Source organism: Colius striatus, chromosome 3 (genome assembly GCF_028858725.1).
Source record: "Colius striatus isolate bColStr4 chromosome 3, bColStr4.1.hap1, whole genome shotgun sequence".
NCBI classification, from domain to species: Eukaryota; Metazoa; Chordata; class Aves; order Coliiformes; family Coliidae; genus Colius; species Colius striatus.
In genome coordinates this window covers 17,079,790-17,307,732 of record NC_084761.1, presented here as the reverse complement: position 1 = coordinate 17,307,732, position 227,943 = coordinate 17,079,790, and the positions used below count along the sequence as shown (strand labels likewise).

At 50.4% G+C, this 227,943-nt stretch overlaps 6 protein-coding genes across 12 annotated transcripts; 3 read left to right on the top strand and 3 right to left on the bottom strand.

Moving 5' to 3' along the window:
* The first annotated feature begins 2,487 nt into the window (after positions 1-2,487).
* On the top strand, positions 2,488-99,481 carry PKD1 (polycystin 1, transient receptor potential channel interacting). 2 transcript variants are annotated; one of them, XM_061994319.1, is made up of 46 exons: positions 2,488-2,805; positions 42,459-42,530; positions 43,896-43,967; positions 45,333-45,502; positions 47,537-48,202; positions 48,513-48,696; positions 52,401-52,615; positions 53,689-53,804; positions 53,886-54,012; positions 54,926-55,203; positions 55,685-56,434; positions 57,514-57,645; positions 59,247-59,422; positions 59,866-59,999; positions 60,529-64,151; positions 64,923-65,069; positions 67,334-67,477; positions 68,697-68,976; positions 70,438-70,654; positions 71,737-71,887; positions 72,863-73,015; positions 75,226-75,370; positions 76,190-76,792; positions 77,287-77,443; positions 78,913-79,165; positions 79,813-80,008; positions 81,063-81,233; positions 82,306-82,449; positions 82,872-83,082; positions 83,445-83,571; positions 84,435-84,551; positions 84,921-84,970; positions 85,094-85,296; positions 85,828-85,933; positions 86,584-86,702; positions 87,383-87,585; positions 88,263-88,457; positions 89,249-89,388; positions 90,850-90,977; positions 91,301-91,469; positions 92,004-92,129; positions 92,296-92,470; positions 92,998-93,285; positions 93,725-93,859; positions 94,186-94,500; positions 95,039-99,481. In XM_061994319.1, exons 1-46 carry the CDS (start codon positions 2,552-2,554, stop codon positions 95,660-95,662), a joined length of 13,161 nt encoding a protein of 4,386 aa, XP_061850303.1. In that variant the 5' UTR covers positions 2,488-2,551; the 3' UTR covers positions 95,663-99,481. The 2 variants fall into 2 exon arrangements, with proteins under 2 accessions (XP_061850303.1, XP_061850302.1); XM_061994318.1 differs by having other exon boundaries at positions 64,920-65,069.
* Positions 99,482-99,978: 497 nt separating this feature from the next.
* On the bottom strand, positions 99,979-135,615 carry TSC2 (TSC complex subunit 2). 4 transcript variants are annotated; one of them, XM_061994106.1, is made up of 42 exons: positions 135,322-135,338; positions 134,854-134,880; positions 134,230-134,394; positions 133,267-133,353; positions 132,537-132,647; positions 131,553-131,697; positions 131,301-131,418; positions 130,769-130,817; positions 130,231-130,356; positions 129,815-129,888; positions 129,360-129,486; positions 128,568-128,711; positions 128,189-128,326; positions 127,876-127,979; positions 126,806-126,887; positions 125,767-125,922; positions 125,318-125,434; positions 124,779-124,901; positions 124,382-124,488; positions 123,639-123,792; positions 122,479-122,601; positions 122,061-122,195; positions 120,665-120,854; positions 120,158-120,251; positions 119,730-119,832; positions 119,433-119,527; positions 116,109-116,240; positions 114,201-114,365; positions 113,424-113,576; positions 113,147-113,259; positions 112,526-112,747; positions 111,291-111,506; positions 107,256-107,416; positions 106,395-106,894; positions 105,505-105,580; positions 104,679-104,765; positions 104,254-104,440; positions 102,951-103,090; positions 102,687-102,765; positions 101,930-102,021; positions 101,629-101,727; positions 99,979-101,263 (listed from the first exon to the last, which is right to left on the bottom strand). In XM_061994106.1, the coding sequence occupies exons 3-42, from the start codon at positions 134,365-134,367 to the stop codon at positions 101,096-101,098; spliced, it is 5,430 nt and encodes a 1,809-aa protein (XP_061850090.1). In that variant the 5' UTR covers positions 134,368-134,394; positions 134,854-134,880; positions 135,322-135,338; the 3' UTR covers positions 99,979-101,095. The 4 variants fall into 4 exon arrangements, with proteins under 4 accessions (XP_061850090.1, XP_061850089.1, XP_061850093.1 ...); XM_061994105.1 differs by lacking the exons at positions 134,854-134,880; positions 135,322-135,338 and adding an exon at positions 135,581-135,615; XM_061994109.1 differs by lacking the exons at positions 116,109-116,240; positions 135,322-135,338 and having other exon boundaries at positions 134,854-135,027.
* Positions 135,616-135,801: 186 nt separating this feature from the next.
* Positions 135,802-142,672, top strand: NTHL1 (nth like DNA glycosylase 1). The gene is made up of 6 exons (XM_061992124.1): positions 135,802-135,895; positions 136,380-136,627; positions 138,631-138,801; positions 139,681-139,840; positions 141,392-141,497; positions 142,183-142,672. The coding sequence occupies exons 1-6, from the start codon at positions 135,829-135,831 to the stop codon at positions 142,304-142,306; spliced, it is 876 nt and encodes a 291-aa protein (XP_061848108.1). The 5' UTR covers positions 135,802-135,828; the 3' UTR covers positions 142,307-142,672.
* Positions 142,673-143,196: 524 nt separating this feature from the next.
* NHERF2 (NHERF family PDZ scaffold protein 2) lies at positions 143,197-182,962 on the bottom strand. Its single transcript, XM_010209140.2, has 7 exons — positions 182,541-182,962; positions 177,957-178,214; positions 155,495-155,671; positions 152,130-152,283; positions 149,888-149,931; positions 149,332-149,394; positions 143,197-145,979 (listed from the first exon to the last, which is right to left on the bottom strand). The coding sequence occupies exons 1-7, from the start codon at positions 182,748-182,750 to the stop codon at positions 145,821-145,823; spliced, it is 1,065 nt and encodes a 354-aa protein (XP_010207442.2). The 5' UTR covers positions 182,751-182,962; the 3' UTR covers positions 143,197-145,820.
* Positions 182,963-191,713: 8,751 nt separating this feature from the next.
* On the bottom strand, positions 191,714-194,131 carry NPW (neuropeptide W). Its single transcript, XM_061993941.1, has 2 exons — positions 193,699-194,131; positions 191,714-192,121 (listed from the first exon to the last, which is right to left on the bottom strand). The coding sequence occupies exons 1-2, from the start codon at positions 194,068-194,070 to the stop codon at positions 192,086-192,088; spliced, it is 408 nt and encodes a 135-aa protein (XP_061849925.1). The 5' UTR covers positions 194,071-194,131; the 3' UTR covers positions 191,714-192,085.
* Positions 194,132-210,588: 16,457 nt separating this feature from the next.
* On the top strand, positions 210,589-226,836 carry ZNF598 (zinc finger protein 598, E3 ubiquitin ligase). Of its 3 annotated transcripts, none has more exons than XM_061992120.1 (12): positions 210,589-210,861; positions 213,673-213,785; positions 215,693-215,822; positions 217,991-218,202; positions 219,636-219,853; positions 220,523-220,640; positions 221,678-221,859; positions 223,098-223,167; positions 223,785-224,548; positions 225,327-225,462; positions 226,174-226,318; positions 226,449-226,836. In XM_061992120.1, exons 1-12 carry the CDS (start codon positions 210,676-210,678, stop codon positions 226,794-226,796), a joined length of 2,622 nt encoding a protein of 873 aa, XP_061848104.1. In that variant the 5' UTR covers positions 210,589-210,675; the 3' UTR covers positions 226,797-226,836. The 3 variants fall into 3 exon arrangements, with proteins under 3 accessions (XP_061848104.1, XP_061848103.1, XP_061848105.1); XM_061992119.1 differs by having other exon boundaries at positions 223,095-223,167; XM_061992121.1 differs by lacking the exon at positions 210,589-210,861 and adding an exon at positions 211,751-212,373 and having other exon boundaries at positions 223,095-223,167.
* The last annotated feature ends 1,107 nt before the right edge of the window (positions 226,837-227,943 follow it).

The following is a 227,943-nucleotide window of genomic DNA, read 5'->3' as shown; positions in this document are numbered from 1 at the left end:
GCAAGCTGCAGAGTGATGGGGAACGAATGGTGCACTGGAAACAGCTGGTGGAGAGAAGGGGTCCAGCCCTAAGGGGCAGCAGGAGCTCTGGGAGGAAGGCAGCCCTGCTTGGCTGCACAAGCTGCTTCAGACAAGTACAAAACAATCCTCACCCTGGCATGGAGGCAGCTGTCTGTTTGAGGGATGCAACCTCTCTGCGGGTAGGTGACCTCTGCATGGCAGGGGGACAGCTCTTCTCACAAACACGCTTGCTAGACACATTTCCAGAGGTTTTCATAAAGACAGTAATTGCTGCAACAGCCTTGCTCGAAAAGACCGTGGCTTCGGTTTAGCACGTGGGCAGTCCCAGGAACTCCTGGGGACACTTGCCTGCTTGATGCCAAGGCTGAGCTCCAGCAGTGTGCTGCGTGGAACTTAAATGTTGCACATGAATACTTTGAAGGATGAGCTGCAACAATTAATGGAGTCACGTAAGCAAAGAGCAAGATGCTTTTGTTCTTGTTTAGCAAAAAAAACCCAAAAACACCCTCCTGAAAGTTTCATCTGGATCAGGAAATCTCAGCTGGAAAAGTGCTTCAGTTGATACTTCAGATACCATCCCACACAAAGCAAAAGAGCCCTTGTCTCTGTGGGATGGGCAGGATTCATTGCTCCGTCCTCAGATCTCAAATGTCCCTCCCTGGGCCACTTGCTGCAGGAAAGCATTGGGCAGGGTGCACAGTCAAGTGCTCTCCCCAAATCTCCTGTCAGGTCAGCCTCCAGCAGCTTGCTGCCTGGTGCTAGGCTTTCACTTCTCGTATGGACTACCACAAACACACGTTTGCTGGGCTCACGGTGGGAACTGCTGCTTTGACTGGACAAGAACCACCAGCTCTGCTTTGCAAGAGGGAGTGGTCCAGCACGGAACAAGTTCATAAACGACTTCTTCTATGTTTTACTTGAGCTTCCTTGTATCCTTCACTCGGCTGATGGCTAGAGCTGTGTCCTGTACATAGCATGGCATGGTAATGTGGCACATATTAAAATTAGGATCCCTGTAAAATTATCAGCTCTCACATCTTCTTCACCACTTTCAAGTGTGACTGGGTTTAGTTTTGGAGATGTGCCTTCCGTAAGTACAGAATGATGCCTCCTTTGGGTGTATAGATACCTTATATTAGTTATATTTTTCAGGCTTCTTAAACTAGAAGCACTTCAAATCACCGAGGAGCCATCATATAATGCCAGCGTTGATCTCACCAGGTCTGGCCTGGCCTGAGCCATTGCACGTGCCTTAGGTCCACACAGGGTGTGAGTGGCATTGAAAATGTGGTGACTTTGCTGTGGTTAGTGTTAAAAAACCACACTGAAAACTATCTGCCTTGTTCTTCATCTCTCCAAGATACCTGAATGAGCTGCCGTGCTGCAGTCATGTAATACATACCATATCCTGCAATGCTTGCTGGATTCCACAGGCTTGCAGCAGGCCTGGGAACACACACCAGCTGTGAGAATCAAGTGCCAAAAGCCTCCAGGGAGGGTGCAAATGGGTGTTTCTTTTCCCCACAGCCCAACATCATGTATACAGAGGAAAGAAAGCTCCATGCCGTCATTTTGAGACAATCAAGGTGTTTATTCAGCAGTTCCATGCTCCTTTGCCCACTTTGCCTGTTTTCTGAGATGCTGCCACCAGGAATGCCTGTGTACCCCAGGATACTCCTGATCCCCAGGATCGCCCTGCCCCTGGGCCCCCTTGGTCCTTGGCATGGCTCCTGCCCCTCAAGGACTGCCTTGCCCCAGGGAACTCCCTGCTCCCCAAAATGCCCGTGTCTTCTGTGATAGTCCCTGTCCTCAGGCTCCTTCCCCCTACCTCTAAGAACCCCCTGCCCCTTGGGTTGCCTGCTCCCTGAGATACCCATGTCCCCTGTGATGCTCCTGCACTCCAAGACCACTCCAGCTCCTCGGGATTCTCTTGTTCCAAGGATCCCCTGCCCTCTGGGATGCATCTTTCTCCCCAAGGACCTCCGGGATCCCCCTGCTCTCCGAGATGCCCATGTCTCCTGGGATGGCCCCTGTCCCTTGGGATGCCCTGCTTCCCGGGATGCCGGTGTTCCTCGGGATCCCCTTGGAGTCAGGCGAGCCCGGGAGCGGAGCGCGCTACCCTCGCCCCGGCCCTCAGCGCCGTCCTGGGGGCGGCCGCGCAGCGGGGGCGGCCCGGGCGGGCGGCGGGGCTGGAGCGGCGCCGGGTTTCCGCCGGGCGGGAGGCGGAGCGGGAGGCGGCGGCGGCGGCCGCGGGCCGGGCGGAGCGGAGCGCAGAGCCGAGAGGCGCCGGGCCGGGGCTGTCAGCGCGGCGAGCGGGAGCCCAGCGGGCCGGGCCGGGCGGCGCCGGGCGCCGAGCAGCGCGCACCGCCAGCCCTGCGGGGGAGGCCGCCATGCCGGGCGGGCGCTGAGGCGGGCGGGCGCGGAGCGGGGGGCGCGGAGCGGCGCGGCGGAGCGGGGCGGGGCGCGGCCGGGCCCGGCCGGCCGGCCGGGAGAGCGGCGGGCCGGGGCCATGCCATGCCCGTAGGGAGAGATGCCTTTTGGAAATGGAGACACTGGATCACAGCGCAAACATGGCGTCCCCGCGGCGCGGCTGCCCCTCTCGGGCTGGTGCCTGCTCTGCTCCCTGCTGTGCGGGGGGCTGGCGGCGGCCCGAGCGCCCCCGGCCCCCGACTGCCAGCCCTGCGCCGCTGACTGTACCTGCACCGGCCCCGCCTGCCTCGTCAACTGCTCTGCCCGCGGGACGGAGCGCCCGGGGGCCGGCATCCCCCCCGCCGCCACGGCGCTGTGAGTACCGCGGGGCGCGGCGGGCCCGGGCGGGCGGCTCGGGGCTGGGTGGGACGGCACCTTCGCTTGCCCTCGAGTCTGGTTTTGCGTTGGGCCGTGAGGGAGATGGGACGCGTGACAGCAGCAGCGAGCATGAAGGCACGGCAGAAAGTTTGCCATGCCGGGGTCGGACGTGGGCAGAAACGGCCCAAGAAAAGAACAAGGGAAAAGGGCTTTGGTACGTGAAGTATGTGGGCCCAGCCTGGCAGTGCTGCTCGGGCCCGGCAGCCTCATCCCGGGTAGGGCTGACGGTCCCCAAAAGTCAGGGCTGCGGGGATGCGCCGGGCTCCGCAGCTGGAGAAGCGTTTCCAGGACTCAGTCGAAAGCGGGGCGTCTCGGAACGCTGCTCGCGTCCTGACAAGGGCTGGCTACGCCTGGGGCACGTGGATAACACCGGTGCGAGAGATTTCAGACAGCCGGGTACCTCCGGCAAACCGTGGGACGGCCTTCCCCGTGGGCACGTCCAAGAGATCTCGGGAGCTACTGGGACAGGAGAATTTGTACCGGGAGTTTAATTTCTGAGGTTCTGGGGGAAATTGCAGGAGAACAGTGTCAGGAAAGGAGCAGCTGGATGTGGTTTGAACACTGTTCTGTTAACAGCAAATGCAAAACACTTTAGCAAAGTTCCACTGAAAAAATTTCCCTATGGAAGTGCTAAAATGGGATGACGGTTGTGTCTGATTCTGTTGTTTAGGGAAAATCAATCAGGAAGGTATGCTTCTTGGAGGATTGATACGGTGGTCCATGGCTCAGTCGCTTAAATAAATTACTGTGTGATGCAAAAAACAGATTTAGGAGAAAAGCATTTTTAAAAGTTATTTTTGTGCCTAAATTCGTTTTCCTTATGGGGCACCTTTTCTGTCCTTGGGGAGGCAAAAGCATCGAGCAGTTCATGTACGCGAGATGATGTGGGGCCAAGCACAGTACAAAAATCTCACATGAATTAATTTCTGCTGCTAATAACTGAAAAATCTGCTTTTCTATGTGGATATTCATAACTAAGTTGCCACTTTTTAGTGTCAGTAAAGATCAGGAGATATTGCAGAAGTTGTAAAGTACCACAGTAAACATTAGCTTGTAGGTCAGCAAGATTTGTCTAGACTGACTTCAGGAAAATGTGTGTCTCTAAATCCAGCAGACAAGGTGTTTTCCAACTGTATTCTTGCAAGATACTTTTAGACTTCTCCAAACAAACTAGCTATTGTTTGTTGCAGAAAGTCCCAAACTGGGAAAGGCTGATTTTCATTAAGGAGTTTCTGATGTTGTGTTATCTGTTGTCAGACAAGGGAATCTACAGCTCTGGTGACTGAACATGCCATACCAGCATGTTGCTGGTCACTTGTCGAGCAGCTTTCTGGGGGCTGCGATAAGTCCTTCATTTGGCTTTTTAAGGATTTGGGGTTATTACAGTGTGTTTCTAGGATTATTAATTTTGGTAGTTAAGTGTTTGAGACTGTTTATATTATTGTTGTTCCGAGGCGTTGAGTTGTAAAAGCTAAGCTCCCAGTACGTTTTGGATTAGGTCCTATTATGCAATGACAAATTGAAGTTGGACATAAAGCTCTTGCAGGTCAACAAAACAAAGTGTCCGGAATATGGGAAAGGGAAATCTGCTCAAGCAAATGGACTGAAAGGGCAGGATAGTGTTACTGACATCTTCCTCTGGTTTCTATGGGGAAATGTTTGTTTACAGCATTGTCGAGAACAGGGCAGTAAGGGGAAGAGCTTTGCCCCGCAGAGATCAGATTGTAGAGTCAGCCAGCAGATCATCTCCTGTGTAACACTCACGACTCGGCTGAAAAAGCGTGCACTGGTAATATTCCGATGACTGGTGTAAGATGTGCTGAAGCAGTCTGCTGGGGCACGTGGATTTCCTTTGGGGAGAAGTTTACTGCCCTGTGTGACCTCCTGACGATGGGAAAGAAGACATCTGTACTTACGCCGTCATTAAACCCATGAAAGAATTATGGATTCATTTCTGTCCGGATGAGAGCGAGTGGCTCATGGCACAGTGCAGTTATGCAAGCGGTTTTGTCTATTCATGCTCCCTTTATTCAATGCTGACAGATAAAGTAACTAATGCTTTAGTGATTGCTGTCTGTCCTCTCCTTAGAGGAAAGATTCTTTTTGTTTCAGTATCTCAACAAAACTTTTTTTTATGGTTAATTAATCTAAATGAAAACAGCCTTCAAGAAGGCTGAGTTCAGAAAATCAGCAAGGCCGAAGCTCCCTGGTTCTGCAGCTGGTGTGTGTGCTTGCAGTTGCACTCAGCAAATGGGATGCTGTACCTCTAGCTGTAGGAGTGAGGCCTAGGAAGTGAATTCCTCTCCTATCCGACATTATAGACATAGCAACTTTGAAGAAATAGATGCCAACTTTGGCAATGTTGTTACTAGGAGTACAGAAGACATGCCCCATCCAAAGAATCACTAAGGAAATAAGCTCTGCTGCTTGTAGACGCTACATACCTCGCTGGCAGCAGTCTCCAGGCAGACTGAATGGGAATATTGGCCCCCTCCCATCACTGGAGTCAGGTTCTTGAAGTGTAACGCAAAGTCTGGCTGGAATGGAGAGCAAAGTCTGTTTTTCCAAATAATCTGCCCTGCTCAACATTAAAAAAACTATACTTCAAGAGCAACACACTTCAAGTGGCAGCGTTTGCACTTCTGAGTTTCTCTGTGGCTGAGGAATCCTCTGATCTGATCTCTTTTCAAGTGCTCGGATTTTGTTTGCATTTACTTTGAGGCTTATCTGTTTCATGAGCTGGTATTGCTTCTTTCATTCCTCAACTGGGTAAATAAGCCTCATAAATTTTTTCCGACTTTCCCTTGCAAATATTGACTATTTCTGACACATTTTTAGTGTTGTGGTAGTTTTCAAGTGGAGATTAGAGTCTGATTTATGAGACTCGAGTTGAAACTTCCTTATTTTTCCTTGGTTAATGGGGAGTGTTGTTTGTGGATAGGTAAGAAGGAGAAGGTGAAAATATCAGGAGCTGTGGTATCGCCAGACTCCCGCAGAAGCAGAAGCTTTGCAGCTTTGAGGGTCATAATTTTCATCTAAAAGCCAGTGAGGCTTTGTTTTCCATGCATTTGGCAGTGAGCCCTGGGGATACATTGCCTAGCCAGTGACTTCACCTAACTCCTTAAAATAAACAGATTTTATTGTTCAGGAGCCTACAGTCTGTGATATTTTAAATTTCAAGAGATGGCAACAATTGGTAGGTTTTGGTATTGTTGTGTGGTGCGGGAAAAGCTTTTCCAAGGTTTGAGGTGTCTTCAAAATCTATCGAGGGGAAAAGAAATACAATTAAAACTCAAATCCAATTCAGGTAAAAGCACAAGCAGCGATGTGTCTGTACAGTAGCGTCCAGTCCACAAAGGCAAAATAGCTTTACTGCCTTTCCTAGAAAAAAACTTAAACGGGCTGGAATGTCGTTCTTATAAGAAGCCGTATCCCCAGCAAAAACAAGACTGTGTTTCTCTTTTGTAAGAAATTCTGGAGGGGGAAAAAGGCCCAAATGAGGTGCTAGAGAAATATTTTGCAAACAAGATTCATTCAGCCTGTGGAAGGGACCAGTCACAGAAGCAAATTCTAGCTGTAGTTTAAGCACCAAACTGAGAGGCAATTCTGTTTTACTCTATCAGAGCACAATGCTCTGTGGTGTTAGTGAGTGTCACCATAGTGCCAGTAAAGCAGAGAAACATGAGCAGAAGGTTGGTGTTGTTTATTGTGCTCCTTCCTAAATCTTATGAGAAATTTGAGTGCTGTTCTGATGAGTGAAAAAACCCTTTTGAAAATATTGACCTTTTTTTGGTGGTGTTTAAAAATCTACACGCAAGATTGTCTTTCTGGGTAAGAAAGGACATCCCCCAAAGAGGTAGCTTTTGACGGTGTTCCTGCTCCATGACAGATGTCCTGAGCAGCATCAGGGTGCCTCACCTGCTCAATGTTAGCCCAGCATTTAAAGATTTGCAATTCGGTGCAGCCAAACCTGTGAACCCTGGTAGTGACAGAAAACCACACATTAAAAAGCTAAACATCTCGCAGCTCTGCTCAGCCAAAGGAAGAACTGCTGTCTGAATGCCCGATCCTGGCCTGTGGCAAACATTAGTAGAAGGGAACAGTGTGTTTCTGCTCATTATATCTTTTGGGGTTTACCGTGACATCTGCTGTGTTTTTTACCAAGTACTGTTTACATTGATTTTTCCCTCTAATTTGAAATTTTTAAGTTTATTGGTGGTGTCTTTCTGCGTATGGCCTTTTCCCTGTTGGAGTGAAGAGTTTCTCCTCCTTGCAAGCTTCCACTGTCTCTCACATTTCACCCAGCTGCTCTCTTTCTGCTGTAACAAAGAGGTTTTTTTAAAAAAGGAAAATCACTTATTTGAGAAGGTGTGGTGAAATGGACTCATATGGCTTGTTAATATTTCTCTCCCTATTTGCTGCTTAATGGGATTCCTTGTTTTATCTCTTTTCTTGCCGCATTGTCCACAGTGTGGTTTCCACAATGCATTTCTGTGTCATCCTTTCTCCATTCTTTCAAGCTTTATTGTCCTTTGATCATTGCAGTTCAGCTTGATTTTATATCTTCTTATATATATATACACATATATATATCTTCTTATATCTTTACCCCATATGTTCCCAAACGTTTCTCTGAGTGGTTATAAGTGAGTAAGAAGGTAAGCAGGAGTGAAGGACAACTCAGGAGTAAAGACGTGCTTTTCAGTGCCACAGTGGAGTGGGCTGGGAGCTGCACAGAGGTTCTTGCTCTTACTATGAGGAGAGTGCATGAGAGAGTGTGGGGGGACACAGCACTTGTGAATTAGTCCATCCATAGCCAAAAGCACAATTTAGGCAGTCACAGTCACTGTCAGAGAAAATATATGTCTCTTCCACAGTGGAAAGTTGGCAACTCCGCTCTTGGGCTGCACTCATGGTGTTATTGCTATTCAGAAGAACCCCTGCATCAGCCTACTCTTCTCTCCCCACACATCAGCCCACCCTTCTCTCCAGACCTTGCTGAGATTGGGTTTAAAGACTGCAAAGCTGCAGGGACTGTACCAGGATGTAGAGCTGCTGACCATGCTCCCCTTGTAGCTACTGTTACTTCCACAAACACGCTGTGCCAAAGTCGCTGCCTGTCTCAACAGGAGAATGAAACTATCAAGTGAGACCTCCCTGGCCCTTATTTCTTTTCTTTTGCAGTAAAGAACTAACTTGTTTTTTTGTATTGAAGGACTGTGGTTTACTCAGACACTGAAGTTAACTTGGCGTCTCTGTTTGCCAAAACTAAAAATGTCAAAGTATAACGTAGTTTTTGCTTTGCATGGGGCACAAAAAGCAAAAAACCTTGTGATTACAGCTGTTTTTTTTTTTTTTTTAAAGGATAGCTATCATCAGGAAGAGCATCAACATGCAAGCTGGCCATAGTAGCATTTGTGGTACTTTATAGGAACTGTGACCAGCAAACATTCTGTCCTCACTTACCAGCTCTTCCCATTCTGGTGATATGCTGCTGCTGGATTTGAACTGAGATAATCACAAGAAAGTGTAATATTTATCAGTCATCTGTTTCTGCCAGTCTGATAGTAAAAATAGTTCCCCTCAGGTTAGGAAGGAGTACATCTCTGGCTTGCCAACATCAGGCCTAGTGAAATCTTTAATAAGCTGAAATTGGAGATACAGTTTCACTTGTGGCATACGGTTTTGTGTTACTCTGTTTGATCCAGTGTCTATCTTAATTAGCAACCTGTGTTAAGATAGTGTGATACACTGGTTTGCTATCAGTACTTGACGGAAGGAAATGATGATGCTCACTTTGTGGTAATGAATCTCCCATTTTCAGTCCTGGTGCATGTGTGTTGTTCCCTCCAGTCTGTATGGGCTGGCCTCGGGCAGTGTGGCATGGGGGAGGCGATGGGACTCTTCCCGCTGCTGTCAGGCTGGCATATGCTCTTGAGCATCGTCAGGAGAAGGCTGTACTCACCCTGACAGCAGACACAGTCTGCAGCAGCTCTTGCTTGTGACAAGCCTGTGGGACAAGCTGTAGTGACAGGAGTTCTGGATCCAAGCCAGGACTTAATCAGCCTGTTCTTATTCACTTGAACTTCTACATGGACCCCATACTATGCCCTTTGTTTCTTTTGGTAACTGCTGGGCAAATTATATTCTGCTCTGTGCAATACTCTCCTGTACGTCTGTGATGAAGCCATGAGGTTTAATCACTGATTTGAACCTGAGGTTTCCAGGGTTGAGTTTGTGCCCACCTCCTTGGACAGACATTGCTCATAATACTTGCAGATCCCCAGCAATGGCCTCTCCGCAACTCCATTGCAACATCCCCTGGCAGGACCTCAGCCCTGGCTCCCGCAGGATCTGTGCTGTGCTGGGCTTCTCTGGCAAGGAGGGGGACTTACGCAGATACAGAAGAAAAAGAACAGTTTTTCCTGCAGCTTTGGTTGAGACAGGCAGTGAAGCCTCTCCTTCCTCTCCCTGGTGTGGGGGCTTGTATGGGATTCTGTAAACACCCTTCCCAGCTTGGTCAGCGGGCACAAGTCCTGCAGTGGGTTAAATTGGTTCTGCTACAGCAAATGCTTCATGGTCAGGGAGAGGTGGGAGTGGCTCTCTAAAAAGAGGATCTAGGGTGTGGGTTGAGTCCTCCTGAGGGAGGAACCCGAGGAACAGCTAAGCCTGGGAAAGCCAGAGCCCAGACAAATTGTGTTGGCTAAAGTTGTTAGTTTCTCTCTCAAAGCCACGCCTCGGGAAGAGGGTGGAGTGAGTCCTGTCTGAAGCATGCAGCTTTTGGTTTAGGTCAGGTTGGTGAAAGCATCTGTATATAGTTCCATCAGAACCCTGTGGTTCTTGCTGCCCTGAAAACACACCCAAGGTGGTTAGCTGGAAGGTGGTGCGAATCACTGTGAATACAGAGCTGTGAGTCAAGGGGTAGCATCTCGCATGAGCACATGGGTCCCTGTAACAGCTGAACACTCCCCCCACCCCCCCACCGTTCCTTTTTGTGCTTTTTCTGTATTTGTTTTTGTAGGGCAACCTTGGGTTGTTTGAAGGAGCACTACAGAAGTGGCTATTTTTGTTCATCTGCTTGCCTCACAGCTGGGCTGATTGTGTTTTAGGAGTGGGATACAGCTTCGCCTTTCCAAGTGTGGCTTGGAAAAAACAGATGTTTCAGTTCCTGTCTCCACTGCTGATGCTCCCACATGCCATATTTCCAACAGCAGGACATCAGTGCTGGCATGGAAGCCCTGGGCTGTGCCCAGGGGAGGCCTTGCGGGGCTCTTGGGCTTGCCAGTGTCTGCCTGCTCTTTATGGCACCGTCAGGAGAGCTGCCCACACAAGTGTTAGCTTTGAGGGGACACACATCGCTTCTCACACCTGTGTTTGCAGGCACCCTGGCGTCTTGCTGGCGGTGGGACCAGCACGCTGTCAGTATGGGAGTGTTCACGGGTTTTGCCTCATGGGTTGCTTCTGTGCTGGTGCTTAATGGCTTTCACATGCACAGGCTGCACAGTTGTTTGTGAGTGGAGACAACCTTCTGTGACGCAGTCTTCGGGCAGTCCATGGGGTGATAAGAAAAATAATCATGGGCCCTATCCCGCCATGTGCACTCTCAGCACAGGGTGTGTGTGCTGCATTTCCTCTTCTGGGGCCTAGAGAGCTGAGGGAACGCTCTGAAACCACAATGAGATGCAGAGTAGAGAGTCTCTGAGAAAAGTGTTGCAGCCACATTCCCTCCACTTAGCCATGTTGTTTTTACTGACTCAGACACCTCTGTTAAAGCTACATTTCTTCCTCAGAAAGAGGGGTGGGAAGGGGATTTTGGGATAATGTCTTGCCTTGTCAACCACAGATGCCCGCCCAGGAGGGTGTGAAGACCTTGTGCAAGGGTCTGTGCTCTGTCTAGGTTGGTGCAGACAGCATTGTATGCTGCTGGAGCATGGAGCTGGCCCTCGGCAGAGAGTTGTGTTTCACCCCTCCCCAGATGAAAAGGATTGGAAAGCCTTCTGGAAAGAGTGAGTTTTCAAAAGGAGGAGTTTGGATATGGAAAGAGCAGTCAACTAGCACCTTTAATATTTTGTTTTGTTGTACCACTTGTGGGATGTCATAGCTTAGGCACAGTGCAGACACAGCAAAGAAACAGCTCTTTCCCAAGACCTGCAGGTGGGCCCAACAATCCTGGAAAAGGATATGCTTAGAATATGGGCACTTGTTTGTGAGGTGTCAGCCGAGCTGCTGCCATTCCAGTCTCATAAATAATTCCAGCAGGCCATGTAGCGGCTCCTTTGTGAGATGTCTCACAAAACTGTCCTTTCACCTAAGCATAGTGCAATTAAAAAGAAATCTTCCATTTCCTGAAAGAAAACAAAGAATTCATCTGAAATACGATGCAAGGTGATTCTCTGGGAGAAGAGTTTGCATTGGAAAATATCTTGGCCCATGACCAACCCTCCATGAGGCATCTGTGGAGGGCAGGTCGTTATTGCAACCTGTGTGATTTTCTAGAAGAGGACTGTTATGGAAGGAACAAGTTGGTGAGGGCATTCACCAGGATTCCTTCTCAGCTACTCCACTACAGGGTAAAAAAAAGTTTCCCTGTCCTTCCCAACTCTGGAGGTGATTGCAAATAGAGAGCCACTGAAATGAACAAAGTGACGTTGGCCAAAGATTCATAAGTAATGAATTAAATCTCTGCAGACCAAAGGTTTCTATCAGAGTGTGAGAAGATTATTTTACTCCTACAGAGTGAAAATATGAAGTCACTGGCATTACAGGCTGGACTCTGCCTAGATTGGTGATCTCTGATTGCATGGATAAGTGCAAAATTTGTATCAGAAATCTTAAAGTGAGTGTAGACAAAACTGAAGAGGTAAGACAAAAGCTAAAAGAGGCCAAGGGTTAGACCATGTTGGTCTTTCAGTTGTATTAAGAAGATTCACTGTAGCTAATATATATGGTGGATCATTCATACTAGCAGTAAGTAATGGCTTTACTTAAGAAAAGAACCCAAACTGCTGCCCCTTTGTGCATTAAAGCTGTTGTAGGGTATAGCATGAATTAGGACAGCACCATGGAAACAAAGCTTAAGCTGTCTGGGTGGTACTCGATGCTCTGCTAGACTGACACAACACAATTCCCAAGTTTTAATTTAGAGAGAAGGCACACCCCATTTTTTGCAGGGAGTGCCAGGAGCATCACTGGTTCTTGAATCTGTGTTTTGTACAACACAAAATAGCTTCAGTAGCCGAACAGACAGACTCTGAATGCCGAAACCCTTAGCCCTCTCTGCTTTCCCTCTTCTCACTCTTTGTATCCAGCAACCAGCTGTTTCTTGAAAATCCTTCTGCTTTTCTCCTGCCTGCAGGAGAGTAAACTGTCAAGGTAGCAATGTCACTGTGCTTGGATAATTTAGTTTCCAATTACATGCACAGATTGCATCTAATAGAGCCACCAATTTAAGTTTCATTACCCTGGATTTGCTTCATGCAGAGTTTAGTCACCCATTGTTACGCAGACATGCTGAAGTGTTACCCTCTGGCATAATTTAGAATTTACAGCATTTAAAGAGTTAATTACAGCTAGCAGTCAGATCTCTTAAAAGGAGCCAGCAAAGCCTACTGCTGCATTCTGTCTTCCTGTGGATTAGCTGTGACACATCCAAGTCTGTAGATTGATCCATAGCTTCAGAGAGAACTGGGAGAGGAGTCTATGTTTGGAAATAAACTTCCAACACCCCCGCTCCCACAGGACACAAAGCTTCCCTGGAGTAGATGCACTCTCTAGCTGCTTGGGAAAGACACTTCTTAAGTCATCGCAGAGTCCTGGATCCTTTGAGGGCATGCAGCCCTATTCCAGATGCTCTGCTCTTGCAGTTTGCTGGTCTGATCAGCAACATGGAGTATCTTTTTTGCCCTGTGCGGACTGAGCACAACTCCTGTTCATTCCTGTAGAGAGGGGAAGCAGCAGTGGAGCCAGGGTTGTGATTATTGGCTTTCCTTGCAGTTCCTGGAAGTTGCTAAACTCTGCAGCAGCCACGGAGGCTGTGTACAGAGTGCTTAAGGCCAGGATTTGCTTCGCCCTCTGTCCTCCCATCCACAATCAGGGAATTGAAGTGCATACCTTTGTTTGGGAAGAAAGCCCAGCTACTGAGGGCAGTGTTGTCTAACAGCTGGAACACAGAGGGGGAAGCAGGACTTCGTGGTTTTATTTTCAGTTCTGATCCTGGTTGTGTGGGCTGGGCTGTCATTGATTCATCTGCACTCAGTCTCCCCTGTCTGAGCAATGGGGCAGGTGCTTCCTTGCCTTGTGGGAGTATTGTAGTGGTTATTTATGGGAATAAAATGCTTGTGGAGGGTTTAAATGCTTGGCTGCTGGATAAATGCTCTGAATTTCCAATTCTTGATTGCTTGGTGCTGTGCCATCCTCGGGAGAGGGCAACAAAACATTATGCTATACCAACTCTTGGGAAACTGCTTCTCCACTCTGTGCAAGATAAATATCAGGACAGTAGAACACACATGCATTCTCATTTTGACAGACTTACTGGTAACCTTGGCCCTGCCTTCTCACCTGCTTATGCTTCAACCCCTTCCTGCCATCATCTTCTCAATCAAGCACTCAATCTAGTGCTTCACTGGTATGTGCTATATGGCAGGTACCAGAGCCAGCAGGATCTCACTGTGCTATCATAGCTGAAGAACTATTTGTTTTTCTTTTAAAGCATCTGAGAAAATATTATTTTTTTTGTTTTCTACCTATCTTTATTTTTTGTTTCAAGGCAATGGCATCCACTTCCCAAGTGGAGACATCCCAGCCCCAAACAGGAAGTCAATGTTGACTCCAGCCCAGGGTGCCAGCTCCTGAGAGAAATGTGGCTGCTCTCTGTGGGCTGCTCAGGGCAGGACTTGGGACAGGGTGCATTTTCCTCACCAGAGTAGCCTGGGGAAAGGCACTGCTCTGTAGCCCTAGAGTGCAGGTACAGAAATGGATGTGCAAGGCCAGAGCCAAGCTGCTGGGACAAGAAGCACCCCTACAGCAGGCCGGCAGCCATGCTCGTGAGCCTCACTCCCTTCAGCAGAGAGTGAGGACTGGGATGGCTCTGCAGGGTTGCTGGCACCTCCACTCTTTCTCCCTCAGCTGGGAACCATTTTAGTTCAACCATGCAGCTCTTTACCTCAGCCAGATGCGTTTTTAATCTCACCACCTGCCTGTGAAGCAGCTACTCCTCTCTCGTGCCATTTGCCTCCCCAGGTAAACCAGCCCACAGGCTCAGGGGATCTGGCAGCCAGTTTTCAGTGGTGTTAACAATCTGACCCTGTTTCTTGGCCCTGGGCAGCCTAGCAGGCCTGTAGCAGGAGCTTGTTATGGTTACCGTAGCACCACAGGGCTCATCATGGTCTCACAAATGGGCCCTCTGGAAACACAGGGTTTTGTCTGGGCTTGGCCAAACCCCAGCGCATCCATCTCCTTTCCTACCTTGTACCTCTGCTGTGTCTGTGGCCTCTGCATGGCCATAGACATGGGCATACAGGGCATACATGGGCATACAGGGCTGTGGCTCTGCATGTGCCTTTCAGTGAGGCAGGCTCAGCCTCAGGAAGGGTTGCCATGATGGCTCAAGACAGCTGCCCCGTGGGGCTGAGCCACTGCCTTGCCTTGGGTTCAGGCAGTCGGTTCAGGATCAGGTAGTTGGCAGCTCTTGGCTGTGGCATGGACTACAAGATCTCTGCTGTTTGTTGCTTATTTAATGATGGCTGATTGGAGGGAGAGGAGACTGGCCCTTTCCTCCTCCTCAGGGATGCATTTTGGTATTCTGACTGGTAGTTTGAGGATAGCTTGATCCTCTGCCTGAGTGCAGGACACGAAGAACAGTGTCTCTGCTGTGCTGCTGCCGCTGCAGCCTGGCTCATAGCCTTCCAGAGGGAGGGGTTCTGTCTTTTTCAATACGAAACACATTTCAGCAGAAGCATTGGTTTTTTTTCTTTTTTTCTGTATTGAATATAGAGCAAAAAAGCCCTCAGCAGGAGCTTGAACTTACTGTTGGGATGAGACAGGCCTGTTGCAGGGATGAGTCCCAATTCTTCTGCCTGCAACTCAATTTTTACATTTGCTTTTTATAACTTCTTGGGGTCTTACTTCTTGCAGGCTTACAGGCTGTCTGGCAGTGGCAAAGCCATTGTTGGCCATTTATGGGGAAGATAAGAATTTACAATTAGAGGCTGTGTGGGTGGCAGAGGGCAGCACAGGGGCAAGTGTGTGTGTCTGGTGTGACTGTGAGAACGGACTTGTCAGATTTAAATTACTGAATTAATGCTACAAAATTAAAGAGCATGGGAGACTTTTGTTGTTTTCTTCTGTTTCTGCACAGGCCACAGGCAGATAGGAGCCTTGGTGTTGTAGCATCGGGTCCTGGCTTATGGAGAGAATTGTTTTAATCCTTCCCACCTATGCTTTCAGGTGCACTACGTTGTGCTGAGCAAAGGCTGGTCTTAAACACAACCTGACCATCAGCATGTGCAGGATGTGGAATACCATGGCTCTCATATTGAAGGACAGGTTTCTGAGTCTTGGGATAGTGGGAATCCACTTATTTCAGGTGTCCATATACAGTTTCAGCTGGTGTTTTCAGCTAGTCATTAGGTAATAAGTTGGGGAGTAAATTCCTGACATATCAGCAGTGCTGTTGTGTTTTTGTATGTAAAGTTACCATAAGGCCCCATTTAAAATGCAGATTCAGTTGCATCTCTGTTCCATGGTACCACAGTGTGTGTGGGTTTTCAGAAAAGACCCAAAGCTCTGGGAAGTGGTTTGTGTATGTGTTGGGCCCTGGACAGGATTAGGACCTTGTAGTGCTGGGTACTGTATGCAAGCCTTCTGCATAACAGACCTCTTCCTTATAATAAAAATAGACAAGGCAAAAGAAGAAGGAAGTCTTCCTGGTTGTTGGCTAGGTAAGGGTGTAAAGGCTTTATGCTCGGAGAGTGTGAGGGAGTTACCTGAGGTCATATAGGGAGTTTGTGTCCGAGCCTGGCACTGAGCCCTGCCAGTCTTCTGAGGTACAACTGAGTGTAGTATATGTGTGGACTTGCACGTGCACATGAGGTCAATCAGACATGAGGACCTTGCAGTGTGAGGTGACTTCTTGGGGATGCACATACATCTTGCTGTCCCAGGTCTGAAGCATCTTCAGGCTGGCAGAGCTGCATTTGCTGTCTTGTCCTAGTCCCCAAGGCAGCACAGCATGGCTTAGAGGAGGTTCATTTTGGTGTGGGGAGAGCAGTATCTAGTCATCCTATCCTTGTATTGCCTTGTGAGGAGCTGTCCCTGCACTAGCTCCCACTCCTGGTGTGCATGAATATCTTGTAGCTCTGCAGGCTTGTGTGGGGACCATTCCTCCCTGGTGACCTCCATGAAGCAGGACTCATTTAGGTAAATTTGGTGTGACAAGAGGAGCAACATTTCATCATGAATTTATGCCGGGGTTCTGGATTAATCATTACTGCATTTAATGTGTTTTAACTCAAAGCCAGAACCATCCATGTCACCTGACCACTCTGCAAGCGAAACCAACAGGGTATCAGATTTTGGCAGGGCTTTGTTACCCGGAACTAGAGTTTCTGCAAGGCATGAGGGAATGGAGAGCAATGGTTAATAGGTAGGATGGAGTTAATAATTCACCGAATTCCTTAGCTACAAACTCTCTCCTCAATGTATTTTTTTGGTGTGTTGCTGGAAAGGAAATTGGGGTATGTGAAGCAAAACCATACTTAACAAGTCACAGTAGCCCTGGTTTGTGTAGAATTTCTTGCTTTTTGCTGAGGGTGGAGCTCCCCTGTGGCAGGAGATGCTTGAATAACTTGATAGAGCTGAGCAGTGCTGGGAAATTTGATATATCTGTACCTTTCACTTTGAATGCTTGAGCAAGAGATTGAAGAAGGAAGTGTCTGGCCTTTCACCTACCTGAGACCCAAAGCCAAGATCTGTATTTTTCTCACAGCAGTCAGTGGCATCACCAACACCTCAAAGAGAAGTGTGAGAACTTACCTTAATTAATAAAGTATCAAGGATGCAAATACTTAGAAGAGTCTTGCCCTGCCAGCCAAAACATGAGTCAGCTACCTCTCATAAATCTTGAGATTAAAAGTAAACCAAAATAAACCAAATGTTGTTGCCCTCTGGATTTTGATCCTGAAGTCCCACGTAGGTGACATTTGGAAGCATCTGTGTTTCTCAATAAGGAGATGTAGAGGGAAAAAAAAAGCACAGTTAAAAGGGAAGGAAAAATGTAGCTAGTATAATTTAATGTCATGATTCCATGATATAGCTTTAGGCAACTCATCACTTCTTTTATGGCAAGGTTAAATATATCCCCTAATTCCCTTTTTGGGGAATAAAGTGGGTCATCTAGAGCTTTGTACTATTAGACTAGATACAGGAGTTAGGATACAGACGAAGTTTTGAGGTTGCTAAAGGGGCAGCTGAAATATTGAGGGTCATTTTTAGAGGGTTCCTCATGGAATCAGATGGATTGTATGACATTTCTACTGTGTGGAGGTAAATATTTAATCTGTAGGTAACCCAAGGCTGAACTAGATACTGTATCAGATGGACCTAGCCTTTGATCCAGGAATCTGAGTCTGCCTTCCTCTCCGTCCCAGCCCTGATTCAGCTCCCAGACACCATTCAGACCTTGAGAAATTCTGTCCCTGAGTTCTGGCTTTTGCCTCTTTCTGGGGCAGTGAGTTGTAGAGTTGGCATGAGGGTTATGGGGTGGTGGCACAGTTGGAGAGGTTCTTCCAGCTCTTTCTTTGATTTCAGAGTTCTCTTCCATTGTTCTAGCCTCACCTTCTCTGCATGTTCAACAGGACTGTCTTACCAATATTTTCCTCATGCTTTCTGAGGACTCTGGTAAAAAATAAAAGTGTCTTGAAGCCTGATTCTGATCTGTCTTATAGCAAAGATCACAGTATTGTTCAGCTAAATACTGTAAACCCATGCCAGGAGTATAGAGGTGGGAGAACAGATTCATATTTTTCTGTGCTTGTCAGGCTTGTGAGCCTTTGAATGCCAAGGCTGACAGCTGGTGCCAGCCTCTGGAGTGTCTGCACCTTAATAGACATGGATAGACTGCTGGTGCAGCTGATTGCTTCCAATTTGAAACTGCACCCCTGATCGCTCAGTATGAGTTACCAGGACTTCCCGAGTGGAATCTCATGAGACAGCATCGTTAATGGGCGAGCAGAGGGAGCATTTTAAAGTGTGTTTGGTGATACGTTGACTGAAGGAAGATTTGTCTAAGAATACAAATGCCATTAGGTGGGAAAACCTTGCTGTGGATCTGTTCCCCATTTCTGAGCCAGCATTTGGCTGTCATGTCAAGAAAGATAGGTTATTTCAAGAAAAGTATGGCTTTTATTTGCTCACAGTTTCTTACATGGCTTTTTTTTTTGAGACTTTTAAGATCCCAGGTAGGATGAGCATGGTGGCTGTTTCCTCTGGGAGTGACTCTTGTGCAGGGAGGAGCCCCTGGAATGGGCTCTGTGGTTGCATTTCTTGTGAAGTCTTTCCCATTTCTTTCCACGCCATTAGTGATGCTCCCAGCCCTGTTTGCCTTCTCCATTAAGACGAAGCCACAGTCTGAGAAGGAGGGGGAGAGATCATGGAGGGAGAATTCTGAAATCACCCAAATCCACTGTTCAGAAACATCCAGTTGCGAAAGACTTTTCCTGGTAGGGGAAAGTGTTGGTTCCACAGGGTGTTTTAAAAGCCACTGCCTGAGCCTGTCTCTGTGCTGCCAGGCTCTGGACAGTTAACTGTGTGCAGTCGACCAGGGTCTGCTGGTCACTTTTCAGAAAACAAAACAAACCAAACAAGAAATAAAACCCCCAGCCTCTTGGAAGCAGAAGGCCAAGTATCACTTCAGGACCATTGCTGCAAGTGCAGAAGAGCCTTTCTAAGTCGGGAAAGGTCCTGCAACTCTTCGCTGAGGGATGAAACCAACTTCCTTTAATTTCTCTGGCAGCAACCTGTAGCTCTTCATCTTTTTTCCTTCTGCAATTCTGTCTTACCCTCATGAATCACTTGTAGTTGCCCTTTATCTGAAAGAAAGCCATATTTACACATCTCTCTTGTTCACCAAGTCAAGGAATGTAGCAGCTTTTCCCTACACCTCTTCAATCACAGATTTGCTGGTGAACTCTTATTCTTGCTCTGTGCACATCCAGCACACTGTTTATCCCTCAGCTGTTGCTCTGCTGCTCTGTTTAGCTCTCCTGTCTGCTATGATAGGCAGATGAAGCAAAAAAAAAAGTCAAATGAGAATGAAAAATAACCCAGTTGGTGTTAGTCATGCTGCAGAATGCGTTAGCAGTTCAACAACGGCCTTAAACACCTAGTGGGATCCAATTTAAACCCATAAAAATGAGGAAATCCGGACTTGGAGCGTGTTCTTCTACCTGTGTAAGCAGCCCTGCCGGTAGGAACTGTGGAACAAGCAGCCTAGGAAGGCTTTGGGATGTTTTCTTACTCCATTAAACAATTGTCTGTCCAAGGATTTATTTTTACTGCTCCTCCTGTTTCACACAGCAGGAAATTTAAAAAAACCAACCCAAATACACAAGACATAGATGCAAATTTTTATATGCTCAAATTTTGCTGAATGCAGGAGCTGGGACTCCAGGTAGCTTCACAAAAAATGTCATAATATTTGATGGTTCTGATAGTAATGAAATGATGTGCAATCCACACTCAAGGTCTCTGAGACCAGGAGATCTGCCTTCCTGTGATACGTGAGAATGCTCTTCACAACCAGAAACTGCTTTTTGCATTTATAACCCAGGCCCAAGCGTGGGCAAGTAATGGTTATCTCACTTTGAGTGCGTTGCCTTCCCTCTTCATCTGCTTGGCACGATCCTTCTCTTAGTTTGTTTCCAAACCCTGTAGGAACTGCCTATGAGGGACCCAAAATTCCTAATAAACTTCAGAGTCACCCCTCGCTCTCCTCTAGTCTCTCCTCTTGAGGGTGTCAGAAATCTTAGCCCCTTGGTGATGAGTGAAGACAGAGCTTTGCGAGCAGCAGCCAGTCCTGGTGCGGGTCTCTGTGTGTGCACGCGTGTGCTAACTGGGAGGACTCGGCAGTAGGAAGCATTTGCCAGACATGGCAGGCAGCTTTTGGAGTTTTCTTGGCAGGAGGGTGTGGAAAATGTTGGAAAGGAAAAATGGAGCAAAGGCAGTCTGTAGCTCTGTTTGCCTTGAGATCAGATGTGTGTGCACGGCTGGGGAGCTCTGCACCACATGCTCCCTGGTCCCTCTGCCTATATGAAATCCCTCTTCATTCAGTGCTATGCTTATAATCCCTACATGGCCATAATTTTATTTTGAGAGAAACAGTAGCTCTTTGACAGCACTCCAAGGGATAAGATGGACAGGCAGACTACTTGTTGGGAAAAGCCTCTGGGTCTTTGTCTTCCTGAACCCACTGACTACCACAAAGCACAGCTTCCAGCAAGTCTGAGCCACTATTTGTATGGTGAGGCAAGAGTGAGGGGTGCAAGCAGCGTGGGTTGATGCTGTTTGAATAGGCATGACTGGGCAGCAATCCCAGCATGACTTAGCTGAATAAGGGACTGATTTTGTCTTGTAGTGCATGTCCCAGGACCTTTTCTGACCACAGGTACCCAAGTCATGGTTTCCCTGTCTGCTGGAAAGCAGTGTTCCCACAGCATTTTGGCCTTCCTAGGCATGCACAAGGTGCCCAGCAGTCTGTCAGGGCAAGACATGCTGCCCTGTTGGCTGCTGTCAAATAGAGGGAGCCTCAGTATTTGTATTTGTTCCAGAGAGATCTGGACTTAGTCTTGTCAGCAGAAAGCAGCACCTCACCTCTGGCAGATCTGCAGGGCAGACCATGGATTAGAGTCTACCTCTCCTCACAGCAACACGATGAAGGAATCAGTTCCTGCTCCATGGCATCCCTTTCCTAGTGCACTGGCGATTCTTTTTGCTGTCTTGAACTCTGCTTTAAGGCAGGATCCCACCATTTAAGAGCAGTGGCTGTGTTTCAGCCTTGGATTGCATAATCACTGTGCTCAGAGTGTGCTTCAGCAGGCTAAGCTGGTAATGTCCTTTTGGATCTGAGAGGAAGAGGGGTGCTATGGAAACATAACTTGTTATTATTATACGGGAATGAAATTTGTTATTTCACTCTTCTGCCTCAGTTTGTGATTACACCATGGAGCAATTTTTAGCCTTGGCAAGAAGATGATTTAACATAAGACCAAAGATGCAGCTTAACTCGGTGTCTACCATAAATCCTGGGAAATGATGATGCCGTCTAAAGCTCAGTGTGCTTCCAGAACTGGGCAAATGTTCTTCCTGCCAGCACAGCTGATGTAAAGTCTGATTTATGAATGTGCTACTTCTTGACATTGCCATGGTGTCCAAAGATTACCAGGGATGTTTACTGAAACCCTCCAGAGTCTCTGTATGGAGCCTAAGAAGGGATCAGACTGAATTTACATGTCCTGCTGTGCCAAGCCTGCTCTTGGTAGCCTTCCAGTCTCCGATACTCGGAGCAGTGGCAATGGATGGTGCTAGCAGGACGCAGAGCACACTGGTGCCCTCTTCCCCTGCCACATGACACAGGAGAGCGGGCCGCCTTCCTTCGCTTGCTGGGGACACCTTGTCCGTAGTATTTTATTGGGCTTGGCATTGTGTGGGTTCATGGCCTTCTTACTATTTTAAAGAAAGCAAATTTACTTGTGGTTTGTATTTACAGCTAACACCCTCTTACACAACCACCCTCATGGTTTTTTATCTTCAGCTTATGAAGAATAGAATCAATTTGTATGTAATTGTTAAATCGAGTCGTAGTCCAAGACAGTTGCCTGAACCTGAAGCAAAGCATCAGCCTCTCCAAAGAGTCCTCAGTGAGCACTCCGTGTTTCATTTTGAGCAGCACTGCGCCATAGAGGGGCCTCCACTGTGGGTTTCTGTTTTACTCAACAGAAAGTGAAACAATAACAACAAAATCAGCCTGTTCATAGTAGAAAAAAAAATAAAGTAGAAGGGCTGTGACTTTTTTTGTTTTTTAAGCTGTGTATCTGCTCCAGTGACATCTGTCCTGTTGGGTCATCTGCCCTGATGGTTTGTTTCTTCGTTCTTGGTGTGTACTTTGACAACTATGAGATATGCTGTCACTGTGGGTGTTAAGAGAGCAGTAAATGCTTGTCCTTAAGGTGAATAGTCAGGAGATCTGTGCCTAGGAGCTTTGGAGAAAAACTGAATTGAGGAAGATTTAAGCTGACTAATCAATAAAAGATTTCTGAGAGGAGGAGTCAGCTTCTGGGGGAAAGCCTCTTTGCTGCAGCCATTTGAAACTGGAGTGAAGGAGAGGCCGGGCAGGCTGTTGTGGGGCAGACCTTCATCCATTCCCTGTGAGCCTTCAGCATCTCAGCTCCATGCTGGGTTGCTTCTGTGAGGGGGTCACTACTTCTGTGGGGACACTACAGGGTGTTGAGTCTGTGAACCACTGTGACAGTCCCATCACATGCTTGCCTGGGGAGGAGACAGTAATTTAACAGTTTGATTTGCCTGTACATACTGACCTGGGAAAGAAAAGTCTCTTGGCTTTTGCATATGAGAAGAAAGAAAAGTACGTAGAATGGACTGCTGCTGGTGAGGTTCACCCCTGGGCACAGGACCAACACAAACACTGCCCATGAAACCACTTCAGCCTTATTCTGAGGTCTTGAGGGGCAGAGGAGGGTTTCACAGGCCTTGTTTTGGTTTTATACGTGGGGAAATGCTTAACCCTGGCTAGCTGAACCACAGCAGTCTTCGCTTGGGACTTCTCACCAGGGCTGCAGCATACAGCATCTTGAGCAGATGCAGAAATCAGACTGTGGGCTCTGGGATGTGCCCTGGCAGTTCTTGCTAATGTCATTAAGAGATCAGGGGGGAAAAGCATTGTGAAAACTTCAGGGAAGAGGTACTTGCTGGAAAGAGAGAATAATTAAATAAAAAAGGTGGCTGTAGGAGAAGAAAATAAAAATGCTGATTGTGAATCACCAGCTGTCCGTGACTTTCCCGCTGTAAAAGGTTGAATGGTCTGGTCAGTGTATTTGTGCTGGCAGTGAGTGATCTCTGCAATAACAGCCGTACTCTGTTTAGCTTTGCTACTATTTGGAGGATCTGTGCCAGGACTTATTGAAATGCCCCCCCCGCAAGCATTTAGAAGAGCTTTTAAGTCTGGGGGGTCTGTGGCAGCAAAAGCCCCTACTCATTCAGTCTCTAGAGAAACTGGCTCTGCTTAAAACCAGTAATAATCCCCAGTAGGATGTTTAAGTGTGGTGAGACATTTAAAACGACAGCTTTTAATGGGATCAGGAAAGGAATACCTCCCAGTAGTATTTGCAGGTATTAAACCATTAGGAAAATTAGTAGAGTTGCAAGGTCCTTTTTTTTTGTTGGTTTTTTTTTTAGACAGTTTATTCTATGTAATGATGTTTAAAAAAAAAAAAGGGCTATAGGTGTTGGTCCCATGGGAGAAAGGAACAGATACCATAGCGAGCCTTCCTTTAACAGGTCACTGACATGACCTGTGGTGTGACATGAATTAAATTATCCTATCTGTGATTCCCTCACAGATCAACTATGTCTCTGTTACATGTTTGATTTGAGGGACTGACATCCTTTTTCCAAAGCTGATCAGAGAAGGGAGTCTGCAGAAACAGGCACCTCCTTGTCAGGAGAAGGATGTGGGTGCAGCCAGCCTGTCACACCAGCCAGGGTGGTTCCACCAAGAAGCAGACTGAGACCTCTGAGCCTCTTTCCTGTAGGTTATGGAATGGCTGCTGTGATTTCCTCCTATTTCCTCGTAGTTGAAGCAGATGCTCTACAGATAATGCGTTATTGACCTGAGAGCATGTGTTGGTTAGTTGCTGACTGCGGTTAAACTACAACTCTTCTATACATGTATATGGATAATCTTATGTGCCAGGACAGGGGATGACGCCTGGCAACAAGCTGTGGACATTTTGAAGGATCAGGGCCTTCTGTGTCTTTCCGTAAGGAAACACAGAAGTTCTCCCTAGGAAGCATGCACCTTTGGCTTTCTCAGCTGGTAGTGGCTTTTGAATGTAGCCTCAACTTGTCAACACAGATTGCCTCATGAGTCCCTCTAGGCTGCAGGTAGTAGGAGTCTGCAGTTACTGGAAGTCTTGTGGGCTGCAATAAAGCAGCACAGAAGCTGTGTTACAGCCCACAGAGGCAAGCCCAGGGGAGCTTTTGGCAGAGACAGAGGTGAGAGGTAAGTTGTTTTAATTGCTCTGGACAGGTTGAGACCAGTCCATGTCAAGGGGCAGAGTTGAGCTGAGGGGAGCAGTGTAAAAGCAGGTTATCTCAAGGTCAGCTACATCTTTCCAGAATAAGCTGATGACTTGACTGAAGCATTCTTCCAGAGCTCTTTCTAGGGATCTGTCCTTTGCTCTCCACCCTGTACCTCCAGATACGTTGCATAGTGGATTTATCAACCATTAGTATTTGGCAGAAATGTGGACAGTTATTTGTCCCAGGCAGATAACATTAAAGTTTTGTCTCTCTCTTATCTGGAGTTTAAATTTTGCAAGCAATGGGTAGAGTTAGATGTGCAAGTCCTGTTTAACTTGTGAGGTCCAAATCGTTCCTTTCTGCGGCATCAGGCTTGTATTGTTCCATCTGTATCGTGTCAGTTGTGCTGTCTGTACCCTTTGCATGTCGAGGAGCCACTGGCATCTGTTAATGTACAACGTGTGGGAACAAGTGGATATTTGGGGTACATCTATTGGCTTCAGGGCTGAAATTCTTTAGAATTCTACTAGAAATTCTTCTAGTTTTGTACTTTGCCCTTCTCAACATGAACATTTGTTGGCTATTTTGGTGGGTTGAGCAGGGAAAGGCACATGTCTTCTGATGAAGGATACGGGACTAAACCCCAGAGTTTAGCTGATAGAAATGGAAGGAGTGCTAAACCTGGGATGGTTTCAGAGGACACTGAGTAGATTCCTGCACACAGTGGTTCAGAAAAGAGCCAGAAATGTACATCACCTGTACCTGGGCCTAGCACATGGTCTGACTTGATGAGGACTTCCACCATGAAGATAGTGAGCCCAACAGTCCACTGAAGAAATGCAAAGCATGACCAGTGACCAGAGCAAATCTCTGATGGCTTTTGGGTGGTGAGTCTGACCTGGCTGCTGGACAAGCCTCAAGAAAAAGGAGATTTCCATCTTCATGCTTTTCCTTCAAGCTCCCAAATGGGAAGAGTGGTCAGTTCCTTTGGTGTCATCAGATATCTGTGTTTGTGCCTAAACCATGCTCAGTTGGGTGCTGGAGGGTGAGGAGAAAGGCAAAGGCTCCTCCGTCCGTATGTGTCTGGATCCTGGCAATGGGGGCAGTGCTGGGGAGAAGAGCTGCATTGTGTGGTTTCCATCCTATGTGTGCAGCTTGCAGTGCCCACGTCCTCTCTTGCTCGAGCAGCACAAGGAACTGTCAGTTCTTTCACTGCAACTGCAGAAACCTTCTACTGGAGATCTGGTGCAGGGGACAAATGGGTTACTGTTTCCCATGCCGGTTCACAAAGTCTTCTAAGAGAGGGCAGCTCCACTGCAGAGCTCGAGGCCCTGCTGAGGCTCGAGCAAGCTGTTCATTTCCCTTTGTACCTACTTTTGGGCCTCTGAACACCAGCATTTTTTTGAGCAGAGGTATTTTGACTGCATCACAGAAGCCTTTCTAATGCTGAAAGGAAGCAACGCAACCACACACATTATTAATGCCAGAAACACGCAAATGCATTTTGTACTGGAACCAGCAGGTCTCTATTGGCTTCTAATTGTTTTTGTTTTCAGAAGGAAGATGTTTAAGGATCTGTAGTGAAGGTATTCCAAAAACATTCAGAACAGAGCCCTCCAACCCAAACAACCACATCTGAAAAAAGTACGGGGGAGCTTGTCTCAGTATCAGCACCAGAACACAGGGATTAAAGAAAGGCCCGTCCTTCGGCGTCATGTAAACCAGTTCCCTTTCTCCGTCTGTCTGTCTGTCCAGATGCAGAGCAGACTGGCTCTGGGTCTTTACCATGCCCTGTGATTTATGGCACGTAACGTCAACCAAAGCTGCTGTTTAATGAATTCCTTGAGCATTTCTGTTCCAATTGTGATTGATGAGCCTGACTTTGAATTATGGTGCCCTTGTGCTAGAGAAATGTTTACAACAAAACAGTAGGTTGGAAGCAGTTTCTCCCTGGGAATCGTAGAACTGCTGTTATCTCAAGCTTCAGAAGGAGCTGTGATGCACAAAGAGCACCCAAGATGCAGGTCCTCCTGACACAAACACCTCTGCTTCTGGTCAGACTGCATTTGATTCAGGCCACTTAATCAGGTTTGCTTTTTTCCCCAGCTTGAACAGAGGAAACTTCTAGGGTTGATTCTAATTGCCTGTTATTGCCCAGCAGACCAGAATGTGAACTACACATTTAGGCCATCTCTCCAAAAGTGTTATATTTAGCTGATAGACACAACAGCTTCTGCAGAACTGTGGTCTGGGTCCTTTAGTGAAGGAACATTTAATGTTTCTAGGCATTTAAAACAATAGTCTCAGATTATTTCTGTACTTGATAAAATGTATTTGAAGAAGAAAGTCCATTTAGGGGCAAAGTATTTTTTTGTCTGAATGTGTGTCTGTGCATATGCATATATCTGTTTGTCCGTATGTCTAATTCAAACCCAGAATATTGTAACACCCATCAATTCGGGTAACACTGGAGTGAGCGAGGAGAGGAAAGGAAATATGCTTTAAGAACTAGCATGGATGATGTTTGTTGGTGGATACTGCAGTGACAGCCAGAAGTTGAAGAGATGCTGCAAACCTAAAACCTTGGCCAACATTTCAGAAGTCATGCCTCGTGTTGCATGTGTAGCCTGAAACAGAGAGAGACCAGGGTTTCAGAACCTGTCATCTGCAGTCCCACAACCCTCCTGCTGGGCTCAGCATCTGATGGGACCCTCGCCAGCACACAAGTCACAGCAGCCTGGAATCATCCCAGTGCTGGCTTCATGGCTCTCTCTGCTCTGATGTCCCAACAGCAGCTCTGCTCATACATGGCCTTTCCTCGCCTCCTATTTTTCCATCAACATTCTCTGGAACGATTCACCCATTGCCATGAATCTATTGTCTCCTCTGCCTTCACAGCTCCCAACAAACACCACTCCAGTCATGCCATCCCCGTGTTCATGCTGTGTAGCTGTGGGGGAGGCAGTGAAATTTGGCACAGGCTGTGCTGAGCCCTTGTCACCTGAAAAGGCTGGATTCCCCGACACAGCCACGGACTAGGAGAGACAGACAAGTTAGTGAAGTTAGCAAACATCAGTGAAGTTTCTGACTAATTTGTAGTATCTTCAGCCTGATGAGTAACAGCTTAGCCCTTGTTACTGCCGAGAGAATATCCTTCCCGAGGGCCTGCAGACTTTTCTCTGGTTGCTGTAGCACAGGACTTGTTTCCCTTACGTACTCATTTCACTTTGTCTCTTCCTGCTGCTGGTACAGGCTGCCAAATGTTTTGTTTCTTCCTCCCCCATAGATGTGTCTGCATCCACGCCTGTTTGCGTTCCTGCTTTCCTTTAGAAGCTTTTTTCCCCCCGCTTTTTGAACAGCAGTTGCATTTTTATCATATTTGGATCCTGTGAGTTAGAGATCACTGCACAGTGTGGGACGAGGGGGAGGACACTGCTCAGATAACGTCCCTGGTCCATCACCTGCCCCATGGCCATCCAGAACAGACCAGGGCAGCTGAAGATGAGTGCCCAAAGGCCCAAAGCAGATCTATAGCTTCCCCTTCTCCACATGCAATAGTGGGATGCAGCCAAGCCTCCGTCCAGTTTCTGTGGTGCTCATTTTGCTGGAGAGAGCTGTGACAAATGCTGCTTTTCCTAGATGAGGAACACTCCTTGTCCTTGTCTTTTCTGGGGCTTTCTCCAATACAAAAAGGAATTGGGCACCTGGAAGAAATGTGGACCCCAGGCGTAGCTGAAGTCTCTTGAAAGAGACCAGGTAGGAGGGGACACTTGTCCCTATGTCCAGTGGCAGTGTGGCAGGTGTTGGGTGGCTCTCAGGGAGGGAAGGGGCCGGGGCAACGGGATGAGGCCAGAGAGGAGCTGGGGCTGGACAAGCGTTACATAACGCACCGCTTCGCTCCAGAGACACGTTCAAATGATTAATTTGAGGCTCTGGCAGCCGCTTCCCTGTAATAATATTTTAAACATTACTTTTCCACTGGTCCTTGCCAGCAATCGTTATTTTGCGCTGTGGAGGCTGTAAAATTTCACTTCAAGGATGGGTTTCACTCCCGTTACAAAATGTGTCTGGAATGTGCAGATGTTTCCTTCGGGGAATAATGAGCCAATCCGCTCTAACACATCATCCTCACGGGGAGGACTCAACGTGCTAAGCAGCCCTATTCACAAAATCACAAACAAACAGGGGCACACAGAGCCTTGTGAAGCTGTACCCGGGCCGGGCACGTAGCTCAAGGCCCGGTTGATGTAGAAAGCCCACCATCACTGCTGGGGCAGTGGAAGGCTTTAGGCCAGGCCGCTGCTGGGCCACAGGAACCCGTTTGCTGATCACCCGTTTGGTCCTACTCTGCAGCCCGTCGAGCTGTGCATGGTGTTACTGCACTCAGCTTCTTTGCACAGTGCCACACATGACTGTTTTCTGGAGAGGGACTGGAAGAACTGTGAAAACTTTGGCTTACTGGATGCAGATTAACATCCTGCAGGTATCCAATGGGTGTGCATGCCAAGGACAAAGATGAGTTGCCATGGATGCGCCAGAGTTAGAGAAAATGGAAAGATGGGATTTAGTTGGACAAACAAAAAGATAAAGTTTGCATGGAGGGTGGAAAACACTGAAAGTTGCTTTTTATGCAACAGCCACTGTCAGACAGGAACCCCAGCAACTGGGACTTCAAATTAAAGCTATAACCATCCCTGAGGAATATCTTACACAGCTGGTCCTGCTTTTATAGGAGAATCCAGGAGATCACTCATTTCTTGTGTAATTTTCTCTTTCAGTGTTATTTTTCCTGTGCTGAATGAGAATGAAGCTGTTCGGGGCATCAGGTCCTTAAAAGGATTGACTGTCATGCACGCAGACATAAGTGCCCACTGTATCTTACAGATCTGCTCCTGAAGTCTCCCCGCTCTGCCCCACATTGGCTGCTTCCCTTGACTCTGAGCCTCCTGCATGGCTGTTCTCACATCTGCAGATGAGAATACAGTCTTTTTGGGATGGATACTGTCTTACTCTGCGTTGAACTGTGTTGCTGTGTCTAGAGTTATGAGGGTATTTTGGGCCCATACTCTCTCTAGGGAGAGTTTCAGTTAGGGTGTGAGATAGATTTTGGTGATGAGGTCTGCCTTGATCCCAATGTGCATCTCCATCAGTATACAGGATGACTTTATACCCTACATAAAACCCAAGAGGAGAAATGAAGGCAGTTATGGAAAGCAGATATACAAGAAATGATGGGAAAGAGAAATGATGATAGTGATGAGTATGGACTGAGAGCTCAAGTCCGTCAAACACTGATAAGCAGAAGAATGCAAGGATGAGTCTGTGGCCAGTACAGCTGAGAAGAGTACAGAGGTTTTAGAGTGTATTGGGAATTAAAGGAATTGAATGATACTGGTCCATGAATAGATGGACATGGTCAAACTATCAATGAAAATACAGAAAAGGCAGGACTGTTCAGTAAATATTTCTATTTTCTATTTTGAAAAAAGCCAGATGATGTATCATATGAGGATGATGAAACACTTTCCACTCCAACAGTAACTGAAGAGGATGTTAAACAGCTGCTATTAATGTTAGACCTTCTTAAACTAGCAAGTTTAGATATTTTGCATCCAAGAATTTTAAAAGATCTGGCTGAAGAGCCCTCTGGACTATTAATGTTCACTTTTAGTGGGTTTTGGGACTTTAGGGAAATTCCCAAGGACTGGACCAAAATGAACATAGTGTCAGTGTTAACAGAAGATAAATGGGATGGTGTAAGTGCTTATTAGCCCTGTGTCCTGATTTTCTAGCTCAAGGAGAAACAATACAGTGCATAGCATGGGCATTAGCTAGAAGTTAAAGGGAATAGTGTTATTTGTGGCAATCAACATGGGAAATTCGCTTATGGAAAAGAGATCTCATGAACCTCTGCCTTTTAAGTAAGTTTACAGATGGAGTAGATGGAGATGATGTTGATGTAATACACATATGACTTCTGTAAGGTATTTGACTCAATGTCACATATATTAGAAATTGGAATGAAAAAAATCAGCACTGCACATATTAAAGGGATTAAATACTGGGTTCAAAATATAAGAATAAACTGAAGCACTCCTGAAGAGCTGTGTTGCAGTGAAGTCTCAAAGACTGATTGCTGACTGCTTCCATAGTATATTTGTCAGCAGACTGGAGCAAAACAAAACTCGTTAGTGGTACTGTACTGGACACCCAAGCACAGAGAAAGGAACAGAACTCCAATTTGCTTGGAGAGGGGTCACAGAAAGCAGCAACAATGCAGCTGTGTGTAAGGCCATACATCTGGGACCAAGAAGGCATTCCTGCTGCATAGGATAGGTGTCTTCTGTGGGAAGGCATGGACTCAGCCAGGGGAGGTATGGTAGTACAGTGTGTGGTAGAGGATATAGCTACCAAAATTATTAGTGTGACCCAGGGAGGGTGTAAGCAGAGATGTGTTTCCTGGTGTCCTCACATCATGGAGGTAGTGAAGCCCTAAAGAACTCAACCAAAAGCCCATTGAAAGGACTGTCTCCGGCAGGGCAGCTGGTGCTTGCTGCTCCAGCAGGAAGGTGGGAGGTGACTGCAACCTGGGGAGTATTTGTGGTTAAAACCAGAAAACTTAATAAAAGGACCTTCGTTTTAGTGGACAAGTAGAGTTAATCCTACACCTGGGAACACAAGCTAGGCAAATTCAGAGCAGAAATAAGCCTAACAGACTAACCCCACAGTAGCTTACTGAAGTTGGTGTTGGCTGTCCTGTCCCTGGGAGTCTATGTGAAGATGGGAATGTTCTCTAGAAGGATAGGGAGCTGCTTGCTTAGCCTTGATGCAGGAATTGATTGTGAGGAGTCTGATGGCTTGCAGTATGCAATTCCTTGGGATAAATGATCGCGTTAGCAGTCTGTGAGCCGTTCTCCTTGCTCTTTGTTATTTCAAGAGTCAGTCTGCCAAAAGGGTAGGGTTGGTAGCTTCGTGTCCTGTTTCCCCCTTCATCAAAACTGACTCATGTGTTGGGTAGGTCTCAGGCCTTCACCTGGAGAGCCTGTCCCTCACTGAGGAGACCACAGAAAGCCAACATAACATCAGAACTGCAAGAATACAAACTGGATTGTGGTGCAGCCGTGATTTGGCCAGATCTTGGAGTTCTGAACATGCTGCACTTTTCTTTTTGCTCCAGGCTCCCCTGGTTTGTGGATTTTCTGTTGCAGTGGGCTGTGAACTCTGTGGTTGTGCTCAGCATCATTGTTTTCACAGAGCAGCACCATTTACTTTGTGCTATTTTTAAACGTATCAAGTGCGAATGTAACTGCCCTGAATTGCAGAGCTTTCTCTCAGGAGAAGTGAAGGGCTCAGCATCTCTCCAGCACTGGCTGTTCTGCAAAATGTTGCTGAAAGTTCTTCTCCATTACTAACAATGTACTGCCAGGTCTGGATCTGGTTGAATCTTCCTGATCTTTACTTGACCTATTCTCCATCTCAACTATATTTAGTTAGAATCCCATGCTTTGAGCTGAGGAGTGATCATGAGAGCCTAGATCAAGGAATCTCTTAAATGCAAAGAAATGTTGTTGGTAAAACACATCAGAGATGAAAATCAATTGACAGACAGGATCAAAATACACACAAAAAATATTTTTCTTAAGCAGCCACCCAGGAATGTGGAAAATTTGCTTGTCTGTTAGAAATTGTTTTTAGTTAAAGGTCAAACAAATTCGTACTGTCAGCTGCAAAAGGGAACGTGTTTGAGGGAGCGTTGTCACTCATGGGAAGTGACTGCTGAGATGTGGCTATAGGGCCAGCGTTGACAGGGATGAGTGGGCAGTCAGGTCTCTTTCAGCACCAAGGTGGGTGCCAACAGATCTGTGCTGGAGCTGATGGGTCTGTGCTGGAGCCTGTGGAGCCAGACTGGCGGCATCCCCATTCATCTCTTCTCCCCATGTCCTGTGGAAGGTACAGACTGGGGATTTTGAAGCAGGACCTACGGGGCTGGAGCTCAAACTTTGCAAATGACTGAGGAGGAACTAGCCTCAAAGTCTTTCTGTGAGGTCCGTACACTCTTGTGCTGCTCTGATATTGGAGGGTCCAAAGCAGGGAGGGCACCAGGCTCACTCCAGGCTGCTTCTGTACCTGGAGTGACAGAGTGACACAGTGATGCTGTCTCTCAGACGACTTTCCCCATCTGTTCTCTCACACTGATTTGGATCTGAGGTGCCCTCTTCGCTTTACCTGCTGTGAGTGGGTGGCTTTGGCTGGTAGGTGATGTTACTCCTAGCTTCTCAGTCCTTTGTGAACTGTAAAGGCTGTTTTGCTGCCTTTGCTTTCCTCTTGTTTGTGTGCTGCTCGTGCTGTGTGGCACTTGACAATGTACTGACTGTTCTCCCAGTGCAAGAAGTGAGAGAAGTTATTTCGCGACTGTTTGAACAGATTATTTTTGATCTGATACTGCCTTCCAGTCTCACTCTCTCAGCTGACTTGCACTCTGAATTCATCTAGGAAGTGGTACTATGTTTTTTACAGATCTCCTCAGGGCATTTCAGGTGATCAGGTGGTCCCTGGTTCATGGCTCTTGTTCTGTATTGACACCCAAGTTATTTCATTGTTCTTTTTGGGATATAAAACACAAATAGATGCCTTAGAATATTTCCAAGGATCAGTCTATGCAAATATTTTTTCCATACTAGGTCAATGTTTGCAAACTGGACGTGTGCTTTGGAGAAGACTTTCCTGGAGTTCTGTGTATCTCTTGGCTCCATCCCCTGTGTCAGCTCAGCAACGTATCACTGCTAGTTGGTCCTCAGCATCCAGAGCCTCCTGCATCCTGTTAACCTTACCTGTGGCTCTTGTTTGTTGTATATTGCAGAATTTATGGTGCTGGGGAAAAACAGCATTGTGTTTTTACCATTTCTCACAGAGAAATAATATCCCTAGAGGATAGCTGTCTAAGCAAAGACCTCACGTTAAAATAAATAGAATAATAAAAACCCAGGACCTGAGTTTTATCTACTCCATCCCCTGTCCCAGTGGTGAATTAATATCAACAATACTTAAACATTTATTGAAAACTCTTCACTTTCTGTGAGGAAGATTAAGTACTTGGTAGCTCAGCTGTGTAATTCCTAAATTACAGCTTAGAGAGGACTCACTTTTCATGGTAAAATAAAATATCACTGGGCTCCAAACACGCTGACTTGGAAACGCTGGTTTTCAAGAGACCAGAGCTGGGGATTGAAAGAGCTCTGTGTTGGCACGTAATTCCTCAGGGAGTGGGGGCTCCCTGGAGAGATGCTTTTTTGGGGGGAAAAAGTGCGTATGTGCATGGAACATGGTTGGATTTGGGCTGCAGGCATCTAATATGGTCTGCTTGAGCTCTGCTATGTGTACTGGGGAGATAATTGGGTTTATCACATCTTTGGTTTCTTTGCAAACTTTCCATGAAACAAATGTGTATTTGCAGGGCTGTGACATTTAGCTGGATGAAACTGCAGACAGCCTGTTTACGTGCAGAACTAATTATGGACATTAACTTTATTTAAATATTTGGGTTGCTGCTTTCCCAAGCTGAAGGTCTTCCCTGCTCTCATCTTTTAGTGTGATGTTGCAGAGGCAGAGCAGAGCTGGGTGATGCCTGATGTTTCAAGCCTTTTTATATGCCACATTAAGTCACCTCTTGGCAATGGTGGGCAGGACCACATCCAGCACCAGTTCCAGTCAGTGCCAGCTCCTGGTCGCTTGGGTGGCTCTGAAAGTGGGACCTGACCTGAAAAGCCTCTTTCCTAATGGTGGCCATCCCAGTAGCCATCTCCTCGTCCCACCAAAGCACCCTGCAAAAGCTCTTGCTGACCTCCACAAGCACAGGAGGCCCCTGGTGACTCCCCAGTGCCCTCCTCTCCTTTGGCTTCATTGTTTCAGGGTTGGGAATGAGGGGATGAAGTCAGTGGCGGGCTAAGAATAACTAGTAAAATGAGCCGTGCTGTGAGTCCCTGCACAGACAGCAGCACTCTGGTTCCTGGGAGCCTCTTGTGTGCAAAAGCCCCCACCCAGCCCTCCTGGCCGCAGAGGAGAGGGATGGAGCACATGATGCCATTGCCTACGAGCCAACCCTGCCAGAACATGACGTCGCTCCATGAGGTAACACGTCCCCTTTGTTCGAGTGGCTTCATCCCTGGTTCGACTTTATAACCATATTTGGGAAAGTCTGTGGAAAGCTGCTGGCTGTGGGGATCTGAGGAGCCGTTCTGTGAGGCTCAGCTGCATTGCAGACAGCTCCCACCTGGAGGGTTGGGACACCCTGGCTAGTATACATAACCTGGCCATGGTGGCCATGCTCTGGCTGCAGTGCGGATGCTCTGGCCATGATGGGGATTGCCTGGTTGTGATGGTGATGCCCTTGTCATGGTAGCAATGCTCTGGCTGCAGTGAGGTGCCTTGGTTATGCATCCCATAGGCACAAGCAGCCTCACTTTCTCTGCTCCAGGGATGGGTCATAGGCACAGGAGCAGCGGAGCAGAGGCAGCAGTGGCTGGTTAGGGACTACTGTGCCACCTGGAGTGTCCCAGGCTCTCAGCTCAGTCTCCTGCAGGGCTCAAGGATTAGTCATTCCCACATTGCTTGAAGTCTCTTCTCCTCATCAGTCGGGACACAGACACCCACTGCCTGGCGTTATCCCCGAGCTCACCTGCTCTGCTGAGAGCGAAGGGAGGGTTCCACACTGCTCTGTGTGCAACCATCTGCCTCTCAGAGGGATCATAAAGAACCTGTTGCCTCAACTCTACAAGACAAGTAGAATTTACTCCTACAAATCTGAGGGTCACGTTGTGCTGGTGCTTTGGGAGAGGCTTGCAGCAGGATGAGGTGAGGCAGCGAGATGGGGAAAGAGCATTGCTTCGTGCTCAGAGGGGAGCCTGCAGTGATGGAGCAACCTGCTCGTGGTCCTGCAGCAAGTCTGCAGCAGAGCTGGGAGTTACATCTGGGTCTGCTTTGCGTCAACCCCAACTGTCTCCTGGCACAACTGTCTTCCAAGGGTATATGTGAGAGTGCTTTGCAGTTGTCCCAGGAGAGCACAAAGTGTACAGAACATTGCAAAAAAATGCTTGTGTCCTTGCCTTACAGTTTCATATCAACAATTACAATTTTGCTGTGGGAAAAAATATTAGTTTTTTAGATGAATATTTGTGAAAAAGTCTTTTAGGGCAAATTCCTTAGAGAGAGCTGAGACTTGGGCCAGCATTTGAAACTCATAAATTCAAAATGAACAAATAAATTGTCATCATGCTGTGACAGCCTCAGGGAGACGAGGGTGCTTGCTGCTGTCTGCCAGTCGCAGCATGCAGCTCTCTGCTTGAGACTCACTCTCAGCAACGGCCTGTTCTCCTGTGATGCCTTTCCTTGGACAGCCTTCCATCTTGTGCATTTGCTCCCTAACAGCCTTGCTGTTCTTTGGAAGCTGATCTCTGCAGTGGAATCTCTGGGCACGTGGATGAAATGCAGCCTCTTCTGAGGTGGGATGCATCAGTTCACAGTGACCCACTGCTAAATAGCTTTGGGAAAGGAAGAGGTGAAGCCCACCAGAGAAAGATTCCTAACGTTCTGCTGCAGCTCTCAAGGGTGAAATGTGGTAGAACTGCAATCTCTTTGCCTTGAAAATCTCTGCTTCAATGCAGTTGAAACTAGTGGCTGGTGATGAAGATATCCATAAGCTGTTGCCCTCCTGTCTATGCTGAAAGGCTGGTGGCTCATCGTGCCAGGGAGCTGTTGGGATTGTCCCTTGCAGCCTGTCAGCTGGGGTGACCCATACCTAATGCAGGAGCACAGCATTGCTCCCTGCATCCAGCATGCTGAAACCTTGGGGTTTTGTTTGATTCCCATCACCACCATGTCAAGAATCTCTACTTACCCCTCTGCACACATGCGCCTTTACTTCTGCTCTGCTTCCTAGGTGAGGTGCTAGCCAAAAGACAAGGAAAAAAGGAATCAGATCAGCAAAAGCCTGTATTTTTTCCTGGCTCAAGCATGCAAAAACACATAAGGTTTTTCCAAAAGTCTCTTTTCTGGAAAGTCTGTTATGTACATCAGGCAATGTCAGCACAGCAGTACTGCATGGGGCACTGTGCTGCCTTTTATTCCTGGAGGCTGGAAAAGTGTTTGGCATGGTAACAGGTTAGACAGCGTTTTGGCTGGGTGGGCAACCTCTGGGGCAGTTTGCTGCTCTGTCAGCTGAACGGGGAGGGGGGCTTGGAAGCAATTGTGTCTCACGATTGTCCGTCCCTCTGTCACTTGTCCTCTGTGGGTGCAAGGTGTGGAATGGTGCAGCCGGGCTTTTGGTGGGGATGAGAAGTGGGAGCATTGCTGGACAGCTGCTGTTGCTGGTGGTGTTTTCTGTGCCTTGATGTTTTCTGTGCCACTTCAGTTGTGGCCTCTCCCTGGTTACCACAAAGCCTTAGCCACGAGAACTGCCAAGGCCTGAGCACCTTCATATCCTAAAGGCAAAATTTGGTGCATGTTTTCATAAAGTATGTGGAGTTGAGATCAGAAAGGGGGAACTGTTTCTGCTGGAAGATGTGCTTTGGAAAGAGGACTGAGTCAACATGGGAAAGGCTCTGGAATGAGAAATGGGGCAGGGAAGAGAAATAAGAACAATTATTCAGTGTTCACAGTGCATAAAATTAGGCAGTATCCAATGAAGTGATGCCTCTAGAAAGTTTCAACAAAACAAAGTACTTTTTTAAAGCATGTGAGTTATGGAGCTTCTTACTGTAGGCTCTGGTGAAGCCCAGGCTGGCCCAGTAAGGGGAAGATGGCATCAGAGAAGATTGTTCTGTTGCTGGCTGTAAGTACAAGTTAAGTCTCTGGCTCAGAAGGTCCTCTTCTGTTGCTGACTAGCAAGTGCAGGGAGGTGTTGGGAAAGAATTGCTCATACATCTCCCTGAACACCTGGTACTGGGCACTGCTGGGAATGGGGTCTGGGGCAAGATGCACTCTTAATCCCAGAGGCAGAGATAGTCTGACATCCTTGCAACCACTGCAGCTGTTAAAACACAGTGTCTAGGCCAAAATGAGGGCCTAGACCTGTCCCCTGGACTCTCACTTTAGTCACGTAAACATGAGGCAAACCTCATTTTTGACCAGAGAAGCCTGACTGATTTGGGAAGGCTAGCCTGTCACATCCACAGGGAAGAAGTACTTTTTCTTGCAGGACAGGGTCTCTCTGTTGCATGTACTCACCCTGTGTGTTCTGTCAGGCCAGCCTGGCTCAGGAAGATGGGCTGGGAGACAGAAAAGCTTTTCCTTTGCCTGCAAGCTGCTTTACTGCTCCTGCACTGTTGCAGGCCCTTAATGGCCACTGTTGAGGCTCCTGTGCAGACTCTGGATGCAAATACGGCTGTACTCAAGATGTTGTCTTTCCCTAGCACCTCTGAAGCTTCACTGATGCACAGGAATCTTAGCTTTTATTGTGGCTTGCAGACCTAGACCTTCTACCGAACCACTGCAGCTCTCCCCCAGCTGCACACAGGCTCCTCTCCGCATAGACACTTCCCTGCGTCTGTGGATGCTTTTCCCATTACTGTTCTGGCTGGGCTCCATGCACCAAAGTGCTGGGGAAGGCACAAGCCAGAACTGCCCCCCCCTTCCTTTCCCTCCCTTTTTTTTGTGAAATGAAGGCAGAGCAGGCCCACAAATGACATAATGAGAGCATGACATCAGGCTTGGCAGGCAGAGGCATGCTATACTCTGCTCAACATTATATGTTCTGTGGAATTAAGGAAAAAAACAGCAGTGCACCAAAAAAAGCCTGTCCACCACAGCACTGCAGAAATAACCCCCTGCCTGCCCCAGCTGCAGGACTGTGGAGCCTGTCTGAGCATCACAAAGGGATGAATCGGTAGCACAAAGTCCACCTGCTCACTGCCATCAGCAGCCGCTGGAGAGCAGTAGCCAGGCAAGTAGCTAGTGCTCGATGCTTTGTACCCTCAGAAGTTACCCGACCCCATGTGCAGGAGACCTCACTGGTGGTCTTTGTGACTGATCCATCCTCACACTGCAGTGATATGGGCTGCTGTTAGCCCTGTGGCACGTGCAGCTCTGGAGGAGTCCAATGGCACACCCAGTATCACCCAAGGAGTTGGTGGCAGAGCTGGGATGGAGTTGAAGGCTCCCAAGGCTCAGGCTGACACCCTCCTTACCAAATGTTCCCTTATTCAAAGCTTCACCTTCTCCACAAAACCAATGCTACTTCCAGAAGTTGATTTTTAAAATCTTTCTTTGCTAGGCATGTAAGCTGAATGGGTCTGTGTTTGCTGGGGCATTTGGGGAGCTGCAAGGGGAGCTCTCTGAAAGGTATCTTTTGCACAGTTCTCATTCTGTACCATAGCTGTTGATGGGTTTTGGTGCCCCTCATCCCATAGAGCGCAGAGAAATGGATCAGCCCTCCCAGCCACCTTTGGCATTATACAGCTCCATTTTACAGGTGTGAAAACTGAGGCAGGATTGAGAAGTTGTGGCTTGCCCCATAGCTGCTCTCTTCCAGGGCAGCACAGTATGTTCTCTAGATCCTCTGTGGCACAAATAAACTAAATTTTTCTTTATTTTTGTGGAGAGATCTGTGTGTGTGGTGCATTTCAATGGAGAGCCTTGTTTTCTGCTGGCTTCAGCTCTGCTTCGAACCTGCTCCGAATTTCCTCCAGCCTGGCAGTGAGCTGGGTAAACACAGTCCTGGCAGCTTGTGGCAATGGGAGGCTGAGCCCTGTCCCACAGCCTTTGCTTTGGGTTTTATTTCTTAGTATTCCCTGATTATTTAACTTTTTCTTTAAGCAAGCATGGTTCACAGCCATCTTTCTCATGCCAGGAAGGCATAATAGGATTTTCCATACAAGTTGAAGAGGGACCACTGGGAGAAGGCAAGCAGGCGGCTGGGAGCCCAGCTCACTGACTCGGAGCTGGAGGTGGCAGGCACTGGCATCTGCCACTGTTCCTCACTTCTCCAAGCTGTCCTGTTAACAGGAGCTCTGCTTCCCTTGCAGGCTCTTCACCAGGGAGGTCTGGGAAGGTTGAAAACTGGGAGGTTTTATGCCGGTTCCTCATCAGATTATGAAGGCAAAGGCAGAAAATAGCAACGAAATTGGGCTCTGGTTTGTAGGTACCAGTGGGTTGCTGTCTGATGCCTGGTCTGAATGGAGTTCAGCAGCATCTGTGGATGCTGGATAGGAGCTCAGACTGTGGAAGACAGAGTGTGGAAGCCAAAGTCTTGAGATCCCTCGCAAAGCATGTGAGTTGTAGTTAAGTGGCAAAGCATCAGGGTATAGACAGAGCTTGGGTTAATTACGGTCTCAAATAATTCAGAGCATCTCGCAGCTCCTGAAGCAGCCCTACCTGAGAACTGAGCATCAGCTTTCCCCTTTTAAGCCTGCTGGTGGAGCTTCTCTGTGTGCTGGGCTGTGGGTCACTGTTGGCTTTGGATGACAGTAGTGGGTGCTGGATAGATAGGTGAGCTCAGATGGTAGTGTCTTGTCAGCATCAGCTTGGTGTTGGTGGTGCAGAATGACAGCCAAGTTGTACTACCAGGAGAAGAGGTAAGAGACACTGGAGCACTCTCTGGCCCTTCCACCATGATGCTGTGGGGGCTCACTGGGGCCCAGCACTGCTGGTACCCCAAAGGCACACCTCTGTGTGGCTTGATGCCCTCACAAGCTGTCCTGGCCATACAAAGTACTACAGTCACAGTCCCTTGAGTGAATCTGAGAGTTGAGCATTGTCACTTGGTAGTTTGTGGGGGCCAGCTTGTCCTGGCCCTTACTGAACCAAACCCTCTGGCCACAGCCGTGGCACCAGACACCCTGCAGCCCCAAGTCCCTGCTGGGTCACTCCTGTTCCCCAGGAGCTCCTTCTGTGTGTGCTGCTCAGCAGGCAGTGACATCTAGTGTCAGTCCAATGAGCTGTGTAGAAGCAGCACTGAGTGGGGAGTTACTGCCTGGGTTTGTGTTTTGCCTGGTTTTGCAGGCTGGTGGGAACAGCTCCACCACCGAGCATCTTCCTAGAGCAGATACCAGGTCACAGTCATCCCTGGTCCTGCTCTTGGGTAGAAGTGGAGCTAACTCACCCCAGGAGTTGAGGATCTGGGGTCTTAGCCTTCATTTATTGGAAGTTTAAAAGCTTTCTCTGAGATGAAATGGCTATAAGGGACGTTTGTAAGGGGCTGGAGAAGGCTCAGGACCAAGCCCTCCATGCCTGGTACTGTGGCAGAGGGATGGAGGAGAGCAGTCCTGTCCTGCCAGAGTTCTTTGCTTCCTACGTGGAAAGTAGCAAGATGAGAGACATGGAGAGAAAGCTGCAGAGAGCTGCAGAGAAGGTGGCTGGGCGTGGGTCTGGGTGTCCTGATACCCTTCATGGCTCAGAGGCCCATTTGCTTGGTGGTGCCATCTGTAATGCTGTGAGCTTCACCCTGCCCTGTGCGCTCCCATCTCCGTGCAGCCAGGCAGTGCTGCTCAGGAGGCTTTTTGAAATGGCAAAGACTTGAATTTGTAGCAGCCGAATGGTTTGTTTTGGAGGTCTCTCTTGTCTGGGCAAGGAGCAAGAACGCATCAGAGCCGAAACACCGTTTCTTCCTGTCTTGGGCTTGAAGTACTGCCTAAAAACTAAATGGGTTTATTCCAGGTATTTCAAAGGAGAAGAGAAATAGTTGTGCTGGTCTCCCTGTAAGGGAAATGTTTGGTGGTCTACACCTTTCCAAAACTGGTGAAGTAATCCAAGAAAGTGCGGAGGCGGAGGAGTACAATTTACAGAAAATGTACTCAAGTGGAGCAGGAGGCTCCTGAGGAAGGATCTGGCCTGTCTGGCAGCAGTTGGGATTCCAGTCTAAACTGTCTTTGTGTTGATCTTGCAAATGGGAGCTGAGAACAGGTTTGGAGGTGACTTTGATGTCCCCTGTGCAGGAGGTAACTCCCGTGTGGTGTGTGTCACTTCAGCAAAGGATGCTCTGTATTCTTTAGCTATTGTCTCAGCTACGCCGACACAAAACAGCACTGGCTTGATGGGATGTTTTTTGCTAACACTATTAAAGAAGTCCAAGAAATATGCAAAATAAAAGCTCAACAGCAAAGAACTCCCAGACAGCAGAATCAGGGAAAATAAACCTTTTAAGGAGACATCCATCCCTGTTATTTATCTCCAGAATTTCCTGGAATCATAGATAGCTTTCCTGCCAGTTTGGCAGAATTCTCTTAATTCTAATAAGTTAAATTTAAATGTAAGATCAAACCAAGAATTAATTGACGAGAGGATAAAAATAATAGGTGAGACATCAAGGAGGAGTGACTGGAGATGCTTGGAGGGAAAAGGTGAGAGACGGGGTAGGCAGGAGAATGTCTCTGTTGACACAACGTGGCTGTGGCTGCAGGAAGTCAGCCCTGTCTGCCTCCCTGGGGCTCTGACAGAAATCCTTCAAGTATAGTAATCATTGCATGTGCTCAGAATAAGTGTTTTGATGCTGCTAAAAGAAAGTTTTGGCCAGAGGAGATTCACCTGAGAGGAAAGAGTGAAGTTTATTGGGAGACTGATGAGCAAAACTTTTGCTTCTTAGCTGAGTGACACTTTAAAATTGAAAAATAGGACATGGGGTGAGAAGAGAGAGCTGGGCTGGAAGACAGAAACAATTTTGCTTTGGACAAGGTGAAGGTTATTGATGTTACAGGGAGTGATTAGAGGTTTTTTAAAACAGTGTTCCTTTTCTATCATGATTTTAAATGGAAAATATTCTCTGTTGCCTCTTCCTTCCTTTTAAGCTTTTCCAGAGAGAGACAAGAAGATCTTTGCAATGTAGAAGTTACACGCATCAGTTGTGTAACTAATGATCAGTTCTTTGGCACCAGAAATGGACTTGGAAGCTCCTGATAATTTTTTCTCTTAATTACTACTTTAGTCTAAATGATTTCTTAATTACTTTGAACATATATTAGACTTGAAGATGTTTTTAAAAGGATACATTCAATTTAGTAATACGTTTGTCGTGCCTGTAATTACTCTAGATATGCTGCAGAATGGCATGCTTATAATGATAGTTTTAATCTGTATCTACACATCATGCAAAGCTTTGAGCAGCAAATGCTTTATTGATGGGAAAGGTGATTTCCTTGGCTGGGAGAAGTGCTCTGCTTTAACACACCAAAACATTCTGCTCTAGAGTCTGAGTGAAGTTTAGAGAGAGGTTCTTTCTAAGGTCTAGTAATGGAGGAATGGCAAAATGAAGTCGAACAAAAGCTGAAAATTGTGTTTTCTTTCTGTAGGGATCTTTCCAAGAACAAGATCAGTGGTTTAGACGTTCAGATGTTCGAAAGCCTGACTTCTCTGGCAAAACTGTAAGTACACGCTGTGCCCTCGAGTCCTCCAGCTCACCATGAGTGTTTGAGCTGTTACCTAGAACTAGCTTCTCTTTCACAAGTTCACCTTGCTCTTGCTTGACCTCATCTGTCAAGCCATAGATAGATGTGGCCATAGACTCCTTCCTCAAGGTGTACAGACTGGTGATTGGCTTATTGGCATTCAGAGAGTCAGGTAGTATTTGACCTTCTATATTGTTAGATGCAAAGGAGGTCAAGACAAGAGAATGAGATTTACCAAAAGATGAAAGCCAGAGTGGGACTTTTTCAAAGGGCCTGTAGTGATAGGGCAAGGGGTAATGGCTCCAAACCTAAAGAGGGGAGATTTAGATGAGGTATCATGAAGAAGTTCTTCTCTGTGAGGGTGATGAATGGCACACTGGCACAGGTTGCCCAGAAAGGTTGTGGCTGCCTCATCCCTGCAAGTGTTCAAGGGCAGGTTGAATGGGGCTTGGAGCAACCTGGAAGGTGTCCCTGCCCATGGCAAGGGATTTGGAATGAGAAGAGCTTTAAGGCCCCTTCCAAGCCCAAACCATTCTGTGATTCTATGGTTCTATATGTGTTAGTACACATAAAATGATGTTAAAAATGTCAAATTTCCACTTATCTTTAGAGAGAACTGGATACTGTGTGTGAGGTTTCTTTGAGGAGCCCAGCATGTGTGGGAAGAAGGCCCCTTGTCGCACCACTCCCCACAGCTTGAGCTGCCCCATTTCCCTGCAACTGCCCAGAGTCTGTGTGGGTCAGGAGAAGAGCTTTGATCTTTAGCAAACACACTGGTCCAGATGCTGATCAGACATGTTTGCACTGTTACTTGCTGATAGTTCTTCTAGAAGATTAACTATTTTTTAGTGAAAAATCAGACTGTTAGATCAAAAAGAGCACCAATACAGGCAGCACCAAAACCTGCTGTGGTGGTTCCACCTGAGTAGGTGGCAGCCTGAACAGCCTGTTGTCTTTACACTTCAACAATATCCTGAAAGGAGGACTTATGGTTTGTGATTCTGTGGCTTGGAGCACTGAAAGGAGTCGAGCACAGAACAGGGTACTGAGAGAGCTTGTGGAGTCTCCATCCTTGTAGATACACGAGAGCAGTCTGGACATGGTCCTGGGCAGCCCATTGTAGGTGACCCTACTTGAGCAAGGGGGTTGGACCAGGTCTCTTCCAACCTCAGCTGTGCTGACATTCCCTGCATGTGGCATATAATAGTAAGTTGAGACTCAAGGGGGTCAGATGGTGACTAATACCCAGGCAGAGCTTGGGACAGAGGTTAGTCCTGTATGTTGGCCTGGAAGTTGTTACCAGCTGGTTGATCTTTCCTTTTTGTTTTCCCTCTTTTACAGAGATATAAGCCACAACAAGATTTCTACATTAGAAGATGGAATATTTGATAATTTATTTAATTTAACTGAAATGTAAGTTGATCCTTTTTGTTTCCCAGTTCTTTATTTAGACTATCCCTTCCTGATAGGGTGGGATGCAGTGCTGTCTTGGGGGGATCTGGGGCATGTACACAACCAAGCAGCTGCCTTTTGGACTCTCTCCAGTTTCTTTTTCAAGCTGTGTCTTGCTTCTGGGTCCTCTTGGTGCCCTTCAAGCCTAACCTCTTCCTAGACTTTGCTTCTGTCTCCTGGATACCTCCAGCCCCTGCCACTGCCTTCTTGGGTTCCCTGCTTCTCTCCCACACCAGCTTGTCTGAGATTCTTGTCTCTGGTCATGTTCTGGGTCACACTTACTGTTCCTGTTTGTATGGTCACACCTTGGGACTGGGGAATCTAACAAAAAGGGCACTGACCTGAAACACAGGAGACGCTGACTGAGGTGTCTAAGTCCCTTGAAGGTATTCTCCCTGAGTGATTCGGGTTCTTAGGCTTATAGAGGTTTTAAAGTGATTAAAATCTGTGAAAGGAGGTGAGAGAATACCACACATTTCCAGGAGAGATACATGAAATCACAGCACAGAATGTCTGATCTGTATCTGAATGAGCCAAAGGGTTAACCTGTGCAGTTGCTTTTGGCGAGCAAGAAGAGAGCTCAGCCATGTATTATCCCTGAAGACAGGACACAAAGGGCATTTTCAGCTCAGCATTTTTGCTTACAAGTGGCACTGAGAAGAAACAAAGGATCTAGGCTAGGTCCAAGTGAGCCTGTCCCTGCTAAGGCTGGTGGGCAGAGTGGTGCTTTCAGTACAGGAATCCTGGGTTCAGCCCCTGCGGCAGCTCAGCTCAGCTCAGCCCAGCTGGCATCAACTGAGCAAACAGCTTTCCATCTCTGTCCCCTTTGCAGCTGAATGCCAAGGGCTGTAATTTGGATCAAGCTTAGCTGCAATTAAAGTTTCCATCTTTTCATTAAACTGCCACATGGAAAGATTATCATTGACTTTGCATTTCTTTTTTGACAGATCAATTTTATTCTCTTAGCTATTTTTTAATGGAGCTGTAAATAGTCCCCCTTAGCTGGAGAGGCTGCCGTTACCTCCAGTGGCTGTTAGATGGCAGACTATTTTAAATATAAGATTGTGTCTGTAATTTGCTTCTAATTGCAACAATTATTTGTAGAGTTAAAAAAGTACTTTGAGTACTTGCCTAATTCTAGCCTCTAGAAAAATCATGGTAATTATTGCTTGATTCCCTATTCATTAACTCCCCTCCTTAGTTCCTTTTGAAGCGTTTCAGTGGAGTGGCACAGATGGGAACAGGGAGGGATCTGCACGCTGCTGTAATTAACACTTAGCATATGTCAAGTTAAAGCCTAACTTTCGTCTGATCTCTCTGTGACAGAAACTTAAGTTGGAATCCATTTGTTTGTGACTGCAAACTTTCCTGGTTGCCCCGTTGGGTGGAAGACAGAAAAGTGAGAGTTATTCAGGCATCAGACACGAGATGTGCTCACCCTCCTGAGGTGGCAAACCTTTCCCTCTTTGATGTCTCCTTTGTCAATACTACTTGTGGTAAGGAAATGCTTTGGCTGTGGTGGGGAAGATGACTAAACCGATGGACGCAGCCCAATAGCAGCTAGAGGTCCCATCTAGACCTCTTTAGACTTCAAGTCACTAGTTCAAATCTAATTAAGCAAATGATGGTAACATATGACTATACCCTGATGACTTAAAGCTGGAGTCAGTCACACCAGGGCTAAGATCAGCAAACTCATTACAGTCTCAGCTTCAAGCAACCATCAAGTGGCACTGGCTCCATCACCTCCAGCCTTAGGCTTTCATTCCCTCAAACTTTTAACGATCTGACTTCAAGCATTGAAGTCTCATGGGAGCTGATGGGACCTGAGGACATGCTAAATTGAATCTTTGCAGGTGACAGGGCTCCATGTCAGGCCTATTGAATAAACACTGCCCCAATCTACAGCCCTTTGCCTGCTCTGGGTGTATTCTTCCGACTGCCTTGGCTGGCAGAAACATTGGGAGGGTTTAACTGAGGGTGGGAAAAGGGAGCCCTAAGAACACCACTTTGGCCTGAATGCTGAGCTATGTCTGAGTAAGAGAGAGGGAGGGAGGCAGAGCGAGTACTCCCCCTGACAGGCCTCAGGTGTCTCTTAATGCATGACAGGAGGATGGAACCAGAGCTGATGGGAGCCATCTGAGCCTCCCTGTGAAGTTCAGCACTCCCGAGGGCCAAAACCCAGGTGGTGGATGCTCCTCTTTCCCCAGCAGAGTTACCCCAGCATTGCAGCACCTTGCAGGAGTTATCAAGGGCAACTGTTACTTCCCTTGAGTATTAGTCATTCCCCTGTTGTAAGTTAGTGTGGCAACAGTAAAGTGAGGCTGTGTCCTGGGTAATTCCTTGTGATGGGAGCAAGCTGCGGACAGCCTGCCAGCCAACTGACAGTTGTTACTGACTGGCAGGGAATGAAGAAGTACAACCAGGCTCGTGTTAAAAAGCAAAGCAGCTCCCATGCTGTGATCCTCCTCGCGGGCATTTTAAAAGAAAAGTGGCTCAGGAAGGCCATGGAGAAAGCTGGACAGTTGGATGGATTCGATATGGGAAGATCACGCAAGGCTGGAGCTGTTGAGATGTTTGGGGGGAGATGTTGTAGCAACCAGCAGAAACAGAGGAGCAAACATGGCTCGGTTGCGTGGGCAGAGCTGAAGAGGAGGTCAGGCAGTCCCAGCTGGGCTGCGGCTGTACACGTGGCAGAGGCCCTGCCTGTGGGTTTGTGGCAGAGAAACGTCTCACCCTTGCAAGCCAGTGAGGGGGGATTAAACTCAAGGGAATGAGCTGTTGCTCTGAGAATGGGACTGTTGTGGCTGCCATCATTGTACATGTGTGTCTGTGCTCCCTGTGCTCCCTACATATGTGTGTGTTGTTTCTGTGCATCCTTCCCATGAATGCATACGTATGTATCCCTCCATGCCCCATGGGTGCAAGCTGTGTGTGGCACTGCTGTCTTTACTAGCACCAGATCTTGCCTGTAAGTAGGTGGAAAGCTCTTGGCTGAGGAGGAGGGTGGCTGCAGTGGCTGCCCAGCTCCACTGTGGGCCTGGTGGAGAGTCTGGTGGCATTTCCCCCATGTCCCTGATGTGGTGCCCAAGTATGTTTGGTTATAGACTTGTTGCTGGAATCCCCAGCCAGCATGCAGTGAAATGTGCTGTACTAGATCAAGCCAAGGGACAGCTTTTTTTCCTGGTTTCACATGGTGACTAGTACTTTGGGCTCCTTTGAGGGTCAGACTCAGCAGCTTTGTGTCCCATGAGACTGTCAGGCTCTCCTAAGGCCCATTTTATGTGCTGAGTGTTGCTGCTCCATAAATCTGGGTGACTGGCTTGTTATTTCTGTCATCATTAATTAGCATAAAGACTTTGGAAATCATTGCTGAGGGATTAAAAACTTCCCAGGCAAGTCTTAAAAGGAAATGGTTGAAGTGGGAGAAGTCCATTCCCAGGGGTTTGGGGTGGTGTCTCCTGAAGGGTTTCACCAAGCCATGGCTTCACAGTGTCAGTTTAGAAGAGGATCTTCTGTTCTTTCCCCAGGAGCTCAATACATATCGTGTCTGACAAACAATGACACAGAGGAGACTGAGCTTGTCATCCTTTTCACATCTGTTCACCCTGGGAACCTCACTGAGGAGACTTGCAGTGCGCTCTGTTATGCCAAAGACCAGGAATATGGAGGTTTCAGCACCCAGGGGCAGTGTTTGTGTGGTACTGCCCACAAAACAAACTCTTCCATCGGTTGTTTGCCATTTTGCACTGAGCATTTGTCCGGGCAGGCCTGTGATGGCCCATCACTCATCCCCTCTCCCTTCCAGGCACAGCTGTCTGTGTCTTTTATCGGACTCCAGCCCCGGTACAGCCTACACCAGGCCGTGCTCTTCAATGTCAGTATTCCCATTGCTGTCAGCACTTTACTGTGGGAATTTGGGGACCAGACAGTTCTCAACACCACTGGAAATACAGCTATCCACATGTATGCCTTACCTGGGCAGTACAATGTCACTGTCTCCATCTTTGTGGGCACCAAGGTCTCAGATGTGCAGGCAGAAATTGAGGTGGTGGCTTCACCCCAACAGTTAGAACTACAGTGTCCTTCCTTGGTCAAGACAAATGAGAGTCTGGACATACGGATCCGCAACAGAGGTGGCACTGGCCTGTCAGTGCTGTACAGTATCACTGCAGAGGCCGGAGAGCTGGGCAGAGGTAAGCAGGTTGGCTGGGTGGGTGCTTGGCAAGGGAGGAGTTGCACTGGGTTCTGGGACTTCCTTTTCCCTTCCTTTCTAACAGGGAGTAAGGGATGACTCCTTTGGGCACTCCTTGCTCCCTTGGCTGACCAGGCAGTGTTTTTTACTGTCCTGGCCCAAAAGGATGACTGCACAGTGTTCACTTCAACAGCAAAGGGCATTTATGGGCTTCAAGAAGGACGGGACATTCCTGGAACCTCACTTCCCAGATTGGATTGGGGTGTGTGGGCCTAAAGGTTGTCCTGCTTGTGTTCCTCTCCCTCATGCAGCAGTTCACCCCATGTGCCCCACGGATGGCTTGGTTTTCCTGGGCAATAACCACTGCTATCGGCTGGTGGTGGAGAAGGCAGAATGGTGGGAAGCCCAGCAGCACTGCCAGGAGCACGGCAATGGAGAGCTGGCTTTTGTGAGCAGCCCAGAGATCCAGAGCTTCTTGGTCACTCATGTCATCAGGTAAGTGAGAAGGGAAAGGGTTAAGATTTCCTAGGGACAGGTCTTCTGTTCCTGGGGTCACATCTGCAGAAGGGTCCATGCAGAGGGTCCTGACAAGGACAGCAGGCAGCCCTGTGCAGCTGGTCAGGCTGGAGAGACACACAGCTCCAGGCTGAGTATGGGAAGATCGTAGGGGTGAGGCTGCTGAACAAAAAGGAGGAATAAGCAGAACTCAAGGCTTTGCTGAAAGTGTTGTCTTTGCTTAACAGTTGTAGAGGGAAGAACAGGAATGGGGCAGAAAGGCCAGAAGTAAGAGCTGGGAATCGTGGGATTGCTGCAGGTGGGCATCTTGCACCTTATGTTTGTTCCTGTGGGCGCACCTAAGAGAGTGCCGAGGGGTGCAGGGTCAGGAGCAGCCAGGGCTGGGCTGAGCAGACCTTCTGCCTGGGAGTTCAGTAAAATCTGCAGACTGGGGTTGGGCAGTGGAGAGGGTCAGCTGCTCCTCTCCAGAGGGTGTTTCGCTACGAGGCAGGGTCGGAGGGTAACCTTGCAACCAGCTCTCTCCCCTAGCAGAACTAATACTGGGTTGTCTCATGGTGACACTGTGGCATTGAGCAGCTGCTCCAGCAGAGCCCAAGCCAGTGCTGCAATCCTGCCTCCCACCTGCGATCCCACATGACCCAGACATTGCTACAGCCTGAAGCCCAAAACCCTTCCCCTCTATTTTCACCTCCTGAGAAGAAGTAGTGCTCCTCTCCGAGTATCAGGCTCCAGCAGCATCTGTTCCACCTCAGGACTTGGGCTTTATAAACAGAGTCCACTGAACGTGTCAGCCTTTGATTAAATCCGCCCTTCCAAGTGCCCTTTCTGCAACCCGCCGTCTTGCGGGGGAGGAGGACAACCAGGAGAGCTTTCAGGGGCCTGACAGCTCTTGTCAGTGCTCCCAGATGCAGATGTTGGAGATGGCCTCTTAGCACGGCCCAGAAAGCACATGCGAAGGGAGCAGCTGCTGGTGACGTAGGCTTTGAACGGTCCTGCTGAAGATCTGACAGCCCTTTTCCCCCAAACTTGTATCCTTGCCCTGTTCCCTTCACACTGGGATTTATCCTGAGATTGCAAACATGTGGTCTCTGCTCTGGGGAAGAGGAATCTGTCCCTTCCCGTGGGTTAGGGCCTGGTCACTTGGTGCTGAGTTATCAGGCATTGCGTGCAGGGCTTTTGATGGACTGCACTGCAAGGAAATCATGAGACCTCCGACGGGAACGAGCCGCCCAAGCTGTTCCCCAGCTGCTGCCCCACGTTGCTCTTGTCCCCAGCCCCCTTTATTTCATGTATTTATTTTAATCCATTCAGATAAACACGAATGAGGCAGTTCCAGGATGCGATTTCCCTGGCGATAAAAGACAAATCAGCGGAGCCGCAGGTTTTTGGAACACGCAGCCTCCATAGTTTCTTGTGGGAAAATGACAGCAGCAGAAATCTGTTTCCCATTAGAGTGTGCAGCAGCGAGGACCACTCTCTTCTCCTTTGCTCCTGTTTGATGGCCTCTCCAGGAGCAGCAGGCACTGAGCTGGGCCCCTCCATGCCTCCCGAAGCAGAGTGCTGCCACCCCCCTTCCAGGGGACCCTGTTTTCCCTTCTGAGGCAGCACAGGGAGCCTCTCTCCCCTCCCACACCTCCTCAGGCGTCATTCTGCTCCTGCTGCCCTGGGCCAGGTGGCTTGGTTCTTCCTCAGAGGCAGAGGGATGCTCACATCTTGCTTCAAAAAAGGATGTCTAGAGCCCTCTTAATCCTCTCTGCAAAGTAACAGGCCAGGCAGTGGGGCAGGGGTGGGAAGCCAGCCAGCCTTTTTCTTTTTTCTTTTTGATGACTTGCAGTTAGATCATAGCTGGAATTAGAAAAGGAAAATCTCTATTGAGTTTTACTGATGGCAGCAAACAGGCAGTTTCCAGCCCGTTCCCCCTAATCCCCTGCCAGTGGTTCGGGAGCAGAGCACAGCAGTTATTTGTTTTTTAATCTTATTTGCAATGAAAACTCCTGATTCACGGAACAGTTATTTTTGTCGTCGTTTTTCAACATGACCTCATGAATCATTTCATCTGGCGGGAGCCTGGTGGCAGAGAGACACCAGTCATCTCCCTGCTCTGCTTTTTGCACAGCAGTTGCACCACCCCGGGAGCACACGGGCACAGAGGGGCAAGGCCAAAGCAGAGCTGAGTGCAACCTGCAGGAGGGTGCGTGGAGAAGGAACTGGGGGCTTTGATGAGGCTGTTCCCCCTCACCCTGAAGTTAATGTGGAACAAATGCCTCACTTTCTGCTGGGTGCGATTAGAAACAGTTGTCCAGGCGGTTTGTGGCTATGAAAAACCGCTCAGCACTTTCCACCAGATTCTCTGCTGGGATTCAGCCAGTTTCCAAGTATGGAAGGGACATTTCATCTTCCTAAAATGATCCTGGCAGTTCCTTGTGTATGTGGGGTTCATCTGCCTGCAGTGCTTTGGCCTCTCTGGCCGGTGGCTTTGGACCTCGTGGCTGCAGCCTTTCAGCAGTGGCTGAGGAGTTGATGATCAGGGGCTCCTGTACCTGGCTCTGTATGAGGTTTGATCCTACACTGGTGCCACTTCCATTGGCAGTGGAAAATTGTCTAGTGGTCAATTCCACAGGTCTGCAGAAATAAAGTAAAAGCTTTCTAAAAGATGGAGCTTTTTTAGACATTTCTGTATGACTGCACCATTCCTCTTCAGTCATGACTCAACATGGGCTTAAAAGTGCCTATGAGAGTCTCTGAGGCTGCAGCACGAGCAGGCCATTGGAACAGACTAGGAGGGGTCTGAGGTTCACCTCAACCTGCTGGTACCCCACTGTTCGCAGATAATCCCAGTTCCCTGTGTTGTGTGAGGTCTGCTCCACTGTGGGAGAGCTGGTCTCGGCCCTTCCAGCTCTCTGTGCTGCTGGGAGGGAAGGACAGACATCATGGTGATACCAGTGAGCATAGCAATGTGCAGGAAGCAACTCAGACCTGGAGAATCAGAAGATGTGCAGTTGGAAGGAGTGCTGGGAACTCCTGAAAGTAATAAAACCTCTTGGTTCCCCTCTCTAGCCAGTGTCATCTCCTGTCTGTGTTTTGTTAAACTCTCTGATATCTTTGTGCTGTACCAGTTGCACTTGGTATGAATCAGTGATTAAAGGGATGCCATGAGCTGCACGTGCTGACAGAGCCTTGAACTGCATCCTCCTGTAACCTGAGTGAGAGTACTGCGTTTTGGGGCTGGTTGACATAAGTTGTTTGGCAGTGACCATCAAGGGTCTGACTTGGTGGGACACAGTGGTCCCCTGAGCAGCTTCTCACTCCCTGCTCCACCACACTATGTATTGCCCTGGTGTTGATTCTCTCTTGTGTCCTTTTGGCTCAGGTGTCCCCTCAGTTTGTCAAAGGTCAGGTGGCTTTCTGTAGCCCTTAGAGATTTGAAGGGCTGGTAGATAGCAGAATTGATGTGTCATGAAGGAGCTGTTTTTGAAGAGCCAGATTCTGATGGTAGAATGGATACTGAAATCCTTTAGTAAGTAAAAGGCTTAGTTTAATGCAGCCTATGACACCTGGGTGAAGCTGTTGTTAAGATTATTATTGTCAGGGAACCACAGGTAGCATCTCTTTCTAATACTCATGATTTTCTGAAATCCCTGCCCCCTCCTTTTTGTTGTGTTTTGTTTTGTTTTTTTTTTAAGGAGCCTTGATGTCTGGATTGGATTCAATGATTTTGCAAGCACTGGAGCACAGCAAAGAGGTGAAGGATTTAATCTGGAGAGCTGTCAGAACTGGCTGCCAGGAGAACCCCATCCGTCAAATGCTGACCACTGTGTCCGGATGGGCCCAACGGGCCAGTGTAACACAGACCTGTGCATGGCCAAGCACAGCTACGTCTGCGAGTACAAGCCCAAAGGTGGGCCCTGCTGCTCTCCCCTGCCTGCTGGCATCATAGGCAGGCAGGTGTCCTGCTCACCAGCACGTGCCAAGGAGAAACAGGGCTGTATGGAGAGGGGCATCCAGAACATCACCCCAGATTGAGTGGGACTAGCAGTAACCACAATAGTCCTGAATGATAAACTTTCAGACATCTGGCCTCAGTGCAGAGGAGAGAATTTGCCCCACTTCAATCTTCGCCATCAATAGCAGTAGAGAGTGCAGTGAAGCTTTGAGGCAGAGCTTTGGAAATAGCTTTTCTTTCTGAGTGGTCTGTGCTGCTGCCGGGGCCGGGGTCTGAGGTCATGGTGCTGCTTTGGTGGCTCTTGCTGTCCCTCTGTGGTATCTTGTAGTTTCTGAGATGTTGGGAGTCTTGAGACTTAAAAGATTGTATACAAGATCTTGGAGATCATTAGGTGAGCTTTTATGTGGCATGTGCTGTGCAGGTTTGTGTGTATGCAGCTTCTTAAATACCCCAAAGCGGTGTAGGGAATAAGAAGGAGAAGCAGAAAGGACATGAAATATGTGAGATTTTGTTACCTAAATCTTACGAAGGAAGAGCCACGGCTAGGACAAGAACCCTGTGGCCCTGACTGCATCAACTGGTTGGCCTCAGTCCTCAGAGCCAGAGCTGTTTGTGAAACAACAGAGGTGTTTGCCACTGGTGGAAACCAGCTAGTCCTGGCCACATTTCCAGGGGGATGGGGGGGGATGGGGAGTGTACCTCAGGCTCAAAAATTCAGAGCAAATCATGAGGTGTTGGAAAGGAGGAGTGTTTGCAGAGTTCCAAGAATTCAAAATTACTGAGAGTTGCAAATGCAAACATTACTTGTGCAGGGTGAGAAGGAAATCAGATCACCTGTAAAAAAGGGGAAAGTACAGAATTGCAGCAGTAAAGATTGCAGTAAAGCTGGAGTTGCAGACTCCTGAGTGGTCCAAGCCCTGCTACAGCTTTGCTGTGTGGTGTGAGCAAGCGTGAGCAGGGTGAGAGGAATGGCTTCAGGCCTTGCTGAGTCTCATGGGCGTTGTTTCAAATATTTCCTTTGTAAACAGGAGTTCTCTTAAATGCTGAAAACTTCTTTGTGGGAGACCCTGCATTTGACACACATGAGGCTGTGAAGAATGTGACAGAGGATAATGGGCTGTCAGCTCCATGGCGAGCTGTGGAGGTAAGGAGGGTTTGCTCACCCTGCTGCTGCGGAGGGAGCCCAGGGAGAGGCAGACAGGTGAGACCTGTGTTTGTTTTGCAGGTGATGGTGTTCCCTGAGCTGGCCTTCAGGCATGAGGGGTATTTGAGTGCCCTGGAGTTTGTGACACAGGAACTGCATCAACCTGTCCAAGTGAGGTTCCAGGTGCATAGACGGATAGATGAAGAAGGTGAGGCATCTCCTCCTGACACTTGTGGAATTGTTGGAGCTGACGCCCTCAGGGCCCTTTCAAACTGAGTGTGTGTGGCCTTTTTGTGGCACTTGTCTTCAAAGCAGAAGCTTTGAAGCCTTAAAGTCTCGGAGACTTGGGTCTATTTTTTGAGGAGACTAAGACACGAAATCAGCAGGTATGGTTGGATAGCCTGTGGTTGTCTTGGAGAAGTGGTTGTCCTGGAGAAATTAATAGAGGGAGAAACCTACCTCAATGCATGAAGAAAATGTGCATGTAATGAACATATTTAGAAGTGAACTTTGGGAAGATATGACATGTGAAATGGGAATGTGTTCTGGTCCATCTGGCCCCACAGGTTAACAAGGAAGAACATTTTCCTGGGCTTATTTCTTCCTGATGGTTGAAATATTCAGCCTTTTATTTCTTGTACAACAGCTCAATAGTCACAGTTCTGGCAACAATTAATTTTTCAACAGAGTGTTTGCTGTAGCCATAGAGTTGTCTGGTTACAAAAGGATATTTTAGCACTGAAAAGCTGATACTTAGACATGGAAACATTAACTGAAGAAAAGTTGCTTAATGTGTTTTCAGTATCAAAGCCAGCTCTGATTTTGCTTGGACTTGTTTTCTCTCTTGAACGCAGATCTCCTTTAGGTTGCAAATTGGTACATTTTCACTGGAAGAGTGACTAACTTTGTTTTTTATGATCTTTGTGCCTTTGTGAAAATTTCTGATCAAACAGGCACTTGCCTTATGTCACACCAGGATGTGTTGCAGTTGCACCTTTTACTAAGAGTCGAGCTATCATCAGTCCAAGTGGAAAAATGGTGAATTTAGAGCAAAGGAGAAGCGTACTAGGAATGTTACTTGTCAGAATGGTCATTGTTACATTCTCTTTCTCTTCTTCTAGACTACCAGGAGGGAAGAAATGCTACAGAACTATTCTTCGCTGCTCAGGATGATGGGAACTGGACATTAGTTGAATGTCCTCCTGGTTTCCAGTGGTGTCATTTGACTAATCTGTGCTCGCCACTAAACAACTGCTGCAATGCGACCGAGTGTGCCAACAGTTCTCTTGCCAGCAGCCGTACCCCCATTTCCCTTCAGCACAATGAAAGCCATCTCAGCTATGAACTCATCAAGGAATTTCACTTTACAGTACCAGCTGGTCCTTCTTCCCACTATCTGGTCAGTGTTTATTAGCTGCTGTGAGTAAGTGGGGCTGGTTTCTCTTGAGTGCTTTGGGGAAATAAGGAACCTTCCCCATTGGCAGATGGGAGATACTGAAGTCCCTTCAAATGGAATGACTTGTCCACTGTCACACATACCACTGCTCTCTGTGTTCCCTGCTCTAAGCCATGGACTCCCTGCAGTAACCTGGTGCAGTAGCACAGTTGGTCAAAAGGCTGTGCAGATTTCCCGGGCTATTCCCATTGCACTTCTGCATCGGAGATGGAGAGTAAAGCTGACCTCTGTGTCATCACGTTTGATTCGGAATGGCCAAGGACAGTGGAGTGGTGAAATGTCTCCCCAAGTTGTGTTTGGACCTTCAGCTTTTCAGTTGGTTTTCAATTTAGCAGTAAATCCAGCTGTCTTGCCCAGGCAAGGGTTGGGTGCATAGTGCTCTTAACTTGAGGCATTAATCCAAAAATGTCACCTCTCTTTGCAGGTCACATTTAGAAAAGAAAATATTTTTGTCAGGGCTGAGGATGTCTTCAGTATCCAGCACAACGCAGCCTTGGGGCTGCTCCTGCAGTGCCGGCCGAGTACCACATCCCCTTACAGAACCAGCGTCTTAAGCACAGACTCTTCAGAGTTGGCACTTGGCCTGTTGGATGGCTCCGTTGGTGTCACCTGGAGAAACAGCACTGTGTGTCACCTCCGAGTTCGCTATGCAGAGGAGCAGCTGGTCCCGCTGATCAGCCCCCACAACGCGGGGCTGGAGCATCCCGGTCGCTACACGGTCAGAGCCAGCGTGGACAGCGGAGTCTTCAGCGCCAACCTGTCCTGCAGCTTCCAGGTGGCTTCCCGGGTGTCAGGCCTGCGTGTCATCCACCCCCCTCCTCAGGGCAGCAGGGTCTACCTGCCCTCCAACCACACCACCCTGCTCGTCAAACTCTCGTCGGGGGTGAACGCGACAGCCAGCTGGCTGGGGGACAACCGCACCTTCCCCTTCGAGGGCTCCTGCCCAGCCGCTTTTGCACCGCTGACAGCTCACTGTGCCCGGGAGACCAACGACACCTGGTTCGCTGTGGTCAGCCTGAGCGGCCTCAGGGAGGGAGTAAGCACCCACGTGCTTGTTGCAGAGAACTCCGTGAGCTCCCAGAACATCACCATCACAGTGAAAGTGGAGGAGCCCATCCGCGGGCTGCGGGCCACCCCTGACCCTGAGAGCAGAGTCCTGCTAAATACACGAGTGGTGAGTGATTGCTGCTGATCCTGATTGGTCAGCAGCGTTTTTAGCCTTTCCTGCTGGTGGTGTGGGTTTGGCTCCTGAGGAGGGCTGGGGCTGAGCTCCACAGGGGTCAGGTCAGGTGTAGCACTGCTTGCTGCTAAGCGCCAGCTCCAGGCCATGCAGACAGCGCGGCTGCAGACACAAGCATGTGGCAGAAAGCACTGGTGCTCTCCAGCAGGAAGGCAGCTCAGCTGTACAGTCAGTTTGATTCCCTCAGAAATAAGGCAGCACCTCCTGAAAGCGGGATACTGGCTTTCCAGTTCTACAGAAAACCAAAGGCATTATGAAAGGCCAGTATTTACCTTCTTATAACTTGTCAAGGTGTTTAGATCGGCTCTGCTAAATCCTGACATCAGCTGACCGAAGCTATAAAAATGGTTCATCCGTTTGTCAAAGTCTTGGAGTTATTGTGGTGTTTGCAGTCATTTTTTTTTTCAAATGCCCTGTCCCAAAAGCTACAGCCCAGCCTTAGGAACCTGTTCAGTAACTGCCCATTGGGATCTATGAAGCGCTCTGTTCAACTGCTGGCTGCTTATGGCAGAACCCTGCACCTGCAATGCCTGTTGGTCTCACCCTTCTTGGATACCATGGTCTGCTCAGGAGGCACAGTAGGAGTGAGAAGGGAACCTACCCTGTCCAGAGCATGTCAACCCTTTTAACTTTTGGGTCAGGCACCATCAAGGGATGAAGGTCAGAGGCTCAGCTTACAGTTGTAGCTAAAGCTGAGTTGTTTCTGCAAAGATATTGGTAAGTTTTTTAGCCATAAAGAAAGAGACCTGATCCCGAGAGCAGAATACTTGGGTGTGGAAACAGGCAGGATGGGTTCTGCTCCCCATTCTGCTTGTGATTTGTGGAGTTGGGATCTGCATTTCTCGACTGGCCACAAAGCCACCATCACCTCTGTGTCATGCTCTCAGGATGCTGTCGTACAGGTGTGTGATGCCTCTCAGTCTGGCGCTACTCCAGTTCAACTGGAGATCTCCTGGGAAGTGCTGTGCATGCTTTTCCCTTACACTAGTATGAAATGTCCTCATACCTTTCAGAGCTACGTGCCTGTGATGGAAGCTGGGTCAGATGTGACTTTCCGATGGACAGTAGATGATAAGCCATCTTTCACTTTTTACAATGTTGTCTTCAACGTTATCTACCAAAGCCCAGCTGTGTACAAGCTTTCGGTAAGCCAAGGCCTTTCCCATGATACCATTTCAGTCCTGGGTTTCCATCTCATCCCACAAACTAAGCAGGGAAAGCAACAGGGAGAGGAGAAGCAGAGTTGAGTAGGGGAGGTTTTCACTGTGCTCCAGATGAGCTTATCTGCTATTTCTCATTGAGATGCTCTTGCAAATGCAAATAGTAAGTTTCTTCCTGTTCTTCCATTACATCTGACTTTGCTGTCTTCCTCGTCTTTGCTTTCTCCTCTTTTCTCCATGTTTTATGTTCATGGAGTGTCTGTTCTTCTGCCCCACAGGAATGAGGCAGGGAGCCCCATTGCAGGGTACCAGATGCTGCTTTGGCAGGCAGGAGATGTGGATTTAGAACCAGGCAGAGGCAGAGTGCAAATGTTAAGACTTCCACAGGCAGGACAGAGCTTCTGCCACAAGCTCTTCTGGTCTCTGTCCTCTTCTCTTTCTACTGGTGCAGACTGGAGCACTGAGTTTAGTCATGACCCCAGAAGAAGGATAGGGCGGAGAGTCTGAGCAGAGGGAGATGTCTGTTGTGAAACAGGAGTTTATCTCTGGCCAGAATGTTTTTCTATTTCATGCACCGTAGTGCTGTGCAGAGTCCTGCTCTGTCTCCGAGCTGCCTGATCCATTTGCAGGGTAACTGCTTGCTTCCTGAAGAGCCACCAGCCCTAACTCTGAGGGCATGCTTGTGCTAATTTGCTTGGTGCAGCACTGTGCTGAATAGCACTAATTTGCTGGGTTGCTTTTACTTGCAGAGTTGACAGGGTGGCATTAGGCTGAGGCCCACTGGGTTCAGTGTAATAGAGCTACGGAAGCCTAGACACAAACTTATTTTATCTGTTGTGATGAGAGGTCTATTCAATTGGGTTTACAGGATCTCTTCTGTCAGCAGCTCAGCTCTCCTGCAGGTGAGGAGATGGCAAGATGCGTTGTCATTAGCTGCTATGGCAGCGTTACATGCCTAGATAATCTTGAGGGTCCATCTCTACTTCTGTCTCTTCAGTCTCTTGCCTCCCTTTTCCTCCTCTGTCCAGCTTTGCTTTCCCTCTCTGTACCCACTAAACCCAGAGTGCTGAAGCTACACTTGACCTTCTTGATTTGATGAGTCTCTCCCACCCCCACTCTCTGTGCTTGGAGTCACTCATCTGCCACTGTCTTCAGGAAACTGGGTGACTGTTGTCCCCTTGGTATCAGCAAGTGGCTGGGCTCAGCAGTTGGAGACTGCGTGGAGCACACTGAAGCAGGCAAAAGGGTAACTGGCAAGCTCTGAGCCAGAGGAGTCTCAGGATGACAAGCTCTTCTCCTTGCCCTCTTGCTGTAGAACCAGTCTTTCCTTGGACTGATTTTAGTGGGGGAGATGTGGTAGTTCCAGCAAGAGGTGCCTTCACCAGGTAGGTGACCTTCCAATCTTTGCTGCTTTCCAATGCCATTCAGGCTATTGCCTCTGCCTCAGTGTCCCACAGGCTTCTCTGCTCTGACCTAACCTCCTTGCCTGCCTGGGACCTTTTCAGCACAGTGAAGCCCTGTTCTGAGGAGAGGGCAGCATGGCAAGGTGATCCCAAATGCATTCTTTGTCCCACTGTCCTTCCCAGCTCACCGCCTCCAACCACGTCAGTAACTTTACGGTCAATTACAATGTCACAGTGGAGATGAGGAATAAGATGAAGAACCTGACTGTGTTGGGTGTCCTGCCAGTCCTCCCTCAGAACAAGACCGTGGAGCTTACAGCAAGAGTTCAGGTTGATTCAGCTGTGGATGCTAAGTTCCTGTGAGTCCTTTGCAAGTTGCCCAAACTTAGGATCTTGCTCTGCATAGCTTACCAGTCTTGCCCGCACTGTTTCTCTTCCCAGGGCCAGCTGATGGCCCAAATGGCCCATTTCTCAGCTGCTGTCTAGTTAATTTGGAATCCCTGCAAAGTGTGTTTCAGTCACACTGGCTGGGACCTATAGTTCAGGCTGAAATACTTTTCTTTTAAAGGATTGCAATGTTGCTTTGATTATTGGGCTCTTCCTCTTCTGTACCCCTCTCACAATGACAGTTCTGCATCATTGGGCACAGCTACAGCTTTGATGCTTGGCATTATGCTTCCTGTGTTTCTTCTGGAAACCCCAACCCTGAACCTGAAGGTGGCCCTGCACCATGCCAGGGTTCCTCTGGGATTTCCATGAGTCTCCTTTTGTGCAGTGTAACGTGGTTTGCATGTTTCTGCAGGTGGGATTTTGGAGATGGCATCCAGGAGACATACCTGTTCAAGCCTCCCTACAACAAGTCTTTCCTTGTTCCTGATCCCAGTGTCCATGAGGTTGTAATTGAGCACAATGTTTCACACGTCTATCAAGACCCAGGTATGCTCCAGATGTATTTTTTGAGGAAGAAGGGGCTCAGGCATTTCTGCTTTGTGGTGGCTATGAGGCACCTTCCTGTAAAACAATGGCTTGAATGCCATTGCCTCCTTCCTGTGCAAACAGACAGAATGACTGGAAGTCTCCAACCATTGCCGTCCTCTGTAAGTTTGTTCCTAGGTGGAGTTTGTCCACGCTGTAAGAAGCAGGCCCACCACACACAGCTTTGGGCGGTCTCAGCATATAGATGAGTGGAGGATGGGGGGTAAGGTACGCTGCTACAGGCAGAAGGACAGGGGGTCTGACTGATGAGTGAACAGAAAAGTGTATTTTCTCTGTCTCTGTTGGAGTGGCATCTTGGTGTCTGGTCCTCACACTCCTGCTTGTTGTGGACCAGGGGAGGGAAGCCCAGCAGTGCCTGAGCTGTATCTCCCTGCAGCCCCATCACACAGCCCTGCTGCAGCACTGAGGAAGCTGTTGCACGTGCATATCCTTACCACTGGTCTCTTTTTTGTGCTCTCTTCCAATGCAGGTGAATATGCCTTGGTGGTTCTTGTCTCAAACCAGTTTGAGAACCTCACCCACTTCACCCCAGTTCACGTCCACAGCTCTCTGATTGATGTGAAGGTGGAAGCAGAGGAGAATGTTTTAGTTGTGAGCCGTCCGGTCACCTTCAGAGCCAGCCCATTGCCGTCTCCTTACGGCGTCGTGTACACTTGGGACTTTGGGGATGGGTCCTCACTGTTCACAGAGACCCAGCCCACAGTGACGTACAGCTACCCCAGGAGAGGGGTATACAACATCACCCTCACAGCAAACAATACTATAAGCAGTGTGAGGACAGTGGAGTGCTACCAAGTGTTTGAAGAGATAACTGGGCTCCGTGTTTCTGCAGATGAGGCAACAGAGCTGGGAGCATCTGTGACCCTCAATGCTTCAGTGCAGACTGGGGACAGCATCACCTGGATATTTGACATGGGGGACGGGACGGTGCTGAGGAGTCAGGTGCCAGTGGTAGAACATGTGTACGTAAAGGACATCAACTGCACCGTGAACGTGACAGCTGTCAATCCTGTGAACTCTGTCTCCCAAACCGTGCCTGTTCGTGTCTTTGTCCTGGAAGTACTCAAAATAGAGCCTGCTTCCTGCATCCCTGAGCACCCAGATGTGCAGCTCACTGCGTATGTGACGGGGAATCCTGAGGAGTACATCTTTGACTGGACTTTTGGAGATGGCTCATCCAACATCACAATCATTGGGGACCCTGTGGTGATGCACAACTTCACCCGAAGTGGGACATTCCCCCTCTCCCTGACTCTCTCAAGCAGGTTTAACAAGGCTCACTATTTCACCACTGTCTGTGTGGAGCCGGAGATAGTCAATGTCACCCTTCTCCCTCCCAAGCAGTTTGTGAGGCTGGGTGAGGAGAGCAGCTTCCAGGTCAGCGCTGTGCCCCTCTACCAATACCGCTACCGCTGGGATTTCGGGAACAACGAGTCAACTAGGTCAAGTGGGACTGAAGTGACCTACACCTACAAGAACACAGGGGTCTTCCTGGTCACCGTGACTGTCTCCAACAATGTCTCGTTCAACAATGACACGGCGTTTGTGGAAGTCCAGGAGCCAGTTGGGGTGGCAAAGATTGAGTATAATGGGACAGACGTTTTGGAGCTGAACCAGATCTACCTGTTCTCTGCCAGCATGAACGGAACCAAAGTGAGTTATTGTTGGGACTTTGGGGATGGCACTACCCAGCCTGGGCAGATTGCTACCCACTCCTACAACAACACGGGCCATTACACTATTAGTGTGGTGGGCCGGAATGATGTCAGCTTTAATGAGACCATCATCGATGTCACCGTGAAGCGTCGGCTCCAAGGGCTGACCATCAATGCCAGCAGGACGGTGGTGCCATTAAACGGTTCGGTGAGCTTCGTAGCCACACTTGTATCTGGCAGTGCCATCCGCTACTCGTGGATCCTCTGTGATCGGTGCACTCCCATCCAAGGCTCCTCCACAATTTCCTACACTTTCCGGTCTGTGGGCACGTTCAATGTCATTGTGACAGCAGAGAACAAGATCAGCTCCTTACAGGACAGCATCTATGTCTACGTGCTGGAGCAGATCGAAGGCCTGCAGGTGGCCAGCAGTGACCTGGTGGAGGACGTGTATTTCCCAACCAACAAAACACTCCACTTGCAGGCAGTGGTGAGGGAGGGAACAAACATCTCTTACAGCTGGGTAGCCCAGAGGGATGGCAATGCTGTGCAGACCTCCACTGGGAAAACCTTCTCCTTGAGCATCCCAGAGGCTGGAAACTACACTATCTATCTGAAAGCCACTAATATGCTGGGATGTGCAACTGCTAACAAGACACTGGAGTTTATTGAAAGTATTGGTATTTTAAAGCCTTATGCATTCCCTAACCCAATTGCTGTTAATGCCTCTGTTAACATAAGTACCACCATAACTAGTGGCAGTGGCATCACGTATGTGTGGTACCTAGAGGATGGTTTCTCTCATGTTACCTCTGATCCCTTTATTATATACTCCTTCCAAAGCCCTGGAGTGACGGAGGTCATCATTCAAGCAGAAAACAAGCTGGATTCAACCAATGCAACAGTCTCTGTCTATGTAGAGGAGGTCATAGAGGGGCTGAGTATAGGAACTGCAGAACTGGACTGCAGATATGTCTCATCAGGCTCCACAGTGGTCTTTGAGGGGGAGCTGCAGAAAGGGACCGAAGTGACATGGCTTTGGGAGGTGCCAAATGGCACATTGACCGGCCAGTCCGTGGCAGTCACGTTCCCCACAGCAGGGTTTTATACAGTCTATCTGAATGCATCGAACGACATCAGCTGGGCTCTGGCCAGCAGGAATATCTCAGTGCTGGACAGGATTCAAGGACTGGAGGTTCTTGCCAGCAAGAAGGTGGTGGAGCCGGGGGAACAGGTCACTTTTGTGATCAGGATGTTGTCAGGTACCTCTGTAAGTTACTTGGTGAGCATCAGTGGCGACTACTCTGTGGTGCTCAACGGGTCCAAGTACACACATGAGTTCACTGAGAGCGGTGATTATTTGGTGACCGTGACAGTGCAGAACCAAATCAGCATTGCACACGCTGAGGTGCTCATCTCTGTCCTGGAGGCCATCCATGGTGTCAGGCTCCTGAACTGCTGTGAGGAGGGCATAGCCACGGGCACGGAGAAGAGCTTCAGCGCCCAGGTGGGGAGCGGCTCCCGTGTGTCATTCTCCTGGCAGTTCTCCCTGTGGAAAGAACGAGGTCGATCTGTGGTCACTGCGGCGGGAGAGAGTGTTTCCTACACTCCAGAAGCTGCAGGGTTGCTTGAGATTCACCTCAATGCCTTCAATGACTTGGGAGGTGTCAATATCACCAGAACCATCCAGGTCCAAGACCCGATAATCCAAGTGTCCCTCACTGCCTCCAATGCCTTTGTCAACAGGACAGCACTGTTTGAAGCAGCGGTGATGCCCAGCAGCAGGACCGTTGAGTTCTTGTGGACTTTCGGGGATGGCTCTGCTACTCAAACAACCAGGGTTGCAGTGGCCAACTATTCTTACCTGAGCCCTGGGGATTACTTGGTGGAGGTGAATGCCACCAATCTCATCAGCTTCTTCATAGCCCACCTCACTGTAACTGTCAAAGTCTTGGAGTGTGAGGAGCCAGAGGTGGAGTTAGCCTTGCCCCCTCAAGTAGTCATGAAGCGGTCTCAGAGGAACTACCTGGAGGCACAGATTGACCTCCGAGGATGCATCAAGTACCAGACTGAGCACCTGTGGGAGATCTACCAAGCGTCCAGCTGCATCAACTTGGATGACTCCAGCAGGATCCGTCTGCCAAACGTTGATGTGAACAGGCCCCAGCTAGTTATACCGAAGCTTGCCCTGGAAGTTGGGAACTATTGCTTTGTCTTTATTGTCTCCTTTGGAGATACCCCACTGTCCAAAAGCATCTTTGCCAATGTAACTGTAATACCGAGTAAGCTAGTGCCAATCATTGATGGGGGATCATATCGTGTATGGTCCAACACTCAGGACTTGGTCTTGGATGGGGAGAAGTCCTATGACCCGAACTTGGATGATGGTGAACAGACTCCGTTGTTATATGACTGGTCTTGTACATCCTCCTCCAAGGTAAGAGCAGTTTTGCATAGCCAGAAAAAAAGTGATCATTTCGGCTCTGCAACTGCATGTCAGTGTCTGGGTTGAAGTGTTGTTGGGGGAAGCTTTTGTGAGCATCTTTAACAAAGCTGCTCTGGAAGGAGGGCTGCAAAGGTTTCCCAGTTCCCAGCTCAGGATGTAAGTACAAAAATTGCTGTGACGAGCTGTGCACACTGCAGAAGTGTTGGCACTGCAAGCCGAGGTGTTCACATTGCTGCTTCCCTTCTACTTGGTCTCTGTTCACTGTTCCAGGACCTGAAGGTGTTCCAGAGCTGCCAATTGCAGCCCGCAGGGCTGAGGGCTCTGATCCCTCTCCCTGTAGCAGTTAAATGTCTCTCATTTCAACAGGGCCAAAGTTAGACTTTGGAGTCACTGATTCCTGTCTTTACCTCCATGTAGAAAGATTCAGAGTGTGTGTGGATTAGACTTTCCATTTCAGTGTGAGCTTTTGTGTTGTTTGACAATATTTATAAGCTATTTTATATTCAATTAATTGCTATAAAATAAGAATTTGAAGCTCAGATGAAATACAGGAGTATTCCAAGTACTGCTTACTAACCTGAAGGATGGGATAAGGTGCTTTATTGTCCACACACCTCCCTGTTTGTCCCACCTGAGTGGTGGCATTGCTCAGTAAGATCTGTAACAGTGGCTTTGTGTGGACCTGAATGTTTTGGCTGTGGACTAACCTGACGGGCATCCATACCAAGGAGGGTTTGAAAGTTCTTTTCTCCTTGTAAGCAGAGCTCGGCTGCAGGGTGCTCTCTGAATTTCAGTGCCAAGGAAGGAATTGTCACAATTTCCAAAGCTGTATTAGAAGCAGATGTGGAGTATACTTTCGACCTCACCGTCAGGAAGGAGGGTATGAGTCCCGAGGCAACAAATCAAACCGTATGTACCACAAACAACTGTCACTTTCTGTCCTTGTGTCTGTTGCTGGATACAGCCAAGCTGCAAGTCCAAGGTCCTTTTTCTAGGGATGTTTCTAGACGAGAGTACTGCTGGCCCAGGACTCTGCTCAGTTCTGGGTGGCTCCCCAGTGAATCCTGGTGCCAGTTCAGTTGGGTGTGTAGATTCTACCATGACCTACCTGCACCAGCCAGCACAGGAAGGCAGGGGATGCAGATTTTAGGGCGTCACTGTGGCTCCATAATCGATCTCACCCAGGTCATTGGCAGGAACAAACATCAGTATTTCTGTATCACATTCCTCTTATGCTGCCTTAGGCAACACTTTCTTCATTTGCTTAGTTTCTTCTTTCCTGTAGACCTCGTGTTAGTCTGTGCACAGGCTGCATTAGTGACCCTGCCCAGGGCAGTGCTGGCCACCATTCCTGGGACTGCGAGTCTGTGACCGCAGATCTGCCTCAGGAGGACAGCAGAGGAGCCCATGGTCAGTAACTCTTCCAGCACTGTGTGCAGTCCCAGGCTCTTCCCATGTCACAGCACCAGGCTCTTCCCTGATTTTTGCTGAGAGAGAGCTTCCTAAGACCCGGGACTTAATTTTACTGTCAGCGGTTCCTCTCTTCTCTCCTTCAGAAATTTTTAAGGGAGGATTTTTTTGAGTGCATGTTGTTTATGTCACATTAAGCCTAATGCTGAATGCATCTGCAGCCTGACAGCAAGTTATGGTTTATGTCAGAAACGTTCATCGTGGTGCGTTTGGCAATTAGAGATATAGTTAGTCTGAAAGTGGAAACTCTTACTGCCTGGATCTTAAACCAAAGCTAGAGGATAGAAAGAAAAAAAACCACATGAAATTGATAGTCTTTCAAGGACATTCCGTACTATCTGGTTTCCATGCATGAGTGCAAAACAATGATTCCAGTGTCACAGGAAATTCGCAAACGGTGTAGGAATGGATGAAGCTTCAGCGCGTATTTGTCCTCTTTTAAAAGTCTGCCATATTAAACAGCGTCGGCGTTACTGTCTTTCTTTGAGCTCAGAATATTCCTTGTGCCAGGAATATTCCTTATGACAGGCTCTGTCAATGCTGGACAGCCCGTTTCCTAGGGGATTAAAGCAATTTGAACAAAGTACAGAGGTCAGAGCTCACTAGCCGTTGTATCTGAGCCAGCAGTGCTTCTCAAGCTCTCTCCTCTCAGAGGTGTGATAGGTGTCTTGATGTGCAGCTTAGATCCAAGCTAAAAGCCTGTGATGGCATGCTGCGCTCTGGAAAAGGTGATTCTTCCAGACTGCAGAGCAAAATGCCTCTGATGTATACTCTGACTATTTTTATCATCGTTCCCGTCTCTCAGGGACGTGGGTAGTGTCAGAAATGATGATGATTTTACACAAGCAATGAACTTGAGAGCCCAAGAATCAGACCCTAAAATGTGACAGGTGGTTCTCACCCAAGCTCTGTAGGTCAGAGCAGGGATAGGAGAGACAGCAGGACCATGCTGGCTTTGCACGGGGCAGCACATCCTCATGAAACTCAGGTTCCTTGTCTCACTCTGGGCCCTCTGTGCCTCTGGGCTGTAAATGCTTCCTATTTAGCAGCCTTCCAAGTTGAGGATAGGGACCCACAGCCCAACAGTCCTGTGCCTGTGGCAGTTCTGCTGTGACCCCACCAGGTCAGGTGCTCCGCAGCTGCAGAGGCAGGACCAAGAGTTTGGCCCACATTAAAGAAACGAGAGCTTCAATTGCTTCCCTGGGGCAGATGCTCACCACATGTTTGGTCTGGACTGTAGTGGAGGCTTTCCCTCTCCCACTTGGACTGCTCTTCTTTTCCAAACTGTAGCACGGATCCTGTTTTTGTACAGCAGAGTGCTTCGGTTTGCTTCATCCCTACCTGACAGCACAAGCAGGACTTGCTGGGAATTCAGCACTGGGTACCAGAGGGACATTTCAAAAGGCATTTGTGTTATTTGAAAGTGTAAACCAAGTAAATCCAGAATTATCTGGGTTGGCCCATTTTGGCATTGGATGGCTCTTGAAAATCAATGGCGGAAGAACCGGCCAGTCTAAGAAAAGTTATATAACTGAAGTATGACCTGAAATCCTTTGGAAATCCCTTTCTGCTCTTTCTTTAGCACAGACTGGGCTGGTGCAGAGCAATTCCTCCTTTCAGAATCAGGTGCTAGGATGTCTGCTTCCCTGTTGATGTCTTTGTTTTTGTCTGAGATGTTCTGATGGAGCCTCTTTCTTCCCCAGGTATTTATCAAGAGGGGAGGAGTCCCTATTGTGTCCCTGGAGTGTGTTTCCTGCAAGGCTCAATCTGTCTATGAAGTTAGCAAGAGCTCCTATGTCTACCTGGAGGGGACTTGCCAGAACTGTCACAATGACTCCAAACTTGGGGTAAAGTCATTAGCAATGCTGATCTTTGCTTCACCTTTGTTGGACTTCATAGGGAAGGGGAGAGTCAGAGAGGACAGGCTGGAAAGAACTGTGTGGGAAACAAAGTCTTGGACCTAAACTACTGTAGAGACAAGGAGAGGGAACAGTCTGACCGTAAATATAGTGTCACTCTGGGTCTGGCTGAGGGGGTGAAGAAGGCTGGCCCATACAGGTCTCCTCATCAGAGTCCCGGGAGCTGGCCAGAGGAGTAGCTTGCTGAGTCAGAAGTTTCAAACAGGCCTTGCATGGAGCTTGCCTGGTGTGACATGGGATTCCCATGTGCCATGTGCGTATGGAAGAGGCTGGGAGAGCCTGTGGAGTGGATTCTCATAATCACTGGAAGCCCTGTGAGATGCCCAGAGCTTTCTCATGCTCTGGGTTGTGCCTGCAGGCTGCAGGACATGTGGCCTATCAGTCCTCCTTCAGTGTCTCAGCCTACCCAGGGGCAAGTCCTTGCTGGGTCATTTTCAAGCGAAGCCCATGAGTTACCAGTTTGTTTCAGACAAAAGCCACTTTTTTTCCTAGAAGAGATCTGTAGAGTATTTTCTTCCCCCTGCTGATATTTTGCCCATTATTCTGCTGGCTTAAGCAGAGGTGGTTCGGTCTCTCTGATCCCCTAAATCCCTCGTGCCCTCCTTTAATGACAGATTCCATTACACAGCATGTCTGCAACCTGTTGAGTGGATCGGGTCTCAGAAGTGGAAGTCCCGTTGTGAGAGCTAGTCTGTATTGCTCCCAGCAAGCCCAGCCTGTACCTGCATGACATTTTCTGGCTGTCTGTCTCTCTTGTACATTTGTGCTATTAGCAGTACCCATTCCAGGACACATTCATCTTGAAGCATATAAAACACGGTATCCCATGGAGACCCCACCAGTACTTCATTTATTTCCTGTGTTTTGTATTCTGCATTATGAAATATTCTGTCAGAGGGTGATGTAATCCCAGAGACTAAAGCAGATCTCACAGTGGAAATATTCCCACCAGACATTTTGGAAAGGTTCCAGTTCTTGTTGCTGTAGCACACAAGACTAAAGCTGAATTATCAACTGCAAATTTGGCAGACGCTCCCGCTAGGAATCTGTTACTTTTTATGAGAGACTCAATCTGAAAACATTTTAAGGATATAGCTTCAGATTTAAAACAAAACCTCTCCTGTCTGTCCTCTCTTCATCTCTACAGAGATGGGCAGCACACAGCTTTAAGAACAAATCTCTCATCCTGGACAAAAGAACTACCTCCACTGGCGACACGGGAATGAACCTGGTCCTCAGGCAAGGGGCGCTGAAGGATGGGGAGGGGTATACTTTTACCCTTCACATCACAGACCTGACAACAGGGGAGGAAGGATTCGCCTCCATCGATCTGCTCCCCAACCAGCCACCCGTGGGAGGATCCTGCCGGCTGTTTCCCAAGGGCCCCCTCCGGGCCCTGATGGCAAAGGTGCACTTTGAGTGTGCAGGTGAGAGCGTACGGACCGTGGTGCTGGGCACCTGCCAGCCCTCTGCTCCTTGGGGCCAAAGGCTCCTCCTCACCACTGCTACCACCTGCCCTTCTTCCCTTAGATGTTTCCTTTACCCTGAGCTCCTACTGCAGGATACTGCTGGCCTGAGATCATAGTTGAATCCTTTTGCTTTGGACCACGAGCAGCTTTGTGTGCCTAAATGATGGAGCTCTGAAACATGGTAGCAGACAGGCACTTTTAAAAATCCCAAGTCCTGTAATTGAATGATGATATCCAGACCAGGACAGTACTTGTGGCAGAAGCTGGTATTTCAGTGCAGGAGAGACAAAATAGGTGCTCAAAACTGAGTCGCACAAATGCAAGAAGAGTCAAAAGACAAAGCAGTGGGGCCCTCTCTGCCACGTGGACTGGATGTTCCCATTGGCAGTTACCTTCTCAACCAGCTGCAGAGGCAGCAGCTCTGAGTCTAGCTTTGGAAAAGCGGCCTGGCTGATGTCCTGTAGCTTTGGGCCAAGGAGTAAGTGCCTCTGCAAAGTATATTTCCCCAAATGGTTAGCACTAGAGATGAATGCTCTCTGTGCACAAATGGCTGGGAAGCCACACTGCAGAGATGATGAATTCTAGTGTCTCAGGGCTGGGGGGTATGTGGTCACCTAAGCCCAGCTTAAACTGGGGAGAAGCAGAAGGGTATTCAGCATTATATGGTTGTAACTGTGGTATGTGTTGAACTACCTAGAATAATTATGAAATCAATACCTCTTTGGAGTGGTGGGAGTTTAGCTCTTAGTGGTTGTTTTTAAGCAGAAGTGGAATGTGGAATCATAGGATGGTAGGGTTGGAAGGGACCTTTAGAGATCATCTAGTCCAACTCCCCTGCAGAAGCTGGATACAGACCCACTGGTTCATGCTGAGTGTAGTGAGCCCTGGCAGAGTCAGCACCTTCACCGGTGTTCACTGGCAAGTGTGCACTGCATGTCCCAGCTGCTCACCTCCCACGAGACTGCCCCTAGTTCCTGAGAGCTCCAAGGAAAGCTTTGTGCAGGTTTTATCCTGGACTCACTCGTTCCTGAAATATTGTGCTGCCCAAGGGCTGCACTCAGCCTTTCTAACGTCAAGCTCTGCAGGGCTTGTACTGAAGCTTGTAGCCTTGGGTCAGTGCTGTGCCCAGCCCCAGCAGTTACTCCCCTTTTTATTTTTCTCAGGAACCCTTACAGGCCCCAAGCACCAGGGATAAACCCCTAAAGCTGAGAAAAATCCAAAGAGGGTCAGAACTTTACATTGCAGGCCCTGAAGACGTGGTGGAGTCCTCGAGCTGTCCGTGCTGTGAGGCCAGCCTGTCGCAGCGGGGTGGGACACAACGGGGTGGGAAGGGCCCTGCCAGCAGTGGCAGCTCTGACAGCCAGGCTGGGCTGTGGGTGCCCTGGCCCCGTCAGCTCCCCGTCGGGGTTTGTTTTGCAGGCTGGCGAGACACAGAGGACGCGGAGGGGCCGCTGGTGTACATCCTTCTGGTGTCCCGCCGCAGGGACGGCCACTACCACGAGTTCTGCGTGTACAAGGGGAGCCGTGCCGAGCACAGCGCCTTCCTGCCCCCGGGCTTTCACGAGAGCGGCTTCGTGGTGTCCGTGTCGGTCCTTGTTCAGGACCAGCTGGGAGCGACCGTGGTGGCCGTTAACCGGTGAGACCCGCTGCTCGCAGGCTGGGCTTACACGGCAGTGCCTGTGGCCAGCCTGGGCTCCCGAGGCACCGATTCCCTGTCCCAGAGGGCTCAGCAGAGCCAAAACGTTGGCCTCGTGGCAGAGGCTGTTGGCGGGAAGGCGAGGGGAGGCTCAGCAGAAGTGCAATACAGAGAAGTCCAGTCTCTGTGGATCATTGCACAGGAGAAAGTCTTCCCCATGTATTACTGTTTTCCTGGCCACCTCTTTAATTTCCTGGTGACACTTTGCTTTGAAGGCACAATGTCACTTTCTCCTAGTTCTGTGCTCTGTGCTCCACTACCTTCTCTGTATCAGAAGCCCTCAAAGGAGAGTTGGCAGCACCCAGCTCTGGTGCTGTGGGTGACCTGGTGTCCCCACTGCTGAGAGCCAGGGAGGCCTCATGTACCAAGGGTGGAGAGCACATGCACTTGACCCAGCTCTGGTCTCAGCAAGGCCAGTACTGTGAAAGCCCAATTACCCCTTCTGCAAAACACTCTTGGCTTCCATTGTGCTCTGTGCAGGTGACAGAGACCCCCAGGTCTTTGGGCAGCATCCAGAGCTGGTCTCTGCTGCCTGACTGAGCTGTAGAACTGCTCCTTCTTGAGGCTATTTGCAGCTCCCTGCTCTGTACACATGGTCTCGGGCTGGAGCACAGGGTCCTGTGGTGCCTGTGGAGGAGGATCTGTGTCCCAGCTGTTCCTCAAACCCCAGGGAACAATGCCAAAAGCAGTGTAGCCTCTTCCAGGACACTGAGCCTGTTTTAAGTGCTCTTTCTACTCCATCCCCCTAAGCCTAGGTTTTTCTTCTCTGGACTCAATGCACACGTGTGTGTCCACCTGCAGTTTCACAGGCCTGGACCAGTGAGGAACCAGGCTTCAGGTCCACAATGTTCCTACAAACAGCTGGTGCAAACTGAGCACCAGGGCAGGTGTCAGCAATGCTGTCGTTGTTTAACCACCTACTTACTCTCATCTTCCCTCCCAGCTAAAGGACAGATCCTGCCCCCTTCCCCTAGCCCCATTTATAGTCTCTACTTAAGCCAAATGCCTCTTTCCCTTGGCAGCTCCATGGAAATTGGCTTACCCGAGGGCTTCCCCAGCCTCTCCCACTGGCTCTACAATCAAACTGACACCGTGCTCCAGGGCTTAGTGAAACAAGGAGACCCTCAACAGGTCATTGAGTACTCTCTGGCCCTCATCACCATCTTAAATGAGGTAAGGCAGCACTCTCTGCCCAAGAGGGGCCTGCAGAAGGCCTTACAGTCACTGGTAATGTTCTTTGGCCAGGTTTTGTTCAGCGATGTAGGGAAATGACTAATGTTGCAGCATTTCATGTAAATCAGTGTGCGTGCATGGAGCTGGGCTGGAGCTATTTATGTGCATCAAAAAGAGTAACAAGCTTCAGACATGATGACCAGGGAAAGCAGAGGGACTACAAAATAAAACAGAGGTCCCAGAGAAGGCAGCAGCCTGAGTGTCTTCCATGCAGCCTTCTTTTTTTGCCTCCATATTTAGGTAGCTTTTTTGCCTTTACTGCCAACCTCAAGTCTAAATATTGAATTTAGAAATAGGAATCTTAGCCCAAATTCCCCCACCTGCTTCACACATCCCCTGAGCCAGCCACCCCACTCCAACTCAACAGGGCTGGAAACTCCCTAGAGCTGCTCAGGTGACGCTCTGGGTGTTTAGGAGACCTCGTTCTGACTGCTGAGCTAGTGCAGCTAGACAGACCTTCTGCCTGCATACAATGCTGTTAATACACAGTGTAGGAGTATCATCCTTCTGGCAGCATTCAATTTTACTCCCACCTAAAGTGGAGCCCAGTCCCTCCAGGTGCATCTCTGTAGGCAAGGCAGGAATTTTGTTCTGTGCTCATGCGTTCCTGCCTGACAAGAGCCTGCTGCATGTCTGGAAGCCAGGCAGGGGCCTCCCCCCCGAGCACAGGCACTGCTTAGCTGCATAAGGGCTGCACACTGGCATAGCATGTACCACTTAGCTGTCAAGTGCAAGGCTGTTAAGATGATTGCTTGGAGTGGACCAGTGAAACCGAGGAAGTTCTGCTGAAAATGCAGCTCATTAAGTGACTTCTTGGGGAGGAGCAGAGGTAGGGAGGTGCAGAGTGCAGGGCACAGTTCATCATCCTCTGAGAGCTGATACATTCCTCATTGTACCTGCTTTTCTCCCCTCTAGTACGAGCGCTCTGTGCTTCTGGAACCTGAGACTGCAAATGAATTTGAACTCCGGACCTGGACCCGCAACAACATCACAGAGACCCTGAACTCGCTGAACGTGAACACGGTTGATGATATCCAGCAGATCTCGGCTGCCTTGGCGCAGTGCACGGTACGCTCCCCATCACCACTTCCAGCCTCCTGCTCTTCCAGGTGCAGCTTGGATGTTCTTCAGTTTGTGTTCTGCTTCGCTGCCTCTGTCTCCCACGCACCACACAGAGGACAGGTATCACTTGTTGACATCATTAGGGTTTCTGTGGTGATGTCCTAAGTGGTGTCAGCTCGCTGTGCCACCGAGCTGACAGGCACTGGTAAGATGGCGTATTCATGTGCTGAAAGATAGCACCTAAGAACTCTGCTTCTTCTGTGGTACCGGTCCTGGTGAGACAGCTTCCTAGCAAGTAGGTTCCTTAACTTGCAGATGGAAACTGTAGGAGAGGCAGACTGGAGAAGCACTGTGTTAAATAGCCGCAAGAGTCGCAGGACCTCTGAGGACAGGTTGAACTCCTTCAGGAGTAACAGGACCTGGACCTGCCTTGAGCCAGGGGACAGTGCCAAGGACTGACTTTCCTTCCAGCCCCGTTTCTGCTGTGCAGAATGAGGAACGCTGCTCTGCTCCAGAGCTGACTGGAAGCACTGTTACCCCGCCAGCTCCTGGTCCCCGGTACTCGGGCTGCTGCCCAGTGAATTTAGGAGTGGCTTTATGTGTTTTGTCAGATGGGCAAAGGGAAGAGAGCCCAGTTATATAACGTGTTTGGGGTTTGGTGGTCAGCCAGTCGGCTCTGGCGTGCTCTTCCTTCCCACCCTCCCAAAGCTTGCTTTTGGGCCTGGAGTCAGGTACCGTGGTCATGGCTGCGCACTGGCTCCCCAGCCAGTTCAGCGGCGCACCTCAGTGAGGGACAGACCGCCACATCCCACCCACACAGTCTCCATGCTGCTGCTCCTTTCTCTGCTTCACAGCCTGTAAACCTCAAAATTCACTTCTTTCTGTTCATCTTTGTTTGGAGGTTTGGGGTTCAACACTCGCATTACCATGCTGGGTTGGTTTGTTTCTCTCTCTCTCTCTCTCCCATGTGCTTTTGCCTTGCAGCTTGATCTCACTGTGGAAGCTTAGATCTAGAAATGGAATTTTTGTTCCATGGGAAAAGCTGACGTTCCAGGATTAGTTTGTGCTCTGGATTGGCAAGAAAAGCTTAGAAAAACAGCAATCTAGAATTTCCCAAGTGTCTCAGACTAGCTTGGAGTTCACACGTTTTTCTGTGTGTCAGTCAGTGCTGATACTTTTTTTGGTTTTACCTACAGGAGAGAGGAAAAGTCAGAATGAATTTCACCTGGAGGGGAAAAGAATCTCAGTCTTCATTGTCGATTCTTCTTCCTAAGTAGTAGCTCCCTTTAGGTGGTTCTGGCTCATAACCCTTTTTCCTCCCCACCTCCTGAGTGTGCCCTGTGGGCTCCTGTTCACACAGTATGTCCTCTCTTCTCATCGCTTACAAATAAATGCAGAAAAAAGGGAATTCTAGACCTGCAGATGCTGTTTTGATTCTTCACCAAAACATACAGTGAATCACATCTAAATCCTATGATTAAAAGAAAAAAAGAGATGAATAAGAGCTAGGACCGGAGTTATGGTAACAGCTTCCATGTGTTGCCTCAGTCTCTCCCATCCAGCCCTCAAGAGTGTGGGGAGCTCCAGGCCGTGGCTAGAACATACTGTTTCTTGGACACATCTGCGAGCAGAGGGAGGGACATCCATCATGTCTGAGCGACAGGATCCCTCCCACAGCTTTCAGGAGCGTTTGGACACCAAAATGAATTCAGTTAGGGATAAGTCTTGCTTCCACTGAAGGTAGTGGAGTGGATGCAGGGATCTTACCCAGCTCCTTCTGGTGGATTCCTATGCATCCCCAAAGAGATGCTCATGAGATGTGACAGCAAGAGACATGCTTGGTCCTTAGAAGTGAACTCCAGGGAACTGGAATATGCTGCCCTTTATTACTCATTCCAACCCTAATGCATCCTCCATCAGACTCCTGGCATGCCTGTCAGTACACTGGCAGATTGGAACGTGAGAGTAGGTAGACAGAAGAGCCTTGGAGACACCAACAACTTCTTGGCATCTCTGAGAGTGAGCAGAGCAGCCATGGTCTCTGCAGCCACCTCCTTGGGGCTGGAAAGAGCAGGGGTGACTTCCATAGTGCAAATGATGTTTGCACAAACATGCTTAGGTCTTTGCTAGACTGAGGCAGCTGAATTGCCCACAGCTGCCTTTGTGTTTTCCCGGGGGCATGTTCCCACTGAGTCAAACTGTGTTTCCCTTTGCAGGTGGTGAGCAAGGAGCTGGTTTGCAAGTCCTGCCTGACAAGGACCTTGAACAAGCTGGAGACCATGATGACTATTCTGCAAGGGGAAACGACTCAGGGCACTGTCACGCCGACTCGCATTGCTGACAACATCCTCAACATCACAGGTCGGCTCTGTTCTTGCAGGAAGGGGTGACAATGGGCCAGGGCCGCTGCGGGCACGGGTTTCCCTGTGTAAGGGGCTGAGCAGAGGCAGGCAGAGGAAAGTTTTGCAGGCTTTCTCCCGTACTATTAAGGGTTTGGCCTTTTCAAGCTGTTAGGAAAGTTGCATCTAACATTTGGAGTGTGACTCTTCAGTACTTTCTTCTCGTTGCATTGTTCCCAGGGTTGTTGTGGCTTTGGTAGTGGTCTCTGCAGACATTGGGATATGACAGTTGTTAACAAACTCGGTAATACTCACAGGGATTCTCTTTTTAGTAAACAATGAGTAACAGCTATGGCTTCCAGATGCTTGCCTTCCTGGTTGCAGTCTGAAGAGGGTGACAAACTTCACCCAAGAACACTGTAGAAGTTCCCACCTGGTTATCCTGTGAAGAAGCAGTGACACCTTCTTTACTCTCCTCCTTACACCTTTCTGAGCATTCTTTTCTTTATGGTGCAAAACCAGTAACAGATATTTACCAATCTGCCATTCTAGTGGCAATACAGGAGGAAAGTAAAGCCTGTTGTGATTATGTATTCACCACCAAGCTTTGTAGATGAACTGAGAGACTGCAGGAATTGCCTACAGCTCAATTTTCAACTGTGGCCTACCGAACACTTCCAGTGTGGAAGGTCATGTGCATAGTGTAGAGTTACAGTGAGAAGACAGTGAGAAGAGACTGGTCTGATTGTTGTGGGAAAGTGTCATATGTTATCTAGACTGTAGGAGTTATCTGGGCTATTTACCACTTTCTCTGTTTGCACTTTTCTTTCTCCCCTGGCAGGTGACCTAATTCACCTTGTGAATACGGTTTCACAAGAAGCCAAGCCCCAGGAGCTGCTTGCTGACTCCCACAATTTGCTGCTGGCTCCCAAAGCCTACAACCTGTCTTCCAGCCTGATGCGGATCCTCATGAAGTCTCGAGTGCTGAACGAAGAGCCCCTTGAGCTGGTGGGAGGAGAAATTAAGGCCACAGGCAAACGATCTGATCCCTTTAACTTGCTTTGCTACGAAAACACACCAAACTGCCAGTTCTCCATCCCCCAGGCATTCAACACCACCCTTTCCAACCTGACAGATGTCATTCAAGTCATGTTCCAGGTGGACTCCAATCCTTTCCCTTTTGGTTACATCAGTAACTACACCGTGTCCACAAAGGTCGCCTCCATGGAGTTTCAGACACACAACGGGGTGCAGATCCCCATTGGGAGCCTGGACTCTGAGAAAGCCATCACTGTAATGGTGTCAAACAACACAGATTCTGACAATCTCTCTGCTGGCACGGAAGTCATCGAGGCAAGAACATCCGTGAACCTCATTGTGACTATGGAGAGCAACAACAGAGAAGCAGGACTGCACTTCCAGCTCACTTACAGAGTCCTGAACGGTAGTGCAAATGGATCCAGCTCTTTATGTTCTTTGCTGCTGTTTCTTCCCTTGGGAGAAGAGGGCTGGGTGTTGCAGGATAGGAGAGCTGTGTCAAGAGATAACTGATGTGGGAGGGGATATCAGGTGTAGCCAATGAGTTCACACTGCATGGCTGAGGTACAGGGTGTCACAGGCATTGTCCAGTCCCCAGTATAATCCTTACTTGTGGATTCTGGCACTGAAAAGCCTTTTGCTTTTCCCAGCATTTCTGTTGAGCCACATTAACACTGGAGAGAATTCGTCCAGTCCCTCTCTTGGTCAGGTACAGTGGTATTCAGAGTCTTTTGCTCAGCGATCCTCTGAACTGCACACTGAAAGACTGAAATCTTAAAAGCATCTCTCCCGAGTTTCTGCATTCCTGACACTCGTCCCAGAGCATCCACTGTTCTCCCCTCAAGCTCTCCATAGTGTTTTTTGAAGTACTTTCTGTTTTTTCTTGCTGTCCCCACACAGATCACTACCTTGCAAGTGAGCCTGAGCCGTTCATCATGGCTTATCTCCATCATGAGCCAGAGCCCAATGAGCACAACTGCAGTGCCTCTAAGAAAATCGGCCTGGATGCCCTGGCTGGAAGTGACCACAAGCTCTACACCTTCTTCACCTCACCCAGGTAAGAGGAGCATCCTTTGTAATCCTTGTCACCCCCAGGCTGTCCTGTAGTGTAAATGAGGGACTCTCAGGGCCTTGTCATGGTTTATACCAGGCTGCTTTGCTGGGCTGGTGCTGTTGTAGCTCTCCACAGTGCTCCTCTGTCCTCGGAGCAGACAGCTCTCCTGGGCAGGGAGCTGTGAGCTGCCATTGCTACACCCCAGCACTGGCACCTCTTCTACCCTGGCACTCCTTCCTGCCCAGATATCTTCTGCCACTGGTGCAAAAGCACTTCAGTGCTCTGTGATTTGCTTTTCTCGTCCAGGTGAGGAAGAGTTCCTCTTCTTAGACCTGTAAATCCCATTCCCTGTGAATATCATGACCCTCATCCAGGCCCTGTTCCGGTGATGAATCTCACCCCACTGCCCTTTTCTCTGCTTACTTGCCTGGTACCTGCTGTAGCCTGTTGACTGATGCTTTTCCAAGCTTTCATCCTCTGCCCTACTAGGACTCTTTTCTCAGGGAACTCACATTGGCTATTGGAGATTCAGGGCTTGCTCCATGCAGAAACCATTTCCCAGAGCAAAGCACCACACAGAATCATTTAGATTGCAAAAGACCTTTAAGATTGTTCAGTTCAACCATTCCTCCAGCACTGCCACCACTAACCACATCCCTCAGCCCCACAGCTCCATGGCTTTGGAATCTCTCCAGAGATGGGGACTCAGACCACTTGAGTTAGCCTAGTTCCTGGTCTGCAGTGCAACCTTCACAAAAGCACCTCTTGTCCTCAGAGCTCATCTTCCCCGATGTGTGACAGGAGAGGACAGGTTCCCTCACGGGCTCCCGTCCACCTGGGTGCCTGCTGCTTGGAGGTCACCAAGTGCTGCTGTTGGTTTTTGCAGCAAAACTCCCTTCTTTTATCAGAGGAGTCATACTTGTAGTTTCCCTTGCTGCCTCGCTGCCTTGCCCAGGAGTGTGTGTGTTTATGTCTGCTGTTACTTAGCGCCGTTCCTAGGCATTATCTGAGAAGAGCAGATAGGCAGCTTGGGAATAGTGGGGCAAGAGCAGAGCCACTGTTGCCTAAGTTGAACACAGCTTCCATGGCTTTTGATAACAGGATGCTCAGTGAGGGATTAATCATCCTAATAAGCAATTCTTCTCCTAGCCAAGAGTCATAGAGATGCTGTGGAAGTGTCGTGTGGGTCGGTGGGACACGGGGGAGGGTGGGTGGGAGAACTGTGGGGGCTGCCAGCACAGAGGAGAGAATGTGCAATGTGATGCTTCAGGTACTGAAATAATAGAAAAATAAAGAATTTGAGTGTCCTGTGGAAACACCAGGTTCACTGGGCTTCTCCTCCTCACTTGTGTGTGTGCTCCCCTGTCCCTGCAGCAGGATGCTTCCCATGGGCTCACATCCATCACAGTGGGGTTTGTGTCCCTCCAGCAAGTGGGTCAATAATCTTTCCTTCCTGTCTTTCCCTTCTTCAGAACTGATGACACCATCCAGAAATACTACTTCAACATCACAAACCATTTCAGCTGGTCCCCTGTGGAGGTGACCCTGGGGCTGTACACCTCCCTCTGCCAGTACTTCAGCGAGCAGGAGAAACGCTGGAAGACAGAAGGCATCATCCCACTGGAGGAGACCACGCCAGACCAGGCTGTGTGCTTAACCCAGCACCTCACGGCCTTCGGGGCCAGTCTGTTTGTCCCCCCAAACTCTGTCCAGTTCATCTTTCCTGTGAGTAAACAGAAGCAGAGGCTGTGCAGGGTTGGCACATACTGAACAGATTATTCTCACCTAGAGGAGACCCTCGGGGCTCCTGTCAGCTTCACATTCAGGCTGGGTCATGGCTTACCTGTGCCCAGCTGGCAGACTGGCACAATTACCTGAGAGCCTTTGGAAGCTGCAGATGGGCACAGCTCAGGGGGGCTGTGTCCTCTGGTCGTGAAACCTGGCTGCTGCTGCTCAAAACAGACCTTTGCAGATGGCTTCATTCTCTGTTCTGGACATCTCACAGTGTGTTCACCTCTTAGTGAGATGCCAAATGCTCCTCCCAGGTGTCCCTCAGCACTGTTTCATAGCAGCAAGCTCACATCAGCCAGCTGCTCGCTGCCTCCCCAGGGCATCCAGACTCCTTCTTGCCCTGTCAGAGTGGTGTAACTGTGAGCAGAGAGTTCTCTGCAGCTGCTGCAGCAGCTTCAGCAGGAGCTGCAGTCACTCTGCAGGGCTGTGGTTGCACAGTCTGAGCAGGGACAGGCTCTGTTGCGTGTGGTATTGTGTGTGTGCGTGATGATTGTAGCCAGAAGGAAGGCAGCCTGACTCCTGGGCAACTGAGGGGGGATCCTCGTGGGAGAGTGCCTTTCAACATACTTCTTTTGTTTTAGGTTCCAGGTCCAGGTCTCAACTACATCGTTCTGCTGACATGTGCCGTGTGCTTTGTGACCTACTCGGTGGCAGCGCTGATTGTGCACAAGCTGGACATGATTGACATTAACCGAGTCGGGGTGATTCCCTTCTGTGGCAAGAATGGGATGTACAAATATGAGATCCTGGTGAAAACTGGCTGGGGCAGAGGATCAGGTTAGCCCATAGTCTGCTCCTGTGCTTGATCCCTCAGGGCACATCTGTGTAGTTCCCCTGAGATCTCACCTCAGAACATCATGCAGCAAACATTTCCCAGCAGGGTCCAGAGCTGAGCTGGCATTTGGACAGGGAGTTCAAGGCTTCCTACAGTGTTCACAGTTTCTATTGTGTGACAATGGGGCAGGTCAAGAGCTGTAGGGAAGAACATGCTGCCTCACCACTTGCTGGTGGGTGGGACAAGCCACTGCTGCTGTAGGGAACCACTGGGCATAGAAATCCTGCCCACGCTTTCCCTGAATAGGCTGTGGTTGCTCGAACAGACAAGAGGCAGCGATTGTTCCTCACTCCTGGCCCTCTCCTGCAGAAGCATACAGGCCTTGTGGGCCCTTTAGGTGGACCATTTTGCTGTCCTCCAGCATCTGTCACGTTGTTCTGCCATCTAAATCTTTCCCAGCAGCATGAAGGCAGGAAGCCTGGCTTTCTGATCCGGGGCTGGGTTTGTAGCTAGATCTGTCAGAAGTCAGGGCAGTTGGGATGTAGAAGCTCTAAGCAAGGACAGAGGTGGAGTGCCACCAAGTCACTGCCAGGAACACGCTCCTGCTGATCTTAGTGTAACCACCAGTTTCACTGGCAGCGCTTTCTCCTGAAGCTACCCCAAGGACCATCTGGGTTGAGCAGGTGGACCAAGGAGCATCTGGCAACTGACAGTGAAGTCAAAGAAAACAAGTCTTTCAGCTACTTAGTGGCAAAAACATCCAGTATAAACATCTCCTCCCATTAGGGTGTTAGCAAGGCAAGGAATGTCAGAGGAAAACCATGAGTATGCCAAGGTCCTTGCACCAGGCCGATCTGAGCGGCTGCCCTCCAGGCTGTGTCTAGCACCATCCCTGGGTGTGGGGTGGCTGTTGAGTACATTCTTTCCTCCCGAGTCTCTGGGTGGCCCCTCTGAAGGGCCGTCGCATCTGGAACAAGGTCACTCTCAGGAAGGCAGGGCTGGGGAGCAGCTCCACCTTGGGTGGACTTCCCTAAGCGAGCCCCTTACCTCTGCCAGGTACCACGGCCCACGTGGGGATCGCCCTCTATGGCGTGGACAACAAAAGTGGTCACAGGCACCTGGATGGAGAAAACGCCTTCCACCGCAACAGCCTCGACGTGTTCCAGGTCGCGACGGAGCGGAGCCTGGGCAGCATCTGGCGCATCCGCATCTGGCACGACAACAAAGGTGAGGTGTGAGCCGTGCGTGGGGCTCGGGCAGCCGTCACACATGGAGCCATAGAACCATAGAATCGATTTGGTTGGAAAAGACCTTCAAGCTCATCGAGTCCAACCTCATCCTGCCAAGCCCAGCACTAACCCACGTCCCTCAGCACCTCAGCTTAATTTTTTTTGTCTCCAGGGATGGGGACTCAACCATGTCCCTGGGCAGCCTGTGCCAGCATCTAGAAACCCTCTGAATGAAAAAGTTCTTCCTCATGTCCAGCCTAAACCTTCACTCACACAACCTGAGGTGTTTCGTCCTGTACTGTCACTTGTTACTTGGGGGCAGAGACCGACTCTCACCTTGCTACAACTTCCTGTCAGGTAGTTGTAGAGAGTGATCATGTCTGCTCCCAGACTCCTCCAGGCTGAATGCTCCCAGCTCCATCAGCCACTCCTCATCAGACTTGTTCTCCAGACCCTTCCCCAGGTCTGGTGCTCATCTCTGGACACGGTCTAACACCTAAATGTCTGTCTTGGAGTGAAGGGCCCAGCACTGAACACAATATTCAAGGTGCAGTCTCACTAGTGCCAAGTACAGGGGGACAATCACTGCCCTGGTTCTGCTGGTCACGCTTTCTGATACAAGCCAGGATGCCATTGGCCTTCTTGGCCAATATCCCAGGTCAGAACCAGGCTCTGCTCTGCCTGGCATCTGGGCTAGGAGAGAGGTACCTGAACTTAGAGTCTGGACTAACCCTGGAGGGAGACCTTGGTGGCCCACTGGAAAGGATTGCCAGGGGAAGGAATGTAGACTCTCCATCACAGGAATATCTGTGGACTGGTCAACTGTAATCCCTTGCACATGTGGTGCCATGTGCTGTAACAGATCTGTAAGTGTCTGTACAGCCTGGGAAGGGACCTGGCTGTGCCAGGATTTTCTCTTGAGGACCTTGCAATTCCTTCTGGTGAAGATGGTGTCACAGGGTAGCTCCTGCTGTTCTACTGAGGGGCTCTTTTGTTTCCCCCTCAGCTTTGCAGCTCCACACAGGGAATGTCTGCCATGAAGCACCATTTCTCCATCTCTTAACTTGCAGGACTCAGCCCCTCTTGGTACCTGCAGCATGTCATAGTCCGGGATCTGCAGAGCAGCAAGAGCTACTTCTTCCTGGTGAACGACTGGCTGTCGGTGGAGAGTGAGGAGAATGATGGCATGGTGGAGAAGGAAGTTTATGCTGCCAGTGAGTGCTCAGCCCCTGGGGCATGGGTCTGGGATGTCCGAGCAGTGTGGCAGCCCTCACTGAGGAAGAGCCCACAGCAGGAGACTGCAAGGAGACTGCAGAGCCTGCATGCTGGCTCTCCCCTCACTGCATTAGAGTCACAGAATCCTTTCTGTTGGAAAAGGCCTTTAAGCTCATGGAGTGCAATCCCTCCCCTCACATTGCCAAGCCCATCACGAACCCATGTCTTTAACACCTCACCTTCGTGCAAGAGGCCAGCTGGGTCCTTTGTGCAAGAGGCCAAGGCATGGCAAGGACTGAGCTGTGCAGGAGGGAGCCGATGGATGTGCCGGGGGCGCTTCCTGGAGGAGGGACTGTGGCAGCCCCAGCGGGTCCCACTGCAGTGCCCCCAGCCCTGAGAACCTGTCTGTTTCTGTGCTCAGGTGAGACGGAGCTGAGGAGCTTCTCGCGGATCTTCCTGGCAGAGCTGCAGCGAGGTTTCTTTGAGAAGCACGTGTGGCTGTCCATGTGGGACCGCCCGCCTCGCAGCCGCTTCACCCGTGTCCAGAGAGCCACCTGCTGCTCCCTCCTCATCTTCCTCTTCCTCTGCGCCAACGCCGTGTGGTACGGCGTGGTGGGGAACGTCCACCTCAGGTGCGCAGTGTCCCTCGCGGCTCTGGCCAGTCCCTCACCTCCTCAGAGCCCCTCCTGTGCTTCCATAACATGGGGCAGGACAGACCTTATGTCTGCTGGGAAAAGGTGCCTTGCTTGTGGCCTTGAATCTGCACTTCTTGCTCCACAAAATATGGGATGAGGACGTGGGTGACCACGAACAACCTCATCAGCTTTTCCCCTTGCCTGGTTTTGCTGTGCCATCTGTTAGCACAGCCCATGCTTACGTCTTTCTCTGCACATCTGCAATGCCATGTTGTACAGTCTTTCTTGCTCCTTGTTCAGCTGGCAGCCCTGTGTGCTCCTGCTAACGCTGGTCTCTGGTCTCTCTTGATTCTCTGCAGCAATGGGGCCGTTTCCAACCTGATCCCTGTCAATGTGGACACGGTAGCTGTTGGTCTGGTGTCCAGCGTGGTGGTTTACCCTCTCTACCTGGTCATTTTGTTTCTCTTCAGGATGGCTCGTAGCAAGGTAATGAGGAGAAGTAGTTGCAGGCTGCCCAGATGGGTCTGATGCCAGCACCTTTGCTCATCTGAGGCTAGGTTCTGCCCTCTGTGCTACAGCACTTCCTAAGCCCATCTCCGTGCTTTCCCAGTTGTGTCTCTGTGCTGCCTTGCACCGTGGCCAGACCCTTGCCCTTAGCAACTCTCTGCCTCCCTCTTGAGCTAGGAGCAGCCCCTAACCTCAGAGGTACAGATTACTGCCTGGATTCTGACAGTGCCCAGACAGAGACCAAAAGGACAGATTTTAAGAGCTGTTTAGGCCCTTACTCCCTCATGGTTTTGGTGTGTGATAGGTACCCAAAGGCCATTTAAAGGTATGACCCTTTGCTGCATTTGCAGGAGCTTGAGAGATGCTCAGTCGAGCATTGCTAATGAAATGCCTGCCCTGGGTACAAATGCAGCTGTGCCTGAGCATGGCTGTGGGTAGGCAGCTGTGAAAGGATTAGCTGGGGATTTAATGACTAGTTAGACAGACACAATTAGCAGCCCCATTAAGTACTAAAGCCAGCTGCTCAGTGCCTGATGAGCAGCAAACGTGTCTGATGCTTCTTGATTCTGTAAGCACTCCCTGCTTTACAGAAGAATGAAAACTCAGCTTAGCTTCCTGGGAACTTGTACCTGGGACAGCTGAGATGGCTCTGGGCTGTGGTACATAAGTATACAAGAGCCCAATATGCCTGGGAGGCAGTGGAGGATGTGCCTGTCCCCAGCCCTGATGGGTTCCCCCCTGGGATCTCCCAGCTCTGCCTGTGCAAGTGTGGAGCTCCGTGGCAGAGCAGGGAGCTGAGCCACCCTTACATTGTTGCCTTCATCCCTTGCTGTCTCCTGCAGGTCTCAATCAGCCACACCGTGACTCACTCAGACCAGCAGTCCTTGGAGATTGACAACTACCTGGACTCTTCAATCCTTGATAGCTCCTTCCCCACCTTCCCTGGGCTTCGGGCAGAGGTAACCTGCTTCCCACCCAAAAGCTGAGCAGGCTGCATGGGTCTGTGTGCTCCCCTGTCCATCCACAGCTGTCAGTGCAAGAACTGATGTACTCAAGTGCAAATACCAGTGATGGGGGAGAGCCACAGCTCTTTAACCCTCACCTGCATCTCTGCCAGTCACAGGTGCTGAGCACAAGCTGCTAAGCACGGATCTTCCAGAGTGCCTGAGTGTTGCCTCTAGAGGAGACCAGGCTCCTGGAGGTGTGGACCCAGGGCTAGTAGCAGCTTGGGCTCCACCTCTCCAGTGACCCTTGATGTTAACAACCCACTCTTTCAACCAGGCACAAAGCAGTATCATGTGCCTGAAATGCCTCTGCTTCTTCAACAGGCCTTCTCAGAGCAAACTAAACCAGGTCTGTTTTTGGAGGACTCCAAAAGGTAAGTAGATTTCTGGGGATGCAGGAGTTAAGTGTAGTTTTCTGCTTTGGTAGACAAGGGTTGTGCTTCCACAGCTGTTCCCCACTCATACCTGATGACACCCATTCCTCTGTTTTCCCACAGCCTCATGCAGTGGCCATCCAGTGAGGCCCTGCTCAGCTGGCCAGACCTCCTCAGTGATCCCTCCATCATGGGCAATACCATCCAGAAGCTGAAGAGAGGCCGGGCCAGCCGCCACCTTGGACTTGAGGCTCCATTGTCAACTGAGGAGGACAGCTTGTCACTTGGCCTTCACCAGGGACAGCCCCGGTATTTCTCTGCCTCAGGTGGGTGTGTCAGTAGCTTTGCTCTGTGTCAGGGTTTGAATGCCCCAGGGAAATGCAGAAGGAGCAGTCTGGGCCCTAAAAGCTTGGCTCAGCTCTGGGTAAGGCAGAATAGCAGAGCCTGCCACCATCACCACTGGCTTCAGTTTGAAGGACAGAGAAGGATCTTACTTTCTTAGTGGGGATTTCAGTCTGGGAAAGCAGAAATCCTGGCGTGGATCAGCCTGAAGTGAGTAGTCACCAGACTTCCAGCAGACTGGGAGCAAGGAGAGATGTGTTCCAAGGGAATCTGAATGGTGCAGGCAGCCAGTGCTTCTTCAGTGGTGGCAAGGCCACAGTGTGTCTCTGAACCTCTGTAAATGGCTGGAGAAGGAGGGGAACAGTTTCATGCCATGGTCTGCAGCCAGGCTGGGGACAGGCAGGAGGTAGAAGGCAGGGAGGAGGGGAGGGCTGTCCCCTGGAGCTCCTCCCTGTGCCCCCATCCCGCTGTGGTGCCATGCTCCTGCCAATGCCCTTTGCCCTCCCTTTCCCCAGATGAGGATCTGATCCGGCAGATCCTGGCAGATGGAGCGAGCGGCATCTCCCACTCCCAGGACCTTGGGCCATACATGAGGGCTGAAACAGATCTGATCTCAGGCCTGTAAGTACTGGGGGAGCAGAGTCTCCTTCCCGAGCTGCCTCTTGCCTCCCACTCAGTGCCACAGTGCCCAGCATTGTGCCAGCCAGCTCTGCTGCACCCAGCCTGCCGAGCTGGTTTGAGGCATTACGCACGTCTGGGACAGCCTTGTCAGGAGTCACTGTGCTCCTGCTGGCCATGATTGCTGCAGCCCCCACAACCAGAGCTCCAGGAGGGCACTGCCACCTTTGCAGGAGCCACCTGGAACATCCCCTTAAAGCCCCAGCCACAGTTGTGTCTCCAGAGCTTTGTGGGCTGCTGATAAAGTGTGGGACCTGGGTTGGCTTCGTGAACTGACAGGAGGGAGGAAGGGGCCTGGATCTCTGTTGAGCTCAGAATAGCCTACCTGGGGGCCCTGACCTCCCCCCAGCTGAGTGGCCAATGCAAAGTGGCAGGGCAAGGGAGGGATAAGGCTTCCAGCCCTCTGTGAAACACAGAGCAGGGCATCTGTGTGCTTCAGGGGCCTGGGCTTCTCCTTCTAGATGGAAGTGCTTCATACTGGTCCGGGGCTGCTGCACTGGCAGCACTGGAGCTTTGCCCAGCTTGTTGCCAGCATGCATCCCACAGGACCAGCAGTGGCATGGCTCACCAGTACCACCCCTTTGCCGTGGCAGGTCCAGTGTGTTCGGGGAGAAGGTGGAGACTGTCATGATGCAGAAGCTGAATGACAAAGGCCAGAGCATGGCAGCTCCTCCCAGGGAAGTGAGCAGATCGGCCAAGTCAACCTGGACAGGTACCAGGGCTGCAGGGCCAGGAGGGTGGGGGCCTTGCACATAGCAGCACTTCAGAGCCACAGGCAGCTAAGTGGAAGTGGAGCTTTAGGAAAGGCTGGTCCCCTGCTTCAGCTTGTTTCGCATGGGCTCTCGGCTTCTTGAGGCTCAGCCTCCCTGGGTTGGGCTGCAGGGGGGAAAACTGGTCCCTTAAAACCTTCAGTCTGGGTTGATTGATGGTTGTAGTGTCTTACTGTCTTTATGGAGGCATTGATTTGCACAGGGGGTGAGAGGAGCTGTGCTGAGTGAGCAGGGTTGCTTGGCAGCCTGAAGGCAGCAAGAGCAACAAATCTGTGTGGCTTTTCATGGGTTTGACAGCAGCACCTCCAGCCAAGCTGGGCAAGTCCAATGTCCTGGGGCTCTGAGAGAAAGCAGGGAACCCATCCCACTACCCAAATCAGGATTCCATCTCCTTCTCCTGCCCACCCTCTTCTCTGCAGATAGGAGGCTGCTCTTCTGAAGCTGGCTGTGTTTCACTGGGCTGTGTTGCTGCTTAGTGGGAGATGTTTGGGATAATCCCTCCAAACTCACCCTGGGCTGGTGGCAAGCTCTCTGCTGGGATGAGTGCTGTGCTCAGCCCTTGCTGTGCCCGTTGGGACCCTTCTGCAGTAACGTTTACATCTGCTTTCCCTCCTCCTTCCAGTTGCAGACCAAACATTCAGGAAGCGCTTACTCCCATCCTGGTGCTCTTACCTGGCTCATGGGATCAGTCTCCTCCTCTTTGCCACCTCCACAGGGGTCTCTGTGTGGATCGGGGTGGGCTTTTCTTCCAGTGTTGCCCTTATGTGGCTCATCTCAGGGATATTCAGCTTTCTGGCATCCTTCTTGGTCTGGGAGCCCCTGAAGGTGAGTACACAAGGACATACCTGTACATGTGTATATGCTGGCTGTAATGAATGTCTGGTCCAGATACTAATCAAGTAATTCTGGAGACTATGGATTGAAGACCCTCTCCCATCTTGATGGGAGATGATGAGGGGACTGGAGCATCTCTCTTACAAGGAAAGGCTCTGAGACCTGGGGCTGTTTAGCCTGCAGGAGAGAACACTGAGAGGGGACCTTATCAATGCTGATAAATACCTAAAGGGCAGGTGTCAAGAGGATGAGGCCAGTCACAGAACAAGGGGTAACAGGCACAAGCTGGAACACAGAAAGTTCCACTTGAACCCCAGAAAAGACTTTGGTGTGAGGGTGAGGGAGCCCTGGCACAGGCTGCCCAGGGAGGGTGTGGAGTCTCCTTCTCTGGAGGTTTCCAAACCTTATGGACACGTTCCTGTGCCTTCTGATGGAGGGGAACCTGCTTTAACAGGGGGTTGGACTGCATGACCTCTAGAGGTCCCTTTCAAGTCTCATCATTCTGGGATTTTGTGGTCTTTATGTCTCTGCAGGACAGGAAAGATGTGCATGCTGGCAGCCAGAGAAGAGGCAGGGCTAGTGGTGGTTTGTTTTAGAGGTTGTTTGGCTGCTGCAAGAGAGTGCTGTGCCCTGTTCACTGTGCTGAAGGACACTGCTTGTCCCCCCAGGTCCTGCTGGAAGCGCTCTATTTCTCACTGGTTGCCAAGCGCTTGCACCCAGAGGAGGACGATACCTTGGTGGAGCATCCGTTTGTGGAGCATGTTTCTGAGAAGATCAGCAAAGTTCGACCCCCACAGGGGTTTGCCCTTTTCCAGGCCAAGGAGGAGGCCAGGAAAGTCAAACTGCTACATAGGATGCTGAAGGTAAGACATCTCCTGATGCCTGTGGTGCCTAGGGCAGGGTGCTGGCTCTGGGATCTGACACATCCCTGTGTGGCTGCTCCCAATCCAGCTGGGACCTCCTCAGCTGGTAAGTGCTCCAGTCCGTGCCTCAGTTTCCCCATCTGTAAAAGACAGGCAGTGACATTCATCTATGTCAAGCTTAAAGATCTGAGGTGTCTGGAAAGCAGAACCAGGGGGTTGATGTGGAACAGCTGGTGTGTTTGGCTCTAGCTCAGGTGTCTGTTCAGGCTGGGTTCGCAGCGTGGAGCTGACACCAACTTGCACAAAAGAACTCATTAGTTGAGTCTTGTGAAACACATAACTCCCAGTCTAAGAGCAGAAGTCTCCATCTCTTTGTAGCTCATTCAGCACTGATCCTCCCTGCTTGTGCTGGGAAAGCCCAGCTGCTTTAGCCCAGTCAGGTTACTTTTAACTGAGTGATTCCCTTTAAGGGATGGAAACCCCCATAAGTGTCGTGGAAGCCCTGCAAGGAGGTTGTGCAACGCATATCGACTGAAACCTGCGGTGCTGGGCTGGCTGCTTTGAACAGAGAGTGTTGTTAGGAGCCTGTGGTCTGGGTTTCATTTTAAGCTGCTTCCCATATGGAAAACAGAAGTGTGTGCTCTGGGTGTCTCTGGGATCAGACTGTGCTCTGATCCTGCTGCACAGTGGAGACAGGCAGTGTAGAGCACTGATTTGCTGCAGCTTTGGGAGCTGACCCTCCTCCCTGCCCCGTGCTTGAGTGCAATCCCTTTCTACTCTTTGCTTGGCAGAATTTCCTCATCTACATGATGTTCTTGCTGGTGATCCTGCTCACCAACTACGGAGACGCCTCCCGCAACAGCAGGGCCTTCCTTCTGCAGAGCTCCATCAAGCAGCAGCTGGGCAGCAACGAGTTCCTCCGCATCAAGAGGTAACTGCAAAGGGCCTGGGGATGGGCAGGAGCATATTGCCTCGTATCAGAAGCTGTGAAGGGCTGCAGTGAGGATTTGGGAGCGGGCTGGAACTGGCTGTTGGGCTGGTGCTCTGCAGTCACTCCCATAAGAGGCGCTCAGCTCTGGGGAGCACTGGGGCCTCTGTGGAGCCAGCTACTTGCACAATATGGCAGTAAGCAGGTTCTGCTTCTCTCCTGAAGAATGTTGAGACCTTTGGGGTTGAGAGCTTTAGTTTATTTGGATTTAAATATTTTCCTGAGGGAAGGGACTGTGTGAATGACAGATGGTTATCTTTCTGTATCTGACCTAAAGGACGCAAGTTTGCCGTGTCTCCAGAATTTAGAGCTGTAAGGTTCAACCATAGACAGTGTCAAAAGAACCAAAATAGCATCTCCTATAAATAGAGTCCTTCCCATCCTTGCTCTATACATGTGGTTTGACTAGATTAGATTTTTCCAGTAGTCCAGGCTGACACTGGAAATGCTACTGGGGATTAATGGTGTCTTTGTGCTGGTTTCACTACAGAGAATCACAGAGTCGTTGAGACTGTAAAAGACCTTTAAGCTCATTGAGTCCAACCACTCCCCTCACACTACCAAGCCCAGCACTAACCCATGTCTCAGCACCTCAGCTACATGACTTTGCAATATCTCCACAGGTGGGGACTCCACCGCCTCCCAGGTCAGCCTGTGCTAATGTCTAACAACCCTCTCAGTGAAAAAGCTTTTCCTAGTCTCCAACCTAAACTTCCCCTGGTGCAACTTGAGGCTGTTTCCTCTTGTCCTGTCACTCATTGCTTGGGAGCAGAGACCAACCCCCACCTCACTGCAGCCTCCTGTCGGGTAGTTGTAGAGAGTGATAGTGTCTTCTCTCAGCCTCCTCTTCCCCAGATTAAACGCCCCCAGTTCTCTCAGCTGCTCCTCATCACACTTGTGCTCTAGACCCTTCCCCACCTCCATTGCTCATCTCTGGACATGGTCCAGAGCCTCAGCGTCTTTCTTGTAGTGAGGAGCCCAAAGTAGACCCCTCAGTTCTATGCAGAGACATGGCTTGTCCATGCCACACAAGGTCACCAAGGTATGAACTGGTGAAGTCAGTGGAGTTTCTGGGGTCAAGGTGGTGTAAAGGGGGAGAGCAGAGCAGTATGTGGTCCTATAATACCATCCCTTTCCTACCATGCTGCCACAGACACACTAGTCTGGTCCTTGTCCAGATGCCAAGTGGATTCGGTCTTCTTTAGGTCTTGCATATCAATACTTTCCTCTTGGAATGACTGGAGATGCTGCCTGTGGCTGCTGCCTGGGCAGCCAGGAGGAGAGCGGCCCAGTCAGCTCTCCAAAGCTCAGTGCCCCTCTCCAGGGTGGTCCCAGGAGAGATGCAGGGGCTGCCGCAGCCCTGCTGCCCCCAGCACTGCCTCTCACACCTTTTCCCCGTTGCAGGTCAGATCAGTTCTGGGTCTGGATGTCGCAGGTTTTCCTCCCTTACCTCTACAACAACGGCTCGGGGCAGGAGAGCCACAGCACCACGCTGGGGACGGCCCGGCTGCGGCAGCTCAGGCTGCAGGAGGGTAGGTGGCTCAGGGCGTGGTGACGTGCCCGGTGGGATGAAGGGGCCGGGGCTGGATGCAGCTGGGGCTGAATGAAGCGAAGCAGAGGTTACAGAGGCAGATTTTTCTAGGCAGCATGTGTATTAGCATGCCTCTGGTTCTGCTCCTGCAGAGATGGCCCAGGACAACCCTTTGTGGGGATTTATATGAGAGAGTGTTTGGCTTGACTTCTGGAGCTGTGGCTGAGGCTGTGGAGGGCGCTTGGGAAGAGGGTGTGTAAGGTGTGTAAGCTCAGCTGTGTGCGCTGGGCTGCCCGCGGGCTGACAGTGTTGGTGTCCTTGCAGTCGAGTGCCCGCGCAGCGCCCAGGACGTGCTGCAGGCCGTGGGCACGGCTGCTGGGAGGAGCTGCAGCGCCGCACGCGGCTTTGCCACCGCTGACTACGCGGCCGGCTGGGAGAGGCCGGCCAGGAACGCCACGGCTGCCTGGGCCCACTCGCCACCCGACCTGACTGGGTAAGGAGCTGCCCTGCCTGCGCCCCCACCGCTCCAGGCCAGAGCCCTTGTGCCTGGCAAGGGGCAAATCAACACAGGAATGCCAAAGGCCTTCCCAGAACCCATCCAGGCTGGCTGTATGAGTGGCCGTTCTCGGGCCCAGGGCCTGAGAGTTTCACTCTCCAGCTCCAAGGGCAGAGACAAGGTAACCCATCTGCCCGAGACCCCAGAGGCCACTGGCATTCTGCTGAAGTGGGTTGTGGGGATTTGCCTTCGCTACCACACTGGGCATGAGACCACTGCTGGTTTCTGCTCTGGTTTGTTTGTGGATGCATCCTCATTGACATGTGGGGCACAACAGGGGTTGGGAACACCGAGATGGACTCGTGTAATTTGTCCTGTGAAATAAGTGATGAGGGAGCTGTTGCCCCTGGATGTGCAGCATAGAGGCCAGATGTAGATCTGCTCCCATGCCCCTGGATTGCCGTGTACAGGAGCAGACCAGTGGCTGCTTTGTCCTTCAGCTCTCACCCAACGGCTCCTCTTCCTCTACAGGGTCTGGTACTGGGGTTACATCTCTTTCTATGATAGCAGCGGTTATGTCCAGGAGCTGGGGACTTCGCTGGAGGAAAGCAGGGCTCAGCTCAACTTCCTTCAGCAGCACTCCTGGATTGACAACATGTAAGTGTGGCAAAGGCGAGGGAAATGTTCTGCGGTCACCTGGGATTTTAAGGGGTGCTGCTGGAGTGTCATGGGGCAGAGGCTCTCTGACCCTACAGAACAGTGGCACTGAAGCCCGGAGCTGGTGTCCTCCCGGTGCCCTGAACTGCTCTTCTCCCCTCCCCAGGAGCCAGGCAGTCTTTGTGGAGCTGCTGCAGTACAACCCCAGCGTGGACCTGCACGCTGCCGTCACCCTGCGGCTGGAGTTCCTGGGGGCCGGACAGGCCACAGCCGCCGTCGCCGTCAGCCCCTTCCCGCTGCTGCGCCTCAGCGGGGGGGTCACGCTGCAGCTCCTCATGATGGTCAGTGTGCTGCTCATCCCTCTGCCTGGGCTCCCCAGCGTTGGTCACTGTCCCTGCCCAAGGCTACTTGTCCCCAGGCTGGTCACCACTCTGCTTCCAGGCAGACAGAAACATCCCTGGCGCCACAGAGAGGAAAGAGATTCCTCCTTTCAGGCAGCATTTGTTGGTCTTATCTCAGCCTTTTTGCTTCCTTGAACTCATGCCTGTCACTGCAGAAATTTGGAGCTTTTCTTCTCCTGTCCTCAGTGGGTATATCAGGCAGCTGAGCCATGTTCCTGCAGACCCTGCTAGGGCTGGGACTGAGTGGAAGTGGAGCCCTCTTGTCCTGGGAACTGCCACAAGTGGACTGGACATGCTTTGAGGTTTTACTGCTCGGGCAGGAGGGAGCCAGGAAGGCATGACAGGACTCAGGGCTGGCAGAACTCGGCCCAGTACTTGGGGCTTCTGCTGCCCTGGGGTGCTGCCAGTCCCCCAATGCAGCAGCTCTGCCCTGAGTTGCCCTGGTAACCTCTCCATTCCTCCCCTAGGTCTTCCTCATGATGTTTGTGGTCTACTTTGTGGTGTCTGAGTCACTGGCCATCAAGAAGGAAGGCAGAGCCTACTTCACCTTCTGGAGCAACTATGGCCAGTGGGTTTTCATCCTCCTCACCACTTGCACCGTGGTGGTGCACCTCAGCCAGGCCACCCTTGCCGACCAGCAGTGGCTCAAGTACCTCAACAACCGCAAAGGTTTCACCAACTTCTACCAGGTGGCCTTTCTCAACACTGTCTTCGGCACCTTGGCTGCCTCCCTCCTCTTCCTCCTGACTGTGCAGGTATGGATTGGGTGGGAGCAGCACATGGACAGGGATGGGTGCTTTGGTCCTCCTGTGCCAGCTTGTCATCATGCGTGACTGCATGGCAGGGATGGCAAAGGACACTGACGTAAGACTGAACACAAGACTGTGTCCCTGCTGTGCAGTGAGGCTGCTGCCACCTCCAGACTTTCCTGCAAGACAGAGGTGGGGGGCAGCCATGCCGCCTCCATATCTGTTGTAGCACTTGGAGTCTCTAAAGTCTCTGGGCCCTCAGTTCCCTTGGGGATCTCGGCCTTGGTGTGGCTGATGGGGTGATCCTGTCTGCAAGGAGCCCCTTGACAAGAGTGTGCATTTCTCAGGCTTGTAAAGATGTTGGGAAGACCCTTTGCTGGGAGGATCTCGGAGCAGCCTCTGTGGTGGGCCCATGTTGTAACAGCTGCCTCTCTCTCGGTCACAGGCTGCCCAGCAGCTGCGTTTCATCAGGCAGTGGTCTGTGTTTGGGAAGACCTTGCAGAAGTCTGCGAAGGAGCTGACGGCTGCAGCGCTGGCGTTCGCCGTCCTCATCCTGGCCTACGCTCAGCTCGGCTTCCTGGTAACTACCCAGGGTCCCCACCTTGCCATGCAGGGGGGCTGGCTGTCAGCAGGGGCTGTCCAGGGTTGCCCCAGCCCTCACCACACTCCAGCTGTGAGCAGAGCCCGTGGGCCCTCTGGTTGCTCTGTGCCCAACCCTCCAACATTCAGGGCCCTTGGCCGCCACAGGCCAAGTGGCTGGGGCCAGGGGCCTGTCTCTGTCACAGACCATTTGTGGGCCACTCCTCGGGGCTCATGCTTTGTAAGACGGGGTAGTGAGCATCGGGGGTCAGGAGAACATTTAGCCACTGATCCCTTCTCACTGTGTCTCCAATGTCGCCTTTGCAGCTCTTCTCCTCTTCCTCGGAGTCCTTCCGCAGCGTCGGCAGCAGCCTCCTGCTGCTGTTTGCCATGCTGCGGGGCAGCGTCACCCTCCGCCCCTGCCTGCCCGAGGCCTCGGGCCTCTACTACCTGTTCTGCACCAGCTACATTGTCCTGGAGGTGTGGATCGTGCTGAGGCTGTTCACTGTGGTGCTTATCTACAGCTACCGGGAGATGCACTTTGAGCTGTACCGCCCGGCCTTCGAGCCCCAGGACTACGAGATGGTGGAGCTCTTCATGCGCAGGCTGAAAATGTGGATGGGCTTCAGCAAAGCCAAGGAGGTGAGTGTAGGCTGGGGCTCCAGGAGAAGGGGCCTGGCTGCAGGTGTTTGCAGAGGATCAAGGTCCACCCTCCGTAGCCTTCCCTGGCCTCTGGCTGCTGCCCACTGAGGTTCCTCTGGCAGGTGAGGGCTGGAGGAGGGGCCAGTCCTGGAGGCCCAAGAGATAGGTCCGTGCTGGGGCATTGCCCGGGCATCTGCTGCCATTGCTCAGTCCCACAGTTCCACCTGGTTCTGTCTGGGGTCTGTCCACAGGTCTGTGCTGGGGCTTGGCCCATCAGCAATCACAGAGTCACTGAGGTTGCAAAATGATCATGGAGCGCAGCTGTTACCCCAGCACTGCCACAGCCACCACTAAACTACATCACACAGTCCTACAGCCACACGGCTTTGGAATCCCTCCGTGGATGGAGACTCTCCCACCGCCTTGGGCAGCCCGTGCCAACCAGGAATGGCTGCGGGCACGCTGGGGCTGCTGGACCATGTGCCACAGCACAGCATTTCCGCTCCCCAAAATAACTGTCCCCGCTGCTCTCTTCCAGTTCCGGCACAAGGTGAGGTTCGAAGGGATGGAGCCGCTGCCGTCCCGAGACTCCAGTGACTCCAAGTCCTTCCGGGGCCCCACTCCCAGCGCGGCCTCTGACAGCTCCAGGGCCTCCACCTCCTCCAGCCAGCTGGACGGGCTGAGCCTCGTGCTGAGCACCCGGGACAGCCTGGAAGTGGACGCTGACATCCAGCGCCTCCTTTCCCTCTTTGAGATGCTGCTCGCCCAGTTCGACCGGGTCAACCAGGTGACGGAGGACGTGTACCGCATCGAGCACCAGCTGGAGGGCTCTCGCAGCCGCCGCTCGGGGAGGAGGGACGCACAGGGGGCCGAGGCTGTGCCAGGCCACTGCTGCACCGGCGGCACAGAGCAGGGGCCATCCCCCGAAATCAGCCCCAGCATGGACCCGCAGCTCCTGCGGGACGCCCCGCCGTGCCCCCACGCTCCGGCTGCCTCCCTGAGCAGGGGCTCTGTGCCCACCCGGCTCCTTCGAGCCAGCAGAGGTGTCAGCGTGGCGGCTTCTGCGCCGCCCTCACACAAACCCTACACTGCTGGAGCTCCGGCGGTGAAGAAGAAACGGCCCCTCCGGGCCAAGAACAGGGTGCACCCCACTGTCAAGTAGCAGCGGCATGCTGGGCATTACGGGGAGCAATGCCCGGGAAGGGCCGTGCAGAGGGTGGGCTGTGCCCACCCTGCAGACCTGGAGCCTCAGGAGCTGCCGCTTCTGAACGCTCCCACCGCGGTGGCTGTGCTGCCGGGGCGTGCGGGGCTGCTGCCCGCAGCGGGGCCTGCGTGGCCACCGTCCTCCATGGGCCTGGCCCACTGCAGCAGCCACGCTGATTCCCTTCGGGGGCTCCCAGCGCTGGGGCTGGGTGGAGAAGGCCGAACCCGGCCCTGGGGGCCAGCGGGGGAAGGCTGCGGGGTGCAGGCAGCACACAGAAAGCCCCCGTTCGGGGGGTGTGAAGAAGTTGTCTCTCGGGTTAAACGGCCCCATCTGATGGTACAAAGCTCCCTCCCCTCCCCGCTGGCTGTGCCGGATGGAAGGGGGAGGAGAGCCCAAGGCCTTGGGGATTTGAACCGAGTCTTGGATTTTTTTCGACCAGACACACTGTGGAGGAAAGCTACAGGTTTGGAGAAGATATTTAACCTTTTTGAAGCATAAGATATATATATAGATATAGATAAATGCTATCTACACCCAGAGCAGTTAATTATTTCCAGTATTGGCTACTTTTTATCCTCCAGAAATTGGTACTATTCTTTTGTATTTAAAGAAACCCAATATTTAAAAGCAGCGCCGTGGCAAAGCAGCAGGAGCTGCCGGCCCTGCTGCCGGCCAGGCTGCGTGGGGGTCCCGGCTCGGCCCGGCCCGCGGGGCTGCTGGTGGCCCCGGCTGCGTGGGGGGTTGCCGACGTGCTGGCTTCGCTGCAGGCCCCCAGCGCTCGCCCCCCGCGGGGGGGGCTGCTGGCTGCTTGGCTTCTCTAACCCCAGGAATGTATTGACGTAAGTATATGTATTTTTTCTCTTGGTTTACTTGTTGGTATGTACCGCCCAGCACTTTAAACAATGCTTTCCTCGGCTAACGATGACACACGCGGCCTAACAAGAACGGGATAATATATCACAGAAGCAGTATTTTTGTTGTTGAAATCCTAAAGTGAAACGAGACGTGCTGAGGAAGCGAAGGCAGCTCCTGCCCCGGCCTCTGCCCCGTGACAGGCACAGGGGAAGCCTCAACGGAGCTTTGACAGGGTCCTCCCTGTGCCGCGGGCACCCCTGCGCGCCGTGCCGGGGCTGGAGCCTCCCCGGGGCTCTGCCTTCGCCTCCTCAGCGCCGTTTCACCTTATGTATAGTGTAAATAATTTATACAGTCTGGTGGGTTTTTTAAATGTATATATTTTTGTATGTTTGCTATATTTTCATAGCATCGGTAACGTGTTTGAAACGTGTAGATAGCAGACAGAGCACTATTGTCAGAGTTATTTAAAGGATGTATTAAGTGCTTCTTCCTGGGAATGTCCCGTGTATATAAGGTATCGGGTGTCTGTGTGCATGCGGTGCGTGTGCTCTCCTCCCAGGAGCTTTGGCCGGGCTGGCTCTGGTTAGTTGGGGGGTTCCCAGAACCTGCCCCATACTCTGGACACGGGAGAGAGGGAAGGGAAGCCTCAGGCGGGGCTGCAGGGGAAGGCAACTGGCCTTAGGCCGCATCTTGCCTCTGGTGCTGGTGGTCCTGGAGTGTCCTGTCCTCCCCATGCCCTTAGCAAGACAGGCCAACACCTCCACTAACACCACTTCTTGGCGGTGTTAGACACTTGTGAAGATTTCATTCCGTGTCCCTTGCATGGAGGAGGACACAGGGGTGCTCTTTGTGATGGTGAGAGGTACCTTTGAAAAGCTCAGTCGATGAGAAGGATGGGTGCTGTGGGAAGGTTGCAGGAGGATGCAGGCAGGAGAAAACAAGCGTGTCTGGAATTCTGTGCTGTAGCTTGAAGGATGACTTGGAGTGCAATGGTGGTTGGTCACCATAGATGATGTTAAAGGAGCAGATGGCACAGAGGGAAGTGCAGTGCAGAGGGGAGAAAAAGAATACTAGTAACTGAGAATCATTTGGAACAGGCAGGAAAGGCAGTTGGAAGAGGAGATGACAGAAGTGGCTGGAGTTTAGGTGAGGTAGCAAGCGATGGAGGGCTCTGACATGGCAGCAGCAGCAGGGGCCTGGGGCAGGTGCGACCAGCACTGAGACCACAGAGCCCAGGAGCGCCAGGGCTGGGCCAGGGACTGAGCTTGGGCAGCTTTGTGCAGAGTGAGTTGTTTCACAAACAGCCCCATCTGCTGCAGAACTCGTCTGGTTTTTCAAGCCAGATACTTAAAACCATTGGCCTTGGGGTTTTTTTCTTTCCTTACGGAAGCAGCACAGGTATCAGGCTCAGCTCAGGTACGTGTCCATGACTCTTTGTTTTGGTGCTGGTGCCTGAAAGCCTGGCCCAGAGCCCCTGAGGCAGTAAAAGCAGCAGCTGTGGCTGCACCAGGGCCACGGTTGGCATGGCCCTGGGCACGCAGCTGCACTCACATCCCTCTGCCCGCTGCCCCTCTGGTGTCTCCTCCCTGGGGCGAGGAAGGACGGAGTCATAAAGCAAAGTCCTGGCCAGTGGGCCCAGCACAGGCCCTGGGTGAATGGTGGGAGCTCAGTTCTATACCTGTGCTTGGAGCTGAAGTGAAGGGACGGCACCAGAGAAATGTTCATTTGCATAAACAGCAACTACCCACAAAGACAAAGGCCGCTACTGCTGCTGCCTAAGCACGCAGGAATCTTTATGGCCAGCACAGAGATGGAAAAAGGAGAGGAACCACAGGAAAGTTCTGCCTGGCGTGTGCTGCTGGGTGGGCCGCTCACTCTGCCTCCCCTTTGGGTTCTGGCATGGGAGATCCAAACACAACCGCCCCTTACCTCCTGCTCTGCACCCTTGCATCCCGTCTTGCTGCAGTGGGGTGTCCAGCGTAGGTGCAGCCACCCCTGAGGGCCTCACAGGAGCTGCCCACGAGTGAAACGAACCAAGCAGGTCTTGGAAATCTCTGGCACATTCAAGAGAGAAAGTTCAGTTCCCAATCCCCAGTTGAGTTCTCAGCCCCTCCCCACCTTGCATGTGCTCCGGAGAGAGTGTGAACAGGAGCTGAGTGCAGGAAGGAGGGACAGAGGTGAGAGTGAGTGGGCAGCAGCTGTGGAGGAGCACAGGAGAAGCGAGGGGGCTGGAGGAGCAGGGATTCTACCCCCATCCTTGGGGAAGGGGCAGGACTCTTGTTCCCAAGTGCCCATTTCTTCTCAGTTGTGCTCTGCGGGTGTGTGAGTGGGACTTGATGCGTGTGACCGACTTACCAAGTGCTTCTTCTAATGAAAGAGGAGCAGAACAGGGATAAGACAACTGCCCTACTTCTTCCCTTCACTTGAAGTATGGAGAGCAGCCCTGGAACCCACAGTTGAGTCTGGAAAAGCCTCAAAGCTCGCCTCAGCGAGGGCGCTTGCAGGGGCCTGGCCCCGGGGCAGCAGCAGGGCCTGGGCCTGCAGCAGGGCCTGGGCCTGCAGTTCCAGCCGCGCCAGCGAGACACTTCCCTCGCAGCCCCAGCCCCTCACTGTTCCTGAATGTATATTTCTGTGTTTGTAGTCACCGAGAGATGGTTTCTTATTTATTGTCTTAAGTCTCACAAACAGTACCAAGCTGCTTAAATAAAACCCCTTATCCATTAGTTTCAAAGGGAGAGGGAGGGACTATCTAAGTGCTTTTTTCTTGAAAAAAACCAACCAACCCCAACCCCAGGTGATTGTGACCAATCTGCCAACTGTTACTGTCAGATCAGCACTTCACTGCAAACAAAAAATACCATGTTTTGTAACTGTGGGGATGTTTCTTAAAAAATGACAAGGTCAAATAAAAGCTGACTGCTACGAGGGGCTCTGCTGCGTTTGTTCCACTCACCCAGGGCAGGGCTGCGTGCACCCCACTCAGGCCCGAGCCCTTCTTCCCTCCCGTTGTCACTCACTTGGTCTGGGACCAGAATATTAAGGTCTCCTGTGTAATACAAGACACTTTCTTAAATCAGCTTCTCAGGGCTGTAATTAGGCAGAGCAGCTCGTCAGGGACAGGTCTGCAGCCCCAGTAGAGGATGGCACAGGGGCTGGCTCAGCCCTGGCCACCATTGCCCACCCTCCATGAGGGCGAGGAGCGGCCCTGGCCCACCCATGGTGGGAGATGCTGCCAAAAAAGCAGATCTGGAGGTGAACCATGGGGAATGGTCCTAGGAGAGGGAGGGGAGTGCAAGGGGGCAGCAGCCTGCAGGGAGGGGGTGGGTCAAATGGTCCAAAAACTGAGCAGGGAGAGGAGGAAGGAGTTGACATTCTTATGAAACACCATTTGAATCTCCCCCAGGCCAGCAAAACCCCCCTGACCATACAAATACTTTATTTCTGTTACAACTTATAAACACTCAAAACACAACATACACTTAGAGTTCCCAAGGGCCCTGGAGCATGGCTGTCGTGCCCTCGCCTGGCACAGATGGCACCTGCCTTGGTTGCCAGGGCCCTGCTGCAAAGCCGTATGCCCCAGAGCGAGCAAGGCAGGAGGTAAAGTACTCACAGTACAGTCCAGCTTCCATGGTTTCTCCCAGTTGGGTAGTGTAGTGTCTGATGACCAAGAAGGGCTACATTGTCCCAGTCCCCAGCTCAGGACCCGCCTGGGACCTGCTTCAAGGGCCCAGGAGAGTGACTGGCACCAGGCCTGAGCGCAACAGGCAAAACTCATCTGGAGACCATGGCCCAGGACACATCTGCAGTCCTTCACAAAGGGGTGTGCTGGGTGCACAGAGAAGGACAAGTTCCCCCCAGCATCACTGCAGCCAAGAGGCCAGGTGGTCTGGCCTGAGGCTCGTCCCTGCTGCTCAGCTCAGACAAGTAGCATTTGCCTCCCTGCTCTGCTCCTTGTGGCAGCAAAATCCTTTGTACTGAACGAGGGAGGATGGGCTGGGAATCTCTCAAAATGGAGACACATCCTTGTGAATTTGAGCAGCACGTCTGGCAGGTCACTTGAGAAACCAAATTAACTCTTACCAGAGCTGGCAGCAGAACAAGTCCAAGAGTTCAAGTGCTGGAGGCACTGTGGCCTGGAGAGGAGCTGGGATTGCAGGGCGCTTTGGAAACAGTGACGAGATTTTCAGCAGTTCATATTTCATTCCCAATTCAAGTTGACGAAATCCCAACATTTCCTGTACGTTCCAACTCTGTGCTCAGGTGCAGAACATCTCACTTTGCCCCCTTCTACCAGGCACTGCTGTGGAAGCAAGTCCAGAGGAAGATTCTGCAAGAAAGTCCCCATCTGAGATGGAAACCTTGAAGTAGCTCAAACCGAACGAAACCAAAACACGCAGAGCAGGTCCTCTCCTGGAGCCCCTGCGGGGACACGGTGTCCTCAGCAAACGCACGTGGCCACGCTGCAGCCCCTGACCCTCAGCGGTGGCCGCGGGAACTGGCTCATGGGGGAAGCGGGGCCCGACACGCCGCCATCTACACGAACTCGGTGAAGTCGTCCACCGAGGAGATGAGCCGCTTCCGCTGGCCCGTCTCGTAGGTGGGTGGGGGGTCCTGAGGGATCTGGGGAGGGGGCTTTGTGGGAGCCGACGGATGCATCTGCAGGGGAAGGCCAGGAGTCTGGTACTGCGTTTCTTCCCGTAGCTGAAAGGCAGACGAGAACAGGTGAGCTCCCTCCTCCCAACCTCTTTTCCCTCTCCCATGGGGCAGGGGCAGGGCAGGGCAGGTCTCTTGGGACAGCTCGTCCTACTGTCCCTGGCACAGTGCTGGGTAGGTGCAGCTCTGTGCCCAGGCATTAGGGTTCCCAAACCCCTTGCTACCTTGGAAGCTCACCAGCCCAGATATAAATCACTATACTTGTTCCTAACAAGAGCTGGATTCTAACCTACATACCCATACTCATCCTCCTACCCAGTAAGCTCTGACAGTTGATTTTATGAGCCCTATTTGTACCAAGACTCTGGGGTAGAGCCCAGTTCTGAAGAACCAGCAGAGACAGCTTTACTCACCCGGTGCCTCAGCCTCTTGATATGACGTAGCCTTGCAATCCATTTGGATGGGTAGGTGTCAGTAGGGTTTGATCGACTATGGTGAACCTGGGAAGCCATCTAATTTGGGAAAGGTGGGGAGAAGCAGGGAAAGAGGGGAGGCACATTAACATAACCACAGCAACAAAACGCTTCAGTTGCAGTTGGCAACTGACATCCAGCTCCGAGTTACAGCTGCTCACGTGCTAACACTGACTTCAAGGTGGACAGTAGCAATCGAGGCAGAGAACTCCCTGCTTTGCTTTCACAAGCAGGTACTCACGTTGGCATGCAGAGCCATCTGACGGGCCACGAACGGCAGGTTCTTATCGGAGATGATCTTAGCGACGCTCGTGTCTACCAGACCTTCCATGTCTTCGTTTTAAGGGAAGAAGAAATTAATTGTAAGACAAGAACGAAACAGTTTGCCAGTGACTAACTAGGTAAGTGATACAAACCTGAAGAACTGCATCACAGCAGCTCGGAAGTTCCCACTAAGCTCTAGAGCTCCAACTGCAGCAGTGCTCGCACTGCAGTGTAAACCAACTGCCTCAAATTCTCTGTGAAGGTCCAAGGAGGGCCTGCTGGAGCTATCACACAAGCACTGTGTGAGCAGAACACCCCAGCAGTGTCCCCTGGGCAAGGGGAGAGCAAAGGCCCATGCAGCTCACTGCACCTGCATTGCCCAGCACACTTTGAGTCACCACGTATCGGGTCCCACAGTGCTGGGAAGGACAGCAGAGGCTGAAACCAAACCTTCCCCTGCCTGTCTCCTGCAGTACTCCCAAGCAATTGGTGGAGGGACTCATCCCTACTCTGCTGGCACTTTGTCTTAAGCTTCAAGATAGCCTGAGTAGTCTCTCTTATCTTAGGGAGGAAATAGGAGCAGGACACAGCCAGACATAACTGGGCAGCAAAGTGGTTTCAGAGTTTCAAAAGTAAAACCTTTCAGGAGAAACAGAGAAACAGTGCAAAGTGAAGGCAGTTACTGCTCCACCAGTGCAGGAAATGCTGAGAACAAAGGCTGGAGGGATTCCTACCTTTCCGACACTGCAGCGTCACCAGGTTACAGTCATAGTCAAGTGGTGTGATGATAACGTGCACAAAGTTGAACTGACCCTAAGGAGAAGGCAAAGTCAGATACATTTCACTGGCTGCCATTGTGATTCTTTTGAGTGTCAAGAGCTGACACGTGTGAACCCACCAAGGCAGGCACTTTTTGCTATGGCAGCACATGCCAGGCTGAGGTTTTACAAAGAGCCACATGTCTCTTTTGTCACACACCCACCAGTGAAATGCTGTACCTTGATCGTTCCCAGTTTAAAGTCTTCTCCTGAATCATTGTAAATGATAGAAACAAAATCATTCCCGAGGTGCCTCTTCTTGTCACAGCGGTATTTATCCAAATCCTTTGTGGGCATCAGAGTAGCGATGTGGAAGATGGCTGGAGAGGAAACAAAAATCCAGAGACTGGCTGGGAAAGCAGAGCTTCAGGCAGCAGTGCTCTGCACATGGCCCTTCTCTGGAAGGCAAAGCAGCACCAGCACAAGAAGAAAAGCTGGAAGTTGTGCTCCCTCAACAGGCACATCCCCACCTGCCACAACCCAGTCCACAGGCACAGGGCCCAGTGCAAGGGCAGCCTCTGAAAGCTCTGCTCTGCCTGGGTTTCAGGTGCTACCCTGCAGAGTCTCCTCTAACACCAGGCTCAGCAGAGTGAATTGAGGGCCTGACATACTGGAAGAAAGGCTCTCATTGAGCTGGGGTAGGTACCTATCCATTCACAGAAAATTAACAGGGGACTGCAGAAGTGCTCCTGGGCATTTCTTCCAGGAGCACAGGAGCATAGTGAGTAGAATCTGGTTTGAGGAAGAAGAATTATTCAAATAGGTGAAACCAGTACTTCCCCTATTTGAGCAGAGCACCAGGGTCACAGCCAAGTAATCTGCAGCTGCTCCACTGAACCACACTACATATGGTGACTGGGATGTGCAGAGCTGTACCAAAAAAATGGGCAGTTTATTATAGCCTAGAATCACAGAAACACTGAGGTTGGAAAAGACCTTTAAAGTGACCCAGTCCAACCGTTACCTCAGCACTGCCAAGCCCACCACTAACCATGTCCCTCAGCACCATGTCTACACGTCATGTTGGATCCTGGATGATGTCTGCACTGCTCAGTGCTGCAGGAGATGGGCAATGCTGCAATTCAATTAGCGACAAGCACACTAATGCCAGTCCTCCCAGTTGTCAATACTGTTCTTCAGAGGCAGGACTGGCAGAGTTTTGCCACTACCCTCAATTAACAGCCTTCATAGCACCTCAAGAGCAAGCAGCTCATTCTGCAAGGTTCCACACCAAACCATATCAACCTTTAGCAGAGCAGACTATTTTAAAACTAAGCAGTGTGATTTTTTTCCTTAAGCAAGGCAGGTATGCACCTCTCCCAGACTTTAACACATGGCTTGCAGAGATACCAGAGAGTGGGAGGACAACAGAGCCCCAGGTCATCTCCACTACATCCCTGGAAAGACAACTGTTTGTAGAAGGCAAGCCAGTAAGATGAGAAGAGACCATCTTTCCACTTCCCTCTCTCTGGAGCCAGCTTACCTTGCATAATGTCATCATGCCAACAGTAGGTAAACTGTCCATCCTCCCCACAGACGTCCAGGCCACCAAGGTAAATTTTGTCAGGCTGACAGTCTTTGAGCTCAATGAGCTTCCCCAGCCCAGTCAGGAACTCTGTGTAGCGATAGGATCCGTGCTCGTTGGACAGAATTGCAATTTCATTGTTGCTCTAGGAAATAAGAAGATGGGAGTCCAACCCTGGCTGCTAAGAGCACTCCATCAGCACAAGTGATTAGGTTATTACCCTCCTGAAAGGGCTTCACGCAGGCACCGATCTTTAGTGCAAGAAACTAAGGAAAAGCAAGGTTACTGCAGGAGCAGGGCAAAACTCCCAGCTGGAGTAGTGGTGCCTGGCCTTCTGTGGAGAGGTAACCATCAAAGGATTAACACATCCCCACCCAACTCACCTGGCCCTCTCCAACATAGAGCACTGCAATCTTGTGCGTGTCGTAAGAAGGTATTTGATCCAGGAGCTGCACCGATCTTTCAAATGTCTACAAGCAAAACACAGGTCACATCTTTGAAAGCTCATCTCTACTCCTTCACTGCCCTCCCTAAAACGCCTTCTGGACTGTGACAGCATGAGGCAGGCAGAGATTGCTGACCCTCACTAGTGTCTGCCTGGGTGAACACTGCCCTGCGCCACTCTGCCCCATCAGCCCAAGCGCGGTGCAAGGCCACGCGGCATCGGCCCCCACACTTCATGGGTTTACACTTCAGAGGACATTCGTCTGGCAAACTGCATGGCTCAGATGCACTTGCCACGACCAACTGCATTGCAGCTTCATTTCAGCTCCAGTCATGAAAAACTATCACATCTCTTGCTCTGAAGAACACTTTGAGCACAAAGCGGCCCTTCATCCGAGCCAGGCTCCCCAGTGCCTGGCCACCCGAGCCCGGAGCGAGGGGATGTGGTCAGCATGAGGGCTGTGGTGCTCAGCTCACAGGAACCCCATCCCAGCACTGCTTCTTGAACCCATCCTGCCTTCTGGCTGAGATTCTGAATAAGGCCAGCAAAATCTCCCAGTATCTCCAATTCAACCCAGAGCCATGAAGTGGGAGCTACCAGGACTGGGGCACAGGAAATGTCCCATCCATAGCACTCTTGGTAGGAAACACCTTCACGTTGCTCCATCTGAGCTGGACACTCATTACTGTCATTTATGTTCCAAAAAAACCTGAGATGGTTAGAAAAACAACTACAAAAATTAATGAAGAAATACGCTTGCCTACCTCATTTGGCAACAAAAGGGGCTTGTTGTTTTCATCACCAAAGAATGGGGAGTGGTACAACTGTAAAAACACAAAGCTGAGGGAGAGAGGAGGGAAAAGAAGTCTTGTTACCATCAGCATTAAGTCAATTTTGATCTGATGTACAGAAGAACGTTATGTAGAGAAGAAAAAGAGGAGCAATTAAAATGCTAACGGAGTATTACTCATCTTCTGGAGACACTTCAGGTGCCTGGGCTACCTGCAGTGTGTAATAGAGCCCCATCATAAAAAACAGTGGTGATCTCAAGCAGCAGCAGCTGCAGCAATTCCCTGCTCCAAAGGCAACCTCTGCACAGAGGGAGGAGCAGGAATGCATTCCTGCATCACAGCCATGGGGGTATTTCTAGGTTAGCAAAGAAATTCTTTTGCAGACATTTGCATTTTCCTTGCCCTCAATAAGATGAAGACTGTCTCAACATGCAATTTTGGGCAACTATCAATATCTAAAGTTCAAAAAGCAACTAATAATCCCTTCTTAGCCTTCTGCACATGGTATGTCTTGAACTGCCAGGCTAGTAATTCATCTGTTCACAGCAAAATTAACTTTAGGTGACCTGCACTCGAGCCACACAAGCATTTGACAGCAGTGGGATAGATAAGAACGGGAGAAATCTATTTAACCATTCCTTTCACCATTAAAGAGACCTGTTTCCTAAATCCCATGGATAATTTAGTGGTACTGGGTTCAACATGTCTGCATTAGCTCCTGAAAAAATAGGTAACTACTGTTCCTTTTCTAACCAGGTACCATTCCACAGATCCCACAAAGCCAGCAGCCCCCTTTGAACAAATCCAGCCATGGCTGCAGCCACGCTGACCATTTCCAGCTGCAGATAAGCCCTTCCACCCACCTTGGGTTTATTCCAGGTACTTTCTCAGCATTGGAGGCTGCTGTTCTGCCCTTGAAGGCATCTCTCTCGATCCTTTTGCCCCTCCTCGATGGGGCTGAGTCAGAGATGGTGTATCCCCGGGGCCGGTGCCCGGAGGGGGAGCGAGGGGAGGTGACAGGGCCGGTGCCATCCAAACTGCCCGCCCCGGTCGCTCTGGCATCCTCCCCCTTGCCCAGCCAACTGCCCAGCCCTTCCCCTTCCAGGTTCCCAGACTGGGATTTTGATTTCACTTCTGTGCTCAGCCTCCTTGTTACTTCTCTGCCATTTGCATCTTTGAGGACCTCCTGCAGGGTCTGCAGCTCGGGGGAAGAACTGGACTTGCTGAGGGGCTGGGAGGGCTGGAAGGAAAGTTCCTCCAGTGTTCGGCCATCCTCTGGCAGGACCCTCCCGATGGGAATTCCACCCTCCACCAGGTCTTCTGACTTCAGAGACTTTTCTTCTTGGCTGGAGGTTGAGGAGGACTTAAAGAGGGAGAAACAAAGGTGAACAGTTTTCCTTATATACAAAAGAAAAGCTGACAGCAGTAACACCTGAAGCATCCCTGACACTGCTTCCAGTGAAAGGGAAGCAGAAAGGTGCCAAGTACGAAGCGGTGCAAGATCAAGGACCTCACAGAAAACAGGTACTTAGGGCTGCTGCTCTGCACACAGTCCCTCACAGGCCACCCAAACTCTCCAGCACGACTGCATATGTGTGTTTTGGTGTCACTGCTGAGTTCTTTCAGAGCGCCAAGAGGGACTCACCTGAGCCAGACAAGTGTCTGGTCTGTCTGCACACAGGCCTGACATACAGGACAGAAGTGGTTAATCTTTTTCTTCTTACCCTGCTATAAGACCCCTGGGGTTTCCCAAATGTTTCCTCGCTCAGGACTTGCTCAGAACATGAAGTGTCAATGTCCTCACTCTCCGGAGACTCGGCTGGGGACTCTGTTTCCTTGAGCTCCATTTCTGAAGGGCTCCCTTCCTCCAGCACCACCGCTGACTCTATCAAGAGACAAGGCAGGAGAACTGAAGTCTGCAGAGAGGCAGGGCTGAGCAGGCCCCCATCCTCTCCTCTGAAGTACCAGCCTTTTCCCTATGGGAGCTCAATGGAAGGCCACATTGAATGAGTGCCCTAGATCTTTGATTTCTTGTCATGTCAGACTTGCTCCCGGTCCCTGTTTTGTATAGAGTAACTGATCACCTCACCCTCACAGCAAAGGGCTGCGTCTGCTTTGGTCAAAGTAAGTGCAGCTGTTTCCAATTGTTATTGATGAACAAGCAGGGGACAGAAGGAGGAAATGGGACCTTGTACATCAATGCTTGGTTATCAGGACAGACAGGAAGTACAGAGATGTGAGTACAAGACTGGCATTTAAAGTCCATCACTATCCAGGCAATGAAGACATTGGCTCTAACCAAGTGTGCAAAAAGTTTATCTTGTATTGAAATTCTCCTATGCCTTGTAGTGGCCTAAGGAGACAAGGTATTTTAATAGGAGCCATTTACTTGCAGTTTGGCAGTTTTCCTACCGTGCCTCAGCAGAAGCAAAAACAACTCAGCCCTAGACATATGGAAGGACAGGAGAGCGAGAGTGACACGTGTCCTGCAGCAATGCTGGGAAACCTGCACGTGGCATCTGAGCAGGCAACTGGTTAATGGAACCACTCTGACACAAAGCTCCTTGGAAGCCCTGCCTATGGCAGAGGAGGTTGTCACAGCACTGAACCTTGTCTGACCAAAGGGATGAATCTGACCAAAGGCTCCTCTTGGCCTTGCTTTTTTTGTGTCCTGAGGAAAAGGCTGGAGAACAGGAGGCTTCCCAATACGCACACAAGGAACTGGAAGACCAATCTGAAAGGCTGAGATTTGTTTTCCAAAGTAAAATGTAAAATAATAATGATAAAAAATTAGCACACACAAAAAATAAAGAAAATCAGCAAAATTAAAGAAAAAAACCCCCCACTAAAGCAGCTTTTCCTGGATTGATTTCAGCTCGCAGGACCAAAGTTATTCCAAAGAAGCAATTAAGAGTTAGCATTGCACACACATACCTTCTAAAAAAAACCCAAACAACAACGAAATTAAACAAAAACAACCCAAACCAACGTGCTGATCTGGTTAGCTGTCCAAGCCAGAACACACCTGCACATACCCAGTGCTTCCAGGCTTCCCTGCCTCTTGCACTGCTGCTGAGGCTCCTGGTGTTTCTCAATAAAGTGAGCACTTGCTAATTATTCTTTAGGTGGGAAGAGAGCAACATGAGCAGAGAGGAGAAGTACAGAAAGATATTTTACTGCAGCATCTTTGTGTTGCTTTAAAAGGCTTCTGTCAACAACCAGCAATTAAGATCCTGCTGCTCTACAGCAATTTTTCCAGTGAAGGAAAGAAGGCAGAAAGACCTTTCAACCCTCTAATTAGAATCCCAGAGCACTGTGGATTATCAAAGCAATGCAGGTGGTGTGCTCATAAGGTATGCAATTTAACCTCCACTTCATTTAATTGCAAAGTCAATTTTACTGGAGAAAGATTTGACACTGGTAGAGAGCCTCCAAAAAGCTTGAATTTAGCAAGTTTTCCCTGGAAATATAGTCTTTCTTTTTAATTTAAAAAGCTTTTAACCAGCATCTGTTGTAACATCAAACTTTTATACATATACACACAAGATATACGTATCATCTACTTTGATCTGTTTTGTGCCCACCTCTGGCAGATTCCTGTGGGCTGAGTAGTGTGAGAATACGTTTCAGTGTAGCTTGTCCTGAGTATAACTGTGCTCTTCTCAGGAGAGCATCACACACTCAGCAGAACACAAAGCCAATTGTAAAATGAAGATGAATATAAACAATTCAATCAATCGAGGCACTCAGAGGTTTTGACAGGTCATTTAACACTCTGCCCCATGACTCACAATCCACCTCAGCTAAACCAAAAGAGTCACTTTAAGAAATTATCTGCACTTGCAAATGTTGGATCTGGCTTGGACTTCTTCATGCTAGTCAAGATCCCATTTGTTGAGAGCAATGAGGCTGGGTACAGACAGGAGACATGGAAGGGGAGGATGAAGTATGAGGGACACATTTTCTATGAATCAGAGGTGTTCTTCTATGGCAATACTTTTTGTTTGTTTGTTTGTTTTCCTTAAAGATATATAAATATACCTGCCCAGGATATGCTCCTGTGCAACTTCCCTTGACAACTGGACTGGTACATGGAAGAGAAAGAGGCCACTGCAAAGGGAAATCAAGTGAGCAGCTACATCAAAAGGAAGGAGAGACTATATGAAAAAAAAATAAAAATAAAAAGCACAGAGTTTAAAATGTAACCAAGAGCCTATTTAAAAATGAATAAATAAATAAATAAAACCAAAGGAAAGGACAAGCTGGGATAAGCTCACCAGGTGCCAAAAGGGTACTTTAAGTGTATAAGGTCTCAACATGAATAAGGAGGCATAAACACATTCAAACCGTGCAGACTCAAACTGCTCTCTCTGGAGAACACATCTGTGAGTTTCAGAATCCCAAAATTCCACAGTGACATCCTAGCACAGGCTGGAAACCAGTCTGGGCTTTTTCTGAGCTACACACTTCTGGCAAAAGATCTTTTTTAAACCCCCAGAAGCCTCTGAAGAGCAGAAATAGGGATAAAGCTTCATGTAGTTTTCACCTCTAAAGATGAAGAACAACGTGATAAAGAGAAATCTGACAGCAAAACTTCCTCAAAAACACTCATTCTCACACCAGCTCTGGCAAGCCCACAGCAGAAGCTGTGTTAACAAGATGTGGCTAAAATTATCTTCTCAGATTGCCACGGGAGTGGCATTCAGGTGGGTGCTTCGTTCAGCTGATCAGCTGGCACCTACACACCACAAATTCACAGGAGTCAGTAAAAGTGTTCACAGGTAAGAACTTATTTTTTTTTAAAGGTGATCATCTGATTTGACTCTAACTTTGTGTTTACACGTTCTGAAATCCTAAAATCATACCCTGTCCTGTTTAAAACAAGCCTGAAAACTTGTACCTCCACCAGCTTTACAAACAATCCATACTATCGATGCTGGCTCTCCAGAGGAGCCTTGTCTGCTGTTAGGGCTGCTCAGCTTTGACAGTGCTTGCAGTGCTGAGAGCCTCGGTCTCAGGTGTGGTTGATAGTAGCTCTGAGCAAGGAGTCACACAAAGCTTTAAAAACTTCAGCTGTTGGTCAGCACTAACCTCCTGACATTAACAGCTATTTTGGAAGTAAACTAGCAGCAAAGTAAATATAGTGAAAAGCTCTGGCCATGATGTTAAAGCCATCAAAAAACCCTCAAGTGATTCAGCTGTGATTTCAGTCTGAAAGCTAAACAGTCCCTTTAACCTGCAGCCAACAGGACTTGCATTCTGCTATTTCATGCTGCAAAAGACGGTAGCCACGACCTGAGCCCGGCTGGCAAGGTTTCCAGGAGGCCACTTGCTCAGGAACCTACTGCTCTTAGTGCTCAACACAAACTCCCATTCTGAAGACAAATGGAAATGGAAACACTGCATGGGAGGATCCATCCATGTGGGATGCCCAGATCAGCCCCAAACGAGTGGAAGAGGAAAAAGATCCATGCCTTTGTTCATTTTCATTTGGGAAACAGTTAGCATGAAACACAGTACTCTCCCCTTTCTTCTCTTTCAGAAAGGGAGGTGCTTTTCCAGCAGAACATCAGAAGCAAAGAGGAAGGGAATTTTTCACTGGAAACTTCTAGGGACAAGAACCAATTCCCCTCCTCATTGCTACGTTATTCCTCATGCTACTAACTTCACTGCCCCAGGAGACCTGCAGTAACTTCAACAGACTTTCAACAGGCTCGTGACAGCTGTGCTGGACACGCTGCTGGCCTGACATCTCTCACCTGTGTTGGAGCGCTGGAGGAGCGATGGTTTGGCTGTCCCTGTGGCCAGGCTGGAGGAGGGGACAGACAGGGATTTATAGAGAGCTGTCTCCCGGTGCTCCTTAAAGCGCTCGGCAGCCATCAGCGCGTTAGAGAGCTCCTGCAGGGGCATGTTGTTAATATCTGAAGAAAACGGGCTGAGAGGGTTCTCCAGGCTCATTAGCCAGCTTGTGTTACCTGGTCAGAAGAAAATTAGGAAAGAGTATTAAGTATTACATTAATTATAATCATTACAATAAGTATTAAGTATTACAACCCCAATGCCCAGAGGGGTTGTGGAGGCTCCTTCCTTGGAGGTCTTCAAGACCCGCCTGGACATGTTCCTATGCGACCTGATCTAGGTGACCCTGCTTCTGCAGGGGAGGTTGGACTAGATGATCTCTAAAGGTCGCTTCCAACCCCTACCATTCTATGATTCTACTCCCAACTCCACAACAGTTCACAATTTGATGAAAGAAAGCACACAATGCTTTTGGATTTGCAAGTAAAAAAAAAAAAGGACCAAACTGGACCGAGATCATAGTTCTGATATCTGGCAGAATCACTTGATTCATTTCCCATTTGCAGTAAGTAGTTCCCAGTGCTCTCTGTTTAACACCTCAAGCTCTTCAAAAAACATCCTGGTAACTCATTGCTAGAGCAGATGCTCTAAAGGCACCCAAAACACTCGGACATTTTGATCACTGATACCAGGTCAGCTGTTTTCTCATGACACAACTTCGATCTGAAAACAGACAATTCCCTGTTACTGTTGTGTTAATGTACCAGCATTCAAGAATTTTGACCTTGAGCATGTCATTACACCTTCCCCAACGGCAGACACAATCATGCAGCTGTTCTAGCCATAATCCTCTTTCATCAAAAACCACAGTACAGAGAGTTTTTCAAGAAAAAAAAACACCGAGAAGGGTAAAAATGGGAAATGCAAAGTAGGGTTGGCAGTATCTGCCTCTGTTTCTGTAACAGTACTTAATATACAAATGTAAGACCTTGCTCCAATCTTCTCACAGGTCTTTTGTCTGACAGGTCTTTGAAACCACTACAGAGTGGATTCAAAGAATCAAGCATCAGGTGTATTAGTTTCAAGAGTCAGTAAGCAAGAAAGATTTCCAACTAAACAGGGACTTTTCTTCTTCATCCAGGCTCTGGTTTCTTAGCAATTCAAAAGAGCTCACTTCACACTCAGGTAAAGATACCTGTGGGTCTGCGCACGAGGATTTCTGCCCATCCCTGTGTCAGCAGTGGGACATACGCAGCCAAGTTTGCCTTTTCCTTCTGCAGAGGTGTCTGTGGAGTGGGATTAGTCTTCTCTGATCGAGGTGCAGGAGCAGGAGGACACTGTATCCCTTGGGAAGCTGAACCACTGGGAAAATGGGAGGCTGAGCTGTCTAAGGCACCAACACGTAAGGCATGACCACCTGGCAAGACAGATACAAAACAGAAGAAAGAGCTAAGCTTAGTTACCAGTAAAAATATCTCAGAATAGGTCTTTTATGCTCCTCTGGCAGCTGCATGCACGATGTCTGGAACCTGAGAGAACCTGACCTTCCATGTGTTTCTTATATACCATGAGGTTAGACAGGTCCATACATACACAAACATAAGTGACTCTCACTGCAAGTGCTCTCTACTTAACCAGCCACCTAAAGCTTTCCTGTAGCAGCAAGCAGGAGGAACACCACCCCTCCCGAGGCCAACAGCCCCTGCTACGTCCCCACCATCAAATACCAGCCAGATCCAGATTCTCAAAAGTCTCCGCAGTAGGCACTAAGACATGGACACAGAAATGGCAGCAAGACTCCAGGATAGAAACTTACCAGACATGGATCGGACTCTGTTGCGAGAGCTTCTGCAAACCTGCTGCCCAGCTTGAGATTCCAGTTTTGCTGGAGCTTCTTTAGTTTGTCTTACTTGCAAAACAGGGTCAGAGCTGTGGAATAGGAAAATATTGACAATGCTGAGCGAGGAACTGGTCATGCTGGGCAAATAAGACATTCCTCTTCTGGGAAGAGGGAAACCTAAACTGATGGACTGTAACAGTGGTTTAAATGACTCTGTTAGGTGGAAACTTCTAGAAATGGGAGGAAAAATTACCTTGATTCTGTGCTGCTTTGGAGCTCCCCAGAGTCTAGGCCAAGCAGTGACCTTGTCCCTGTTCCAACACTTGTAGTGATGGTCACCAGCTTGTTACCAACCAGCCACGTCTTGGTCCTTCCTCCAGCCAACAGAAACTCACCCACAGGAGACCTAAAAACACAATTGTGATGGGCAGAGCTCTCAGTGCACAGCACAAAGCCTACACTGGTGGTTTATTTCATGTGACCAGGGGGTAGATGCTGCCTGCTTTACAGCTTTATACAGCATTTTTAACATATTCCTCATTGTCAACATACACATTCTCCAGCAGGATAAGAGATGAACGGAGTTCAGTATCAATTGATAGCAGTACTATGGGACACACTGCAAAGCAGTCTGCTTCAATTCTGGACACACATCACAGAGCAGAGGGACTGAGCCTTGTCTGAGCTAAGTCTCTCCTCCTGGGAAGGGCCAGCAAGAAAAGTAAATGGCCTCCACTTGAAGCCAGATGGCACAACACTCACTTATGTAGTGAGGACGGTGATTATCCAGCAAGGTCACAGAGCAAAGCACTGATCACAGTCAGCATGCCTTCAAGGCATCTCCTTCTGGACAGCTCAAGGCTGAGGCGAAGGCTGGTTGGCTCCAATGCACTTCTCTCATCTAACCTCATATTTAGCTAAGCCCTGGCCTGCCAGAATCCCAAATGTGTCACAGTAATTTTCCCTTAATAAAGTGAAACATGAACCTCAAACCAAATCCTCTCTCCCACGGCCACCAACTGACCCCTACCTCTTAGGCACCGCAGTGAAGTTTGAGAAGACGTATCGAGCCATCATATCCAGACAGGTCTCCGTGAGCTCCAGGTGCAGGTTCTTTAAGTTGTCATCAGCCTGAGCCATGGAATTCTCATCTGCAGAGCCCAGGCTTGAACTGGTGATGGATGTTTGTATCCGACTAGAAGAGAACGTTTCCAACTGACAGGTCACATGGTGAAACGCCTGTCGCTGTCACCCGAGAGACAGCGCGATGCCCAACGGCCCGCGGTGCATGCACGTGCCAGAGGGAAAGGGGGCCAGACATTAAACCCAGGGCATCAGAAAGGTATTTTTGGATCAGCCTCATGTTGGTCTTTGTAGACTGTCATCACAGAAAGTGTATTTTATCTCGAGAGACTGAGAAGCATTTCAATGTCTGTCAACTGACTAGGTCAAGGCAGTGCTCTCTGGTGTTGGCGGCCCATGGGCAAGTGTACCAAGCAAATAGTGAGTGGCAGCACCATGCGTTGAGTTCACTGATCTACAGCGAGGGCAAGCATCCCGTGACCTGCACAGTTTCCCAGGCAACATGTTGCCCATGAGCCATAAATCAGGGCACTCTAGATTTAACTTTACCATCCTGTAGTTTGGTTTATTTCTCTGTTGCATCTCTTTCGTCTATTGATTTTTTTTCCTCTCCAAATTCAATAGCTATGTACAACCTAATTTAACTTGAAACAGAAAAAAAATTGCACTCTGAACAGGAAATTGGCACAAGAAGAGAGAGCAAGTCTGCCTTAGAATCAGCCCAGCTAGCAAGGAGATTGAAAACAACTGCAGTAACAGGCTGGATGGCAGCGTTTTAGAAAGACAACGGCTTTTTACAAATTAAGTTGAGGTACAAGTGAATTTTTTATGATGTGGCAACTCCTTTGGCATCATTAAGGGTAATTATCTGAATTTTAGTTGCTATCATTTACACATAAATACAAGAGAAGAAAATCATCTAATAGATTAATAGGGATAGCAGAGAACAAAGTGCCTGAAGTGTATTCACAATTCAGTCACTTCACTGTCCTTCCCCCCAACACCACACAGCTCCAGTCAAAAATAAAACCAGAGAAAAGAAACATTCTCTGACAGCAACCCTTACAGTTTAAGGCACAAATCTTCAGGTTCACATTTTAACCCCATGTGTTATTGACAGCAGGTTAACACTCAAGGGAAGCGATCCAGAAATACGATTTTAAAAACTAGCATAAACTGTTTCATCGTTCCTGTGAGCAAATCAATATCTGCAATCGAAACAGTCTGCTTTAGTTGCAAAAGCAATGGCTCTGTATGGGCTGAGCATCCATCTCACTGCTCTACAAAAAGGCAAATTCAGGTCCTCACTGCAGCACTCCTTAGATTAGAATACTTCTGTCATCTCCCTTTCCCTCAAAGAACAAATTCTAAACTGAGGCCAGAACTATTACTCACAGTTTGGGAGGGGGACCTTGTACTTAAACTTGCAGAAGAGTACACAAGAGGCTCAAAAGCCTCTCACTGCTTAGAAGGCTGAAGTTTTACTGAGTTGAACGGGGACTCTCACTTGCACAGAATGCAACCTTTTTCCCTTTCTTTTTTTTTTTTCTGGTGTTTTTTTTCCCTCCTTCACCATTTTTACTTTGAAAACAGAAAATCTTGTTGCTAAAGCATCAGAGGACAGGGCAAAGTAAGCACACACAACACCAGGTGCCAACCCAGCAGTGGGCATTGGGAAGCCACGGGGTATCTGTGACTTTCCCAAGACCTTTGAGTTTTGGGAAAGGTTCTTCTATTGTTAACCAAGTCATGCAAGCATCCCACATGCAAATCCACCCTGCTGCCACCCACCCTTGCAGTCAAATTTCCAAGGGCCGAGTCGCTCTTGGATTCTCCCCATTTAAAGTGCCTCTACCTGCGGACCACATGTTCAGACACACTGATGCTGCGGGATCGGAAGGCATCAACTGCAGAGGATTCTTTCAGCTCTTTCACTGGAGGAGAGTTATTCAAGCCTTGCTTTGCATTTTTGGCTAGTCTTAAACTACTAGGTGGAGAAGCACCAAGCCCCAAAAGAGGTCACAGGAAGGGAGGAAATCATTGTAGGGATGTAGGTTGAAAGGTCACAGGTCACGGGGTCAATATTGGGGGATCCCGAAGGTGATGTGAAATAAAACAGATGCCAAAAAAGGAAAACAAAAATTACAACGTACAAACAAGCAGAGCTGAAAGCATTAAGAACACAAACCACATTTTGAAAACAAGATTTTAAATGTGCTACAAAACAAATGAAATTAGTGCAAGTTAAAACAAAAAAAACTGATTGAAATGAGAGTTGGAATAGTGCGCTGGGAAACAGAGGCAAGAAACAGCACCTGAATGACAACTTGGCACAAACTTCTCAGGTCCAAGAAGTTTTGTGCAGTTCAGCCACCTCTTGTGTGGTCCTTCTGATGGAAACCTGACTCCTTCCACAGAGACCAGATCCTAGAGCACCTGCCAGATCCCAGGCAGCAGCACATTTTTCTGAGGGACACAGGCAGATCTTGGCCATCTCCACTTCTGTCAGGCCTGGCCCAAATATGAGCATCTACCCTGAATCACAGAAACAGCCAGGGCCAGTCAGAGGTTTCCCTTAGCTCAGCTCAGGACACGGTGGGAGACTCGGTCCATCTGAGCCTCTTGCGCAGCACAAACAAATAGGCAGGAAGCCTAACGGCCTCCTGGCCCTTGCTGACTGTGTGATTCTTTCCTGTCACTCTGTCTTAGTTCAGGTGGCTGGTTTCAACTGGAACAGAAAGGAAGATAAGCATTTACCCTGGCAGGTGCCAACCCTGTGTGGGAGATGATGGCAATTAACATCCAAGGGGCACTTTAATTAGTCAGAGCTGAGATGCATGCCTGACTCAGTACTAATTTGGACACAACAGTTGGTCCAGCAGTTCACATCCTCACATATAAAATGTAGACACTAATTTAACCCTTCTGGTTCTTTCTAAACACAATTTATTTGCTGCCCTCCTTTCAGGGAATTATTACATTTCAGATATACAGATGGAGGGATCAGAGTTTATTTGTCCTCCTACTCCCACCATCTCTCACAGATCACTTTTGGCCACAGCTGGAGGCATGACTGCAGAAGAGCACAGGCTCATATTCCAAGATAATCACCTACAGCAACATCATGCCATTCAGCAGCCTTGGGAACTATTGGGATCTTGATTTCTTGGAACACCCACCACTCCAGCTAGGGCACAGAAAGCTTGGGCTTAAGGAGTAAAAACCAAACACACAACCTTCTCAAGCAAGGAAATGGATATCTGCTTGCAGCAATTTCCTCTCTCACTTGGCCAGAACCCAAGCTCAGACACACTCAGAGGCAGTGCCATTCTGCTGCTTCAGATCGCTGCCTGAGCACAGCCCACACTCCTTAGCAGAGATTTCTGCAAAAGGTGACCCAGCAGCATTAGCAAAAGCCTTTAGACACAGTGGTATTCCAACCTGATAGAACTGAACAGGTTTGAACAGAATAGTTGAAATACTAATTGGAGAGACGAGGGTCAAAAGGCTTCTCTTCCAAGTTTCTGAATGAAAGAGGAGGATGGGAGGGATGAAACACAAAACAGGGTTTACAGCTACAGCAATAGGGAAGGGATGGTGTTTCTTCATTGCAAGATACTCACTGAGCCTTGCAGTTGAAGTAGAGGCACTTTCCTCAGGGCTCAAATGCCACTATGTGCATAGTGCACATTAACACTGAAGCAAGTTAAGTGAACCCATTTAGGTAAGCCCTGCCAGTAAAACCATGTTAGAGAAACGCAAATGCTTTCCAAGGAGTATTTTCTAATCCTAGTAAAGGTTATTTAAAAGACTGCTGACAAGATACCTCCAACTCCTAAAGGCACTCGGCTTTGCTTAAAACTTCTAAGTGCTTAGAATCATAGAATGGTAGGGTTGGAAGGGACCTTTAGAGATCATCTAGTCCAACCCCCCCTGCAGAAGCAGGGTCACCTAGATCAGGTCACATAGGAACATGTCCAGGTGGGTCTTGAAGACCTCCAAGGAAGGAGACTCCACAACCCCTCTGGGCAGCCTGTACCAGGGCTCCCTCACCTGAACACTGAAATAGTTTTTTCTTAAATATAAGTGGAACTTTTTGTGTTCCAGTTTCATCCCATTACCCCTTGTCCTGTTGCTGGCTACTACAGAAAAAAGGGATGTCCCAACCTCCTGGCACTCACCCTTTAGATATTTATAAATGTTAATAAGATCTCCCCTCAGTCTCCTCTTCTCCAGACTAAACAGCCCCAGTTCCCGCAGCCTTTCCACATATGAAAGATGTCCCAGTCCCCTGATCATCTTGGTGGCCCTGTGCTGGACTCTCTCCAGCACTTCCCTGTCCCTCTTGAGCTGAGGAGCCCAGAACTGGACACAGGACTCCAGATGAGGCCTCACCAGGGCAGAGTAGAGGGGGAGAAGAACCTCCCTGACCTGCTGGCCACACTCTTCTTGATGCATCCCAGGATGCCATTGGCCTTCTTGGCCACGAGGGCACATTGCTGGCTCATGTTTAGCTTATTATCAATCAGGACTCCCAGGTCTCTCTCTGCAGAGCTGCTCTTCAGCAGTTCAACCCCCAGCCTGTGCTTAGAACCACTTAAAACTGGCTTCAAGATTCAAAAAAGGGATCAGGAAATCCAGCCAGGCTGAGGCAGCTGTCTGCCACCTAGGCCACTATGGAAAAACATGGCATTGTCTCTCTCAATTTATACAGGTTGCTAATCACAACAATTTCTCTGGCACTCATTTAAAGTTGTTACAGATCAATTAGCGAAAGGAGTTAACATTAGCAATGTGAAACAAGGTCTTCTATTACTTCTGGTATTACCATTCCCTACTGCTTCTGCTGGCACTGTACTGACACACATCAACCTGAAATAACTGCTGGTTTTCAAAAATGAACAACAAAAAGCCCCACGCTTTACTGCAAAGGCCTACAGAACAGCCAGTGGTGCCCTCATATGTTCTACTAGACAGTCAGCTTCATTTGATTCTGGCTTTTTACCAACCTAAGCTTGTTTTTTACCAATCCCCTGACCTAAAGAGGTTGACTTTGCTTGCTTAAATGCACTGTCAGATTTTGGATAACTAGACCCAGCCAGCTTCAGAAAAACACAGAGAAGGGCATGAGCCCTAGAACAAGGAACACAAGACCCTGCTGGATTCAAATGTAATTTACCTTTTTGGCCTCTCATTCAGGCTTGTACTGCGAGCCCTGAAACTGTCCTTCTCGGGTGTGTCATCAAAGGAAAGGAGGACGTTGGAGCGCAGACCCTGCCGACAGAGACAGACAGCGATGGGAACAGCTAGGCCCTGCAGCTGCGGGCACACACACACAACTCACGGGCAGGTTCAAAACAGACGTTGACAGGGAAAGCAGAATTTTTCTAGCTTCAAACAGAACCTTAATAACTGGCTGGAGGAGTTTGAAGCATCGTTTGTGTTACCTCCTGCTCGATTCGGCAGCGTCCGTTACCTTTGTAATATAGGGGACGAAGTCCTTGCGGAAGGGAAGGCGGCAGCGGATGAACCACATCGCTATCACGTGATGGGCCAGGCAAACGATGTACTGGTTAAACCTAAGAGCAGAAAGATCTCCACAGAGCTTAATGCTGCATTATAATGCCACTCCAGAACTCAACAGAAGGACTTTCCGATCTGAGAAACAGAACTGCTCCTTTACCTAATGTAAGTACACAAAAAAACCCCAAAACTCAAAAGCTGCACTCAGGAAAATCAAATATTTTACCTCAGGTGAATGTGTCGCTTCTTCAGAAAAAGCCCAGAGATACCAGAATGAGCCCTATCCTACAAATAACTTTGACCCAAATACTACAAAAATAACCCACGTCTCATTCTCTTCATTTTACAGTTGAGGAAGAAGCACAGTTGCTATGAACTTACTTGGAAGGGTTTGTGTAGGGCAGGGAGATGGCGAACACGCTGGCATACTGCTCAGCTGCAAAGTTCCTGTAGAGGTGAGGCAGCCTTGCTAGAGCTAGAACAGTTCAAGAGGAAAATCAACACAGGTGAGATTTGAACACAAACTATTCAGTATGACAACTTAGTTTAATTTGAATTGCTTTGTTTCTTCTGAATCGTCACCTGACATGGAAGTTAACATCATGGTGTAATTCCATGCTATTTAAGTTATAAGCAGCAAGGTGGAGAAAGCAGCTTCATATTTCCCATCACTGTATGGCTGCACTACACAAAGCCTGTCTCTTTAGTGTGTGTGAGTGCTTTAAACAGAAAAACAGTAACAAACACGAGATGACGAAACGTTTACATCTTGAGGATGGTGCAACCCAAGAAATCCTTACGATGCATTCTAACACAATCAAAATGCCCACATTCAGTGCAAACAACACAACTAGAGAAGACCAAAAGTAGAAGAAGGTTACAACTTACTCGAAAGAAATTCCAAGAGAGGGATTGCCATATTGGCTGTAGCAGAAATGTGGGTTAACTTGACTATTAAGACAGGAAGTGCCTTTATGATGATGTCGGGCATCTCGACGCTACAGACAGAGAGAGCCACCACGCACTGGTTTGCACAGCGGTAGATGAGCCCGTGCTCCAGGCAATACACTATTTCACGCTAGGAGAGTAAAAAGGAAGAAAAAGTCACAGTACAGGGAAAGAGAAAGCCTCTGATGTGCCACCTCCTGACTTCAGTTAGCATTTCAGAATGGCTTGTGAGGCATCACCACTGCGGGGCCTGTATGACACACTGAATGCCCATCCAGAATGCACCAACACATCATCCGAAATAACACTGCATGTACTGTAGGTCAAAATCTTCAGATGGGACTTGAATCATAGAATAGTTTCAGCTGGAAGAGACCTTTAAAATCATCAAGTCCAGCCTTTGTCCCAGCCCTATCAACCACTAGATCATTTCCGTAAGTGCAATATCCACCCATCTCCTAAACACGTCCAGGGACAGTGACTCCAGCACCTCCCTGGGCAGCCCGTTCCAGTGCCTGACAACCCTTTCAGGAAAGAAATTCCTCCTCATATCCAGCCTGAACCTCCCCTGGTGCAACTTGAGGCTGTTTCCTCTTGTTTATTGCTTGTCACTAGAGAGAACAGTCTGACCTCCACCTCACTACAACTTCCATTCTGGTAGTTGTAGAGAGCGATAAGGTCTCCCTTGAGCCTTCTTTTCTCCAGGCTAAACAGCCCCAGATCCCTCAGCTGTTCCTCATATGAAACGTGCTCCAAATCCTTTACTAGCTTGGTAGCAGCCTCTGGATCCTCTCCAGCACCTCAATGTCCTTCTTGTATTCAAGGTGCAGCCCCACCAAAGCCAAGCACAGGGCAATCATCACCTCCCTGCTCCTGCTGACAACACTGTTCCTGATACAGGCCAGGATGCCATTGGCCTTCCTGGCCACCTGGGCACACTGCTGGCTCATGTTCAGCCACTGACAATCAACACGCCCAGGTGCCTGGCAGCTTTCCAGCCACTCCTGCCCACATTTGAGAAATTAGTATTTAAGTTTCTGATTAAACAGAATCTTTATGTTTATCAGGGTCTTCCAGCAGAGGGTAAAGTCAGTCAGCAATCTGTTAGGGGAGCAGATACGGAAAAGACCACTGAGTCCAACTGACTGGACAACTTACTGCTGCACAAAGTTAGCAAAGGATTTTTTCCCCCAACCCCACTCCAAATACAACAGATGTAGCTTTTTGTAACAGAAAGGGGCAGAGTTATCTGGCACTTTGGTCTCTTCATCAGCTACAAAGAAAAAATGCAGGCTCAGGCCCCGTGCCCCCTTCCACCCTGTTACCTTCCTCATACCTGTTTAGCTTTGTCCAGATAATTATGATAGGATATTAACGCCGTCAGCACTGGGACTACAGCCAGATGCAAATCAGTGCGAGAAAAGCCTTCTGGGGTACCATGGAGCCTGTCAGTAGTCTTCTTGTCTGTGAGCTGATACATCACACAGGAAGTTAGAGCACTTCACACTAAAAATACTCTGCACTGCTCATAGCTCCCTTTTCACATCTATTCATACACACACAGAGAAAGAACACTCATTATTATCTGCTTCTGTACCTAAAATAACCCTCACAAGAAGAGGAGCTCAGTATGCTAATCTTCCAAATAGTAAGACTGAAGAACATCACCCCTCACACACACACCCCCCCAAAACCCAACACTCAAGCTAACTAAAGATCTGGTGATTATACATCAGTAGGGTGCATGGCATTACCATGTAGCTCAGTGCAGATGCCAGGAGGTCTATGTTACAAGGAGAAGTTAAAAATAGCACTTTATAGCGGAGAGATTCAGGCAATTTGTTGAGGACCAACTTCAACACCTTCCAGTCTGTCTCCTGCAAAGCAAGAAAAAAGTTAAGGTGAAAAATTTTTGCAGGGTATCAGTTCAGTTTGAAAGTAAGACCAATCAAATTTCAGACAATGTGCCATTTCCTTGGCAGATGTCTGTCTTGCCATGGTAGCTACATAAAAAGAAGTGTCATTTAGCTGTCACAAGTTACTTCCTGCCTATCATCTAGCTCTAGGTACAATATTTGCTCTGCAAATCAGACCGAGCTCAAAGAGAGACAGAATCCAATTCTCCTAATCAACAGCACAAATTAACTTCAGAGCAAGAAACCCCTCAGCACACAACTTTGTCCAATACAACATTAATGAACAATTTATATTTACATTTCATTGGATACTGAAACATTTATCAGTTCTCAAAGTACTAAAAAACTTGCAGTAGGAGGGTTGCCTTTAGTTTCAAATGTCCCTTCAGAAAGATTTTTAACAAACACATTTTTTGCCGCCCTTGCCTGCTGGGAAGCTGAGTGAAGGGAAAGTTTTGCCCAGCTTCTGAAGAGCTGAACTGGTGCTCCCACTGCTGGCTGTTAAGCTGCACATACAGAGTGCCCAAGCAGGAGGCTTTGCAGACATGATTTAGGTACTCTGAGACAGAATTCTCTAGCCAGCTGGTTTGAGTTTAGCCCAGAGAATTCTGAGAGGGGACCTTATAAATGCTGATAAATACTTAAAAGGTGAGTGTCAAGAGTGTGGGGCCAGTCTTTTTTCTATGGTGTCCAGTGACAGAACAAGGGGTAGCAGGCACAAGCTGGAACACACAAAGCTACACTTGAACATGAGGAGAAACTTCTTTGCTGTTCAGGTGAGGGAGCCCTGGCACAGGCTGCCCAGGGAAGGTGTGGAGTCTCCTTCTCTGGAGGTTTCCAAACCTGCCTGGACGAGTCCCTGTGCCTCCTGATGGATGTAAATCTGCTTTAGCAGGAGGGTTGTACTGGATGATCTCTAGAGGTCCCTTCCAACCCACACCATTCTGGGACACTGTGACATATTTCACATGAAGATGACAACTTAAGGGTGGACATACTTGCTTCAAGCACTGCAGGAGGACACCGAAGACCATGGAGTATGGCAGATGCCCTACACGAATGGCGGTGTTCTGGGCAGGCACACTGGGGCTCCCTGATGGTGGGGACAATGTACCTGTGGGCTTTTTCTCAGAAGTCCTCTTCTCTGCTTCTCTACAACAAGAAAAGGGAGACCACATGGGATGTAAAATCAACATCACAACAGCCTATTCACGTGACCTACAGCACTAAACCTATTTATAGCCAGTTTAATGACCCAACAACAATATAAATTCAATTTTCAACTAAAAATCCACAAGATTTCCCAGCAGACAGACAGCAATGAGTCAGTTTGATCAGATAAAGGATTCTTCTATCCAGGCCTCTAACAAATTTAGAAAAACATCTTTGGGAGATGTTACACAAAGCCAAATTTGTACAAAACATTGAATCAAAGCTCAGTGCAAAAAAATGATTTCAGGTAGGAAACTGCAAATATTTTTGTGAAGTTTTGTGAGCAGCAAAGTTTTGTGTCTGAGACTGAGAGCTCTGTAGGCAAGTGATTTGTAAGAACAGATCACCAATAGAGTTATTAGTTGAGACAATTTTAGGCTGTAACTACAGACCCATCTACCATCTGATTCATCACGATTTGGAAGATTCAGAAAAACTACAGATTGCTACTGATGGATCATTAAGCTTGTGCAAAAAAACACCAAATAACCTGGAAAAGAAATTTTGCTTAATGTAATGAGAAACCTACACAAAATCACAGAGACAGTAAGGGCTGAATCTCACTGCCCCATCCTTGTTGGAAAGGCCAAGACGGTGGAGGGAGTCAGCTCGAAGCATCAGCAGGAAATCAAATACCTGTAACAGAGAGGATGCTGGAATCACTCAAGACCCAAGCCAGTGGAATACTCTCCCATCTCCCCATGAGATGCTTTTGCAATTACAAAAGGATTTTGAATAGATGCTCTGGCTAGTTCTGTAGGAAGCATCACTTTGGGTGTTACAGTACATATATGTACTCCTATTAGCCAAGAAACATTAAATTCTACTTCTAGCAAGCTCTAGAGTACACATTCCCCATTTGCCACCCAAGAGTTCCAAAGACAGCATGCAGTTCTCCACCTGAAAGTACAGGTCAGTGCCCATACCTGCAGCCTGATGCTGCTGGCCACAGCAAGGCTGTAGGCATACATGTAATGGCGTTGGACGTGGTGAATCAGCATCTCGTACACCTGCATGGCGTGGCTGGAGGGTAAACTGTACAGCTTTGTCTGCAGGGGAACACAAACACAAACCACTGACACTGTTCAGAAATGTGTAACTGCACTGAGAATTCATGGAAAAGACAGGAAAAAAAATTACTCCTGAAAGCAATATGAGCAGATGGCTCTGGACAGAACCTCTGCAAAGGTTACCAACCACTCCCTTCCTGCTAGTTTATGAACACATCTGCCCTGCACACGAGGAAATGTGCTCATATTCGGTGTGCAATGGAAATTAAGAGAATAAACCACATGGCAAACAGCCCTACAGTACCCAAAAGGAGAAGGAATGACTGAAACCAGAGTTAAAACATTAAGTACATAAAAGTTAGAATATTTAATAGTGGGAGAACAGTTATCTAAAAAGCCAAGTCCAGCAGAAGACTATTCTGAAGACAATGTGTTTGACGCACTGCAGCATTTACCTGAAGAATTATTAGGAGTCCAAGAACTGCTGTCTTGACATCCTCCAAAGAGGCTGAATACGACAGTAAGTCCCTTTCTTCCAGTTCAGAAGGAGATGAGAGAGAATGTGCAGCCACCTTTTAAAAAGAAAAGCAATACATGGTTTAAGTCAGCAATGTGCCTTTTCTTTATTTCCATCTCTTGGGAGGTCAGGAAAGACTACAGCAAGTCATCCTTGCTGGAAATTCTGCAAGTCCCATCAGGTAGCTTGGCTGCACATTGACAGGGTTTCTACAAGCTCCCTCTGCTCTGCACTTCAGACTTGTATCCTCCAAAACCCAGCAGTTTTGTAAGATGTTGCTGAGCCATGCAATTGGCAACAGTCACAGGTTAGTCTCCTCAGTGGCAGTAAGAGGATGTGGCAAAAGATGTGGTGATGCTACTGACAGCTGACCAACCTCTGCCTCACCTTTTCTATGATATCAAGCAAGCTGTTGAAGTGATGTGTGTTGCAGCCTTCAGCCAGGTCCACGAGTAGCTGAGTGGCCAGTTTTCGGACCTGATGGTCTTTATCCTCTGGAATGTGAGCCAGCTGAGAGATCACAACCAAGTTTATCAGCTCTTCCTACAAGAGGACAGACCTCAATAAACCTTGATATTTTGCTGTCAGTTTTTCAATCAGCATGTTAAAAGAGACAAATCATTACAAATGAAAGAACACTGATGCTCTGATATCAGGCTTGTTCCTCAACTAACAGTTTGGTTCATTGACCGTTCCTCTTCCATCCAATTACATATTTAGGTATGTCATCTCTACAAATATTTGGATCATGGAATTTGTATTCAGTGCTTTGGGTCTCATCTATGATACAGACTTGATAGCCCAGGCTCAAACAGACCGACGATAAGGGGTTTCTAGGGTTTGTTTTCTTGAGAGAGAGGGGAAACACGCAATGGCATCACATTTTGACAAATCCTGAAGGAATGTAAGAAGCACCCCTGATCCTCCATGTGCTCTGACTCTCTCTTAGGTACAAGCCAAGGAGGTGAAGGTATTCTCAGAGCTCTTCCATAACTCCTCTCTCAGATAGCTTCTATCTCAGACTGCAACTACACTGCAAGTACCAAGACGAGTCAATCTGCTCACACCACGTTATGTCCAGATCTCACCTTTTTAAAAAGCTTTTAAATAAACTCTGAACTTCTCACATTGGCTTTTTTTTCTCCCCTTAAACAGGGAAGCAAATAACACAATCAAGTACATCCTCAAAATACAAAAGCTCCCGCTGCAAACTGCACATACCTGTACCCAGCTAAGGACAATGAAAAGGTAAATCCTTCTACAAGCATCCTAAAGAAACGTCTGTTGTGTGCAACACTTAAAAGCACAGTTCTGTGCATTCCCAGGGGCAGAGACGTCAAAGCACACCACAAAATATGTCTCACCAATGCCTTTCCCACCCACTTAAGTTCTCACATGTGATCATCAGCAATACATAAGCACACACCTCATAGAACTGTCTGTTAATACTCAGGACAAAGGACAAGACATCCAGAACTTTAATACGAACAGCACTACGATTTTCATTCCTAAAATGAGAAGAGCAAATTCAAAGTGAATAAAATAAAGTTGCTGATATTTAAGGAAGGGGGGAGAGGAAAGGAGAAAAGGAAAGTAAAACTAAGAAACTTAGATTTAGAACAGTAACTGTTCGCAATCGGCTGCACCTTCAGTTAACGTTTCTACACAAGAGAACAATTGGCAACTGAAATCCCAGTTCAGCTTTTACTACCTCTGGGGATCTCTAACTACAGTTTGCCCATTTCCAATCCAAACTAAGAAGCACACATCAGAAGAACAAGTGCTCTGGTGAGCAAATTTCATAGAATCATAGAATGGTAAGGGTTGGAAGGGACCTTTAGAGATCATCTAGTCCAACCCCCCTGCAGAAGCAGGGTCACCTAGATCAGGTCGCATAGGAACATGTCCAGGTGGGTCTTGAAGACCTCCAAGGAAGGAGTCTCCACAACCCCTCTGGGCAGCCTGTGCCAGGGCTCCCCCACCCTCATGGTGAAATATTTTTTTCTTAAGTGGAAATTTAAAACCAAACATATGGCACCAAGGAATTGCTGCTCTTTGGCAGCATTTCACAGACGAGGCAGAGGTTTGTTATTGCTCTATGTTGATATTTTAAAGCACAAGAATACTTTTAGGACTACCAATTCAAAACCAGATAACTTTAATACTTGACAGCCATATGTGATCCTGATGCTTAACAGGAAAGTCTGGTTTGGTGTCAGAACTACAAAGTGCTGTGAAGTGGAACACACAGCTGCCTAAGTGAATTGGAATAGTATCATCCAATAAAAATAAAGAAAAACAAATAAAGAAGCATAAATAACTCAGTGCAAAGCTTTTCTTCTGTTAAACAAAATCATTTCACGGACCATGCCCTGGAACACTTCTTAGCAGTCACTTACTAACATTAGAACTTGAGGGAGCAGAATTAGCTAACACACAAAAAAGTGGAAGGAAACACTGGAAAGTGCCTTGTATTCACAAAGTATGATTTCATACCTGAAGAACCTCTCCATTAACAGCTGAAGGTTGTGAATCCAGCCATCTTTAGCAGGATGAATGGATTGAGCTCTGTATGTTATCAAGTTTAACACAGAAGATTCCTTTCAAGGAAAGATCAAGAATTTTCTTTTAGTGTATAAGCAAATACAATAAATCCATTCCCTCAACTCCTATCCCAAGAATAAGGCTCAGTAAGTCCCTGCTGTGGTTTTTCTGACCACTTGCCATTATAGGACTTGCGACCTTCAATTGTACTGAGTAATAAAATGGATTCAACTGGCAGCAAAGGAAGACAATAATAACATCTTACTGGTCTCTGATCGGCACATCTTTCCACCAGCTCAAAAAATCTCTCTTCAGATCCATGGAATTCATTCTGGTCACAGAGTTCTTCTACCGTAGTCAAAAGATCATGTACAATGGACTTCAGTTCTTGGCTCTCCAGACTCTGAAACGGAGATGAGAACATTTCTAAAAGACTTCAACCTTACCAGAAAGTGCTAACTTTTAAATACAAACAGAAAGCTCATCTGAGAAGCATGGTGCTGAGAATGGGGCTAAACTTTCACTCAGCTTCAAACTTCACCAGAGAGTACAAACAGGAGATTCATTTGCAAAAATACTTATGGCAAGGTCTTTTAGCGAGATTCTTTTGATTGAAAGTGTATCAAGACAGGCTCAACACTTACCTGCAGCTGTTGCAGCAATCTCTCCATGATGTCCAAAAGGATATCCCACGTTACAGCTTGCAGCTCCTTCCCATATTTCTTTATTAGACGTGTTATGGATAGAACTATCTCATAAGACACGACTGCATTGGGACATGTCATGGCCTGGAACACAAAGCATTCCAGTCAGTTAATGGCTCAAGAACAGTGATCAGAAATCTTCTTAAATTCAAATGGAAGTTGTCTTACTAATTAGGAACTTAGTCTGAAGGTCTGAGATAAATATGCTCCAGTCTATACACACAAAAAGAACCATTTTAAAAAGTGCAGTTACGCACTTCTGTGAACAGCTGTAGATCAGATGTTAAATCCAGTCTCACCTTAAAAAGCAGAAACGTGACTAGTCATTCCTGCTTGATTTACTTGGATAAGAAAATGTTAAGAGAGCTCTGGAGGCTGTCTCTGAAGACATCACTGTTCAATTTTTGTACCACACATTGGAAATGGTGAAAGTTTTTGCTTTGCTTTTATTTTTTAAGCTGAAGTACCCACAATGTAGGTATATGTGACAAAAAGAATTCAGACTTTGCTTTTCTGACCAACAAAGCTATCCCAGAAGGAGGCTGCAGTTTCAAACTTAAATCTGCTGCTGTTTTACTGTTTCCCCATGCTTCACCCCACACCCAATTGCTGCCTCTCGTCTTTCAGGCAGACAAAGATCTCTTTGGCGCAGCAGACCACATTTTTTGTTCTAAATTTGTACAGGTCCAGATGTTTACCTGATTAAAAAGTGGCTCCAGCACTCTCCCCTACCTTGAGGAATGAAGGCAGCACTGAAGTTGGGGAATTCTTGAGTGAATTGAGGCGATGGGCACCCCAGAGAGCCATCCCAACAAAGAACACAGCTCCTCTCAGCAGCGCTGCATCTGCCATGTAAGCTCTAAGGACAGATGGAAAGGAAGTCTCAGACCATGCTACAATTATTAACATACAGGAGTCAATAGGAATATACACTGTCACAACAGGAATTCCCAGCTGTTCTACATCAGAGCCTTGCACAGCAATTTACAAACATTAAAAGCAGAAAATCAGTACAACTTCAAACGAAGGAAAATCGAATTCAGAAAAGCCCAAAAATGGCCACTTCATCAGCAGCACTAGGAAGGAAATCAACTTCTAAGCAACAGAACCTTCAGTTTGCTCTGCTGGAGCCTGTGACTTCCTAGCTATCTCAGTGGGCTCACTACTGACAGCTACACCTGTTTTACCTGTCTTCCATGATCCTGCACATGTTGTAGATGGCACTGTGTCCCAAATGAGTTCCCAAAAGGTTACGCATAAGCTGCAAATTCAAAGAGAACAGTTAAATATCCCATTTCCAGAAGGCTCATTCACCTAAATGTGCAGTTAGCTGGCTTATGGTAGAGTAAATATGTCCAGCCTTTTACATGCCACAACAGAAGCCTGTCACATCAGCTGAGAGGGAACTATGGGCAAATTCCATGGATGTGACAGGATTTACACTAACGATGTGCTGCTCCCTTAACACATGAAGAAACTTTTAATTCACTCTTAAAACCAAACGGAAATGTGTGGCAGATGTGCACAGGCACATCTTACACTTCATCTATGAGGCCCAAACAGTGAACTCATTAAAAACCAAAAACCACAAGAAAGTTCTGACCTTCCAGCACGGCTCACAGAGCTCCTTCACATTGATGGTACGGCACAAAGTGATGATAAATACTGGCAGGTTCTCTGATGGCAGACAGTTATAGCAAACAACTGCATCTAAGACTTGCAAAGAAATCTTTGGAAAAGCAAAAAGAAAAGAGTAAAAATTATTAAAAAAAAAAAAAAGAGTAAAGCAGGTCAAATCCTAACCTGGCAGACCAGGAAATCTTCTGGAAGTCAAAAGGGATACAGATGTGTCCTGCTTTTTTTCTTTTTATAAATCATTGCAAGACCAAAAGTAATTCATAAAAGCACTGTTTTAAAATCTATTTTGCTTATCAAATTTATCAGTGCTCTCATTGTTTTACAAAAAAAAAAGGAGTATTTGTGTTCAAAATCCAATGGCTTAGAAATATTTCCTAACACTGTATTAGTTCTCTTGTAAACTGAGAATAGAGAGCCTGACGATCTGATTCTGTCTGTAAAAGTTACAGTTTCAACGACTTTCATAGAACACTGAAGTACTAAGAGAGACTCAAAATACTGACCTCTATGTCCACAAATGATGAAGTCTGAATGCACAAGAGGCATATCTTGCTGTTAGGAAAGAATATTTAATTATAAATGTTTGTTTAATATGATCTTAGGCAAATCACAAATAGACACAGCAGACAAGAAAACCGGCATGTTATTTTACTCATCATCCCCAATTACTGTGGCATAGGGGATAACATTCTTAGAGGCAATGATCACTACAATCTGTTTTATAGAGCAGCATTTAAACACATCTGAGTATGCCTACATTCATTCAACATCAGAGACCTTTTGTGAGACTAAGCAATGCAGTCAGGTCCACCACATGAAACGGGGAAAGCAGATGCAGTTAAACTAACACCAATCTGAACACTACAAGAAGCAAAAAATGAAACATGTCAGAAATGCCAGGTATGATCTGGAATGAAGCAGACCTAGATTCGATAAAAAAGATTCTACTTATCTGTATATTGACCTGCACATTTCTCCTGAAATCTACCAAGAAGCAGTATGTAGGAGTTAAAGAAAAAACCCAAAACAACTTACTGCACCATGTCAGCTACATAGTCTTCCAGGTAGCAGCTATTGAATTTCACCAGGTTCACTAAAACCAGAAGGAACTCAGAAGATAAACCAACGTCCATCCACTGTAGTACAAAGTCAGCTAGAAAAGGAAAATAAATGGTTACAATATGCTTTCTACCCAGAAATGTTATCACTGCCTTTTCCTCATATCACTGGATGCCCATCCTTTGACCTATTCCCACCAAACTGAAGAGGGGCGGCGACAACACTCACCCAACTCTTCTTCTAAATAGGTGATGTACCGTCCATTCTCTGTTAGAGCCTTGAATACTTCCAGCCGTTCATGCAAGTCTTCATTGGAGGGATAGTCCCTAATAACCTTAAAAAAATGTGCTCTGAGGATTCCTAATCTCTCACCCTTAAAAAGAAAAGAGCAAGGGAGGGAAATACCAGTGTCAGTAATGAAAAAAGAGAGTTAAGGACAGGACCTTGTCAAGGTCTGTAACAGTAATCTTCATGCCTGAAATCATTTTATTTTCCTACAAGCTATGAAGTCTCCTCAAAATAACTCCCAACTTCTACTGGCTAATGAGAATGGCTCAAGTCTTCTCAACCTGTTCTATCAGCACTCAGGGCTAGAGGCATTTTGTCCAGCAACTAACTCACAGACAGCATCCAACACACAAAATAATCCACGGAAACTGCAACTGACAGCACTGCCAGCAGAGCATTTAAACAAAAAAACCCAAGTCAACAAACCAGAATCAATGCATATTTCTTTCATAAGCATCTACACCTATATTGTCAGAATCTTGACAACTAGAACTTTGTTCAAGAACTTTGTTCTGACATAGTCTTATATTTGTATAGCACATTATGGAATCTGAAGAATTCATAGAGTGCTTAACTTGGCCAGGCTAGAAAAATATCTGATATGGAACTTCTTGCATACTTGACATGCTGAAACATCAAAACAAGCTGCAGACTAGGACTAATAGGTCTGGGCAAAGACTATATAAAATTTGCTGTACTATGCTGAACTTAGCCCAAAGTATTTCCTCTTTTTAAAGAAAAGTTCTGCTATGAGGTCAAACCAAGACTTAAACTGAAATGCTTCCTCCTCCCATTTACTAGGCACAACCGAAATAAAAAACATAGAAAGCTGTAGAAAAGAGCCACCCAACATATTTCACGTTCGTGTCCTGCACCAATCCTTGTTTAAGTGTAGTGTCTCTTCTACAGTTTGTTAGTTTTCACCTGTCCTTGAACGATGGACTTCAGTAGATGAAGAACAGCATGTCTGGCTTCGACAGGGCGCTCTGGCTGCAGCATATCAGCCACCACTTTCCATATGGCTTCCACTGCATGCTGAAAACAAACACAGGAGACAGGCAGTAGCAGGAAAGTCAAGCTTCTTCTGGGATCTTTATGTCACTCATTAATTATGGCAAACTAACAAACATGATCTAAAGAGATGTCATGTCCCCAGTTCTCTTTTCTGCAGGACACTCTCACCTGCCACACGAGAGACATCAAATCCCATCCCAAGTCCCAACTTGCACTCTAGTAACCAATGTTCTTCACTCACATGCTGACTTCAGTGTGAATATTTGTGCAAGAACCTTCACCTAAATACAAGGTGAGTTTAAATCCAATTTGAGGTTGCTTGTTAACAGGACAAAAGGAGATAGTGAACACTTCTTCTACAGGATTAACATCTCCTTTCAACTATCCTGAACAGCCCTGAAGATTTGCAGCATCCTCTTCCACTCAGTTCAGGAAGCCTCTCTGCTTCGCCCCATGTGCTCCACAGTGAGTAGGCTGGACAAGACTTAACTTCCCTGGCACAGGTTTGGATGGCACAAATAGCTACTGGGATGATCAATTTTAAAAGACGGTCTGAACTACAAGATCCTCTTACAAGAGGTTAAGAGCTGCTGCTTAAATTGTCCTCCTTGCAATATTCACTGAACACTCTCAAACTTACCTCTTCAATTTTTTTTGTTTTTGCCACTTCACAGATTTGACTAATTGCTCGTATCCTATTACTCAACCCACATTCTATGCTCAGTTCCTGGAAAGAAATGCAGAAATAAGGTAACAGTTAATCTTACTAGAAACACCCATTTCTCAAAGGGGATCATGAACCATTGAAAAATAAATTACACATTTGTCCAAAATGATCTAATCATTAGTCATCACTGGAGCTTTTCAGGAATTTCTCCATAAACTTTTTTCCATTACCAAATGATTTGTCAAAACTAGAACTTTCACCAAACTAGAGCCAGGGAGCTTTTCACATCCAGGACAGAACATCTCACTTTCTTCAGAAAAATTGGTAACTCTCTGGCTGTGGTGCTCATCCAGTTTGCGGGAGAAGGGCAGACAAAGAAGGGATGTTGAGTCTGGCTCCACAGCCTCCCAGCAGGTATGAGCTTGGCTGCATCGGCACAGCCAGGGAGAGATCCTGAGCTCCTTCTCCCTTTTACATGTTTTCCTCCCCATGTGCCAACTATTCTGCACACACACAGACTTGCTCTACTGATCTGTGGAATCAATTCATTTGTCTAATATTCACAAAACCATAAGGTTTTCAGAAAATAGAAACGATTTCCAGCTTATGCTAACTGCCACCATGTAAACTTCATCGAGCTCAGACTGTTAAAAAAGAGCAACATGTTTGGAGGAAACACCCTGTAACCTGACATAAGACAACAGCATCCTATCAAACATCTCAAAAGTATTCAAATACTGAATAAGTAAAATGCTGTAACTTCAAAATAGGTGAGTTTTACATCCATTTCATTAGAGAATGAATTGAGGGATAAGGTAAAAAAACCCATAGTTGGAGACAAAATGAACAGCAAAACAGAACAGAGAATAAGCAAGGCCTCCTTCTGATCCACCCAGCTCAGGTAAGCCCCACCTTTACTATGGCCAGTTCTCACACCTTGAGTATTTCTGCTGTGATGATAAACTCTGTTTGCTTGCCCTCCGACGACTTTGAACTTCCCCGGGACGTTCCCAGCCCCAGGAGATTCCTGAACTTCTCCTTCAATCCAGAATCCTTGCTCTGAGGCTTTGCCATTGCTGACAAGCAAGAGGCGCTGAGCCCCTGCAAATACAAACCAGGGTTTCTGTTAAGGGAGGTCCATGGGGAACTTTTCAGCAGGAAAACACGAGTAACAGCTGCCACAACAGCAGACAGCTCTGGTGTCTCAGCAAGAGACAGAAGCCAAATGCTGAGGATGAAACAGCGAGGAGGCCGTGTGCATGAGGAGCCCATGCTGCTCGTGCCTTCACCTTGCTCCTTCCTCGCATCCTGTGGCTACCTAGGGAACGGGAAGCTCTGGGCTACCATTTTCTGGGAGCTCTGGATGCCCAGCACCACCACAGCCCATACAGAGCAACCACCATTTAAAAACTGCTGAGCTACTTTTTGAAGTATAAAAACACACACACAGAAACACACTTTTTGGCAGCTGAGAGTTGCAGTACTTGTTCCCAGTCCAAAACTAATGGACAAGCACACAACTAAAGTAGATGTGGCAAGTAGCTAGATGTAAGGACTTACAAATCAGAGTGTTCGGACATCCAAATGCTGCCATGGCAAGGAGAGAGGAGAAGCAAGAACAAGGACACTCACTACAGCAGGCACATCGACAGCAACACCCTCCAGAAACCGTCTGCCCAGCCAGCCCTGACCCACAGCCCCTCTGGAACCCCTGTGCCCGGCTCAGCACAGGACACCTGCTCTTACATTGTGGTGCAGCCCCAGCACCCCCACCACGGCACACGCTCCCACCCAAACCTGGCAGCCCACTTGCAATGCCCTAAGCCCCCACGGACACATCACAGCCTGGGCACAGGCCACATCAATCACTGGTGCTCCCCAGGGACATGCCAAGAGCCCGTCCCAGCATCCCAGGGGACAACATGGCCCAGGGGACACGCCAAGGCCCCCGGCCCACCACCCCCGGGGTCACACCGCAGCCCCCAGAACAGCCCAGTGCGGTGTCTCGCTGTTCCCCCGGTACCACACCGCCGCCTGTCCCCGGGACACGCCACAACTCCTCACGGACACCCCACGGGGGACGCGCCACAGGCCTCGTCGCACCCCGCGACTGCCGGACAGCCGGGGGCCAGCCCGCAGCGGGGGCGGCCGGCGGCCCCGCACACCCCCCGGGGCACGCCGAGGCCCCGCCTCCCCCTAGGCCCGGCCAGGCCTCCGCGCACCGCGGTCCCGCAGCACCCCCAGCCCGGGCAACGGGCCAGCCGCTCGCCTTCCTCTCTTCACTCACCCGCCGACCCCCGGCGCGCCCCGGCCCCGCGCCCCTCGCCCCGCTCAGCTCCGCGCCGCCCCCCGCGCCGCGCCCCGCCCCCGCGGAAGTCCCGCCGCTTCCGGCCGCGCGCTGCCGCGGGGCACGGCGGGGAGCGGGCGCGGCGGGAACGGGCACGGCGGGGAGCGGGCGCGGCGGGGAGCGGGCGCGGCGGGAACGGGCACGGCGGGAACGGGCACGGCGGGGAGCGGCTGCCCGCGGCCGCCGCCATGTGCGCGGCTCTGTCGGCCGGCCGGGGGCGGGCGGCGGCCCGGCGGCTCGGCGGCGCGGCCGGAGGTACGGGGACCGGGAGCGATCCGTGCTTCCCGGGCCTGCGGGTGGCCCCGGCCCGGCGGTGGCACGGGAAGGAGGGCCCAGCTCGGGGGGGGCACAGGGCCTTGGCGTGTCCCCGCGGAGCCCGGCGTGCGGCGGCCGTCCCGCCGAGAGCACTAGGCGACGGCCTGGGGATGCAGCTTGTCCTTCAGCAGCCTCCTGGGTGTGTGGTGCACGCGTGTCCCCGTAGCGTGACGTGCGTGTCCAGCCGTTGCCACCTGTTTCCCAGGTCCTTCCCAGCCTTTCCTCACCCCGCGGCCGGCTGTGGTTAGGGCTGGATGGATGTGAGGTATTGCTGCTGAGCTGGGACTATGGGGAAGATGAGTTCAGCCCTTGTCAGGGTCCACAGGGTGTTCGGTGGCACATACGGACAACGCTGGGTGTGGTGGTAGACAGAGCCTTCTGTCCCCGGCCTCAGGCCTGAAAAGCTGTGTCCCGTCCCTTGCAGCGAGCCAGGCGTGCAGCACAGCCGGCATCCCAAGGCGCAGCAGGAGGAGGAGGAACGTGGCCATCGCCTACGAAACTGGGCAGGGGGACGGTGCCGAGCAGGGGCCGCCCGAGCCCCAGCGACCACATTGGGAGCCAAGGGACTGGCGGCAGCAGCTGGAGCGGATCCGGGAGATGAGGAGGAACAGAGATGCTCCCGTCGATGAGATGGGAGTGGAGAAGTGTTACGACAGCAGTGCACCTCCCCAGGTAACACCACCCCGCTTCACTGCTCCAGCAGGCAGGCACACAAACATACAGCCCCACTTCTGCATCCCTCTGGCCTCCTCCCCGCTCCTGTTGCCCCCAGGTGCATCCTATTTTGGAAGTCTCCAGAAGAGAAAAATAAGTGCAGGATGTATCAAAACTCCAGGCTGGGATTGGTCCCACAAGAGGTTACCGCAGAAGTGTAGATGTGAGAGAAACTCTTTGTCCTACAGCAGGAGAGTCAGCTGCTGCTTCTCTGGTCCCAGGCTTGATGGCTTGAGACAACTCCAGGGTGTTTTCTGAGATGTTCTCTGCTCGGATTCAGCCCATGCTGAGCATTGGAGACCAACTAGCAAACAGCTGTGAAAGGCCCTTCTCCTCCTCTGCCAGAAGGGTTAGCAGGCTGTACCAAGAGGAGGAGCTGAGACAAAAATAGGGTTGCTTTGGACATGAGAGTGAAAACCCTGCAAGTGTATTGTGGCAATGCCATGTTCTGGGGCAGGCTGGCAGGGCAGGAAGGCTTATCCTTTCTTAAAAGTCCCTGTAGGAATCCAAGGAAAGTATCCAGCAAGATGGTTCTGTAATATGGTGGAAAAAGAGTATGGAGAAAGGGCAAGGGGAGCTGAAAGAACCCATTCCAAGCTGCTTTATGCTCCAGAGAAACATACAAGCATAGGTTGACTTCCCTCTTGCAGCTTGCTTTTAAGGGGATGCTGTTGGAAGGGAAGGGCCATGCTGGGATGGCACTGTGCTCCCCTAGCCTGAGAACACAATGAAAGGCCCCAGGTGAGCCCTCCCTCTGAGCAGCAGTACAAAGCTGAGCTGGGTGAGCCCCAGGGCTACACTCATCATGCACAGCGCAGGCTTCAGTGCAGCAGCGGGAGCCTCGTGCTCCACAGAGACCTGCCAGGCTCTGAGGGAGGGTCTCGAAGACACAGCTGCACAGCTTCAGCACGTGTGATGCTGTCCTTATTGGTTGGCCTTGTGCCTTGGCTTGGATCCCTGGGGACAGCTGTGAGCTTTGACCCCTGCTTGAGACAGCGTCACACGCTCTGCAGCCATGTGGGCTGGCACCAAGTGCAGCTGTGGGTCATGGGGGCTACAGCACATGATACGGAAATAGCTTTTCTTCCCTAGGGAAGCAGGGTTGTTGCTTCCAAGAAAAAGGGGGTGTTGTAACCCTCAGCACTTGCCAGCACTCGTCAGACAACATCCCTGCACTCAGAGATTACCCTACATCCACACACTGACTTGGTGCACCTGGAGTTTTGTCAAGTTTGTTTGTAACAGAGCTGGAGGAAGGATTGTATCCCACGTTATCCTGGGTCAGTCCAGGTTAGTTGCATCATCCTCCTCATTCCCCTGGGGGCAGAATCACATCTGGGGAAGAATCAATCGGAAAATAGGAGGTGTATGGTCTGAGGGAGGTGAATGATCTGAGCTAAACCCTGCATGACATCATCAGAGCAACTTCTGGGTTTTGTGCTTCATTACCCAGTCTCTGTCCTCCCAGTTCTTTAGATTTGGTTTTGGAAGGAGCTCACTGGAGCCAGGTACCCAGCTCCTACTGAAGCCTAGGGAGGAAGGATTTTCAAAAGCTGCTTTAGAGCAGCACTTGCATGAAAAAATCATTGGACATTCATACTTTTCTGTCCTATGAGATCTCCTGAGAATCTCATCATCAGGAAAGGCTTGTTTGGCCCTTTCTGGCTAAGCACTGGTGTCTTTGGAAGTGAGATCCCAGCAGAGAGTACCTGCTCTCTCCCCTTTTACACACATTGACTGCTTAGACCAAAGGTGTTTCTTTTCTCCCTTTATTGTGTGGTAGAATTTAAAGGTTATAGTTTATTCCTCTGCAGCCTTCCAGTCTCTGGCAGATGGCTGAACTAGACCAGGTCCATATTATGCACTGGACTGAGGAAAGTGCTGGGTGTGAGAACCAAGCCCCAGAGGCGGCTGGATCCTGTTGGAGATCTTGGGGTGTCTCACTGTCACCTTTTCCCCAGGTCATGCGCTACCAGGTGCTGCTGTCGCTGATGCTGTCCAGCCAGACCAAGGACCAGGTGACATCAGCTGCCATGCTGCGCCTGAGGCAGCGTGGCCTCACAGTCGACAGTGTCTTGCAGATGGACGATGCGACGCTGGGGCAGATCATTTACCCTGTAGGATTCTGGAGGGTGAGCGCGGGATCGCGGCAGCACCTGACGTACACACAGAGGAACCGCCTCGGCAGGATGAGGGCAGGAGGCGGGCCCAGCCCTGCTCCCACTCAGCCTGTGTGCTGGAGCTTTCCCCTGCAGCCAAGCTGAAGGCTGTATGTTATGCCAGCTGTAGCAATTTGTATTCACAGCAAGGTGGTTTGCTGCAGTGCCTGGAGTGTGCAGGGGAGGTTAGAGCTAATCAGGTCTCAGCATTTTGCTTTCAAGGAGAAATCAAAGACCTCTGTCTTCCCTGTGCAAACTCCACTGTGTGGCCTCACAGGCTGCACATGCTCAGGAATGGTTTGTTTTCTGAGCTGCTTGTCACTCTTTGTAGAATCATTACAGTTAGAAAAGACCTTTAAGATCAAGTCCAAACACTAACCTCACTCTGCCAGGCCCACCACTAACACACGTCCCTCAGTACCTCAGCCATGCACCTTCTAAATATCTCCAGGGATGATGATTCCACCACCTTCCTGGGCAGCCTGTTCCAACACCTAACAACCCTCTCAGTTAAAAAGTTCTTCCTAATGTCCAATCAAAACCGTCCCTGGCACAAGTTGAGGCCATTTCCTCTTGTCCCGTCATTCATCACTGGAGAGCAGAGATTGACCCCCACCTCACTACAACTCCCTTTCAGGCAGTTGTAGTGAGTGATCATGTCTCCCCTCAAGCCTCCTCTTCCCCAGCTCCCTCAGCCACTCCTCATCAAACTTGTGCTCCAGACCCTTCAGCAGCTTCATTGCCCATCTCTGGACATGCTCAAGCACCAGAGTGTCCTTCTTGTATCTTGTCCTTCCTTACCCTGTATTAGACAGCGACTTGGATTCTCTGCCTTTTCCCTTGGTTTTGCAGAACAAAGTGAAGTACATAAAGCAGACGACAGCCATCCTGAAGCAGAAATATGGGGGTGATATACCAAGAACTGTGGAGGAGCTGGTGCAGCTTCCAGGAGTTGGGCCCAAAATGGCTCACTTGGCCATGAACATTGCCTGGGACAGCGTGTCTGGGATAGGTAGGTTGGACTGTGTTTTCCCCATTCCTCCTGCCTTATCTGTTCGCTAGGCAGAGGGCAAGCCCTGCAGCAAGCCCTGCCTGCCCTGAGCCTGGTAGTATCAGGGACAGTGTTGCCTAATTGTGTAAGCATGTGCTAGCAGAATAATGCTTTGAAATCCCTTTGGTGTGAAGTGAAAGAGAGGTGGAGGTAGTTCTGTGATTTCAGGATTGTTGCAGGAGAGTCAGAGGTTCTTTTTTCCAGGGTTGTGTCTGTTTAAACGAATCTCATTTGGGATTGCTGTTTGGCAAACTGTGAGAGGGCAGAAGCAGGGCTGAGTCAAAATTACCATTTGAAATTGAGTAATTTGTGATGGGTGATAGAAAGAAATGCTGTCAGACAACCTGTGGCTACAGGATTTCTGACCTGCTTTAGTTCCTATGGCTGAGTAATATGTAGGTGGTCACGGGCACCTTTGCTTGCCGTATTTATCAAACAGAGAGCGTAGGACAGCGTGTGGCTGTGCCCTGTGGAGCAGTGTGTTTCAGCACTGATGGGCTGGCAGGGGGTCAGTGCTGGAGATGGCCCAGGGCAGGTTTCTGCTGCCCACTGCTTGCCTGGGAGCGTGGCTGGCAGCGGTGCCGCCGGCAGATGGGGCTGGACCATCGGCTGCAGGGTCCCGGCGGGCTGCCTGGCCTGTGGGACCCTGGGGACAGATTAATATTCCAAGTGTATTTCCTGCTTCAGAAGAGGAGCCCTGGGAAAGCCAGGAGCGGTGCCACCCAATGAGGGGCTGCCCTGTGGGGAGCAGGCAGGCCAGGGCCAGCCCCACGGGTGACCTTCAGCTGTCTAAATGTGGCTCCTTGCGCTCGTTTCCACAGCGTTTGGGGTCTGTTGTTCTCTCCCTGCTGTGGGGGAGGGAAGTCCATAGGGAGCCAAACTAGCCAACTGTTTTCCAAATAATTGTGTGCTCAGTTTTGATTTAAGAGGCAAGACTGAGTCTTCCTGTTTACAGCAGTTTCCTGGGTTTTGCCCAATTAGCCATAGAGACAGGTTTATCGCCACTGATCTAACAATAATATACTTTGCATTCAGAGCTTTTTAGCTCAAAGCACTTTATAAACATTGGTTTAAGCCTCACAAACCCTCTTGTGTTGGTAGGTATTATGAAATGTGTTTTCCATCTGGGTAAACTAAGGGGCAGAGATTGCAACTTGCGTAACAACAGCTGAAACACAGGGAGGAAGAGAAGCTGGGACAGGCTGCCCTGTGCCTGCTAGATCAGAGCACCAGAACCTTCAAAGGAAGGCTGGGTCGGATCGTGTGAGCGTGTCTCTAGCTGTGAGTGGGATATCCATCCTGTCTTGCTTTTGGCTCTGGGCCTAGGCAGAAAGCAGCACATTTGGCCTGCCAGTGAGCCACCCCTTCTGTTTCAGCTGCCTGTTCCTGCCAGCCTACGAAGGAGCCTGTGCAAGGGCTGTATCTGGTATGCTGTGACAGGCAGCTTTTGGCTGTGCTCTCTCCATTCAGGTCTGTCTGCCCTCACCTAAACTCTGGGCTCTCCCTTCCTAGCTGTGGACACCCATGTGCACAGGATCACTAACAGGCTGAAGTGGGTGAAGAAGGAGACCAGATACCCCGAGGAAACTCGGGTAGCGCTGGAGGACTGGCTGCCCAGGTGAGGCCCGAGACCCCAGCCTCCCTCCTCCAAACCTGGCCCCTCCAAGAGCCACGTCTGCACACAGTCCTGCTTACAGCACTTAATCATTAATTGCACTTTGGGTCCATATTCTTTAGAAAGGACTAGTCTGCAAGTGTTTCTCCTCTTCCAGAGAGCTGCAGCAGCAGCATCTCAGCTACCTCGTTGTTTCCTGGCTATCAGTCAGATGTCGCGATCACTGATAGTGCAGCCAGGTACCTGGCGGTCTTGATGTCTGATTATTGCCATGACAAGTCTGCCATGACCCAAGCCAGGTGCTTTTCTACACAGGACCTTGCTGAGCCTAATGGGTACAGTAGTATCAGACCATGGTTGTATTTTGGCCTTCATTGATGCTCAGTCTTCAGTATCGAATGCCAGCTGACAGGTACTCGGTGCCAGATCTGGAGATGTAACACACCTTACCAGAAGAATGACCAAGGCACTTTGTGTGTCTGTCCTCTGCTCCCTACCCTAGTTCAGAGGGAGCAGGAAAGGTTGGGAGGGCTGTTCTTAGCAGGATGCTTGGGACCCGCCTCCATGTGCCTTGGGAAGCCAAGAGGAACAGGCAGTAGGCGAAAGGGATCCCTTCAACAGCACGGGGCGTTCTTGAGCCCCTCGGAGCATCTGTACCAGAAAGCTGATGTTTTTCCTCTCACTGCAGGGACCTCTGGAGAGAGATAAACTGGCTCTTGGTGGGCTTTGGCCAGCAGACCTGCCTGCCTGTGAATCCTCGCTGCAATGAGTGCCTCAATCAAGACATTTGCCCCGCTGCTAAGAGACGCTGAGGGATCATCCGCTCTTTGTGGAGCAACAAAGCTGCTGCAGCTCAGCCGCAGCCTGGAGCTGAGCCCCAGTAAAGCTGTGCTCTGCACGGGGCTGGCTGTGTGACTGCAGGGAAACGGGAGACCGCTGCAGCCAGCTCAGCATCTCTGGGGAGGGAGCAGCCGCTGGCAAGGACTGAGCTCTCGAGAGGAAAAAGGGTCTTTCAAAGTGCAGCAGTCCTGCTGCGTCAGTGCTGAAGGCTCCAGCCCCTGGGTGAATGCCTGAGCATGCCCCGGCTGAGCAGCCGGGGAGCGATGCTTTGTCCTGGGGAACTTGCTGCTGCTTGTAAATACACATTTAATAAAGGTGGTGGGAGTTCTTTTTTTCTACCCGTGATGTTTGCTGGCATGTCTGCACCGCAGGGCAGGGGGAGGGTGACCTCAGCAGAGCCTGAGACCATAGCAACCAGCCTTGCCGTCCGAGAGCAGGCAGCACACAACCTGCCAAGCCCCAGCAGCAAGTGCCAGGGCTGCTGCAGAGGAGGGACAACTGAAGCCTTCAGGAGCCAGGATCAGAGGAGGCCACTGCCTGGACAGGTGACCTGTGGGTCCTGGTGGTGAGCAGAGCCAGGGTAATGCTGAGCAGGAGTCAGGGCGCTTGGTGCTGTGTGTGCCAGCACGGGTTCCTGTGGCCATGGGAGCCAGGCTGCTGTGTGCCTCAGAAGGGACAGCACCACCATCTGTGTTCAGTTCTTCAAAGAAAGGACAGTGCTGACTTCATTGTAGAGCTTCAAAGGAATAATTTCAGTCACTCTTCAAACAGGCAAGGGAGGAAGCAAAGTTTATAATGTGCTAAAGAAGGCTGTAATTCCACCCTGAAGTTCCCTACCAAACATGAGGAATGAGCAAATAAGTTCTTGGTACGTGGGAAAATGAAGTTTATTACTGACATTACCTTGTACATTATGTTTTTACAATGCAGCTGACAGCCTTATACTGTATTGATTTTTTTCCCCCAAGTTAAATGTACAGGAACTGAATAGTTACTACTGAGCTACAAGATGTCAGAAACACGATAAGTGCTTTAACCAGGAGCGGTTTCCATGGACTAAGCAGAGATTAAGATTTTAAAATCTTATCAGTACAGCTTTGCACACCTGATTTTCTTTTGATCTGCATTCAAAACTAGATGTTCTCCTTTCCCCCCCTGCCCCCCTCGAGTACAACAGCCCAGCCTTGTGTGAGGAATGCAGTATTTACAGACAGGGCTGTGCTCTGCGACATGCATCGGAGCGCGCGACGCCGAGGTCGGTGCGGTGGGGAATGCTCTGCCCCACGCAAGCTGGGGCACTGCCCGGGCTCTGGAAGCAACGTGCATACCGTGAAAAAGAAGGGCTCCTTCGAAAGGTTACTCATTTACAGAAGCAAATATTTTGAGGGCTAAAAAGAGAGCAGGTAATTGTCTTTGAAGTGGGACAGGGAAGAGATGTCTCGTTAATGGCAGAGGCCTGGAGGGGAGGCAAACCGCTCTGCATCCCGAGCTGTCATCCCGCTGCCAGTCTCCTCGCTGATATCCACACACCCACACTGGTTCCTCTCCAGTCATTATTTTAGACCTGTTCAGCCCATCAGCATTCCTACAAGGTAACTTTCATACAAGAGAACTCCTCTCCACCCCTGAGGCTTTCCATGCTCTCCTGCCAGCTGGCTAACAGCCCTGGGCATCAGCAGCTTGCCACACTGAAGCCAAAGGCCCCATCCCTGCAGTGATCTGCTGCCGTGATCTCCCAGTACATGAGAGCAGTACATGTTGTAAGGCACCTTTAGCTCAATCAAACCCCTCACAGGGCCGTTATGATACCTGCAGCACACTGACTAACCTGGAGGCTGGAGGCTTCTAACACAGCAGGGCTGGAGAAACACAGCACAGACCAGAGCCCTGTGTTTAACATGGCCATTGCTGTCTAAGTGATCGCTGCCACTTGCTTTTACCTGCAGAAAAGCGTTTTTGTACTCGCCTGTCCTGCTGTGCCTGGTCCCTTCCCATGCTGCCATGGCATTTGAGCTGAAATAGTGGACAGCTGCCATGGCTTTGCTCAGGGAGCTGAGGGAGGGGGGCCAGTCCCATCACAGCTGGGCCCCCGCCCTGGTAAAACACCTCTGCAACCTCTCGAGAGTATTGTAGTTCTGCTTAGTCACCTACCCTCAATTGCAGCCAAAGGCAAGTAATAAAGAGCTTAAATGGGCTTAATTTGTAATGCTTTAAAGATACATTTCTTGAGGCTCTGATACCAAGAGCTGGCTGTTTTCAAAGGAGGCCACAGAAAGCCACAGCAACTGTGCACTCCACAACGCCGCTGTCTGCTTCATAGCCAGCCCCATGGAGACACCACAGCTCCGGAGAACACCCTCGAGAGTGAGGTGGGACAGACTCAATGATGCTCACGGGCCGAAGGCATCACGTACCAGCCCAGGAGTAGCAACCCATGCGGGACCCAGACCCTGCTCCAGGACCCAGCACCTAGGCATGGCCAGGACTGAGCCCCACTTCCCTGGTGCCAAGCCTGCAGCTACAGCCAGACCCTCACCTTCCTCCCTGGATGCAGATGCCTGGCTGTGCTCATGTTACAGTCCAAAAAGGTTTTTCGTAGCATCTGATGGCTCTTGTCTTCTTGCAAAGCTCCAGGAGCCAGGCTGGCAGCACCACTCCTCTCACCGTGGGGCAGGTGCTGGCCCTGCTCCCAGCCTTCTCCTGACATTTAGTGTTGTGCCAGCAGCTACAAGTGGTGAGGCCTGGGGCATTGAGGCTGCTGGGTTTGCGGTTTGGTTTTAAAAAGAAAGAGCTGCTGGGGATGAAAAAGAGGCTTTTACTGCCAGGGCAGAATTTGCTGGTGAGGAGGGAGGTTCACAAACTAGCTGGAAATACATGGGACTTCATTAAAAAAAAACCAAAACAACAAAATAAACTCTTTTTTGTTTCAATAGCAAAGCCAACACGAGCGATTTACAGCCACTGTCCATTTTCCCATCATGTGGGTAGCTAACGCTGCAGACGGGGTGCTGGGGAGGGTGTTCCAGGTACACCCACCCTGCAGACCCCCACCACGGCAGAGGGGCAATAGAGCATCCCACGGGGCTCAGTCTGGGACACTCATACAACCAAAACAATCAGCCCAAATATTTTAAACAGTAACAGAAGCCTAAATGATGCGGGTAAGAAACGAGTTACAACTCTTCCAGTCCTTTCTCACAGGAACAGGGGACGGCAGGGCAGCCAGAGCCAGGCTGGAGAGCAAGCAAGAAAATGAGCTTTGGTCACGTTGGTCTTATAAAGAATCGCTGGTGAGTAACAATAATAATAATAACAATAAAAAAATCTTTAAAAAAGGACTTTAAAATATGCCTTGTAAAAGCAACCAGTGAAGAGCAGAGCACAAAGCATCTCACGTGGACTCTGAAGGACAGGGCGTAGGCACCTCAGAAACGTCCGAGCTGGGGCAGGGGCAGGAGAGCGGCGGACGGCAGCCACCAGCCAGGCTCAGAAATTGCTGAAAATCTCTCGCTTCTTGTTCCAGTCCATCTGCGGGGCCCTCTTCTTCACCCGCTTGGCCCGCACCTTCTCCTTGGCCTCGGCAGCCGTCGGGCTCAGGTTCAGCCCGCTCTCCTCAAACGGGTCTTTCTTCTCCATGTCTCCATCCTGCACGGAGAAGGGAGAAAAGATGTCAGTAAGCCCACGGCCACAGTGAGCGCGGCCACGATGTCCTGCAGCGTTTCACCCCACATAGCCCCAGAAGAGGCCTTTCCTCCAGTGTGCATGGCAGCAAACGTTCAGGGGTTGGGGGTTTGGGAGCAGAAGGTCAATGTCCCTGCCCTGTGCCCTGTCTGTGGTTTTGCTGGCAGCAGCAGCAGCATCCATGTGGCCAAAGAGTCAGTTACTACGTTTCGGTTTGTGGAGCTTCTTTCTCCACCTGAAGAATGTGCTGGAAGTGGCACTGCCACCTGGAAGTGGAAAAGGAGAAGATTGGTGTGTGAGGGAGCACAGCAGTGCCCACCTGGGTGCCCAGCTGGCCCTGACCAGCATGGCCACCATCAGATGCCAGCTGAAGCAGTATTTGCTTCAGGAACTGTGTTAAAAACAGCATCTGACTAGAAGTGCTTTCACGATAAGAAAATTAACTTTCCTCTCTAAACAGCACTGCCACTGTGCCCTCGGGCCGGGAACCCCAGGTGCCTGCCCACTAACCCTGGCCCTCACGTTCCTACAGTAGGGGAAGGACGGCCACCACATCCTCAGGGTATCACAGAACTAGTGTCCTGGCCAAAATGCTTTTCCTCCATCACTTCCCTGCTGAGGACAGACCCAGCACCAGGCCTCTGAGCCCCCGAAACCCCACAGGTGGAAAGCATCATCCCTGTGGGGACTTGGCTCACAGGATCTGCTTTCAGCAGGCAGCACGCTCTGTAGTAGACACGATTTACAGGTGTGATCCTTCACTGATCACACCTGCAGCGGGGCTTTGCCAGTGCCCAGCCTTGGTGCCAGATAGGGAGGAGGTGCCCAGGAGCTTGGCTCAGGGAGGAGCAGCCGCAGTCCAGAGCTGCACGGCCACACTGTGAGCACCACACTTGTGTCAACAGCCTTCATTGTTAAGGAAACATTCTAAAGCTCACCTACCCACACTGCTGCCCTACCACGCTAGTGACACTGCAAAGCTGTGGTTTCTAAAGGGTGCGTGTCAGGAGGATGGGGTGACACTTTGGTTATGTAGTGACCAGGACAGGACTGGGGGTAATGGACACAAGCTGGAACACAAAAAGATACACTTAAATACAAGTGAAAAACTTCTTTGCTGTTCGTGTGAGGGAGCTCTGGCACAGGTTGCCCAGGGAGGGTGTGGAGTCTCCTCTGGAGGTTTCCAAACCCGCTTGGACACATTCCTGTGTGACTTGATGGAGGTGAACCTGCTTTAGCAGGGAGCTGGACTGGATGATCTCTAGTGGTCCCTTCCAACCCCCATCATTCTGTGATTTCACAAGCCCTGCTGATAAACACAGACAGGACCTTCCACCAGCACTCCAAGTTAATGGCAACAGCTTTGCTCTGGTTTCACAAATGTTAACTGAACCTGGCGGTGGCTTGAATGAGCGTATCAGGCCGTGAGCTGGGCAGCAGAGCTGCCAGCAAAGCCCCCGCCATCCCCCGGGGACTCTGCTTTCTAGTGAAGAGGTGGGACATCAATTCCTTAAATAGCCCAACGGTGACTCCATGGGAGGAAGCACTGCGCTCAGAACTGGGACACAGCCTGCTTTTCCAAAGGCAGCAGCCATTGGACCAGGACATGTGTTATTTAATACTCAGAAATAAATGGAGATGGCAGCCTGCAGGCGTTTGGCCACAGCTCTGGGCCGCAGCTGGTGTTCAAGGTGCTCAGAGGAGGCTGTGTGAGCACATGCTGCCATCACCCTATTGATCACAGCCGGTTCAGGGCAGGGGATGGCACAAGCACTGAGAACCAGCAAAGATAGCAAGATCAGTAGGGCTACCAAGATGAGGAGGCTGGAACAACTCTCTCACAAGGAAAGGCTGCGAAACTTGAGGCTGTTCAGCCTGGAGAAGGCTGAGAGGGGCCCTTATCAATGCTGACAGATACCCAAAGGGCAGATGTCAAGAGGATGGGGACAGACTTTTTTCAGTGTTGCCCAGTGACAGGACAAGGGGTAACGGGCACAAGCTGGAATACAAAAAGCTTCACTTGAACACAAGGAAAAACTTCTTTGCTGTTCAGATGAGGGAACCCTGGCACAGGCTGCCCAGGGAGGGTGTGGAGTCTCCTTCTCTGAATGTTTCCAAATCCGCCTGGACACTTTCCTGTGTGACCTGATGGAGGTAAACCTGCTTTAGCAGGGGGTTGGACTGGATGATCTCTAGAGGTCCCTTCCAACCCCCACCATTGTTGAATTCTCTAAGCACCTGCATGGAGGCATTCCTCTATTTTTAGCACAGTCTTATGATGAAGATACATTTTTGAGCACTTTAGAAATCTCCTGTTCATTACTTTAAGAGAAGAAAAAACTGATAAATTAATAACACTAAGGGAATACCAGTCTATGCCTTGTGTTTACTTTTGGTGGCTCACTGCACAGCCAAGTCTGCTTTTGCTGCAGTGTTCACCCTGGCCCCACAACAGCATCACCCCCAGCCCTTACAGGTCACCAAATCCATGCTCCTCACAGCTTGAGCAGCTCCTTTAAACTCTGTGATAAACTCACTGTACTACAATCTCAAAGCAATTGGGCTTTTTAAAATTTCAGCCTGCCTTGTTCCTGTTATTAGCAGTGCTCAAACCTCACAGCTCCTCTCCTCCTGCCCTGCTGGCTCCTCAGCCCCCTCCGGCCCTTGGAGCGCCATATAATTACACTTAAGATCCAAAACTCTTGTAGACATCTTTTCATCTTATATCTCCTTTCAAACTATTTGGGCAGGAGTCACTGCCCAGTGAAGCACCAACTGACTTGCTGCCATCACCCCTTGATGTTCCCCTCTGTTGGGTTTGGGGCAGTGCCACCTCCTCCCCGAGGTCACGACGCCCAAAAGGACAAGCACACCAAGTCCTCCCAGAGCCAGGACGGAGCACACAGCCACACCCCTTAATATGGGAACACCCTTAATACCTCTGCCATGGTAGAGACCACGCAACCCCTGTGAGCTTTTCTGACCCCCAGATAGAAAAGAAAACCTCTATGACAGCAACTTGTGCTGCTACAGCACCCAGCACCCTTGATCCAGCCGTTGACCAGCAACCTGATGGCATTACAGTCATCTATCCCAGCAACACAGTTCCAACCTCTGCACTGGGACTGGTGGCTGCTGACAGCTCACGGCTCCATTTCATGCACCTCTACAGTGCAAGGGATGAGAGACAACTCTGAACCCAAGTCTGTGAGGCAAAGCTGACAATGCACCAAAAAGTATCATTACCCAGTAGCATGAGGCAGGTATGTACCTACAGAAGTATGTAAAAGAGAGAGGGACTAGTTGGGGGTTTTACCTCTGATTCCTTCCCAGGACTCTGAAGGTCACTGTGAGATGAAGATGTGGATCCTCCATTCAGCTAGTGGAAATTAAAACATTAGTCCAGTTTGCAGAAAGACAGGATGAAACACACACAAAAAAAAGGGCTAGGCAGAAAAATGCTCCAGCCCAGATGCCAGGCAGAGCAGGGTTCCTGTCCTGCCAGCACTGAGCAGCCGCTTGCCTCCTCCCTCTGTCACTGGGGATGGGGACTAAACAGGGCTGAAAGTAGCCTTCTTCATCCCTTAAATAAAAGCTGCAGCAGGAAGCAATTAAAACCAGCCATCAGTAGTTAAGCTGAGCTAAATGATCCTCAAGGACATTATGAGCATCCCTCTCTGCTCTGCGGGCTGGCAGGTCATCCCAAAAGGCTCTCACAGGTGGGAGATAAGGAAAACTGGCCCACTGGAGGCCTGGCCTCTCACCCCTGATCCCTCCTCACTGGTCTAACACATTCTCCTAAACTGAGCTAATCCAGGATGCTGCCCAGTGCTTCCAGCCATCAGGGCATCCTGGAGCAGGCAAGTACTCACCTGAGTCTGTGCGGACCCGTTTGTCAGGGGCTGAGGTACCACACCTGCAGAGCACAAGGAGAACACACAGTAAATGCCCTGGACGGGGACCACGGGCTCCGGGTCACAGGCAGACACCTCTCTGCATCGCCCAGCCAGCCCAGACTGCCTGCTCCCCAGCCCCCAAACTAGCTCCAACACCCCAAGTGTGCTTTGTCCCTTCGTCCTGTGTTGCCTCTGAGACCTGCTCTTCTGGGATCCCAGCCTGTCCACCCCTCCATGCTCTTCTGGGATCAAATTCTTTCCAGCTCCTCTGACTTCACTTGATTTCACCCTGCTTTCACCAGAAGAAACCACCTCCCAGGAACAGGACCAAATCACTTCTTTCTATAAGCACTAACTTCAGCACGCTCCCTTTTTTTTTTTTGACTGAAGTTTTGGGTTTTTTTTCCCAGAAGCTGTTTAATCAGAAATCTTTAAAACTAGTTATGTTGTTGGGATCCTGGAGTATCCCATAATACTGCATGTTGGGCTCATGATTTTACAAGGGCCTGTAGTGACAGGACAAGTGGAGATGGCTCCTAATCTAAAGAGGAGAGATTTGGTGAGATATCAGGAAGAAGCTCTTCCCTGTGAGGGTGGTGAGGCCCTGCCACAGGTTGCCCAGAGAGGTTGTGGTTGCTGCATCCCTTGGAGTATTCAAGGACAGTTTGGAGGTGGCTTGGAGCAACCTGGGCTAGCAGAAGGTGTCGCTGCCCATGGCTGAGGGATAGAATAAGATGAGCTTTAAGGTCCCCTCCAAACAAACCATCCTGGGACTCTATGATAAGCTCTGAGCAATGGGAATCTGAAGTCAGCTCATAGCAGAAATGATGCTAAAGACTCCAGTATCATAAGAAGCTAAAAGATAACGTTATTTAAATGAGAAGCAAGCTTGAGATCAAAGTCAATACTAAAGTGGAACTGGATTTAAAACCAAAAAAAAGGTAATTTCAAAATGTGGCATGTCTGGAAACATCTTTGTATTTCCTTAATCCCAAAAGGTGCATAGCTCTGAAAAAGCCTTCATTGGCTAAAACACTGACGTGCTCGGGATCAGCTGTAAGACTTTGAAATTGGCAGCTTGAGGCCAAAGGGGGTTTGACTAAAGAGTGCCATTATTATTATTTCCTCTTTTCCTACAAACAACAGAATTTACCAGAGTACTTTGTTACCAACACCAGATCCAATTGTCCATCTCTGACACACGCACGACGATGGCAGCGAGAGCTGAAGAGCCAAGGCAGGAGCATCCACCACCCACCCACACCCCCCTGCACGTCCCTGGCCCCGGAGACATCCCCACCCCAGGGAACAAGGGCTCCTTTATCTCTCGTGCCAGCAGACAGCTCTCGCCCCAGCTCCCCCTCGAACCGCCGCGGACCATCTGACACCGCTTGCGCCCCGTGCGCTTCTCAGCATTGTTTGACCTATTTCTTGGGACAAATCTCCCCACTGAGCACCCGAGGGAGCCCGGGTGCAGATCAGATAAGGAACAGCTCTGTTGGGAAACAGAGCTCCCCATTCAGCCGGGGCTGGGAGCTGCAGCACGCCAGGTTGGGGAGTGGACAGGTAGCTTTCTCTGCCAGGTTTCAACAGCATGGAAAACATTTCCTGCAACAGCCGCCCCTGTGATCACCACGGCTTGAAAGCCTTTCCCCTGTACGCACACGGTGCTGGCTCCGGTATGTCTCAATGCGTTGCTACAGCAAAGAGGAACGGGGGGTTTATTGCACTCGCCCTCCTGAAATACAGCTCAGCACCTCAAGCAGCCTGCTCTGCTGCCCCAGACCCCACAGATTCACCCATTCCCACACCAGACACCCCTCCCCCCTCAAGGTGTAGGTGCTACAGTTGGAAATGGAGGGGCCCGAGGAACAGCCAGAGAGGCTTCCCAGCCTTGGCCAGATAGACCAGTCCCATCTGAGCATCCGTCTACAAGCTCATCGCTCACCAAGTGCCCACCTCCCCCCACACTCTGCCTCAGATGCTTTATGGCAGCAAGTTCCTAAGTTAATTACTCACGGTATAAAAACAACAAATTGGGTTTTGGCTAGATTAGGAAATATTCTCACCCTTTATAAATAGCTGGGTGGTGCTCAGGAAACTATCAAGGGATGAGACAGAAGGGAAACATGACTCTCCCTCACTTCTGAAATCCCACCCATGACACAGTGAGTCACAGGAATGCCTTAGATGTCGCCCAGAGAAAGCGAGGTCTCACCTTTGGTGTGCTCCTCCGTGGGGGTCACCCCCAGCTTCTTGAAGTATTCATCTGTTTCAGGGTCCACCACCAGCAGCCTGGCTTCGCTCTCCCTGGACTTGATGTGGGATACCACCTCAGAGTGCCGCAGGCCCTCCACGTTTATCCCGTTCACCTGCAAAGCAACGGCATCAGAACCCCAGTCTGTGACTCCACAGCAGAGATGCTAGTCCCAGCTGAGAGACCCCCAGAGCAGCCTCCTCAGCCCCCAGGGGATGTGGGTTCCTTTTTTAACTCCTGTTTGGATGATAAGAAGGATGCAGGCTTTTTCCTTCCCCTTCTTGAGCCAGACACAGCCTCCTACCGACCCCCACTCACCCAGTGCCTCTGCCAGAGCATCCTTTGTGTTGCTACACACCCCCACCTCCACCACATCCCAAAAATCTCAGACCCCAGACTCTGCCATCACCTCACCCACCCAGGTCCCGCTGAAACACTCTGCCTGCCCTCTTTAGTGACTGCAAACTCAGCCTTCACTTTGGATACAGCCAAGTCATGCCAGGCTGCAACTACATGCACAGGCAGTGGACTGCGTACCACCGGTGTGTCCTGCTCCCCAACCCTGCCCAGACTGCTGTGGTGTCATCACACCATCCTTCAGCCCTCTGTGATGGAAAACCAGGGATCCCTCATGTCCCTGCCAGGCGAGGGCCTGTGCTTGCTGCTGGGATTCATTTCTCCCTTCCCTTCCTTCAAGCTGGGAACTGCCAGGGAACGTGATCCTCCGCTCCCCATTGTTCCCTGCACCAAGGGAACAACTGTGATTTCATTTTGAGGCATTGTTTGGGTGAGGAATGAATTGCCCTTTGTCCCACAGGGGAAGGTCTCTGCAGTGCCCAGCCCCTTGCTTGCTGGACCCTCTTTTCATGTGATAAAACTCTTCTCAATGCTCCAGCCCCTCTCCAGCAAAGCTGAGTCCACCCTTCACCTCCCATCCTGCCTTTAGCATCCATCTGCACTAATTCAGCTTGGACAGAGAAGGGCAGAGAGTGCTGGTGATGCAGAGATCACGAGGATCAGAGTAGGATCAGAGCACTCTCCTCTTAAAATGAACAACCCATTACTACAGCTTTCTGAAAAAAAATCAGAGACTTCAGGAATCTGCCTAGCACAGAAGGGCCTTCGTTAGGAGAAGTGGAGAGCAGGCTTTGGTTGTTTTTCTAAGCCCCATGTGAGGTTAGAGCTGCATGCTTTGGACGCACATGGCTGCTCTCCTGCAGGGTTACGGCTGTCCAGGATCACCAGCACCAACACATTTTCATTCCCCCTCCCCTGCCTGCAGACAGACAAGTGCCTCTTCCCATGTCAGGCCCCAAAGAGCAGAGCCCACTGATGCCAGAGTCAAGGAGAGGGGCAACCCTGACCTGGCAGCCCCTCAAGGAGCTGAGCTACACCAGCATGGCATTGGCCCAGCAGCTCCCAGGACGCTGCAGCCCATCGCAGGGAAGTGGGATGGCAGATGAGGCTGGTCCTGGCCCAGCCATCGACCCTCTTGCTGCGAAGTCCCCCTATTTCACAGTGGGGATGCCACCTCTGGGTTGTGCTGAGGCTCTGGAGGAGGGTCTCTACCCCACGACAACCTCAAGACAATAAGGCAGGTGAACACTGCAGAGCCAGCTCCAAACTTTGGGTTCCTCTTTGCGTTACACATGCCTGAACATAAACCTGGGGCACAAGCAGGCCCTGAGGGCCAGGGCAAGGACCGGGACAAACAGGAAGCTACCCTCCCCAAGCTTTGCATCTCACTGGCAACCTCAGCTGTGCTGGCTTGTAACCCCTCTCTGTTCCCAGCAGCATCCTCCATCCACTCCAGTTCATGCCCAGTGCTCACCCCTGCTTGGCCAGGAGGTGTGGGGCTGCTCTTGCCCTGGCCCCAGCACGCCCAGCCTGCCCACAGCAGCAGGGCTGGGGGGCATCAAATATTTATCAAAGCCCCAAAGAGCGAGTAAGGAGGGGATAGGGTTTCCGAGCTCGCCAGCTCACCCCTCACCGCTTTGTGTGTGCCAGGCACTCTGCCAAGCACCCATCAATAAATAACACAACCCCTCGCCGTGACACCGTGCTGCCGGGAGCTGCTGCTGCTGCCCTGCTCCCAGTCCCGGCCCCACGCTGCTCCCAGCATTAAACTTTCAGGTGCTAGGAAGAGGCAGCAGCTCCCACTGCCTGGGGAACAATTATTCACAGGGCTGGAAAGCAGAGAAGTGCTTTGGTCTTAGGATTTCCCCATCTCTGCAGGATGTGAATGTTTTCCTTTGGAAGGGCAAATCGCATTCCCCTCTCTGAGCTGCTGGTGAGGGCCATGGTTTGCTCCCCATGGGTTCCCCATGCTTTGGGGTTCACTCTCCTGAGGAAGGGCCACCCATCACCCTGAGCAGGGGACATCTATGTGCTCCTGCAGTGGAAGGGGTGATGGCTGCCATGCCTGGGGCTCCAACTGCTAGATCAAGCCCTGCCTGTCCCTGTGCTCAAAGCACAGGCAGCTCTGGACAGGGGAACTTCATTCTTCAGGAGAAACACAAGACACAAAAACTGAAGGGAGGACTATTCCCACACGTGTCAAAACTCATGTCATCCAGCATTCAGTGACTGCTCCCCATCTTTCATTATTTCATGTCTGAAAGTCTCTTCAGAGCTTTGTCCCCTCTTTTTACTGCCTGGCAGCACATCACCTTGGCCAGACAGCACTGACCAGTTCCCATACCGGCAGCAGGATGCCAGACTGAAGGGTGGCTGTGCAGGAGGCCACCCTCTCCCCTGTGTTGATCCCCAATATCTCCCCACACATTTTGGCAGATCCAGCTCCAGCACTGAGTGGCACCAGGCAACACCACTGAGTGTGGGGCTCACTGTGCTGCAGGGGAGGATGGGCACCCACCAAGCACCCCACCTGCTCACAGGATCCCACTGTCTGCCCCGAGCCACTCAGAAAGGCACACAGGCAACAGTTCACCTGCTCCAACCCTCTTCCTTGCCACCCAGAGCCACCAGCAGCATCTAGACTTCGGTGCTCACAGGTGTCTGCTTGGAATCAGCTGCCAAAGGACCACAAAGCCACTGCCTAAGCACTCAAAGGGGTCCTATGGCTCCCTATCACAGAGCATCACAGGAGGGATCTGATGGAAAAGGTCACAGCATGTGGGTCCGTCTCAGTTTCAGGCTTTCCTGAGGGACCCACCGCTCATGCTGTCCCACTCCCCTGGGGAGATGAGGCCAGGACCTGGCTGCTCCTGCCAAGCTGGGCAGGACCGAACATCCCTGTGCAGCACGTGCTGAGGAATGCCCCAGAGGCTGCACAGGCAGGGAGGTGCCAACCCCTGTGCCCTCACCTCCACCAGCCGGTCCTGGGGCCGCAGCCCCGCTCTGGAGGCCGGAGAGTCGGGGTCGACCGAGCGGATGAACTGCCCCGGCCGGGACTTCTCACTGTGCAGGTTGAAGCCGTAGCCACTGGGGCCTTTCTTCAGGTGGCAGAGACGTGGGCACAGCTCCTTCTGTCCGTTTAAATCCTGATGAACAGAGAAGGGGTTGGGAGAGACAAAACACGGGGGTTAATTTATAGGTTTGGTTCTGCTCTAAAGCAGATGCAACCATAAATAAAGCTACCAAGGAAGCACCATATCTGCACCCTGTCCTCCCATTCCTCTGAACAGGGACAGATTAACAAATGAATTTCCTCTCATTGAGTCTATTTTAGAAAATCAATTGTCCAAAACCATTCCAGAAAAATTAAAGCAAAACAAAAAAATGCATTTCCTTGACCAGAAGTAGCCCAGATAAATTCCACCCATACACCATGACTGAGCCCCACAGCCCTGGGCAGGGAGGAGCCAAACCCAAGAGCCCAGGCAAAGCACACAGGCTCACTGAGACATCGGATTAACCTCAGTTATTTATTTAAGGCAGCGCCGTGCCCTTGGTCTCGGTACCATCAGCATCACCCAGAGGTACAATCACCTTCCAGTGCTGGGGCTTTGGGGCCAGGGGGATGAACCCCATGCACAACAGCTCCCTGCAGCATGGAAAGGCTGAGCTTGCTGCAGGATGGAGGGTACAGGAGCATGTGAGGACTTTTGTGCCTTCCCCTGGCCCGTGGAAAAATGCTTTATGGCTACTTGGGCTTTTCTCTGGGTCTGCAGGACCTTTTACATTCCCTTGGATGCTGCTCTCCTCACACCAGCCCCCACACAGCCCCTTACAGCCCATGCACAAGGCAGCAGCAGCTCGCAGCACAGCACTGCACCCTGGCAAGAGCTGCCTTGGAGACAGGGGTCTTCATTCTCATCTGTGCTTTAAGCAAAATATCCCCACGGCTGAGTTTTAATCTGTCATTAAACTGAATGCTGCTCCTCTCCTGCCCAACAGACTTCATTTTTTTCACATCACATTTATGGTGAAATCTCATATGGCCTTTCCTTTCCAATTACAGTCTACACAGCATTTTCCTCTGTGTTCCCATCTTTGCCAAGAGGTACACTGAAACACCAAACCTGCACTTCTTTCTCCTCTCCTGCCACATGCCCAGAGATGTCTTAGAATTATAAAATTGTTTGGTTGGAAAAGATCTTTAAGCTCATGGAGTCCAACCCCTCCCCTCACACTGCCAAGCCCATCCCTAATCCACATCCCTCAGCAGCTCAGCTACATGGCTTTGCAACATTTCCAGAGATGGGGACTCCATCACTACCCTGGGAAGCCTAGGACAGTGTCCAACAATCCTCTCAGTGAAAAAGTTCTTCCTAATGTCCAATCTAAACCTCCTCTGGTGCAACTTGAGGCTGTTCCCTCTTGTCCTGTGACTTGTTACTTGGGAGAAGATACTGACCCTCACCTCACTCCAACCTCCTGTCAGGGAGTGTAGAGAGAGACCATGTCTCCTCTCAGCATCCTCTTCTCCAGAGTAAACACCCCTCAACTGTTCCCTATCAGACTTGTTCTCCCAATCCTTCACCCACATTGTTGCCCTTCTCCTCTGGCTCCTACAGCCTGTGTGGCTTTGTGCTGGGACTGCCTGTGCCAGTGGCTCCTTGCACTTGCAGCACCTTGGGGTTATTTCTGCAAAACACCCTCAATGTTGCTTAAAAGCTGCTTCCTCTCCAAGAAGGCCTGCAAGAGCTGAAGGCATCTATGGCTGGTGCCCAGGAGACACGAGGGCCCTGGGGACAATGCCAAGGGGCCCCAGCTGCACATGGACCCTGTATGGCAAGAGCCAAAGCAACCAAAATGTGTTCCCATTGCCACCGTGGAGCCAGACTATCCACAGGGCCCCTTTCTGCCCCAAGGACAAGGAACTACTGGTGATTTTGGGCCTCTACAAGTCACAGTGGGGCTAATACAGAAGTCAATGAAGAGCTGAATAAATTCTCCAGCGCTTGCTGACTTCCTGGCTCCCCATGGGGACAGCAGTGACCTGCCAATGCCAGCCCTGAAGTCACTGCCTGATGCTCACAGGAGGAACACAGCCTGCAAGGGAGCTGACGAGAGGGTGGCCAGGCACTGTCAGCAAGCTGCCAGCTCCTGCTGCCTGGCTGTCACCACTAAGTCACTTTGGGGCTGATTCTGTCTCCGTTGTCCCCTCAAAGAAGAGATTTTCTGGAGGAGCACCATGCAGGCACAAGCAGAACATGCCTTCCCCCTTTGGCACGGCCAGGGAGCCACCAGGTGCGGACTGGGATGGAGAGAGCAGCCCCTCAGCACCCATCTGCCTCCAGGCACCACTCCCTGCTCAGCACCTCGGGCACCCCATTAATGCAAACAGCCAAACACGAACAATGTTACTCACTGCACATCTCTGTGCCCATCTGGGTTCTCTACCTGGAAGAGCTCATGGCCAGAGGACCCTCAGGCACAGGGCATCAACCACCACCTGCCTGGAGCACAGCCACACCTGCCTCTCACCCAGCCGGGGTGACACTGCTGGCAAGGGACAGAGGCCATGGATGACAGGAAGTAAACTCAAATAATCTCAGCAAGAAATACTCACTTCGTGCCACGGAGAGCACGTGCCCCCGTGTCACAAGTTGTGACTGCTTTGCAAGCAGGGGCTCTGGATACCCCCAGCGCCAATTGCCTGTTGCAGGCCTTAATGCAACAGGATGAGACCTGGGGATGGGGCAACTGGAGGTAGAAACCTACCACAACTGCTTCACTGCAGGAGAAACCCCCCCTTCGCCCTATCTGGCCCTTGCTTCAACCCCACGTGCACCCGCCGGATGGATAGGAAGTAAATAAATCCCTCAGCACGGCTCTGCTCGAGCTGCTTATGAAATACTCAAGCTGGTGGGGCACACAGTGGGTTGGAAAAATTCAGAGGGTGACTCTGGCATAACTGCAGCCTCCATCCTCATGTGGCCCTTTGTGGGGAATGCAAAAAAAAGCCACTTTTCTCTCCAATACTTCAGGCTCCACCTCCCCAGGGCACTGCCCACACCAAACCACCTTCTCCACTCCTTCTGCAACAAGCTCCCTCAAATCCAGCCCCTGCAAGGCTGACCATCCAAACCTGCCATGGACCCCTAGTCCCACCAGACCCTGAAACAGGGAGGCAAGAGCAAAGCCTTCCCCAGGGCAAAGCAAGAGCTGGAGCTGCTCCTGCTTGCACTTGGATTGCATTCACAAACAGTGAACAATGAGATCGGTCCCAGAGTCCTGGGGCAAAAAGCTGGGGGAATTTTAGCTGTGGCTGTAACGCCCAGGAGGGATAGCAGTGGATTGGGACTCAGATCCACCTTGACCAGCTCCATCCCAGCACTCAGGAAAAGAACTATGTGAGATGACCAGTCCTCACTGGCTGCCAGGTCAGAGCCATCCACGATGCCACTGCTCCAGCACACGTTGGTCACTCCAACTTCTCAGGGCCAGAGCACCAACTCTTCAAAAAGCGCTTACAGCCGGGAGCTGCTGTTGGCAGCGCCTGGCACGAGCACCAGGGCTCACTCGGACCAGCTGCAAACCGTACCTGAACATTTGCACATTAACTTGGCAGTGCCTCAAAAAAGCATGAGGGAGCTGCAAGAACAACCTTATTGACTGCTCATATGCTGCAGCTGAGCTTACAGGGCATGGGGATGGCACCAAGACAAGTTTTGGAGGAAAGGAGGCCCACAGGCACCTGCCTGGTGAGATGCTCTTGACATTGACAGCTCAATGCATTGATTGGTTCTTGAATCACCAGTGCAACGTTCAAATCACCAGTCCAACATTCACTGATGTTTAAACTTGCCTCCTGCCAAAACAGCCCCTTGGCTGCTGTACTCCCAAAGCTCTCCAGCTCCCACCTGGCTCAGCCAGGACCAGCAGCCCCTCTGCCTGCCACTACCCTCCTCTGCATCCTCTCTCTCTGCAGATGTAGCATGCCTGTGTTTTTCCCATGGCCCTGGAGCACTCAGTTCACTCTATCTGCAAACATTTCCAGCTTGCCCTGGAGTTCTTCAAAAACTGAAAACAACAGGAAATGATTCAAGCGGCCAAAGAGGGTCGAGTCCGGGCGACCTTAAAGGATGCACAGGGCTCCGTACCGCGAGGAAAAGGGGGCACGTCTCAAGCAGAGGGGAATGTGTCTGGGATCACCCATTCGGGTTTAGAAACTTCTCTAGACGATATTCCTCTCGCTGCATTTTCACGGGATCACTAGCACAAAAGCACTGAGAAATCATTGGGTAATGCCATGCCAGGGCTGCCGTCCCAGCGCGGGGATCCCCAGGGCTCAGCAGGGGAACCGGGGATCCAGCCCCTCCGCCTTCAGGGGATTCCCTGGGGTTGCCAGTGAAATCGAGTTACTCAATAAATAAACCACACAGGCGGAAAGCTTGGTGTGCAGGATCCCTTTGGCTGCGAGGGTGGGAACCGGTGCCATGTCTCATCACAGCTTGCTCTGCACTCACCGCAAAATCTTGAATTCGAGGTCCTTGACTAAATGAATTCAAGACCTCTGTTTTGAAAATATATAAATAATCCCAGTTCAGCATCTGCCTGAGCAGAAACCCTCTGGCACAACTGCTTATCCTCCTGCAAGAGATGATCCGAGGCTTTTGCTGGGCTCTTAAACCTCCTGCATAACGCAATCCTCGGCCACTGGAAAAATTGGGTCTTAGACCACAGCTCTGACAAGCCCCTCTCTGGGATGAGGCAAACATTGATGCTCCCCTCACTTCACCCAGCCCCGAGCACATGCCCAGACACTTGGCACTTACATGCTCTGTTGACACGGAGCTGCTGCATCTCTTGCCAGCTCTGCTATTTATTTTCTTTCCAACTGGTGCCAACGTTTCCCTACTTGTGTTCTGGGAAGATATTTCCTAAGCTCCCAGGGGGATTTTGCCTTTGTGAAACCCAAGCCTTATGATGACAAGTTCCCTACAACAGTGGCACATTATCTGGGCTCCTCAGAAACCCCCCAACACTCACCCCTGCAGAAATGCTCCAGTATTGCTCTGAGGAGGTTTTGCCACCCCTTCACACACCAAAAACATAAAAGCCAGTTTGGGAAAGTTAGGTTCACATGTTTACTAGGAAGTCAACAAAAAACAACTGTATTTTTTACTCATTTGCACAAAAAAACAGTTGCATGCCAAAAAAAACCCCGAACCCCTTGCAAAATGAAGCCCTCTTTTTTCTTTGGGAATCCAGACACTACCAGTGGCCACTGATTTAATAAGTTGGACTAAGAAGCAATGGCACGGCATGGCCTTGCACACTGCACCTACAGCCATTCACAGGTACACGTGTGCATGTGCAGGTGAATGCTGCAGGGATGTGCATTGCCACACCAGCCCCGGAGCTGCTGCTGCTTGAGGCAAAACATCAGCGTTTTAGTAGGAAAAAGGTTTCGGAAACGCTGTTCAAGCTGGTCCATTTAAAAATGCACAAACAAGACATTAAATAACAATGAAACCCTTTGAATAATAATAATTAAAAAAAAAAAACCACACAAATAATGGTTGGGTGTTGCCAGCTCTCACAATCTCCTTGCAACTCTTGAAGCATCTGATTATTTGTTTTCCCTTAAGAGTTTCCAGTGCCGCTGCTAGGCTACAGGGATCCCCAGAGACACCTCCTGGCTCACTGGGGACCCCAAGGGATGCCCCTTGGCTCACTGGGATGTCACAGCATAATTCTCCATGCAGGTCCCTACAGTGATCAGGACCATTCCCATTTTGTACACCTCGATGTTTCAGGCACACTCCACCACGAAGCCAGTACCATAAATGTCATTGACTGATTAACAAGGGGCTTCCGTGCACTTAATTACTACGTGTCAGCTTCCATGCAAGCAGAACGCACTTGCAGAAGCACCAAACCAACAGCACTTTGGTCTTTTCTGTTTCCCGAAGCATAAACTCACCTCCCAGATTTCAAGGGACAGCAGAGAAGCCCCCTGTGCTCTGTTGTCCAAGCTAAAATCTATCTCTCCCTAGAAAGCCTCTCCCTGGTTCCAGAGCCCATACACCAGCCCAGGTTCAAGGCCACAAGCCCACTGATGTCTTAACAGCACAGCTGACCCAGCCCCAAGCTCTAGGGCTGCCCAAGCAAATGCACACCCATGATAGGCTAAAAATGCCTTATTCCAGGGATAAGCCACCAGTGCCAGCACAGACACCCAGCTCTCCCAGGTCCTCCAGGAGAGGAAGAGGAGAATGACCAAGCACACCACATGCACAGACACACAGCTAGTCTAGTGGCCGAGGCCAGGTCAGTACCATCTGCTGCAGGAGCCCGGTGGGTCCCAGCGAACCGTGAGGCTGAGCAGCCCCTGCAGCCCAGCATGCAGAAGCCACGATGCCTCTGTGCACCTCAGCACAGGAGTTCACCCCATGAACCCCACCGAGGCTGAAGGGATGCTTCTCAGCACAGCCAGGAAGCACATGATGTCCCACAGCAGTGTCCCATGGCAGCACCACTGAGGGAGTTGGAGCCCCAGCCCCACTTATCCCCCAGAACAGGGATTTGCTCAAACTGAGCTGAGCTCAGCTGCCGTGTAATCACCAGAGATCAGAGCTCACCACCTAATCGGCTCAGTGCTGCCCGGGACCACCTCACCCACAGCACTTCATGCCCACTGGCACTTTCAAGGCTGCTTCCAGCACCAGTCCCATCCCTCCGTGGTCCAGCCCGGGGGGCTTTGCCCTTTGCTGGGGACAGTCAAATAGGCTCAATTACTACTGTTAGAAGTCCACTGCCTGGACGCACTCCTAGCTCAGATCACCCTGTGACACCTCAAGCCTTTCTGCCTCTGCTCAGTGGAGCTGGAAAAAACACAGGCAGGAGCATTCTTGCCTAATTTACATTGTTAACATACTTTCTTTCAAGTCAGCTCCCGTGGTGTTTCCTCTCCTTTTGCATATGGTTTTGGTCAGAAAAGAGCTCCTTTGCTCGCCTGCTCTCTGCAAAGAAAACCTCCACCAGCAGAGCCCATTGGGGGTGGGGGACACTGGGCTCCTGCCCTGTTCCACAGCCACTTCAGAACACCGAGATGTTCTCGGGGGACACAGGACACTGCTCAGGGCCTCTGTGTCCATTCCTACTGTCTCACTAACAGACAGGAACTCTCAATCCACTGCACTTTGTCTCCTCTGCTGCAGGCAGCAAGCACCAAGGGATGCTCAGCCACCTTTGGGAGTTGTGGAGGGGTAGACCAGCTCCAGCAGCATGCAATCCCGACTCAAACCCAACCCTTGGCAGGCAGAGCAGCAAGGGCCAACGCTGGGAGCCAGGCAGGAGCTGAACAGGAGGAGAAACACATGTAGGAAGAAGGCCCGGGGCTGCAGCACTGCCAGAACAAGGGGCCCTTTTACACCCTCTTTGACACCGGCACCCTCTCTTGGCACGGTTATACTGGGAGCTGAGCCTCAGGCAAGCTTTAATTGCCACTATTATTACTACAATTTTGTTGGAAGCTCAAAGGCTGCTGCTTTTGCTCAGATTTAGGGATGCACTTAACTTCAAGCAGATGCTTATTGCCCTGATGTGGGAAAGGGAGAGCAGTCCTTCCATCCCTGCCACAAAAACCCGATGTGCTACAAAGAGGAGGAAAGCTGGGAGAAGCGGGAACCCTCACCAGAGTGCCCACAGCCCTGCCCAACACGAGAACCAGGCAGGCTTTGGGCTTGTGCCACAGCCAGGAGCGGGACTGCTGCTTCCATTGACTGCCATGCCAGGGATCCACTGCTTGCTACAGCAGTGCTGGTTTTCATTCTCCTTCCCCCAGGAATGACTCAATTTTTCCCATTAAAGCAGCACCAGAAAGGAGGCTATTGTAGCCCTGCATCCCTCCAGGCCAGGGGGACCTTGCTGACACTTTGCATAGGGGACAGGGCTGACTGCTGATGGCAAATGTCAAAGGAGCCTCAAAACCCAGCCAGAAAGCAGGATTATTGCCCAGCAGCACTGTGAGGGGGGAAAGCAGAGAAACCCCCAGGTTTACACCACGTGGCAAGGACATGACAGCTCTCCCATTGCTGGGAAAAGCAGAGTGAGGGTGCTCCAGGGCTTCCCAACCCCTGTCTGGTCCTCACTGGGGTACTGTGGCCCCCATATGCTGCTGGGAAGGGCTCTGAGGCTCCCTCCCTCCTTCTCCGGCCGCACACGTTTCACCCAGCTCCAAGTCAGCCAGCACTGAATCGTCTCAAACTCCAGATGTTGGCGAAACGCTATAAATAAAGGAGGGGGAAGGGGGGACCGGGCTGGTGGGATGCCAGGCCCACCAAAACACAAGCAGATGCTCCCCTTCCCCACAGGGACAGGCTGCACTGGTCTGTGGCTGGGCTTGGGGAGAAGTGGGGCAGCTCCAGCACCCAGAGGTGCCTCAGCTGGTGAGACCCCCCAGCACCTGCAGAAGGGGGGTAATTCAGCAGTTTTCCACCAGGCAGGCCAGGAATAAATCCTCAGGCAGGACCAGCTCAGTAAACAACTTGCTTCCATTTTTATCCAGCCACAACTCTAATTACCACCCGCCCCGTTAGCCAAAGAGGTGTTTCAGCTCTGACACCCATGGTCGAAAGAGAAAAACCTTACTTTGTTCTTCCAACTGACTCAATAGACTGAGTGACGCTTGCTCTTAAGGCCTGTGGCTTCACAGCATCATCTGGGCAGTGGCAGCTGCTGCCACCACACCACAATAGGGAGAAAGTTTTGGTTGCTTCGCAGGGACGAGTAGGGACTAGAGCAGTGTCCATGGCCATCACTGGCCTGAGAGGAAAGGAGGGTCTCAAACACAGCTGAGCTGCCATGAAATACCTTTTGGCAGAGCCTGCTATCACCCTGAAACAAGTAGTTAGCTTAAATATCACCGGGAGGTGAGGAGGGGCTGCAGGTTCCCCACAGCAGCAGTACAAACTGTGCCACAGTGCCATCGTCCCTTAGTGCCATCATCCTTCACCTAAGTGTCACCACCGACCTGACCTGCCAGGCACCTGGCCTGCCCATGCAGGCTGTCGGCCCCAAACATAAGCTCTGGGCTTTTGGAACTTACTTAAATTGCCTCCGCTATTCAGTTTGCTCCAGCTGGGTTTGAGTGATAGAAGCATCCAACAGAATTTATTTGTTTATGAAGGGCAAAACACACTGAGATGTGCGGTGTTTTCCCCAACAGCCCCAGCGTGCCCATGCCAGCCTGGGAGGGGGCGCTTAGCCAGGCACTGTCCGTCTGCAGAGGGAGCTACTGGAGGAGCAGGGGCTGCACCAGCACACACGCCTCGTGCCCTTTGGATGCGTCCCACAGCTTCCTCTGCCAAGGCACAGCACAAAGGGAGGATGGCAGGCAAGCCGGGAAACAGACGAGCGATCTCAATTAGCAGTGGAAAGAGTCCAGCCACGGGTACCCAGCGGGACCCACAGCCAAACCACAGCTGATATGGTAATTTGGATATTTTCAGTGAGTCTCCAGCAGTGGAAGAGAGCACCGAGTCAAGGGCTGGCTGTGCCGGCCAAGGTCATGCTGAGTCCCTGGTCACGTCCTGATGGCAGCCTCTGTGAGGAGAAGGATTGGCTGTGCAATGGAAGTCCTACTACAGGATGGTTCCTTCCAGCTCATGAATGACTATGGCAGGCATCAAGCCTTGGCAGGAACATATTGTCCCCAGGGACACTCACCTTGAGCCCTGCAGTTGTTTCAGACACAGTGGAGGGGACAGCATGGCTTCCCACCGACGACCCAGCAGCCCTTTCCAGGGCAATGCAAAAGGAATCAGAATAGCATGAAGAAGAGGTACCGCCCACCCTGTGCCACGCATCAAAGTGTTCTGGTCTCCCCTGAGCCCATGCACCCCAACCTGGTCCTTGCCAGGAGGGGGGAGTGGGGCAGCCATGCCAGCACCCTGCCGCAGACCTTGGCCACAGCCCCAGGCACAACAAAAGGCTGTTATCCCAAGAAACTGCCGGGCAGGAGAAAACAAGAGCAGGAAGGATGTGAAGGGTGAAGAGGACGCCTGATCTCCAGCTCACAATGACAGTGCCTGCCAGGCTGGGCTGCCCCAAAGGATGGCACAGCTCCTAGGTGATAGGAAGAGCATTTCACATACAGCCTCCCATCAGTGTTTCGCCTTTGAGTGACTTGCTGCCAAACAAATAAAAGCTTGACCTGGTCAGCTGCTCATGCTTTCATTCAAGGGGTAAGCCTGGATTTGCCCCTCTCTGAAATCCCTGACACAGTGCCACAGCTCCAGCCACAGCATTACAAAAATCCCTGAGCACAAAGGGGCCTCTCAGGAGCAGGGCTGCAGCCAGGGCCATGTCCTGGTGAGGACCACAGGTCCCCAGGGGGACAACCCTAAGCTGGCGAGGGCAGCCAGGGTGGGGACACCGGCCCCATCCATCTTCCATGGTGTCTGATCCCACATGCCTCCCCCCAGCAGCGATACCACCAGCCAAGCTGTCCCCAACATTCCTCGGCAATCCCACAGCTGGGGAATTTCTCAGCCACGAGCCACGAGAAGCAGCTTATTTCCCCCCTGCTTTGCTGGCGTTTGAGCAGCCTCAGACAGCGAAGGCAGCCGCGCTCTCCCCCAGGCAGGGCTGGAGCCAGGAACAGCAGCACAGGCTTGGCTGGGAACGGAGAGCAGCTGGCCCAGCCCAGGGAGAGACACAGAGGGAGGGATGATGGAGGAGACCAAAACCGCCACGTGCATGTGTTTTCTTTAAGAGAGACAACTTTTCCAGCACCATCTGCCAAGCGAATGCACAGCCGGGATGCCGGCAAGCGTCCCTGCTCCCAGGGAATGGGCTCTGGGACAACAGACACAGCAGACCTGGTCCTGGTGGGCTGGCATTTGTCCAACACAGGATCTCCCTTCTGGATGCAAAGGGATCTTGCTGGATCCAGAGGGATCTCTTTTCTGGTGGCTAGGCAAGAAAGGAGGCAAGGAGCTTTGGTCACTCCAAGCAGGACTCAAACCACAGCTTGAGCTGTTGGAACAGGAGGAAAAGTCCTTCCCACGCTCACCACGAATCCCCCAGGCAAGGGGAGGGATTGTTGGCGGGTGGTGGGAAGGCAGAGGGAGATGCTGGGAATGAGCTTCTCTGATGGGATTGCTCTGTGCTCCCCACTTCCTCTGCAAGGCCCGTGCCACAGACATGCCCCGCTCTGCAGCATCCCAAATCAGAGGCACAGCTGTCACCCATGGCAATGCACCTCACTGTCCTCAGCACTGCTCCGAGGATCCCAAACAGAGCCTCCTGAGTGGGGCAGGATACACAGCACATCCCAGTGTGAGCTTGCACTGGCTTGCAGACAGAGGGTCTGGCCCAGAGCTGTGAGCCATAAAACTGCTGCCCAGGCTGTATCAGCCTGCCCTCCGGACTCCTCAGCATCCCACCGAGGCCAAGCCTTGAGAAATCACCAGATCAGCCCCATTTGTTGCTTTTAACAACTCTGGGTCATTTGCAAGAATCCAGTCGTACCAGCTCTGCACTCCCACAGCATAGCACCACTGATGCTGAAGGAAATCCCCCTGGAGATGGTGCAAGCTCTTGTGGGACGTGCCAAGGAACACCGGGACTCCTGTGATACCCTGGGCACAGTGGGGAGTGCTGCTCCCTTCCCAGAGAACACTGAACACCCCGTCAGACACAGAGCTCTCCCTGCCACTCACTCAGGGAAGGAATGTTGAGGTCACTCAGGTTCTTGACTCCTGCCACACTGCAGCACTGGTGTCAGGGCTACGGGATCTGGGGGATATCACAGCACCACGTAACAATCCCCACAGCTGCCTCCCACCCGTTGCAATCCACAGCCGTCAAGGGCCAGCACCAACCTGCTCAAACTCACTGAGACCTGCCCAGAAAGCCTGATTTTGGAGGATAGAGTACTGTACTCAATTTTGACCCCAGTAGGTAAAAAAGTATCCCACGGCACTGCAGAAAGCCAGGACATTCAACACAAGATTGGGGAAGCCTGTGTTCTGCACCATGGACCAGCTGGTCCTCCCCCCAAGCCCCTGCAGCCTTCCTCCAGCCCCAGAGAAAGCGCATGGGTGCTGTATTTAGACTTGCAGAGCAATAAAGCACATGAAGGGTGGGAGATAGATCGCACAAGCCATCGTACTGGCCCTTTGGGGCTGATCCTCTTCCCCTGTTCTGCCATCAAGCCCACCTCATGCCCAGGCTGGGGCAAGAGGTGCAATGACCACAGGGCAGGAGGAGCTGGGGGTAGCCCCACAAGTGCTTCAGCTCTGCAGAGCGTGCCACAGGCTCACTCCACGCTCCTCACACACCTTCCAGCTCCCACCATCCCACAGCAGTGTTGCACTGTCCCAGCTGTCCGCAGTATGGGGATGCATCTGTGCCTCCCCAGCCCGGCCCCTGCCCCGGGAAGGGGGAGAACAGGCGCTGCTGTGTGAGCGCCGGGGAGCACTGGGACCAGGGAAGTTCAATAGTTTACTACCAATATTTGTCTTGGCTGGGCAGCACGGCTCGCTGGAGGAAACGGGGCAGGGGGAGGGCTCCAAACATCCTCTGCATTCCTTCTAATGACAGCAAAGCCAGTGCTGTGGCACCCGTGCTTGGGGTTGACCAAATATAAGGCCTTTTGTATTTAAAAACCCCGCCATGAATATCCAGGGCTGCAATTTTCCCAAAAAGCAGGAGTGAGGGGCCTCACTCCCAGCCCCTGGTGTAACATGCAAGCTCTCACCTCCTCCCCAAAACTCCAAGCTTTCACACAAAATCTGCCCATGAAGCTGATCTGACACTACACCCAACACGCTCTGACTGAGGCTCTGTTTAACCTCACCCAACCAACTCAACCCTCCTTCCACAGCGACTATTTGAAAATGCCAGTGCCAGCTCCATCCCACAACACTGCTGGCAAACACAAGATCAAACTGAGACCTGATGCAATCAGGGAACACCAGGGCTTGCTCACTCAGCCCATACCACTGGGACACTCAGCTCTAAAAGGGACATCTTTTAAACTTAGTAACTTAAAAATAAGGAGATGACATAAGATGCCCCTCGCTTGCCAAATGCTGTGGGGAGCTGAGCACCCTCGCAGCTGCTGCTCCCTGGGGAAGGGGCTGGTGTTTATCTCCATCCAGAGGGGCCAAACAGCATTTTGGTGCTGTGGCAGATAAGGAGGTTTGGAGGCAGCTCTGCCAAAGCCCTGTGCAGCAGCGGGTGGTCCAGGACAAAGTGTATTTCCAACGCAGAGCGGGAGGACGTCCCACGATAACCCCGAAGCCAGCGCCAGGCTCCGGCTGCTCCTGCTGATAAAGCCCAGGAGAAGGCGGGTGTGCAGTGTTTGGCACACACCAGTGCTGGCAGCGGGCTCTGAGCACACCCAGGACGCTCTCCCCACTGTGACCCTGCCCTTGAAAGGGCTGAAGAGGACCAGAAAGACACAGGAAAAGTGGCCACCCCAGGAACAGCCCCAGCACAGCAGTGACAAAACCAGGAGTTGAATCCCACTGTCTGACAAAACCCAGCAGCCACTTCAAGGGGCAGCATGAGGCAATTTTTATTCCCACCTTCGGGCTGCCCCAAGCACCTCTCCAGCACGAGGCGGGGATCTCTCATCTACCCCCATTTCCAGGATGGACTCAACATCCCGATGTCAGCGAGAGCCCTGCACTCATTAGCAGCTGCCAGACAAGAGCAGGGAACTCTTCCAGGCAAAGCAGACTATTCATCCCGCTCAGAGCTAATTAAGGCTTGTCTTAATTAAATCCTGCTAACCATGAACAACTCCAGGGTCAGAATTAACCGATTTACCTGAGATGGCCTTTGGCTGCTCATATGGGACTACTAGCCCAGAGTGAGGAAGCCAGCCCTGTGCCAGCCACAGTGGCTGTGGACACGGCAAGGCAGGAGCTGTCAGGGCTTGGGAAGAGCCACTGAAGACTTGGCCCACAGCAAAGCATCGCAGCCCAGGAGATGCTGATCCATCCAGGTGGGACTGCCCCAGCTCCAAGGGCTGCGGGAAGAGCTGACCCTGGGGTGGGAGCTCAGGCCACCAAGGCAGAAGCAGGAGGGATTAGCCCTCCCACCATCTTTTGTGCTGCTCATTTCTTTAACGGGATCAGTCCCTGTAAGCCTGTAAGACGGTTTAAGCGCAGAACCCCAGGGACCAAGGAGCCAGGCTCCCCCAGGTCCGAGTGGGCAGTGAGCCTTGACTTCACTGCATCTGCAGCAGATGGTGATGGAAGGGCCCAGAACCTCATCCAGACACCAACTCACTGCTCCTCCCCATCCTCCCTCCCTTCCTGAGCATCCCTGGCCATGGGGCAGCACACGGCACAACTCAAGGCCTGGGCTGGAGACCCTACCAAGGGAAAGACCAGGGTCAGAGCCCGAGGTGGCTGCAAAGCAGCCCCATGCACCACTGCAGCACCACCATCTATAGGGAAAAGTCTTTCTTACCTTTCCCCCAGCTCATAAAACTACTTTTCAATTCAGCTTCCACAGACTCACCACTAAAAGACATCTACCAACAGCTTATTCTACTTGGTAACAAACTCTTGCAAGGTTTTAGTGGGGAAAAAAACCCCCACAAACCAGACATTTAGCCAACAAAATACAACTCCAAGCCTGGTTATGGCTTAAATGTACACAGCAGTGGAACAAAACACTGAGGAGTGCAGGCAAAAGCTGTACTGAAATTAAATTATTATATGGATCTTGCCAGAAATAATTATGTCAACAACATGGGGTTTAATTCCTTATTTATAGTGACCTGTGGAGCTGGAGAAACGCTTTGCTGATTATGAGTTTCATTTTCTCTCTCATATCCCAACTTGGAGTCTCCCAAGACCACTGCTTGTAAAATCTTGGTACCTAGAGACAGAGCCAAGGACTAGAAGCCAAAACCAGTTCAATTCAGACCTTAATTCATACATCGAGTTTCTCTACAGTGCTGAGTAAATCATTCAGCCTCACAGCCTCAGTCTCCTAGACTGAAGGGCAGAAACATAGCACACAGAGAAGATGCTACAGCCATCATATCGCAGTCTCTTGCTGTCAGGGCTGCAGTCAGTGAAGAGATGCTGCCTTATGGATTGAAAAGAGCTCCTCAAAGCCTCGACTGGTAGTCATGTGTGCCTGGCCAGCAGTTGGATGCCCTGGACCCCTCTGGCCTGGGAACACATACCATAAGTCAGCACATGCACAGCACCTTTGCTCCATGTGTTTCCACTCGCCAGGAGCAATGCCATAATGCCAGCACCTTCTATCCTGGTGGGAGCAGTCTCCTGCCCAGGCAGCTGGGCATTCACCCAGACCCACAGCATCACATCACCAGGTCTGGAGTCAAACTTGGAGATGTTTTATCCAGCCACACTGCACAGCGGCACCAGGAATGGTCCTGAATAAACAACTGGAAATGTGTTGTATATCCCCTCCTCCACAAGTCATTTGGAGAATACACAAAGAACCCAAACACTCCCAAATCCAATATTGTTTTGAGGTTTCCTCCACCATGATGGGACCCCAAGCCCGACCAGAAAACCTGCAAGTGATGGAGCAGTGTCACAGCAGAGGCTCTGTGCAGCTGCCAGGGCACATGCAGATTCTGCCAGAAGATTTTTAATGTCTTTGAAACCATTTAATATTTTCACTATCGAACAGACCCATTTAACAGCTGGCAAGGTGCCCACTAACAGGCAGGGCTGTGATTAACACAAGCTGCTCTAGCACATGCCTGTGAGCAGAGGGGGCTGGGAATGGCCTTGCCGGAGCACGCTGTGTCTTGAACAGCTCTCATCTAATATCTGTTTACAAATCAGTTTGAGAGAAAGCTTTTGATTACTGGGGATGAAGAAGGGAATATCACTGGCTGGACCATGTGCAACAGCTCTTGGTGTCAGCAGCATCGCTGTTCTGTGGCCAGGCAATGGGCTGGGATGCAAACATTCTGCCTCCCACCCCCAACTCCTGTCCCTCTCCCAGAGAGGTGGTGGGTCCCTGGGGTGACCCCACTGTCTCCTAACAGGACCAGGTGGCCCTTGGGAACGCATGGCCCCAGGAACAAAGGCTCTTGGCAGGGAGCAACTCCTCCTGATGCTAATCTGCCTCCCGCTCCCTTCCACTCGCTTTGTGTTTCACTAAAAATATCACAGTGAAGGAAGTTTCTGCCACGGGGTGGATGCTCTCCTCCCCGGGAGGGGCTTCCTGTGCTGCCCCAGCGCAAAAATAACCCCCCAGCCAAGATCCTCTGTGGGACCCGCTGCCCACACCAAGGCAGCCAAGGTGCAGCTGGGGGATGCCTGTACAGCCCCCTCCCTCTGTCCTCACAGCCCACCCATGGCTCTCAGGCATATTGGGTGATGGGACACAGCCACAGTTCACATAAAAGTAAGCATTTTGCATCCAAATGCCTTTCCCACACACTGGAGGATGCAAGTGTACAGAACCTAGGAGGGTCATGAGCCAGGGATGACCCTGCCATGCTCCAGCATAGCGAGTAACGCACCATTTTCTTCACCTCACAGCACTGTGGGTAAGTGTCCCATCTCGTATCTGGATGCCATCCAGCAGGACTAGGCTCAGATCCCTGCAGTCACCTCCTCCGCATGCCGTGGCAACACCCAGCACATGCCGCTCCCCCACCGGCTCATCACCAGCCCAGGCTCCAGCAAACCCCGCTGCAGACTCACAAATGGGAGGGGCCCAAACCAGGACCAAAAATCAGCCAACCAAAATCAGAAGTTATCAGGTTGCAAACGCACAAGTGGCAAGCAGACAGGACCATGTGGGGAACCCAGCTGGGGCTGCTCCAGTCCCAGCATGGGCACCAGCGAGACTCCAGGATGCAGAGCTCCCCAGTCCCCCACGCAGCACGGACCCTGCTGCTCCCAACTGCCTGCACTCTAGGAGAGGTTGAACTGCCACCAGCTCCTCAGACTCCCCAGCACTCATTCAAAGGTCTTATCCTGCTCCTTCTAAACAAGTGCCAAGTCAGAGGGACCAATGGTCTGAAAAGTCAATTATATTTGTAGGCATTTACTGTATTGCTGCCTGTATGGAAAAGGGGCAGTCTCCCAGGAAAGCAAAACACCGGAGGGTCTCTGGAGCACAGCCTGTGGTGTGGCAGCCTCCCATAGCCCTGACGGCCATGGGCCATCACCACACCAGGAGAGGTGGAGGCATCCCACTGCCATCCCCAGAGAGGGCTCCTCCGACTGTCACATGCCTCAACTTCCATTCCCAAGATGCTACGAGCTGGAGCTGCTCCAGAGCCCACCAGGCCCCGGCTGAGCCCAGTACCGTGACACACGATGCCGGCAAGTCTGGAGCTATCAATAATGCAGCGGGGTCAGCGCGGGCCCAGGGCCGCCAGCTTTCCTGTAGCTCTGCCACACGCCAGCCCCAACTGCTGCCTCTGCAACGGGATTGAAGCGCTAATCCCAAAAGCAAGCCCAGCTTTGCTGCTGCTCCTCAGCTGAGCTCCCGCAGGGAGCGGACCCCTCACCATCCCCGCGTAGCCCACTGCCATGCTGCCCTTTGCAGGGAGGGCCTCCAGCCTCACTGTCCCGCTTCCCAGCTTCCCACAGGTGCCTTTCCCTTCCCCCTCTCCAGCGGGGGAAGCTGCTCACCGATCCTGTGCCCTCAGCCCGGCACAGCGTGGAGCTCCCGGCAGCCCCGGTGCAGCTCCATGCTGCAAGTGCAGTAATGGCTTTGCAAAGCAGTTTTTAAGCAGAGAAACACTGATAGCACACAGTGACAGATCCCTGCTCCAACAAGCACACACGTGGCTTCCTTTGGACCCACAAGTTCCACCAGGCTTGCAGCAGCCACAAAAGTAGCTGCTGTTGGAAGGGCAGAGAATGCTGCAGGGTCACAGCCACAGCTCTTCGGGCTCCCTGCTGGAGGGTCCCCCCAAGCCTCTGACTGCACAGGAGGAACATCACCCAGTGTGTACCGGGGATGAGCTTTGCTGTCCTCCCCAGTCAACCTCTCCAGGCAGGTCTGAGCCTGCATTGGTGCTGGGGAGCTCAAGATGCTGCAAGAAAATGCTTTAATTTAAACCACATATCACTTTTTTGTGTTTCATTTTTTGTTTCTAATCGCATAATTACTGCAGACATTTCTGGTCGTGTTAGGTTTTATTACATCTTTGTGGTTATTTCTACAAGCCCTAAATTTTGGGCCTCAACTGAGTTGGCAAAGTTCTGCAAAAACATCTGTCCCGAGTTACTCCCCATCCAGTGCTCCGGCAGAAAGATGTTGCAATGCAGAGTTTTAGTCGCAACAGAAAAAGTTCTTATTCCTGTCCCAAACAGAAGTGTAAATATTTACTGCCTCGATGTCAGCACTGTCCCCACACCTGTGGGTCCCGACAGGCACCCCGACACTCGTCCTTCCTCCTCCAGAACACAGAACATCTGTCCCCAGGGCACATCAGCTCCTCTCAAGCACAGGCCAGTGTCACGCAGGAGGCTCAATGCTGTCATGAGAAGAGAGCTGGCCACAATCCCCTGTGTCCATGGAGGGACATCCATTCTCCTCTGTCTGCAGTTCTTGCCAGCAGCAACACTAAGGCGACACCGTCCCTCACTGCGAAGGGACCGTTTAACAACCAGCCTCTAACTCCCCTACATTAAAATTCCTATACTCAACAGGCTGCTTGAATCCAGCCGCTACAAAAAGTGAGTTTGTTTTCCAAAAAGATTAAATGTTGGTTTGTAAAGGTCCCTTTGCACATCCATCCACTGCAGTCATGCTTTGGTGTGACCGCAGGAGCCGTGGATTGAGACTGCATCACCTTGAATGCACTGTGGTAGCTCTACTCTTGTTTCTCATACAAACACACCTGGAACACCCAGTGAGGCAGTGAGTCCCAAGGACACCAGTCATGAAACATTCATGAGGTGGTGGTCAGTCTCTTCTCCCGAGTAACAAGTCACAGGACAAGAGGAAGCAGCCTCAAACTGCACCAGGGGAGGTTTAGATTGGAGATTAGGAAGAACTCCTTCCCTGAGAGGGTTGTTGGACACTGTCCCAGGCTGCCCAGATTGGTAGTGGAGTCCCCATGCCTGGAGATATTGCAAAGTCATGTAGCTGAGGGACGTGGGTTAGTGGTGGACTTGGCAGTGTGAGGTGAGGGGTTGAACTTGATGAGCTTAAAGGTCTTTTTCAATCAAAACGATTCTATGATTCTATTCGGGTCCCAGCAACACCACATCCATCCCTCTGCACAGCTGGAGCTGGGGCTGCTGAACAAAGGTGTTGCCAGCTCCAGGCCCCACTGCCTCCCCACCACCACCACCTCCGGCCTGGCCGGCAGCAAGCAGGTAAGTAGCCGGCAGCACCGCTCAGCGCCAGCTAAGCCCTGCAGCATGTCTGCCTTTCACATCCCATTAGCCCTGGCATTTAATTAACAGCCACCACCAGCTCACCCCATGGCCCCAAAGGCACCTTTGCAATAAAAGCAGCTCACCAGCACCCAGAGCAGCCCCTGTCACACTAAGACTCCCTGCCCACTACTTCCAGACCTACGAGGGGACTCGATGCCGGGAGCCAGACAGAGCCAGAGCGCCAGAAAACAGCATGGTGGCCACGAGAAACTGTTTGAGACAGGGCAGTGCATGGCATGGGGGTCCACACCTTGATGCATGCCCTTCCAGGGACCAAATGTGAGGCAGGCAGCGAGAGGGCAAACCCCCCAGCCCAGGCAGCCATGGATATGACAGCAACACTGTGAGATAGGGCAAGGCAGATGCTGTTCCCTGAGCCACCATGGCCATGAGTCCCCAGGGTGGCAGGGACAGCAGTTCTGCGACAGGCACAGCTGCTGGCAGCCAGCCCTGCCGACCTGCAGCCTGATTTTAAATACGTGCTGAATTATTCATGGCATTACCGTGGTTCCTGGAGCACAAGGTCCTGGACACCAGGTCTCTGCCATGGGTACGTGTTGACCTCCCCACCCATAGCAGCGCTCCTGTGGGGGTCACTCCTCTTGCACAGTAAGACTGGGGCAGCATGGGGGATGCTGGCAGGGCTGTGCCCACCCTGCCTGCAGCACCATCATCCTACTGCCCACCATTACAGCCACCCCAGGTGCCAGATTTCTCTCCTCCTCATTTCAGTTGCTCATCACCTTGGGTTGCACTGGACAATCCAGCCTGAAATCAAGCAAAACTGCAGCCTTCACGTAAAATGCAACTACCTGGGAGCAGCCCAGAGCACCAGCACCAGTTCCCACAGGGCCAGGTTGGGGCCTGGGGTTTACAAGGGGAAGGGAGCTGCCTTTTCTTCTGGTTCACCAAATGCCTCCAGAGAAGCTACACAAAAGACTTGAGCACTGCCAGCCCAATCTCAGCCTCTCCCAGTGCCACTCAGCTCAGAGCATGATTCCCTCCCAATGTGACTGATCAGCTGCCACAGCACTAGCTGCAGGGACAGAAATCTCCCAAATAGCCCCTGCATTCAGGAGTTAACCTGAAGGATTAGTCAAGCTGGAGCTGCCTATGCAGAGACGTGTCACAAAAGGGCTAAAAGCACAACAGGATCTGAGCTGCACCATTGCTCACCTGCCCTCCAGACATTTTGGATCTAGGAGGAGAGAGCCACATCACCCAGACCAAGAGCCTGGAGTAGGTCTTACTGCCTTGAAGCAAGCAGGACTACAAGGCACAGGAGCAGGATACAAGTCCTGCTGACCCCTGATCAATCCCCAACCCCAGACAGTGGACACCAGTTAGCCCACTAACACCAGAGTCAGTTTCCTTCATCCAGCTCAGCCTCTGCCAAATGTGGGCTCTGGCACAGTGGGCACCAAATGCCCCAGCCATACCACCCCAGGCAAAGCCCCCAGCCTCTCAGAGGGGAAGCACGGGTACTTCTCCCCCCCACACACACCCCAGCCCTGACTGGCTCTCCCCGTCCCACCCTCTCCTTGGAGGAGCCGAAACCCAAAGGCCGGAAAGGACCATCCTGTTCCCCTCGCCTGACTTCCCGTCAGCACACACTGTTGGACTGCACCCAGCAAATGAAACAGAGACAGGATAGGAAATCCCCAGCTTGGAAAGCCACCCCCTGCCCTGGGAACGGCTCCTCTCCCACCGGCTGTCCTGGGGGTGACCAGCCCCCCACTGCACCGACCCCTCAAGGGAAACACACCCATCATCATCACACAGACCTTCAAACAGCTTCAAAGCAGGCAGTAAGTTAAAAAAAATAAATACTGCCTCTAAGCCCGCCCCTGCCAGCCCCAGGGAAGGAGACAGCCTCCTCTGCAAGATGCCAAACAGATCTGGAGGGGAGGACAGGAGGTGAGACCCCCCTTCCTTATCGCTGGAGACGCACACGCCTCCTGCCTCACACCAGCATCGCCTCTTATCTGCACGGGGAGATTTATTCAGCTGTTTCTCCGTGGGGGTTCCTGAGGACACGAAGCTTTCCCCACTTTCCCACCCACATCCTCCTAGAAACCCCACGGACGCTTCTGGGCCAGCATCCAGCCGCTACCCCACCTCCAAGAAGGCAGAAGCCAACCAGGCACTGCAGCCCCTGTGAACTCCCCGGGGAAGGAAGAGGAATGCACCCGTAGCAGCTCCACAATGGAGGAGGCAGTAGAGCACCAGCAGTCCTTGCCCGGCAGCACAGGGAGAGGACAGGGATAGGAAGGGAAGGGGACAGATGTCTGTCTGCAGAGAGGTGACAGTCAGTGGCTCCGCCACGCAATGTCCTCACTGCTGCTGCCACGCTCATGCCCTGAGTAAGGGCAGCTCCGGGACGGGTCTGGCCCAGCTATCTGCCCAGAGCAAGGCTGCGCCGTCGCCGCCAGCCCGGCCCCAGCAGCACGGCAGCCATGGAAATTGGACGTTTTCCATCCTGAATTCTTTCCTTTTTGGAAAGGAGTTTACCAATAAAAGGCACTTACTGCAGAATCACAGTCCAGACCCAGGCCACTTGAAAAAGAGCTAATTTCCTTCCTATTTAAGCAAAAAAAAGCTGAGAACACAGTCGCCCCCAGATGTTCCCTCCCTCCTACAAATAATGGAGGGGAGAGAAGCTCATTCATGAGCTCCATCTTCATTGTGTCCCTGGTCTCTAGAGCCTGTCCCCACAGGGGAGCATGATCCTGGCTGGGTCACTCGGTCCCAGTGCTGATGATCCCCAACCAGCTCACCAGGGCTCAGGAGATCCTCAAAGGGCACAAGAGGGGAGAAAGCAGAGGTTTCAAGCAAGAGACTAAGAATGAAGCCTACTGCTTTGGGACACAGTGGGGTCCCTAGAGCTGAGAGTCATGTACAGAAGGTTTCTCTTGGGTGGGAAGCAAAGCACGTGTGCAGTGGGAGATGCTCCCAGGGTGGCTGTGCCTGCTCCCCAGCTCCGCGCCCAGCAGCCCCACGGCTCTGCCCTCACCTTCCTGCTGCTGTGCGAGGAGAAACTATGTGAGTGCCGCTGGAGGCTGCCCCCACTCAGATCCAGCTGCGGCTTCCAGACCTCCCCGTTGTCACTGCTCACTGACTTGGTGGGCGAGACGCTGGAGTTCAGCAGGATCCCGCTGTGCACCATCTCCTCCGTGCACGTCAGGCGCAGGCTGCACAGGTACTCATCCGTTTCCTTGTCCACCACAAGCAAGCGCGTCTCCGTCTCCACAGCTTTGATACGCTGCACAACCTGGAAAGAAGAACAACAATTGAGTAGAAAGCCAGTGCTCTCCTGGCTGCAGCAGGATCATCAGCCCCCCAACGCTCTCTTGCAGCTTCAATCTCGCTGCAAGGTGCAAGTTTGCCATCACTTTCAGCCATTAGTGGTGGGGGAGAAGGGCAGAGCACAGCTTTGGCGGACACCCTGGATAGAATGCCAGCTGCCTGCAGTCACAGATGATGATGATGGCTCTTCGTACCCTACAACACACAGGGCAGCTCTGCCCAGACCATTTGATCTGCTCAGACAGGAGCTTTCACACCAGCTGCTCCATTGCCCCCCCCAGAGCATCAGAAACTCTGCTGCCTGTTTTTTGTCCCTCAGAGGGGCAACACAATCTGTCCCACCAAGCAAACCACCTTGCACACCCCCATCTCCTTGATCTGGGGTGTCTTCCTTCCCCTCTACCTGGGGCAGTGTCGAGAGCTGGGATGCACAGGGAGGCACTAAGCATCCACAGATGCATCCAGTGGCTACGCTGCCTTTGCTGGGCGCTCCCCACCACCCCACTGTACCAGCTACTGTCCCACGTTCGGTGGGTTTATGAAAGAACCCAACCTGTGCATTCATCCCCAGTCTGTGCCAGGGGCCAGCAGAGATAAGGGAAACCAGTGCTGGGAGGAGGAGAAGGGCTGGTCCCTGCTGGGATCCAGCTCCAGGCAGTGCTGAATGGGGACCATTGTCCTGCTGCTGTCTGGCTCCTTCACCGGCTCGGTGACTGGCAGAGGCTCTGAAAGGAGCTCCTGGTGGTGGTGGGGAGAGCTGGGAGGAGCCGTGGCCAAGCATGGGGGGTAAATCACACCAAGGCAGGCTGTGACAGAAATGAGGCTGATGCAGGGCACACACAGGAGCAGGGCAAAGGAAAACCACCTACAGACTCACTGCCAGCAGTCGCAGAGGGCTGGCTCTGCTGGCCACCTCCTCCCTGCACAGGTCTTTATCCCAGGGATGGGGACGAAGGGTGGTATTTGCTGGCAATGCTGCTCAGCAGTCATCCCTAGCCATGGGGTGGCTACAGACGCGTAACCCCCATGCCAGGAAACCCCCAAAGCAGCACTGGGCTTCCTTACAGGGCTCCTGCTCTGATTTAGGTCACAGTGGTCAGATACACTGCAACTGCCAAGGTTATGAACAACAAACGAGTCTAATGCACAATTAGCTAGCGTTTATTTACTCCCCTGCAAGCTCCAGTCAAGGTCGACAGAGCCTGTATCTGCAAGTGGAAAAAAAACCCCAACAACCGACAAGAAATTTATAGACTGCAGACAAGGCTGCTTGTCCTGAATCAACTACTCTGCTGCAGCCTCCATCACCACAAGCCATATCAGGCAGTAGCGTGCCCGGGGCTCCCATCTGGAATCAGCCTGAAGGGTGCTAGTCCATCGAGCCCCTGAAAATCCAGCTGCTCCCTTTCAGAGCTATTTACATGCGATATCAGACAGTGCTGCTGCTCCCAGTGAGGCAGTGCCTGTGAGACAGGGATCTGGGCACAGGCAGCCAACATGCGGCGACAGGAGATGTAGATGCGTGATGCCTGTGGGGAATGTGCAGGAGAAACATGCTGGGTCCGACACAGCAACGTACCACAGACCCTGTGATACGGGTGCTCCAAGCACCAGGGCAGCTGAGTTAATCACTGGCAGGGAGAAGGGTCCTACAGACCACAAGGAAACCCAGAGCAACACAGAAGTGCCTTCCCAGGGCAGGAATGGCAAGCTACTCTGGCCAGCAGCAAGCGGTGCTGGGACTCAGCCTACAGCCTCAGCGGGAACAGTGATGGAGTCAAGTGCCCCCCAGTCCCACAAGGGCCAGGGGCTGAGCCAAGGACAGTGAGCAGGCACAGAGAAGCCCCTCGTCCCTTCCCCATCACCAGAGTCAAGCAGAAGAGGCTTTCTGTGATGAACTCCCCTGGTGCAAGTCACTCTGGGGACAGAGCAGTGAGGCAGAAAGCAAAGCAGCAGCAAGGTCCTGCCCGAGGTGGGCAGAGCCCAGCACCTTACCCGTTTCCGAGCCATGGTCACAGTGTCAAGTCTGCAGCTTCTCTGAAGACAACACAGCCTCCCCTGAGCATCTGGTGCCTCGGGACCTTCTTAGCACTGGTCCCAGTCCCATGATTTCCGCAGCTCCACCCAAACAGACTTTCACCCCTGGCTACATCAGCACCAACCCAACAGAGCTAGCCCGGGCCCTTCCACCCTTGCCAAACACCAGCTGCCCAGGCAGGAGACTCACGGTGCCACTGGGAACACCTCAGTTCACCTCTCTTGCTCCAAACAGGATGCCCATGCCCATGCTGCCAGCCTCAGTGAGGACACAGAGGCTCTCCTCACTCTGAGCACAGCCAGGAGGGCAGGAGCTGCTGCTCAGCCCCACGTGGGCACTGCCTGTCCAGGCGAGGAATCGAGGAGCCAGCAGGCAATATTGCATCCAAGACATGAAACACCCCAGAACGCATTCTGCCTTGGCTCCTAGGGTAAGGCCAGGAAAAAACAGAGAACAAAGGCACAAATGCCGCCAACTTCAGCTTGAAACACAGTTACACCCGAACAGCAAGGCCTTGTTTGCTGCGAGCTTCAGATGGAGACTTATTCAAGGCTGGAGAGACCTCGCAGCACAAGGTGAGGCCACTGCAATCCAGCTGCTCTAACCTATTGGCAGGAGCCAGCATCTGACCTGCCACAGCACTGCCCATCCCACAGTCCACCAGTGCCGGGGTATTGTGGGGAAGCAGGAGGTCCTTGTTGGAAAAGCAATCCCAGAGCATGTCCCGGGGCAGGATTCACACCACTTGCACACACTATCACCATCACAGCAGGAGCAGAGCACAACAGTGAGCTCCACAACACCCCACACAGGCCACTCCATCCCACTCTCTGCTCTGCAGCGGGGAGCGAGCGACAGGGCTTCATCCTGCCTCTGCCAGCAGAAAATGGAAGATTTCTCCCATTTCACTTGACCTACTGGAAAAGGCCTGCACATTTCAAAGACACAGCTGGCAGTCTCAGCTCTGCTATCGCCTATCCCCAGCATCCCAGTTTCAGCAGGGAGTTCTGATGGCTTCCAACACAATGCAGCTCCTTACAAGAACGCAGCACTCCCTTCTACCCAGACAGATCAGAGGTGTGCATCCTCCTTCAAGTGTTTTGAAATCCCATTCAGGACAAACATTAACTTTTATACAGCTGGCTCAGATTGTAGAAATAGGCTCAGCTAGCAATACAAACCCACCAAGCCCACAGTGAAGAGTCCCCAAGGCTTTACTGGAGCCACCTGGAAGGCTCAGCCTCACCTTCTGCACAGTGACATCCACATCTAGTGGGTCAAGCCCAAGAACCTGAAACCCTCCAAAACTCTGCCAGGTCCACAAGCCACATGAGGCACAGCCCTGCTCTGCCCCAATAATGCACTGGCAGCAGGGCTGGCCATATGTTTTAAGTTACCAAAGCATTAAACCCCACAGAAGCTCAACAGGCAAAGGGGCACACTCGGCACTGTGCCCCTGCCAGGCTCTGTGTCTGCAGTGAGACGGGAGCAGCTTGAAGCTCACTGTTTGTTTTTTTGGACTAAACTGCTTAACAAATACAAGTTCCAGTTTTATAATCAGAAAACGACACAGCCTGAAGCCTGCAGCTTCTGTTACAGAGCTGAGAGGCAGCTCGCTGGGATCCCACACCGGTCACAGCCATGGTCTAACAACGGCCATTATTTACCTACAAGCCCTATCTCACTTGAGCCAGTTGAACTGCTGAACATCTGCAGAGCTTTATCAGTAGATTTTAAGGCGTCCTTATACACTCTGGGCTGTATAAGCAGGAGCAGCTTGCCCAAAGTGGCCAAGAAAACCTGCGGCAGAGCCGGAAACAGAGCCCAGGTCTCCCCATTCCTTTCCACCACAGATTGCATAAGGCAGCAGTGCCCTGCCCACACACCGAAACACCTTCAGCTTTCCCACCTTGACAGGATCACAACAGCCTTTCGAAACCCAGCAGCCTGCCAGACCGCACCACCCAACCCTTCTCACGGAAACTCACTGTCCCGAGGGTCACACAAAGCCCCCTCCCGTCCAATCCAGGCCTAGGATTTGAGGAGGCAGCCAGTGACGACCAGCACTGGCCAGGCCGACCATACTCTGGCACGGATATTTGGGGAGAACCCCCCCACTCCTCCTAGCCCACCCCAGGGAGACTGCAGCCAAGCTGGCAGGGAGGCCGAGTCGGGCTGCTCCGCTCGGGAGTGCTGCGGTCGGCCGCCCATCCACCTCCTTCCGTCCCGTCCCGTCCCGTCCCCTGCCCGCACCTGGTGATGCGTCTCCTGCTCCACGTTCATGCCGTTCACCTCGACGACGCGGTCCCCGGCGCGCAGCCCCGCCGCCTCGGCCGGCGAGCCCGGCTCCACTTTGCGGATGAACTGCCCGCTTTTGCCCTTCTCGCCGTGCAGGTGGAAGCCGTAGCCGCTCTCCCCCTTCAGCATGCGGCACAGCCGCGGCTTCAGCTGGTCCTTGGCCATGGCCGGGGCGCCCGGCGGCGCGGAGCCGAGCGCAGCCGAGCGACGGGCGGGGGCGGGCGAGCGGCCGCGGGGCCCCTTTTATGCGCGGCCCGGGGCGGGCGCGGAGCGGCGGGGAGCGGAGGGGCGGGCCGGGGCCGGCGCTGGGGCTGGGGCCGGGGCTCTGCGCAGCGCGGCCATGCTGCGCGCTGCCCCGCGGCGGGAGCGCGGCGGGCGGGGACCGGGACGGCGACGGGGACGGGGCGGGCGGCGACGGGGCGGAGCCGCAGCGAGGGACGGGGCGAGCGGAGTCGGCAGCGGCACCGGGACCGACACGCGCACCGGGACCGACACAGGCGCCGCCGTTGACACTGGGCTCCGGGACCGGCACTGGCGCTGAAACCGACACTGGGACCGCGACCGGGACCGGGATCGGGTGGACGGAGCCGACGGAGCCCCGGGGCCGATGAGGCGGAGGATCCCCGGGGCTGATGGAGGCCTCAGGGGCTGCCGCGGCCCGCCCCTGGTGCAGCGCAGAGCCCCCGGGCCAGGGGCAGTGGGCAGCTGTCTGGAGCCGACCACCCTCCAGGCCACGCTGGGGACTGCTGCCGCCGCAAAGCCACTGAGCTGGGTCCCCCCTGCATCTGCTGGCCAAGCCCCCCATCCCCACTCCCCTCTGGGAAGGGGTACCCAGGCCAAGCCTCATCCACGGCGCAGTACAACTCTTCGAGGCACAGACAAGGAGCCACCCCGCGAAGGGGAGGTGATGAAGAACAGAACCTGGAGCAGAGACTGTAAATCCAGAGTTCATTCTGAACTGGTAGGATGTGCTGAGAGAGGAGGATGCAGCCCAGCAGCTCCTCTGCCACCCAGCCCAAGCCCATGTTGATGGGGAGATACAGGGGAGAAACATCTCTGCCAGGCTGGCACGTGTAGAGCTTGTGGGCTGATGCACTTCATACATTCCCGTGAAGGAGCTCAGCAATGGTTTGTGTCTCCCAAACACCAGGATGGGGTCAGGTTCATTAGCTCTAGAATTCCCATCCCAGGCGTTCCTGGCAGGGAAAGACTCCTGCTGCAGCCCAGGTGCCCCTGCAGAGAGGTCCTCCAGGTTCCACCTGGAATGAGCATATTCTGGTGAAAAGCTGAGATCTTTGTCTTCACCCTTTTGCATTCCTGGTCTCCATATCCTTGAAATCTCTTTAAAGGAGGAGATGACCCAGTTTAGTTATCACAGCATTGTGTGCCATCTTCACATGTCACAGGTTTTCTAGCTCTGCTCTGTGCCCCTTCTCTTTCCCCAGCTGCTTTCCTAACAGATTTTTACAGAGTTTACAAATTTGATGGTTAGCTTAAGGTGATAAATAAAAGGCTCAGGCAATTCTTCCCACCCTCATTGCAAGAGTTGCATAAAAAGTGAGAGTGTGGTGTGGCTGCGTGGTGGTCACCGGCCCAACGGGCACTCAACACTGTCTCTTGAGGTGCCTTGGCTCAGCCCTGGCACTGGTAATAGGTTTTAGCTGGTGAGATCCCACCAGGGAGGACGCTGGTCGTCTTTGCTCTCCAGAAGCGCCGATGTCGGCAGAAAATCTTGGGTGACATGAGAGAAGGAGAGAGAGCTGGGAAATTCAGAGACTGTTTTATTTGCTGTACAAGGCAAGTGCTCCCCTGAGCCTCTTTGTGGAGTCCTGAAGCTTTTTATCGGGCTAGAGGAGTGCGAATAATTGATTTTTCCACTCAGTGGCCAAACCAAAAAACTGGAGGGAGGGGGGGAGGAGAAGGAATTGTTTCAAGTTTATTTGAACAAAAAAGCTTTTCTCTTTATTCAGTGCAATAAAAACACAAGGGACAAAACCTTTTGGGTGGTCAGACAGAATACTTTAACCCTTTTGAATACCTTTTAAAAAGTGTTGGTAGCTTGCAAAATAAAAAAGGGGAGAAATGATCATATCAAAAAGGTGAAAACAGGATGTTTGAATTGTTCAAAAATGCTTCTCAGAGGGGGAGGGGCACAAGCATGTTCTAAAGTTTGACCTGGATTTGTCTCTTTTTTCCCTCAGAAAAACCTGTATCTATTCATTGTAGAGAATTTAAGGAGGGTCAGGTACCAAATGTCACTTGTCCAGCATGAGGATATAATCCAGCAGAGATAATGCTTTAGCAAACCTTCCAGCTTTCCTTTACTAAAGCATCCCTGCCATGTGCCGGAGCACTCGCTCCCTGGGGACATCAGGACCCTAACTGAGCTGCTGCCAGATCCCCTCCCCTGCAGGGACTCAGGATTTCTACCATCCCTTTTCTACTCACACACCTCCTAAACCTAAATTGGAGCATTTATTTCATGATCCCAGTACTTCAGGGATGGATGGAACTGTGCTGGGGTTGTTCCTCAGGTTCCAGAGGTACACAAGTCTGGGATGTCCCTCTTGGACTGGGATGCACAGCTCAGTGCCTGCTTTGGCACTGGCTTGGTTCAAAGAGAAATGCTGTATTTTGCCACTGCAGCACTTCAGCTTCATGGGAAGAGGCTGGAAAGAACTTGAAAATGCATTAAGGTGCATCCTTGCAGGTTACAAAACCCATTCAGCCCTTGAGGCCATTTCTCATCTGTGGCCCGTGGTACAAAAAAAACGGAGAGAGCATGGGAGGGCTCCTGCACTTACTGCTATAACAGAGCCGTGATTAAATCCCGCAGATACTGCACAGGCAAGGTTTTTCCATTTAAATTTCTCTGTTTTCATTTGGGCAGACGTTTAAGTCTGAATTGGGCCAGCCTGGAGGCTGAGGAAGTTCACAGGATCTGTGTGCTTACTGGCTCAGAAGGGTCTGAAGCTCTTTTTGTTTGACATCTGCTTCTGATTCATTCACTGCACTTGGTTCATCAATGACAGAGAATTACACCTGTGTCCAGAACCCTGTTTGCTTTAGGCCTGATCCTGTTGCATCACTAATGCAAAACACAGATGCTGGGGAAAGTTTCACAATTACATAAATAAGGTTCGACTGACAGGCTCCCTGGCGTGTAGGAGGGAGGGATTTCTGGAGCCCATCTTCATTCAGAAACTGGCGAAACCTCAGCTGATCACCGGAGCCTGCTCAGGCTGGTTTATTTCTGAGGCATGTGGAAGGTTGGGGCAAGGCGCACTGTGAAGGGGGAGGATGGTTTGCCAAGGCTGGTGGTGGAGTCTCTGGGTTGTGCTGGTGCTTCCAAAGAAACGAGAGGTTTTGCATGTGCCTTTAGGCCATCATCCGCCAAAGAGGACACACATTTTCAAGACACCAGGGACGCTGTGTCTCACTGATGGCTCCACCTCATGCCTGCTGGGTGGCTTTGGGCAAATTTTATGGTTTCTCTGTTTCCCCCCTCTCCCTGACCCTCTTCTGGGATGTAGCTCATTCGCTTGTGCGTGTCCTTCTTGGGGATGGGAGCTTTGCCAAAGGCAGGGGAGGGCAAGGAAAAGGCTGGGTGCTGCCGGACACCCCTCCCTTCAGCTTTCGTGAGACACTGGTTTCCATTTCAGCCGTGGGAGCAGCTGGCAGGGAGATGCTCCTCCTCCCACTCTTCCTCCACATCAACACACTTTGGCTGGTGTTCATCCACCCCCCGCTCCACATCCAGCTTTCCAAAGTGGAGATGGAGCTATCTGGGCTGGTTGCAGCCAGGCTTCACGTCCCAGATGATGTTGGCCACCCACAGCACCTTCTTTCTGGGTGTGGAGCAAGACCTGGGTCCCTCTGCCCAGGCTCCTGGCCATACACTTGGCAGTGGTCTGAAAGGGTCATCTTGGGGAGGTTCAGGGAGTTGCTACTACTGCAGTAATTATATCTGACTATTAACAGAAGAAGTCTCAGGCTTTCTGCCTGTCATGGATGTGGATGTGCTCATCCTTCCCCCATTTTATCATTTCACTCAGCATGGGGCTGCTGGGTCCCAGCTGCTCTCAGAAAGGCCCATGATTTATTTGTGCTGCTGGAGGAACTGGGAATGAGAGAAGAGCTCATAAAAAGCACCATCTCATTTTCTCTAGGACTCTGTGTGTGGCACTATTGAGCTGTAAACATTTTCCAGGTTAGATTTTTAGAGATAGAGGGAGAACTGATCATTAGGTGGAGTAATTCTACGCTTTGTGGGTTGTGAAAGTCCAGGACGTTTATTATGCTGCTGAGAGCTGGGAGATCCCTCTTGCACAAGCTGGCAGGGAGGAATCTGCCAAGGTGCTTTATGATTTGTGAGCTGATATCAGCACTGTGGGTACAGGGCTGGAGGGGCCCTGGCGGTGTTCAGTGCTGCACAGGCGTGGAGCTGGTGACAGTCCCTGGCCAGACTGTGTGCACCCAAGACCTCCCATGGACCAGCACACCCATGGACAAGTGTGCAAGCAGAGATGCTGCTACCATGTCCTTGTAAGCCACCCTGTTTGGCACCCGCCGTGCCCCTGTGGCATGGGCACCCTGCTGCCCCAGCAGTGACCCACCACCACCCTCCTGCTGACCACCATTTTCCCCTAAAAGAGCCAAAATGTCTCTAACAGCTGTAGCCAAGTCACACGGATAACACAACTGCAAAGTGACTTGCTCCTGGGGAGGCTGGTGCTGCCACTGCTCGTTTCCTGACCTGGATGCCAGCCAGTGCTGATGCCATGCCAGCGTGCCACTGTGCCTGCCACAGCAAGGATGTGGATGGGAGACCAGCGCTGAGCCCTCCAACTGGATCTGGGGCCCTTGTCCCTGGGAGCATCCTTCCCCAGGAGCACCCATCCTCAGCAGCACACGTCCCATGGAGCACCCACCCCGGGCAGGGCCGGTGGTGGAGCGGTGTGAGTGAGCACGTCAATGGGAGTGCCAGTGCTGTGGCAGGGAGCTCCCTGGGCAGGAATGCACCCACGAGGTCCCTGCCAGCACCCAGCCAGGCAGGCAGTGCTGCTGCCCAAGCAGAGCATTGACCACTCCCCACTGCAGCCAGCTCCTCTCCTGAAGGATCAGAAACAGAGCAGAGGCTCCACATCACCAGATGTGAGAGCTGGACACCAGTCTCGAGGTGGTGGCCTGAGTGGCAGAAGCACCTTAGGAGGCTTTTTCAGGGCTGGAGGTGGACAGAGATGGGGAGTTCCAGGCTGGGAGCACAGATGGTCTGTGTTGGTGTTTTAGCATGGCCATGCCTGGGTTTAATCCTACTGTTCCATGAAAGTCGCGGCCCAGCCTAAGAGATTTGGAAGCATCAGCTCTTCTAGTTGTGACCCAGCCCTGGATGCCACCCCTACACCCAGGGGACCCTGTGAGGACTCGTACTATTCCTGCAACATCATCTTGGCATGAGCAGAAGGACTAGGACATCACTAGGGACCTTCTCAGACCCCGAGGTGTTGGCAGCTCGTGGTGTGGGAAGTGCAGTGTATGGGGCTGTTTCCCTTCAGGGCTGGAGGAGGGTGGCTTTTTGCTGCTGCCTGATGGGTCTGTGCCTGGGTTTTGCTCTCTTCTGCATAGATTTGAAGCAATAGCCACCAGAAAATAAGGCATGGGAAATGCTTAGGCCTAGGAAGGTGCCTGTAGCCCAGTGTCTCATCACTGGGGATGGTGGAGAGGACCCTGAGAGGACATTTGGTGTTTGCTGCACCCCCAGCCACTCCTGTGTTGGACCCCGTGGTGTATGTGTACATCCCCAGGAGAGGGGCACAGGCTCTGGCAGGATGCCCAGAGAGCTGGCAGTGCCGGGCAGTGCAGACAGGGCAGCTCTGGCATGGGTCACTTCTACTCCCAGTGTCATGTGCCCAGCATGTGAGCTGCCCCAAATACCACATAGGTGCTCCTCAAATACAGCCCTGTGTACAGTCAACATGGGGAAGGCAGGAGGTGGCGTGGCCCTTGGAATGCCTGACAGGACACTCATGGATGGCAGCGTGGGGCCATGGAAGGGTCCTGAGCCCGGGAATAGCCCCAGGCTGCTGCAGCCCAACCAGGGAGATCTCTGCCCATGTCTCTAAGGCAATGTCACCTTATCAGTGCTCTGGACAGCTTGGAAGCAGGCAAAGCAGCAGGCAGAGAGATACTGTTATCTCCTGCTCTCTGCAGCTCCTACTCCCTTATCTCCAGGCTCAATCAATTCTCCTGGACAGCATCAGTGTGAAGGTGTGGATAGACCCCTGGCAGGCCCTGGCTCAGCACTCAGTCCTGCAGTCCAGGGCTACCCTGGGGGTGTCTGGGACCATCACAGGGACAATCTGAGCTAAGCAGGCTCTGCCCAAGGGCTTTCCATCCACAGCCACCACTGCAAACCACAGGTGTCACTAAGCAACAGCAGCAGTTAGTCCTGGCCTGGCTCTGCCAGTCTCCTGCATCCCAGCGGGGTGAGGAACAGCTTCTGGGCAGAGCCGGCAATGGAGGAAATTCCTTGGGGAGTTTTCTTCCTCCTGGTACACGTAGGGGCCCTGCAGCCATTGTGTCTTTGCACTGTCCAGACTCGGTGTGAGTTCACACTGGCTTCCCCGGGGCTGCCGGTTCCTGTCCCAGACGCTGCCCTCCCCAAAGCCCCCAGCCCCAGCGTGCCTGGCCGCCTCTGTGGATGCTGCAGGTCCCCTGGGAGAGGCCGGGGAGCCGGGAAGGAAAAGGAGCCGCCCCGGGCTCGGGCCGGGTTGGGGTGGGACCTCTTCCTGCCTGTCACAGCCCTTGGGATTTGTCCTCCTCTTGGACTGGAACAAAACGCATCCGCCGGCACAGCGGGCTGGGTGAAGGCTCACCCGGCGCGGGGAAGCCTGGCTGCCTCAGCCGGCCCCGGCCCTCGCTGGCTCGGAGAGCTTCCACCTGGCACCTCAGCGATGGACCTGGACCCACAACCAGATCCACATGTACTGTACGAGGACTCTGAGCCCAGGAGCAGCCCCATTCCTGGGCTGCCCTAATACAGACATGGAGCAGGGGGACAGGCTGTAGGCCAGAGCTTCCATCTCCTCCAGGGCCCATGGTCCTGGCTGGACTGTGCAGACAGAGAAGCACCCATGGGGGCAGTCCCCCACTCTGCAAGAGCACAAGGACAGGGACATGGTGGCAGGGCTCATCCTCACTCCTCTTGCAGCTCCTCAGCCCCTGGTATCAGTGTGGCCACAAGATGGCATGGCAAACCCACTCTGGGGCCATTGCACACCCTGCACCCCGGCAACCTCTGTACCCTGCCCACCACCCCACAGCCTCAGTGACCTGGTACGACATGGTAGAAGGGAAGAGGTGACATGTCCCACCATTGCCTGAGGGTTTCTGAGCTCCTCACTTCTTCAAGAGCCCAAAGAGGTACTGGGAATTGCCCTACTTGGCTGCAGTTACTTCTCACAAAGCTGCTCATGGGGGTCAGGAGGCACCAGGACATCAAATGGGGCCAGGAGCTGATGGGCTGCTATGGCTCTGGGCCTGATCTCATCCCACCACTTTGTTCCTGACTGCAAACCCAGCGTGTGGCAGGCAGGGACCCAGCATCCTTCCTGAGAATCCTTGAGGCTGTATTTTATCTTGGGATGTCCATGGGGACCAGGACAGGGGGTCCCTGTGATCTAAGTTGTGGGGTCCCCATGGTCCAGTCACCGGCCCCCCAAAGCAAGGTGGAGGAGAGGCAGACTGTGGTGAGTGTGGCATCTCCCCCAGGACCAGGCTTTTAGAAGAGATCAGATGAACGTCCATCAGGGATGGATGGGCCCTGCCCCTCGGCAGGAGGGATAATTAAATGCCTTCTTAAGCTTTCTTCCATTTTATTTGGCTTGTTGACCCCGAGGGAAAGCCCAGATCTCTCTAGAGGTCTGGAAGCACAGAGGAAAGTATTTTATGGCTTCATGCTCCTCAACAGCAACAGGAAAAATTATTTTACAAGGCAAGAAGTGAAGAGCGTTTCTCTCCGACAGACGAGGGAGGAAGCGCACACTCGAGTCATGTCTCTCACCTTGTCATCCTTCATCCCCCTCTCTGCATCCTCTAGCACAAAGCTGACCTTTACATTTTCTACCTCATTTTATCACTTACCTCCATCAAGAAGAGCAATCTACCTGGGCAGCCGCTCCACAGCCTGATTGGCACCCTGACAGGTACGGCCCTTTTCAAGTGCAGCTGCCTAATGGTTTATTGGCAATCATGTCTCATTTGGTCCATGCAAGCACTGTGCTGTGCTAATGAAGAGCAGGAATTGGGAAACCGTGGCTGAGGGAGCGAGAGGGGATGTGGAGAAGAAACTGATTGGTTCAACTGGGAGAGAATGATCCTTCACGTGTTACAGCTCCTGAAATCGTCTCTGAGGCCCGGTGAGGGGTGAGGGCAGCCCTGGGTGCAAGGGGCCATGTGGCAGGCAGGGCTTGGTGTGTGCCAGGCTCCCCCTCAGGGGTTGTTTCCTTTCAGATCTGAACCAAAAGCAGCACAAACCCTGTTGTCCCCATAGGGTCAGCTGCAGGGGCTTGGCTGGAGCGGGCAGTTCGCAGGAGAGAGGTGGAAATGTCTCTTTTTGACAGATTTCCTGCAAAACCTGCCAGCGCTGGCAGGCGAGGGCTCAGTGATTCACAGAAGCCAGACTCAGCCCCCCACACCTCTGTCTTCTCTAGATCCCAGATCTCTACCTGCTCCAGCACATCTTCCCCCTGCACTCCTGCCCACCCCGAGGCTTCTCCCTGGTTTAACAGGGAATAACATTTCTTTTCCTCAGCAGAGGTATACAAAACAATAAGCTCTAAGCAGGCAAATAAACCACTAGAGCAGTGAGGAGTCGTAGAGCTGTTTTTCAGCCCAGTTGAGGAAATATTTCTTTGTCATCTTAATTGACATTTAGCCTGGCAGTAACTGCCTGATGGGCAGTAAAAGGCATTTACTGTAAAGCTGAGGAAGAAATTGTGTCAGGGAGTTAAATCATGTCACAAAAATCTGGGAGTGACCTGACTGCTGAAGTACCTGCCCTGTGCAGAGCCACATCAGGTGTTGCTTGATAAAAATACCCAGAGACCACAGCACAATGAAGCGAAAGGTTCCTTTGATCAGTTCTCATTTTAATGAGGGCAGGTTCCTAGGAAGCAAACAGTACATGTTTGTGTCATATTGCAAACAAGCTAGTACAGAAATCTAAAAAAAATAAACAAAAATAAATATCTTCCCTGTTCATTTCTCCCCAAGTTTATAGCACTAGGTTGACCTGAAAACAAGATGAATTTACCGCTGCATCTGGGCAGTGGCCATGAAAAATCAGATTGTTTTGAAATGCAATTGTCTGTATGGTTTGAGAGAGCTCAGAGTACCCGGAGATCTGCCGATGAGACTCCTCCTTGCCAGCCAGGGAGAGCGGTTCCCACCTCGGGCAGCCAACGCTCCTCTGGCACTCGAAGCATCTCTGCCGGGCCCCTTCAACGGATCAGAGCAGTGTCTTCAAGCGGGAGAAGCTGAAAGGAGAAGAGGGGATGGGTTTTTTCAGAGCCTCACCTAAGCATCTGGGTACACACCTGAGCCCCATCACCACTTCCCTCCCTATGTGAGACCGTGTTTCCTCTCCCTGCAGCACTTCCACCAATGCTGCATTCACGGTATCCATGAAATGTTCTCCTCCGTGGCCTCGGATCCGACCTGCCGTGGCTGCAGGCTCCCTTTCTGCCACTGTCTGCTCAGATAAACCCCACATTCACACTCAGATACTGGGTTTGGACCTGTCTGTGAGGCTCCTGTGGAAATTTGGCTGTGACACCAGCGGGACGTGCGCAGGTTCACAGGTGCAGAGCCCTGTCTGCGATACGTGGGACCGCTCAGCCCAGCACAGCCAGGCTGTGGGAGGTAACGGGACAGCCAGGCGTGACGCAGGGCTGAGCTGACCTGGCTGGGCTTGCCCAAAAACACACTCAGCCCAGATTTCCTTTAAAAAAGGGAAAAGGAAAGAAGCGGGGGAGGGAGGAATACAGCTATGTGTTGCAGGGACTGATCCAACAGCTAAAAGCCTCCGTGGTTTTCACTAGATGTTGGCTCCAGCTTTACATAAGAGGAAAGAGATTCAACATTTGGAACCAGCCCCAAGCCAGTCCCACGCAGCTTGGCTGAGCCCCGAGCAGGCAACGAGAGGGGTCCTGTGGAGGGGCCATGCCGGGAGCTCCTCAGCATTGTCAGCCTGTCGTCCCACCAACAGCCCTCTGACACTGGCAGCTCGGACTCACAGGGAGCGGGTTTATGATGCACCAAACAGGGGGATACAGAAATCATCCACCACATTTTTTCTGCCCTAAAGGCAGAGTGCAGCTCCTCCAAACACATCCCATGGGGAGGAGGAACCGCATCCTATTCCTCCCAGACACTTTGCTAGGTGCAACAAACCACGGGGTTCATGCTTAGAAGAGCAGCAGAGGGTCAACTTGGGCAGTCACGCTCACACAGCGGTGACAGGGCTCCCTGCACTGCCCCACAGCCTCCCAGTCCAACAAGGGCCAGCATGCAGAAGTTGGTACAGTTGTTGGGGAGCAGCTCCCACATCTGGGGCGTGAGGCAGCCAAACTCTTTGCTTGGGGCACCCCAAAACCGCAGCTCTTGTGAGGTGGGAGATGGCAGCAAGGCTCTATTTACTCTCCATTATCTGCTGAATCCCCTCTAGGGCTCCAATCATCCCGTTGCCTGCCGAATCCCCTCCAGGGCTCCACGCACCCCCATTACCTGCTAAAACCTGTCCAAGGCTCCATGCACCCCCGTTATCTGCTGAAACCCCTCCAAGGCTGCACCCCCATTACCCGACAAAACCCTTCCAGGGCTCCGTTTATTCCTTACTACCTACTGAATATCCTTTAAGGCTCCGTTCACACCCTGTTACCTGACGGAGCCCCTCCAGGGCTCCGTGCAGCCCCAGTTACCTGCTGAAAGCCCCCGAGCACCCCAGGGTTCTGTGAGAGACCACAGCACGGCTCCCGCACCCCTCAAGCGTCCCCGCGGAGAGACCCGGCGACATCCCCGGGAGCCACTGTCGCACTCCCGCCCGTCGGGTTACCTGGGCTCGTCGCGGGCCGGGCGGGGGCCGGGGCAGCCCCCTCCAGCCCCAGCCCCTCTGGAGCAGACGCTGCAGGAGGCGGCCGGGGCCGGGCGGCGGCGGCGGGGCTGGCGGCGGGGTGTCCCCGGCGGGGCGGCCCGGGGGCAGCGGTGCGGCGGCGGCGGCGGCGGCGGCGGGAGCGGGGGGCTCGCCCGGCAGCTCCCGGCGCCAGAGGTACGGGGAGCGGCGGACGCCCATCAGCAGCCCCGAGGCGCGTCCCACCGTGTGGTACCGGGGGCTGGCGACGTGCTTGTACCAGGCGCCCGCCGGCAGCATGAGCCCCAGCAGCACAAGGGCTCCCCAGGCGCCCCCCGGGAGCTGCCCTCTCGCCATGGCGCCGGGCTGCGGGCAGGGTGCGGGCAGGGTGCTGGCAGGGCTGCCCCCCGGCCCCGGGTGCCCCGGCGAAGGCTGCCCCCGCGCCCGCGCCCCGCCGGTTTATAACTGCCGTCGGGAGGGGCCCCCCGCGGCTCCGCCCCGGCAGCCCCTCGCCAGCCCCGGCTCCCCGCACCTCCTACCCGCCGCTCGCGGTACCCCCCAGCCCTCCCCATGCAACCTCTCCTCGGGGCCACGAGCATCTCACCCGTCTTTGAGCATCTCCCTTCCTACCTCGAGCATCCACCTTCCTGCCCCAAGCATCTTCCCCCGCAGCCCTGAGTATCACAAACATCTCTGAGCAGCATCCTCACAACCCTGAGCATCCTTCTCACGGTCCGAGCAAGCTCCCAGTGGTCCCCTTTGTAGCTGTGAGTACCCTCCCCATGGCCCCCAAGTATCTTCTCTGCAGCTCTGTGCATCCTCCACACCACCCTTAACACCTCACAGCCCCAGGCATCTCCTCCGCAGCCCCACAAACCTCCCTGTAGCCCAGCCTCCTCCCCAGCTTCTCATGACCTGCTCGACAGCAGCAGTACTTACTGCTAGAGGATGTTACAAACTCAGACGATGCTGTCGGAGGGGTGCAGAGTCCCACACTCCCCAAGGAGCCCCTTGTCCTGCTGCATGGAGCTCGACTGCCTCCTCCCCACCTTCCTATTGCCCATGAAGTGGTGAGACCCAGATTCCACTCCCATCTTGCTCAGCTCAAATTAACATCCCACCCATAATTCGGGGGTCCTGGTGTCCATGAGCTCTCCTTGGTGCAGGGCAAAGCCATGACTGCTTAAGGGGTGAAAAGTGATGGGAAGAGGTGAGAGGCCAAGGCCATGTGGGAGGCTCAGAGGGTTGCTGTGCTTACGTACAGCTTGTGCCACTCCTGGGACCCCTGTCTGCTCTTAGCCACTTTCCCATCCCAGTTTAAAGTGGCCAACTGCCTGACCACCTATCCAAACGGCTCCACCAGTAATATCTGCTCTTCCATCTCTACTTCAGGAGAAAAATGATGGCCCAGGAGAAGAAGACCCAATTCCCATGGGACATCTGCCAACTTGTCTTCCTCTCACTGATACCTCTAGAGAAATATCTAGAGAAATTCCAGCATGTGGCATTGCATCTGCCTCCTGCTCAGAGCTACTTTATTTCCTGGATCTTATGACCACACAATGTTTTTGCCCATAGATATTTTGGAGGGCTGTGAGGAGCTGGTTGTTCTGCTCCCTGCTGCAATTTGGGAGTGAGCTTTGTGCTTTGTCTTGCAGAAAAGTGCTCAAGACCACTTGCAGGGGATTTGTCAGGCTGCTTCCCCTCCTCTTCTGCTACCCAGTTCCTCTTAAACAGGACATTACTGTGAATTTTACCATTCCAGTCAGGTGACTTTTTTCCCTCCAGATTCCTTAATAAAGCCAAGCAAGTCAAACGTATACTCATCAGGGAGCAACTCCAGTTTTTCTTATTAGCCAAGTTCTTCACTTTATACACTGAACTATGACTAAATAATTTATTTTCTTTTTTTTTCAGGCCACATGGTAACTTGATTAATTTTAGTCTCAGCATCTTACTTGCTCCTGTGTGCCTGTGTCTCTTTGTGAATGTTATTTTAATGTGCTCCCAAGAAATCTGGCCAGCCTACTTCCCACTGTCTGCCTCCCCAGCTCTACATCACCATCCATCCAGCCTCCATCTTCTCAAACCCAGCAAGCACCAGTTCCCAGCAGCAAAGTTTTCTCCATCAGCCCAATGTGCACATATCGGGGTTTTGTGATCCTCTGATCAGGTGTGAGGACATGTTTGCACATTCAGGCAGGAGACAGACGCACACTGCGGACCCCACGGTGTGTGGAAGAAGGTTCTGCTCATCTCAGCCAAGCAACAACCTCCTCCTATAGGAAGCAGCCCCACAACCAGGCAGGGTCCAGAGAGAGGCTGGGGGCTGGAAGAGAGAATTGCAAAGCAGCAACAAGACATGGGAGGTGTAAGATGTTCAGCACAGAGATTATTTTCTTCCTCGTAATTTTCCTCTTCTGGGAAGGCTGGGAGCAAGCAGAATTCCCATCTGGTAAGAAGGGGATCCTGGCTTCTTTTCTCTGAGTGTGAGTGCTGGAAGTTACGTCTGTGCAGAGCACATCTCGTTTCTGCTAATGAATCAGAGCCAGAGAGTCTGACCCAGCCTCAGCCCAACTTCTCGGAAGCACCCAGGCTTACGGTAAGGACCAAACCAGGCTCCCACCTGGCAGATCATGGATGGGTGGGCTATTTTTGTCACCCTTTGAGTGCTCTGGACATTACGAACGGCCTCACTGCTCTCATGTTTTAATAGAGCCATTAATGAATGGCATCAGTACAGCACAGACAATCACATGGTGTCCTGCCTGGTCACCCCATGGCGGGACACACGCCGCCAGGTTTATTTCACTCAAGCAAAAGCCATTATAAATCCTCCTCCTCTTGAGAGCTGGATCAATTCTGAATGTTGTGACGTTCATTCTGGGGGAGGCAGAGGCTTGTTCCCCTCTTGCCCGACCCCATTCCCAGGCGAGTTCAGCAGCTTGTGTTTCACTGCAGCAACACACCAACATGGGCTCAACCTTCCCATCTGGGAGAGGAAGATTTTCTCGTTCCTAGAGATCTGCCTGAAGTGTCTTTTATGTGTATTTTTGGCATAACTTGGAGAACTTGTCACGCTGACAAAGTCTCCAGGAGCTGCACTGAAGTGTGCTCTCCCAGCTCATTGTGTGATTCCTGCCTGCAGCCTGGTGTGTCTGCAAGGCACTCAGAGATCCTTCGGGCTGGTACAGTAAGGCTCCGGATCTCACGCAGAGTGCACGCTTCCTCTCCAGAGTACTTTTAAATATCTTTCGAGTGAAACAGCTTGACAAGCAATTTGTCTTCTATTTATATCCTAAGTAGCTAAAACATGATTTTAGGATTCCTGTTCCCCTCGCAGAAGCCGATGGGCCCGCAAGCACCGAGGCTCATCAGCAGGCACACTGCACCGTGCTGCTCCCAGGTGCTTTTGGTGCCAGGAACTTCCCGTAGGAAAAAAACCCCTTCCTGGTGCTTCTTGGTAGATAAAAAGCTTTTTAAACAAATCCTGGTTCCTGTGGAAGTTTTCTACAGACTCCCATGAGATAAAGATTTCAAACTTTCAGGTCACTTCTATAAGCTGCTGGTGCTTGAGTTCAGCCAAGCACCATCTGATCTCAAGTAACTTTGAAAAACTCTGCTTTTATATTTGCACTTAATAAACACAATTATTATCTCCAGCATCACATTTACCAACTACACAAATGCTGGGCCGAGACTTTGCCCAAGATGATCAGGGGGCTAGAACATGTTTCTTATGAGGAAAGGCTGCAGGAACTGGGGCTGTTTAGTCTAGAAAAGAGGAGACTGAGGGAGGATCTTATTGATATTTACAAATATCTAAATGATGGGTGTCAGGTTGGGACATCCCTTTTTTCTGTTGTATCTAGCAACAGGACAAGGGGTAATGGGATGAAGCTGGAACACAAAAAGTTCCATTTAAACATAAGAAAGAACTATTTCAGTGTTCAGATGTGGGAGCCCTGGCACAGGCTGCCCAGGGAGGGTGTGGAGTCTCCTTCCTTGGAGATCTTCAGGATCCACCTCGACACGTTCCTATGTGACCTGATCTAGGTGGACCTGCTTTGGTAGGGGGTTTGGACTAGATGATCTCTAAAGGTCCCTTCCAACCCCTACCATTCTATGATTCTATGATTTGCTCAGCTACCCCAGTGCTCAATGGCCCTTAGGGATATTATTCCAAAATTTGTTGAGGCAAAGAGTAGTGGGATCAACCATATGGCTCTGTTGCTGGAAGGGTTTCAGGTTTTTTTATTTTGTAACAAAATCAATCTTTCTATAAGAGGCAGACTCTGCCACAGCTCCCCATCCTGCTGGATGCTCGAGCTCTCCAGGAGGTACCTCCCTTTCCCTTGCAGCTCCGAGCTTAGATACCAAATAATGAACCAGAGTTTTGGTCTGAAAAATCGCCCAGCAGACCCCCTGTCTGGGGCTGAGAGGGTTGAGCAGACAGAGGCATCACATCTTAAACCCCTGCAATAAACCCAGCCGAGTGCTCTTAGAGCCCTGACTCTCTGTTTGATTTAATGCTGGTTGTGTTCTCACCTCCCACCACACGCATTATTGAACCCATTCAGGGTTTGTGGCTTTTGAGGATGATCTAAATGAATTTGATGTCCCAGAAAGAGGCACTTGAAAGATAAACCGGTGTGGTTTAATGACAGAATTTTCCACATTTTTATTATAATGACTCTGGTGTTTATTGGAAGGTTAGCGACTCAGCCGAGCAGGAAAACACAGCCGCTGCTGAGGGGGGTCACTGCACGCCTGCTCTTTAACACTCCTTCTCTACAGGACACTTTCTGGCCATTTGGGCTCAACAGCATCTGTCTGGGGGAGAAAAATGAGAGGATGGAGGCAACAGTGTTTTAGATGATGACTACAAAGCTCCTCCTCCTCTGGCTTCAGAGCACTCTGTGAACTCCCAGTGTCTTTGTTCACTGGAATCATCCTGGCTTTCAGGCAGGCAAATCGAGGCTCAGAGCATTCATAGAACCAAAGAAGCATAGAATGGTGGAGGTTGGAAGGGACCTTTAGAGATCACCCAGTCCAATCCCCTGCTAAAGCAGGTTCCCCTCCATCCAGGTGCACAGGAATATATCCAGGTGAGTTTGGAAACCTCCAGAGAAGGAGTCTCCACACCCTCCTTGGGCAGCTTGTGCTAGGGCTCCATCACCTGAACTGTAAAAAAGTTTTTTCTTGTGTTTAAGTGGGACCTTTTGTGTTTCAGTTTGTGCCCGTTACCCCTTGTCCTGTTGCTGGACACTGCAGTCAAAAAGTGTCACCCCATCCTCCTGACATCCACTCTTTAGGTACGTATAAGTGTTATTGAGGTTCTCCCTCAGTCTTCTCCTTTCTAGGCTAAACAGCCCAAGGCCCCTAAGTCTTTCCTCATACGAAAGATTTTCAAGTGAGCTGCCAAAGACCACACAAGTGAATGGCAGATCTGGTCAAGAAACAGACCTCCCGCTTTGAGGTCCTTCACCCAGAGCCTCTGCTTGTCTCTGCCTTCCCACTCAGGGCATGGGTTTGCCTCAGAGATACAGGCACAAGCCAGCCAAAAGGCAAAAGAGGCCTCAACACCGTGAAATCTGTTTGAGGCACAAAGTTGACAACGTAGCTGATGTCAGAGGCTGTAGTAGAGATGGGTTTTGCTGCCCATCCTCTGTCAGGCAGTGTCATGCTCAGTCTGAGCCAGTGCAAAGCCCAATGCTGCTGCTGGCAATTGGCTTACAGACAAGGCTTGAAGTTCAGCTTCTGAGTGACTGGGAACTGCAGATCTCATTTGAAAGGCTGCACATGATGAATACCCTCCCTGGCTACCCAGAAGGTCACTGGTCTGGGTCCCCGTTGCTCCATCTCTGCCTTCACACCAAATTTCTGCGCTTTACCCTTCACCGACTTTCCCAGATTCCCATCCCTGCTGCCTTTTGCATCACCAGGAGTGAGCAAAGTCTTAATGGCAAGAAAAAAATATTCCCACGCATGTGGCTCAGCAAACCCTGATGCTTTCCAACAGCCAGCCCACCGCTGAGCTCTCCCAGTGAATCAGGAGGAGTGTGTTTCGCTGAGGAGTGCAGATCAGCCGCTTAGCGAGCGGGACCCACGCGGGCTCGGTCCCTCGGGTACTGCTGTGACAGCACCCCAGGCAGATAGTCCCAGGAATAACAACATCTACCACTTTTCTTGCATCTAGAGTGTGTCCTCATGTAATAAATTCAGATTATGGAGCGATTCCTTTCACCAGTGATTCAGAACACGCTGATTAAATGCTGTTTCTCTGTTCCTCTGAAATCAAGGAACTGTGGCTGATACAAACAAATTACGATTTCCAGCTGTGAGGCAAGACACACCTTGACTCCACAATAAAGCTGCTGAATATTTTGGTGGCTCTGAAGAGAAAGAGAAAACAGTAAGTGGTGTCCCCTAATGTTGCAGATCTTCTTAATTAAAGGGTGTTAAATTAATTATTTTGCTCCTAAGAAGTGACTAATTCCTCACTATTTTTAGGCTCCTGTGCTATTTTAAGAGACTTTTTTTCCAGGGTCCAGTCACATGGAAGTTAAACAGCACTCACTGAAGTCTCCAAAGGATAATAAACTATCTCGAATTACTTTGCTAATGGAACAGAGAGTACTGTAAATGTCACACATGATAGAACGAGAGAGCTCAGAAACCTTTACATGAAACAATGGATCCATTAGCACCAAGCTAAAAAACCCCAACCCAGCCTCACCATACTTTTGCAGTTTCCTGGAGCTTGCTGCTCCAGCCCAAAGGAATGTGTTTGTTCGCTCGTATTCTGCAGCTGAGCTCACAACATGGCATCGAGTTTACTAATCCCACACACTCTCAAGGCATCCATCATTTAGGATTTCAATTTTATAGACAACAATTTAAGCCCCATTGAGCCCAGCTGAGTCAGTGGAATTATTTCTGCTTAAAACTAAGGTACAGAGAGGGAATATCTGAATCACTGGTTGGAGACCAAAAGTGAACTGAGGTACAGACAGGTCCTCTGCACGACCCGTCAACTTCTGCTGAGCAGTCCTCAGCCATCCAGGCTTAATGAAGCAGTCCATCATCTCGTGAGCTACAGACATGATGCCTTACTTCTTACGTGACTCATTAACTCGAGAACTTGGCTAATGGGGGTACTTGGGTGGAAGGATGAACTGTCAGAAACCATCACATCACCCAGGCAGCCAGCCCTGTGTTTTGCCTTCTTTTTTTGCCTCCAACAGCTGCTGTTGGTAGAATATTAAGAGAATATCTGAACATCTCAAGGGCTGAAGCAATGCTATCACAGAGTGATTCGGACATGACGTAACACCAGCAAAGAATCATGATGAAATTGTCACAAGAATGTGGCATGATAGCACTGCCTTGGAAAAGCAGCAAGGCAGTAACAGACAGAAATCTGAAATGCAGGTAAAAGAGCAGGGGAAAAAAGATGCTGTCTCTAATGCAAGCAGACTCCTCAGCCCCCTCCAGCCCATGATTCAGTCTTTCTCTTGGAAGTAATTTACACTAACGAAAGCGAGCTAATACCCAGATGTGTGAAATGCAGGGTATATTTGGCTGCCATCTGAAGCATGTTTACTGTAAGAAGGAAGAGTTGTGAGATGAATCTTTTCTTTGACAGCTCTGAGATCTCTTAGGCAAATCCCACATAACCCCAAAGTGCTCTCCTGTTTTCTTGAAATTTAATTAGATGAGGCTGTGTAGTACACACAATTATATACGTGTAAGATAATTGGAGTAGAGTGCTCTAAGGCGTGAAGATAGAACAAAATCTGTCTTTAGGAAAACCTGCACAGGAGGAGCACGTTTTCCTTGGCTTGAAGACTTTGCTTGATTCAAGAGCTGAATTTGCAAAACCTGCTGAGGTATCAAAAAGGAGGCAAATTAGCAGTCCTGTACTGGACCAGCACTACAGCTCGAATTAAGTATGCAACAACTGTGTTGGAAGAGCACAAGGCTACAACAAAAAGCCCCATGTCCCACAGTCACCTCATGCAATTCTTGCTGCTGTTTGTGCAGTCCCTGCAGGTGTGAGGTTGACACTCCCCCAAAATCTAGCAGCAGACAAAAAAAAAAATCTAACTGTTCAGAGCAGAGTGGCCAGGCTGGCAGGGCATCAAATGGGGAGCCAGGAGCTCTGAGGTGCACTCACAAAGTTATCAGTTATTCTGGTTCTCCCCCTCTGCTCTGCTCTTGTGGGACTCTACCTGCATCACTGCATCCAGCTCTGGGGCCTCCAACATAAGACACACAGCTGTTGGAGTAAGCCCAGAGGAAATCACAAAGATGATCTCTATGGAGACAGGCTAAGAGAGTTGGGGGCATCCAGTCTGAGAAGAGAAGGCTCCAAGGAGGTCGTAGAGCAGCCTCCAGCTCATAAAGTGCCAACAAAAAAGCTGGAGAAGGATTTTTTACAAGGGCTTGTAGCCCTTGTATTTTTTACAAGGGCAAGATGTGATGACTCCAGATTTAGATGAGGTATTAGGAAGAAGTTCTTTACTGTGAGGATAGTGAGGGCCTGGCACAGGTTGCCCAGAGAGGCTGTGAACTGCCCCACTCCTGAAAGTGTTGGATGGAGCTTGGAGCAACCTGGTCTAGTGGAAGGCGTTTCTGCCCATGGCAAGGGGGTTGGAATGAGTTGGGCTTTAAGGTCCCTTCCGACCCAAACCATTCTGCTTGCTCTTTGATCTCTCCAAGTTTCTGAACCTTAGCACTGCTGAATATAAAAACGGGGATGAACATATATCTCCCTTTTTGAAAGCACAGCAGGTCACCAGGCAGAACTTGCATTTGCCAAGTATGGTGCCAGCCTGGGTGGGATTAAGTGTGGTTAAAGTTTGGTCACAGCTCAACTCCACAGATGCTCCCACTCTGCCCAGAGCATCATGTAGGGCCCTCTTCCAGCTGCCCCATTCCCTCCAATGTGCCCCAACAGGAGCTCTTCTCCTCCTTACGAGAACTGGGGCATGAGCAGCAAGGGAGCTCTTGCTGCTGAGTTGCTTTGTTTTAGTCCACTGACGTTTGCTCCCGTAATGCTATTTGAAAATCGAGCTCTCTCCAGGTCCTTGTTCTCTTCTGGGAATTTGCACATTGGTGCTTCACCTTGAAAGCCTAATGCTTTTTCTTTCCCTCACTGTTCCTTTGAATTCCCATCTAGGTACTATATTATCTGATGGCTGCACTTACTTTGCTCTCATCCTCCAATGAGCCCTTGCTAAAGAAAACCCTGTCACTAGCCTGAAGTAGATGAATGTCTTAAAACACAACTTTGCTTCCCAGCATGTGTCCCTCCTTCGACATTAAGGATCCTTCCCCTCCCTGTTCATCCTCCCCCTCTTTAAGGAATTGCTACTTTTCAGAAAAGCTTGGCTCACCAAATTACTGTTTTTTTCACCAATAGAGATCTTGGAGGAAAATTCCCTTAAGTTGTGCATCGTGCAGAGTGCATTGTGCTTGTTGACAAATCAAAGGTCTGCAGCACATGTATGCTGCTTTGCAACTGAAATAACAAAAACCTGGGATTATGCAGGAAAGGAACAGAACGAGTTCCTGTCAGTCTCACGGATAGGGCTGTTGGTATGTATTGATATAAAACCTTGTTAAGTGAAAAGCCTGATGTTATGGACCCCTGAGCATCTGAAATGTCACAGGGCAAGGCAGCAGAAGGGAGGTGGCAGTGGGAGGCAACACGATGTCACTGGGACAAACAGGCAACCTCAAACACAAGTGTTGGAAAAAGAAACTCTGCTCTCTGAAGACCAGGGATGGCCAGAGCTGTAAATTTAAACTCACCCTCATAAGGGGCTGTCTGAGACTTATTTTACACAAGAAATAAAACAAGAAGCCCTGAGAAAATGATCACTTTCAACAGAAACTTTGTCAAAGGAAAGCTAATTCCACTCTAACGCACCAAGTATCTTGGCTGCAAATGAGCTGCATCCACGTCAAGCTGCGAACAGGAAATTCATCTAAGGGTAACCTTTAGCTCTACACTTGGCAATATTTTAGTACTGAACTATAAATATTTGATCTGTTGTTCTTCTGAGTAAAATGGATTTGTTGTGCTTGTCTGCAGAGTTATCAGTTATTCCAAAGTATGTTTGTTGCTGATTAAGTGACTTGAAAAGGGGCTTTTTCTTCTGATGTTGTTATGTGATATTTAGGGACGAAACATGTAAATTAACTACTTCTAGCATCAATATTAATCGTTTATCTTGGGAAGAAAATCTTCCTTGTCTGATAACACATAGAACCAAGCACCAAACATGATATTTACAATGCACACTGGAGCCTGGTTAGTTATATATGATTATATTTATGTTTTGGAGTCACACTTAGTGCTAAGATCCAGCTTCCATTTGCAATCACTAGAGAAAGAAAATGGCATCCTGAAGTCATTGGCAAAGAATGATTCAATCCACTGAAAGAGGATTATAAAACCCTTCTTGCACCATGAAATAAATTAATCTGAAGCCATGAGTCACATAGGCCAGCAGGATGATTTTTTGTAACGATGATGAGCTGAAAACAGGTTTTGGTGACTAGTTTGAATATTGGCTTTTTAGCAATTCTTTGTTCTGCTGGCTGCAGGTGTGGACAGCAAGGAAGCAGGAGGACCTGTGATGATAGCAAAATGGCACAGAAAAGGGGTTCATGGAATCACAGAATCGTTTTGGTTGGAAAAGACCTTTAGGCTCGTTGAGTCCAACCTCACACTGCCAAGCACATCACTAACCACTAACCCTCAGCACCTCAGCTACACAGCTTTGTAATATCTCCAGGGATGGGGACTCTGGACATCCTGTTTAACAACCTATTCAGGTAAGAAGTTCTTCCTAATTGCCAATCTAAATCTCCCCTGGCACAACTTGAGGCCATTTCCTCCTGTCCTACCACTCGTTACTTGGGCGAAGAGACTGACCCCAAACTCACTACAATCTCCTTTCAGATAGCTGCAGAGAGTGATCATGTCTTGTCTCAGCCTTCTCTTCTCCAGACTGAACATCCCCAGTTCCCCCAGCTGCTCACTGTGAGACTTGTGCTCCAGACCCTTCCCTAGCTTCACAGAAGCATAGAATGGTGGGGGTTGGAAGGGGTCACTAGAGATCATCCAGTCCAACTCCGCTGGTAAAGCAGGTCTACCTAGATCATGTCACAGAGGAACACACCCAGGAGGGTTTTGAAAACCTCAAGTGAAGGAGATTCTACAATCTCCATGTCTGTCTCTGGACACGCTCCAGCACCCCAGTGTCTTTCTTGTAGTGAGGGGCCCAACACTGAACACAGTATTTGAGGTGCAGCCTCACCAGTGTTGAGTACAGGGAGACAATCACTTTCTTGGTTCTGCTGGTCACACTATTTCTGATACAAGCCAGGATGCCATTGGCCTTCTTGGGTACCTGGAAACACTTTGGCATTTTACACCTATGTAAGGCCCTGGCATGCTGCTAGAAAGGCTGTGCTACAGAGCTGCAGCTTGCAGGATGTGGCCCAGAAGGGCACTTGTGACCCATAACTTGATGTGCCATGGAGTGAGAGCAAGGGGCAGGAGCAAGGAAACCCAACCTCTGCTAGTGGCTGCCTCAGCAGCACCCCAGCAGTGAGGCCTGGGTGCATTTGGGTTGTCCCATGGGCTGCAGGTAGAGGACAGGGCTGGATCTGGAAGGATCAGTAACTTTATATGGTCTTTGTTCCAAATAAACTTTCTGGTTCTAGTTTAAAACTGAAGACTCGATGGGAGTGCAAAACCTGACTGGTATGAGATTTCACTGATGATGTGAGGTTAGCTGCACCACAAAGGGACAGAAACCTTCAGTGATTCCCCCCTTCAGACATCAATTATCTCAGAATCACAGAATCCTTGAGGTTTGAAAAGACCTTCAAGTTCATCGAGTCCAACTATTCACCCAGCACTACCATAACCTCCACTGAACCATGTCCCCTCAGCCCCACAGCTACTTGTACAGAAAATTATAGTAAATTGTAGAAATTGTATAAATTATAGTAATTTCTATGTAAGATTATAGTAAATAACATCTGAGAAGCATAAAACACCCCATCTGACGAGCTGCCAGCAATGCTGCCTGCCTGCAAGACCCCAGAAAAGAGTCGGTGCTTCCTTTCAGCAGGAACATCCCACACACTACTGGGGGGAAAAACCACGCTGGTAGGAGCAGGTGTTGCAGGGTCCAGTCCTCGGTGCTCCCAGCCCTGCTGCCAGTGGGACCACCACCAGCCCCTGCCCACACAGCAGAAAGCTGGAAAGTACAAACTCTGGTTCTGCCCAGTCGCTTTGTCACCACGTTCCTTGCGATGAGTAATGTCACTTTTAAGCCTAATTATGCAGGTATATTTATTATCCCCTGCTTGGCCATAGTGCTGGGGGACTTGCGTAATTTCACAGACGAGTGACACTTAAGACAGCACATTACTGTCAGAAGCCTCCATCTCATTTCATGCTAATTGCTCTCCAAAATTGTGTGATGCAGTTTTGACACAAAAACATTTTCAACAGCATCATTAATTTGGGTGGGTGGGGGAGGGGGGGGGAACATTTCCTGAAGTAATTACAGCCAACATCCTCAGTCCTTCCTAATTATTTAATACAGCCCCACCCAAACACACTTTAATGTTGATTACCAGAAAGACATGTATTACCTACTCTGCTCTGAAGTATGATAAATGGGTCTCTTGAGGAGAAAGTAAATACCTGTCATAACCAATGATCCAAAACACTGAAATACTTCATGTATCTGTTTTCCAAAATACTAATCAAACCCATTACTTATTTTAGGGCACATATGTCATTAAATGCTGCTGTTGTTGTTGGTCTCAATAAGGTCTCAACTGTTGGTCTCAATACATTGTCACAAATTCACTATGTGTTATATGCTTCTTTGTCCTAAAATGGTCACTTGCCCTAAATGATCATTCCAATACACTGCTGTGAGTTCACTGTGTCTTACAGGCTCCTTCGTCCTAAAATGATCATTTATGCCCCAAAGAAAATTAAGAGCATCTTTGAACACAAATGCCAAGGATTGCTGTGGAAAGAAAGCAGGTCTGAAGGAGAGAGCTGCTGCACATCACTTCCAGCTAGTCATGATGTGCATGAGTACACACCAGGAATTCACCACACATCATTTAATGTGGAACGTAATGTGATTTGTCTCCATTTCTCTTCTTAGACAATGTAGTTTATTCTGAGTTTTATTTTTAAGGGTTATCACATGATGCCAGTGAGTAACCCAAGTATCAACCTGCTTCACTGAGGCCTGCTGTGTCCTGGAATTATTCTTCCATCATCCTCTAATACCAGCTCCGCAGGTCACGGAAGGCACCCACAAAATCTTGGGCTATATTGTCATTTCTGGGACAGATGGCAGCCCTTGACTCAGGGGACAGGACTCCAGGAATGTTTGCTAAGCGGAATGACTCGTTGGCTCATCTGGTGACACAGATGATGATGTGGCAGAGTGAGAGCCTCGTGCCAAGATCTTGGGGTTTCTTGGGTAGATTTAGATTTTTCAGGTGCGGAAAGTGAACCCACACAGCTCATTTTGTAGGAATCAGGGAGAAAAAACAGGTGGGAGATCCTAAAGTTTGAAAAACTGTTACTGTCTCTTCCTCCGTGCTGTCCCCTGAAAGCTTTTCTGCTGTTTACCTCCAGGGGAACATGGCTGCTGAACCCGCGTTAAGCTGTTCTCTGTGCTCCTGGAGCACCCTCTTCTGTTTCAGGAGCTGCAATTCTCTGACCCCAGCACCACACAGACCTCTACAATACAGCAAGTGCAGGAACATACGTTTCTTTTTCCCGATCACCCAGGTGTATCAGTGATTAACTCTAGTTCACCTTAACTCACTGTGAAACCCCGGGGCAGCTGTCACATGCTCAGATACCAATGTGTGAATCACAACCCGTGGCATACACACAAAGGTTCCTGTAACAGGCCGTGCTCTTAACGTACCAACACTAACAGAGCCCATTTGTCGTACTGGTCTAATGGATGTGACATCCTATTTTCCAGTGCTTCAAGCACACTTGTTAACAGGCTGGTATGGGTCTTTTTTTTTACCAATCTGTGCTGTGTTATAACACCAGGCCAAGAGGCAGAGCTGCGGGTCCGATGACATCCATCGTGGGGCTACTTGCCCTGGCAAAACCCCACAAAAATCATAGAATCATAGAATGGTAGGGTTGGAAGGGACCTTTAGAGATCATCTTGTCCAACCCCCCTGCCAAAGCAGATCCACCTAGATCATGTCACTTAGGAACGTGTCCAGGTGGGTCTTGAAGACCTCCAAGGAAGGAGACTCCACACCCTCCCTGAGCAGCCTGTGCCAGGGCTCCCTCACCTGAACACTGAAATAGTTTTTTCTTATGTTTAAATGGAACATTTTTGTGTTCCAGCTTCATCCCATTACCCCTTATCCAGAAAAAAGTGATGTCCCAACCTCCTGACACCCACCCTTTAGATATTTGTGAATATTAATGAGATCCCCCCTCAGTCTCCTCTTCTCCAGACTAAACAGCCCCAGTTCCTGCAGCCTTTCCTCACAAGGAAGATGCTCCAGTCCCCTGATCATCTTGGTGGCCCTGTGCTTGACTTTCTCCAGCACTTCCCTGTCCCTCTTGAGCTGAGGAGCCCAGAACTGGACACAGGACTCCAGATGAGGCCTCACCAGTGCAGAGTAGAGGGGAAGCAGAACCTCCCTCAACCTGTTGCCCACAGTCTTCTGGCTGCATCCCAGGATGCCATTGGCCTTCTTGGACATAAGGGCACGTTGCTGGTTCGTGGTTAGTTTATTGTTAACCAGGACTCCCAGGTCTCTCTCTGCAGAGCTGCTCTCCAGCAAGTCAATCCCCAGCCTGTACTGGTGCATGGGACTGTTCCACCTCAGGAGCAGGACTCTGCACTTGTCCTTGGTGAACCTCATGAGGTTCATCCCTCAGCCTCCCACCTGCCTCTGTTGGTGGCAAGTCACATCCATGGGACACCAACCCTGCCACACACAAGGTGACCAAAACATCTTGCCCAGGGGACAGCCAGCACTGTGTCGCCTCACAGCTCTCACTGAGGGGGTCACAAAGGTGCTGGGTGGCACCCAGGCCTGCCAGGAATGGCATACTCTTCTCACAGCCAGGGGTGCTGGGGCTGTTATGGTAAAAGTTGGCGATTCAAAGAAGCCTCTAACAGTTTAAGTTTTAGAAGGCAAGTGTTCCTTACTGCAGTGCTGGGTCCACAGGGATAACTCCTCCTACCCTGAATGCCCTGTGGTGCATCAGTCAGAGCTTATATTGATCTGTTACACACCTATGCATTGTATTTCCTGGAGTAACTACATATATTCATTCTTTTTCATAGAATCGAATGGTGGCAGTTGGGAGGGACCTCTAGAGATCATCCAGCCCAACCCTCTGCTAAAGCAGGTTTCACTCCATCGGGCTGCACAGGGACGTCTCCGGGAAACCTCTAAAGGAGGAGACTCCACACCCTTCCTGGGCAGCCTGTGTCAGGGCTCCCTCACCCCAACAGTAGATTTTCCTCATGTTCAAGTAGAACTTTTTGTTTTCCTGAAGCTAATTATCACATTTGCATAGACATTTGCACACAGCCTGGGCCTCTGCAGACCGTCCATGGGATCTGGGGCTGTGTTTGGTGGTCCTTTGTGATTTTATTGAAGAGGTGTCTCTTGGTGTCCTTTCCATGAGCTCTCAGTTCCTTCTTCCGTGTTTGGTCTTTGTCTTAACTCACCACTCTGTAGGGTTCTCTGGTTTCTTATCTTGGCTTTGCTGGGTTATCTGCACCCCTTTAGTTACAATCTCATCTGAGACCTCGTGTGACAGTTGTGAGTCAATCCACGTCTGTTTCTCATCCACTTGTGCACACATCGGGCAGGGCCTCCTCCTCTGCCCACAGATGGGCTCCAGCTCCTCAGGGACTCACCGGCCCTGAGGGGACACGGCTTGGCCTCTCTCCGGGGCCTGCTCAGGGGCCACCGGGTATCACATGGCTCCCACGGGCCTCGGGGGACAGCAGCGAGAGGCGGCGTGAAGTGCTGCGCTGCTGCGGGGACCGCTGCGGGCGGCTCGTCCCTGTGGCCAGTGACAGCGAGGCGTTTGGGACTGCGGCGCTGCGGGAGCGGGGCCAGTGACAGCGAGGCGTTTGGGAGCGGGGCGCTGCGGGAGCAGGACCGGTGGCGGCGGGGCGTCTGGGAGCGGGGCGCTGCGGGAGCGGGGCCAGTGACTGCGAGGCGTTTGGGAGCGGAGCGCCGCGGGAGCGGGGCGCTGCGGGAGCGGGGCCGGCGGCGGTGTGACGTTCGGGAGCGGGGCGCTGCGGAGAGGGGCGCTGCGGGAGCGGGGCGCTGCGGGAGCGGGGCCGGCGGCGGTGTGACGTTCGGGAGCGGGGCGCTGCGGAGAGGGGCGCTGCGGGAGCGGGGCGCTGCGGGAGCGGGGCCGGCGGCGGTGTGACGTTCGGGAGCGGGGCGCTGCGGAGCGGGGCGCTGCGGGAGCGGGGCGCTGCGGGAGCGGGGCCGGCGGCGGTGTGACGTTCGGGAGCGGGGCGCTGCGGAGCGGGGCCGGCGGCGGTGTGACGTGCGGGAGCCGGGCGCTGCGGAGCGGAAGCAGCACGGCCGCCGGGCGCTCTGGGACGGCGCTGTATGGCCGGGCGCTGGAGGATGCGGCTGACGTCAGGAGGAGCGGCGCTCTGGCGGCCATACGCCTAATCGGGGGCGAGCGGCGTCGCTCTGGGCGGAGACTCGATGGTCAGCGAGGCGGGCGCCGCGTCGGGGATCCGCCAGGGCGGCTCTCTATGGTGGGGAGCCTGGCGGAGCGCCGCGCCGTGCCGGGAGCCGCTCTAGGCCGCCTCTCGCTGGTGCGGGCGGTTGCTAGGCGGTACGGGGCCTGGGCCTGGGCCGCGGCGGGTCGGCGCCGCCATGGCCGCCTCGGCCTCCGGCGCGGCGGCGAGCCCGGCGGACGGGGCGTGCGTGCTGTGCTGCGGAGAGCTCGAGGTGGTGGCCTTGGGCCGCTGCGACCACCCCATCTGCTACCGCTGCTCGGTGCGGATGCGGGCGCTGTGCGGCGTGCGGTACTGCGCGGTGTGCCGGGAGGAGCTGGGCCAGGTGAGGCCAGGGCCGGGCTCGGGCCGGCTGCCGCGGGGCGGGGGGAGGCCGCGGGCCGGGCCGGGAGCAGCTCCTGAAATCCGCTGAGTGGAAGCGGCAGGCGAGAGCTTTCTGGGTTTATCCGGCGCCCGCTCCGCTCCCAAGGCGTGCGGGCGCCGTTCAGAGCGGGTGGGAGGCCAGTTGGAAACAAAATAAGAGGAAAAGGGAATGTAAAGGGGACGTTTTGTTGTTTGTTTCATCAGCAGGGCTTGCTCTCCGAGGCTGGTGTTACGTGATCGCGGATGACTCCATCATCCTCGCGAATTCCTGATTGTTTGAGCTTGCGGGAGAACATACTTTGTATTCTTTCAGGGCTGGCTCACGCCCTGCGTTACAGCACGCCGTGTCGCGCCCGCCTGCGTGAGCCAGGGCTTGGGCATATGCTTACAAAGTAGTTTCCCCTCAGTTACAATGTTTCTGGAGTACCTGTTTTCCTCAGGGCCGGCTGGTGTGATGGCACAGGGCCCCGCTGCGGAGTCGCTCAGGCTGGGCTGGACTCAGCACAGCGAGCCATCTGGAGAAACGTTGTTCAAGGACGTTTATAAAAATAAATCCTCATCTCAGAATATTTTTTCCTGCAGAATTGATACAAAGAAAAACAAACCCTTTAGGAGGAAAAGAACCAGTGCTAGCAGTGAATGAAATATGCTGAGATGGTTTAGGAAATGAAATAAAACACATTAGGGGAGAGAGCTCTTCCCCCCGTGAAAGGGGAGCCTCCACCAACTGTACTGTTGGCATGGGCTGCTTTTCAGCTCCAAGGGTTGGAGAGATTGAAGGTCTCAGGCTCTGCGGAGGCCAGAAAGGTCGATGTGGGATTTAAGCTGAGTTTCCTGGCACATGAATTGCCTCTGTGTCTACAGAAAGAAACTCTGTGAGAGTAGTTTTAGCTCTGATCATCCTCTGAGGATCAGCTGCTCTACTTCTCCCATTTTAGGAAGAAGCAACCTGTGATGTTGCTCGTTATCCTTAAATTCACTTGTCTTAGGGTCATGGGTCAACTCTTCAATTTCAAGAGCTTTTCGATTTTGTAACATTGCTGTATTGTGTGGCCTGAACTTTAGTTCATTCGACCATCTTTCTCCCTCCTTTATTAACTGTTTAAAATGATCCTTTTATTATAGTTGCTTGACAAGTTATTCTTTTTTAGTGGCCATGCTCCTTTTCTTTTTCCCTCTCTCCTTAAGTGCCACTACAGTACTATTCACCAATCTGCCCCAAGGAATGGGAAAAAAGATATTGAGGGACATAAATCACATCAAAACTACTGCTGAATGAGCTGAATGTATATGTAGGACCCAACCTCGAGTCTCTTAATTTGCACAGTGTGTGTGGAATGAGCACAGGCTGCCAAATCTCAGATGGTGCTGTACTGAGTGATGCCAGCAGCAGCATGTCCAAAGGAAATAGTGCTGTGAAAATGAGTGGCAGGACAGGACTTGGTGGAGGAGAAAGCAGGATATACTTGTTATGGTAATATGTCCTTCCAGTGATGCATAATGGTTACAGTGAAGTTAAGAAGGATTCCTTGTTGACCTGTAAACTAACCCTGACGTGTACTGGCATCAGACTCTGCCCCTGAGCTCACTACCTATGTGCGATTGCTGTAGGAAGTTGTGTTGGGCTCCTGTGATAACATCTGCATTTCAGCAATCCATTCTATTCCTCTCTTCTAAGATTCACTTGGGGCCGGCATGAAATGTTGATGAAACTTCATCATAATGAAACTTTTAAAATAATTTGAGTTAGATGTAGTTGTTGTTTATAAAACAAAAATTAACTTTTGTTTGTTTTAAGCTTGATATTTCAGCAAGCTATGTGTCTTTTGGTTAACTTAGCAGCCCCATTGTAGAGACAGCTTTAAAAAAAAACCCCACAAAACCAGACACAAAAGACTTGTTCTGTGGTATTTCACCCCAACACGGGAAGAGGAATGATTTAACAAGACTGAATTATGTGTGCACTAGGTGATTGGATGGGGTTTTTTTAAGGTTTTAAGTATTTCTAGATCAACAATGTAAGCACTGAAAGGGGATAACTATGTGTGTGCCTCAGCTGTTCTGAGCTGGTACAAGATAGCTCCAGTGGTTTCATAAACTTTGCTGCTGCCCCAGAACTTCCCAAAGTGGGAATATCTGCAGGAGTGCAGGAGGGGGCTGCTGCAGAAGGAGGGATACAGTACCCTTAACAGCTGCAGCACCAGAGCCAGGCTGCCTGGGGGTCAGTGGGAGCAGCTGTGAGCAAACAGGTTCCCCAGAAAGGGTATGTGGTACAAACCCTTTGAGAGGTGGTGTACCCTTTTTGTTTCTTACTTTCCTGGTAGTTGGAAAGAAGAAAGAGGGATTTCCCAGTCACACTCTGAGTAGTGTCGCTGTTTCTGAGCAATGTCCTACCAGGAGGTAGGAGGTAGCTGAGTGCAGGGCTCATGCAGGCATTTGCTGCAGAAGGGGTTGAATTAGTTGAAGATATTCTTAGCGGTAGGAAAACACCATAAAAGAGATTCCTAATGAGTGCAAGATCCAAAGACCAGGCTAGGCCCATCCACCTTCATCTGAGCTGGGAGCTGGTAAGGAGCTTTAGAGGGACAGTAACTGGGGTGGTGACAAGCAGCTCGGACCAACCCAGAGCTCTGCAAGTGTCATAGAATCATAGAAAGTGTCACCAGGCTGTGACGAGTTCACTGACAAACGGAGTCTGTGCTGAGGAGTTTATCTGCAATGCCAAGACGGTGCAGCCCGAGCGTGCTCTCACTGATTGCTGTGTTGCCTGCAGGTTGTCTTTGGGCGGAAGCTTACGTCTTTCTCGACAATAGCACTTAACCAGCTGCAGCACGAGAAGAAATACGACATTTATTTTACAGATGGAGATGTTTATGCTCTGTACAGGTAAATACTGGGAGCCTTCCCGGAACATATCCCTAAAGCAGCCCGTTCTTATCTGTGTTATGTGGCAGGAAAGGCATGAGTTAGTATCACAGTGGGGTTTGGTTTCCTGGGAACAGAGCGGCTGCTATCCGTTGGTCACCGCACAGCACGAGTGGCTTTGTTGGGATGAGAGGCTGGACACAAACTACCACCATCAGCAAAGGGATCTTCTCCTCGAGGCTGGGGTGTTGGTTTCACCCACGCCTAATACGGAGTGTTGCTCTGTCAAGAAAAGTTGCTCTTTTGCTTCTTTAGCAGCAGCAAACTCGCTGAAGGGCCTCTCAGTCCTTGTGTGGCTGCTATGGACATAGGTAAAGCCTGAATCACTGTTGTAATTGCATTTATTGCTGTGCTACAGAAGGACTAATAAAAAACAATTGGACCAAACCCTGTATGAAAAGGAGAGCAACCTTGTCTGCCTACAAGGATCATAATTCTAAGTGGCAGAGAAAAAGGGCTGTCATAGTTTAACCCCAGCTAGCAGCTGAGCACCACACAGCCACTCACTCAGTCCTTCCACAGTGGGGTGGGAGGAGAATCAGGGGAAAAAAGTAAAACTCGTGGATTGAGATAAGAACAGTTTAGTAACTACCATGAAATAAAGTATTATAATAAAAACAATAAAATATGTAATAGCCACAATGAAAAGGAATAGAACAAAAAGAGAAACAAAACCCAAGAAAAGACAAGTGATACCCAGTGCAGTTGCTCCCAGCCCACTGATTGATTTGCCCCTCCCTGCCATCTCCCCCCAGTTTTTGTACCAGGCTATGTACCATCCTATGGTATGGGATGGCCCTTTGGCTGGTCCAAGTCACTGTCCTGGCCATGCTGTCTCACAGCTTTTGGGCACCTCCTTGCCAAAATGGAAAAGTCCTTCACTTAGGATAAGCACTACTCAGCAACAACTAAATATAAGGGTATTTGTTATCAGCATTATTCTCACACTAAACCCAAATAAGCCCTGTACCAGCTACTGGGGAAAAAATTAACTCTGTCTCAGCTGAAACCAGGACAATGGTAAAAAATGAGGCATCAGCATCCTGGTCTAAAGTATTGTTTTATGGCATGCTTAATTTGAGAAGTTTTAGGATAATTAAAAGCAGTTAAAAGGAAAAAAGAATGAAAAAAGCTGAATGCATGCAGGCAGCCATACCTTTTCCGTGGAGAAGTGTGCATTATAGCCAGCCGGACTTGGTTGAAGATTGTGGCTTTGCTGCTGCAGTTAGTTTTGCATGGTTTCATACTTGTGGACTTGGGGAATGTGTCTAGTGAGCAGGATCAGTCAATATGTGTGCCCATTAATTCGACCCCAGTGCTGGAAATGCACCTGATGGCTGGAGAGTCACTGAGATCCCACGTCTGTGGGCAGTGATTGAGTGCGAGGGAGCAGAGTCTCCTACTGAGACTCAGGCTCTGTCTTCAGCTCACGGTGGGATTTTTGTTTGATTGGTTTTCCCCTTCCTTTTTTATTACAAGTCTTTCTCTCTGCCCACTGCATTCCTCAGCTTGAGCATAGAAATCATCATTGAATTGGGTGTGAGCGTTGCATGTAGCAGCTGAGTCCTCAGTGAGCGAGGGGTAGTTGTGTGGATGTGTTACAGTCCATCAGCATTTTACTTTTCATGTTACACTGTGGCTGTTCTGCTCTTCTTTTGCACTTGAAACCTCTGTGTAATTTGGTTCTGTTCCTGACATAGGACAAAGTATTCTTGGAATAAGCGGGATGCTGGGCTCCTTACAGATTTCTGGGGGGGGGCTATAAAAATGTGGCCTTCTGCCACCAACAGGATATTCCTTTTCCAATGAAGGTATAGGGTGACTGAGAGGGAGTCGGATCATATTTAGAAATGTTTCTTGTCCCTTAGGAAGCTGCTGCAGCACGAATGCTCTTTGTGTCCTGATGCAAAGCCATTCAACACCTTTGCAGATCTGGAGCAGCACATGAGGAAGCAGCATGAGCTCTTCTGTTGCAAACTCTGTGTTAAACACTTAAAGGTAAGTTAGTTCTGTGTTTTAAAAGGTGGGAAGGAGGGCTCCTGCCTTGTATGACCAACAAAAGTCCTGAGGGAGGTGGGAAGAAGGGCACACATATCTTAGAAAACCTTTCTCTGCCTGCCTGCAGTGCGTGTTTTAAGTCTGTTGTCTTTCATAAACTGAGTAATGAAGGATGCCTGGAAGTTCTCAGTGGTTTATATTTTTTAAACCACACCATATGAACAACTTTCTGATGTTAGCTCCTCTGCTAACAGCTCTATGTCCATACTAAACTGTCTGGTAGGATGTTAATCCTGAGTTGTAGGCAGACTGTTAGAACTCTTTAACGTTGGAGATTCAGTGTCTTTTTAGACTTAACGTTTTAGCTCATGAAGTCACTACAAGTGTGACCTTATTAAGAAAGTGTTTGGTGTAAGTTCCGAAAGCAGAATGCATCATGGAGTGATGGATTTATTACTCAGATCAGAATCATTGTTAACATTTACAGTTGGATCTTGTACAGGACGAGAATCCATCTTGCTGGTTTAATGGAACGTAATTGTATTTCATTATCTTCTTTATTTGCTCAGAGCAAAGTTCCTGTATCTTATGGAGTTGACTGGAAAACAAAACTCATTCTTGCCTGCAGTTGAGTTCCTCTGTGTTTAATGTACATCTGTAGAACATGACCAGGGGCTGTTTTAAAATGTTTTACAACCTACTGAAGATAGCTACTGGAAAGCTGAGCCATCTATGTCTGAAAAGATGATGGATATTGAGTCCTAAAACTCCTCCTCTTGCCTTTGCTGTCATCATCCTTTTCTATTTCATTTTAATCTCACCAGAATTTTTCTTTGAAGGGCTGGTGTTCAGTCAGCCAGGTGATGATTTTTCACAGCCTGAAAGTCAGAACTCCATCTTTTCCTGGAGCTGGAGTGGGTTTTGTGTGTCTGAATTACTTGTTGGACGCAATCGGCCGCCGCTGCTACTCAATGCATTCTAGGACTGCTAACCTCTAATAGCTGTCAGCATTCCTTGTTGTTGTTGTAAGAGGGAATCTAATGCATGAATGTATGTACACTGGGTCTGTATGTGTGTGTGTTTCTCTGAAACCAGTATCAAAGTGGAGAGTTGTATTTATCCTGTGGTGCCACAGCTGGTTTATGCCAACTGAGCTGCGGTTTACTGCCAAAAGGGATTGAGTTAACCTGAGCAGAGACTAATACTGTTGGATTTTTGTACAGGGCTAACTCTGAGTGAACTGATTTGACTCTTTCCAGGGGTCATGCAATCACTAGAGCAAAATTCAAGGGAAGTGGCCAGGGCAGGGCCAGACCACTTCTTTCAGTTGCAGTGTCTGTTGAGCTCTTCTGAAGAGGTGCTTCTACACACAGCTTAAGCGGCCATCACTCAGGGAAAGTCTTGTCTCTCCCAGATGATTCACAAACAATATTAGGACTCATCGGCTTTTAATTTCAGAACATTGCAGAGGTTTTTATTTCACAAAAGAACATTTCGTGTTACTAATACCCACTGGCAAGTTCTTACACTTGCAGAAGCTCCAATCTGTCAACTTTAGCTAAGCCAAATGAACTCTTTCCCAGAAAAGTTAACAGTCCTTGTCTAGGCGAGAAATAAAGCCTCTTCTGTTCTCAAGGCTGTGTTGATCTTTTTGGCATCTTCAGAACCCTTCCTACCGAAATAGCTGGTGTGTTAGTAGGGACAGAAGTTGGTTTATAACACACAATTTGTTTACTGGACTATATCCTTTGTTTGTAGCTGTTTTGGGGCAGTTGCTGTCTGAGGAAGTAAAACAGCTCTCTTTGAGGATGCAAAATATGCTCATAAATACATATTTAGGATTTTTTTGTTCCCCACCAGAGATTATAATTGTATTGTGTTATGTTAATACCAAGAAAACAAAGGTGAAAGGGAAGAAGGTGAATTAGGTCAGCTTGCAGTGTTTGAAATGAGTGAAATGCAGGTGGGATTTAATTTGGATCTGTCGCTTGGATTCTGTCTCCTGCTTACTGAAAGCTTTAGGTGTCGGTTGTCAAATTGTGCCTGTCTGAAGCAAATGTTCCACTCCTACAGATGGACAGGTTGTGCACAACCTGTCCGATTCCATTTTGTTCCCTGCTCACAAGCAGGAATAGATACACATACATCTGTCTATATCATTTGCTCAGATTTTCACCTACGAACGGAAGTGGTATTCCCGGAAGGACCTGGCGCGCCATCGCATCCACGGCGACCCCGACGACACCTCCCACCGCGGGCACCCCCTCTGCAAGTTCTGTGACGAGCGGTACTTGGATAACGATGAGTTGCTCAAACACCTGCGGCGGGATCATTACTTCTGTCACTTCTGTGACTCTGATGGTGCTCAGGAATACTACAGGTTTGTGCAGGTGGTTTATTCCTCTTGCTGTAGCTACAATTTGAAGGGAAAGGTTATTTGGGTCTACTCTCGGTTTTGGGGGTAGTAGCGCCTGAGGACAGGGGGCAGGAACGTTATCAGGTTCGCTGCAGGTTCTTTTGTTCCTCAAACTGGTAGCTAAAGTAGTAATTCTCTGTCTAGTTCCTGTTTTAAACTTCATTAATGTGTCTGGTGTGTATTAAGAAGAGTGTTGCCAGCAGGTTGAGGGAGGTTCTCCTCCTCCTATACTCTGCCCTGGTGAGGCCTCATCTGGAGTCCTGTGTCCAGTTCTGGGCTTCCCAGCTCAAGAGGGACAGGGAACTGCTGGCGGTAGCCCAGCACAGGGCTACTGAGGTGATCAGGGGACTGGAGCATCCGTGACACTCCAGGTGAAGGACCTCAAAGCAGGAGGCTCTATTCCTTGACCACATCTGCCATTCAATTGTGTGGTCTTTGGCAACTCACTTGAACATCTTTTGAAGAAAGGCTGTGGGACCTGAGGCTGTTTAGCCTAGAGAAGACAGAGGAAGGATCTCATCAATACTTACAAGTACCTAAAGGGTGGATGTCAAGAGAATGGTGTGACATTTTTTTCTGTAGTCTCCAATGACAGGACTTAAGGATAATGGACATAAGCTGGAACACATAAAGTTCCACTTCAGGGAAAATGTCTTTGCTGTGAGGATGAGGGAGCACTGGCACAGGCTGTCCAGGGAGGGTGTGAAGTCTCCTACTCTGGAGGTTTTCAAACCCACCTGCACGTGTTCCTGTGCATCTTGATGGAGGGGAACCTGCTTTAGCAGGGGCTTTGACTGGATAGTCTCTAGAAGGCCCTTCCAACTAAAACCATTCTATGAATGTTAAACATTAAAAGTTATATTTTGCATCACAAAGCAGCTGTCTGCAGCTATCTAGTGTGTTGACTTTAGTGTTCCAAAGGTCATGTGCAAAGCAGATAGCAGTAGGTTTTCTTCCACGTGATACTTGCCATATGGTGAGGTGGACACAATGGGATCCTGTGTTAAGATCTTTATCGACTGGAACACAAAATGTTCTGTTTAAACATGAGAAAAAACTATTTTACTGTTCAGGTGAGGGAGCCCTAACACAAGCTGCCCAGGGAGGGTGTGGAGTCTCCTTTATTAGAGATCTTCAAGACCTGCTGGGACATGTTCCTGTGTGAGCTGATCTAGCTGAACCTGCTTCAGCAGGGGGGTTGGACTAGGTGATCTCTAAAGGTCTCTTCTGACCCCCACCATTCTGTGATTCTATGACTGTACACATGTGGTTTCAACTTGCCTGGGGATAAAGGCAGAACCAACTGCCTAGGCCTGTCTTCACCTCACCAGAGAGGCCATATGCCACCTGTAGCACACTGCTTGGAAGTTGCAGCTCGGCCTCTTCTGTCTTTGCAGTGACTACGAATACCTGCGGGAGCACTTCCGCGAGAAGCACTTCCTGTGCGAGGAGGGCCGGTGCAGCACGGAGCAGTTCACCCACGCCTTCCGCACGGAGATCGACTACAAGGCACACAAGACAGCCTGCCACAGCAAGAGCCGGGCAGAGGCCCGCCAGAACCGCCACATCGACCTCCAGTTCAACTATGCTCCGAGGCACCAGAGGAGGGGTGAGGGTAAGCGTGGCCGGGCCGTGTGAGGCACGGAGACATATCCATTCTTACTGTGTGGAGGGTCTTCAGGAGCATCTGGTGAACGTTTCCCAGCATGGAAGGAATTCTTTACAAGGAGAGCGGGCGAGCCCTGAAACAGGACCCTGAGAGGTGGCAGAGTTTGTCCTTACCCTGGGCAACCTGGTATCGTTTCAGCATCGCCCTGCTTTGAGTGAGGGGATGGAGGAGATGACATCCAGAGGTCTCTTCCCACCTGAACTGTTTGACAGCTTTTTCCCCCACCATGTGTGGATTTAATGGTTATGCATAATTTTAGGAAACTTGCTGAACTTCTGCTCCAGTTTGTAATTATGTGAATGTTTTACAGTTCACGCAAACTTGTGATGAACACAGACCACGAGACCAGAGTAGCATGTCCACTTAAAGACTGCAGAGATCAACATACATGTGGACTTTTCTTCCCTGTGGAACCATATGTAGAGATCTCTGCATAAAGCACAAATTACTGGCTGACAATACGTGGAATCTATCTGCTGCCCAATGTCTTTTAGTGCAGCAGTCCTGAAGGCTGAGTACTTAATGATCAGAAATAAACGGTGGTAGATTTGTTTGTACCAGTATCCTTTAGATTTTTCCAGAAGTGGCTTTGTGACCTCCATCCCTCCTGTTTAGGTGTCATAGGTGGAGAGGACTATGAGGAAGTGGACAGGTACAACAGGCAAGGCAGGGCGGGCAGATCGTGCGGCCGAGCAAGTCAGCAGAACAGAAGAGGCAGCTGGAGATACAAGAGGTGAGTGGAACAATGTTTTGTGGACTTCTACTGCTGCTTAGTGTTGAGTTTTACTCACCAAAGAGTGTTTTGGTGGAGCAGTAGGAAGGAAGTGAGTACAAAACTTGGAAGCCCCATAGTGAATCCTTAGTTGAGAGTAGAACTGGCTTTCACCCCAAGCTGAAGTGATGCTTACATGCTTGGTGGAAGTGAAGTGATTTTGTGTGAAGTTTCAACTCTCTGGAGTTGACACAGGATGTAAACAATGGTATCTTCCACTTGTGGGTTAAGTACTCAGCCCTAAGTTAATTCCAGCAACTGTTTTTAGGCCAACTTTTCTAAGTAGAGTTTTCTGAAGTAAGTGACAAGCATTTGCAGGTTTAATGGTCTTTGTTCTGGGTTATTGTGACGTTCCTATTCAAAGGACCACGCTTGTCATGGAACTAACAGATCTCAGTGTGGCCAGACTGAGTGCTTTGGAAAAAGAAGAGGGTTAAGTATTGAAGTGAAACTTTGCATTTATATGTCTTTTGATCCACACGAGGCCTGAGCACTTTACACATGCTGCACATCTGTTTCTTCTTTTCCTCGCTAGATGATCAGCTGGTTCATCACTGACAGTTTACCTGGGGGGAAAAAGTCCATGTCTGAGCACTTGTGTGTTCACATGTGTGGATCACACGTGTGTTGAGAGTTCATGACAAACCATGTCTCCAAGAATTACTGTGGCCTATGAATATGATTTCATACACTTGGAAATGAGTGGGAGATACAGGTGTCCCCATGCATCCTCAGTACTGTCTCTCCCAGTTCACCCCAGTTTCTTCTGGCCTTGATTGTTACTGCCGCATGTAGAACTTGTGGGTCCAGGGGGTGGATGTTGCCCATCTTGCAGCCTGGGCTACGGTGGGCTTGGTTTAGCCTTCTCCGCAGGTGGCAACAGCAGAGCAGGGACAGTCACTGACCGGAGCTGACACCGGAGAGGTCAGAGCTGGAATGAGACAAAGCTGCTCAATTGCCCTTCCTGTTTGACTAAGAAAATGTTCCCTGTCCTGTAGGGAAGAAGAAGACCGAGATGTTGCAGCAGCGGTCAGGGCCTCCATGGCGGCTAAACGGCAAGAGGAGAAAAAGCGGGTGGAAGACAAAGAGGACAGCAGCAGTAGAGGGAAAAAGGAGGACTCGAGGGATTTTGAAGTGCTCAGCTCTAAACGTGTGCCAAAGTCTTCACATGATGCTACAGGTTAGTGTTGAACAGGTTCTGCAGCTGCAGGGAGGTGTGGTGGGTCTGGAGATCAGCCTGTCCCAACGGGACTCACCATGTGTTGTCCTCAGGCTGGGGGAGAGGACAGAGCTGTGCAGAGTCTTAATCCAGCAACATGGAATCGCAGCGAAGGTGTCTGGGCGGGCTGGGGCCCTGCAGCAGCCTGGGCTTGAAATGGTGCTGGGTACAAAGACTGAGTGCAGTTCACACACAGCAGTCTGGGAGGTTTTTCTGTTTGGGTTTTGTTTTCCCATCTGCATCGATACAATCTAAAGAATGTGCCATTTCCTCCCCTGGCATGCAGGAACTGATTTATTGTGATGCTTGAGCTGAGTTTCTCCTGTTTTGAGAACGAGTTATTGCCAGTAAATTGTGTAACTGGTGAAAGCAAACCTTTCACTGTTTTGAACCAGGTCCAGTTTGGGGCAAATAAATACGATGCAGTGATGTTTTGCTGTTACCAATGCCCCAACTCCATTTTCCACCGTTTCATTGCTACTCCAACAGGATTCCCACTGAAAGATCATGCTTTCATTGAGAACTGAGAGCTCTCTTTGGATTTTAGGGACAGCTTAGTTGGGGATGATGGGAAAGGCTGTCTCCCCAGCTACCTGCCCTGCTTTCACCACACACATGTGTGCAACCAGCCTGTCCCTGAGCTGCTGCAGTCCATAGCGTGGGATTTGGATTTTAAGGCAAATCTAAATTCGAGTGAGTTCTGTTTCAGTTTAGAATGACTGCCCAAGGACTAACTGCTGAGCAGCTCGGGCATATGGGCAGCAGAGGAGAGGCTTTCCAAAAGAAAGAAGCCTTGGATACATCAGTTGGAGGCACTGACCATCCCCATGCAGGCAGTTGAGTAGTAAGCTGTGGTTGGCACATGGAGAAGATTGCTGGGGGCAGCAGCATTTCCATCTCTAAGGGGTTCCCTCACTAAGTATTTACCAGTCCATGGTTTGCTCCTGTCGAGTGTCATGAACCTCCCACATGCCACAGCCAGTACACAGTGACATAATGGTGAGTGCAGTTAATGGAAGGAAATAGTGATGATGGATTTAAATTGTTCTTTTGGTATGTCACAGCTAATTACATCATCAGCTGCTGAAAATAGGAGTTGCTAATGCCTCTGTCATGTTCATTGATAGACTCCACTCTGAAATGAATGGATTTTAGCTGAAAACATTTCTTTCCTCTCTTTGTCAATGCTCCAAAAGAAGCAGCTGCTAATGGTGCTCTAAGGCAAGATGACTTTCCAGCAATTGGTTCAGCAGCAGGACCTCTGCAAGGGTAAGTTTGTGCAAGGCTGCAGCAACGAGAAGGCAGAGTTAGAAACTTACCTGTGCTCTGCATTCCTAGAGAAAATAATTTTACAGGATCACTTAAACTCCAGATGCTCCCCCCTGCCCTGGCCCCCTCTGCCTCGAGCTCTTTCTGTGCCAGTCATCTGGAGGAAGAGTATCAGCTGACATCCCAGTTCGTGGGCTGACCTGTTGCTAGTGTGATTTCAGGGAGATCCTCAATAGTCTCCATTCCAGCCATTTTCACTTGATAGCTTATCTTGAAGGAGCTGTATACTGTGTGTTTTAAAGTTCACCATCATCTGAAATTGGTGGTGATTAGTGGAGTGTCTTTGCAGGCTGTGTGTACAGCTCTGGGCTAGGTGAGGTGTACCGAGACAGTACTGGTCACACAGTGTGGCTTGTGTGCTCTCTCTGAGGAGACCCCTTCCAGGCACAGCTCACAAGCCCAAGTGTGTTTGTGCCCTGTTAGCAGCTGGGTCACTTGTGCCACCCTCAGCAATCGTTTGAGGGAGAATGTGGACAAGTATGAAGCTTGTTGTGCCTGTTGGAGCTGCGCTCGCTCTGCTGCAGCCATTGAACAGGCTGTGCTTTCCTTTCTCACAGCTCTGCCCAGCTAGCAGCAGTTAAGCTGAAAGAAGAAGACTTCCCAAGCTTGTCATCCTCCTCAGCACCCACCATCTCCTCTGGGATGTCTTTGATGTATACAGCGACTGCAAAGAAAACAGCTTTCCAAGAGGAGGATTTTCCAGCTCTGGTGTCCAAAATGAGGCCTAACAATAAAACAGTAACTAACATCACATCTGCGTGGAACAACGGTTCCAGTAAAAACGTGGTCAAAGCCATGAGCAACCCCTGTGTAAACCAGGGAGCCAAAAAACCATCCTCCTTGAGTGGCACTAAAGGAAGTAAGAAGAGCAATAAACTCTCTCTGTCAGATGATGAAGATGGCGGTGGTGGTTTGACCACCCAGGAGATCAGAAACACACCGACAATGTTTGATGTATCGTCCTTGCTGGCAGCTTCTACCTCACAAACTTTTACTAAAGTGAGCAAGAAAAAGAAGATAGGGGTTGAGAAGCAGCGAGCAGCCTCCCCACACCTCTTCCAGGAGACATCTTTTCCCAGGTCATCGACTGAGAAGCTGCCAGAAGCGGAGCAGACAGCGAATGCCTCCTCTGCTCTTCACGGCCCCGACCGACCCCCAGCCGTTGTGAATGGTCACTTGGAAAAACCCTCAGTGATCTGTAGTACACCCAAAGACCCCCCTGGCCTTAAAAAGCCCACAGTGACTAACAAATGCCCTTTACCTCAGGAAGACTTCCCAGCCCTTGGGAGCTCAGGATCGGCCCGAATGCCCCCGCCACCAGGTAAGCACTGCGGGGCTTGGGTGATTTGGCTTGGAGGCAGCATGAAGGAATGTGGGATGTGGCTGGGGTGCATAAACTGCTACTTAGGGCTCTTCTGCAAGGATCAGGGCTGCTACCCACACTGGGTTAGGCCTCAAAGTTCCAAAAGGCAGCCTGGGCCACATGGGTGGGCTCAGCTATCCTCTGGCATGCGATTGCAGCAGTGGCAGTGTTGGGATTCCTCTGCTCCATGCAGCTGCAGTTGTCTACTCTCTGGGAGCAGCTTACAGGAGCAGCAGCTCTTTACCTGCTGCTGCTTCTCTGATGAGCCGTGCTGACACACCTCTCTGCTTTATGCTCTAGTTTGGACGTTTCTAGGGGCAAAGGGATTCTCTTTCGAGCTGTGGCCTGGGCCTGCTGGTCCTTCTCACTTGGCTTCTTCGGTCTCTTCTGTTCTATGTTTGCAGAAATTTAATGCCCTGTTTGCTTTTAGTGCCATAATCTTGTGAAACTGGAGTCCCAGGGTAGCCAAGATGCCTTAGGGTGGTTTTGATGCCAGCAGCATCAGCAGACACCTGCAGAGGTGGTTGGTTCTGTGCTGCTCTGCAGACACTGCTCGCTGGAGTGCGCCGCAGCATGCGGGTCCTGGTGCTGCTGTGACTTTGGGGGTGACTCCTGTTCACCTTAATCTAAAAGTGGTTTTCATTGTGGCTTTCAGCCACTGGTGTTGATTTGAGGCAGTGTGTGGGTGCCCCAAATCTGTGCTTTAACTTCTTGCCTATCCTCTGCTTTTGTCTAGGCTTTAACACTGTGGTGCTATTGAAGAATCCTCCACCGCCTCCGGGACTGTCGGTGCCTGTCAGTAAACCGCCTCCAGGTTTTGCTGTTATTCCATCCACCAATATCTCTGAACCTGTCACTACATCCTTGAAAGAGTAAGTAGAAGTCCTTTGAGTTAGCGATAACTTTACCTATTGCATCTCAGTTACGTCACATGGGCCTCAACCAGCTCATGAAATACCCTCAGTTTTGGAGAGTTATGTAAAAGCACAAGAGTTGTTTGGCTGCAAGTCTGAGGAAACGGCAACCTGCAGTGTGGTGTGGCAGCTCAGACTTCTGTTTTTTTCCGTTTATTTGGAAACCTGCAGCTTCAATGTATTTCTTGCCCTCTCCACGATTCCATCTGACTCCCAGGAACAAGGTGCTGAAGCGTGTTTTCCTCAGTCACCTCTAAATGCTCTGACCCTTCCAGTCACTGTTCTGGCCAGGGCCTTTCTGGGCATTTATGGGAAAAGGGAGGGGAAATTTCTGTCAGTGTAATGCAGGTGTCTGTGTAGGTCTGTTTGGATTTGTGACATAGTTTTTGTTGCTCATGTCTTTGCAGTGCCCCCAACTTACTCCACAGCTAGTCAGGGCTCCTTTAAACTTGCATTTTAAACACTCTGTTTGGCTAATGCTGGAATCTGATGCAGTAATCCCCCAGGACATGTTTCATCCTCCTGACAGGACAGCTATGGCTGCCTGGGGTAGTGGCATGGGTGACTGACAAGGAGAAAGGGGGTGCAGCCCACGGGAGAGAACAGCCCAGTACCAGAGACCCTGCAGCACTGCTGTCACTCAGTCACTTCTGGTCTTTTCACACACAGGCCCAAACCCTGTCATGGCTCCTACCTGATACCTGAAAACTTCCAGCAGCGGAACATTCAGCTGATCCAGTCCATTAAGGAATTCCTGCAAAGCGACGAGTCCAAGTTCAATAAGTTTAAAACTCACTCTGGGCAATTCCGGCAGGTGAGTGTGCCAGAGCCCTCGGCTTCCCCAGACCCTCTGCTCTGGGGGAAAGGGACTCCCAAGGGGTTGTTTTTTTAACATATCTATCTTTTTTTTAATCCTAATTATTGCAATTCTCTTGTCACTGAAGGGTCTGATTTCTGCAGCACAGTATTACAAAAGCTGCCGAGAGCTGCTTGGAGAGAACTTCAAGAAAATCTTTAACGAGTTGTTGGTGTTGTTGCCGGACACAGTTAAGCAACAAGAACTGCTTTCTGCTCACAATGACTTCAGAATCAAAGAAAAACAAAGCTCAAACAAACCCAAAAAGAACAAAAAGAATGTTTGGCAGACAGACTCCAACTCGGATCTCGACTGCTATATCTGCCCCACGTGTAGGCAAGTGCTCACCCAGCGGGACGTTGTCACCCATAAGGCTTTGCATATCGAGGATGAGGAGTTCCCTTCCTTACAAGCCATCAGCAGAATCATCAGTTAGCTTTCCAGAAGGCCAATAAAACCCTCTCTTTCTCTCTGAATATGCACTTTTTGGGATGAGGTTGGCAGCGTGGTGTGGCTGAGAGGCAATGGAGCGGTCGGGTACCTGGTAGGGAGCCCTCAGTGCCGAGGGTGAGCACCCACAGCCAGAGCTTCCCCGGCCCCAAGTAGATTGAGGCTGAAGCTGCGGGGTGGGCAGGGGGTCACCCTGCTCAGTGACACCCAAGAGCTGAGAAAACGCCTTCTGTGCTGCAGACTGACAGGGGACATAGGGAAATAAGTGTCTGGTTTGGGGATTTCTTTCTCTTTTTGGTGGTGGGGGGAGGATTATGAATTATTGAGATGATGGGAAGCAGAAGTGGCTTCCCTTAGAGTGGGTTTTTTTTTTCATTTGGTGATGTATCTGTGACCATAAGGATCACAGTAGTTGGAGTTCAAAGGTGCAGAGAAGGAAAAGATGCTTCTGGCTGAGTGAGGCAGCCCCAGCTTCTGGCCGTGGACACGGGGCTCCTCATTGCTGAGGGAATTCCCATCCCCATGGACTGATCCATGCCACGAGCCCAACGGGAGACTCGCCTCTGACCTTTCATATACCACATTCTTTAAAGAAACTCATCTTTTAGCGCTGCATGGAGAATAACAACGTTCTTGGCCTTGCTTTCTGTAAAGCACACTGTACCCCAACATTACTTACAGCGCTGTGTTTCTGATGTCTTGGCTGAGGGCAGCTCAGTGCCTGCCATGTGTTACCGAGCACAGCGGCTGCGTTGGCAGAGGAGGGTGTTGGGGCTGCGGGCGTTGGTGGCTGGGGCTGCCCCGGGGGCCCTGCTCTGAGCTGACTTTGCTCCTGTTGCTCTGCATCTCTGGTCCCGTGCTGGGAGCCGGGAAGGGAAAGGGTTTCATCCTCGGCAGCTGCTGTGATGTGGCAGAGGCCGGGAGCTGTCCCACGGGACAGGTAGGGCTCACCCCGTGGCTGGTTCTCCCATCCTGGCAGAACAGGTTTAGTTCTTTTTAACAGGTGGGAGTACAGTTGAATTTAACTTATGTAACAAAGCATCATTTCTATGAAATTGAGCTCAGAGAATTACAGAAGAGCTAGTCCTGCCTCCAGAGAGCTTTCCTTGCCTTCCACTCTTTATTTCTGCTTG

Excerpts from the sequence above, each read along its gene's own strand:
- PKD1 (XM_061994318.1), top strand. The coding sequence starts at position 2,552 with ATGCCTTTTGGAAATGGAGACACTGGATCACAGCGCAAACATGGCGTC. Across the intron at positions 85,934-86,583 it reads ACAGATCTGATCTCAGGCCT|GTCCAGTGTGTTCGGGGAGA; the intron begins GTAAGTACTGGG and ends TTGCCGTGGCAG. Across the intron at positions 86,703-87,382 it reads GGCCAAGTCAACCTGGACAG|TTGCAGACCAAACATTCAGG; the intron begins GTACCAGGGCTG and ends TCCTCCTTCCAG.
- TSC2 (XM_061994105.1), bottom strand. The coding sequence starts at position 134,367 with ATGGCAAAGCCTCAGAGCAAGGATTCTGGATTGAAGGAGAAGTTCAGG. Across the intron at positions 128,712-129,359 it reads TGCTGCCTTCATTCCTCAAG|GCCATGACATGTCCCAATGC; the intron begins GTAGGGGAGAGT and ends TTTGTGTTCCAG. Across the intron at positions 103,091-104,253 it reads GCATGATGACATTATGCAAG|CCATCTTCCACATCGCTACT; the intron begins GTAAGCTGGCTC and ends TTTCCTCTCCAG.
- NTHL1 (XM_061992124.1), top strand. The coding sequence starts at position 135,829 with ATGTGCGCGGCTCTGTCGGCCGGCCGGGGGCGGGCGGCGGCCCGGCGG. Across the intron at positions 135,896-136,379 it reads GCTCGGCGGCGCGGCCGGAG|CGAGCCAGGCGTGCAGCACA; the intron begins GTACGGGGACCG and ends CGTCCCTTGCAG. Across the intron at positions 141,498-142,182 it reads CTGGAGGACTGGCTGCCCAG|GGACCTCTGGAGAGAGATAA; the intron begins GTGAGGCCCGAG and ends CTCTCACTGCAG.
- NHERF2 (XM_010209140.2), bottom strand. The coding sequence starts at position 182,750 with ATGGCCAAGGACCAGCTGAAGCCGCGGCTGTGCCGCATGCTGAAGGGG. Across the intron at positions 155,672-177,956 it reads CCTCGCACAGCAGCAGGAAG|GATTTAAACGGACAGAAGGA; the intron begins GTGAGGGCAGAG and ends TCTGTTCATCAG. Across the intron at positions 149,932-152,129 it reads CACGGAGGAGCACACCAAAG|GTGTGGTACCTCAGCCCCTG; the intron begins GTGAGACCTCGC and ends TGTGCTCTGCAG.
- NPW (XM_061993941.1), bottom strand. The coding sequence starts at position 194,070 with ATGGCGAGAGGGCAGCTCCCGGGGGGCGCCTGGGGAGCCCTTGTGCTG. Across the intron at positions 192,122-193,698 it reads CCGGCCCGCGACGAGCCCAG|CTTCTCCCGCTTGAAGACAC; the intron begins GTAACCCGACGG and ends TTCTCCTTTCAG.
- ZNF598 (XM_061992119.1), top strand. The coding sequence starts at position 210,676 with ATGGCCGCCTCGGCCTCCGGCGCGGCGGCGAGCCCGGCGGACGGGGCG. Across the intron at positions 210,862-213,672 it reads GCCGGGAGGAGCTGGGCCAG|GTTGTCTTTGGGCGGAAGCT; the intron begins GTGAGGCCAGGG and ends TGTTGCCTGCAG. Across the intron at positions 223,168-223,784 it reads GCAGCAGGACCTCTGCAAGG|CTCTGCCCAGCTAGCAGCAG; the intron begins GTAAGTTTGTGC and ends CCTTTCTCACAG.